At 40.9% G+C, this 232,892-nt stretch overlaps 1 protein-coding gene and 1 pseudogene across 6 annotated transcripts; one reads left to right on the forward strand and one right to left on the reverse strand.

Moving 5' to 3' along the window:
* Positions 1 to 19,549: 19,549 nt before the first annotated feature.
* LOC309653258 (cytochrome b5 pseudogene) lies at positions 19,550 to 24,329 on the forward strand (annotated as a pseudogene). Its single transcript has one exon. The product of its transcript is annotated as a cytochrome b5 pseudogene (transcript).
* A 91,756-nt stretch (positions 24,330 to 116,085) lies between these two features.
* Positions 116,086 to 232,079, reverse strand: CHRDL1 (chordin like 1). Of its 5 annotated transcripts, none has more exons than XM_082447638.1 (12): positions 231,411 to 232,079; positions 227,734 to 227,882; positions 205,044 to 205,156; positions 202,336 to 202,429; positions 166,491 to 166,636; positions 164,959 to 165,052; positions 140,908 to 140,975; positions 134,099 to 134,267; positions 130,455 to 130,649; positions 123,692 to 123,859; positions 120,874 to 120,963; positions 116,086 to 118,470 (listed from the first exon to the last, which is right to left on the reverse strand). In XM_082447638.1, exons 1-12 carry the CDS (start codon positions 231,560 to 231,562, stop codon positions 118,340 to 118,342), a joined length of 1,569 nt encoding a protein of 522 aa, XP_082303764.1. In that variant the 5' UTR covers positions 231,563 to 232,079; the 3' UTR covers positions 116,086 to 118,339. The 5 variants fall into 5 exon arrangements, with proteins under 5 accessions (XP_082303764.1, XP_082303762.1, XP_082303765.1 ...); XM_082447636.1 differs by having other exon boundaries at positions 130,440 to 130,649; positions 231,411 to 232,047; XM_082447639.1 differs by having other exon boundaries at positions 166,491 to 166,633; positions 231,411 to 232,042.
* Positions 232,080 to 232,892: the final 813 nt, after the last annotated feature.

Here is a 232,892-nt window from a genome sequence, read left to right on the forward strand (position 1 = left end):
TCTTTATTTCTCTAAAGAGTAAATCAGAATCACTGTGCACATGTGTGTGTGTGTGTAGGTTCCATGAAAACTAGATTCAACTCAATATAAAAAAATAATTTATGAATGTTCAGTACCATTCAAAGGGAGAAAAATTTGTCTAAGGAGATAGTAAGCTTCCCCATCACTGGAAATGAGACAAGAGGTTTAAAATCTGGTGGCAGACGTATTATAGAGGAATTTCAAGTATTAAATAGTAAATTGGACAAGACTATGTGATCTCTAATGTCTCTTCCAACTCGAGATATTTTTGATTTTATGGAAGAGTGATTGATAGATTTTGAAGAATTTAGAGAGGTCTTGCATTGCTAAGAGTTCAAAACTGGTATGAAGGGAAATAGTTTGTAAGAGCTCGAAGAATACTTCTCACCCCATTCATACCATCTCCCTCCTAATTGGCTGAATTCATTCTTCCTCAAGGCAGTAACTTATAGGAACACAAACAAGGCATGAGGGTTTTCAAGGCCCCTTTTCTCTACTACAGATCGACATTGTTAAAGAGGGTCTCTTCTCTAATCAGCTGCCTAATTGTATCTTAGAAGAAAGCCTGAAAGATATATATACATATATAGATATATATGTATATATTTTTTTGCCAAGTTCCTCTGAAGGCTCAAATGCTACCCAAAAGGGTGTCCCCAAAGTGAATTAAAATAAGCATTCTACTCAAGCCAGGAAAAAACATCTTCACATTAAATCAAGCAGGCATTGGAAACAACTATACTACAGTGAGAAGTGTAGTTACATGTTTACATTGCTTGAAACTATGCTCTACAAAACCATGTCAAACATAGCAGCTATGAAAAAATAAACATGAAGAAAACAGAGAGGAATTTTAGCATACTGAATGTCTTTTTTTTTAGCAGCTCCTCATGATTCTCTTTAGCCTGCAGTCTATTTTCATTAAGCCAATCATGATCTTTAAGCCCTGAAGCACATGAGCCAGTACTGGTTTTCATGGTTTGGATATTTATCAGCCTGCATGACATGTTCAAGGTATTCCCGGGTAGGAAGGCAGCTGACTTTTCAAGTACTTTTTTTTACCCCAATCCACTTGGCTGTTGATAGAATGAAGTGAAAACTCTTTGTGCGTGTGTGTGTGTGTGTGTGTGTGTGTGTGTGTGTGTGTGTGTGTGTAGCTGTTAATGTGATATATGTGTCTGTGACTGGTATATATGTATAATGGGTTTGGTGATACATGGGCCTTGTTTGGTACAACAAATAGCTTAGGGTTAAAACAGCTATAAGAGAGCACTTTTGGATTGGTAGAGTAAGAACTTCCACAAATCTGCTCCTCCTTAAAAGTAACAAGAAGACGAGAAAAATATTCAAAATCAACTTTTTCAGAACTCTGGAAATTAACCAAAATCTTTCAGCAATCCGAGAACTGTTTATTCAAGAAAAATGGCTGAATCTCAGTAAGAACCATGAGCTTTATGGTATTTAAACTTGCTCTGTTCCCATCCCCCTCTTCCCAGTGGTAGCCTTAAAAAATCAATAGTTTCACAACTATGGTAGTTGTGAGAACCAGCAACCTGGCAGCCACTGGAGGAGGCAAGTAGGTTTAAAAGTTCCCCATAAAGCCCTAGTTTTAGAGACTTGGAATTGTCATTATTTGAGCTGCCTGACAGCTTCCTGTAAATCCCCCCATACAGGGCTTATCTTTATTTGACCTGACTCAGGGCTCGCTCAATGTGAACAGTCTTTAAACAGTCTTTAAAAAAAAAATCAGTGGTGATAGAGAGTCCTGGAGTCTTCATTTACGAGTTGACATTTGTGCAGACACCCAAGTGAAATGATGGAGTGAACCATGTAGGTAATTGAGGGTGGAGGAAGATAATATTATGCTGGGGTAACAGCAAGTACAAAGTCCCGGAAGTAGGAGCATGCTTGGTTTCTTTCAGGAGCAGAAGATATCTTGATTCCAATCTTTCTCCCTCTGTCTTTACTTATTCAGGGGTTCATTTGCTCTCATGACTTCATGACTTCAACTGCCATCACTACAGCACTCCTCACCAGGCCCCTGCTACGCTATCCCCATGTTCCTAAAACACCAATTCCATTAGGTCATTCCTTTGCATAAGAACTTCTAGTTGATTCTTATTTACCTGCAATAAAAATCCAAATTCCTTCCAACTACCTCCACCAATCTGATTTTGTGTTATATTCATCTCTTGTGCTATTTCATAAACTTTGATTCCTGTCACTCCTGTACTGATCTATTTCAGTTCAGCTAGTCACTCTCTCGGATGTGATTTTTTCCCCCTGATTTTTAAAAATTGTGGTGAAATATACATAACATAAAATTGTACCATTCTAACAATTTAAAGTAGTTACTGATAGTGAAGAACTTACTTTTGCCATTTTGTTGTTGTCTGTCTTATGCCTTTTTTTTTTTTTTTTGGTCCTCATTTCTTTCATTACTGCCTTCTTTTGTGTTTTATTATTTCTTTGTAATGGTACATTTTGATTCCCTTCTCATTTTCTTTTGTTTATATTCAACAGATATATTCTTTTTTTTTCAGTGTAACAGCCTCATATGACATATAGTTTATCTGCTCATTTATTTTTCCATTCAATAAACATATATTAAAATACTTCATCATACTGGGTGATAATCTAAGCATTACTTTTTTTTTTTTTTTTTTTTTTTTTTTAAGAAATTCACGTTCTTTTATTTATTTATTTATGACTGTGTTGAGTCTTCGTTTCTGTGCGAGGGCTTTCTCTAGTTGCGGCAAGTGGGGACCACTCTTCATCGCGGTGCGCGGGCCTCTCACCATTGCGGCCTCTCTTGTTGCGGAGCACAGGCTCCAGACGCGCAGGCTCAGTAATTGTGGCTCACGGGCCCAGTTGCTCCGTGGCATGTGGGATCTTCCCAGACCAGGGCTCGAACCCGTGTCCCCTGCATTGGCAGGCAGATTCTCAACCACTGCACCACCAGGGAAGCCCTAAGCATTACTTTTTAATTAATTTTTATTGGGGTATAATTGCTTTACAATGTTGTGTTAGTATCTACTGTACAGCAAAATGAATCAGCTATACATATACATATATCCCCTCTCTTTTGGATTTCCTTCCCATTTAGGTCACCACAGTGCATTAAGTAGAGTTCCCTGTGCTATACAGTATGTTCTCATTAATTATCTATTTTATACATAGTATCAATAGTGTATATATGTCAATCCCAATCTCCCAATTCCTCCCACCTCCCTTGGTGTCCATACTTCTGTTCTCTACGTCTGTGTCTCTATTTCTGTTTTGCAAATAAGATCATCTATGCCATTTTTCTAGATTCCACATGTATGCGTTGACATACAATATTTGTTTTTCTCTTTCTGACTTACTTCACTCTGTTTGACTTTCTCTAGGTCCATCCACAGCTCTACAAATGACCCAATTTTGTTCCTTTTTATGGCTGAGTAACATTCCATTGCATATATATACCACATCTTCTTTATCCATTCCTCTGTTGATGGACATTTAGGTTGCTTCCATGTCCTGGCTATTGTAAATAGTGCTGCAATGAACATTGGGGTGCATGTGCCTTTTTGAATTATGATTTTCTCTGGGTATATGCCCAGTAGTGGGATTGCTGGGTCATATGGTAGTTCTATTTTTAATTTTTTAAGAAACCTCCATACTGTTCTCCATAGTGGTTGTATCAATTTACATTCCCACCAACAGTGCATGAGGGTCCCCTTTCAATAGATATATTCTTTGTGGTTACCATAGGGATTACACATAATGCCCTAAAGTTACAGTAATCTATTTTAAATTGTTACCAACTTAACTTCAATCACATACAAAAACTGTACTCCATTACAGCTCTGCCCCTCTCTATATTATTGGTGTCAAAAATTACATCTTTATATATACCAATTAACATAGATTTATTATTTTAAATACATTTATCCTTTAAATCTTACAGAAAATAAAAAGTGGAGTTACAAACCAAAATTACAAAAATACTGGTTTTTATATTTGTCCATGTGTTTACCTTTATCAAAGATCTTTATATTTTCATATGATTTCAAATTATCATTTGGTGTTCTTTCATTTCAATTTGAAGGACTCCATTTAGCATTTCTTGCAGGACACGTCTAGTGGCAATGAATTCCCTCAGCTTTTCTTTATCTGGGAATGTCTTAATTTCTTCTTCATTTTTGAAGAAGAGTTTTGCTGGGCATAGAATGCTCAGGTGACAGTTTTCTCCTTTCAGCACTTTAAATATGTCATGCTGCTGCCTTCTGCCTTCACGGTTTCTGCTCAAAAATCTACTGATAATCTTTTTGAGGATCTCTTGTATGTAATGAGTCACTTTGTCTCTTGCTGCTTTCAAGATTTGATTATAATGTATTCTGGGTCTCTTTGGGTTTAGTCTACTTGGAGTTCATTGACTTTCTTGTATTTGTATATTTATGTCTTTGCTCAAATTTAGGAAGGTCTTGGCCATTATTTTTTTCAAATAATCTCATGCCCCTTTCTTTCTGTCTTCTCCTCCTTGGACTCCAAAAATGAATATAGTGGTCCCCTTGATCATGTCCTGTAAGGCTTTTAGGCTCTAATCATTTTCCCTCATTCTTTTTTCTTTTTGTCTTTCAGACTTGATAACTTTAAATATTCAGTCTTCAAGTCCACTGGTTTTTTCTTCTTCCTGTTTGAGACTGGTGTTGAATTCCTCTAGTGAATTTTTCAACTCAGTTATTGTGTTTTTCAGTTCCAGATTTCTGTTTGGTTCCTTTTAACAATTTCTATCTCTTTGTTGTCATTCTAATTTTGTTAATATATTGTTTTGCTGACTTCCTTTGTTTCTTAGTATTTTCCTTTAACTCTTTGGGCATATTTAAGACAGTTGTTTTAAAGTCTTTATTTGGTGCATCCAATGCCTGTCCTTCTTTGGGGATGGTTTCTGTCATTTTATTTTCTTCCTTTGATTGGGGCATGTTTTCTTGTTTCTTTACATGACTTGTGGTTTTTCTGTTGAAAATTGAGCATTTGAAAAAAAAACAGTCACTCCTCCCAGTCTTTGTGAATTGATTTTGCACTAAGGAAGACCTTCACTAATTAGTAGGGCATGTTGTAAATCTTCGAAATAACCCAGAGTTAACACTTAAGGTCTTTGGTCTTTTGTGAGCATGCATATTGGCTGGCCCTGAGTGTGTGTTTTTAAAATTCACCATATACATGGCTGCTTTGAAATTTTTCAAAGAGTCTCACCCCAAACTCTTCTCAGGGTCTTAGATGTTCTACTGTATTCTTCTATCCATATTCTCTTGCCTCAGGCATTGGGAGATCTGTAGGCCTCCTGCAGCTTTCATGAGCCCTGGCCACTGTGGGTTTCCACGGCTTTTCCTAGCCTGAGACCTGAGTCAGGTGAAACAGAGCTATCCCACAAGCATCCTTTAGATAAGCCAGAATGTTGCAAATAAGGTCTACTCTGTTTCTTCTATTTTGAGGGAGGGAATTTGGAACTGGGCTATGACTTCCTTCAGACTGTGCCATCTGCACTGGGGATGGACTGGGGTGAGGGTAAATAAAAAATGCCCTAAAATTTCCTACTGTTTTGAATGTGGTAGAGGATACAGAAGCAAGGACACTGTGGGTGGTGTGATAGCACATAAAGAAGGACAAAGGTGAACACAAGAAGTCATATTCAGGAGTGACATCCGTAAGATGACAGACTAGGTAGCTATGGTTCCACATTTCCCCGCAGAAGCATTTGAAAAACAACTAGAGGGTGGCTAAAGTAATGTTACAGAAACCCTGAAAATAGTCAAAGGTCTACAGCAACCAAGTAAACACATTGGCAGTCTTTCCATTTAGCTGGAGGATGGAAAAGAGAAAATGGAAGATTGTGTGGGAGGTTTTTAATGGGTCAGTCCAAGAAGTCATACACATTTCATTGGCCAAAACTCAGTCATAGGGCCACACTTAAATGTAATGGAGGCTGGGAAATATAGTCTAGCTTTAAAGAGTCTGTGAGTTTGTTACAATAATTTAATCATATGAAAATATTTATTAGAATAAAATGATTAAACTTTGTTAACACAAATTGGTTTTATAAAAACAAAATCTGTCCCTAGGCCAGATGAAGACCCTATAGGCTTTAAGTAGAATGTCAAAAAGACAGTACTCACCCCCATACATAATTTAAACTAATAAAACATCCCTAAACTATAAAGTAAGTAGAACAAAGTTCAACAAAGTTTTGTTTTTTCCTCTGTGATGACTACTTTGAGTCATTTTTTAAAAATTCAATATTAATTTTTTTCCAAAAGCTTTTTATTCTAATTCTAATTTTGGGGGTCTCTGTGTTGGTGCATATGTTTTGACTACTCATTGGGTAATCCAGCTCTGCTTCGGCCTTTTAGAAAACCAAATTAATGTAAAATTATTCTTTAGTTTCACTTTGAGGAGTTTGGGGCAACTATGTTAAAACAGGGGGCCATACCCCACTCCCTCCCTACCCTCATGTCTTGTTTACAGATGCAAAGAAAAAGTTCAAAGAGATTTACTTCTGAGAGAAAGTAAGAGGGATTTCTTGTTCCAGCTTAAAACTCACTGTGTAGACCTCCTCTAGAGGGTAATTCAAAGGAAGACCTGTTTTAGCAGGAAGAGCCACAAAAATAAGTAAGTCGATGGAGCCTATTTTTGACTCATTCCATTAAGTGGTGATTGCTGTTCTGAAATCCAGACCTATGGCTCACACAAAATAAGAATGGGGTAGAAAGTCAAAATCAACCAAGAATTATAAGTAAAATTTAGCCATTAAAAAAAAAGCTGTAAATAGATGAGAATGAGATCAGAATCAATATTTCAAGTTCTGTTATAAAACTGATGACATTTCTTAGTTTTTGTTTCCCTCTGTCTTTGTTTTGGTACTCTCTGATTTATTTCATTATGGTTAAAAAGTTCTTAACTATTTTATGTTTTATCATTGTTAAATCATATTCATCATTCTCTTATGTAAACAAGACTGTTGATGTAGCGTTTCCCTGCAGTTCTTTAATATTTGGTTATAAGAATTAAAACTAAGCATCACTATGTTATCTGAACAGTCATTCCAGCTCAGTTTCAGAGAGTGAGCAGGTAATGTCTCCAACGTAGGACACAGCAGCCTCCCCAAAGTGATCACGTTGTCTTAAGGTTATACAAGCCTAGACTACAGTGTTCACATAAGGAATAGAAAGTGAATATAAGGAGTGCATATCAGAGGTATCAACAGCATCAACATGTGAAGCTAAATGAGGTCATAGGGATGAATTTTTTAAAATGAGACATGGGGGAGGGGAGGAGGCAGTTTTTTTAAGTTAAATGATCAACAGTAGGACCTAAGATTAGAGGACTTGAATACTGGTTGACTATAGCACAAGAAGGTGAAGGTAAGAGTAAAAAATGACTTATTCCAAGATTTCAAGCTTGGGCTACTGGGGAGACAGTAGAAGAAGAGCATAGATTGGAGGAAATGATAATAGGTTAAAATTGGAATAAGCTTGATTTTGAGGTGACTGAGGACCACTGACATGGGTGATATAGAGTTGGTGGTTGGAGAAATAAGACTATTGTTCCAGGGAGATTCTTGCTAAAGCCAGAGTTGGGGGTCATGTGAGTGGGTGAACATGGAGAGAAGAAAAGCCTAGGGCTGAGGAGGGCCATGATAAGGTGATAGAAAGTTGGGAGAAGAGCTTCTTGAAGAAGACTATGTAGATTTTAAGACTGGGCAGATTGAGGAAAAGAATATGGGTAGAGAAACACCATGGTGTAGACAAAAGCCTAACAAGGAAAGAAAGCTACAAAAGCACAGAGAGTATAGTCTTTCTCTCCAAAGTATCATTGCCCTCCAGCTATTCTTTTGTGGGTGCCTGGGTCTGAAGCATGGCAAGGGAAATTGAGATTCTGCTGGAAGACACATTACCACAAGTATCTCAGAAGAAGAGAAGATCCAAATGGTACAAGAAAAATGAAATGATTATGCCCCATGAAGGAAATGCTAAAGGACAAGGCTTTTTGTTGGCTTTTTTCTAATTGTTTGCTAGTAGAATGCAGCAATTAGGATGTAATATGACATATTTATATATATATATGTCTTTGGTGAAGAGGAGCCAAGTTGGCCAGAACAGGGATCTAATTCCTAGATCTCTTTATTTTCCTCCCTGACTCACTTTATTTTTTTAATCCTCTTTAAAAATGTGTCAGCAGCTTTGCAGTTGTCTAAAAGATTTATGGAAACTCAGGACTCAAATAGCACTAATTTTGGATCATGTACTTGCTCAATGTGAAGTGAAGAGTATGTCAATGTTTCTGTTCTGTATTTCTATTTTAATGGGTTAATTACTTGGCTAAAAAACTAGACTTGAGGCTGTAATATAGCATATTAGGTGTTGACTCCAAAACAAATTTGTTTTCACTGAGATTCAAAACAAGTTTGTTTATATGTTTGAAATTAAGATTCATTTCCCCTAGATAAAACACATTTTTGGTGTATTTTCCACCCACAAATAATTGTCATCAAAATAGAAAAATACACACTCAAGTTAAGCAAGCAATGTATCTTTATTAATTCAAAATATTTCTGGCATTGAGTCACATACGAAAATAACTCTCACTTCCAGCTGTTGAAGGCCTTCCTTCTAAAGAGAATCTCTGTCCACATCACTAGATAGCCGTTGAAGTAACCATTTTTCAGTTGTAGTAGTGTTATTGTTTTCCCCTCAACTATTTGGTTGATTTGTTGCTCTACAATTGTTTGCCCCTGCCATATACAGTTGAACATAACAACCATTATAAAACCTGCTTGCAACATGGAACAACGTCTGAATTAATTTTCCTGGTGGAGGCCGAGAAACCAGGAACCAATATCTGTTTTAGGGTGTTGTGGCCACCAATTCATTTACACCTTGCTGACAAAGCCCAATAGCAACAACTACCCCAGCTACCCAACTTCTGTGAGCACCATGTGAAATACATCACATGCTTTGTCCTGTTGAATCCCCCCAACAGTCCTCTGAGATAACTACTATTATAGCCCCATTTTGCAGAAGATGCTGATTTAAATGATTTGCATCAAAGTCACACAGCAAGTAAGTGGCAGAGCTGAGACAGGAACACAAGTTGGTCAAACTGCAAGGTCCATGCTGCTCTATTACCTCTCAAAGTGAGCTGGGCTGTAGACAGCCCAAATAGCTTTGAAAAGGAGAAAATATGGTGGAAGCTGTGATGAAGACATCTTAAATATTTTCTCCAATCGTGATTGACGTTAAAAGAGTCAAACTGGTTTGAAAGCTTTTATTTAACCCCCTTTGCTACTCAATTAACAAGTATCTAGAGGTAAATGTCAGGTGAGTCATTTCAGGTCTTAATCAGAATCGTGTCAAGCATCATCTTTTCAGTGAAGTCTACCTTGCCCACTCTATTAATAACTGCAACGCTCTCCCACCCTGAATACTCCCTATTCCTTTTCCTTGCTTTATTCTTCTCCTTAGCACTCACTGCCATCTAACATATAACATCAACCTGCTTATTTTGTTCATTGTCTCCCCGACCAGGATGCTAGCCCGCCAAGGGCAAGGATTGCTCACTATGGTATCCCCAAAGCCTAAAAGTGTGTCTCCTACATAGTAGGCTCCTAGTAAATATTTGTTGAGTGAAAAAAAATTTTTTAATGCTCCTTGGCCTCTAGAAAGGCAGCTCTTTGAATAGCGTTGTGTACTGGTTACTGATGTTTTGATACTTCTAAATTTCTTTATAGATTTTCTGGGCTAAGTAGTGGAGCTGGAGTAGTTCAGGTAAGCCTTCTTAGAAAGGTGAGTTTGGAAGCGTGTTTTTTAAAGAGAATAGTGGAGAATAAAAGAAAGACCTCCAAATTGAAGAAATACTATTCTCCAGATGGGAATGATTAGGAAATCATTAAAGGGGAAAGTCCTTGTTCAACAGTTATCAGAAATTAGAATAGATGAAGAGCATAGTTAGCCGAGGGCCCTGAAAGCCAGATAAAGACATTTGGAGTTAATGCCTTAGGTAGAGATAACTGTAGGAACACAATCCACAGATGTCAAGTTTTCTGCTATCTATGGGCTGTGTGATCTTTTCCAAATTGCTATCTTTCTATGTGCTTCAGTTTTCTCATCTGTAAAATGGGAAGAAAAATAGTGCAGTTCCTGCCTCATAGGGTTGTTGTAAGAATTGAGATAACACAGACAAAGTGCTTGGCACAATGCCTGCTATACAATAAACACTCAGTGAATGTTACCTATTATCATCATCATCATCATCGTCATCATCATCATTTTATATTATGAGTCTTCTGATATGGTTTTTTATTATGAGTATTTTACATTTACAAGTCAAAACTATTGTGGCTTTTAGGGGGCCACCAAACCAAGAGCTATGGTTGAAAATATTGAGGGGGGGAACTGGTATGAAAGTTAGTCCATCCACAGGGCAGCAAGCATGAATCACTTTTTATTTTTTAGGTGGAGTTGCCCATCTAAATGCTGACACCAGCAAATACAGGATGTGGTGGATTCTGGAGAGCTTCCTAGATTCTGGACAGTCTGGGACAATGACCAGATTTGGGTAGGGGAGGACAGGCTATCTGACATTTTAAAGTTATGGCACCGAGGGTCAGCTCTGCACATACATTGCTACTACCTTTCTATATAGACAAATGCCTGAGTGTAATTCCCCATACTTAACTGTTTTAGCAAGTGATCAGTCAAGCAAGACAGAGGGGAGGAAAATGGTTGAGCTGGTATATGAAGTCAAGGCCATCATTGTCATTTTGAGTCTTGGACACAAGATATGAAGTTTCTTCGTGACCACATATGGCAGACAAGGAAGGAGAGGGAGTTGGAACCCAAGACAAAGTCTGTTCACTAGGGTAGTGCAGGTACCCAAGGCAGTTGGTATTTGAAAATCAGCTAGGTCACCATGGAGTACAGTGCACATGTAGTAGGAGTGGAGGCCCCAGCCCCTGGACTGGGATTTGATCCTGGGGAGAAAGCTGAACAAAAACAAGAGTGGCTGGGAAGATCACTCTATGGAAGAGGAGAGTATATGGGAAATCTGTGATCATCCAATTTAGTGCCAGTTAGACCTTGAAGGTATGATTTGGACATGTGGAATTGTTTGTGGGGAGAAAGGAATTCAAGTCAAAGGGACTAAGGTAAGCAAAGGAATGGAGCTGAGAAAGCAAAGAGTGGCTGAAATGTAGGGGTAGTGGAGGTGGATAGTATGGGACAAGGCTGGAAAGGTAAGTTGTGGCTATGTCATGAATGGTCTTAAACCCCAAGCTAAAGAGTTTTATAATTAATTAAAAACAATGGGAAACTACTGAAAGTTTAGAATAGAGAAGAATGTGCTTAGAGATATGCCTTAGAAAGATTAATTTGTTGGTAATAAGGAGGGTGAGTTTCAAGGATGTTAACCTGGAGACAGGGAAACTAGTTAAGAGACAATTGCTACTATCCAGACACATGGGAATTTGGGACTAAACAGGGGTGTGGCAGTGGGGGTAGAGATGAAAGGACAAAGTGAGAGGATTTAAATGATCAAATGGCATCTGATTGGCACTAGAATACAAGCTCCAAGACAGCAGGAGCTTTTTGTCTGTCTTGTTTACTGCTGAATCCTAGGCACCTAGAATAGTCTCTGGCACATAATAGGTGCTCAATAAATAGTTTGTGAATGATGTCTAAACTTTGTGCAACTTCTACTATGGTCTGAATGCTTGTGTCCCCTCAAATTTCATATGTTGAAATCCTAATGCCCAATGTGATATTATTAGGAATTGGGACCTTTAGGAGGTGCTTAGGTCATGAGGGTGGAGCCCTCATGAATGAGATTAGGGCCCTTATAAAAATACCCCACAAGAGCTCCATATCCCCTTTCACCATGTGAAAGTACAATGAGAAGTCTGTGACCTAGAAGAGGGTCCTCACCCAACCATGCTGGCACCCAGGTCTTGGACTTTCAGCCTCTAGAACTATGAGAAACAAATTTCTGTTTTTTATAAGCTACTCAGTCTCTGATATTTTGTTATAGCTGCCTGAATGGACTAAGACAGCTTCTATACACTGACCTGTGGTATGTATTTGCACACCTGTCTCCTGACACCAGCTAATCTTTCACACTAGATCCCAGCCCTGCCCCCACCTCAGTGCTCCAAATTCCTGCTCCTTCAATTATACCCATGTCCCACCATTACATATCTTGTGTTTAGTTTTTTTCCACTCTTCTCTTTCACACATTTTGGTTATATAGTCTAGATAACAAGAATGTTTCTTTAGGACCCAGAAAAGACATTGCGAAAGGGCCACCAAAGAAAGATAGTTGTGGTGTCACCATGGATCAAGTTGAGGAGAGGACAAGAGCAGATTTGAAGGGTCTATGCTGTGAGAAGGAAATGGGCAAGATTTTCCTTATGTGATAACTTGGGCAACAGCTTACAATTTAGTATTAAACACTAATTTAGTAAAAATTCTCTCTAATAGGTGGAATCAATTTTAAAATGAAAATTTAAAAAGAAGCCTACCTTTGCTTCTTTGGATACAATTTAAAATAAGTTAAATTATTTACATGACTTTTAAAAAATACCACCACGTTCTGGTTTCATGATAGTAGAATATAAAAACACTTTTAGACCTTAGTTTTGAAAAAGACCTGATTTTCCAGACAGCCAAATGCAACCAAAAACAGAGACCTGAGTAAGTTCAATTATGCTGTATTTTTGAGGCCACTGAAACTCAGAGCAATGAAAGTGAATTAGCAGAAACCAAGAGAGCCAAGTAAAATACGTAACAGTTGGATATCAAGAAAAGCTTTACGATCATGCTTGTATTTCAAGCTCGTAGTCAGGAGGAACTACATGCAAAGTTGCAAGTATCTTTGGGACTTTTCAGAAGTAGCTAATGTTTATCTTAAGATCATACTCATATAGCATCTTTATATAAGACTTCTTAGCTTGAGAAGGCTTAAGAAATGCTGGGCTTTAATTTTCCCAAGTGCCTTTTTCATAGAAAGTTTGATACAAAACAAAAACCTGCAGTCTGGCTACTGGGGACAATTTATTGCACAGCTGGAGAGAAATACAGCTCATCTAATTCACACAAGACCCCTTTCAGGTATATGTCTTATGCCAATTTGGTTGAGTAATTTTCGAACTGTTCAAGTGCCACTTTTGCTCCTATTCCCCAAAGTCAAATACTCTTTTTTGGGTTTTAGAAGCTGAGGGTCTGACAGAGTTATGAGAAAGGTCATTAGACTTGGGCCTACTCAACACTAAGGGATGATTTGCAGTTAGCCTGCTGAGTTTTTGAGTGTCTAATGCAAAGCCAAGCAAAGCCAATAACTTTGGCCTCTTAAAATCCCCTTGGATGCATCAGTCTATCTGGGTTGATTGCCTACGCTGATCAAATAGACTAGAGGACTGCCAGTTCCTTTTTTATGATCCCTCAATTGGAGGGGCCATTTCACAAAGTGAAATCTAGTTAGTGGGTTCCAATTAGTGGAGTCTCAAGGGAACATAACAGCCGGCTATTTTGTTGTGATCTTCAGGAATAACAGGGTGATGGAGAAGCTTGGGCCTGTGTCTTACAATGGCAGAAAGGTTTTCTCAAACATCTTGGTGAAGCACAATAACCAATCCTGCCAGGATCTGGTGATTATGCCACATTTTAGATGAGCCAGAGTGGATGGTTTTACTGAAAGATAGTGGGGATGATCTCAGGATTGTCATGGATCAAGTGAATGCTAATTTATTGTTATCACTTATTTCTTGGAAGGCAATAACCATAAAGGTTGTGACTAGCAAATTATTGCCAGGTGTCTGGATTTGCTTGGGACTGAGGGGTTTCCCAGGATATGGGACTTTCAGTGCTAAAACCGGGACAGTCCTGGGCAAACTGGGGCACTCTAAAACTCATCACTCTAATCTTGAGCACTCACTAAGTGAATTAAAGTTTAATCTTGAGCATTCACTAAGTGAGGCAATATATAGCGTAGTATTTACAAACATACACTAAGCATTAGACGTGCCTGAGTTCAGATCTGGTTCTACCACTCATTACCTGTATGACTTACTGTCAATTAATCTCTCTGATGTTTAAATTCCTCATGTGTAGAAAATATATATATAGTATTATAACTTACCCCAAAGGGTAGTTGTGATGATTAAATGAACTAAAAATACTATGTCGATCTCAATGCTTGGCACATAATAAGTGGCACATATTTGTTAGAAATTATTTAAATTTGCTATGATTAGGCTTGGAGGAGGGATGTTGCAGTTATGGAGGGCTGAGGTAGGGTCCAGACAAGGTCGTGGTGTGTAGGGACCTGTCAAAGGCACCAAACAGCATCCTTACCCCTTCAAGCACCACTGGATCTGCTGGATCATATGGCCCAAGTGGCAGGGCAGTGTGCACAGCATCCTGGACCTGTTGCACAGCCTTCTCCTGTCCTGGGCCCCACTCAAAACTAGTAGCTTTTTGGGTCACCCAGTAATGGGCTGGTGTAACATATACAAATGGGGAATATGGTGCCTCCAGAATCCAAAAAGTCCCACAACATATTGTGACTCTTTCTTTGGTTGTAGGAGGATCTAGGGTCCAGATCAACTTATCCTTCACCTTTGAAGGGATATTTGATATACCTCGCACCACTGGACCCCTAGAAATTTCACTGAAGTAGAAGGTCGTGAATTTTTGTCAATTTCCCACCCTCTGATACGCAAGTGTCTTACCAATAAGGCTAGTTGCTACTTTTTGCTTACAAGGTACAATCAGCATAATGTCATCAATGTAACGGACCAATGTGGTATCTCGTGAAAATTGATCAAGATCCCTATGTACTAAATTATAAAATAGAACTGAAGAGTTGATATACCCATGAGGTAGGACAATGAAGGTGTACTGCTGGCCTTGCCAGCAGAAAACAAACTGCTTCTGGTGGTTCTTATTGACAGAGGTGGAGAAAAAGGTATTTGTCAGTCAATAGCTGCATACCAGGCACCAGGAGATGTGTTGATTTTCTCGAGCAAAGAAACCATATCTGGTACAGCAGATGCAATTGGAGTCACCACCTGGTTAAGCCTACAATAATCCACTGTCATTCTCAAAGATCCATCTGTCATCTGCATAAGCCAAATAGGAGAGTTGAATGGGGATGTGGTGGGAATCATCACCCCTGCATCTTTCAAGTCCTTGATGGTGGCACTAATCTCTGCAATTCCTCCAGGAATGTGATATTGATTTTGATTTACTATTTTTCTAAAACTGTCTATAGGCAGTTCTAGTGGCTTCTACTTGGCCTTTCCCACCATAATAGCCCTCACTCCACCGGTCAGGGAACCAATGTGGAGATTCTGCCAGCTGATCAGTATGTCTATTCCAATTATGCATTCTGAAGCTAGGGAAATAACCACAGGATGGGTTCAGACACCCATTGGACTCACTGTGAGATGGACTGGAGCTAAAACTCTATTGACCACCTGACTTCCACTAGCCTGTACTCTGGCTGGTGAACCACAGTGATGTTTTGGGTCTCCTGGAATTAGTGTCAGTTCAGAACCAGTATCCAGTAATCCCTGAAAAGTCTGATTATTTCCTTTCCTCAATGTATAATTACCCTGGTAAAAGGCCGAAGGTACCTTTTGGGAAGGCTGGGAGAAAAATTAACAGTATATATTTTCAGTAGTGCACTGGGGTTCTTCCTCAAGGGGTTCTGGGTTTTGTAACCCTAACCTTAACCCTATGTCCTAGCTCAAGGCAGTCAAGCAGGAGAGTTACCTCTTACTCAGGGGAGGGTAATCTTTTTGTTTTATTCAGACCTTGAACTGATTGGATGAGGCTTACCCACATTAGGGATAGCGATATGATTTACTCAGTCTCCTGATTCAAATATTAATCTCTTTCAGAAATACCCTCATAGACACACCCAGAATAATGTTTGACTAAATGTCTGGGCACCTATGGCTCAGTCAAGTTCGCACATAAAATTAACCATACAGCACTTTTAAACAAAAATTTAAAAAATCTGATTCTCAAATGACACAGCTAAGAAAAAGGTATGAACCACTTTGGGAGAAAACGTTCTTAACAGTCTTTTGTCATTTACAGACAGTTCTGGGTGTACTCTGATGCTTTTGCAAAAATGTTCCTATAAAAAGGTTTCATCTACAAGGAATTCATGGAAAAGACTCTGACAAGTACAGGTTTCTGGTAACTGACTATACTGCTGAACTGAATGAATAAGCATTTTCAGAACTCTAATGGAAAACTGATGAATTCATAAAAGTGCTAACAGAAGATCAAGATGAAAAAAAAATTAATTACATGGGACTGAGTGAACTGATGAGGATGATTATAATTTTTGTGACTTTCTGTTTGAATAAAAAAAAATCCCACAAGGACTCAGGAGCAAAAAAATATACAAATCAATTTTCACTGCAAAGTAAAGGACCTGTTACAGTGGAGGATTACTGGACTGAATGTCAATACTATGACATAGTATGAGTGTGTTTCGTGTTTGGTAATTGCAATCACTGTTGCTTTTGTTGTGGTCATCCATTTACAATGCTTGGTGTCAGTTTATTTATCTCTTGTAAAAATAAAATACAGTGTGGGTGAAAATAAAATAAAATGAAATGCAAAAAAATCTTTATTCAGTATTATAAAGAACTCATAATTAAATACTAAGAAGCCATAAACAACTCAATTTTTATTTTTTAAAATTTTATTTATGTATTTATTTATTTTATACAGTAGGTCCTTATTAGTCATCAATTTTATACACATCAGTGTATACGTGTCAATCCCAATTGCCCGATTCATCACACCACCACCCCCACCCCCCCACCGCTTTCCCCCTTTGGTGTCCATACGTTTGTTCTCTACATCTGTGTCTCAATTTCTGCCCTGCAAACCGGTTCATCTGTACCATTTTTCTAGGTTCCACATATATGTGTTAATATATGATATTTGTTTTTCTCTTTCTGACTTACTTCACTCTGTATGACAGTCTCTAGATCCATCCACGTCTCTACAAATGACCCAGTTTTGTTCCTTTTTATGGCTGAGTAATATTCCATTGCATACATGTACCACATCTTCTTTATCCATTCGTCTGTCAATGGGCATTTAGGTTGCTTCCGTGACCTGGCTATTGTAAATAGTGCTGCAATGAACATTCGGGTGCATGTGTCTTTTTGAATCATGGTTTTCTCTGGGTATATGCCCAGTAGTGGGATTGCTGGATCATATGCTAATTCTATTTTTAGTTTTTTAAGGAACTCCATACTGTTCTCCATAGTGGCTGTATCAATTTACATTCCCACCAACAGTGCAAGAGGGTTCCCTTTTCTCCACACCCTCTCCAGCATGTGTTGTTTGTAGATTTTCTGATGATGCCCATTCTAACTGCTGTGAGGTGATACCTCATTGTAGTTTTGATTTGCATTTCTCTAATGATTAGTGATGTTGAGCAGCTTTCCATGTGCTTCTTGGCCATCTGTACGTCTTCTTTGGAGAAATGTCTATTTAGGTCTTCTGCCCATTTTTGGATTGGGTTGTTTGTTTTTTCAATATTGAGCTGCATGAGCTGTTTATATATTTTGGAGATTAATCCTTTGTCCGTTGATTCGTTTGCAAATATTTTCTCCCATTCTGAGGGTTGTCTTTTCATCTTGTTTATGCTTTCCTTTGCTGTGCAAAAGCTTTGAAGTTTCATTAGGTCCCATTTGTTTATTTTTGTTTTTATTTCCATTACTCTAAGAGGTGGATCAAAAAAGATCTTGCTGTGATTCATGTCAAAGGGCGTTCTTCCTATGTTTTCCTCTAAGAGTTTTTTTTTTTTAATATCTCTGAACTTTTTTTTTTAATTCAATGCTGTTTTTTATTTATTTATTTATTTATTTATTTATGGCTGTGTTGGGTCTTCGTTTCTGTGCGAGGGCTTTCTCCAGTTGCGGCAAGTGGGGGCCACTCCTCATCGTGGTGCGCGGGCCCCTCACCATCGTGGCCTCTCTTGCTGCGGAGCACAGGCTCCAGACGCGCAGGCTCAGTAATTGTGGCTCACGGGCCTAGTTGCTCCAAGGCATGTGGGATCCTCCCAGACCAGGGCTTGAACCCGTGTCCCCTGCACTGGCAGGCAGATTCTCAACCACTGCACCACCAGGGAAGCCCCCTCTAAGAGTTTTACAGTGCCTGGTCTTACATTTAGGTCTCTAATCCATTTTGAGTTTATTTTTGTGTATGGTGTTAGGGAATGTTCTAATTTCATTCTTTTACATGTAGCTGTCTAGTTTTCCCAGCACCACTTATTGAAGAGATTGTCTTTTCTCCATTGTATATCCTTGCCTCCTTTGTCATACATTAGTTGACCATAGGTGCATGGGTTTATCTCTGGGCTTTCTGTCTTCTTCCATTGATCTATGTTTCTGTTTTTGTGCCAGTACCATATTGTCTTGATGACTGTAGCTTTGTAGTATCGTCTGAAGTCAGGGAGTCTGATTCCTCCAGCTCTGTTTTTTTCCCTCAAGACTGCTTTGGCTATTCGGGGTCTTTTGTGTCTCCATACAAACTTTAAGATTTTTTGTTCTAGTTCCGTAAAAAATGCCATTGGTAATTTGATAGGGATTGCATTGAATCTGTAGATTGCTTTAGGTAGTATAGTCATTTTTAAAATATTGATTCTTCCAATCCAAGAACATGGTATATCTCTCCATCTGTTGGTATCATCTTTAATTTCTTTCATCAGTGTCTTATAGTTTTCTGCATACAGGTCTTTTGTCTCCCTAGGTAGGTTTATTCCTAGGTATTTTATTCTTTTTGTTGCAATGGTAAATGGGAGTGTTTCCTTAATTTCTCTTTCAGATTTTTCATCATTAGTGTATAGGAATGCAAGAGATTTCTGTGGATTAATTTTGTATCCTGCAACTTTACCAAATTCATTGATTAGCTCTAGTAGTTTTCTGGTGGCAGTTTTAGGATTCTCTATGTATAGTATCATGTCATCTGCAAACAGTGACAGTTTTACTTCTTCTTTTCCAATTTGTATTCCTTTTATATCTTTTTCTTCTCTGATTGCCGTGGCTAGGACTTCCAAAACTATGTTGAATAATAGTTGTGAGAGTGGACATCCTTGTCTTGCTCCTGATCTTAGAGGAAATGCTTTCAGTTTTTCACCATTGAGAATGATGTTTGCTGTAGGTTTGTCATATATGGCCTTTATTATGTTGAGGTAGGTTCCCTCTATGCCCACTTTCTGGAGAGTTTTTTTTATCATAAATGGGTGTTGAATTTTGTCAAAAGCTTTTTCTGCATCTATTGAGATGATCATATGGTTTTTATTCTTCAATTTGTTAACATGCTTTATCACATTGATTGATTTACGTATATTGAAGAATCCTTGCATCCGTGGGATAAATCCCACTTGATCATGTTGTATGATCCTTTTAATGTGTTGTTGCATTCTGTTTGTTAGTATTTTGTTGAGGATTTTTGCATCTGTATTCATCAGTGGTATTGGTCTGTAATTTTCTTTTTGTGTAGTATCTTTGTCTGGTTTTGGTATCAGGGTGATGGTGGCCTCATAGAATGAGTTTGGGAGTGTTCCTTCCTCTGCAATTTTTTGGAAGAGTTTGAGAAGGATGGGTGTTAGCTCTTCTCTAAATGTTTGATAGAATTCACCTGTGAAGCCATCTGGTCCTGGACTTTTGTTTGTTGGAAGATTTTAAATCACAGTTTCAATTTCATTCCTTGTGATTGTTCTGTTCATATTTTCTGTTTCTTCCCTGTTCAGTCTTGGGAGGTTATACCTTTCTAAGAATTTGTCCATTTCTTCCAGGTTGTCCATTTATTGGCCTAGAGTTGCTTGTAGTAGTCTCTTAGGATGCTTTGTATTTCTGAGGTGCCTATTGTAACTTCTCCTTTTTCATTTCTAATTTTATACTAAGAAGCCATAAACAACTCCGTTTTTTAAAAATGGGCAAATGGGCCTGCCTTCCTGCCCAGGCGCAGAGCCGGGCCGCGGGGAATGTCCCAGGGCAAGTTCGCGGAGACGCCCGCTGTACTCTGCCCGGCTCCGCTGCTCCCTTTAGGGCCTGAGGCTCGCTGTGTTCCAAAATGGCCGAGGAGGCCGACAAAGCCGTGAAGTACTACACCGTGGAAGAGATCCAGAAGCACAACCACAGCAAGAGCACCTGGCTGATCCTGCATTACAAGGCGTACAATTTGACCAAATTTTTGGAGGAGCACCCTGGTGGGGAAGAAGTCTTAAGGGAACAAGCTGGAGGTGATGCTACTTAAAACTTTGAGGATGTCGGACACTCTACGCATGCTCGAGAACTGTCCAAAACGTTCATCGCTGGGGAGCTGCATCCGGATGACAGGTCAAAGATAACCAAGCCTTCGGAAACTCTTATTACTACTATTGATTCTAATTCCAGCTGGTGGACCAACTGAGTGATCCCAGCCGTCTCAGCACTGGTTGTAGCCCTGATGTATCACTTCTACACATCGGAACACTAAACACGTTCTCAGAAGCCAATGGAAGAAAAGACTGCTTTGGTCCTGGGAGAAAGAAGCCACCGTTAACTGCTTCAGCTGACAGAACCCTTCACCTGAAAATGATTTGAATACACCTGTTTTCCTTTCCTCCTACATTAGACACAAAACAAACCAAAAAGAACTGTTCTTTCTACTCCTGAATTTTTAGAGTGTGCCTTTTTATTCATCAGCTTTGTTTTGATGTTCCATCACTATGTCATTTGCTTACTGTGGGCACAATCTTTTAAAATATACCACCATGTTTGGCTATTTGATATGTAATTGTCTGTAATGTTTGGAATCTGATTATTTGGCGGTCATTTAATGTGTTAATCTTTCAGACCCAAGTTGTCTGTCTGATGTGAGCAGGGACGTCCTTGGATCTCTTCTTGTGCTGCTTCATCTAATTGAATAATTAGGTATTGCATGTTTCCAGTGTAGTTTTTTTTTCAAGGAAATTAAGGAAGGTCCAGAAATAATAGTTTAAAGATTTCTAATAATTGTTCTACTTGAACAATCATATAGATGATAAAAAGAGAAAGTGGCCTGCAAGACCTAGAAAAGATACTCCATCTTTTCTTTGATTAAAAACACCAGCAACATCAACAAAAGTCTGTGAACCATGAGAGAACATTACCACTGTCCCTTCTCTCAGCGTAAACATGTCATTCCGAAGAGATTCTCAGTTATACAGCTTCTCAGGTTTTACAGACTCCTCCTTCAGAGGTGAAAACTGTTTACGTGCTCCTATAAAGAAATGTTGATTCCCTAATCTGTAAAAACACACATTTGAAAGAGATTGTGGGACATTTGGAATCTGATTTTTGAAGAAATTTAGCTCTGGTGATGGGCCATGAAGAACTCTGGTGTGGACTGATTCAGTCATCCCGTCTTTGTTTATTATTCTCTGTGCAGTGCTTTTTCTTTAAATGTCGAAACTTGAGAGATGAGTTTATAGACTCGAAGTACTTTGTAGTTAACGATGATTGTCCATTGGCCTGCTAGCCAACTGATGAGCCATGGAGTTCTTCAGAAATAACTAAACACATTGGAAAGGAATTTGTTTAAATTACAGAGCATAGATTTTTATAATCAGTGACATGTATCACCCTCTGCCTTTTTTGTCACTGGAAGTTAGAGCGAATGTAGGCGGGCAGTGGGGCAGCTGTCTCTATCACATGGGAAAATACCTTGCAGAGGAATCCTTTGTTTAGATTTTAATAAACATAAGCCTGGAACAACAACAAAAATAATGGGCAAATGACTTGAACAGACACTTCATCAAAGAATATATATGAATGGCTAATTGGCCAATAAGTACATGAAAAGGTATCTAAAATAATTAGTTACTAGGGAAATGCTAATTAAAATAACAGTGAGATACCAAATCCCAGCCACTAGAATGGATAAAATTAAAATTAAAAAAAAATTTTGTCAGTCGACAAAAACACATGTAGATGAGGTTGTAGAGCAACCGGAACTCTCTTACATTACAGGTGCATATTAAAGCAGCACATCCACTTTTAAAAATAGTTTGGCAGTTTCTTATGAAGTTAAGCATACACCTAGTTATTATTCAGCAATTCCATTTGGAGGTATTTACACAACAGAAATGAAAACATATGTCCACACAAAGACTTGCATACAAGTGCTCATAGCAGCTTTATTTGTAATAGCTAAAAGTTGGAAGCAATCTAAATGTCCATAAACTAGTGAATAGATAAACTGTGGCATAGCCATAAATGGAATACTACTTGGTAACAAAAAGGAATAAATTTCTGATACTGTCAGTAACTTGTGAATTTCAAAAGCAGTAAGCTGAACAAAAGAAACCAGACACAAAAGAATACATATTGTATGCTTCCATATATATCATATTTTAGATCAGCCAAAAGTAATCTATGATATATAAATAACGTTAGTAACTGCTTTATTTTTTTAAATATTCTCCAATTATCTTTTTTAAAATTAATTAATTTTGTGGCTGTGTTGAGTCTTCGTTGCTGTGCGCAGGCTTTCTCTAGTTGTGGCGAGTGGGGGCTGCTCTTCGTTGCAGTGCGCGGGCTTCTCATTGCGGTGGCCTCTCTTGTTGTGGAGCATGGGCTTGAGGCATGTGGGCTCAGTAGTTGTGGCACGTGAGCTCAGTAGCTGTGGCTTGTAGGCTCAGTAGTTGTGGCTCACGGGCTTAGTTGTTCCGTGGCATGTGGGATCTTCCCGGACCAGGGATTGAACCCGTGTTCCCTGCATTGGCAGACGGATTCTTAACCACTGTGCCACCAGGGAAGTCCCTAGTGGTTGCTTTAGACTTGAGGGAAGTGGACTGCGAAGGAGCATGAGGGAACTTTCTGGTGTGATGGAAATGTTCTATATCTTGATTGGAGTGACTGTTAACATGAATATATACATCTGTCATCAAACCACACACTTAAATGGGTGCATTTTATTGCATGTACTTTATACCTCAATAAAGTTAATTTATAAAATATATTATTGAACACCAAACCTCAGTAGATACATAGAGCAATAGACTAGATACCACTGAAGGGAGAATTACTGAATTGAATGAGAGATTTCATTCAATGAGATCTCTCAATGAGGATATTACTGAGGATGCAGGATAGAGAGCTAAAGACAGAGAAAATATGAAAGAGATATGAAGGATAGAATGAGAAGTTACAACATTTATCAAATAGGAGTTCCAGGAAGAGAAAATAGGGATAATGAAGAGGCATAATTTTATTTTATTATTTTTTAATTGAAGTGTAGTTGACTTACAATGTTGTGTTAGTTTCAGGTGTACAGCAAAGTGATTCATATATATATATATATATATATATATATATATATATATATATATACTTTTCCAGATTTTTTCCATTATAGGTTATTACAAGATATTGAATATAGTTCCCTGTGCTATACAGTAGGTCCTTGTTATTTATCTATTTTATATACAGTAGTATCTGTTAATCCCAAACAAGGAGGCATGATTTTAGTGGTTGAGAATTTTCCAGAATTGAACATAGACATGAGTGAAAATGTCCACTGAAACCCAAGCAGGAAAAATAAAAGTGAATCCATTCTCAGCCAAATAGGAAACTTGAAAACATCGGAGTTGGCTCTGGCAACCTTTCAGGATCTTAGGGCCTTGCTGTTCTTGTCTAGGTTGCCTTTCTCACTACCTGAATCTTCTTTTTACACTTCCTTCCTCAGACAAATTGATGAGCTTGAAGGGGAAACCTGAAAAGCATGGTCTCTGAGCTCCCAGGTCTTCTTTTTCTCTTAATCTCGTCATTCAGAGATCTGGTGGACGTCAGTGTTCCCGACTCTCTCATGGGGTTAGTATTTTCATTTTACTTCTACCTGTGAAAGGGAGATCTTGGCTTTGTTAAGAGAATTTCAGCACAGAAATAGGGGAGACTAGTTAGTTTGGGCAAAAGGGCCTTCCTGAAAGAACATTCCATAAATGGCCACCTGTTCTACGTAAGTACAAGATTGGCTGCTGGACTGGTGTGACTCCCTTCTTCCCTACCACACAGTAGCTTAAGGCTGTACTAGAGGAAGTGTGGCCAGTCACAAAGCCATGTCCAGTGCATCCTCTAAGATGTTTTATTTTGATTCTATCTGATCAGCACTATATGGCTGTAGCAATGGTAGCCTCTCCATGATCTAGGACTTGTAGTCAGCTCCAGGCTCTCCTTCTAGCATAAATCCACAGCCTGAAAGGCCAGGAAAAGGAGGTGCAATTTAAAGGAGCTGGTCTTGCTTCTGGTGAGCAGCTCTTGGCTGGGTAGAGGAGGAGGTTGAAAATTTGGCAGGCTAATTTTTTAAGGTTTTAAAATAACTGTGGATTTCAATTATCCAGGCTCTTTATGTAGACTTCTCCATGACTTCATTGGCAGGCCAGGCAGTAGCTGCTGCTTTATTTATTTTAAAACCTATTACAGCTTTTTCTTGATCTAAAGGAGAAAGAAAATTTTCACATATTCACATCATTAGAAGTGTAACTTTTTTCCCCCAGCAAAACATGAGATTGGCATGTCAGGAATGCAGATGTTTGTCTATATCTGTGGATTCCAGCCTTTCTCACAGTCCCCTTGCTAATTGTTTTGCCAGGCGGCTTTTGGCTTTTACAAAGCAAACGTGACCTGTGTGTCACTGCCCTTTTTAACAAAATTCAATCTCAAGGAATAAAATAAAGAAGGTACCCTTAAAGGATGTGTGGAAGGAAAAAAGAAAAAGCCTCAATCAATAGAAATTGAATAAGAGGTTGGAACCTTGGGGCAAAATTACATGTAACTAATTGGAATTCTTTTCTTTTCATGAGATAATAAAATTAGGCACCTTAATAACTATTCCTTGGGATTAAATGAATGGCCTGAGGATACTGAGGCGGGATGAGGGGGCTAGTCTGTAGTGACTAGGGGACGCAAGTCTATTGCTCCAGCTACAGACAAAATGCGTGACTGTATTTTCCGAATAACCAAATAGTTTACTGGTAGTTTAACAAAACTGATGGACCAGTTTTAATCAGAGTGGTACAATTATTTGAGTCTGTGTGGAGAGACTGCAAATATCTAGATGAAAAACAGGAATAACTTCAATCAATCATTCATATGTTTTATGCTTCCACAGTATCAAGCACAAGGAACGGGCAAACAGTTGAATAATTTATTCAATTTTAGCTTTTTTACCTGGATGCTTCTGCAAATACTTTAAGTCGTTTAAGGGTAGTTACCATGCCTGATACTCCCTTTTCCTCCCACATAGCATCTACCACAGAACAGCCTGAAATAACCGCTTGATTAAATGGTTGATGATAGGATATCTGTGAGTCTGTATGAAGAACTTAAGTTTATATCAGTCTGTGGAGCTGTCTGTGGCAAAGATGTCTAAATGATTCCCAAAGCTTCCTGCTCCCATTCCATGCTGTAGAGTTGCTGTTGGATAGTGGCTATCCAGCCAAGAACTGCATCTCCAGCCTCTGTCACATCTAGAGGGACCATGTGACTGGGCACTGTATTTCCCAGCCCCATCTCTCAGCTAGATGAGGACATCTCACATTTAATTGAATTTTGGAGGAATTGCTTTGTGTCATTTTTAAGCCAAAGTAGTTAAGAAGCAGTGACTTTAGTCCATCTCCCTATCTACCAGCTGAATGGAGGGAACTCTGAGGGCCCTGGGGAGGGCAGAAGGATGAGATGGAAGGATATGTGTCTTCAATGTCCACGTGAGCCCTCCACAATTAGGAACACTCACATTGGACTGGGAACTACTTTTACTGTGTTATGTCATTGAGAATTTAGAGTTTATGTATTAGAATAGCTAGCAATTTCTTAATTAATACACTGTGAATTTTAGCATCTAAGCTCTAGAATGATCTCTTGGAGGTAACTTCTACTGAGACTGCACGGTATCAGCAGAAAGAGGTAACAGGACATTCTTGTAGGTGGCCATTGCCACAGCGCTGTCACAAGGGAACTGTGCGGGGTGTCTTCTATTTGCCCTTTCTAAATCCCCTCTTCGCCCTTTTCTTCCTTGCTCTCTGCCCTCTGAAATCTGAACTGTATGATTACATCAAGCATTTCTCTTGCCCTCTGGCATCTGGCTGAGTTTGGCTAATAGGAAACTCCCACAGGAGGTCAGAGGGAAGGAGGAGAGGGAGATCAGAGCATTGATTCCCTTGGCTCTCTCACTGTGAGGTTTCCTAGGGATGGCTGTGTCCCTCAACCAAGGTCACTGCTCCTCTCAAGGCAGCCTTCTCCACACCACCTTCCCCTCTGCCTTCCAGCAACCATCCTTTACCTTGTGCCTTCAGGTTTAGGGCTGGTAATAGCTTTGCTGCTACTAGCTCTGAGTTACTGCACTATCCATGATGTGGCCCCTATATCCCATCCACTTTTATATAAATAGCCCCTTTTATGTGTCAATTATATCTCAGTGAAGCTGGGGGAAAAATAGCTCCTTATTCAACATTTCTCGAATTCTCCTGTTTTTGAGTGTGTCATCTGTTTCTTGTTGAGACCCCCAATGGTACAGGGAAGCAGAATTAGATGTTCACAAGACAATCTCTGTTAGTCAATATGAGTGGGGCCCATTGAATCCACCAGTCTCTTCCAATTCTGGGTATGTTCTCTTTTAGGAGGGCTTCTCATTTTCCCTTACAACGGTAGCCATAGTGGCTAAAGACAGTGAAGTTTTACCCTATCAGTGGGATCTGAGTTTGTAGCCTAAAGTATCTGGCTACAAGTTTGATATTTCTTCAAAGTGTTATGCATTTGAATTTTATTTTCTACTAAATCTCTGTGTTTAAAACAAGTGGAGCATAGTAGTTATGAATACTTGGCATCAGTTTAAAGAAGTAGAGCATAGTAGTTACAAGTACTTGGCATCAGTGAGACCAGGCTTTAAGTTAACCTTCAAGTTGGGCTGTCTCCACTGATTATTAACTATTACCTTGGACAAGTTACTTAGTCTCTATAAGCCTCAGTTTCCTCATCACTAAAGTGAGGATAATAATATCATCCACCTCATGTGGTTATTTTGAGGACTAAATGCCTGACTCATATTAAGTGCTCAGTAAATTTTTGCTCCATATAACCATATGTGTTTGAATAAAATTGATGCTCCAAGAAGATGAGCCTTGCTTATCCTCTAACTTCATGTACCCTCTGTATATAATGACACATATCCTAGTTTGAGAAGCACTCATACACTTACATAAAGTCTAAAGTTATGTTTAGGAAAAGCAAAGGGGATACAAGGGCCAATTTGCTGATATTTCATTTCTCAGAAGAAAGAAAAGAAGGAAGGAAGGAGGGAGGAAGGGAGAGAGAGACAGAGACAGAGAGAGAAGTATCATCTTGAAGAGGTTGTATAGCATAGCAATTAAGAACATAAACTGGGGCCAAAATCCTGACTCTGTTACTTATCAGCAGTGTGACCTTGGGCAAGTTGCTTAACCTCTATGAGCCCCAGTTTTTTCACCTGTAAAATGAAGGATAATAATGATATCTGTCTCATAGGATTATTATGAAGATTAAATGCATTAACAAACGTAAAATGCTTACAACAGTGCCTGGGACACAGTAAGAACTATAGAAGTGTTTTATTATTTCTTAGGAAAATTCAGAACTTAGTTATACTTCCTTATACAGAATGTTTATTTTGAATGGCATATGGAAGGAGGCACTATATGTCTTTCAAGTGCTTAGTGCCATTAAAGATTTGAATCCAGCCTTGTCTTGCTTTGAATTGTTTCTTGTGTTTTGAATATACTCCCCAGTTAACCCCACCCGACTTCCTTCCTCTCTACCTGCCAAAATTATATTCATCATAGCCCACCTCAAGCTTTCCCAGGCAGTTAGCTGTTCTTTCTCCTCTGGGCTCTCACAGCACTCTGCTTATCACATTGTATATGTGGATACTTCACCCATTAACCCAAGATTTCTTCTCTACATCTTTGTAACTCTCAGTGTCTGGCACGTGGTAGGCGGTCAGTAAACATTGTTTGAATTGAAACATGTATTCAGCCTCAGTCTATGCAATGGTCTCATTAATCTTCATCACAACCAAGCAAAATAGGCATTACTATCCCCAGTTTATAGCTGAGAACTCCAGACCATAGCAGAAGGAATTTTTGTTGTCAAGACCATAAAATCAAACACTTTTCTCATGCTAAACATCAGAAGATAAATCTTCTTCCCAAATGAAGATAGCAGGAACAAGGCAGAGACGTGTGAGCCAATTTCAGAGCCATAGTTTAAGGTTAGAAAATAGGACACCCAATGAAGTTGCCAGGAGAAATCAGTCCAGGGTCCCGCCCAGTCAGGGGTCAGAGTTATTAAGCCGCAATCGAAAACTTAGGCTGAGACTCCAAAGTCAGTAAAAGGGTCACAGCCAAGTGGAGACTGCCATAGAATCAGTCACCAGAACAGCCCTGAGGATGGTTATCAAATAGATAATGATGAGCAAATTATTCCTGACCAGACGATAGACACAGGTCAATAAAGGGTTGAACCTCCTCCTCGGGGAAACCAGGACACCAGACATGATATGAGGAGTCAAGACATGTATCAACCAAGAGATTGACATTTGCCTGTTTTTTCTACCTACGTGTTATGGACCATGCCCAATTCTGACTCTAAGCCGATCTGACAAAGTGAAATCACAAGTATTAACATAATTTCCACTAATAAACTAGACCACCTTTTGATTAAAAACACTGGTTTGTAATTGATATCAAAGTTGTTAATTATCAACACTAATGCTTGAAAACTGCCTAGCCACTCAAGTTTGTTAGTTTCTTGGCAGGGAGAAGAAGAGGAAGAAGAAGAAGAAAGAAAGGACTTGTGTTTTGGGTTAAGATGCAGGACCCTATGGTAAATTGTTGCTATTATCGTTGAATACTTTTTTATTTAGGTCATTTAAATGTGGAAACAGTACTATTAGTTGAATCTCAGCTAGCAGGTAGAACAGATCTAAATTGTTCCTGGTCAATTCAATCAGAACAGTTGACTATTTTTGTAGATATGGTCTTGGTATAAGGAGAGCCATATTTGAAATATGGTTCCTAACATATACAAGCATGTCTCTAATTGTGCAAACAAATTTGCAATAGATGGAGTCTCTTTAGACTTAGGCCAAATCTACAGACACATGATTGAGATGAGTGTATTTGAAAAGGCTCAGTGTTTCTAAATTGTCCCAGCTTATTCAGATGGCCCCATAAACCAACAGAGTAGAATTTCTAGTTCTCTGCCATTGAGGGGTCACGGTCCTGGGTTAATGAATTGGAGTCACCGATTTTCCATCATGTCTGATTCATGAGCTCTGTCTAGATTCTGTTTAAAGGCTTTCTTATTCACCAGGGAGACTGTCTTCTGCTCACACAGCAAAAGAGAGAAAACCTAATGAGAACTAAGTGGAAAATGAAGAGTTCATTCTTCTTCAGATTCATTTTGGCTCCAGAGTGAACACACATGCTCGAGGGTGTGTTTTTGTAAACCTCCCTTCCCCCTCCCCCTAAGTTACTTAGTTGGCTTACCCCATAGTTGTGACTAAGTTGGAACAGTCCTCCTGGGTGTGCCTTTCTCTTTCTGGAGAGAGTTCAGAAGAAGCAAGATCAGATCGTTTTGACCTGGAGCAGACTAAGTTTGGGGTTGGGATAACAAATCTTTTGTCTTCTAAGTGCCTTTCACCTTTGAGTATCTGCTAAGATGTCCGAAGACACAGTGAGAAATAGGAGTTTTTATTCCCATGGGGACTATTGTTGGATTCTACAAAATTTGGCTATGTGTCTAGGATCCAGTTGTTATTTGCAGGGCACAGTTGAGAAAAGTGTCCCAATAGACTATCTCGAAGCATATATACAAGTTGCTTCACCCGAATAAATCTATTTTGCATTATACGTGTAGTTCGGAGTTGGTTTGCACACTTATTAGTCCCGGAGAGCCCTGGAGGACAAAGTGTAACATTTGTACACTCAAAGCAGTTCAAGAAAAAGTCAACAGTCCAGTTCAGACCTCAAGAAGAGTTCTTTTAATGACTGCTAGTTACTCCTTTAACTGCTATAACTATGACCTGCATTTTCAAATCTCCCCATAGGCCTCACGGCCCTATGCCAGGGTCCTAGGCACTCTCAGATTTTTTCTTGCCTAAGCTGTTTGAATAAGAAAAAGTCAGGCTTCTTTATTCCCAAGCTCCCTTGAGTTTACTTTCCTCCTTCACTTTTCTTTCACCTACATTTTGTCCATTCCAGAATTGGCCGTGTGGACAAATAGAGGAAGTAGTTGTGTGCTGTGATTTCAGAGGCACCACCAGAGAGCACCACGCAAGGATTTCCACTGCTCAAACTCAGTGTCTCTTCTAAGAGCCAGACCTACTTTCTGACATCCTTTCTTCCCTTGTAGCAGCAGGACCCGAAGTCTCTGTTAATTTCCCTTTCTTCCATGGCTGCCCAGCTTGGACTTTTTCCCCCCTAAACCTGGTTGATGCTTCTGGCCCCTCACCCTCCGCCATTTGAGGGTCTAGAGCTGTGGTTGGCAAACTATAGTCCCCTGTCCAAATCTGGGCATTCTGTAAATAAATCTTTCTGTAAATAAAGTTTTATTGGAACACGGCCACGCCCACTGGTTTACGTATTGGCTATGACAGCTTTTGCACTATAATGGCAGAGGTGAGTAGCTGTGACAAGAGACTACAGCTGGCCTGCAAGGCTTGAGATATTTACTATCTGATAATTTATAGAAAAAGTTTGCTGCTTGACAGGTTTGAAGGCTAATCACTACAAGAGAACAAGCACAAATAGCAAACGTGGAGCCAAGTTGTAAAATTTACGATTTCTTATGTAATCGTTTCTGGTCAACTGTTTCTGACTCCTCAGATGGAAAACCCAAGTCCAGATGGACTTCAGGTGGTTGCTTTCAATTCTGTGGGTGGGTCTTACCCTCTGCTCCATGCCTTCTTTTTCTCTCGGATGTAGGGGTGGGCAAGGGGATTCAACTCTATAAAGGTCCATCTTCCCAGCATATAGTCTCAAGATGCAATCCAAGCAAAAAGTTCAGATGCCTCCTTTATATAAAATAGGCAATCTGTATCTCTGGGACACCTAGACCATGTGACACTTAGGTCCACTAGGTTTCTTCCTGCACTCTGCACTCCCTACCACCAACTCCATCCAGAAATATATTTACATGGGCACTCTACTTATTTCTTATCTTGGATTAAAATATAAATGTGTTCTGGAAAAGGATGACACAGTTAGCCAATAAAACCTTGGTTGGATTCTTTTTATTAGCTTCCTATCAGATGGCAGGACTCTGAGTATCAAATGCTCTCTGCTTCGGAGACTCTACATTCTCCTTTTCCCAGAGCTGAGGCTACTTGCTTTCCCCCTGTAGGCTTCGGCTCCATCTGTTCTCAAGGACCATTCCCAGCCTTGGTCAGGAAGGATTAACAGCCTCCTAGTCTGATACTCTGGGAAAGGGCATTAGGTTAACCTTGTTTTAGGCGAGACCCGACTTTGTGTTCCAGCTCTAACTGCCCTGCAGCCTTATTTCCTGATTACTCATTTTGTCTTGTTTAACTATCCAGTACCTCTAGTTCTACTCTGTCTATGTGCTCTTGGGACAGGAATCCTGTCATAAACCCCTAACCCAGTGGTTGGGGCCCAGCTATCTGCCAACATATATCCTGGATATTGGTTTTCTACCTGGATTTCCAAGTGTCACTCACCTCCGGATAACCAGTTTTTAATATTCTTTCCAGCTGTGGGGCACCCATGATCTCATTTTAGGTCTCCCAGTGCCTACAATGGGACCATTAAACAAATGATTACTGAGTCTCTGCAGAAGATTCCTTCTCCTGTTCTTAGAGACTCACATTGATTCAATTAAGGGGTTTCCAGCTCCCTAATGGTTACCCCTGGGCCCTCCCACAATGGATTAGAGCCTTGGAGGTCCAAGGACACCAGCCTTGGCTGCGGAAAGAAGTATCATATAGTCTATGAAAGTTCATGGAACATTTGACTCATCTGACCTTTTTGAGGCTGACTAATGTGATTTTCATGGCAATTTTTGTTCCCCCTATTTACATTCTTAGTATCATTTTTGCTTGCTTTTCTCACGTTCTTTCTAATGTGTCTCTTTTTAATATTTGTGCACCTTGTCTCTGATGACTGAGAAATCTGATGAAGACTGCAGTGTGAGGGTTTACCCTCTAGGATGGGTTACCCTGGTATGAGTTGTGAGGTTTTGACTTAGAGTTCCAAGGAGGTCAAACTACAGCCCTAATCTCTCCAGCATCTTAACCATGGCATCCAGGAGAGGCGGTCAGAATGGGAGACAGGATTCTGGATGGAGAAGGAGAACCTTACTTTGTCCTCTCCCGAAGCAGCACGTAGCACAACTCCTGACAGAGTATCTCCTCATGAAAACATTTGTTAAATGAATAACAGTATGAATTTTTAAAATGCTGACTTAACCCGTTCATTCCATTAACATTTTCTGTAGGTTGTCGGTAGTGTCTTTTTTTTGGCCTCAATACTCTTTGTCTGACCAAAGTAATTAACCTTCATCTCTCTGTTCCCCCAACACAGTGATAAAACACAGCCTATGCAATTGAAGAGCATTTGAATTTCTCCCTAAAAGAGAAGTGTTGCAAGCAACACCAAACCTGAAATCTTTGAAGTGGGGTGACAGCTTATATTTATGGCATTCAGTAAAATTTCTTGCTTGAAAAGAACATCCCTTTCCATGAGAGACTTGGATGACATGCGGGTGAACTGAGATAGTGATAAACACTGGCTTGGCTTTCAACACAGCTTGGGTTCATAAGGCACAGTACGCCTGGCCTTGTCAGATGGATGAACTCTACAGCAGCGGACAGCTCCCGATGCTTATCAGCTACACCTAGTGTGCTGTAACTGTGGTGCGGCCCAGAATTGGCAAAGAAAATGTCCTGCTGTTTGTTTGTTTGTCTGCTCAGACCTTGTCTCAGCCAGTTTTAAGATGTGGTGACTCTTATCTTCTTACAGTCTTTTTGGGATATTTGTCATCTTTTTATAGATGAGGAAACTCAGACTCAAAGAGGTGAAGGGCCCAATCCATCAATCACCCAGCTAGATTTGAGACTAAACTCAAACTTGGCTTTCCTGATTCCCTGGTTCAGGGTTCTTTTGATCTCCCCATGCTGCCATCCTGGCTGTGGTGACACTGCTCATTCTCACTGGGCTAGCTTGGCTCTATGGCTGTCTTACCACTGAGGTTATATCTGACATTTTAACCACTGATTGAAAAGTAGAACATAATAGTCCATAAACCCCAGTCACTTAACTAATTATTCAACCAAAATACTACACGTACATGTAAAAACAGAAGTCGTCACTCTCCCTCAAAGTAGCCACCTCTCCACAAATTCTCCATGTAGGGTGAATCAATTTAGCTAATTGTGTTGGAATATTATTTATCAGCCATGGAAACAATCTGATATGTTTGGTTTCTTTAAGTTTGCCTCAGAACAATTCTGAGGACTTTGCTTTCATTAAAAGACATACTCAAGACACTTTATTGACTTCCCACTGACACATAGATAATTAACAAACATTTATTGTTTGCTTCGTACAAGATGCTCTTATAGACACTGTGTGTGTATTGAAAGATAGTATTTCATGAGCAACATAACATATGTGGTTCCTGCCTTTGAGGATCTTAGAATCCATTTAGGGAGAAAGGGCTAATACTTATGAAACGGGCACAGAGCAATACAAGAGGTACACAGCCAAGTGCTAGTGTAGGTGTTACTGATTATGAAAAGGCAGAGATGTCCTTAGTCTGGGGGCAGTCAAGGAAGACTTTTCAGAAGATATTGGACTTGATCTAGGCTTCAAAAACCTATTAAGATTTTGATAGGTAAAGGAAACAGAGGAAAGTATTTCCAGGTAGAGAAACAGCATAGGAAATATAGTAACGAGAAACATAGAAGTTAGGACGACAATGAGATAATCAGTATAAATGGAGTAGAGAGTGTCTGTGGGAGGGTAAGCTCAGCCCAAACTCCTCTGCTTAGTATTCAAACCCAACATTAACTGCCCTTGTGTAATCGTGCTATAATCCAATGACTTTTCTTCTTCCCAAAGAGCAGGCTAGAGGACCATTATCCTGATAAAATCTAACGTCTTAGTGGTGTCACCTTCCTCCACACCCAGTTGGGACCAAAACCAATTGCATTTCAAAAATTGAGAGGTAACTCCACCAAAGCCTATTAAATCAGTGTGAGCATACAAAAAGCAGATGTAGAACATTGCTCCTTAAATGAATGTTTTGTCCTAGGATGAGCAATGTTGTTAGGGATCATAGGGAAGGTCATGGAAACGGTTTTGGAAATGTTGGATGCTAGAATTAATTGCCTTCAGTTTCAAGAGAGCCTATTTATCTCTCTCATTTACAGTCAAGATACGGTGAAAGGGGAAAGTTGCTCCTAAATAACGGCAGGAAAATACCTAATGTTTTAGAGAATGAGCTGGCTCTTGATGGAATTGATCTACCTCTTGGGCAAGCTGTGTGTGGTGTAAGATCTGAGACATTCTTTTCCCCAGTGCTCCCATTACAGCTTCAGATTCCTCGTTAAGCCAACAGTTTGGGAGTTTTCTTCAAACAACGCTCCTGTGCGTATTCACAAATAAGCCCCAACTCAGTTCCCTGGTCTTTCATCTGAAGATGACCCATCTCACACGTATTTGAATACATTTCCCATAATTACCCCAAACAGCTGCATTTTGATGATCTGCCTGGGGAATAACTGTAAATTGGTAAAATACCGTCAGCTCATCTCACCAGTGAATAATGTGCTCTCTGGTTCCACCAAATGAAAATGAGCATCTCAGATCCTTTTTGTCTGGAATGATTTCCAGGGAAAGAATGAGTGACTGAGACTGCTGACACTTTGGAGAAGAACTGTCTTTGACAGTTGCTCCAACTGGCTTGTTTTGGGATAGGCTTGTATACCATGTAAAGTGACTGATTCCACAATCATCCAACCATTGTTCCCTTGTCCTCCTGTTTACACACATCAGTGTTGTTGGTGTTTGGAAGCTCCTAGCAGGCAAGGAACATGCTCTTCAGAATTCTTCTCTTCAGCGTTCCCAAGACAAGAGCAAAGGATCTTTTCTCATTGTCAAAATGGCCATAGAGTTGCTACAAGACAGATTTGGGGCAATGTGGTTGGCTGTGTCAGGCTCCCAATTCCAGATAGAACTGGAGTGGGTTAGCTAAATAGGAGATGAGGTTAAAAGGAGTAGTAAATGTCCAGATATTTTTATTGGTTCATTTGCCAAATTCTATCCATAGCCAATTAGGAAAATGGTAACTTTTTTTTTATGTAACTAGAGGCAGATTTGGAGAGCAGTTGAGTTTCAAACGGAAGTAGTGCTTACATCCAATGGCAAAATGGTGTTTATGTATTTAGGGGTAGGAATTAAGGTTGCTTTTCCTCTAAAACAAGGATTCTCAACCTCTCCCAGAGGAGGAATTTCTGTGGATAGAATCCCCAATTTCTCCTGTGGTGTGTGCCCTGTGGGAGTGTCGGAGACGTCCTGCTCTGGATTCTCACCACATAGAGATTTAGGGAACAAGTCACACATGGGACAGGTCCTTGGAAAACCTATGTTTGAAACTCTGAGGAATGCATATGCTGCATCAATGCGATCTCACTTCTTCAGTGAGGAAGTTCCTTCCTGACTGGCTGATGCAGTCTGGAGAGAATCCTTCCCTGGTGCTCTCCTGATTACAAATTGGTTATTTATTCAGTTGATGCATTCACCACAGCCATTCTCTTTCATTTCTGTAATTTACTGTTGGACATTGTGGTATAGTAATGGTCTCAATTTGTTCATATCTCCCTGTTCCATGCCCTTGTATAATCTCCTTCCACACTCACTCTGGGGTTGGTTGTGTGACTTGTTTTGGCCATTGGAACAAGTAGCAGATGTAATGCAAGCAGAGACTTGAAAGTTGCTCACACATTGGGACTTGCTCTCCTTCACTGCTTACAGGAATCTGTAAAGGACAGCAGGTGAAGAAGCTTGTGCTAGCCTGCCAAATGAAGAGAAATATGGGGCCCAGTCACCCCTATTGCCCCTGTCAATAGGCTACCAAATGCCAGGCACGTGAGTGAAGCTATTTTAGATCACCTAGCTGTTAGCCAACTCACAACCTGACCACTATACCACAGCATGAAAGAACCCAGCAGAGATCACCCCAGCTGGCTTAGATGAGAAGAATCATCAAGGGCAGGCACTAGGGTGAGGCAAGTGAAGTGCCTAGAGTAGAAATTTTAAGGAGGCACTCACTCTTAGGATCATGCAAGTACAGAGTTAACAATTGCACAACCCTATGAGTGGATGCCTCCTTAAATGTTGTGTCCTAGGCATTTCCCTTGCCTCCCTCTAATCCCAGCCCTGTGAACCACTCAGGTGACCCACAAAATTATGAGCCAAATAAGTGATTGTTGTTTGAAGTCATCAAGTTTTGGGGTGATCTGTTACACAGCAATAGATAACTGGTATACGTTGGCTATTTCCAACATTCTCCCCCTCCACTCTCTCTCAGATGGCAGAAACCACCCTGAAGGAATTGAACTGCAAGTCCAACCAAGTTACTGAGATCCTAGAGAGAAGATCTCCTGAAGCAATAGATGAGCAGAAAGTTTTCCATATGAGCTATGGATTCCAAGTCATCACTTGTTCTCGGCATGACTTAGTCTAGAAGTTGATGGCACACCATTCTTCACAAAGTTGGTATTCACTGACTTATTGCTGGCAGGGTGTAGCTGGTTCCTTTTTCTTCTTCTTCTACACCTGGCTCAATCTAATGAGCCCATACTCACACCCTTGTTCTCCTCCACAGCACTCATTAACCTCCTGAGCAAAATTGACCCCTTTGTCTGCTTAGATCCATGGTAATGACAAGGTTTTTTGGCTTAGGTGAATATTTGGGTCTTGTGTGCCCACTCCATGGTCATCTTCTAATGTGAAACTAAGAGCAGCTAGATTAACATAACCCACTACCTTTTTATTATGAAAGAAAACCTCTTATTAAAATAACAGCATCAATTATTATCTCCAAATATTCTGTCTTTTTGAGAAAAGATAATATAAAGTAATTTTTAAAAAAACATAAATTCTGCTATACGCTTAGTTCTCTCTCACAATAAACTTCAAATAATCTACCCCAGATAGTACTTACCCTGATAGAGAATCTTTCTCACACACATCAGATGTCAGAAAGCTGACCCACAGTTACCTGTTTGCGTATTTCAAGCAGTTCAAGCAACTTTCATGCTCTGATAGCTTTGCTCTGCTTGCACTTCATCAAGTGCTTTGCTTTTATTTCTAATTGCGTTAGTGAAAGTACCTAATGAATAAGCACATCATTACGAATTTCAGGGACTTCAATGTTTCTCAGTTTTTTTAATGGGAAGATTGTGTTCTTTTCACATGGCTCTTTCCACCTTTTCCTTTTTAGGTGCTTTCTTATATCTTATACTTTTTAGATCCTAACAGAAATACTAAAGAAAAGTCAGGATCCATGACTTGACCTTTATACATGTTGAGATGGTCTCTTTCCAATCAAGCCTTCTCTGGACCTAAACCAGTTGTCTTCCCCAGGCAGGACAGGGGGCTCCTCATACATGCCCCCAAGCACTCCTGGCCCCTGGTGTATATTACATTGTCATACTACATTACTTACTTATGGTCGGTTACTTATATCCTATGCCAGAATGTAAGTTTGTCATGAGTAGAATGGTATCTCACTTTTCTCTGTATCCCCAGCACAATGGCTTACACATAGTAGGTGCTCAGTAAATTTGGTAGAATTATTCTATGAATGAATGACTGAATAGGACTAAAAGCTGAAGCTGGACAACCACGGTGGCCCTTTAAGGCATATAACAAAGAGGGTGAGAGCAAAAGCTTTTGAATCAGACTGGTTTCATTCTCTAGCTCCAAATTATACCAGCTGCATGGCCTTAGGCAAGTTACTTAACCCCCTGGTGACTCAATTTCTTTGTCACTTGACACAATGTCTGGCACATGGTGAATAGGCACTCAGAATGGTAGCCTCTCCAATTTTATGCTCTTCCCCCCAAACAAAAAGTTAAAGAATATTCTTTTAGCTTTTTAAGAATTATCTAGTAAGAGATTCATGCTATACAGTTAAAGAATAATTCTCTCTCTAAAAAAATGGTAGCCTCTCTCAATACTGGTGGTAGTAGAAGTAGTAACCACCAAACCCTTTGGGCTTTCAAAATGAGGTCGGCTTTCACTATGCAGGGCTCAGGACCCTGAGAGTGCATTGACAACAGGATAGCTCTGCAATAAGTCACACGAAACAAATGGAGCAATTCCCATAAAGGTTGAATTAAATGGTGCAAATATCCATGGTTAGGTAGTTATTGCACTTAGCAGAATTGGTGGGGCCGTAAAATGAGACTGCCCTTTTGTTGTGTTTTTTATATCAACAGACCAGAACATTTTACACTAACAGATGGGAATCACTTTGAAGTGATTGTGTTGTCCTTCCAAATAACAACCTTGGGGAAACATGCTTACACCAAAGCAGCCACTAGAGTCCAAATATTTTGGACTTTTTTGCGGGAAATGCCTTTAGAATTAGCCTATGAGACACATAAGAAACAAGGTTTTTATATTTCAGTTGTAGTCACACATCCTGTGCGATGAACATACACTCCGGGCATCAGCACTGGCCTCTGGCCCTGATTCCACAGCATAGTTTCCCAAGAGCCCAGCTTCCACTGTGACAGAACTTCTAATCAGTGGGGAGAAAGGATTCTTTCTCTTGGATTTTCACAGAATGGTTCTAGGAATGGGAAAGTGTCATCTGTTGTTTCCTACTAGACCTTGGAGTATTGGGATAAAGTATTTTAAAAGTCAAAAATGCCTTAAGTATTTTCACTTTAATTTTTGCTAACTAAAAAAGATGATGTTTCCTTCATTATATTAATAAAAATGCTAATATTTTCTACTTCAGAAATGTAATATATTCCATTGTAACAAAAAGTAAAGCATTGTATGAGGAAAAAAATAGTTGTTTCCCCTCTTCCTTCTCCAGTTCTATCTTCCTAATGAAATACATATTATCAGTTTGATGTATGTATTTCCATACTTTTCTATATGTACAGGCACATGTAAATGCATAGGTTTCCCCCCTTTTTTGGTTTGCAAAAATGAAAGCACACTATATACATTATTCTTTTTTTTAATTTAATTTAATTTAATTTTTTAAATTTATTTTTTTAATTGAAGTATAGTTGATTTACAATGTTGTGTTAGTGTCAGGTGTATAGCAGTGATTCAGTTATATATATGTATAATAAAATATTGAGTATAGTTCCCTGTGCTATACAGTAGGTCCTTGTTGTTTATCTATTTTATATATAGTAGTGTGTTATATACATTATTCTATAACCTATTTTTACTTACCAATATGTCATGGACATTCCTCCAAGTCAGTAGTATAGAACTAACTGATTTAAAAAATCTGAAGAATATTCTGTTAAATGGATGTACCTTAATTTAGTCTACCATCCCCTTATTGATGGATATTATGTTGCTTCCATTTTTTTGTGCTATTATATATATATATATATATATATATATATATATTTATATATATATATATATATATATAAAATGCTGCTTTACATTCCATATATACTTATGCTTTTAATTCTGCAGAATATATTCCCTGCAGTAAGAATGCTGGATCAAAGTGTACGTGTATTTAAGATTTTTATAACTACTGCCAGAACAGAAAAAAGTTGAAATAATTCACATTCTCACCAGCAATGTAAGGAGGTGCTCACCAATATTGAATACTAACAATCTTCTACGTTTTTATTTTTACAATCTGAAGGGTAAAAAGTATTTCCTTGTTATATTAATGTGCATTTCCCCGACTGCTAGTAAGTTTGAGTATTTTGTATTGTTGTAATGGCTTTGCATTTGCATTCTGAGATACTCTGCTGTGATTCTAAGTTAGCAAGTAGAGATTTTCTGCAATGATTCACCTGTTCATCATCTTTGCTGTTTTCTATTGCATGGGCTGTCTTTTTCATATCAGATTGTAAGAGCCTTTAAAAATATGAGGGATATCAACTCTTAATCTGTCCTACGTGTTGCAAATATTTTCTCCTGCTTTGTTTCTCTACTGAAAATTTTCCATTGTTTTTTGCTTGTGAATTCCTTTCAAAGGAGCTATTTAGACATCCCTTTATCGTCAAAAAATTTTCCCTGACATTTAACCTAAATTCTTTGTGTTGTAATTTACCTCTCTTTTCCTGGGTCATGGGCCTCATTATTGCTGTCTATATCCCCAGAGACAACTGAGCTGTATCTATTGGAGCTTTCCTACAGACTGAGTGACTAGATTGAATTGACTGACCAGTTTAGTCAAGCATCTCCTTTGACTTACATTTTTTCTTTCCATTAAATTGACTGGTTGTTTGACTGAATTGACCTCATTAGTCAGTGCCTCTTTTGGTATGGTACATCCGTGTGTGTACACATGTGTGTTCATGCACACCCAGTGACAGAACCACTATCCAGTGGTTTCAAATGCTGCTTTCAGTTGAACTGACCCAATGTGATCCATTTACCTGGCACTGTAATCAGCAGCAGGCCCGCAGTGGATCTATAGCACTCCAGTTGCCCCACTGGGTAGAGAGAAGACAAATTTGATTGATTCAACTGAGAATTCTGTTCTGATTCTTCCTCTGAGCATGTAGAGCAAAAGTGTGAAACAGGCCTGTTTGGTTGGTGATGTCTCATCTTTCTGGTTCCCTTCCTGGCACAGTGCTGATATTCTCTACACCTTTCTCTCTCCTCCTGTAGCCAAATATCTGTCTTATTTTCCAGTGTGTAAGTTCTTTGCTCAGTGGTTGAAAGTAACCCATTTTCTGGGTGATTCTGGGTATTGAAAGATGAAGCAGTGAGAACAAGGCAAGGTTATAGTTAAGAGGTTGGTGAATGGGGGAACTACCTTCCCAAAATTGATTCTGCAAGAGACTAGTTCTGTGGGATATAAAGAGGGCTTGTGGGCAGAAAATTTTTGTGGCCAAATATTGCATAGAATCAAATGGCTGGGTTTAAGAACCTTCCTGGTCATGTTCCTACTGAGTGAACTTGGGCAAGTCACCTGGGCCTTGGTTTTGTCATTGGTAAAATGAGAATAAGCACAGCACAGAGGTCATAAGAATATTTGGTGGATAGAATAAGCTACTGCATGTAAAATACTTAGCACAAGGCCTGGAACAGTACTCAATTAATGTGAACTCTTCTTATTCATAAATACTTTTTGGAAACTCTGAGTTATACAGATTACATCTCAGAGCCTCTAACATGTTTATGTGCCTAGTGTATCACCACAAGGGGAGCAGAAAAAGAAGAAAATACGTATTATATCATGGAATTCCTCTTTCTGCCAACATGATTCTCAATGAACTTATGCTCTGTGGAGAAAACTTTGGGAAATACCAATGTAGAGAAGGAAGACAGGGTTTGGAGACAGAACACTTGGGTTCCAGTTTGACTTGACAATTACCTCTATTGCTTTTGTGACTTTGGGCAAGTCACTTAATCTGTCTGGGCCACAGGTTTCCCACTTGTAAAATGAGAAGCATAAGACTATCTCTTCTACCTGTCTTACAAGGTACAGGGAGAGAGTTTTGTAAGCTGTACCCCACTATACTAACCCCAGGGACCAGGAACAGGAGTGACTGCTGTGAATCCAGGTGCAGAAAGAGGTGAAGAGAGGACTCTTTGTGTGACAAGTTCAAGGGCATGACCAGTGACACCTCTGGATGGCAGTGATTAGGATTAAAGCATGCACACAACAGAGCTCCCTGGAGCTTGCAGTATGAGGCAGGATTTCTAGGCCCCATCCAAGTCTCTGGGACATTTTCTTACTGCAGTTAATCTTCAAAGCAGGGGTACTTTCTCTAGATGGACAGGAGAGCTCTAAAGAAATCCAAACAAACACCCCATGATCTTTGGTCAGGCCCCTGGCTTACATTATTCACTGCTTTCCTCAATGTGAATTGATAAAACCTCTGTAAATCAAATATATGCCTAGTTCATACTAAGATTTCAGTGGCTGGAAACAGTCTTTAGTATTTTTTTCCAAGGCTCTTTTAAAGGTAACCTCAAAGAAAGGTAATACTTACCTGGAATAGCAGGCTGATGGGAAGATCATCTGAGGCAGGAGAGCCTCTTCAGCACTCCTCAAGCCAGATCGCAAAGGTGACTGTCTCCTTCCTCTACAAAGTGGACCAGACACAGGCTCAAATTAATTTTTCTTCTGTATTTTGTTTCCAGATACACACAACCCAGTGGAAAGACCATACAAGGAAAGCATGTGACTGACCCTTGTCTGTAACATTTTGGCCAGATGTTAAGCTTCCCTGCCTTGGAACCACCCACCATTTCCTTCATCAGTAACTTTCAGCATGCTTCTTCCAACTGGTCTAGATGTCTGACGAGTATAGTTGAAAGAACACTGAGCTGGGAGTTGAGACCTAGAGGTCCTGTCTGTGCTATGGACTCACTCTGTGACATGGGGGCAAACCATGACCCCTCCTTGAACCTGTTTTCTCATCTGTTGCACAAAGCATTCGAACTGGATGATCTCAAAGTTCCCTTCCAGTTCAGTCTATAGTTTTACTTGTTTTTCTACGCCCTCAGATCAGAGTCACCCTCATTCCATCTTTCTGTGTGGAGCGTATCCATTTAAGGCTAATTGCAGGATATTGGAGAGCTGTCCAAGAACATATGAAGCATTGTAATATTTGTTGGAAATTAATCAGATACAAAAAAACATGCGGGTGGTTTCTCTTTCCCTTGGACTCCTGGCCCCCGGGATCTTGCCTCCTGGCTCCTGGGATCTTGCCTCCTGGAAGGTGTTCACAGGCTCCAGCTGCAGAGCACAGCCTGTGGATTATTGCCCAGAAGAGCAATTTCTGTGAATGGGAGGGGACTTGGTGGTGATGACAAGGCCACTCATTGGGCTCCTTTTCCAGTGGATAGGGCTGAGAATGTTGAGGGATGGGGTGCAGGATAGGAGTCAGGGAATCCAGACTTACCAACAGCAAGAATTGAGGTCACAGCCTTCATGTTTCGGCCCCTGCCTTGTCTGGGAACTGGCTTGGGTTGACATCATGAAGGAGACTGTCTCATGCTAACCCACACAAACCTCCATATATTTCCAAATATACTGATGCTTGGGATCACATAGACACAGAGTAGCCTGGCAGTTTTTTCATTTCTTATCAGTGCTTGAATCCCCATGGACCTCCCCCAATCCCATTGCCTCTACTTTTCAGCCATACTCAAGTTAAGTTCTCTCATTGCGGAGGCCTTAGCATACGCTGCCCTCAACTTGACTCACTGTCACCTGTGGGGAATCCCTTTCAAGACTCATCTCAAATGTTACAGTCTATGAAGTCTTCTGCTATTGCCCTAGACCAAGTTGGTCATTCCCTCCTCTATGTTTCCATAGAATATTGGACACTCCTCTACAGTATTCCCACTAGGCTGCAAGCTCCGTGGACCTTGATTTAATTCAAACTCCAGTAAGAGATAAATCCCCAAATCTTAATCTCAATGGCATAACAAAGTAGAAATTATTTCTCACTCCTTTAAAGTCCAGGTAGTGATGGCAGGGTGGGTGTTAATGTTGTGTATTCTGTCCCATGAAGTCAGTCAGGATGCAGGCTGATGGAGGTGCTAGCATCTTTAACATGTGGCTTCTAATGTCCTCTTGAGAACCCATATCCAGCCCATTAATGGGAGAGGAGAGAGAAGATCATACACCTAAAGTGGTTTTTATGGGACAGGCCTGTTAAATGGCACACATCACTTCTGTTCACTTTCTATTGGCTGAAACTCTGTCACAAAACCACATCTAACTGTAAAGAAGGTTGGGAAATATAGTCTAGTTATGTACATGGGAAGAAGAAGGAAAGGATTTTGGTAAACACATAGCTGTCTCTAGAGGCCATAATGCTTTATTCACTGCTGAATCCCTAGGACTGAGCACAGTGACTGGGAGAGGGTTACTATACTGGATTGTGACCTCATGATCTAGTATCTTAGTACCCCAATCAAGCATGGACACATAATAGAAGTTTATTAAATATTGGCTGGTCGTTATTGGAATTGCAGTATCCAGGGGGTTCAAGGCGATCTTTCGGTATAACTCACCTCCTAAGGACAATTCATCCTCTAGGACAGAGCTCCTGATCAGGATGGCTCTTCTGCCATTGGTCTTTAACGCAGCTGTCTCTAATCACCAGATTTATCTGCTCCTCAAACTTCTTGGAACCAAGATGTCAATTCCTGTCTAGCTAGAGACAGTTTCTGAAGCCCCGAGCCCCTTTCTATGTGATGGCCTGTCTTATTCCCTCTCTTCCCCCCTACTTTTCCCACAAGCATGCACTCCATTTCTGCAATTTTAGTTTTTTCTTTGCTAGCTACAAGTGTGTTTAGCTACTTCCTGCCCCCATTATTTCCATAATTGGAGGGATAGAGGTGAACGGGATGGAGGAGATGCTGATATCCTAACCAACCCTAGTGTTATGAATACCTCATAATGCTTGTCTCTGCTCTAGCCTAGTCTAGTCCATCTCAGTCCAGACTAGCTATTGTGGTTTAGCCAATAGGCATATTTTGTTACTTGGAGATACATTTCTGGAGCCATAAAGAAGACATTGACTAATGGTGACTGGGAAATGTGTTTTTGTCTTGCAGAATGTCCTACCAGCTAAAGGTCTGCTCAGCCACATGTTGCTGTTCCTTAGGGACCTCTTCTCTGTGAGAAAAATAGAATCCACAGTATGTAGGATGGGCAGGATACACCAGTACTTCTGAACAGGTCTGTAGAATCACTTGGACATGACACAGAGAAGTATTTGGCCAAGGAGGGCACAAGATTTGGGATTATAGCCTGCCTAGGGGTGAGCCTGGAGCAATTTTGTGATATAGCCACAGTAGTCTTTCGCCTCAATTTTCACCCACCCCTTACAGGGACCCAGAGCCCTGCACCCCTAGGCTCTCTCCCCTGCTACCCTTGGCCACACCTACTCAGGTTATTTCCATCCCTAGGAAAAGTACTGTCAATATGCCTCCCCCTTTCCCCATACTTTCCTTGTCATGACCTTGTGATTGGGAAAGAAAGGGATCTAAAAGTCTGACTCAATGACTAATAGGGGAAGTGGTTATTAGTGCCTGGAAGGCAACTATTCCCTGAATGGCAGCTCTGGCCTGACCCAATTATTTTTCCAGAAAGGAGTCCCTTCACCTCCACAGAATTTGGATCACAGACAACTGGACATGGGACCCTGATTTATTTATTTTTCTTAATTGTGCTTTAGAGAAATATGTGAGAGTTTGTTCAACTGACAGAAGCCCTCAGATACAGAGGTGAAAATTGAGGAGATAGCTCAAGGAAGCCCAAGAAACCAAATAAAAGAAATACCTCAGTCTTTGGGCTCATTGGAGGAAAAAGCCAAGAAATGACCCCCTTCTCTGATACCTTGAGGATGAAATGGCCACATACTGCTATGGATTGGTTGCGGGGTGGTAGTCATAGGGTTTGAGGGGAAGGGAGCTAAGCACAAAACTTGAGTCTACTGAGCAAGATAGCACAAGGTATAGTCATTGGAGCCATTTTTTGAGAAATAAGAACTGGAGAAGCTGGAACATGCGCCTTTCCCTGAAATTTCTATCTGAAAGTAAAAAATAAAAAAACCCAACAAAACAAAACAAAACCAGCTTGTGGAGGAAGAGATACCATGAGATGCAGGAGGTAGGGGTCAAGGGTTTGGGAGGGGGCAGAGAGAGAGAGAGAGAGGATCTGAAAAAGTTGGCCCCAGATACTTTTTTCCTTTAAAAGAGGAGGGAAATGTTTATCTGGATTAACCAATAAAACAAAGGGAAATCTAATAAACACTGTAAATTCTGCTCTCAAAGTGTTTGCGTCAAACATCTTCCTTCTCTGTGGTATAGTAATAAGGAGACTAGAGAGAAAAAAAAATCCTGGGGTTGTTTATTTTAAAAAGTGAAAAAGAAACCCAACAACAGGGGAAAATGTTTAATTTAATCATTTGCGGAAAACAATTGCATGAAGTAGCTTTTCTTACTCTGCTGTGAAAACCCCTTCTGAGTCACCAGAGAGTCCATGATTCCAGTGTGTCACTAAAGGAGAATGTCAGATGGATTTTACACACACATGAATCCTTTTAAGGGTAGCTTGATGAGCAGTATCACTTCTGGGACAGGAGGCTCTGACAACCACACTTAGAATGTTGATCTTGGAACTTAGACTAATAAGGATTGATCATTACACCCTCTTCTACCTCCACCCACTCCATGGTTCTCAAGGCATTTCCAAGAGCTTTGGCTCTGATTCAACAATCAGTTTTGATGACTTCCAGGAAAGAGACTGTTGTTCAAGTACAAGGACAGGAGAGAGAGAATCCTAATCTTTGTTAAAAGCCTACTTGTTATAGTCAAGTTCCCCTATTTATTTATACAATGATAGAAGCTCATATGCTAAGGAGTTTCTGGTCAGCACCTGAAGGGCGGGTAGCAGACTGAAAAGACATGAGAAATGGTGTGAATCAGTCCCGGGTTCAATTCTCAGATTTGCCCCATACTGACTGTGTGACTTTAGGCAAGTTCACTTAACCTCTCTGAGTTTGTTGTTTCATTTGTACAATCAGGCTGATAATAATAATACACATTTAATGTGGACTTTGCAAGAATTAAATGAGAAACAGATGTAAGTGTTCAGTAGCTATTAGGTATAATAATTATAAAATAACTACATTCAAAAATCAATCTATGTAATCCATCATGTCATCAAAGTAAAGAAGAAAATCATATAATCATATCAATGCAGAAAAAGCATTTGACAAAATCCAACCCTAACTCATGGTAAAAGCTCTCAGCAAGTTAGGAATAAAAGAGAATTGCCTCAACCTGATAAGGAGCATCTACAAAACAAAAAAAAAACCCCCCAAAACTCCAGCTAACATCATAATAGTGAAAAACTGAATGTTTTCCCTCTAAGTTTGGGGACAAAGCAAAGATTTCTACACTCATCACTCTTATTCACCATCACAATAGACGTTCTAGCTACTGCAATAAAACAAGAAAAAGGAATCAAACGCATACATATTGGAAAGAAATAAAATTGTCTTAATTTACAGATGACAGAACTGTCTATGCAGAAAATCCCAAGTAATCTACAAAAAAACTCCTTAGAACTAATAAGTGAATTTGGCAAGATTGCAGGAAACAAACACCCACAAATCATTTGCTTTTCTATATACTAATGAACACACAGAAAATGAAATTAAAAACACAAACTATTTACAATCATTCCAAAGAAAATGAATTACTAAGGCATAAATTTAACAAAACATGTACAGGATCTGTATGCTGAAATTACAAGACACTGATGAAAGAAAAAAAGAAGACCTAAATAAATGGAGAGGCACTCTGTGTTCATGGGTCAGAAAATAACAAAGTGAAAATGGCAATTCTCCTCAAATTTGTGTATAGTTTAATACAATTCTTATCAAAATCCCACCAAGATTTTTTGTAGACATAGACAAACTTATTTTAAAATTTATATGGAAAGGCAAAGGCCCTAGAATAGTTAAAACAATTTTGAAAAAGAGAATAAAGTGGAAGGAATTACTCTACCCAATATTAAGGCCTCTATATGGCTATAGTAATCAAAACAGTATAGTATGATACATAGATAGGTGGAATATAGATCAATGGAACAGAATAGGCAACCCACACAATTATGCTCAATATACTGTTCACAAATATGCAAAAGCAATTCAATGGAAGAAGGATAGTCTTTTCAACAAATGGTGCCAGAGCAACTGGGCATCCAGCCCAGCACCCAGAGAACCATTTGCATGGGCACACTTTCACTAGGATCCTAATTGTGGAAATGAAGGGGTGATTTCATGTCAGCCTGACACAAACCTAGCCACCCTGTGAGATATAAGAGGAGGGCAAAGGGAAGACTTTTTCCCCTATGCATTTTAGAGGCTGCATGGCTAAGAATTGTAGGGCTACATGGAGCTCTTTATCTTACTGAGCTAATGTATTCATTGCAGGTACAGTCAACTCTCAGTTATCCTCCGGTAAAATTTCCAAATTACAGCAAATAATTAGACACATTAGTAGACAATGAAGCACTTCATGAGTACTGTCTACTAGTTTCTGCTTCTTTTTAGTCCCTCATGAGGCCTGCAATCCAGCCAAAATGATTATTTACCTCTTTCAAACCAGAGACGATATATATTAGAAATTCAATAGGTCGAGAGAAAGAAAGAGGACTTTTAAAGAGATCTTTGTCCCAGTCAACCCAACCTCCCTCTCCTCGAAGTCTCAGATGCTATCAAACTTCTTGATTGCTCAGAAGGAAAATGAACATATCTAGGTGCACAACAAATACATCTCCAAAATCGATCTCAAGTCCCTCCCCTTCCTACTCTTCCTCTCTATCTCTGTTGTCTCCACCCTAACCCAAGTCACCAATCTCTATCTTGCCTGGACCACTGCAGTAGACTCTGAACAGGTAAACTAATACTTTGCTCAGTGCCTTCCTTTTGTTGTTGTTGTTGTTGTTTGGCATTCCGATTGCAACTTTATTGTGATTGTCTAATATTTGCAGTTTTTCAAATTGAAAAGCCCAACAAAGTATGGGTAATAAGAGGTTAAGACTGAGGAAAGCTTTACAGAATATTCTGGACAGTTAAGATGCATTAGTTATATGTATAAACTAGTTGCCATTAAGATGTTTTGTTGTCTTAATAGCTAAAACTCCCTTTTCTATCTTCTGTATACAATTCACTGGCTTAGAAATATCTGTGGTCCTTGGATGGGGAAAGGTTAACCTATAATTCTTTCAAAAAGCTAGTGCTTCCTATTTCTTTTCTCTTTGTGACAGAGCATCTTTTAAGAATGTAAATGCAGAAAGGGGTCCAAGATGGTGGCATAGGAAGACCCTGAGCTCACCTCTTCCTATGGACACATTGAATCTACACCTACATATAGAGCAATTCCTCCTAAAGAAGACATGAGGGCTGATTGAACAACTACTGCACATAGAAGGACCATATAGAAATGAGAAGGAAAAGCAGAGACACCGTATCCATGTGAACCCCACTCCTGACTCAGTGACCTGCAGTAAGAAGGGACATTGCTGAGGGACCTGAGTGCAGACTTGCCTGTCCTGGGACACAGCAAAAAAATCCCCAGCAGTTTAAAGGGTACCTATATTATATGAGAAAGAAATCCATTTAATAATGCTAGAGCTTCTGCCACATGGACAGGGAACTGTTGGAGTCCTCACCAAGATTGGAGGCTCTCTGCCGCTCCCCCACCCCGGCCCCTGCTTGCTCCAGCTCCAGCCATCCCACCAAAATGGCCTAAGGTGCAGTTCTCCCCAGACTTCCCCTGGCCCAAATCCACTTCAGCTCCAGCCAGCTTGCAAAAGACACCAAGGCCAAGTAACCTACACAGGAAATACTTCCACAGAAGGCCACTCCTTCAAAACCAGGAGAGGTAGTTGTTACACTTAATTCATAGAAACAAAAAATGAAAGTCAAATAAAATGAGGAGACAGAGGAATATGTCCCAAATTAAAGAACGAAATAAAACCCCAGAAAAAGAACCCTAATGAAATGGATACTTATATCCATTTATATCCAAGTAATTTACCTGATAGTATACAAAGAAATGGTCATAAGGTTGCTCATTGAACTAGGGAGAAGAATAGAAAAACTCAGTGAGAACTTCAGCAAAGACTTAGAAAATATAAGACAGACCAATCAGAGCTGAAGAATATAATAATTGAAAAAAAATACACTAGAGGGAATCAACAGCAGATTAGATGATACAGAAGAATGGATAAGTGATCTGGAAGACAGAATAGTGGAAAATCAGCCAATTAGAATAGCAAAAAGAAGAAAGAAATTTTTTTAAAATTCAAGAGAGTTTAAGCGACCTCTGGGACAACATCAAGCATATTAACATTTGCATTATAGGGGTCCCAGAAGGAGAAAAGAGAGAGAAAGGGGCAGAAAACTTATTTGAAGAAATAATGGCTGAAAACTTCCCTAACCTGGGGAAGGAAACAGACATCCAGGTCCAGGAAGCAAACAGACTCTCAAGGAAGAGGAACCCAAAGAGATTCACACTAAGACATCTTATAATTAAAGTGGCAAAAGTTAAGGAGAATCTCAAAGGTAACAAGAGAAAAACAACTGATCACATACAAGGAAAACCCCATAAGGCTATCAGCTGATTTTTTTTTCAGCAGAAACTTTGCAGGCCAGAAGGGAGTGGCAAGATATCCACAAAGGGCTGAAGGGGAAAAAAAATTTATAACCTATAATACTCTACCCATTAAGGTTATCATTCAGTATTGAAGGAGAGATAAAGAGCTTCCCAGGTAAGAAAAAACTAAAGGAATTTATCACCACTAAACTGGCCTTGCAAGAAGTGTTAAAGGGTCTTTAAGTGGAAAAGAAAAGGCCACAACTAGAAATAAGAAAATATATGAAAGAAAAAAAGACAAATATATAGTAAAGTGGATCAGCCACTTAAAAGCTAGTATGAAGCTACTACTTAAGTAGTATGATCAACTATAACTACAATAAGTAGTTAAGGGATACACAGAATAAAAAGATGTAAAATATGTTGTCAAAAAATAAAATGTTGAGGCGGGGGAGTAAAAATGTAGCGAATTTAGAATACCTTCAAACTTAAGAGACTACCAGCTTAAATAGGTGGCTATATATAGAGGTCAATATATATGAACCTTATGGTAACCACAAACCAAAAACCTCCAATGGATATACAAAAAATAAAGAGAAAGGAATCCAAACATAACACTAAAGGAATCCATCAAACCACAAGGAAAAAAAACCAAGAGAAGAAGACAGGAACATAGAAGAGCTACAAAAACAACCAGAAAAAGTTAACAAAATGGCAGTAAGTACATACCTATCAATAACTAGTTTAAATGCAAATGGACTAAATGCTCCAATCAAAAGACATAGAGTGGGGAATGGATAAACAAGACCAATCTATATGCTGCCTACAAGAGACTCTCCACAGATCTAGAGACACACATAGACTGAAAGTGAAGGGATGGAAAGAGATATTCCATGCAAGTGCAAAAGAAAAGAAAGCGGAGGTAGCAATACACATAACAGGCAAAATGGACTTTAAAATGAAGACTGTAACAAAAAACAAAGAAGGTCATTACATAATGATAAAGGGGTCAATCCAATAAGAGGATATAACATTTGTAAACATTTATGCACCCAACATAAGACCACCTAAATATGTAAAGCAAATATTAACAGACATAAAAGGGAGAAACAAAGAGGAATACACAAATAGTAGGGGACTTTAATACTCCACTTACATCAATGGATAGATTATCTAGACAGAAAATCAATAAGGAAACACTGGCTTTGAATGACACAGGTGAATTCTACCAAACATTTAAAGAAGAGTTAATACCTGTCCTCCTCAAATTATTCCAAAAATTAGAAGAGGAAGGAACATGTCCAAATTTGTTTTATGAGACCAGTATTACTCTGATGTCAAAACCAGACACCACAAAAAAGAGACAATTACAGGCAAATATCCCTGATTAACATAGATACAAAAATCCACAACAAAATATTAACAAACCAAATTCAACAATACATTAGAAGGATCATACACCATGATGAAGTGGGATTAATTCCAGGGATGCAAGGACAGTTTAACATCTGTAAATCAATCAATGTTACACCATGTTAACAAACGGATAAAAATCATTTGAATATCTCAATAGATGCAGAAAAGTCATTTGACAAAATTCAACATCCATTTATGATAAAAACTCTGAACAAAGTGGGTATAGAGAGAACACACCTTAACATAATAAAGACCATATATGACAAACCCACAGCTAACATCATAATCAGGGGTGAAAAGCTGAAAGCTTTTCTTCTAAGATCAGGAAGAAGACAAGGATACCTAGCCTCACCACTTTTATTCAACATAGTATTAGAAGTCCTAGCCACAGCAACTAGACAAGAAAAAGAAATAAAAGGCATCCAAGTTGGAAAGGAAGAAGTAAAACTGTCCCTATTTGCATATGACATGATACTATATATAAAAACCCCAAAGACTCTACCAAAAAACTATTCGAACTGATGAATGAATTCCATACAGTTGCAGGATACAAAATTAATATATGTAAAATAGTTGCATTTCTGTACACTAATAATGAACTATCAGAAAGAGAAATGAAGAAAATCCCATTTACAATTGCATCAAAAAGAATAAAATAATTTTAACCAAAGAGATTGAAAGACCTGTACTCTAAAAACTATAAGATGTGTACTATCCATTATGGCTTTTAAATATCATTTTCCTAATGAGTTATCCACTATTTAGCACACAGAGCTAAGAGTCAGCCAGTGTAATCCATCCTGGCAGACTTTATAATTCAATAATCCCATAATCAAACAAGGGTACCAGTAGCCATTGGCAGAAGCCTGATTGATTAGCAGGTCAGATTCCACTGACAGGTGTCTTCTAGAAGAAATTTCTCCAAGTCCTTGGAGATGACTCTGGGGAATCAGATTGGTTCTCCTCCTCATCTAAAAGAACACCATCTAATCCCAGGTGCAGATTAAGAAAGAGTTGGCTGTGGGAAGAACTGTGTTGTAGGCCAAACCTGTTGTTGGGATTTCCCCTTTCAGCAGATTTCTTCTGTCTCATGGGGTGCAAACCACTCCCTCACCCCATGTACTTGGTGTCCTTCTGCTGTCCCACTTTATTTCTTTCTCCAGGTGGTACCCTAAGTGGTGGACTTTCCCTTGGCATTCATTATGACTTCCTGGACTAGTTTTGTGACCATGGGCAAGTCATGACCTTTTGCATTATCTTTATTTTTTTTAAACTTTATTTATTTATTCATTTTTGGCTGTGCTGGGTCTTCGTTGCTGTGCGTGGGCTTTCTCCTGTTGTGGCGAGCGGGAGCCACTCTTTGTTGCAGTGCATGGGCTTCTCATTGCAGTGGCTTCTCTTGTTGCGGAGCACAGGCTCTAGGTGCGCAGGCTTCAGTAGGTGTGGTGCGTGGGCTCAGTAGTTGCGGCTCACGGGCTTAGTTGCTGCACGGCATGTGGATCCTCCCAGACCAGGGCTCGAACCTGTGTCCCCTGCCTTGGCAGGTGGATTCTTAACCACTGTGCCACCAGGGAAGTCCTGCATTATCTTTAAACTGCAATTGGTACAGGCAGAAAGTGCTATATAGTATGTGAAAGAGCCTAGCATAGTGCCTGGCATATACTAGGTATTAAATAAAATATCTCAGGGTGTGTTCCCTGCTTCTGGTGATAGCAGCCTGCTGTAGGACAACTAATCTGAATGCTGTAGGACACCTAATCTGAATACTATATTAATTTGGTATAGTTTAGTGTGTTGTCCCACCCCAGGCATTTTCTCTTTGACAACCAATGACTTCTGGTAGTCTTTGTCTGTTGTTTTAACTCCATGGGATGAATCTTCAATGGTAGATTCTGAAACAGTAGCCAGATAATTGGCAGTGGATATTTTCATGGTCACTACCTAGATCTTTGTGTTTGGAGAGCACCTATTATGTAATCTATTCAAGGTTTAAAACATATTTTTTATGTCTTCTCTGGTAGACTATAAATATTTCAATCATATTTGTGTTCCTCCCTACAGTGTCTCTACCTACAGAAGGATAATACTTTTCCACCCTTCTAAAATCAGGCTCTGACATAAGACTTGCCTTGGCCAATGAAATATGAATAGAAGTGGTATGTGTCACTTCCAGGTGGAAGTTGGAAGAACCAGTGCTTGCTTTGTTGCTTTCCCTTTTCTATATGATGTGCTACTGGCAACATCCCACATGGCTCCTTCTCTATTAGCCAGTATCCCAGAGTAAGGACAACTAAGATCTACTTAAAAATAGAGCTCTCCCCACTGCCCTCCCACCAAACTATTTTGGCCATGTAGTATGAGCAAGAAATAAATGTTTACTATAAGTGACTAGAATTTTGAGATTGCTTCTTATTGCAGCATAACCTAGCTTACACTAGCTTGTATAGCCTCCAAGGATGTCGGAAGAGTGACTATAAACAAGTCATGTGCAGTTTTTACATGACAACTGTCCCTTGAACTTGGACTGAAGGGCCAACTTACTTCTTGCTTCAATTCTAGTATAAATATTGAAAAAGTCCAGGTGTGAGAGGTGGCCCTCTAAAAGACAAAGCCTATTCTGCGACTAAGCACTTTGCCCTTTCTCCCTGGATAATGAAGTAGAACCTCTGGGCAGCACCAGAGGTCCCAGCTCAATGGCTGTCACGACTATGGAAAGCATATTATAAATCTTCACTTTCTCTCATCATAAACCAGTGTGAGAATGGGCATCTGTGTTGCAAGTGGAATTTTCTGCTTTTAGTGACTTGACACTTTGGCCCTTTTGTTACAAACCCAGTTTTAATTTTCTTAACATAGTCCAGGCATAGCACATAAACCTCTGCACCCTGGGGAGGCCTATATAGTCAGTTCCATTAGGGGCTAAGGTTTTGAATTTTTTTACTTTGCTTGAATTGATTACAAGTGTTCCAACAAGTAGCCAGGTGATTTCCTTGTCTGAGAGGCTCAGGGGCAAGAGGGAAACCAAGGTGTTGGAGCACACAGAGTAATTGGTGAACTTGAGGAAGGTATATTAGTGACCAGATGGGTGGAAAACAAGGCACTGTCAATGCTTTTTCTAGCTTTCAGGTTTGATATTTTTAGAGTCCTTTGTGTCCAGAAATTTGCAAGTGAGAATCAGGTATTCAATAAATATTCAGTGGGCACTTGTCTTCTTATATTACTTGATCTCTCAATCTTCAGCATTTCAGTGACCTCTCCCCCTTGAAATATCCTCTTCTTTCGGCTTCTATGACACTTCTGGTTCTCATCATATCTCTCTAGTTCCTCCTTGATCTCTTTTGCTGGACCTCTACCTCTGCCTAGTTGTTAAATTTTGGCATTCACCATGGCTCTGTCCTAGCACCTATTCTTATTTGACACATTATTCCTGAGCAATTTCACCCATTTCTTTTACTTCAGCTACCATCTCTATATCACCAACAAATTCTCCTTCTAGAACATCATATCTATATATTCAAATGCTACTGAACATCTTCATTTGGATGTCCCATGGGTATCTGAAAATCAACATGTCCAAAGGACCATATGATCTCCTTCCCCTATGCTCCTCCTCCTATATGTTCTTTATATCAATGAAGGCACCATTATCGACCAAGCTGCACAAACAAGAAACACAAATGTTACTCAAGATCACTCTCTCTCTCATCATATCTAGCCAATACTATATACTGGTGACTTCCAAATCTTTCCATATCTATGTTCCCATTGGTTTATAACATCCAAAGGGAAGTTCCATAGGCATCTTAAAGTCAACATTTTCCAAATATAATTCACTACCTAGTCTACTTCATTTGCTTTACCTCTCACCATGCATAAATATCATCCTCACCATACATGCCATGTGATTTTATGCCTCCATGAATTTACTTATGCTGTTCCCTCTGCTTAAAATGCTCTCCTTTTCTGCATCTGGAAATTTCCTGTTTATCCTTCAAAGTCCAGTACTAATTTCACCTCCTCTGTGAAGTCTTTCATAGCATCCCTTAGAATAAATCTTATACTCATCTATATTCCCATAGCATAACTATATCTGTCCCAAAACACTTACCATGTTATAACACATTTATATTTCATGTTTTTCTCTCTATTAGACTTTAAGCTTCTTGGTGGCAGGGACAATGCTTTATTAATCTTTGTTCTCCCAGCACCTAATAGTGTGCTTGACACGAAGTAGGCCCTCAATTCATGTCTGTGAAATGAATGAATGAATTAAATAATATTTTACTTATCTTCATATTTTCAGAAGAATATGAAGAGGATTAGAGATTAATTAGTCTTGGATAGAGATGTTTAAGAGATAATTTCATACATTTCTTCAGGTAATTATTAATCCCTTACATTTATAGACCCTTTAAACTATCAAACAATATCAGACACATTAAACAGTCCTCCCAACAACCTTGGGAGGTGGGTGGGGTAGGGTTGGAGATATTATCCTCTTATGGAAAGCACAAAATAAAATACTAAAAAGCATCCTGTTAGGTTGTCATGGAGATGTGACTAGAACCGAGACTTCTACCTAGTCCAATGCTCTTGAAGTGTTAACGTGAGGATGATAAATATGTTCTTCAGTTCTACAACGGTCCAAACTAGAGTAAATAGGCTTCACTATTGTAAAGAGAAAGCATTTAATTGGATGAGAAAGTAGATACTGGATTAAGCTACTAGGAGAGGTTGTAGTTCTAGATCCTTGAACAATTTGAGAGCCCATTCAACTCCATCAGTCTCTGATAATAACAATAGCTACTATCATACTATGTGCCAGACACTGCGTAGGTACTAACTTATTTAATTCTCACAGCAACCCTATGAGGCATCTTCATTTACAAAATAAGAAAATTTAGGCTCAAGGAAGTTAAGCAAGTTGTCCAAGGTCACACTGCTAGTATTTAGCTGAGCTGGAATTCTAGGCCTATCTGATTCTAAAGCCTTTAACTCTTTTCTCTGTATATGTGTGTGTGTGTGTGTGTGTGTGTGTGTGTGTGTGTGTGTGTGTGTGTGTGTGTGTGTATTTATTTATTTATTTATTTATTTATTTATTGGCTGCGCCGGGTCTTAGTTGCGGCATGTGAACTCTTAGTTGCAGCATGTATGCAGGATCTAGTTCCCGGACCGGGGATTGAATATGGGCCCCCTGCATTGGGAGCGTGGAGTCTTACCCACTGGACCACCAGGGAAGTCCCTTCTCTGTATTTTTAAAAGTTAGTGGGTTTTTTTTAGTTTGTTTTTGGTTTTTGTGTCTTGTTGTTGTTGTTTTTGTTTTGTTTTCCAAATAGGTCTTATTTTTTTAGAGCAGTTTTAGGTTCACAGCAAAATTGAGTGTTAATTACAGAGTTCCCATATACCCCCTTTCCCCCCCACATACACACAGCCTCTCCCACTATCAACATCTTCCACCACAGTGGTACATTTGTTACAATCGATGACCGTACATTGACACTTCATTATCCAAAGTCCCATAGTTTACATTAAGGTTTGCTCTGTATTGTACATTCTATAGGTTTGGATAAATGTATAATGACATGAACCCACTATTATAATATTTTATGGAATAGTTTCACTGCCTTAAAAATACTCTGTGTTCCATTGATTCATCCCTCCCTTTCTTCAACCACTGGCAACCACTGATCCTTTTATTGTTTCTGTAGTTTTGCCTTTTTCAGAATGTCATATAGTTGGAATCATACAGTATGCAGCCTTTTCAGATTGGCTTCTTTCACTTAGTAATATGCATTTAAGATTCATCCATGTCTTTTCATGGCTTGATAGCTCATTTCTTCTTAGTGCTGAATAATATTCCATTGTCTGGGATGTACCACAGTTTATTTATCTACTTACCTACTGAAGGACATCTTGGTTGCTTCCAGGTTTAGGCAATTATGAATAAAGGTGCTATAAGAATCTGTGTGTAGATTTTTGTGTGGACATAAGCTTTCAACTCATTTGGATAAATACCAAGTAGAGTGAGTGCTGGATTGTATGGTAAGAGTATGTTTAGTTTTGTAAGAAACTGCCAAACTGTCTTTCAAAGTAGCTGTACCATTTTGCATTTCTACCAGCAATGAGTTCCTGTTGGTCCACACTGTTGCTACATTTAGTGTTGTCAGTGTTTTGTATTTTGGCCATTCTAATAGGTGTGTATCTCACTGCTGTTTTAATTTGCAATTTTGTATTGACATATGATGTTGAGCATCTTTTCATATGCTTATTTGTCATCGCTATATCTTCTTTGTTGAGATGTCTGTTTAGATCTTTTGTCCATTTTTAAATTGGGTTGTTGTTGTCTTATTGTTGAGTTTTAAGGGTTCTTTGTATACTGTGGATAACAGTTCTTTATCAGATAGATCTTTTGGAAATATTTTCTCCAAGTCTATGGCTTGTCTTCTCATTCTTTTAAACTTGTAAATTTTTAGAAGCAGGAAAAAAATGGAAATCTTCAGAGAAGTATATAGATAATAGAATATTTGTGTATGTACCATGAAGAATTTACAAATGCTATATTTTGTGTCATATTTCCCTATCTTTATATACATTAAGCAAATATTACTTTAAAAGTTGATGTTCCTCTTTTCCTCCTTTCAATGTAATGCTCTCCCTTTCTAAATGCAACCACTATCATAACTCTGGTGTATAGGCTTATAGTCTGATTTTATACATTTACTACAATGTACTTGTACACACAAATAATATGTAATCTCATTTTGTGGATTTAATTTTTTGTGTGTAGTTTAAATACCCAAAAATGGCAGAAGAGAACCCCTGGGCTCTATCCACTCCACTCCACTCCAAAAAAAAACAAAACAAAAACTCATGAGCTGGCAAAAACTGTTATAATCAATTTTGCAGAATCTGGTCAAAAACTTACAACAACCGGGGGAGAACTTAACAAAGAAAGAAGCTGCTGCACTGTAGCATTTAAAATTACCTGCCTATTATCCCTCTTTCCGGAGTGTAGCAGCAGCCATAAAAATGGCAGCCCACGCTCCTGGTTCAGGTTGCTAGTACCAGAGAGAGCAATACAGATCTTATTCTCAAAGAACTGTGTTTGTTTCTTGTGACATGATTGGAGGCATCTTCAAAGATCAGTGCAAGGACTTACCTTGGTTTTGCTGACTTGGAGCGTTCCCAGGACTGGGACAGCTTTTATTGGGTGACATTTGCTGAAAGAATTTACAGGAAAAAGTATTGCAACATCCTGGGGCAAGGGAGAACAGTCTGGACTAGCAATAGACTAAAAATACTGGGAAAGGTGATAGAAAGAGGTAAAATGGGTTTTTTAAATCTCTCATGTAAGGTGGAGAATCAAGAGGACCATGTGCAAGCCCAGGGCTGGATGCCTGCTCATAAAAGGACTGAGAAGACCCTAAGCTTTCACCTCTAGCTGACCTTCAGGCTCCATGCGAGCAGGAAGTGAAGGCTAAGGCAGAGCTGTAAACAGTCTGGTTAACCATTGAAGGAATGCCCCAAGACAGAACCAATTTGCAAAAACTAGGAAAGTAGTGTTTTTTCCTTTTTCTTTTTTTCCTTGGCTCCAGGCATTTAAGAAAATTCTGTCAAAACACTACCTGATTACTACGGTAAGAGAACATGGACTTCAGTGGTCACACATGACAAAGTATATAGATTTTACAAAAATAGTTTAGCAAAGACGTTAAACAAACAACAGCAAAGAATCAAGAACAACATACAGCAAGCAGCAACAACAAATTCCAAGTAGAGGGGGAGAGTCTCATTTCCAGAATCTGATATCTAGAGTTGCCACATTATAATATTAATATTTTCCAAGTTTTAACAAAATTTGTGAGGCATGCAACAAACAAGAAAGTATGCTCATTCACAGGAAGATAAGAAATTAATAGAAACTGTTCCAGTGGAGGCCCAGGCAATGGGCTTAACAGACAAAGACTTTAAGTCAAATGTCTTAAGTAAGCTCCAGGAGCTTAAGGAAATAATTGGAAAAGGAAACCAAGAGAACAATGTCTCACAAAATAGAGAATATCAATAAAGAGATAAAAATTATTTTAAATAACCAATAGAAATTTTAGAGCTGAAAACCACAATAAGAGACATGAAAAATTATTAGAGGGGTTCAACATCAGACTTGAAGAGGCAGAAGAAAGAATCAGCCAAGTTGAAGATAGGCCAATTGAGGTTATCCAGCATGAGAAAAAGAATGAAGAAAAATGAATAGAGCCTAAGAGATCTGTGGCACACCATAAAGTATATCAAAATATGTATAATAGAAGCCCTAGAAGGAGAGAAGAGAAATGGGCAGAAAGAATATTTGAAAAATAATGGCCAAAACCTTCCCAAATTTGATGTAACACATCAAGCTACATATGTAAGAAGTTCAATGAACTCCAAGCAGGATAAACCAAAGAGAGCCACACCAAGACACATTATACACAAATAGTCAAAGGACAAAGATGAAGAGAGAATCTTGACAGCAGGAAGAGAGAACAGACTCATCATACACAAGGGATTCCAAATACAATTAATTGCTGATTTCTATTCAGAAGCTATAAAGGGCAGAAGTTGGTGGGATATTTAAGGTGCTGAAAGAAAAAAGAAACCTGTCAACCAAGAATTCTACATCTGGCAAAAAACAATGCTTCAAAAATGGAGAAATTAAGACATTCCCAGATAAGCAAAAGCTGAGGGAGTTTCTTACTGATAGTCCTGCCCTGCAAGAAATTCTAAAGGGAGCACTTCAGATTGACATGAAAGGACACTAGACAGTAACTTGAAACCCTATGAAGAAATAAAGAGCAATAGCAAAGTAGCTACATAGGTACATATAAAAGCCATTATTATTATATTTTTGTTTCATAACTCCTCTTATTTTCCTACAGAATTTGCGATGCAAGTGTATTAAAAAACTGTTGCAAATCTATGTTAATGGGTACACAATATATAAAGATGTGGTTTGAAAAATAAGAACATAAAGGGTGGTTGAGATATAAAGGAGCAGAATTTTTGTATACTATTGAAACTAAGTTGGCATTGATTCAAACTTGATTGTTATAAAGCTAAAATATCAATTGAAATGCTGACAAATAACTTAAAACTTCCTTAAAAAGAAAAGCCTAGAACCAGATGGCTTCACTGGTGAATTCTATCAAACTTTTAAAGAAGAATTAACACCAGTTGTTCTCAAAACCTTCCAAAAAATAGAATAGGGAACACTAAATAACGCATTATATGAGGCCAGCATTAACTTGATATCAAATCCAGATAAAAAGATATCACAAGAAAAGAAAATTATAGACCAATATCCTTTATGAATATAGGTGCAAAAATATGCAACCAAATCTAGCATCCTATTAAGAGAACTATTCATTATGAATGAGTGGAATTTATCCCAGGAAGGTAAGATTGGTTCAACATATGAAAAAATCAGTGTAATATACCATATTAATAGAATGAAGGGGGGGAAACTGCAAATGATCATTTTAATTGATGCAGAAAAAGCATTTGACAAAATCCAAAACCCATTCATTGTAAAAACACTGAAAACTTGGAATAGAAGGAAACTTCCTCAACCTGGTGAAGGGCATTTATGAAAATTGCACAGGTAACATCACATACAATAGGGAAAGAATGAAAGCTTTTCCCTAAAGATCAGTATGTAGCTTTATCAGATTGGCCAATGTTCTTTACATATCTATTTATTAACTCAAGTTTATTGTTTTATTCATTTCATTCAGATCTTATGTGTCCCTAGTAAATTTGTTTACTTATCTATCTGTTCCTGAATGAGATGTGTTAAAATCTCTCACTGTGATTATGGATTATATTATTTCTCATTTTAACTCTGTCAACTTTCACTTTATACATTGGGAGCTATATTTTTAACTCATAGAATTTTTTAAAGTGAATGTTTATTAATCATTGTAATGTGTCTCTTTGTCTTTATTAATGCTTTCCACTTTAAATTCCATTTTGCCTCTTCTGTCATTTTCCATCCCCCCATTTTCCTTTAAATTATCTGATTCATAATATGTTAGGTAAGTTTCTTATAGACAGCATATAGCTGAATTTTTAATATTTAATCTGAGTGTCTCTGTCTTCAAATAGGTGTTTCTAATCCATTTACATTTATTGTGACTATTGATATATTATTTAATTTTTGATATATTATTATTTTTTTGTTTCTTTCCATGTCACATTGTCTAGGGGTATAGTTTTTTTTCAGGTTAACTTTTTTTTTTTTTTAATAAATTTATTTATTTATTTATTTGGCTGCGTTGGGTCTTCGTTGCTGTGCACGGGCTTTTCTCTAGTTGCGGCGAGTGTCATTGTGGTGTGTGGGCTTCTCATTGCGGTGGCTTCTCTTGTTGCAGAGCACGGGCTCTAGGCACGCGGGCTCAGTAGTTGTGGTTTGTGGGCTTAGTTGCTCCGCAGCATGTGGGATCTTCCTGAACCAGGGCTCGAACCTGTGTCCCCTGCATTGGCAGGCGGATTCTTAACCACTGTGCCACCAGGGAAGTCCAGGTTAACTTTTTTTTAATTTGAATTTTATTTTCTTTATTTTTATACAGCAGGTCGTTATTAGTTATCTCTTTTATACATATTAGTGTATATATGTCAATCCCAATCTCCCAATTCATCCCACCACCACCACCCCCACTCTGCTTTCCCCCCTTGGTGTCCAAACATTTGTTCTCTACATCTGTGTCTCTATTTCTGCCTTGCAAACTGGTTCATCTGTACCGTTTTTCTAGATTCCACATACATGCATTAATATATGATATTTGTTTTTCTCTTTCTGATTTACATCACTCTGTATGACAGTCTCTAGGTCTATCCACATCTCTACAAATGACCCAATTTCATTCCTTTTTATGGCTGAGTAATATTACATTGTATATATGCACCACATCTTCTTTATCCATTCCTCTGTTGATGGACATTTAAGTTGCTTCCATGACTTGGCTATTGTTAACACTACTGCCATGAACATTGGGGTGCATGTGTCTTTTTGAATTATGGTTTCCTCTGGGTATATGCCCAGTAGGGGGATTGTTGGGTCATATGATAGTTCTATTTTTAGTTTTTGAAGGAACCTCCATACTGTTCTCCATAGTAGCTGTATCAATTTACATTCCCAGCAACAGTGCAAGAGGGTTCCCTTTTCTCCACACCCTCACTAGCATTTGTTGTTTGTAGGTTTTCTGATGATGCCCATTCTAACTGGTCTGAGATGATACCTCATTGTAGTTTTGATTTGCCTTTCTCTAATGATTAGTGATGTTGAGCATCCTTTTATGTGTTTGTTGGCAGCCGTCCATCTTCTTTGGAGAAATGTCTGTTTAGGTCTTCTGCCCATTTTTGGATTGGGTTGTTTGTTTTTTTAATATTGAGCTGCATGAACTGTTTATATATTTTGGAGATTAACCCTTTGTCCATTGATTCGTTTGCAAATATTTTCTCCCATTCTGAGGGTTGTCTTTTCATCTTGTTTATAGTTTCCTTTGCTGTGGAAAGGCTTTTAAGTTTCATTAGGTCCCATTTGTTTATTTTTGTTTTTATTTCCATTACTCTAGCAGGTGGGTCAAAAAAGATATTGCTGTGATTTATGTCAAAGAGTGTTCTTCCTATGTTTTCCTCTAAGAGTTTTACACTGTCCAGTCTTACATTTAAGTCTTTAATCCATTTTGAGTTTATTTTTGTGTATGGTGTTAGGGAGTGTTCTAATTTCATTCTTTCACATGTTGCTGTCCAGTTTCCCCAGCACCACTCATTGAAGAGGCTGTCTTTTCTCCATTGTATATCCTTGCCTCCTTTGTCATAGATTAGTTGACCATAGGTGCATGGGTTTATCTCTGGGCTTTCTGTCCTGTTCCATTGATCTATGTTTCTGTTTTTGTGCCAGTACCATATTGTATTGATTACTGTAGCTTTGTAGTATAATCTGAAGTCAGGGAGACTGATTCCTCCGCTCCGTTTTTTTCTCTCAAGATTGCTTTGGCTATTCAGGGTCTTTTGTGTCTCTACACAACTTTTAAGATTTTTTTGTTCTAGTTCTGTAAAAAAATGTCATTGGTAACTTGATACGGATTGCATTGAATCTGTAGATTGCTTTGGGTAGTATAGTCATTTTCACAACATTGATTCTTCCAATCCAAGAATATGGTATATCTCTCCATCTGTTTGTGTCAGCTTTGATTTCTTTCATCAGTGTCATAGTTTTCTGAGTACAGGTCTTTTACCTCCTTAGGTAGGTTTATTACCAGGTATTTTATTCTTTTTGTTGCAATGGTGAATGGGATTGTTTCCATAATTTCTCTATCTGAACTTTTGTTGTTAGTGTATACGAATGCAAGAGATTTCTGTGCATTAATCTTGTATCCTGCAACTTTACCAAGTTCATTGATTAGCTCTAGTTTTCTGGTGGCATTTTTAGGGTTATCAATGTATAGTACCATGTCATCTGCAAACAGTGACAGTTTACTTCTTCTTTTCCAATTTGGATTCCTTTTATTTCTTTTTCTTCTCAGATTGCCATGGCTAGGACTTCCAAAACTATGTGGAATAATAGTGGTGAGAGTGGAATCCTTGTCTTGTTTCTGATCTTAGAGGAAATGCTTTCAGTTTTCCACCATTGAGAATGATGTTTGCTGTGGGTTTGTCATATATGGCCTTTATTATGTTGAGGTAGGTTCCCTCTATGCTCACTTTCTGGAGAGTTTTTATCATAAATGGGTGTTGAATTTTGTCAAAAGCTTTCCCTGCATCTATTGAGATGATAGTATGGTTTTTATTCTTCAATTTGTTAATATGGTGTATCACATTGATTGATTTGCATATATTGAAGAATCCTTGCATCCCTCCGATAAATCTCACTTGATCATGGTGTATGATCCTTTTAATGTGTTGCTGGATTCTGTTTGCTAGTATTTTGTTGAGGAGTTTTGCATCTATATTCATCAGTGATATTGGTCTGCAATTTTCTTTTTTTTTGTAGTATCTTTGTCTGGTTTTGGTATCAGGGTGATGGTGGCCTTGTAGAATGAGTTTGGGAGTGTTCCTTCCCCTGTAATTTTTGGGAAGAGTTTGAGAAGAATGTGTGTGAGCTCTTCTCTAAATGTTTGATAGAATTCACCTGTGAAGCCATCTGATCCTGGACTTTTGTTTGTTGGAAGATTTTTAATCACAGCTTCAATTTCATTACTTATGATTGGTCTTTTCATATTTTCTATTTCTTCCTGGTTCAGTCTTGGAAGGTTATACCTTTCTAAGAATTTGTCCATTTCTTCCAGGTTGTCCATTTTATTGGCATAGAGTTGCTTCTAGTAGTCTCTTATGATGTTTTGTATTTCTTTGGTGTCCATTGTAACTTCTCCTTTTTCATTTCTAATTTTATTGATTTGAGTCCTCTTCTTCTTTTTCTTGATGAGCCTGGCTAAAGGTTTATCAATTTTGTTTATCTTTTCAAAGAACCAGCTTTTAGTTTTATTGATCTTTGCTATTGTTTTCTTTGTTTCTATTTCATTTATTTCTGCTCTGATCTTGATGATTTCTTTCCTTCTACTGACTTTGGGTTTTGTTTGTTCTTCTTTCTCTAGTTCCTTTAGGTGTAAGGTTAGATTGTTTATTTGAGATGTTTTTTGTTTCTTGAGCTAGGATTGTATTGCTATAAACTTCCCTCTTAGAACTGCTTTTGCTGCATCCCATAGGTTTTGGATTGTCGTGTTTTCGTTGTAATTTGTCTCTAGGTATTTTTTGATTTCCTCTTTGATTTCTTAAGTGATCTCTTGGTTATTTAGTAACGTATTGTTTAGCCTCCACGTGTGTTTGTGTTTTTTACAGTTTCTTTCCCTGTATTTGATTTCTAATCTCGTAGCATTGTGGTCAGAAAAGATGCTTGATGTGACTTCAATTTTCTTAAATTTACCGAGGCTTGATTTGTGACCCAAGATGTGATCTATCCTGGAGAATGTTCCATGTGCACTTGAAAAGAAAGTGTAATCTGCTGTTTTTGGATGGAATGTCCTATAAATATCAATTAAATCTATCCGGTCTATTGTGTCATTTAAAGCTTGTGCTTCCTTATTAATTTTTTGTCAGGATGATCTGTCCATTAGTGTAAGTGAGGTCTTAAAGTCCCCCACTATTATCGTGTTACTGTCGATTTCCTCTTTTATAGTTGTAGCAGTTGCCTTATATATTGAGGTGCTCTTATGTTGGGTGCATATATATTTATAATTGTTATATCTTCTTCTTGGATTGATCCCCTGATCAGTATGTAGTGTCCTTCCTCGTCTCTTGTAACATTCTTTATTTTAAAGTCTATTTCATCTGATATGAGTCTTGCTACTCCAGCTTTCTTTTGATTTCCATTTGCATGGAATATCTTTTTCCATCCCCTCACTTTCAGTCTGTATGTATCCCTAAGTCTGAAGTGGTTCTCTTGTAGACAGCATATATATGGGTCTTGTTTTTGTATCCATTCAGTGGGCCTGTGTCTTTTGGTTGGAGCATTTAATCCATTCACATTTAAGGTAATTATCAATATGTATGTTCCTATTACCATTTTCTTAATTGTTTTGGGTTTGTTTTAGTAGGTCCTTTTCTTCTCTTTTGTTTCCCACTTAGAGAAGTTCCTTTAGCATTTGTTGTAGGGGTGGTTTTGTGGTGCTGAATTCTCTTAGCTTTTGCTTGTCTGTAAAGCTTTTGATTTCTCCATTGAAAGAGATCCTTGTCAGGTAGAGTAATCTTGGTTGTAGGTTCTTCCCTTTCATCACTTTAAATATATCGTGCCACTCCTTTCTGGCTTGCAGAGTTTCTGCTGAGAAATCAGCTGTTAACCTTATGGGAGTTCCCTTGTATGTTATTTGTCGTTTTTCCCTTGTTGCTCTTAATAATTTTTCCTTGTATTTAATTTTTGTCAGTTTGATTACTATGTGTCTCAGCATGTTTCTCCTTGGGTTTCTCCTGCCTGGGACTCTCTGTGCTTCCTGGACTTGGGTGGCTATTTCCTTTCCCATGTTAGGGAAATTTTCGACTATAATCTCTTCCAATATTTTCTTGGGTCCTTTCTCTCTCTCTTCTCCTTCTGGGACCCCTATAATGTGAATGTTGGTGCGTTTAATGTTGTCTCAGAGGTCTCTTAGGCTGTCTTCATTTCTTTTCATTCTTTTTTCTTTATTCTGTCCACGGCAGTGAATTCCACCATTCTGTCTTCCAGGTCACTTATCTGTTCTGCCTCAGTTATTCTGCTCTTGATTCCTTCTAGTGTAGTTTTCATTTCAGTTATTGTATTGTTCATCTCTGTTTGTTTGTTCTTTAATTCTTCTAGGTCTTTGTTAAACATTTCTTGCATCTTCTCAAACTTTGCCTCCATTCTTTTTCCGAGGTCCTGGATCATCTTCACTATCATTATTCTGAATTCTTTTTCTGGAAGGTTGCCTATCTACACTTCATTTAGTTGTTTTTCTGGGGTTTTATCTTGTTCCTTCATCTGGTACATAGACCTCTGCCTTTTCATTTTGTCTGTCTTTCTGTGAATGTGCTCTTCGTTCCACAGGCTGCAGGATTGTAGTTCTTCTTGCTTCCACTGTCTGCCTTCTCTCAGGGTGACTGTTTTTCCACCTATGACTTAGGGCAGAGACCACATAATTTCTGTCCTCAGGCCATCAATTAGATTATTTTCAAAGAAGACAGCTTTTCCGTTTCTCTGCTTTCCCCCTTCCCCAGGTATATCAGCTTTAACTCTCTGCCTTACATGGAACTTGCAGCCCTGACTCTTAGTCTCTTTTAAGCATTAAAATTCCAGATCCTAAGAACTATATCTGGTTCACTCATCCCTTTGAGCCTCAAGTCTTCAAATCCTACTCACCATTTTGGGTATTTTCTTTGTTTCTTGCACCTGGATATTTCTTTTCTTCCTTTCAAGATCAAGTCTACATTTACACTTTAAAGTCTGGCAATTCTACATATCTGGAATGTGTGAGTTTGTGGAGTGTGTGTGTGTGTGTGTGTTTGTGTGTGTTGGTGGGAACTTGGATTACTTCCTACATTAGCCTAGGCTTTGATCTTGACTGAAAACAAGCCTGTGCTTTTAACCACTAGGCTCTACTGCCTCCCAGTGTTGTTTTTCCTCTTAGGCTTCCATTATTACCCTTGATGCTTCTGTGCATTGTGTAAATAAGGAGACAGAATTTGTGACGTGCACTTTCTGTGTACAATATAAATAGACATATCTGTCACACTTGAAGTTATCAAATATGGAAAACATTTTAGCAAGTTAATTATCCTTTGTTTAATTTCTACATGAACTAATTATTTTCTTAATTAGCTACTGTTTGGCTTTGATTCAGGACCTTAATAAATGAAAATATTATTTGCCTATTTTAGTTGTATACCACATTTCACTGGACCAGGGAGCCAAATTCAGATAGTTCCTTCTTATGAAAGCAAGGTTTAAAGTTTAATGAAGAAACTAAAAATTGGTTCTTGGAACTGAAGTGTAAGCAGGATCCTATATAGATATGCTGACTGTTTTTTCCCATTCCAGACATTCTGCTTTGACTAATATATTTAGAAGATTGAAGATCAACACCTGTTCCTCCAGTAGTTCTCTCTTGTACAGTGACCTTTGCCTCACCCTGTATAAATACACAGGGTGATTAAGCTGTCAGATATCATAGGGGACTTTTTCAGGGGTGAGGACAATGAATCACTCCTGGAATTTCTCACTGTTTATCCCCCAGATGTCTGCCATTCACCTTGCCACTTATTTCTTTGCCCACTTTAAAAAATTAAGCCAGAGTCTCCAAAAGAGTCACCAATGTTGTGGCATTTGAGAATTCTCTATGAAGTTATAGGACTTGGACTAGATGATCTATTACTAAGAGCCCTCCCAATTCTGGCATTTTATGGGCTCAAATTTCATTGCCAACTACCACGATTGAGGACAGATCACATGACATTAAGTTTGTGCTTAAGAAAGTGTCAATGCTCATGTTTATTGCTACAACAGGACTTCACACAAAGCCATTTGTAGTATAGAACTCTCCAATGTCCCAGGGCTTTTTTAATCGGTGGGGAAAAAAGGAAGGAAACTAACATTTATTGAGTTATCACAATAGCATGTATCATCTGAGTTAAAACTTACTGCCTATGAAAGAGGTTCTATTTCACCCATTTTAAAAGTTGAGTTTGAGAGAATTTAATCAATTTGCTCAATGTTGCATATCTAGTAATTAGTGGAGGTGAGATTTGAATCCAAGTCCTTGTTTCAAAGTCTTTCCACAACTCATGCTTCCTGTCTATCTATCCATCAATTTATTCATTTATCATATATTTATTGAGCACCTACTATGTGCCAGATAGGCACTGTGAATACAGTGGAGAATAAGACAAGGTCTTTGCTCTCCATCAGGGTTCATTTACAGCATGAAATTATCCTGAATATGGTAGACCACAGGACAATGAGCATCCCCATGGCTGCAGAAAGATTCAAAACAGATGACTTGATTGCAAAGATCCTGGAGGGCCATGGTGAGATCTGGTTAACATTGGTCAGGAGAGGGACCAATTTTGATCTGATCATCCTCTTATTAGAACCCCAAAAAGACCCCATCACTTTTGACCAAAACAGATGTCAAGCGGTACGAGGGGAACTTAATCCTTCTTATGTATATAAGCCTCTGAAAAAAACAACTTTATTAAGGTATAATATATATACCATAAGATTCACCCATTTTAAGTATATGATCCAATGGTTTTTAGTACATTTATAGAATTGCACAACCATCACCACAATCTAATTTTAGAACACTTTCATCACCTCAAAAGAGAAACCACATAAACATTAGCAGTCATTCTCCATTCCTGCTGTCCCTCCCTCTCTGCTCCAGCCTCAGGAAACCACTAATCTACTTTCTGTCTCTATGGATTTTCCTATTTTGGACATTTCACATAAATGGAATCATGTAATATATGATGCTTTGTGACTGGCTTCTTTTACTTAGCATAACGTTTTCAAGGTTTATCCATGTTTTAGCTGTATCAGTACTTCATTCTGTTTTATGGCCAAATAAAATAGTATACTACATTTTCTCTATCCATTTATCAGTTCACTGACATTTGGTTGTTTCCACCTATTAAGAATGATGTTGCTGTGAACCTTTGTGTACAAGTTTTTGTTTAGGCATCCATTTTCAATTCTTTTGAATATATATTGAGTGGAATTGCTGAGTTCTATGGTAATTTTTAATGCTTAAAATATTAAGGAACTAACAAACGGTTTTTCAGCAGAGGCTGCACCATTTTACATTCCCATCAGCAATGTATGAAGGTTCCTGTTTCTCCACATCCTCACCAATGTTTTAAAAGCCTCTTTAAAGTACACCATGTAGCACTTTAATAATAATAAGATTATTAATATTAATAATAACGACAACTTTAATAGCCAACACTTACTTTGTGTCAGGTACTTTTCTAAGCACTTTACATAAACTAACTCATTGAATCTTCATAGAAACCCTATGATGTAGGTACTATTATTTCAGATGAGGAAATTGAGGCACAGAGAAGATAAATAAATTGCCCGAGTTCACACAACTAAAAAGTTTCAGGGCCAAGATTTGAATATAGGAAGTCTGACTCCAAAATTTGTGCATTTGACAAATAGGTAACATTGTTTTTCTAATGAATATAGCTTGCATTCTAAGTGTTTTACACCTATCTTCTCATCTCACCTCACAAAATGCTATTTTATCACCACCATCTTATACGTGAAGTGACTATGTCAAAGAGAGGTTAAGTAACTTACTCAAGGTCACATGGCTTGTATTTGTGAAACCAAGATGAAAACCCAGGTCAGGCATGCTGAGCCCTTCTGCTGTTTGGAACAAGGCTGGAGTTCAAGCAGCTTCAGTGGTAAAAGTGGAAGGGAAAACAATACCTATAAGTAGTTCCCATGCTTAGGGGTGAAAGCTACAAGAAACAGAATCACCTCAACCCTACTAAATTCTCATTGACCCCTGTTTGCAAATATTTTCAAGTAAAAAGTGAATGCAAAATTAGTTGAGAGTTTCAGGTGCGACTCCGTGACATGGGGACCTTTTTGGGTAAAGAAGTGGAACATTGTACAAATAAGAATGCATTTCCACTGAACTGTCAACCAGCAGTTGTCACTGGTGCCAAAGCAGAAGCACTGGCTATCCTTTAGAATGGTTTTCAATTACACTTTTCTTTAAAAAAAAAACTAACAGTTTTTTACATTTAGTATTTTATCTTTCCAGGTAAGAAATCAGTGGCAGGCTCCTTGGATAAGGTACTTGTTTTGATGAATGAAAGGTGGGGGATGTCTTGGTGAGGAAAAATTGGGAAAACATTGGGAAATACCTATAACTCCATCTGTGGGTTAGAACTTAAAAGCCTAAGGTTGATTGTTTGCTTTATCAAATTGACAAAGGCTGTGTGGTGGTGAGGATTATAGGCTACTGTCCTTCTGAGTTCTATTCTGGACTCTGCCACTTGCCTCACATGTAACTTTAATAGAGTTACTTAACTTCTCTCTACCTTGGTTTCCCCACCTGTAAAATGGGCATCATAGCACCTATCACATAGAATCATGGGGAGGATTAAATAGGTTAATACATATAAAATGCTTAGAACAGTTTCTGGCATACAGTAAGATCTATTAAGTGTTTACTGCTTGTATAATAGTAGTAATAATAATATTATTATTGTATGTTGTCAAGAAGAGGTAATATTATAAATCTTAAAATGTAAATACCCTGAAATCTCACTTTTAGAGAATTATCCTAAATAAATAATTACATATTCAATTACAAGTATGTTTACCGCAACCATGTTTTCATAGTGGAAAACCAGAAACCATCTATTAATAATGTAAACCTTCATGCCTTGACAAGGAATGATCTTTACAACATCAAGCTAAGTGAAAAAAATCAGGCCATAAAATAGTACTTTATAATTTTTTATTTTGAAAAATATGTGTATACACATGCTTGGAGAAAGGTCTGGAATATCGATATACTATACTAAACAGTAGCTATCCCTGGTTGTTGGTCATTTTTATGCCCTCCTGGCTATTTATATTCTACTCATCTTTTCTCAATGAGCAAGTATTTGTGTAATTTTAAACAGTCATCTTAAAATGTCGAAGCCTGCAACGTCTGATCTGCCTCACCCGGCAGCGGGTTTGGACAGTTAATAGATGCAGCCCGGGTTGCATATGAGGTACTTTACATTCTCCACAGCCATCCGGGGACAGAATCTCAATTAGGACATCAAGGTCTGGCTTCTGCGGCCCCTTGCTGTGTCAGTTCCACCTAGGAGCTGCTGTGGATTTGCATAAATTAAACGCCCGCTGGATAGCTGCCATCATCTTGAAAAATGGAATGCGGTCAGCATGGGGGAGGGAAGGAAAGGGAAAATTCGCCTTTGTTTCATGGCACCCTCTTCTTGTTAATGCTCATTCAAGACTGCTTTGACCGCAGCTCAGTTGTGGTTTGGTAATTTCCATGGCTTTTTTTTTATGATGGGGGGAACAATTTGAGCAGCATTTTCTTCCGTGAGAGGCACTCCTTAGGGAAGAGATCTTGTACAGCCGGATCACATGCCATGGCATGTGCGTGGGCTTAGAATCATAGAATTTTCAAAAGAGAGGTGCCCTACGGACTGTCAGTCTAGTGCTGCCCGCAACCATTGTAAGGCCATGCTGACCTTTCAAGAGACAAAAACTCGTGTTCTTTTTGTATTTTGTATCATGAAAGCAATCCTTCTTTTTTTATATTTTCTGTTTGTAATTTTTTTTTTTTTGGCCACGCCGCAAGGCATGTGGGATCTTTAGTTCCCTGACCGGGGATCGAACCCGCGCCCCCTGCAGTGGAATCGCGGAGTCTTAACCACTGGACTGCCAGGGAAGTCCCCTCTGTAATTTTTAAAAATTTTAAATAATTTTTAAACTTGAACTACATATTTGTAATGATAAAAGTGCTTTTTTAAGAGATTCTGATTTTGATATTCTACCCGGGGTTGGGTGAAGGAGGGTTTGTCCACAATGCCCTCACACATAGCAAGAATCATTGGTCTAAGCCAAGCCTCCCTCCCCATAGCCATCTCTCGCTTTCATTCAGTTCACTGAGTCACTACCATGTTCCAGGGAATGTGCCAGCTCATGTTATGTGCCTTCCCATGAAAAGAGAAGCTCCATAGATTTCATGAGTACGTCTGTGGTTCAGTGTGAATTAGATTCATTCATCCATCCTTCTATCCATTCGTTGAACAAATGTTTATTGAGCATCTATTACATCCTAGGCAATGGTCTAGGTTCTGCAGGTAATGATAGTGAGCTGGAACTTACATTCTCGTGGGGAGAGAGGCAATAACTAAATAATATAAAGTCAGGCAATAGTAAGTGCTATGAAGAAAAGAAAGTAGGATATGGGAGTACTCCTTTAGATGGGATGGTCAGGGAAGGCTTCTCTGAGGAGGTGACATTTGAGAAGATAGCTGAATGGAAGAGACTGGAGCAGGATCAGAGGCATTCCCAGGGTTGAAGTCTGTTTTAAACAGTTATTTAGCATCTACTTCCAGAATTTGTTGAGACTCGGGGCAGAAAGTTTCCCCTGACTACAGAATAAGAGATGACCAGGTTCAGGCAAGCAGTGGGAAGCATTCAACAGCCCATATCAGAGTCCTAGCATTAGTCAGGCCACGGTTCACAGCAGTTGGAACTCTCAGTTCCTTAGGCTCTCAGGCTCTCTGCTTCTGTGATGGGTAAGTAAGTCATGGGTCCCTGCTAACCTCCTCTACTCTCCCTCTATACCCTCACCCCACCCACCCTGGAGGGTAACTGAAAGGTCTGGAGGAGCTCCTAGTGCCACAGAACAAAGTCTTAGAACCATTGGAATTGACATGTACACACTGCTATATTTAAAACAGATAACCAACATGGACCTACTGTATATAGCACAGGGAACTCTGCTCAATGCTCTGTAATAACCTAAATGGGAAAAGAATTTGAAAAAGAATAGATACATGTATATGTATAACTGAATCACTTTGCTGTACACCTGAAACTAACCTAACATTGTTAATCCACTCTACTCCAATATAAAATTAAAATTTTTTAAAAAAATAAAAATTTCAGAACACCAAAAAATATATATATAATTTTTAAAAAAAACCCATAGGAGTAGATGCTCTGAAAGCCTGCCCCAGGAAGGAACAGGCCCGGTTGTCAGGGCACCCAGGCAGCATTTAACTGAGAGCCTGGGAGGAGCATTTTGTCGGATGACATTCTCCTAATGCAGGCGAGTGCCAGCTTGAGGGACTGGTCTCTCTGTTACTGTTCTGTCCCTTTCATCTGTGTCTTTCTTGGTCTGTTAAAGGATGCAGCCTTACACGTGGAGCCTTTCCGTAGGACGTTCTAGTAGTTTCTCCAGGCGGCTGTAACAAACTTCCACAAACTCAGTGGATCGACACAGGAGAAGTGTATTCCCTCGCAGTTCCGGAGGCCAGACGTCCAAGATCAAGGTGTCGCAGGGCTGCGCTCCCTCGGGAGGCCCCGGGGAGGACCGTCCATCGCCTCCTCCAGCGCTGCCGCCCCCGGGGTCTCCTCGGCCGTGACCATGCTCCTCGGCCCCGCCCTTCCTGCCACAAGCAATTGTGGGGAGAAAGGGAGAGAAAGCAGGTAAACCCAGACAGGCTTCAGGGAAGACAGTACCAGCAGTAGCTGTGTTTGTAACCTCCCGTCTTTCCTTTTGGTGCCCCCTCTCTGTTTCCAGCACCCCTGATTTAGCTTCCATCCAGATGCTGAGGTTGTTCTCAATTAACTGCCCACTAATCTCCCCAGAAAGGGTAACTTGGAACATCTCTAAGCACTGGATTATAAACTAATTATCCCAGAGCCCAGGGTTCTGAGGCAGTGCTTTGGGGGCCACTGTGGGAAATGAGTGAGGTTGGCTGAGCATGTGGGCTTTGGGGTCCCCAGCCCCTAAACAGATATTTGTATCTGCTATCCATACTGGCTGCTATTAAAAGGTCCAAATTCTTTTTTAAAAACCCATAAAAACAAAACTAACACTGTCACCTTAAGGTGTTACTTCTTCTGGGAGGCAAGTAGAGTCTAATAGCTAAGAGTTAGGGTCCAGGATAAGGCAACCTGCATTGGATCCCAGTTTCATCATGGCAGTGATCTTTGGCAAATTACTGAAAACTCTCTGAATTTGGGATTTCAGTCATTCTCAAATTACTGGAAATAGTTTCATCATAAGGTTGTCATGAGGATCAGACACAGTGATAGTGTATGGAGGGCTTTGTACAATGCCACATAATAAGGACATGGTAAAGGTTAGCAATTCTTAGCTACATTAAGGTACTCTAGAGCCTTGCTACTCAAAGTGTGGTCCATGGACCAGCAATACCAGCATCTCCTGGGATCATGTTAGAAATACAGAATCTCAGGCCCCACTGCAGACCTACAGCACCAGAATCTGCAGCTTAACAAGATCTGCTGGTGATTCATATGCATATTACAGTTTGAGAAGCACTGGTCCAGAAGACATTCAAGACCAAAAGAATTGATCTTTAATGGTGGTATTCTGGGAACTATCTGGGAGCCATTAGAGGTCCTTCCTGGTACCCTTCAAATCATACCATGTAGACTGCTACTTTCTCAAACAACAAAGTTGATTTTTCAAGTGAAGTGCCTGACTGCCTCTGGAAAACTCACTCATCTTTCAAGGCACAGCTCAAGCGTTCCCTTCTCAGCACAGCCTTTCCTGGCACACCTGTCCCACCACGCACACCCTCATGGAACCAAACACTCCTCCCTTTGTCCTCTTCTGGACTCTGAACTGACTTCTATATCATATTGCCAAAACACATACAGCAGTTATGGAATGTATATTCAGCAACTCAGATGTGCAAAAATGTTCTCTAGAATTGAACCGAACTACCCCCAGGAACTTCCCATCCTGCTGGGTAGCGGGAGAGGAAGTGCAGACACACAATTCATTGTGCCAATTGAAAGAAATCTGCCTCTTTGGATAAATGCTGAGTCTTGCATGTTTTAACTTCCTTTCCCCTCCCCTTACATGGGAGGAGTCTAGGAGCTGTGGGGTTGGGGACAATAGAGCCTTGGGTCTGTGCTCATTCTTCTGGTTGCTCACTATTTTCTGCTAGGGAGTGGCCGGTCCGGGATAATCCTTCCTCTCCTGTGCCGATGGATGCTGAAGTGCAGTGGGTCCCTTCTGGTCCTTTAGGGACTTCGTTGGTTGCACCTGTTGTTGAAAACCATAGTCCTAGCTATTTGTTCCTGGTTGCAAAGCCCCCCTGATTTTGTATCCTCTTCATTCCAAACACAGGCTTCTGGCGGCCCACTGGTCCTCTCTACCCCTTCAATTTTGGATTTTCTGCATGCCAGTGGCAGGTTGTGAAGAAACAGAAGTGTTACATCAGGCCCATGAACTTTGAGACCTCTCTCCTCTATCACCCAGATGCCAGATTGTTCCAGCACCAAGGTGAATGCAGGTCTTCTCCAAGGGGGCTTCATATCTTCCTAGTCTGTTCCAGTTAAGAAACAGCCCTCACGGCTTTGGTGGTGTCTACCAGGCTCCTCTGGTATCTGTCCACTTGCTCCTCTCCTTGGTGGGAACTTTCTTTATATCCTAGACTGAGTTCTCTTTACTCTTGGCCTACAGTAAAACCCCAAGCTTTGCTTTGAATATATAAAGGGAGCTTCTGGTGTTTGAAAATTCTTTTCTTCCTTGATAAAACCTCATTTTTAATGACTTTTTAATATTTATTTTTAATTTTATATTGGAGTATAGTTAATTTACAATATTATGTTAGTTTCAGGTGTACACCAAAGTGATTCAGTTATACATATACATATATCCATTCTTTTTCAGATTCTTTTCCCATATAGGTTATTACAGAATATTGAGTAGAGTTCCCTGTGCTATATAATAGGCCCTTGCTGATTATCTATTTTATATATAGTAGTGTATATATGTTAATCCCAAATTCCTAATTTATCCCTCCCACCCACATTTCCCCTTTGGTAAACCTAAGTTTGTTTTCAAAGTCTGTGAGTCTGTTTCTGTTTTGTAAATAAGTTCATTTATATCATTTTTTAGATTCCACATATAAGTAATATCATATATTTGTCTTTGACTTCATTTAGTATGATAATCTCTAGGTCCATCCATGTTGCTGCAAATGGCATTATTTCATTCTTTTTTATGGCTGAGTAATATTCCATTGTATATATGTACCACATCTTCTTTATCCACTCCTTTGTCGATGGACATTTAGGTTGTAAAACCTCATTCTTAAGACTATTGTCTAACAAGGGTTCTTAACCATTTTCTAACATGGTGGCCTTCTGTAGCAGTCTGATGGTGCCTATGGATCCCTTCTCAGAAAAATGTTTTAAATAGATTAAATAAAGTACATAGAATTACCAAGGAAGCCAATTATATTGAAATATAGTTATAAAATATTAGAAAACCATGATAGAATGATATTTGTGCTTCTTTATCAATGCATTTAACGATAAGATCTAATTGCAGGTCTAGTAACCACCACAATTTTGAAGTAATGATGAGGGTAAATAATATTTTGAGATAGCTACAGCATTATTAATTTGATATGAAAATGTGATTTTTATGGATGACAAAGTCATAGGTGTGGCTAAAATTACTGTGGTTTGTTGCCTACAGTCATAATGAAAGTAAATGCTGATTTTTGATGAGAGATATGTGAAAGTTAAAATGCACTTTGTCCTTTGTGTACTTTTCGTAACTTTGGATCGTATGTTTTAAAAAAAAAACACACGACTCATCTATAGACTAAAAAAAAAACACCCAAAATCTAATCTGACAGCCAAAGCTAAGCAATGACTTACAGTACTATTCTAGCTGGTATCCACTCTTCCCCGAAGAGTGGAAACCTATAGATTCGGTGAACCCCAGGGCATCAAGACTTACAGGGGATGAAAGATCCATTTGCGTAATAGTTTAAAAATGATTATAGCCATTATATTATTTATTGGCACTGATTTGTTTTCCTATCTGTCTCCTTCATTAGACAGGACACTAGCCTTTGAGAGCCGGGATTGTGTTTTAGTCATCTTTGTCTCTTAGGAGCTAGCCGGACACATGGCAGGAGATCAATAACTGTCTAACATATGAATGAGCAAATCAACTAGCTTTGCCAGAAAATCGGCAGGACCTAGCAGCCTGCTGAGCCATTCATTATTCACCATTCAGCTCCTCTTCGCACTCCAACCATTGCAAGCTCACCCTCAAAGTCTTGCTCACTCATCTCAACTCCAACGCACTCCAACCCTCAGCTTTTAGTCCCTCTTCCCTCCAACGCACATACACAAGCACACACACACATCACAGGAGGATGAGTCACTTAACCAACAGCAAATGCCACAAAACACTGCTATCACCTATTCATTCAATACATGAATATGATGCTCTTACTATGTGCCAGGCTCAGAACACAGAGCTAAGGGTACGGAGCCAGACATGGTCCACACTCCTCCATCTTGAAGTTTATAGTCAAGGGCAGTGACCTTTGAATTGTAACTTCTTGGGTTCACGGAGAGTCCTTAGAGGCTGATATAGGGAGACAAAACTGTCAGAGGTCTGGGTCCCCTTCCCTACTTCATCCAGAGTAGCTACACTTTTTGCCTATTTTACATATTGAGTTTAATTTTTAGGAAGAGTTTCATAGCTAAAAAATATTTGAAGACCACTGCCCTAGTGGAAGTCCCTGGCCATAGCAGTGATTTGAGGCTCAACTTTTCTAAAACCACCTTCTTGAAATGGTAAAGGAAGAGCTTGTGTGTTCAGGATTTAGCCCAAACAAAGAAAAGTTCCTCTCATCCTAAGAGTCTTCAGGGAAAGAGATTCTAGAAGACAAAGTCCCTGTCCCCTTGGATATCTGGTCATCAGAACCTTTCTGCCTTTGATAAGGGCAGGGGAAGGGGCTACAGGGAGAGCAGCCGTGTGGCCTCTGTTCCTAGCTGTGGGCCCCAGCCACAGGACCTACAGGAAGGAGATGTGGATTTTGCAGAGAATGGAATTTCCTGAGTGGTCATGCCACAGACGCCAAGCTGATGCCTTCTCCCTGGCACCCCTCTTCCCTTCTCTGCCTTTATAAGAGAGATGGCAGAGAGAATCAGGAATGCAAACTCACCAAGGCCAAAATGTGGTTAATTCCACTGATGGCTGGAAGTCAAGACCAAAAGTTTTAATACAGAATGGTGCCCGTTTTAGACTGCTTTGTTTAGATGGGGAGTGCAAATTAGAAAAAAATAAAAGGGGTCTGTGGAGACTGTGTTTGGAAGCGTATGAAGCACGTGGTGGGAAAACATCTCCCCCGAGAGCTGCCTTCTCCAAGATTGCACTACTTTGTTTGCTCTTAAGGGCAAATGTGGGAACAAAGAATTTAAATTTGATTGGCTAAGCAACTGCCTCCTTCCACGGCCATCTCACCCTAAGCCTTGGAAAAGGTCAGACTGTGATAGTGGCCCAGTCTGAGTGGTGAGGGATAAGATAGGTGAGGATATAATAGGAGTGAGGCACAATGGTTGGCACGTAGTAAGAAAAGAAGCAATGGCTTGCTCATTCATTCATTCATTCATTCATTTCCTGAGAATCAATTATGTGTCAGGTACTGCGTGAGGTGTTGGAAATACAAAGACACAGGCACAGTCTGCCATCTTGGAGCATGGAGAAGTTATCATAGCTCTGTAAATTTTAGTTTACTCATTTATGAAGTCAGGTTAATCTGAGTAGCTCCCTCATGGGGCTGTTAACAAGGACATAGTGGGTTAAAGCTCAAGTATGCTCAACTGAAATATTTTGTAGATTTTATATTAAGAACAGATTTTTCTCTACTTACCTGCTGAAGAGTTTATAAATATTCCAGAAAAAAGATGAATATGAGGAAATGAGGCAGGAGAGGTCCAGAAATTGTTACTGTGGCTATGGAATCTCTCCGTAAGGATTTGCCTCTAGGCTTCAACCTGTGAATTTGGTCAGATTGTGGCCAGGGATCTACTGCCCCAGTTTGTTAGGGGGCCTGAATTTCACAACTCCAGCTGCCTTCTGAACTGATGAAATTCCAGCAGAGTGAGTAGTTTGTTTCCTAATTGATTTTGATACTCAGGGGCATCATGTCTATGTAATAACTCAAGTCCTGGCTCTACCCAGAAGCTGCAATATTAGTGGTATTTTTCCCAAGAATAAGGACCCTCTGATCCTAAGGTTCCTGGGTCCTCCTTTAGTCAGAGTTTTCCCAATAAGTGTCTCTGTTTTAGTGCCCTTACCTGCCCTGTTGAACTCAGGCATGGCCATGCAACTTGGTTTGACCAATGAAATTTGAGTAAAAATGGCACCTGTCACATTCAGGCAGAGGCTTTAAGAGCCAGTGTGAGGGCTTCCCTGGTGGCGCAGTGGTTGAGAATCTGCCTGCGAATGCAGGGGACACGGGTTCGAGCCCTGGTCTGGGAAGATCCCACATGCCTCGGAGCAACTAGGCCCGTGAGCCACAACTACTGAGCCTGCGCGTCTGGAGCCCGTGCTCCGCAATGGGAGAGGCCGCGACAGTGAGAGGCCCGCGCACCGCGATGAAGAGTGGCCCCCACTTGCCACAACTAGAGAAAGTCCTCGCACAGAAACGAAGACCCAACACAGCCAAAAATAAATTAATTAATTAAAAAAAAAAAGAGCCAGTGTGAGGTTTGCCACATTCCCTTATCCCTCTTCCATGTCAACTGCAATGTTCCAGATAGAGGCTGATCTATTAGCCCAGGTCCTGGAGTGAAAACATGGACCAGAGGGTCAACCAAGCCATGATGGACACATAGCATGAGTGAGAAATAAACCTTTGTGGTTCACAAGTGAGATTTTGGAGTTATTTGTTACTGCAACATAACCTCACCTATTCTGACTGATATAAGAAGTGCTGAGTAAGTGTTAATTCTTATTATTAAGCAGAAGCTCACTCTTTCTCATTTTACATGAAATCACAATACATCATGATAGTGAAAAATTTAGTAATTCAACTGGTTGCTTTATCTCCACCAATAGTTTTCTGTTTATTAATGAAGCCCCCTTTTCAAATAAAGTTCTATACAGGACTTCAATATATAAAACAGATAAAGGCAGTAGTTTATTAATATAAATTTGATAACCCAAATACGTATTTACTTATTATAAAGAAAAAGTAACAGATATGACTTTTTTGATAAACACAAACATTTGAAATAGGAAATTATGATGCAGTTGTATCAATTCATTTGTACAAATGAATTTGTTTTGGCTGTATAGTAGTAAGAATATTCTGACCCATAATGATAAATATTTGCAGATGGTTGTTTGTATTCCCTCATTCAACAGCATGCTATGGACTTATATTCTTTGATTAAACTGGAAGGGAAATGAAGTCTATTTTGAGCTCTGCAAAAAAATGAATCACCGAGCAGCTCAAGTTGATGCACTGTTGGTCTTCAATGTGTCATGTGTCAAAATTTGTCATATATAACATTTTTGAATGTGTGTTGTTTTTAGTTACAAATTTTAAGCTGTTTACAATTATCTTTAAACGATATTCAGATTGATGTTAGAATTCCTAGACCATTTCTTCAGAATCCTTGGAAGGAAACAAAAATATTTACCTACATCAGTATTTTCCAAGCATCACTCATTTATATGCCACCTTCACTATTTTTGCTATTTCCATAAACCACCTGTCCTATTATTCACTTAATATCTTTCATCAAACTGACCCACTTTAAAACAAATGACCTCATCCTAAGCAATAATATTTCTGAAATAATGAGTCTAATATAATATTTGTATTTTTCAAACATATATAAGAATAAATACACAAATTTGAAAAAAAAGTGTCTGTTTACCAGCTTTCACTTTGCATTTGCTATTGGCAATAAATACCACACTTACAGGAATACTGACCACAATCTAAAGCAATCTATTTGACTGTGGGTTTTTTCATATGATTTTGTGATCATTTTTTAAAACAATACTGAATTACTCTGATCTACATCTTGATTTAGTACCACGTAGAAACAGCCTAATATGTTATATTTCATTCAAACTTTTCCTGAAAAAGAACCAGATTGTAGAACCAGTTTTCACCGGAGTGCAAAAAGAACCAGGGGAACAGATTTTGTGTGTGGAATGGGGCATGAGAATTGTTAGGGTAACTGCGGGATGCCTACTAGGCTTTAGGCTACACATCTAAAAGGAATTCACAAAGTATGTGGTAGCAGTAAAGGACTTCATCTAAGAAAGTAAGCATGTCTTAAGAATTTAAACTGTAGTTTTTTCCAGACCAGCCACAATGCAAGGATGTCATCTGTAGATAAAAGAGTTGCATTGGTTCCTTGGGTTTTTAAGGACAGCAGCATCAGATACTTTTGAAATAGAGGATGTAATGAATAGAGGCCAAAAAGTAGAAAGTATCTCCATTATAAATTGACTTCAATGATAATATCCACTGATGCTTCAAGACTTTTTTTGCCTGCTTCAAACCCTGACAATTGACAGGCTCTAGGAGTAGCTCTATAAAGGGGGCAGGTGTAAACACATTGAGAAACAGAAAATCTTTGGGAAATGTTCTGAGAGAAAATAAAAACAAACAAAACGGTCCACATTAATGTCCAAACTGGCAAGTTTCTCACTGACTTACAGCCTGAGTCCTCCTCAGAAGAAACTCATAAACATCAGATGCTCTTTTGTCCAGCTCTATAACAGGGCAACAGCAGGAAACACCTGGAGAACAACTTGGAAATACAGGGGTTGGCTAGCTTTTCGATTACCTTCTGCCTTTGCACTGCAAGACAGCCTGGGTTTGACTCTACCATCTGAAAGTCTCCTGCCACATGTAATACTTGATGGAATGACATTGCAACCTTTTAGTGTTTTGGTCACTGGGTCTTCCAGGAGGGGACTTTTTGTTCTTCTACGTGTGCCATTCTTATATAGAGTGGAGTTCTATGAACATTGGTGTAGGAGCTGAGCAAAATAGCCGTATTAAATCTCTCACATACGGCACCAGGAGACTGAACCAAAATGTTCATTGCAGCATTGTTTGAAATAGTGTAAAATTGGAATCAGCCTAAGAAATCACTGATCAGTGACTGGATAAATAAAGTGTGGTATATTCTTATAATGGAAGAATATATAGTAGTACAAATGAATGAACTTGAAGTACATGTGTCAACTATGGATCCAACTTGAAAAAAAATTCATAGTATCATGTCATTGATACAAAGGTTATCAACATGCAAAGCAATACTATATATTGTTTAGGAATATGTTCATATGTATACATTCATATGTAGTAAAAGTACAAAGAAAGAACATAATCATCTTCAAGATAAAGGTTACTTCTGGGAACAAAGGGAGGAAAATGAGATCAGGGAAGGGCTTTGACTATGTCTATAATATTTTATTTATTAAGCTAGGTGAGTTCATTACATTTTTCTCTACATCTTTTTAATGTCTCATATCTTCATAAATAAAAAGCATTTTTCAAATATGCTCATTGCAACAGTTCATCTGACAGAGATCCACCAACTTCTAAGGATCACTCATGTGAGCTGAACTGTTCTATGTACTTAGAACTGGAAAACTGTACCAACAAACTTGTGCTGATCCCAGAAAAGGACAGGCTATTTGGTGCTGCTTCTTCAAAAGTGGGCTTTGGATTGTAAACTTTCTGGGAGGGGGAAGCAGTTAACAACATATAACTGGATTAGAAAGCCACCTGGCAGGGCCCTGAGGGGGATAAGACCTGAGACATGTTGGTTGGCTTGGAGAGGACAGAGACAATTCTAGAGCAGTGGCCAATCACTTTTTTTTAAAAATGAGGGTCATTTCAGGAAAAAATTAAGATGCTTATGAGCCACCTTTGTTTCCCCTTATTTGAAATGAAAAGAGCTTTATTGAGTTCTGACTTGGATTATTCACTTTGTAGAGTAAAACAATGCCAATGAGACCATTGGTTCTGCCACTAGAACATTAATATCCAGCCATATTGAGGAATAGCTACCCAGAGATGCCTTTCTAATATTTCACCTTGAAATTAGGTTGTGTGTTACAAGGTTGGATAGCCGTGTGAGGCCTGTGGGTAACTCATCACAAGTCTAGAGTTCAGGGGATGACAAACTGCAGCTCATGAGCCAAATCAGGTCATGGTCCACTTTTGAAAAGAGTTTTATTGGAGCACAGCTATGCTCATTAATTTCTGTACTGTCTATGACTTTTTGCACTAGAATGGCAGAGTTGAGTAGCTGCAACAAGACCAACTGGTACACAAAACCTAAAATATTTATCTGGCTCTTTACAGAAAGTTTATCAACTAGACTAGACATGAGAAACTGACCAAGCAGGATGGAGCTGAGCGGAGCAGCGGAGGCCCTGGGTTGCAGGCAGCAGAAGGGAGAGGCAGAAGAAGGGTAGCTCAGGACCAGCTGGGTCTATTTCCCCAAACCACTGCCAACCAGCTCTATCTGCAACTGCACTGAGGTCGTTCTGATTTTCCTCTGTGACTCACCCAGTGCAGCCACCAGTGACTACCTTTTCTCCTAGTGCCTCCAGACCTGGGCAAACGAAAATCCAATAATTATCGAACTCTGATGTCCTCCCACCTCTCAAATCTGCTCCTCTACTTGTCTTCCCCATCTCAGTGCTGGCAACTTGACCCTGCCAATTTCTTAGGCCAAAAACATTACAGTCATTCTTGACCTCTAACTTTCTTTACATCATCCACATACAATCCATCAGCAAATGCAGTCAGCTCTACTTTTGCAAGGATATCAGAATTTTGACCACTTCTCATCTTTCTACCACTACTTCAGTGGCCCAATTCGCCATACTCCCCTGCCTGGATCACTACAGTCTCTCCCTAATGATCTTCCCACTTCCACCCTTGCTTCCTTAGAGTCTATCCTCCAAGTAGCAGCCAGAATTTTATTATTTTTTTTTATTGAGGTATAGCAGATTTATGATGTTGTGTTAATTTCTGCTGTACAGCAAAGTGATTCAGTTATACATACATATATGTTATTTTTCATATTATTTTTCATTATAGGTTATTACAGGATATTGAATATAGTTCCCTGTGCTATACAGTAGGACCTTGTTGATTATCTATTTTATACATAGTAGTTTGTATCTACTAATCTCAAACTCCTAATTTATCCCCCACACCTTTCCCTTTGGTAACCATAAGTTTGTTTTCTCTGCCTGTGAGTCTGTTTCTGTTTTTAAAATAAGTTCATTTGTAACATATTTTAGATTCCACATATAAGTGATATCATATGATATTTGTCTATCTCTGTCTGACTTATTTCACTTAGTATGATAATCTCTAGGTCCATCCATGTTGCTGCAAATGACATTATTTCCTTCTTTTTTATGGCTGAGTAATATTCCATTGTATGTATACACATCTTCTTTATTCATTCATCTGTTGATGGACATTTAGGTTGATTCCATGTCTTGAATACTGTAAATAGTGCTGCTATGAACATTGGGGTGCATGTGTCTTTTCAAATTAGAGCTTTCTCTGGATATATGCCCAGGAGTGGGATTGCAGGATCATATGGTAAGTCTATTTTCAGTTTTTTAAGGAACCTCCATACTGTTCTCCATAGTGGCTGCACCAATTTACATTCCCACCAACAGTGCTGGAGGGTTCCCTTTTCTCCAAATCCTCTCCAGCATTTATTGTTTGTGGACTTTTTTTTTTTTAAGATTTATTTTATTATTTATTTATTTATTTTATTTATTTGTGGCCGTGTTGGGTCTTGGTTGCGGCACGCGGGATCTTTGTTGAGGCATGTGGGATCTTTCGCTGCAGCGCGCGGGCTTCTCGATAGTTGTGGCGTGTGGGTTTTCTCTCTCTAGTTGTGGTGCACAGGCTCCAGAGTGCATGGGCTCTGTGGTTTGCGGCACGCAGGCTCCCTAGTTGAGGCGTGCGAGCTCAGTAGTTGTGGTGCGCGGACTTAGTTGCCCCACAGCACATGGGATCCTAGTTCCCTGACCAGGGATCGAACCTGTGTCCCCTGCATTGAAAGGCAGATTCTTTACCACTGGACCACCAGGGAAGTCCTGTGGACTTCTTAATGATAGCCATTCTGACTGGTGTGAGGTGATACCTCATTATAGTTTTCACAGAATTATTTTTTAAGACATAAATACAATTATGATATTTATTTACTGAAAACCTTCCAATGGCTTCCCATCTCACTCATAATAAAATTCAATCCTTAGTTTATAGGAAAGCCCACCATTTGGCCCCCTGTTACCTCTTCAACCACCCTCTCCTCCATTTCATCATTTCAACCACTCTAGCCTCCTTGCTATTCTTCAGCCACGCCAGGCCTTAGCTCATGATCTTCCCTCTGCCTGGAACAATCGTCCCACAGATATTCCCATGACTCTTTGCCTCACTTCCTTCAAGTCTCAGCTCAAATATTCCCATCTCTATGAGGCCTTCCTTGACCTAAAATTGTGAACCCCCTACTACCAACTCTGGTATTTCCCATCCTTCCAAACTCTGCTTTTCATTTCTTCATTCATCGTCATTTGGCACAGTATTTATTTAATAAGTTATCTTGTTTGTGGTCTGTCACCCCCTATTAGGGTTTAAACTCCATGAGGGTAGAGATGTTTGTTTTGTTCATGGTTACATTCAATCGGCCTAAGAAAGTTCCCGGCATACAGTAGGCAAATTTTTTTGTTGTTGAATGAGTTACTGGGAACTAGTTTCTAGTAGGGATCCATGGGCCTTGAAAATCTCTGAGAACCTTTGCTGACATTAATTACTATGTTTTTCCAAGATAGTTTCTTATCCTACACACCTGTAAAAGTGAGCATCCAAGAAGAAAGGCCCAGGACTTCAGATCTCTGAGCCTAAGGCGTGATGAACCTTTGGTATTAGATACCTCTGGTCAAATGTGACACTTTGCTTTGCTTCTGGAAAGATTAATTAGCTTTGGAGGGACCCTATCATCCTTATTCTCTACTCTCCTTCTCTCCAAGCAGGGAGGTTAGGACTTAGTTTTCTTACTTGGTACCCCTCTGCCTTATTCAGAGTACGCAGGGCAGTTGCCTTCTTTTTCTTTTTTTTAATAAATTTATTTATTTTATTTATTTATTTTTGTCTGTGTTAGGTCTTCGTTGCTGCACGCGGCCCTCTTCATTTGTGGCGAGTGGGGGCCACTCCTCGTTGCGGTGCACGGGCTTCTCATTGTGGTGGCCTCTCGTTGTGGAGCACAGGCTCTAGGCGCGTGGGCTCAGTAGTTGTGGCATGCAGGCTCAGTAGTTGTGGCTCGTGGGCTCAGTAGTTGTGGCACACGGGCTCAGCCGCTCAGCAGCATGTGAGATCTTCCCGGACCAGGGCTCAAACCCGTGTCCTCTGCACTGGCAGGCGGACTCCCAACCACTGAACCACCAGGGAAGTCCCAGTTGCTTTCTTTTTGATTCTATGTGAGCATGCCCCATCAAGTCAGCTGCCTGAGAACAGGAACAGCATATGGGCAGCTGTGGTGGCAAAGCAGTGACAGCAGCACCTCAGGCAGCTCATTAGGTCCAACAAACCCTTTCCCCTGCAACCCCATCTTTCAGCCCCAGGTCCTCCTCTCTCCAAAGGAGCAGGCTCTCTTTTGTTCAGCCCAAGCCACAGTTCCTGGGAGATAAAAGAATCTGGGGCAGCTTGAAGTCGAGGCCAGCATCAAGCAATGGAACAGGCTTAAAATAGCTCCATAAGGCCATAAACTCTTAATGATCCAATCTTTCAGCAGCCCTGGGATGCTGGAGCAAATCCAGCTCTAAAACCCCACTCGCTGGTTGCCAACCCCACCAACAGTGGTCTCTTTGTTCCTCTTATCAGCCTGCAAAATTACGCTGCGGCAATTGGGCCATTTCACTATTTCCTTCCTTTAAAGGGCTCCTCAGAGAATGAGTAGGTCAGATGGGCATGAAGTGTCCTCTCACCCTTTTCCACCTCAGACCTGGCCTTGCCTTTCAGGAATGATTGATTTCCCACGATAGAGGCTCTGCTCAGGAGATGCTCTAGAGGCACTGGTCTCTCTCTAGCTGAAGTTTTCTAGTCCCACGCTCATCACCACCACTTGCCTAGGAGATTGGTTGGAGAGACTAATATCTTTGAACCCTGAGACCCAGAGAAAACATCAAGATACCATGCTGACCATTCTCCTGCTTCCAGACCAAGGCAAGCCAGATGGGTAAGAATTTCTGTTATTTAGTAAAATTTTAAAAAAAACAAACCTGTTTTGGCAAAAGTGATTGTACAGCCTGCTCTACCCCTGTGTTGATAATCAAAATGGTGTTTCCCTCCAAGAACAAGAATTTCAAGCCCATTAGATACAGCTGGCAGCGATGCTGTCCACTCTTCTCTAAACAAGTCAAGTATGAGGTCAGTTCCAAGCATGTGAATGTCTTTTTTTCCAATGAAATTTAACATTTATCACCCCCCCCCAGTTTTACTGAGCTGTAATTGACATATAATATTGTATAAGTTTAGGTTGTACAGCATAAAGATTTGATATTTGTATATATTACAAAATGATTACCACAGTAAGTTTAGTTAACATTCATCACCTTACATAGTCATAATTTTTCTTGTGTGAGAACGTTTAAAATCTATTCACTCAGAAATTTTCAAATATATAATAGATTATTGTTAACTATAGTCACCATGCTGTATATTACATCCCCAGAATTTATTTGTCTTATAACTAGACGTTTGTACCTTTTGACCACCTTCACTCATTTCCCCTACCCTCCACCTGCTACCTCTGGCAACCATCAATCTGTTCTCTGCTTCTATGAGTTAAGTTTCTTTAAATTCTACATAGAAGTTAGATCTTATAGTACTCTGTCTGACTTACTTCACTTAGCATAATTCCCTCAGGGTTCATTCATGTTGTCATAAATGGCAAAATTTCCCCTTTTTATGGCTGAATAATATTACATTATATATAATACATATATATGTTAGAGAGAGAGAGAGGTAACATTTTCTTTATCCATTCATCTATCGATGGACACATAGGTTGTTTTCATGTCTTGCCTATTATAAATAATGCTGCAATGAATATGGGGATGCAGATATCAATTTGAGATAGTGATTTTATTTCCTTCTGATATATACCCAGAAATAGAATTGCTGGATCATATGGTAGTTCTATTTCTAAATTTTTGAGGAAACGCCATACTGTTTTTCCATAATGGCTGTACCAATTTACTTTCCCACCAACAGTGTACAAGGCTTCTTTTTCTCTACATCTTTGCCAACACTTGTTATCTCTTGTCTTTTTGATAATAGTCATTCTAACAAGTGTGAGATGGTATCTCATTGTGGTTTTGATTTGCATTTCCCTGATGATTAGTGATGTTGAGCACCTTTTCATGTACCTGTTGGCCATTTGAATATCTTCTTTGGAAAAATGTCTATTCAAGTTCTTTGCCCATTTTTAATTGGATTTTTTTGGGGGGTTTTTTTCCCTCTTTTTTTTTTTTTTTGCTACTGAGCTGTATGTGGTCATTATATATTTTGGACATTAACCCCTTAACAAATATGTGATTTGCAAATATTTTTTCCCATTCTATGGGTTGCCTTTTCATTTTGTTGATCATTTCTTTTACTGTGCAGAAGCTTTTTAGTTTGATGTAGTTCCACTTGTTTATTTTCGCTTTTGTTGCTTTTGTTTTAGTCAGTATATTCAAAAAATCATTGCCAAGACCAATGTCAAAGAGCTTTCTTCCACGTTTTCTTCTAGGAGTTTTATTGTTTCAGGTCTTACATTTAAGTCTTCAATACATTTCAAGTTAATTTTTGTGAGTAGTATAAGATAAGGGTCTACTTTCATTCTTTTGCATGTGAATATCCAATTTTCCTAACACCAGTTATTAAGAAGAGATTTATTAAGAAGAGATTGTCTTTTCTCCATTGAGTATTCTTGACTCTCTCATCAAGTATTAGTTGACAGTATATGCATGGATTTACTTCTGGGTTCTTGATTCTGTTCCATTGGTCTACGTGTAAATATCTTAATTAAAAGCCTGAGTTCTGAACACTGTTGGATGACAATCATATAACAAAGTGAACTTGAAAGCAGATCCTCCCTCAGTTGAACCTTGAGATGAACAGGTAAGGACTTACAGGGAACAATAAGGAGAAATTCTCTAGATGTGAGGTTGTAGATACTACCTCTTGTCCAGTAGGGAAGGTGCAATTTTGGCTGATAGTAGGATGTGGGTATCATCTGCCTTCTGGCTCCACTTGACTTTAGGTTGGTGTTATAAATGTTTATAGTACCATTAGGAAGTAATATGGTCAAGAGGAGATAGCTTGTCCAGGCTCTGGAAGTTTGGAATTGGTGTGTTGGGTTTTAGAAGGCAGCACATTGTTCCTAAGTTTTTCTCTGTCTTCTAAACTATTGCTTCTGGATAGTCCTCAAGACTTTGCAGATGACTTCATCACATAATGCTGACATCTCATCATGTCAATAAATATATGGTCATTTTATTCCCTTTGGTTTCAATTAAATAGGGTGATTGATTTAACAAGAATTATGAACCATAAATAAAGCTTTTCTATGAAGTCTCTTGGTATAGCCATATAGATCTACATCCAATATCAAAATTCCTGATTTTTTTAGGCCATTTTTAGGTAACTCAGAGGTCTTTTGGGTCACAGAGCAGATGGAAACCAAATCATAGTACATGCAAATGACTGCAAAAGGACACCAGCTGCACCCATAACTATATTGCAGAGCCCCCAACCTGAGCATTGTTCTTCAGATTTTTATCATTATCTTTGCCTCTTCTAAATTCTTTACTCAAGAGTTTGCTTTTTACAAAAAACACATAAAACACAAGCCTTGGTTTAACAATATAAAATCACCTGTGAAAAAGATTTTTTTAAAATGCTTTCTCCCAAAGCAATCTACAGATCCAATGCAATCCCCGAAACGTTTTTTGTAGAAATAGAAAAAAATCCTAAAATTCATATGGAATCTCAAGAGACCCCCAAATATCCAAAATAATCTTGAAAAAGAAGAACAAAGTTGGATGTCTCGTACTTCCTGATTTCAAAGTTAGTTACAAACCTACAGTAGTCAAATTAGTGTGATACTGGCAGAAAAAGAAACATACAAACCAATGCCATATAATAGACAACCCAGAATTAAACCCTAGTACTTATGGTCAAATGATATTTGACAAGGGTGCTGAAACCATTTAATGGGGAAAGAAAAATCTCTTTAACTATGGTGCTAGGAAAACTGGATAGTCACATGCAAAAGAATGAAGATGGAGTCTTACGTTACACAACATACAAAAATTAACTTAAAATCAATCAAAGACCTAACATAAGAGCTAACAATATAAAACTGTTGGAAGAAAACATAAGAGAAACGCTTCATGACATTGGATTTGGTAATGTTTTCTTGGATATAATAGCAAAAACAGACAACAAAAGAAAAAATGAATTTGACTTCATCAAAATTAAAAAATTTTTACTACAAAGAACAGAGTGAAAGGGCAACCCATGAAATAAGAGAAAATATTTGCAAATCATATATCTCATAAGGGGTTAATATTCAGAATATATAAAGAACTCCAACAACTTAACAACAAAAAACAAACAACCCAATTCAAAAATGGGCAAAGGATGTCAATAGATATTTCTCTAAAGAAATTATAATGATGGCCAATGAACACATGAAAAGATGCTCAACACCCCTAATTATTAGAGTAATGGAAACCAAATCATGAGTTTCCACTTCACACCCATTAGAAAGGCTCTTTAAAAAAAAACAAAAATAGAAAAAAAAACCAAAACAGGTGTTGGCAAGTATGTGGAGAGATTGGAACCATTGTGCCTTGCTGGTGGGGATGTAAAATGGTGCAGCCATTGTGGAAAACAGTATAGTGGCTCCTCAAAATAATTAAATATAGAATTACCATATGATGCAGCAATTCCACTTCTAAGCATATACCTAAAATAATTGAAAGCAAGGACTCGAACAGATATTTGTACATTAATATTCTTAGTAGCATTATTCACACTAGCCAAAAGGTAGAAGCCACCTAAATGTCCATCAATGGATGAATGGCTAAACAAAATGTAGTATATACATACAATGGAGTATTATTCATATAGCCTGAAAAAGGCATGAAAATCTGATAATGCTACAACATGGATGAACCCTGAAGACATTATGCTAAGTGAAATAAGCCAAACACAAAAGAACAAATAATGTATGATTCCACTTATATAAGATACCTAGAAGAGTCAAATTCATAGAGACAGAAAGTAGAATAGTGGGTGCCAGGGTCTAGGGAGAGGGGTAATGAGGCTTTGTTGTTTAACGGATACAGAGTTTCAGTTTAGGATAATGAAGTAATTCTGGAGATGGCTATTGGTGATGGTTGCTTAGCAATGTGAATGTACTTAATGCCACTGAACTGTACATTTTAAAATGTTTAAAATGGTAAATTTTATGTTATATATATTTTACCACAATAAAAAACAAATTTAAAAATGCTTTCTGTCTACAAAAATGTTTCCCAGCCTGCCACATTTACACTGGCCTCATCCCAATTTCCCACTGCCCAGGATTAAGCAGCCTTCCTCCAAATCCCCCACCCCTGGCCCAAATCAGCTAAATCGCCATGACACCAACCCACTGGAAATAATTTCTTTGTTGGGATAAGTTTCCCAGAGATTGGAATGTCCCTGGTGATGCCACCGTGAATCAGACAGAGTTCTGCAGTTGCTCTGCAGGCCAAATAAGTTCTGAATGTCCACGGACAAATCTCCCCTCCTCCCTACATCCATTTTTTTCCCCACAAAAATATTTATTATTACCATTTTTTTGGCATTTTAAAATTTACATCATACCTTCTCACGTAAACTCTTACTTTTGATAAAACCATCTTGACTTGCCCAAATTCTCATAGCTACTAAGTGGTAGAACCGGGACTTCCTGAACCCAGACCTCTCTCATGAGACTCCTCCCTCCTTGACTGTCTCACAGGCATGTGGCAACATGTTCGAAACTGAGCTCATCAGCTCCTCCTCCAACCTGCTTCTCCTCCTGTGCTTCCCATCTTAGTGAACGGTACCACCATTCTGTCCAAGGCAGAAACCTTGGAGTCATCATTGATATCTTCCTCTGCCTCACCCCCTCAGCCAATCTGCCACCAAGTCTGTGGACTCTATCTCCTAAATAATCTTTAAATACATATTCACTCTCTCCACCCCACTGCCATCTCCCTAGTCCAATTCACCATCTTCTCTCATCTGGACTCCTGCAATAGCATCCTAAATGAGCTCCTTGCCTTCAGTCTTGCCTCTTCACAATTCATTTTCCAAAGAGTATCCAGAGCAATCTTTCTCAAGTCAAGTCTGATCATGATTCATCTGGGCGTTTTGTTCATTTTTGTTATTGTTGGCAGTGGAGCTTTTTTAAAAAAGAAATATTTAAATAAACCCAGATAGATTGATAGATAGATAATAGATAGATAGATGATAGATAGATGATAGATAGATAGATAGATAGATAGATAGATAGATGATAGATAGACGATAGATAGATGATAGATAGATAGATAGATAGATAGATAGATAGATAGATAGATAGATAGATGATAGATAGACGATAGATAGATGATAGATAGATAGATAGATATAGATAGATAGGTAGATAGATAAAAGCAGAAGTATCTTGTTGAAGTGAAGTTCAGAGGCCTGAATCCCTGAATATTTTATGTCTCCTACCTTCCCTGAGGCACCAAGGATTCTGTAGAGCAGGAGTTAACAACCACTAAACCACTAATTCTACAGGATAAAGAAGTTCATCAGATGAGGCTGTTGTTTACCTGTCTAGTTTCATTCCTCATTTCCGCTACTCTTCTCTTCTGTATTAATTAGGATAGGCTAGGTTATGCCACATAACAAACAAACCCCAAATCTTAGTGGTATAAAATAACAAAAGTTCTCTCTCACTCATCCTACTTGTCTGATGCAGGTCATCAGGGACTCTGCTCCACCTCATCTTCATTCTGGGACAAACGCTGATGGAGCCTCCACCACCTGGAGCATTGCCTGTCACCATGGTAAAGGGAAGATAGCCTGGTGGCTCTTACTCTGGCAATTAAATGCTCAACCTGGAAACGACAGGCATCACTTCTGCTCACAATTCATTGGTCATCCCTGGACACAAGGGGAGCTAGGAAGTGCTATCTTACCATGTACTCATGACAATAGGGTAGGAGACAACTGTATTATTTGGCAAAAAGCACCAATGTCTACCACACCTTCATACCCTTACTCTAAGTCAGAGTGGGATATCTAAAAGTTTTTAGAATGTATACATGCTGTTCTTTTTGACCTCCTCCCCCCAATCCTTCTGGGAAGATTCTACTTGATCTTGTAGTTTCAGTTCAAGCAATATGCCTCTGGGGAGCCTTCTTTCTGTCTTATCTGCTTCTGTTTCTCCCTTCCCAGTCCAGGGCAAGTGCCCTTTGGTTGTACTCTCCAAAGCTCCTTGTTTCCTTCCAGCATAAATCTTATCACATTCTCTGAATGAGACTGTTTATATAATGTGTTTCTTTACCCACAAAATTGTATATTGCCTGATGTCAAGAACTGTATCCCCAGTGCCTAGAGTGCTTTCCGGCACATTGTAGCATCTCAATAAAGGTGGAATAATGAATCTTTAGAGCTTTATCTCCTTGGTCCTAAGCCTTTGCCCATTTGGCACACCAAGCTGCCTGGATCAGAGGAGGAGATGAAGCTGAAAACTGCTTTCCACTGTGAGTTGAGCAGATCCGGAACTGGCCTAGAAAGTAAGGGTATAGCATTTGAAACTTGAGCTTCATTTATGAGCTAATCCTGGGACACACACTTCCTTGGGTGTGTTAACTGGGGTTAATGAGGAAAAATTGGCTATTCAGACAATTTTATGTTCACTAAGTGAAGAGTGTCATGGAATTTAGACTTCTTCCACAACAGACTCTGTTAAGGAGTTTCTAGCAGCCAAAAGATACATGATTTGGGAGGTAGAGTCGAAGCTGATGTTCTGAACTCTTGTTGTTTTGGGTTTTAGAGTTTTCTTTGCAAATTAGACATTAGACACCCTGACTGTGCTTGCTCTTAGCTAGGGATATGGATGTGCAGCTCAGGTCATTTGTTGGAAAATCTATACTAGAACTCGATTGGCCTCTTTAGTAACAAAGAGCTCACCTCCAAGGGCAATACTTAAATAAAATAAAATCTTTGAAGACGTGCTCAAACTCATTAGTAATTAGAGAAATACAAGTTTAACTAAGCAGCTCTCAGACTGGCAAACATTAAAAAGCTGATAATGTGTTGATGAAGATATGGGGTTATAAGAGCCCTTACGTTCTGCATAATGCAGGTTGGTTCGGCTATTCTGGCAAAACACCTCTCACTCAATGAATATTTACTGAGCACCATCCATGTGTCAAGTGCTGTTCCAGGTGCTTAGAATATAAGCAGTGAACAAAACAGACAAAAATCTGTTAAAATCTTATGATAATCACTATTTATTATAAGATAATAAAATAATACATAAATTATTTAATTTATTAGATAGTTATAAGTGCTAAGCAGAGGAGTTAAAGCAGGAAAGAGGGATATGAAATGCTACATGGGGATTGAAAATTGAAGAAAAGGTGGCCAAGAGAGGCCTCACTGGATGGGGGGGGGGTCATATAGCTAACTTAGTCATATTAAATATACACATATAATATGACCCAACAATTCTGCTCCTGAGTATATATATCTAGGAAAAGCCCCACACAAGCCCATAGGGGGATATATATGAAGATGTCTGTGGAAGTGTTATTTGTGGTGGTGGAAGGTTAGCAGAATCGTAGTGGGAACCCTTGACTGAGAGAGTGACAGGTAGAATATGGTGGATGCATGCCATGAAATATTAGGCAACAGTTTAAGTAACAGGATAATATATGCATGGCAACATAGATTGATCTAGAGCGTGATGCTGAATGAAAAAAGTAAGGAACAGAATGAGGTATATAACATAGGATTGCTTATGTAGATTAAGAATCCATGCACACAGTACAATACACAGTTTGAAAGAATAGATTCAAACAAAAAAGCAACATGTTAAACATGTTAGAATGGCTATGGGGATGAGGAGAAAAAGGGGAATGGAAATGGGTTATGGGGTTTAAAAATAAGATAAAATGAACACAACTCAATACGTTGATTTGGTGTTTAGAGAACCCAGATTTCTACAGCCTGAGAGTCAGGTGTCTAATTCACTTGCCTCATCTGAGCTTTCATTTCCTCAGCTATATGGGAACAGTATTTCCAGTCTAAGCTACCTTCTGGGGTTGTCGCAAGACTAGTTTGCTGATGTAGGAAGGGACTTAGACAAGTTTAAAATGAACACACTTATCTCATACAAACAATCATTATTGTTGCACGGAATGAGCATTTGCTGTTTGCCTTCCTACCATGCATTTCTACTTTGTCCCTTCCCACAAATCCTGATTCCTATTTGGGGAATACATGTAGTTTTGAGGCAGCTGACTATTCCCAGGTGGAACACATGGCTTAGGATAAGCCAGTCACTCATTCCATCCCCTGGCCACAGTGATTGATTTAGGGTGGGCATTTGATCCAAGCTATTGAAATCCCATTGAATCTCAAGACTTTGGCTGGGAATACTGGGCGTCTTCCTTGTTTGGCATGAATGGGGTAGTATGGGGCTCTGGAAGTAGCAGCTTGGACATGAAACTTCTTAAAATACTGCAAAGCACAAAGAAAAATGGATGGGTCCTGAGGTTGGGTTGGTACATATCTCTACACCAGATGGAAATGTTCCCCCAGAAAGTGCCCTGAAATGGATTGTTCAAGGTTTTCAGCAGTTCCACACTGCAAATGATGTCAGCTGCTCCTACTTGGAATGAGGAAAAAAGATATCCGCTTTCATACATTTGTTTCCTGATCTGTAATTGACAAGAGAAAGAATCCTGGAAATAAAATTGTTGCAGGTGCCTGATGATTCCAATCCTTTTGCTACACGTGATGAAATAGAGACCTCGGTTTGTAAAGAATGCCCCTCCAGAGGATCGTGGGCTTCAGAACTGAATGCCGCAAGGGAGCACGAGGAGCCTCAGTCTAGAGTGTCCTCTGCTCAGCACAGCTTCTTAAGATTCCCAAGGCTGAGTCTATAGAGCAAATGCCTTTGAAATGATGCAGCAGCCAAAATGCTAACGCAGAGTATTACATTCATCATCCAAACTGCTGCTTCCCTTCAGTGGCCTTGCCTTCTAGACAGAGGACTTTGACACCCCCAAGCATTCTTCGTACAGTTGGTTTCCCAGGTTTGGGGTAGCCAGGCAGGAAAAGGGAAGAATAAGCCTCCAGAATGGCAGCTCTTGCTTGTCACATGGGTTATGCCCTCATTCAACAGTGTGCTTAGTTAGCAAGACAGGAAATACAGAGTCACTCATCATGCTCCTTCCAAAAACATAGATTTTTTTTTTTGGCCTAATTTACTCCTACTTATCCTCAGCTCAAATATCACTTCCTCAGAGATGATTTCTCTGGTCAAATCCCTGTAATAAAAACTCTCATAGCTCCATGTAAATCTCCTTTGTAGCATTGATCACACTTACATTTTACATTTACTTGTTTTTACAGTTGCTTTTTTATTTTTTATTTTTTTTTTAGATTAAAGGCAGTCTCTCTCACTAGACTCTAAGTTTCTTAAGGGCAGAGATGGTCTAAATCTTTGTTGTTTAACGAGCACATATACAACTTTTACTATGTGTCAGGCAATTTTCTCAATAGTTTACAAATATTAATTTATTTAATTCTCATAGTAAGTCCATCAGGCATTATTATTGTTATACATACGGAGGAAACTGAGACCCAGAGAGGCAGGGTAGCTTGCCCAAGCTCACAAAACTAAGAAATAACAGAGCCAGGATTCAAACGCAGGGAGGCTGGTTCCAGAGTCAATGCTCTTAACCAGCGGTCCCCAACCTTTTTGGCACCAGGGACCGGTTTCACGGAAGACAATTTTTCCACGGACAGGGTTGGGGGCGTGGTTCAGGCAGTAATGAGAGTGATGGGGAGCGGCAGATGAAGCTTTGCTCGCTCACCCACTGCTCACCTCCTGCTGTGCAGCCTGGTTCCTAACAGGCTGCAGACAGGTACCCGTCCTTGGCCCGGCGGTTGGAGACCCCTGCTCTTAACCATTATGCTCTAGCCATTTTGCGCATCACTGTATCTCCAGTACCTAGTGCAATGCCTGATTCATATATGCTCAATAAACATTTGTTGGATGAATCAATGGATCTTGTCCTTTGTAACCCTAAGTCAGGCAACCCCCAAAATTAGCCTAATAATCACACATTGATCTATAACTCATATACGTCAAACTTACATTTCAGTATAAGATGATACAGCCCCCTTTGTGATTTTTCGGCATTAGTTTGGGTTTTTTTTTTTTTTCTTCTTTAAATTTTATTAATTTGAATTTCTTTCTATTTAGCCAATTAACATGGAGTATCTGAAAATTAATTAACTAAAACAGAAAATATTATATAAAGAAGTTTCAACTACTGGTATGGTCAAGTAAGCTCCTGTTAGACTTGGCCCTCTTGCAAATTACAGACTAGGGTTTGGCAAACTATGGCCCATAGGTGAAATACAGTCTACCACTTGTCTTTGTAGATACAGTTTTATTGGAACACAGCCACATCCATTGGTTTATATATATTCTATTTCTGCTTTCATGCTGTAATGGCAGAACTGATTAGTTGTGATAGACTATATGGCCCACAAAGCTTAAAATATTTATTATCTGGCCCTTTATAGAAAAAGTTTGCCATCACCTGCTCTGGAAAAAATACAACAAATAATGACAGGAAGGCACTGAAGAGTAAGCAAAATGTTTTGACGCTTGGAAAGAGGGAAGGTAGGGAGCATATTTCCCATTTTTTTACTCCTTTTAACCTGAGGGTGGACTAAAGGTGGGATTGTGAGTAAGTTAACACTCTGATAGAAGGCCAGCAGCCTTTCTGGTATGAAGAATTGAAGGACAGAGTTCTGGGCAACCATAACCATTGGAAAGTGAGGGGGAAATTCCAGAAAGGACAGAGTCAGAGATGAGGAACATCAAATTATGCCTAAGTCTCTGACTTACCCCTGAAGCATGCATGTGTAGGACAGATGCAAAACAGCCCAGCTAAATAACCTGAGTTGGCAGTTTGAGTTAATTTACTGCCAACACAAAAGTATCCATACTCTTCAGGGAAATATATCAGAATCTCAGAGCCTCCATAATTTAGCATTCAGAATCTTGAGGTTATAATACAAAACTGCTTGACATACATATGAAGAAACAGGAAAATGTGATCCAATCTCAAAAAGAAAAAGACAACAGTGGAAACCAGCCAAGAGATAACCACAATATTGGAACTAGTGGACAAGGATTATAAAACAACTATTATAACTATGCTTAATGAAGTGAAGAAACATATGCTTGCAATCAATGAAATGTTACAAAATATCAGCAGAAAATTGATATTATCATTTTTTTAAAGAACAAAAAGGAAATTCTAGAATTGAGAAATACAATATATGAAATAAAAACTCACTGGAGGGGCTTAACAGCAGAATGGAGATGACAGGGGAAAGAACCTGTAAACTTGAAGACAGAATAATAAGAATTATTTAATCTGAAGAGAAGAGAGAAATAAGATTGAAGAAACTCTACAGAGTTTTAGAGAACTATAGAGCAATACCTGAAAGGTCTAACACAAATGTAATTGGAGTCCTAGGAAGAGAGAAGAGAATGGAGTGTCCTACATTCTTAGTATCCATTTCCACACATGATCCTCAGATATTTGTCTGTACTAATTAGAAGAAACTCAAGTAGTTCTTTTGGAGTGTAGTATATCTCCACATGGGTCACACATTGTACCTCTGTTTACAGACCCAGAACCCCTTGAGGAAGAACCCCAGTATAATACCAAAAATGTATACCACTAATTTTTCTCCCAACCTTGTGCAAAGGGACCTATGACTTTTTACCAGGGTAACTATACATTGAGGAAAGGAAACAATCAGACTTTTCAGAGACCACTAGATACTAGTTCTGAACTGACACTAATTCCAGGAGACCCAAAACATCACTGTGGTTCACCAGTCAGAGTAGAGGCTTATAGAAGTCTGGTGGTCAATGGAGTTTTAGCTCCAGTCCATCTCGCAGTGAGTCCAGTGGGTCCCTGAATCCATCCTGTGGTTAGTTTTCTCATTCCAGAATGCGTAATTGGAATAGTCATTTTAAGCAGCTGGCAGAATCTCTCCCATTGGTTCCTTGAGGGTTATTATGGTGGGAAAGGCCAAGTAGAAGCCACTAGAACTGCCTATAGATAGTTTTAGAAAAATAGTAAATCAAAATCAATATCACATTCCTGGAGGAATTGCAGAGATTAGTGCCACCATCAAGGACTTGAAAGATACAGAGGTGATGATTCCCACCACATCCCCATTCAACTCTCCTATTTGGCTTATGCAGATGACAGATGGATCTTTGAGAATGGCAGTGGATTATTGTAGGCTTAACCAGGTGGTGACTCCAATTACATCTGCTGTACCAGATATGGTTTCTTTGCTTGAGTAAATCAACACATCCCCTGGTGCCTGGTATGCAGCTATTGACTGACAAATGCCGTTTTCTCCATCCCTGTCAATAAGGCCCACCAGAAGTAGTTTGCTCTCAGCTGGCAAGGCCAGCAGTACACCCTCATTGTCCTACCTCAGGGGTATATCAACTCTTCAGCCTTATTTCATAATTTACTGCATAGGGATCTTGATCAATTTTCACGAGATATCATATTGGTCCGTTACATTGATATTATGCTGATTGTACCTAATGAGCAAGAAGTGGCAACTACTTTAGCCTTATTGGTAAGACATTTGCATGTCAGAGGGTGGGAAATAAATTGATTAAAATTCAGTGCCTTGGGCTTCCCTGGTGGTGCAGTGGTTGAGAATCTGCCTGCCAATGCTGGGGACACGGGTTCGAGCCCTGGTCTGGGAAGATCCCACATGCCGCGGAGCAACTGGGCCCGTGAGCTACAATTACTGAGCCTGCGCGTCTGGAGCCTGTGCTCCGCAACAAGAGAGGCCACGATAGTGAGAGGCCCGCGCACCGTGATGAAGAGTGGCCCCCACTTGCCGCAACTAGAGAAAGCCCTCGCACAGAAACGAAGACCCAACACAGCCATAAATAAATAAATAAATAAATAAAATTAAAAAAAAAATTCAGTGCCTTCTACCTCAGTGAAATTCCTAAGGGTCCAGTGATAAGGAGCATTTTGAGATATTCCTTCCAAGGTGAAGGATAAGTTGTGGCATCTGGCCCCTCCTACAATCAAGAAAGAGATATGATGCCTAGTCCTCTTCAGATTTTCGAAGAAACATATTTCTCATTTGTAGATTACTCTGTCCCACTTGCCGAGTGTCCCAAAAAGCTGGTAGCTTTGAATGAGGGGCCCAGAACAAGAGAAGGCTCTGCAACAGGTCCAGAGTGCTAGGCACACTGCTCTACCACTTGGACCATATGATCCAGCAAATCCAGTGGTGCTTGAAGGGGCAGTGGTAAGTAGGGATGCTGTTTGGAGCCTCTGACAGGTCCCTATATGTGAATGGCAGTGCAGGTCCTTAGGATTTTGAAGCAAAGCCTTTCCATCCTGCGGATAACTGCTCCTCTTTTGAGAAACAGCTCGTGGCCTGCTACTGACCCTTAGTAGAGACTGAATGATTAACCATGAGCCGCCAAGTCCCCATGTGACCTGAGATGCCAATAATGAGTTGGGTGTTGTCTGACCCACCAAGCCATAAAGCTGGGCATGCACAGCAGCACTTTACACAGAAGTGATACATGCATGATCAGGCCCAAGCAGGCCCTGAAGGCACAAGTAAATTACACAAAGAAGTAGCCCAAATGCCAATGGTCCTACTGCTGCTACTCTGCCTTTTCTTCCCAGCCTGCACCTATGATCTCATGGGGAAACGAAGACTTGGGCTTGGTTTACAGATGGTTCTGTATGATGTGCAAGCACCACCCAAAAGCGGACAGCTGTAGCACTACAGTCCCTCTCTGGGACATCCCTGAAGGACAGTGCTGAAGGGGAATCCACCCGGGGGGCAGAATGTCAAGCAGTGCATCTGGTTGTTCACTTTTTGCCTGGAAAGAGAAATGGCCGGACAAGCGATTATATACCAATTAATGGGCTGTGGTCAATGGTTTAGCTGGATAGTCAGGGACTTGGAAGGAACATGATCAGAAAATTAATAAGAAAGAAATTTGGGGAAGAGGTATATAGATAGATCACTCTGAATGGGCAAAAAACATGAAGATATTTGCGTCCCATGTGAATGCTCACCAGTGACTTCAACAGTGAAGGATTTTAATAATCAAGTAAATAGAATGACCTGTTCTGTGGACACGAGTCAGCCTCTTTCCCCAGCTACTTTTGCCATGGCCTTTTGGGCTCAAGAACAAAGTGGCCATAGTAGCAGGGATGGAGGTTATGCACAGGCTCCGCAACATGGACTTCCACACACCAAGGTCGATCTGGTTATGACCACAGCTGAGTGCCCCATCTGCTAGCAGTAGAGATCAACCCTGAGCCCCCAATATGGCACCATTCTCTGGGGTGATCAGCCAGCTACCTGGCAGCAAGTTGATTACATTGGACCACTTCCATCATGGAAAGGGGAGCATTTTGTTTTTACTGGAATAGACACTTACTCTGGATACAGATTTGCTTCCCCTGCATGCAATGCTTCCACCAAGACTACCATCCGCGGACTTATGAAATGCCTTATGCACCATGATGGTATGTCACACAGCATTGCTTCTGATCCAGGAACTCACTTCACAGCAAAAGAAGTACAGCAATGGGCCCAGGCTCATGAAATTCACTGGTCTTAGCATGCCCCTCCTCCCCCATCCTGAAGCAGCTGACTTGATAGAACAGTGGAATGGCCTTTTGTCGACGCAGATACAGTGCCAGCTAGGTGGCAATATCTTGCAGGGCTGTGACAAGGTTCTCCCGAAGGCTGTACATGCTCTGAATCAGCATCCAATATATGGTGCAATTTTTCTGATAGCTAGAATTCACAGGTTCAGGAATCAGGGGGTAGAAATGGGAGTGGCACCGTTTACTATTACCCCTAGTGATCCACTAGCAAAATTTTTGCTTCCTGTTCCCCAAATTTTATGCTCTGCTAGCCTAGAGGACTTAGTTCCAGAGGGAAATGCTTCCACCAGGAGACACAACAACGAATCCATTGAACAGAAAGTGAAGGCTGCTGCCCTGCCACTTTGGGTTCCTCGTGCCTCTGGGTCAACAGGCAAAGAAGAGGGTTATGGTGTTGGCTGAGGTGACTGATCCTGACTACCAGGGTGAAATTGGACTACTACTCCACAATGGAGGTAAGGAAGAGTATGTCTGGAGTATAGGAGATCCCTTAGGGTGTCTCTTAGTATAACCATGCCTTGTGATTAAGGTCAATGGAGAACTACAACTCAGTCCAGGCAGGACTACAGTACTAATGGTCTGAACACTTCAGGAATGAAGGTTTGGGTCACCTCATGATGTAAAGAACCATGACCAACTGAGGTGCTTGCTGAAGGCAAAGGTACAGAATGGGTCGTGGGAGGAGGTAGTTATAAGTACAAGCTAGGACCACGTGGCTAATTACAGAAACGAGGGCTGTAACTGTCATGGGTATTTCCTCCTTATATCAAGGAGAAGAGCTAACATCACTCAAGGACTTTACCTCCTCTTCTGGGGAAGGAATTAGTGTATCTTCAGTTGTGTGCAGGATGGTTGTTTCATGTTAGGCAGAATTACGACTTTGTTATTGTCTTTATTTGGAGATTAAGTGTGGTTAAAGGAGATGCATATGGATACCAAGTTGACAAAAGGTAGACTTGTGATGGTTAATTTTATGCATTAGCTTGACTGGCCATTGGTGCTCAGATTAAACATTATTTCTGGGTGTGTCTGTGAGGGTGTTTCCACATGTGGTTAGTGTTTGAATCAGTGGACTCAGTAAACTGCCCTCCCCAGTGTGAATGGGCATCATCTGATGCGGAGAAGGCCTGAATGAAACAAAAGGTGAAGGAAGGAGGAATTTGCCCCTTTTTTCTTGCCTCACTGTTTGAGCTGGGTCATTTCATCTCATCTTCTCTGGCCCTTGGACTGGGTTATACATAATCAGCTCCCCTGGTTCTCAGGCCTTCAAGCTCAGACTGAATTATACCACCAGCTTTCCTGGGTCTCCAGTTTGCAGATACAGATTCTGGGATTCCTCCGCCTCCATAATTTCATGAGCCAATTCCTCATAATAAATACATATTATTTTATATATAATATAAATTATATAATACATAATATGTGTATTAAATATATATTAAATATAATGCCTGCCTATCATCTATCTATCTATCTATCGTCTATCTATCATCTCTCTATCTATCTATATCTGTCTATCTATCTCTATATTCTATTGGTTTTATTTCTCTGGAGAAGCCTGACTAATATATCAACTATATGCTGTCTGTATGAAACCCACTTTAAGTATAAAGGCACACATAGGTTAAAGAGTTAAAGGATGGAAAATGATATACCATGAAAACACGAAACAAAAGAAAGCTGGAATAGCTATATTAATATCAGATAAAGTAGACTTCAGAACAAGGAACATTACCAGAGATACTGAAAGACATTCCATAATTATAAAGGAGTCAGTTCTCCATGAACATATAACATTTAAAAATATGTATGTATCTAACAACAGAGCTTCAAATATTTGAGCAAAAATTAATAGAAGTAATGAAAAATAGACAAACTAACAATTATTGTTGGAGCCTTCAACACTTCTCTCATAGAACAAGTATATAGAAAATCATTAAGGACACAGAAGACCAGAATAACATTATCAACAACTTGACCCAATTTCCATTTATAAAACACTTCACCCAACAACAGGAAAATAAAAATTCTTTTCGAGTGCATAAGGAACATACACCAAAAGAGAGCATATTCTGGGCCACAACACAAACCTTAGGAAATTTAAAAGAAAAGAAATAATGCAATGATGATTCTAACAGAACCAATATAAAATTCAATAGCAAAGATATCTAGAAAATCTCCAAATATTTGGAAATGAGAGAACATACTTCTACATAACCCACGGTCAAAGAGGAAGTTTCAAGGGAAATTTTTAAAAATATTCTGAACTGAATGGACAAAAATAAAAATACAACATGGCATAGCTGTGGGATGCAATTAAAGCAACGCTTAGAGGTAAATTTATAGCAATTAATGTTTATATTAGAAATAGATAAGATCTAAAATCAGTAATCTGAACTTCTTCCTTGTGAAACTAGAAAAAAAAAGTGCAAATTAAACCAAAGCAAGCAGAAGAAGGAAATAATAAAAACAAGAGCAGCAAGAGGGAAGAGATATGGGAACATATGTATCTGTATAACTGATTCACTTTGTTATAAAGCAGAAACTAACACACCAATGTAAAGCAATTATACTCCAATAAAGATGTTAAAAAAAAAAAAGAAAATAGACAGGAGGTGAAAAGTTGTTAACAAGTATAGGAAAAGTAATTAATGGAATTTACGAACACTATTTTTATTTGCACTTCTGTCCATATATAATAAATAACTTACACTCACCTTCAAAAAAAACAAGAGCAGAAATCAATGAAACTAAAAACAGAAAAGCAAGAGAAAAATCAGTGAAGCCAAATTCTGGTTCTTTTAAAAGATCAATAGAATTGACAAAACTCTGGACAGGTTGACCAATACAAAAAAAGACATAAATTACCAATACCAGTAATGAAAGAGGGGATATCACTACAGAACCCACAGGCATGAAAAAGAAAATAAAGGAACACCACAAAGAACTCTCTGCTCATAATTCTGCAATGTAGAGAGGATGGACCTTGAAGGGTTCTATATGTGTTAAAGAATTGAGTATACAGTTAAGAGTGCATGGACCAGAGTGGCCAGAGATAATTTATTCAAAAGGATTACACTACAGCGGTGGCAACGAAAAGCCATTAGCCCTTCCATTGATATCTCACTCAAGAACTGACATTTTGCTAACTAGCAGATTGCATGTCAAATCTTTTCTATCGGTGAAACTAATGTTCCAGTATGATGAATGTTAGAAATGGGCTCTTCTTTGTAAAGTGAAAGGTATTCAATATATGTGGATTAGCTATAATAAATTGAAGACACTCCCTATCCTTGCACGAACAGAGTATAAGAATCTACCAAGGCTTTTACCCTATTAAAACCTCCATAGGCTGACATGAATGACTTAATCTCAAATGCATCCTGTGCTCAGCCATTAGGTGAGGAGGATTTCTGACCGCATGGTGTCAACTAGAGGATATGTGCTGCGTCTTTCATAAGGATGTGCTCAGAGCACTTAAAAGGACAGAGACCTGGGGCTTCATCAAGTTTATGGAACAGGTTTCATGATGTGTTGTGCCTACTGTGCTAATAAATAAGGTCTGTATGAGGCAGAATTTTATCTAAGCCCTTGTTGTATTAAAATCTGGCATGGAGAGCGTAGAGGAATAGCTCGACTTCTCTGCCTCAAACTTCTTTGCCAGCTATCACTATTTACCAAATAATAGTCGTGCATTACCAAGCGACATAGGTCAGTTTGCATCAGCTAGGTAGTATTCTAACCATTTTGTGTTCATTAACTCTTTTATTTCTCAAAGCAATGTTAGGAGACGGGAGCAAATAATATGATAAAACAGTAAGATGAGACACAGAGAGATGAAATGACTTACCCAAGGTCATACAGCAAGGCCAGGGACCCAGGCTGCCTGATTTCAGTGCTGGTGTTTGAACCACTTCATTCCACTTCACTACCTGTTGTTTTTTTGTCATCATCTTGTAAGAATATACCAAGTCAGATAAATGATATCAATAGGAGTCAGCTTTCTGTGGAGCTGAGGACAGCTTAAATTCATAGGCTCTGGGTATTAGAGGTATAAGGGGCTCAGATATGGGGAGCTTAATATGGCAACTGTATTGACCTCAATACTCCTGATGACATTTGTGGTTATTTGTTTTCAAATAACACCTTTATTGAGACATAATTCACATACCATAAAATTCACCTTTTAAAGTGTACAATTAAGTAGTTTCTAGTATATTCTGAGTTGTGTGTCTCTTTTCTGTTAGCTGTGTTTGGGGAATTTGGTTCTTTTGTGTTTGTGACAGTAGTCAAACTTTGATTCACAGCCTATTGTTTGGCCATCTTCGGTCCCAAAAGTCAAACCCTGGGCGTTCCACCAGCTTCCTCAAGCATTGATCTTTGTGGAAGTCATCCAAATGAGCATTTAGGGTGACTCCCGGAAACAGGAGCATTTAAAATTTTTTTCTTTTGTCAGCTATTAACTAGCCCTACCCAGACCTCCTACGGAAGATACATCTGTGAGGTAGATGGGAGAAGCTCCACCCTACCTTACTGGCCCAAAAATACCTTTGGTATGAAACTTTTAAAGAGATTAAACTTCCTGTTTCAATCATTTCTGACAGTGGTTCTTAATCTGAGGCCACAATCCTTAAGTGAACCAGGGAGTTATCATGAGGGACCTGAAAATCTACCTGTGGATGAGGCATTGTCTTTATTTTGGACAATTATGTCTTACACGTATATTTACTACTTATTTATAAAACATACATGGCTGCTGTTGTGATTAATAAAGCACAGGACCTTCTAAACATGTAGCTGAATTCCTAGTAACTTTTCATTGTATAGTTTCTCAATCAGCAGATATGAAAGTACAACCACCATCATGGGGATAATCAGAGAGTTTTGAGCCACAAAAGAAGTCATGTACACTCAAAAGAGTTGAGGAATCACTGAGTTAAATAATGAACCTACTTCATAGGATACAAAGTTTTCACTTAGTAGGACATCAACTTATCAGCAGTCATTAGGACGGTAGTCTGAATTCATTGGATTGCTTCAGGGTAGGCAACTGAACAATTCCACCCTAAAATCAGAGTGGGGGTCAAAAAACACCCCAAGCAGGTCTAGTGGGCTAAAAAGGTCAGCCTTCAGGGTGCCATATGTGCTTGGGGAAATTGATTCTTTTTGTGTTTATGACAGTAGTCAAACTTTGATGGATCATTGTTTGGCTGGTATCACTCTAAAAAGCCAAACCCCAAACGTTCTCCAGCTTCTTCCAGTGTTGGAAGACACTCAAGGGGAAACAAAAGGATGCTGAGCACCAAGGGTGGGAGCTGAAAGGGAGGAGGGAGCTGCCAAATACGTGACCAAGACCGAATCTGCCCGCTTAGTTTGTTGGGAGTGCCAGGAGATAGTAGTGTCTACCCCCAAACCTTAGCAGACTACTTGAGACTTCTTTTGAACTTCTCCTTTCCCTTTTCTTTCCCAGAATCTCCTTCCCCTACACTTGCTTACAAACCTTTCCCATCCCATCCAATGCAGAGTCCCACTTTCTCTCCAAAGCTGTTTAATGAGCTCGAATTGTCTCGTGTTTTTCTGGAGGGGTTCCCTCTTCAACATTGCCAGAATGTCTCAATATTCTTGGAGCTTGTCCTCAGTTTCCAAAACTTCAGGGCATCCCATAGGCCACAGCTCTGACTTCAAATGCACACTGACCTTTTCCTTTCAACCAAACATCCTTCTCCTTCCCCGTTGCATCGCATTAGAGCCCCCTCAAGCCTGTTGTCTTACTCCAGGCATCCCCCTGCCTGCGGCTTGGGGTTAATATCTGGTCCTTTCCAATCCCACCCCATGTGACTGTGTCTTTGTTTCAGATCCAGGAGAGTAATCATACTCAGACTGGGTCTCCACTAGCCAAAGCAAGAGAGACATTTGAGGAAACAGTTGGCCAGTTCCTGCAGAAGGGGGTTTTGGGTTGCCTGACAACCAACTGATTGCCTCAATTCTCCTTTCTGCCTGACATGACCTCAGGGCCATAAATGGCTACTTTCCTTGGTGCTATCAAGGCAAGTGTGCAATGACTTTAGTTGCTTGAGAAGAGGCCGTATCCCAAGAGGTACTCCTGAGAACGTATTTTCTTAGAATTGCAGAATAAAAGGTTCCTGAGAACCGGGTTGAAAACTTTGTGTCTGCCTCTCTCCAACCTCTGTCTGACTGCCACCTAGTGGCATATGAGGGCGGGGGGTGAGGGGGTAGGAGTGGGAGTGGTCCACAGGGTGCAGTCAATAAGTGGGTGTTTTGTCTCTGGAGAATTTGAAAACAATAATAGAATCGACTAAAAATTAGACTTATTATCACCATGCTCCAGCAATTCTAAACAATGTCAGTGATAAAATATTTCTCACTTTGGTATGTCACTTCCCCCACTCCAGCACCTAAGCAGTCCCCTTCTCCCCCCCGGAGAGCCATACTTAATGCTGACTTTTCAGGTAATCCTTCAGATTCACATGTATTCCCTGCATCAAAATTTTCCTGTCTTGATGAAGGGAATAGATGTGAATCTGAAGGGTTACCTGAAAAGTCAGCATTACACGTAAAACTAACACAACATTGTAAATCAACTATACTTCAATAAAAATAAATAAATAAAAATTTAAAAAAAGTTTTCCCTCTCTTGTGTTCCATCCCTTTAGGGCTCTGCTATCTACTTTCCTTGGTGGAATTTCTTTATAGGAGAGGACTTCCAGTGGCTACCCCGCTCTCCCTACCAGGAGCGCCTACATTATAACAGGAGTCACCTGAAGAATCAGTGCTTTAGTTCAATGCTTATTCAAATTCTTTTAAAGCAGTGAAACCTTGTTTGCAAACAAAATACTGTGTGGAACTCCAACTCCTAAGTCTTCTTTAAGCCTGTCCTTTAATGTCATTTCCTCAGGGAAATTTTCTTTGCTCCTCCATGATAAGGACAAGCCCCCATGATCTACATTCTCGTAGCACCTTGGACTGATTCTTTCATCCCACCCATCACACCTGGAATTACGTGTTCTCAGGTAGACCTTAACCTCAGTGCGTGCAAATGCCAGGTTTCTCTTGTTCACTGTTGAAACCCCAGAACCAAGCATAGCACCTGGCCCTCTGCAGGTGTTCCATAAAGAGCTGATGAAAGAAGGAAGCCTTCCTATTACTATAGCCTATAAGTAAATGAACACTGGAAATGGCCAAGTCACATGTCACACTGTGGCTTTTATTGACATCATGGTCAACAACAACCTCCAGATCATTTTTCAGAACCAAAGAAGTGGTCAACCACGTTTTCCTACCTTGTAGTCATGTGATGACATTTTAAAACTACATGCAGCAGCCCCAGCTCTCAGTTTCTAGTGGGTAAATTTATTCCTCCCCCTCCTTGGCACTAAAATCAGGTTCTTGCTCTTACTAAGTCCTGGCTGAAGTCCTGTGGGGACATGCCCTCTCCTTTTCTATACCAGGACCTCCTTTTAGCAATCCCAGGTTGGCATTTCCTTTAAAACCAGGCTCCGATTCCACTTTCTGCCTGAAACAACCCAAGCCTAGACTGTTTTCCCCTTTCTCTGAACTACTAGAGTTCAAGAACAAATGGTTCATCTAACTTTAAAAACCCTGGAATTTACTGTGCACTTGTTACATGCCAGTCACCATCATGAGTCACTTTACATGATCTCATTCAAATGTCACCACAACCCTATGAGGTGAGGATTATTCTTCTCCCCATTGTACAGATAAGGAAACTGAGAGTAAGAGGTGTAGGAAGCAAGGAGAAAGGGAAAGAAATGTGAATCGTTTGCATGTATTAGCTCCCTGTCTCCTCCTGGTTTCCTGATGGGAGTGGACTCCCTGCAAGGTTTCACCCCAAAATTCTTATTTTATTTTTCATTTTGCTGAGCCTTTAAACAGAGGTGAACATCTTGATCACAGGACTGAAAATGGCTAAAGCCCTTCTGCAGTGTTTCCTCGGGCAGCTATTCCTCCAGCCCCCCCAAATATCAACCCTCCCAACACACACACCCCTCCCTTCTACTGTCTCCGTTGTCAGAAGGTTTTCGCACACCCCAGCCCTCTGCCTGTCATCTTGTAATTGGGGAATTCATTTCAGGGTAATAAAGAGTAGTAAAGTCTTTAAAAGTGAAAAGGTACCTGAGGGTTAAGCAACTCTCCTTCACTTCACTGAACCTGCTTCCTTCTGAAGGCCCAGACAGCTGCCCTGAAGGAACTCAGGTTCTGATTGTTGAGTGAGGTAGCTAATGGTGGAGTCCAAGGTTCTTTGAGGAGCGAGGCAAGCCTGGGTCTGGGACGGCGGGATGTGAAGAGGGGATGACAGCACGGGGGACCCGGAGAGCATGTGTGATGAAATGGAGAGACGAGGCTGGCAAGTACAAGCTTTGCCTTCTTTGAGATTTTTGCCTGGAGCCTGCTTTTCACCCCCCTGTCACCCGCTCCACCCAGAAAAGTGAAAGGAAACTCCCTGCTTGCTCATCTCTCCACCCCCCTGCCCGTGCCCCCAGGACCGAGCTTAAGCAGGTACTAATTAGTGCTCTGTATAATTTGGCTACGTTCAAAGTTCAAGAGGCTTGTGTGGACTGGCCTGGAGATCTGAGCATCAAATAGAATGTTTCTATAAGAAAATGCATGCTGGATTCCAAATTTTGGGCCAATATTTCATTCCTAGATTGGGGACTGCTTATACTTGGAGGCAACTCAGAACTCCTCTTGTCTACATTAACTTGAAGCCACGCCTTGGGTCTTTTGTACTGTCCATTTTGTGAAGGCTCTAGATACACCATGTGGGAGTCTAATTATTCACTCATACACATATAGACATGTAAGTTTTGTAATGTGTACTGTAGCTATTCTACATCTTGCACTACGATATAGATAGTATATATAGAAATATAGGGGCTTCCCTGGTGGCACAGTGGTTGAGAATCTGCCTGCTAATGCAGGGGACACGGGTTCGAGCCCTGGTCTGGGAAGATCCCACATGCCGCAGAGCAGCTGGGCCCGTGAGCCACAATTACTGAGCCTGCGCGTCTGGAGCCTGTGCTCCGCAACAAGAGAGGCCGCGATAGTGAGAGGCCCGCGCACCGCGATGAAGAGTGGCCTCCGCTTGCCACAACTAGAGAAAGCCCTCGTACAGAAGCGAAGACCCAACACAGCCATAAATAAATAAATTAAAAAAAAATGCTGACCATCTTCTGAGCCTTCAGCGAGTCAGTCTTTAAAAAAAAAAAAAAAAGAAATATAGACGCTATACTTATCCACAATATTGAAGTCTAAGCAAGAATCTTTCACAGCTGTGAGGCTGATACCGCAAATGCAGGGACATCTTGCTTTAAGCACTAAAAAAAAACTCTATGTGTAAATCCAATATTTATCAGTGATTTTAAAAGACACCTTATGCCATAATGGAAAAGAATATAAAAATATATATATATATACCTGAATCACTTTGCTGTACAGCAGAAGTTAACACATTGTAAATCCACTATACTTCAATAAAAAATATATATATAGATAAAATAAATAAAAGACACCTTATGGAAAATCATTTTTCAAGGCAAACAAACACTTTTTCATTTGTATTTGTTAACCCAGATTTTATTTGTTTTCCTTAGGTACAGAGAAAATGTCCTGAAGGCTGGCCTCACCCTTGGATATTTAAGTAATCCCTGGACTGCTTTCTTTCCCAGCTGGAGAAAGAATCTCATCACATTGACTATTCACTTGGCAAATATTTATTGAATGTCTGGAAGTGCTGGGCACTGAGTCCCTGCCCTCTCAGAGCTTTCCAGACTTATCAGGGAGACTGTGGCTGGGCAAATGCTTTAAATTTTAACACATGAAGGCATGTAAAAGGTGAATGCACTCAATGTCCTCATCCCTAAAATAGGTCAATAATGGGACCTATCACATTGGGCTGTGGTGAGGATTAACTGGGAAAACATACATGTCAATCGATGACTACAGTGGCTGGCACAGGGTAAGTGTTTTGGTTGTTATTTCCTAGGAGAAGAACGAACTGTGCCTGAAAGAGGTGGACAGTCTGAGATGAGCAACGTGAGTTTTAAAAAATGAGTATCTGTTCATGAAGGAGAGACATCAGAGGATGAATGTTCCAGGCAAATGGAGCTGTGTGCAAAGGCACAGAAGTACTAAGGACACAGTAGGTACCTGGAGAATGGATTTGGCATGTTGGAGGACGGAGTACATAGGGAGAAATGGAAAATGGTGGCAAACTCCAGGGAGGAGCAGGCAAGGCTCCAGAGAGGAGGTGACATGTGGACTGGGTCTTGAAGGATGAGTAGGAGTTTGCCAGGCAAAGAAGAGGGAAGAACATACTAGTGGTGGGAAAACATACACAAAGGCACAAACTTGTAAATGTGTATGAAATATTTGGGAGACTTCATGCTGTAGCTGGGGCTCTGCATTCAAGGACTTCTCTCTTCCGCTTGGAGATTTCAGAGGTATCTGAACTTGTTTGGCAGACTGGTGGGGTTGGGCCCCCTGAAGTCAATTTGCACGAGGGATTCATTGGGGAATATAAGCAGTACATGTGCACCAAAGGAAAGGGGGATGAGGGGAACAGACTCACATCTGTCTTACAGGCTTATACGTGCAGACCTCAGAGATATTGCAGGTTCAGTTCCAGACCACTGCAATAAAGCAAATATGACAATAAAGCATCTTACACAAATTATTTGCTTCCCTAGTGCATGTGAAAGTTATGTTTACACTATACTGTACTCTATTAAGTGTGCAACACCATTATGTCTAAAAAAACAATGTGCATACCTTAATTTAAAAAGACTTTATTGATAAAAAATGCTAACGACCCTCTGAGCCTTTGGTGAGTTGTAATCTTTTTACAATAGTAACATCAAAGATGGCTGATCACAGATCACCATCACAAATAGAATAATAATGAAAAGGCTTGAAATATCGCGAGAATTACCAAAATGTGCCACAGAGACAAGGCATGAGCAAACGCTGTTGGAAAAGTGGCACTGAGAGACATGCTTGAGGCAGGGTGGCCACAAAGCTTTAATTTATAAAATACGCAATAGCTGCAAAGCACAATAAAATGAGGGTGCCTGTGTTCAGCAGAACCTCTCCATATTGGCAACTGAGCCCTGAGAAGAGCTGAAAGTGGAACCTGAAGGGCTTGTTAAAGGCTTGTTTCCTTGAGAAACTCCAGGAGACTCTGAAGCACAAGAAGACTGTGCTTTGGTCCATATAATACGTACTCATCAACTACGTGTTAACTGTTCAACGTAAGGTGGCAAAGTTTAACATCGCAGGGGGAGGGGGAGGGCCCTCTCTCCGCTTGTGCACGGGATACGGTGCCACTGTGGAACACTGAGGACTCCAGAGCAGCACCGATGTGGTGGCACCTCTAGGCCAGCAGGAGGCGCACCCTCGGGCAATATCACAGTTGGCGGCTGTGGTGACCGTCAGGAGACGTGTTCTGATGGAAGCAGTGGATGGCCATTTTTTCCAGCAGTACCTCTCACAGAGGAAGACCAAAGCAAGAATGAACTAAAAGGGTGGGTAACGTGGTCGCAGGCAGGACTTGTCCTTGTGCCCTTATGAGATGACCTTGAGGGCTTTCTGGGAATTCCTTGGGGGCGTGGGTAAAGACTATAGGGAGGAAAAGACCCTGCGAGAGGAAGATAAGAGCAAAAAGTAAGAAACATGGGCTACGTTTAGGAGACCAAATTGATAGGACTTGCTGAAATTTGGATGTGGGCGATCAGGAAAAGGGAAGCGTGCCAGATGGAGCCAAGGTGTCTGGTTTACATGGGGTTCCCCCAACGGAGGCGGAGCAATATTGGGATTTACAGCCCATCATTCCAGAAGAAAGTATGTCAGGTGTAAAGAGAGACCAAGCCAACAGAGATGACGGGAACGAGGTGTAGCTAATTCACAGTAAGGGGATGGCAACCAAAGGCTAAAAAGCTGTCCAGACTGTGGGTCAGGAATTGAGTTTCGAGGGCTCCTCGTGGGGGCGTGGCTCCTCATGGGGGCGTGGCTCCTCATGGGGGCGTGGCTTCTCATGTAACCCACACAGCAGGCTCACCCTCCTTTCCCATCACCTTCCACCTCTTCCTCTCTATAGGACCCCTCCCTGCAGTATTCACACATGGCCAAATATCTCCCATATTTAAGACAAAAACTTTCCTTTGACCTCATATCCTTCTCCAGCTACTTCCTTCACCTTTTCTCTCCACTCTCCGTAATTGAGCATCTCTAAATTGTGACCTTGAGCTGCTGTCTCCAATTCCTCATCTCCCCAACTCACTTCTGGCCTCTGCTCCTCTCACTTCTCCAATATTTCACCACCAATGACTTCTGTGTTGCTAACACCAATACGTCCTTTTCTGTCCTTACATTGTTTGACACTGCAGCTCTCTTATATCTTGGCTTCTGTGATGGCAGAGATTTAGCTGGTGTTAGGGGTTTGAGGGACTTTAGTTTGGATCAACATATGCGACAACACTTTTACCATGCTCCCTATGCAAATTTGCCACTGAGCAGCAGCCCCAAAGTGAGGCCCTCTTGAAGCCCAAGTCAATGGCCTTCTGTCCCCAAGCTCTTAAAGTCTTAACCTAAATAGAAGCCATAAATCAATGGCTGTTTTCAGCGCCATGCCATTTTTGAACATCCACGGTCATGAATGAATGCTCACTGCGCACAAGACACTAGTCTGATCACTTCACATGAACTGACCAAATTAAATCTCACCGCAAGATTGCAGGCAAAGGGCGACAGTACTACTATTATCCCCATTTTATAGTTGGGGAGACTGACACAGCTGCTAAGTGCAGAGCTGGGATTAAAAACCAAGGTCGGCTGACTGCAAAGTTCTCACTCCTAACCACAAGGCAGGAGTGTGAGAGGGGCATCAAGCTGAGTGTGCAAAAGCCGGGCCTGCCCCTCACCTGTTACCCAGTCCAAGGTCAGTGCTATCCAGACTCAGTCACTCACACAACACTCCTGCACAGGATTTTTCCAAATTAAGTTTTTTATTAATTTAAAAATCCAGAAATACAGTGACTACATAAATAAGTACCATATTTAGGTACATGTCTTGTGAGAAGAGTGAAAGGGTAATACTGGTATGTTACTCTTACTTGTTTACATGAGTTAACTAGAAAATGGCTACAACTGCTAAATGGTGCTTATGGGCTTTGTTGTTCCAAGTGTTTATGGTATAAATAAATACACAAGAAGAACCACATCCATTCCTCTCTACTAACTGCAGGCGGCTTGGCCTCTTCTCTCTCGGTCCTACTCTGTACGCAACACTGAACATTGGAGGGATTCTAAGTTGGCCTCGCACAGCGCCCCAGCTCCGGCTTCACACGGAACTTGGCAAAGGTGTGTCCCAGTGCCTGGGGGAAGAAGTCTATCTAGGGAAGCTCCCTGGGTGTTCCCTTAAGGTTGAGCTTTCAGAGAACACCTGGGTGGGAAGGCTTTGCGGTGAGTCATCCGCAAGGGGAAATCACCGCTTTGCTTCAGGATCCGGTGACTCGTTTCCACACTATGGGGATACTGCCACCTCTGGGAGGGAGGCAGCAACTACCTAACCACGCCCCCAACCCCTCCCCCACCAATAATGCTCTGTGGCCTTTCAGCCCTGGATGTCCTCCTTCCTTCCCTCGCCCCCGCCCCAGTAGAATGTGTCTAAGAGGCTCATCCCCTGAAGGCCTGACCACCAGGCCCCTGTGTCTCTTTTATGAGAATAGACTCCTTTATGCCAGCTCGCCATAAAGACTGGACCTTTTACATTTTTCCCTATTGGTGTCAACTAAGGAAAAAATGTTCCTCTTACCTATGGTCACAAAGTAGGAAATACGGGATTTCTCGGTCCTTAATATTTAAGTACTCACTAGAGTTCATCCATGCCCCCGCAGAGAAGATAAATCTAGAAGGCAGGCTTGAGATCCCTGCTGTGGAGAATTTATAGTTTTCCCACAAAGATGATTTCTAAAGCCAGGCCTCAGAAAGGATCATCTGGGCTCTGGTATTAGGCTGCAAAGAGACATTTTCAGAGCAGCCTTCTCTGGGATCCATGATTCAGATCCATGTTTGGTGCATGAGAGGAGAATAGTAGGAAGGTTTAGATCATTATCGGAATCCCCATTTCCCCAGATGAGCAATAATTCTCCTAACTGAAGCTCATGAGGACAGAACCCCTCTGCCAAGTAAAAACCAACTCCCATAACTGGAGAAGAAGGGAAACCGCCCTCTTAAGAAGCTTCTAGAATTTTATCATCTAACCGAAATTTTTGGACTAGAGAACTGTGACCTCAAGAGAACAAGCGAGGACTGAGCTGTTAATTGGTGAGTTTTGTTGACTTGAAAACATACGGCTGGCCTTGCTGACTTCTATCAACTCCTCTCTTCAGTAACTATTTTGTCTTATATGGATTCAGTTTCTGAAAATTTTACCCAATTCTAACTTCTTTATGGAGGCCCCATAGGTTCAAGGGAGAAAAGAGAAGTGTGTCATTATGGAAATGTTCTTTCCCACCTCAAAGTGAAGGCAGCCAGGAAATGGTGTTCCTGTTCTTTCCCAGCGTTGGTGCCATCGACAGTCATACCACAGACCCAAGGGTACAGCCTTCTGTTCACAATTCCTTATTCATCCTCCCGGGTACCAACCGCCTCCAAGCTACTTGAGAGCCAGGCAAGGGAAAGAAGGGGAGAGTCTACACTGGCCTTGCCTCAGAATGAAAGCTGTAGTTCACTGTGTGTGCATGCGTGTGTGTGCGTGTGTGTGTGTGTGTACATGTGCGTGTGAAGATGGGGAGTTAATTTTTTAAAACACAAGACATTCTAAAATTTGAAGAGCAGAATTTCATACAAATACTTTCTCTGTACTAAAAAACTCCTACTAAGCAATTCCCTTCTCTTTCTTTCACTGGAATAACTTTCTAGATAGAAACCCGGGGGTTTTGTTTACTCTTTAACCCGTAAAGAAATGTGATTCTCCCAGAAACTAGAGCAGGGTTGTGGCGTTCTAGCCCTCTTCCTACCACAGAGAATTCAAGACGCTTCTAGTCTCTTTGGAGGAGACATTTAAGGGCTGACACACCACTCCAATAAAGGAGCAAGTTATGCTGTGCATGGCGTGAATAATTGACTGCATTTGAGTTTGGGGTTTTAGGGCACTGTTGACTTAAGCAAAGTAAGCCTGCAGTCCAGCCGCAGCTTGAGTTTTCTTGCTTTACTCTATCCAGTACTGTCTGTCTCATCTAACAGTGGCCCTTTTCAGACCTTTCCAGGTACAAAACCTTGACCAAATCTTCAAGCTCCGTTCGGCACACACGACTTGAACACATCTGGCTGATCTGGGCTTCTCCTTCAGTGAAGATCTTCCACTGGCCTAAAAGGCAAACAAAGTGGCCCAGAGACGTGAGAGGAGGGCAGAGCCGATGAGGTGTAGAACCGATATACCCCACCCTTCCCCACGCACTCACGGACCTGCCAGGGGAGCTGGAAGATGAGCATCACGTGATTTCAGCAAAACAGCCCCTGAAACACTTTTCTTGGGACAGATACGGAAAATGGGCCACAGAGTCTTCACTTCAACACACAGCATTTGTAAGAATCCCAAGAATAATACAGAACCGCCTCCTCAGGAGTAAAACCTAAGTATTGGGGTGGCCAAAAAGTTTGTTCGGGTCTTCGTAAGATGTTACGGAAAAACCCGAACAAACTTTTTCGCCAGCCCAATATTGTTCTTGGGATTTTTACAGTTTACTTAGTATTTTCGAATTGCTCCGCTATCAGGTCGTTAGCTATTAGCCGCTTCCTTACAGCCTCTCTTTCTCTGCTCCTTTCTCCCTTGGATTCTTCACTTTTCCCTATTCTCTCGGATTCGATGGGAAAGGAGAGATGGGTCGGGCAAGGAAGCAGCTTCTACCAAAGCCCTACGGTGTGCCAGGATCTGACAGGCACACTATATACAGGAGTCAGGCTTGCTCTTCTCTGTCCCCAGGTGACCCTGCGGGATCATCTCATTACCTACGTCCTTCAGAGGCACACATCATCTACCTCCATTATGCACCCTAAATCCTAACTGTGACGGGAAGACTTTGTTTAAATCATCTTTCAAGTGCCCCAGTGCCTAGCACAGTGCCTGGCCCACAGTACGAACAAAAATATGTTCTTTGAAATTAATTGGTAATTTCAAAAGTCACATTATTGATCCTACAGACTCTGCCTCTGTATTCCTTACAAGAACTCCCAGCTCCTCCATTTGACTTCTCCTACTGTCCAGTTAGTTGTCTACCTGTCTCCTGCAGAATGAACAATTGACCTCATCGACCCTATGTCCAGCTGCCTATTGGATAATGCTGCTCATACGGACTTCAAGCATCTTAATCTAAACGTGTTCCAAGTAAAACTCATTTCTGTCACCAATGCCTGCTCATTCTCCAGAGTTTCCCACTGGTGAATGGTATTACTATTCACCCAGTCCATAAAGTTGTTAATATTGGAGTCATTCTAAACTCATTTCTCTCTTTGATCCGGATCTTGATGGTTTAACCTCGGCCCCTCACAGGGACCCCTCCTCCCCTGTCTAACCGACTTAATACAGTCTAACAGCTTCCTACAGACTATCACCAGCTCTCTCACTAAAAGCCCACCTGCCACTCCATTCAGCAAGTACCACTTTCTAAAAAACAGATCTGAATGCATCGTTCGCTTACTTAAGACCCCCCACTGCGGGTCTCTGGTCTGGAGACCAAGTTCAACTTCTCAGCATGGCATACTGGGCTCTTTAGAATATGGCTTCTCAAAGTAGGTGCTTAATAAATGCACCTGACAGCCGAGAGACATCTTTCCAAAGCCCCATTTTGACACCACTACACTGTGTGTAAGTTTGCAGCAAGCATCCACGCTCCTTGCCTCCTAACTGCACTTCGCACCAGCTCCTTCCAGGCCCTCTAACTACTTCCTACCTCCAACTCTTCTCATCTTCCTGTGCACCCTATGTGGCCTTTGTAATTCTTCCTCACCCACACCCACCCACCCACCTCCACATTTCTTGTTTGCTCCTGTCGAGTCTTCTCTTAGGCTGCACCTTCTTCCTAGACTGATTTCCTGACCTGTTGCCCAGTCACACCCTTCTCTTTCAAAACCCACCTCCTCCCTGAAGCCTTCCCCGACTAAGCCCACCTGGCTCTCATCTCATTGTTCTTTGCAGATTCCCCTGAGCACTTAGGTATTTAACCCTTCAGAAGTATACTAATTCATAATGAAGGCATTTTCATGTTCTGTCTTGCCCATTAGAATTCCCTGTGGATAGAAATTCTGTGCCTTTTATTCCTTCAGAAGTGCTTACCCCCCGCCCCTCCCCACGCAGTGCCTAGCAGGATCTAGTCCTAGGCTCCATCTAGCGTAGAAAGTGGGAGAGCCGCAAGTATGCTTGAGTGTCTGAGTGCTTTTAAAGAAACATGACCAGCCGGGGCAGTTCCAAACAGTCAAACAGAGCTTTGATACAACACAAGAATCGATATGCAGTCATCTTCTCTCTTTCTCTCTCATCCCCATCACTGAGGACATAGCCTTCCAGATGTGAAGTCTCCGCAGATAGACCAGGCCTCCCACCCTCTTGAGACTCTGGGTTTAGTCACCCACAGGAGAGAGAGAACATCCTCTAATGCTGACATGGACCATTGCTCCTGTTCAGTGAGAGCACAGTGGGTACTTTATTTGGGGCTATGTGACATTGAAAACTGGATGTGTTTTCCAGGGAGCAGTAAAGAGAGTCACGACTTACTCAGGGTTGTCCTGGTCACCAGCTTGAAGTGATGGAGCTCCTCAAACATCCTCTTGGAGATCTTCTCAATATGGAAGTGCTGGAGGATGCCTGGGGCCAAGCACAAAGTGGGGCAGGTGGTCAGGCACTCTCTATCTGGAACCACCAACCCCTTTTTCTGCTTGGGCTGAGCATATCATCTCACTACTGGGGCTTAGGAGTCTCGAGCTGGGCTGTGTAATGTGCTTAACCAGGAACTTGGACGGCTCGAGGGTTATAATTGACTCCATTTGTTTCCTTGGCTCACTGACCTCCCCCCGGTTCTCCAGAGGACAGAGATAAGGGAGACAGAGCTGCTGACTGTGGGACCCGCTCCTGGGGAAAGCCACAGAGAATCCAGCATGGGTTCTGGTTGGAGTTTCTGCAGCCAAAGGCAGTATTAGACATTCTGCCCTTGCCCCTGGTCTGGGTAGACTATGTCCCTGCCAAGCCACCGGGCTACCCTCCTGGCTCGGCAGCGAGAACCAGCAGCGGGTCTTGCAGACAGGTTGTTTGTGTAAATGGAGAAGCCATCCTTACTCCTGAACTCACCAGAAAGCAGCTCCTTTCACTTTCCCTTATAAAAATGGGCAGAGTAAAAATAAGGGGGCTCCCACAGTCTCAACCTTGCCTGAACAGCTTTTATCAGAATAACACGTGAACAACTGAAAACTGCCTTGCAGTTAAGGAGCAATGTCACCAGCCCACTTAAATAATCCTCAAGAGGTCGACAGGGGGCAACGGACATAGAGCCTGGGTTTTCCTCTGTCCACTATGCACAGATCTTGATTACCCAGTGCTGTGAACAGGAGCTTATTTAGAGGCAACACTAGCAAGTTAAAAAACATGCATGCATTTCTGTGAGGCGAGAGATGTGGGGCGATGGATGCATAGTGAGGTCACCGCTAGGGAAGCCAACAGAACAGTGTTTAGTCCTGGTGACCAGTTACAGAGGAGCTAGGGAGTTAGAGATGGCAAATCAACATTCCTGGATCTAGAGCAAAAATAAACAGGGATGAGCCTTATATGTGTGTTCTAGCATATTTTTAAAGCGGTAGAGAGGACCTAGAGTCTGCCATACAGAGTGAAGTAAGTCAGAAAGAGAAAAACAAATACCGTATGCTAACACATATATATAGAATCTAAGAAAAAAAAAAAAGGTCATGAAGAACCTAGGGGTAAGATGGGAATAAAGACACAGACCTACTAGAGAATGGACTTGAGGATACAGGGAGGGGGAAGGGTAAGCTGGGACAAAGTGAGAGAGTGGCATGGACATAGATACACTAACAAACGTAAAATTGATAGCTAGTGGGAAGCAGCCGCATAGCACAGGGAGATAAGCTCGGTGCTTTGTGACCACCTAGAGGGGTGGGATAGGGAGGGTGGGAGGGAGGGAGATGCAAGAGGGAAGAGATATGGGAACATATGTATATGTATAACTGATTCACTTTGTTAAAAAGCAGAAACTAACACACCATTGTAAAGCAATTATACTCCAATAAAGATGTTAAAAAAAAGAAAGAAAGAAAGAAGGGAGAGAAAAAAGGCCCACAAAGTACTAGAGCAGTTGTTTCTCAAAGGATGGGTCCAAGTGCCACCTGTATCAGCATCACCTGGCTATTTGTTAGAAACACAAATGTTTAGACCCTACCGGAGGCTGACTGAATTCACACTTCTTGGATGGGGCCAGGTAACTGTTGTTTTTTTTTTTTAAATAAATAAAATTTATTTATCTATCTTGGTTGCGTTGGGTCTTCATTGCTGTGCGCGAGCTTTCTCTAGTTGCGGTGAGCGGGGGCTACTCTTTGTTGCGGTGTGTGGGCTTCTCATTGTGGTGACTTCTCATTGTGGAGCATGGGCTTTAGGCGCACGGGCTTCAGTAGTTGTGGCACAGTGGGCTCTAGAGTGCAGGTTCAGTAGTTGTGGCGCACGGGCTTAGTTGCTCCATGGCATGTGGGATCTTCCCGGACCAGGGATTGAACCCATGTCCCCTGCATTGGCAGGCGGATTCTTAACCACTGTGCCACCAGGGAAGTCCCGGTAACTGTGTTTTAAACCAGCTCCTTGTGTGATGCTGAAACTTACTCAAGTTCGAGCACTCTCGAGCCTTATGCGGGAGCCAATTGAAAAAGGATGTGCATTATTTCCCAATTGAAATCTCACCTCTACAACTCGGATTCCTAGAAAACTTGACCAGACTAGATCAGCCCTAGTCTCGTAGCTATGGGATGGTTTGAATAGCTGCAGGGATATTGTTTTAAATTTGTCTTACTGCAGAGTCCCCAGCATGATTTGAGAGACTCAGCTGTGCACTGAATGAATGCATTTTCATGTTTGTTGCGCTTCCTCTGGGAAACAATGGTAGACTACAGTTTGGGAGTTTACAACCCTGGCTGTACATCAGAATCACCTGCAGAGCTTTCAGAACAAACCCTTAAGCCCAAGCCCCACTTGGCCAATTAGTAAGACTCTCTGCAGGTAGGCTCAGGGATTTGGTATTTAAAAACCTTCCCAGATGATTCTGATGTGCAGCCAGGGTTAAGAAGCACTCCTCCAGCCTTGGTTGTGTGAGAAAGACAACAAAACCCAACAGTCAATACTTACTTTTTAGCCCAGGTCCTGGTTAAAGCTAAAGGCCACAATAGCAACGGTGGGAGTCATATGTTAGTTTCTAAGCAATCGGGAAATCTTCTGACCCAGAGGAACAGGTTGAAGCAAAATGAAGGTGAGTCTTCCATTCCTTCCCTGTGTCCCCCTTACAAAAAAATTGACAAGAAATTAATGTCGTCTGGCTCACCCTTTCGAATGGTCCAAACGTGGACCTCTACCTGAGGCGGTCTCTCTGTCTCCAGTGCTATTTTTCTGGTGGTCTCCCCATCCTCCATGAACACAGACTCATACACGGGCATGGTTTCTTCTCCACAGAAGTAGCCTTTGCTGTCAAAGCTTTGGCCAGGAAGTTCTTCTGGAATCAGGAAGCAAGTAGAGATTTGTCATGGTTTTCCAAGACTAGGAGCAAACCTCTGCATTTATGCATCTCTTTGTTCATAGCACCACACAAGCATCAAAAGTGGACAATCTACAAGAACATTCCTACAGAGATAGAAAGCCCACCCATATTTCACTGGCTCAGCTGAGGCTGCCCCTGTAACAGCCACCAAATCACAAAGAAGCACATGACTTTTAAGTCCACGTGATGACAGAACACTGGCCCCAAAGCAACACTGGATCCACCACCACCGCGTGAGAAGTGGATCGTCACAAAGAGGAAGAATGTGACGAGGTACAAATCTGCCGGGCGCTTAAGGGAACATCGGGATTTTCGATGCTGGGTCAGGATCATGGTTGGGCTAGCTCAATGTTGCCAACAGAGACCCAAGGAATGGGCTGACAGAAGGCCTCGGTTAGCTTCCCTGACGTCAATTAGGTATACTTAGAAAACATTTATGACACTCATTTATGTGCATATACTTGCCCAAAGGATCTATCCAAATTGGCTTGACATTTCTGAACGCTCTTTGATTTGTTTGTAAGCGGAATGCTAATACCGGATCAACATCAGTGCCAAAACCTAGATGTCAGATTAGTCATATGTATGCTATGCCAAATGAACGGTTGGAAGACACGAAAAAATTGGTCAAATCCCTCAACTATGGATCATTTAAAGTATAAACTAACTTGTTGGATTTCAGCTTCCAGGCATAAAGGTACCAGCCCCCTCTTACTCCCCATCCTGCTCCACCCTCCTCTTTCCTCAGCCCCCTACTGAAAGAAGTTTCCCTTGGTTGGTTATCCGTGACTTAACTTGCTTTGCTGGCCTCGTAATCAGCACCCTCTTCAGCTGTGTACTTAAAGTGTAACGCTCAAATAGGGAACAACAAAGACAAGCTGAGGACACCCTGAAAAATTCTGGATATGTGCAGAAGCCATCTGTCAGAACATCTGATGTAAGCGTTGGGTGTTGAGTGCTTTGGGCCCGTGACTCTAATTAGGGGGACTCACTGTTAGCCAATCCGAGGCACTTGGACTAGAGGTTGTAATCATATGGCTGTCGCATGTCTCTTGCTGACCTGATTAGCTCTCCCATCCCCACCACCATTTTGGCACCGTAAGGACAAAATCCTAGTCTTCTCTGGATGATTCCAGGTTGGATTACTCAATTCGCAGATTATCCTAGAGTCAAGCTTTCTTTCTCCTTTTGTCTTTCTTTTTAGTTATTTAATTACTCGGTGGGCTGGTCTTTTTTGGTGACGCATTAGGTGCTGAAGGGACGTGCACTAGCACATTTCAGTAGGTGGAGGGGGGAGGAGGTCATGGAGTATACAGGAACCTCTATGTATTTAATTACCACCTTTAGAATGAGAGCCGGGTTCATGTGTTAAATCTTGCTCACCAGCTTAATACTAGCTATAGCTATCACAGCCATATGAAATCCACGATGGCACTGGAAGTACCTATCATACACTAAAAGTTCTCCCAGGGTCCTGAAGAGTCATCCTGCCCCACCACCCCTCCCCTCCAAGAGCTTAATTTACTCACCAGAAGGGATCTAAGAACAACAAAATCCATTCGTGACTCAACCCTGGCTGGCACATGAAAATATTAAGAGTAAATAAACAGAGCGTGTCTTTCGAACTACCTACTCGGCAACCTCTTCATGCCACATCCTCCACTTCAAGGTGCTTCCTTATCACTGCATGTGAACCTACTTTCATTTCCTTCTGGGGAAGTATGCCATGCCTGAAGTAATTTCTGGGCATTCCCACTTCCCATGAGAATGCTCCTGTCCTGAGCCCTCCAGAACTAAGAAATTGAGAAACCACTCCGTATGGAAGTGGGGATGACTGATGCAGGAGATGTATTATCCCAGCCCAGGAAACAAACTTGAAGTCTTACCAGGGGCTTTTTACGCTGTAACCCAAAAGGAGTGTGTCATTATGGGAATTCCAGGTATATTGGGGTGGTATGGTGGGGTTGAGAGGTGAGTTGGGGAACCTTCAGGGAGTAGAAGTCCTACACAACCGTGCAGATGGCCACTGACACGTGAAGCAAGGCCAGCCTCCACCAGAGCAAAGACAAGAGAGAGAGAGAGAGGTGAAACTCACATCCTTTATTTTGGCCTTAGTTTGTTACTGGAGGGGCCTGCAATCATTTGTTCTAATGAAACTTTTGGCTGGATCATCAGTGAATTTTATTTGTCTCTTTTCCCTTCTCAACGTGAATAACTGAATTTACCGTTCTTTTTTTCTGTCGATCTTCTTCTCCTCTCTCTCCTTTATTCCTTTTCCTCTGTGTCCTGTGTCATTTTCTAAGAGGCTGAGGATGTCATGATCTTCCCTTTCTCACCCCTTCACATCACTCAGAGCTCTACTCAAACATCGTTCTTCAGAGAAGCCAACCCTGACCAGCCTTTTGAAAGCACTTCACCCTGCCTGTGCCATTCACTATCACCTGATCCTGTCTGTTTTTTTCTTCCCAGTACTCATCACCACTGAAAATTACCTTATCGGTTTGTGTTCATTGCCTTTCTTCTCCCACTAGAATGTAAGGAGCATTACTGGCAAGTAGCCTGAGTCTGTCTGCTTTATCTCCCTATTCTCAACGCCTAGAACAGTCTCTTGCACACAGAAGGCACATAATATGTGTTTCCAGATTGCATGCTGCATGAACAAGTGCATGCCCCTTGAGGATCTGAAGTTGCTGAGTACCTGGGCCTCCGTGTAGTGACTCTTGTAGGGCAACGTGACTATTGGGAGACTTTCAATTTGCAGACATCCATGTGTGGCTTGCTGAGGGCAGGTGACAGAATGGGACAGACACTCTCTCCTTCCACGTTGCCCAGTAAGTCCTCTATCTCTACACGTCTGAGCAGCACGGGAAAGCGGGAAAAGCCACTCTTCCAGAGAAACAGATTGTCAATGAGGCTCTTCAATATATTGCCAATTGGGATTCTGAGGGCAGTTTTTTAAATAATAGCCTCTATTACTTTTTCTAATTACAAAAGTCATACACGTTTACTGTTGAAAATTTAGAAAATACAGATAAACAAAAAGAAGAAAATAAGAACTACCCATCATTCAGTCACCCAAAGATGGCCGCTGTTACATTTTGCCATATGCCCTTCCGGTCTTTTTTTTTTGGCTAAGCATATTATCAACGCTTTCTCTATTAAAGAAGTGACTTGCCCAGAGTCACAGAAATAGATAATAAAACCAAGGTTTGGAACCCAAGTCACTTCCAGCCCATTGTTTTTTCCAGGCCAGCAGAAAATGTTGACTGATTAAAAAAAAAAAAAGGCAAATCAGTTACTTAAGTGTTGGTTTTGACACACGAGCTTGAGAAAAATACAGTCCGTAGTATTGGGGTGACAGAGTGCTGGATTGATGATCAAGCATTCTAGCCCTGGCTCTGCCACTGGTTTTCTGTGTGACCCAGATCATAATATACATATTGTTTTCTAGCTTGCAGATTTTATACTTAACAGATATATTGCAAATATGTTTCTGTGCCATTAAATCTTGTTCTATAGTGATTTTTAATGGCTATATAATACGCCACAGTACAGATATACCATAATTCACTTAACCATTTCCATATTGGTGGACTTTCAGTTTGTTTCCAATAATTCGCTATTGTAAACAGCACTGCAGCAAAAATCCTTGTTTGCGTATCTCTGTACGTCTCTGATCACTTTCTTTGGGTTTCTAGGAGTAGAACTGCTTAGCCAAAGAGTATGAACATAAAGGTTTTAATAAATGCCACCACCTGAAAGGCAACGCCTGTCCTGTGTCCTGTGCTCACACCTTTTTGATTCCTTCACTCTTATTTGAATCACGTACAGCAATACAATCCTAACCACACAAAGAAATGGGATGTGGTCTGAAGGTGTGAGATTCAAATTGGAATATTATATAGTGGGAGGGTTTATCTTACCCTGGGTAGTTTAGGTAACTATTAGTTTGTGTCTGAAATTATCTTGTTGTATTACTTTTATGATGATAGGCATTAGACCCTTGACAGGAGAGAAAATTGTGCTGGTAGAACTACTTCCAAGTGACACTAAAAGGCTTGGGGATCCAGTGAGGTGGCAGACTTGGAAGTTACAATAGGTCATCGTGGCTGGGTGGCTGCCATGTCCATATCCTCAGAATGTGCTCTCTCCGTGCCCCTAGTGAGTACATTTCCTCAACAATTTTAATGCCCCACTTCTCCACTCCATATCAGATAGCTCCTATCCCTCCTACCCACACCCTGCCCCTACTCTGGAAGACGAAGGTTGTTACATTAAGAAAGATTTTGTTTGTGCCATAAATCAGTGCTTCTCAAACTTTAATGTGCATTGCAATCACCTGGGGGACCTTGTTAAAATGCAGATTCTGATGCAGCAGGTCTGGGGTGGGACCTGACAGTCTGGTTTTCTCACTAGCTCCCAGGTGCCGCTGGTCCATAAACCACACTTTGATTAGCAAAACCATAAACTACCCTGGGCCTACAGCAGTGGTTCCCAAACTTGTCTGCAAATTAATATTGTGTGGGGATCTTCTAAAATTCCAAACCCCAGGCCACAATTCAAATCAATTAAATCATAATCTCTGGGGATGACACAGGTATTTTTTTTTTTTTTAGTTTTAAGAGTTTTTGAGCAAAAATTGGTTCAAATTGGGCAGCATCTAGTCTAACAGATAGAAAGGAGCTCCAAGGAGCTGTACAAAATGAAAGACTTTTACAGGCAGAAGGGAACAGGAGCAAGGAAGTTATATTTGGAAAACAAGCGGATTGGTTATTGCCAGGGCACTTTCCTTTAAGGGATGGCATGGGTCTATCAGGCAGGCGACCTCACTAGTGCTGATCAGGTGACTCCTGATTAACTGGCGTAGGATTTCATTTCTGGGAGAGTGAAAATTAATTGTCTCGATTTGGTGACCTGGGGCTTAGCAAAATTGACTCCATGTTGGGCCTGTTGTCTTGTTTTTATCAGAAGAGACCACCTGGTCCTAGGTTCCGTCCTCTGTCCATCCTGGCATCCTTCCACACTGCCCTCTGGTCCTTGGTGGTCCAGCCACACTGACGGCCTACTCATCCCCGGGCCTGTCTAGTCCTCAGTTGTTGGTCCAAGAGACACAGGTATTTTTAGAAGCTCTCTGGGGGATTCCAACGTGCAGAGAAGTTTGAGAACCACTGGCCTACATGAAGATGCTCAAAATACATATATACTGAATACACTGACAGAGTTCATGTCTGTCTGCTACTCATCAGGAATTGCCTAAATTGAATAAATGATTTAGCTCTCTGCCTACACTTAAAAACATTTGTTTTTTTAAAAAAAATATTTATTTATTTGGCTGTGCCGGGTCTTAGTTGTGGCATGCGGGATCTAGTTCCCTGACCAGGGATCGAACCCGGGGCCCCTGCCTTGGGAGCGTGGAGTCTTAACCACTGGACCACCAGGGCAGTCCCTAAAAACATTTGGTTTTTCATCTGTGTTTACAACAGTGCTTTGCAGGTAGATATAAGAAATGATAAACTCATGTGCCTGGAAGTGATTAATTCATTCAGTCCTAGAATGTTAGAGCTGGAAAGACCCTAAGAAATCTACTCTAACCCTCTCGTTTTGCAGAGAAGGAAACTGAGGCTCAGAGAGGTGAAGTGACTTGTTCTAGGTCACACAGGAAACCAGTAGCAGAGCCAGGGGTAAAATGCTTAATTATCAATCCAGTACTCTGTCACCCCAATACTACGGACTGTATTTTTCTCTAGCTCGTGTGTCAAAACCAACATTTAAGTAACTGATTTGCCTTTTTTTTTTTTTTTATCAGTCAACATTTTCTGCTGGCCTGGAAAAAACAATGGGCTGGAAGTGACCTGGGTTCCAAACCTTGGTTTTATTATCTATTTCTGTGACTCTGGGCAAGTCACCTCACTTTATACACCTCCGTTTTCTTGTCTTTAATAGAGAAATGATAATATCATTATAGGATTTTAGAATTGGAAGGAAGCATAGATATCAATTATTCCAAACTTTTCATTTTATAGATGAGGATGATGCAGCCTAGAGAAGATCTGGCACATTTCCAAGGTCACCCAGCAAGTTAGTTATTAGGACCAGAACCCACTCTCCGTCCACTATGCCTCACCTGTCCCTAGTCCTATCTGAAAGAGAAAATGAAGGTGATTGTGCTTTGATGAGTTAAATGGTGATATAAACAAAGGGTGCTATTGTCCTTCCTAATAATCACGATAACCTAATTTCTCTACTATTTAGAAAAGCAAGGCTTAAGTTCGGCCCTTAGGGCTACATGGGACCAAAGGTGTGGTAGACACAAGTAAATCCCCAGCTTGTTTCTGAGAAGTCACTTTCTTCCAAGCAACCATCTTATCAGCCCTTCAAGAGAGGAGCGAACGTAGCTTGTTGTCAGTTATTAGTAGAACTATTACCATTACAATTATATGGCAGCTTGTGGTTATGTTTCTGATACTCAAAGAACATTGAGAATGACTATGTGGGGATCTCAGTCAACCAAAGGCAGGGCTTCCAACCAACGCACCTTTTGCCTTTTTACCTGGACACACCTTGCAGCACTTTCCATCTATTTTTTGAGGATACTTGCAGGGGTATCGACTGGGGCAGTGGATTTTCTTGCACTCTTGCTTGGTGACATTACAGGTGCACAGCACACACTCCACAATGCCAAATGCCCGGAGGTTTGGGTGCCAGGACTCGCCGTGGGAATAGGTCTTTCCATTGGAAACACACACTGGAAGAGAACACAGGAAATTAAAGGTGGGGAGCTGAAATGGGCCCTGGTGCCCAGAGCCCAAGCCCTGAACCCCTTAAGACATCAAGCATCCTTTGTTCTTGTTGTGCCCGTGGAGATGTGTTTACAGAGCAGCCTCTGTAACCAAAAAACAGCTTGTGCCTTGCTCTCCTGTCAGCAACTATTCAGGATCTTCAACAGAGGCCTCTGGATGCCCACAAGGGCCTGACACATAGTAGGCCATCAAATAGTATGTTTTAAATGGAGGAATGAATGGATGCATGAAATCAGACTTCTAGCTGTCCAGGGTGTCTGATAAGGAACCTCTGCTAGAATGTAGTGTTCAGACCTGTAGCTCCATAGAGGATTGGGATGGCCCAAGTGGATGTGCTTCTAGGCATGAAAATCTCCCAGGAAGGTTTGCTGTCCAGGGAGACTAGATGCAAAAAATACTGGTCTTCTCAAAGGGCCAAGTTTTTCCAGATCCTGAAGCAAATCCATTCAGAATGTCAAATGCTATGAGAATCTGATCTACTAACACAGATGGGTACGGAGCTCAGTGGTTCTGGCTTACTCTCTGGAGTGGGAAGGAAGGTGCTGAGACAAGATTGAGAAGGAAAGGACCCACCCCTCCCGGGTAACTGGTGAAAGGTAGCCTTTTACGCCTCTAATCTTCTGGCAATGTCCTGTATCCTCATAGTAGCTGTAGAGATTTGGCTACAGCGAATCACTGACTGCTCTAGAGATACCCTTTGGTGGTCTCACATTTGCTGAGTGGAAGAGAAGTCACCGGCTCCATGTTTTCTGGGGGTGGGGGGCGGTTTGCAAGAGCAAGCATCTGGGCTGCAGGCTGAGGGGCCTATGAAGGGAAGGAGTCACAGGAACATCCTTCAGTGCAAACCAACCAAAACATATCTGGCTTTGACTGTAAGGTACGGAGCTAAGCTCCAGTATAAGACCTGCACAGAGCCGCAAATAGGGAGGTCTGAGAATGAGTCCTCTCTTTTTTGAAAGTGCTGAGACATTCTGGAGATTTCCAGCCATGACGGGGACTGGGTGTGTTTCTCATTATTCCCATCACCTCATCATACCCAGGGAGACCTGTCGGCATCCCAATCAACAACATCTCTAGGGTGGGTTGTATCACTTAAGGCGGGGCGAGGGTGGGAAAAGTAGCCCCACGTGGGGCGTTTCTTAGGAACTGACTGATTTGGCTGCAAGACAATGGCCTCAGAAGGATGAATCATTGGGCTATTTCTCTCATCAAATCCACTGGGTCATATTAGGAAATATGGACGATGTCGGCTGCCTTTTCCCGTCCTCTGCAAGAGCTGCTAGAGGACTAGGCACTCTAACAGGTCAATCCATGTAAAGATTTCCAAGAACCTAAGCCAGAGAAGCTCCTAATCGTACAGTGAGATAGAATACGGGCTTGAAATCTAAACTGTTGATGGAATCACAGGACAAGATGGACCAGATGTGTTGTTCTCTCTCCCGCCAACCCCTCTTCTCTCTCCTCCCCAGACAGTGACACACCCTTCAAGACAACAAGATCATGTGGGTGCAGACTCTGCTTCAAGAAAATTTAGGCTGGACTCAAGTTAAGAATGGTGGGGTCCTACTGCTTCTCCTCTTGAACTCTAGCAAGGGACAAAGTAGATGTATCTCAGAGGAACACATTGTTAGCAGGAGGGCTAAGGAGCGGGGCAGGCAGGACCCCCAGGGTTATATAGCCAGGTCTCCTCTCCCCTAAACATTTGGACTAAGGGAATAATCCAGACTGGGTAAGAGCTTACACTCTGAAGTGCAATAGGGTGAGATCAACTCTCTAGGGGGAAACACAGCCTTCTCCCCACCAACAAATTCTCAAGATGATTTTGATCATCCAGCTGGGGCGTTGGGAGTTGAAGATAGGGACAAGTGACTCTCCAATGAACTATAATAGAGAAAGGTCAGGAGAGAACGGCTGCATCCAAATCAATGGGGTCAATGAATAAATGTAAACCAGCTGGGGCTTTTGTAGGACATGGAGAAATCAAGGGATGAGCCTCTGCCCTGAAAATGAAGAGGCCTGTGGAAATTCTGGGATTTAGGATTTTCAAAGACCATTTCCCCACACGTTTTTTAAGGCTTTAAAATACTTTCAGAGCAAATGGAATCTATTGAAGGCAATTTAGGATTGAAAATCAAACTGCATCTTTACCTAACTCCTCCTCCTCATTTCATAAATTCGTATCAGAATGCCTTGGAATTTAAAAATAATAAATTTCAAATGAAACCCAGATCAATAGTAAATATTTCCAATTCTTCTAATACCTCACCATTTTTTATTAAGAGTTTTATTTTGAATGTTCTTTTTTTAAAGCCTGTTAGTTTCAAAAGCAATTTAATTTTTTTATCTGTAATCTGAAATTTACATCTAACTAGTAACAGATGTGATCAACTAGCTTTGGCCTGACCAGCTTTGTTGAGATTTATAGTAGGAGTTCTTTGTAACGGATTGTTTTTCACCCATGTTATTCAATCATTTGGTTTAATAATTTATTACTTTTAACCCATTCAGAGAACTGCCTTTGATTTGTTTTTCCTTTAAAGGAAACAAAACATGTTTGTGGTTTCATAAAAAGGAACCAGCTGAGCTTTTGCTCTGAAGAGCTGGTTGACAGGATGCCTAAAAGAGTAAGAAGCAGTCAATTGTTTGATCGAATTTCTCTCCCCCCCCAACCCCCGCTACTGGCCGGGAGGCGGCGGGGGTGGGGTGCACGGCAGTGGCTGGAGAACTCTGCAGGAAGGAACGGGCCATGGACGCGTGTGCTTGGCCGAGTGGGCTGCACGGTGGTACTAACCTGAGCAGTCCTGCTGCTGCTCAGCCAGGAGGTTTCTGGATTTCTCACTGGATGACTCACTTCTAAGCATAATCTCCTCCTATGAAGTAGAATATCTGAGTGGGGAGCCTGGAATAAGTGCCTTTAACAAGAGTGCCAGGAGAAGCTGGGGCAATGAGGGGTGAGAATTGCTATCTCTACGGTTCAGATGAGAGCTTTAGAGGCGTTTAGAGCCGACTACCTCTGAATATTGGGTGTCCTGCTGGAAAACAAACCGCCTTTCATTTTGTTAAAGCCCCAGCAAACTTTCCCAAATGACCTTCAACCCCCAGAGGCAACGGAGAAAATGCTGGAGGGCGCATCAGGTTCACTGCTTTCTCACCTTTGGTCCTTAATAAGGACAGATACTCCTGAAATATAAACTATGGTCTTTGGACTGTATTTAGGAAAGTCCTAACAGTCCTATGGAGTCACTTGTCCACACTCGCTTGGTAGACCGGATGGTGAGTGATCCACATGGGAATGTCCGATATGCATGGGAGAAAGGGTCCTTTCCCAGCTCTCCAAAGACCAGGGCTGCTGAAGCCCCGACACGGTGCAGTACCAAAGAAGCACGTCCCTTACCCTGTCCATGCTTGTGTTTGTTATTGATGACGATCTGCACGATGGTTCCCGACGCTTGCTGCGAATCCATGAATGCTCCCCGGTGACTTCTGGCCCCGGGAAAGCGGGGCAGACCTCCAGCCTGTCGGCTTGGCGGGGGATCATAGTGCGAGCGGTGGTAAGAATGTCTCTGTGAAATGACAAAGGACAAGTTCAGCTCCCCGAATCTACCAATGAGACGACTGAGATGGACTTAGCTGCCTTAGAAGCTGTTTGATCGTTTTTAGTGAGGAGCTCTGATCTTAAATGCATGTCCACCGAAACCAACAGAGAAATTGGGATGTGGCGGAAGAACAGTGCTGGCAGCATGCTGAGATTTCCCTCTCTTCTGGCAGGAGACTGGCCTAGATTCACAGATAAGCTCCTGAGGGAGAAAAATAGCCCAAAAGGGTGAAGTACCTTTCCTGCTCCCAAGAATCTCACCTTCAGGTTTAATAATTTACATAGTCACCTGCAAGGCAAGGCAGAGTGTGATAGAGGCCACAGAAGAAGGATAAAATGCTGTGCAAATTAGGACGAGACAGAGAGCTTCTAGTTGGGGAGGGTTTGTGACCTGGGCCATGAAGCATGAGTAGACTTTTTACAGGCAGACTTGGTGAGGAATATTCCAGGCAGAGATTTCCAAGTTGAGAAGGTGTAGCAGAGAACAGAGAGTCCATAAAAGGGAACAGCCGAAGGATAACATTCCAAAAGTGGGTTAGAGCCAGATCACGGAGGACTTGCAATGACAGGCTAAGGGGCGAGGACTTTATTTGGTAGGCAATAGAGGTGAGGGTGTAGAAGCCTTTCAGGGATTTATTTTTTTTTAAGTATGTAAAAAAATCAGAACTGTGTTTCAAAAGCATTGAGCCCTGACAATGTGTACGGTGAACCAGAAAGGGGGAAGAGGTGGGAGGCGAGTCTGGTCTGGATAACAGGTACTGAGACTCCAAGCGCAGGCAACGGCATGAGGGCACAGAGCAGGGCACAGATACCCCAGACGTTTTATAGACAGAAGAATGGACTCCGCAGGATGGCACTAGAATGTACGCTCCACAGAGGTGAGAACTTTTGTTGTGTTCACTGCTATATCTCCAGCGCCTAGAACAGTGTCCAGCATCTAGAAGGTGCTCATCAAAGCCTTGTTGAATGGACGAAGGAAAGCTGCAGTCCCTCGTGAAAGTTTAGAGTCTTGTAGTACAGACAACCCCATCATTGCTCTTTCAGCAAGGGTTCAAGACACACGATGAGCCCACTATTCTGCTACCCACCCCTCGCCCAGGAGATGAAGTAGAATGGGGTTAGAGGAGGATGGAACGGATGAAGAATAGAACCTTAAGGCTTAAAGCCCAATAACACTGTGTTTTAGGGGTAACTGTCAGGGGTAAGGGAAGGGGGTGGGTCCCACGAAAGAAGCTTTTGCAGGCAATTACACAGGAATATCCTCATATTCACTGATAGAAATAGCAAGGAACATTGAGAAGGTAGTTATGGGATCTCCTGACCCCACCATCCTCTAAAACATTTATTTTAGTTATGTCCCATAGACACACATGTTGCAAACTTAGCTTTGGGAATTATTATTACTCTCCTGGTTAGGGGGTGGGGAGGCATGGGTGAGAGAAGGCGAGAGCGAACAGGAGCTGGAGTAAGAGAAAGAGAACATTATCCTATATCTAAGAAGAGCCCATGCTGGTGCATTGCTATAAAAACTCACACAAATAAGAGTTTGCGTCAATTTATTACCATGCGCACAGACAGGATTCTCAGCGCAAATATTTTTCATTCCCACAATGGCTCATATGTCTCTTTCTGCCACAATCACTCACATTCCACAAAGGCCATTACAGATTGTTCTGTCCTTTCTGGAGTTTGGCAAAGTTTTGCCAAAGGAACACAGAGAGGACAGTTTGGCTGGTGGGTGTCCTACTGATGCTGAAAGGAGGGGGTTCGACGGGGCTAGAATTTGAAAGGGAAGGTCGCTGACCCAGTATAAGCTGCAAGTACAAGGAGTTCTCTGATTCATGAGGGTGAACACAAATTGAAAAGCTGTTCTTCGGTACCGGGGACTCTGATCCTGGACATATGATAAGGGGAGAAAAATGATTCAAGACACACAAAAAAGGAACTCAGGGCTTTTGATCAGAGGCCAACCCAGCCCTCCCCAAACCTTATCTAAGTCTTTTATTTTACAGACAGAGAAACTGAGGCCAAGAAGAAGAGGGGTTTTATTTGGGGTGAGAGTGATAGTTGAGCTTTTGGAGACGGCAGGAGAGTGGGAGAGCGGGAAAGGAGAGAGGAAGAGGAAGAGGAGGAGGACGTGGGAGAGATCACATCTGCTTAAGCTCAGGGATCCCCAAACATTTGCTTAAAAGCTGCTCCAAAGAAAAATTCTCTCCCATATAGAAGTCTGCTACAGTGTTCACAATCACACACGCCACTGGTCTCCATCTCGGCTGCACACAGAATCACCTGGGGAGCCGTAAAAACACTAATCCCACCCCCAGGGATTCCGATGGAATTGGTCTGGGGTAAGGCCTGGGCATCAGGATTTTTATATACTCCTCAGGGGACCCTAATTTGAAGCCAAGGTTGAGAATAACTGACATAAAGGATCTTCTGTTTCGGCCCCCGGGGTTGGGGTGGTGATGTGTGATTTTGATTTAGGAGTAATGGCTCTTTCAGAGTCGCTCCCTTGAACAAATGAAAAAGGCTTACCAGGGGCCGTTCTGACCTTGGAACTTATAGCGAAGGAGAAAAAGGCATTAACGCCTTGGAGTTGTAAGTGAAATTGGAGCTTATCTTTAAAACCAGCTGTGAACAGGCTGTTTGAGAGAGCAGGTCAAAACCAGTTAGGTAGAAGCAATCATATGTCTAGGCTTTGTTTTCTTCTGCTCAATATTTTGGTATTATTTGATTTACTGACTTGAAGGACTGACAAATATCTCAGGCTTCTGAGATGGCTGTTACACAGTTCTATCCTGATGTTGGAAAATCTCCACCATTGAAGAAGTTACCCAGGAGTTTCTTCTTTACTTGTTCTAAGGTCTAAGAGGTAAGGGTTTTAGCAGCAGAAACAGGAAAACATGAAAGTTTAGAAATGGCCTCAGAAGTGCCTTCCTCGTTCTGATCCTGTGATACAGTTTTGCAAGATGTTACCATTGGGGGAAACTGGGTAAAGGGTACAGGCCATCTCTCTGTGTTCTCTCTTACAATTGCAAGTGAATCTACATTTAATCACAAAATTAAAAGTTTAATTAAAAAAATGTCTTCAGAATTCATTCTAATCCACACAGCCATGAGCACATTACACCTTAGTCAGGAGTAACCTAGGACTATCCCTGTCTGGGAGACACTTAGGCCAGTTTCCTATCCAGAGCACTGTTCTGAAAATATGAATGAGACATGGGTTTTTATGTGTTTCATATTGTTTCTATGCCAAATTCTTTCACGTTTCTAATGGTAAATCTCTGAGTAATCTATTGGGGGCAAAACCGGAGTTTGGCTGTTGTCCAAAACAAAATTATGCTTGCTTTCATGTTTTGGCTTCCCACCCCGTGCCTATTTCTCTCTCCTCACATTCCTCCCCCCAACACACACACAAACACACTTCCCCCGATGGTACAGGGACCAGTTCATATGAAGCTATGATCTGGAAATCAAACAGAAACCATTTCAGGTTTTTACAAAGGAGTCATCATTAAACCACTGGTTCTCCTTTTTGTGCACTTCGTAAAACTTGGTTAAACTGATGGTTTTGAGCCCACTTGGCAAAATAAACCAATCAGCTGTGTTTCTGTTGACCCGAGGTTGTGATGGTTCCCTAGGAATAGGAACAGTCTACTAAAAGGGACACTCTACTGAATCAGAAATGTTTTTTTTTTCTCCCATGTGGAAAGTTGGGCCTGCAAATGCTATTCAGAAGGGATTCTCCTACCTTCTAATAAGTTTGAAGAATTTCTCTCTGATTTGGGACAAAGTCCTATGCATTAACATTAAGGAAAAGCCCCCCCGCCCCCTGCCTTTGCAACACACACACATACATTTCACTCTACCTTCCACGCCCATTCATTCAACACATATTTATTGGGTGCCAACTATGTGCCAGGTACATACTTTTCTGTTACTACAGATGCTATTTATTATTTAAATCATATCCCGCAATATCTATCCCTTGTAGAACAAAGGAAAATATTTATTTATAATAAAGTGGAACCATCTGGACATTTTGGCCTACCAGGCGCAAATGTTCATTTCTAAAGATAAGTCTTGAACTCCTTTGAAAATCTATAACTCTTTCAAGGCCCTGCCTTCTATATCTGACCTCTTTTGCTACGGGAAGTATCGGATTAAGTCCAGCCCTATGACCAGCAGTTTAGGAAGAACAATGAGGCTGAAAGACAATGATGGAGGTGGGGGCAGCATGAGACAAAGTCAAGAAGAAAGACTAATTAATGGCATTACCAGCAAGACCACTGAGGGGGCCATAGTGCTTAGTGTTGGGGGCTAAGGCACCCAGCTTAAGGTGACTTGAGACCTAACTTTGGCTTAGAATGGCATCTGGTTGACAGCTACTAATTTAGCCACTCTCGACTTCCTACCATGATTAAAAACAAAAAATTGGGGCTGAGGAAAAGAGGAAATTCACAACACAGAACAGGGAGACTGACATCATCTCCCGTCAGGATCTGGAAGGAATCTCACTTAGTATAAAGCAGATACACTGCTGGATGGAGAAAGTCTTTCCTCGGGGTCTATGTTAACCCACAAACTGGGAAGCCCACGCTCTCTTGCAGGAGTGCTGCTTTTTTGAGCTATCCAGAGTATTATTCTCCACTCCATTCACAAATCCTTCTCCATTCATTTGGAAACAAGAATGTCTAGAAAAGAATATGACTAGACAATAAAACAAATACAAATCCTTTCATCTCCTTGCTGAGGGTGTTGGCAAGCTGGGGGCATGCAGGTCAGAAGTGGCACATGTGATGGCCTTAGCCACGCTGTGATGTTGGTACTGATCATTTTATTAGGTCCTGGATCAACACCTTCTTCCATACCCTCATGATTCTTGGGCCTGACCTATAATTCCATAGACTCTTGCCCTAATATCCAATGTTTGTTGAGAACTAATTTCCGAGAGTTTTAAAAATCATCTAAATTTGATTTATTACAAAACTAATTCATGCTCATTGAAAAATATCAAATAATACAGAAGCTACAAAATAAAAAATCAAACGCTACCTTTCCTCCTGCCCACTTGCACCCCTCTGAGAGTATCACAATTAATATATTGGTATGTGACCTTCTAGATCTTTTCATATGCATTTACTCACATGCACACACAATTTTTACATAAGGAAATGATAGTATAAATTGTATCCTGCACCTTGTTTTGTTTACATACTATATCTTGGCGATCCCTCCACTTTACTACATTTTGACGTACCACATTCTTTTTCTTTTTTTTTTTTTAAAGAAATTCACGTTCTTTTATTTATTTATGACTGTGTTGAGTCTTCGTTTCTGTGCGAGGGCTTTCTCTAGTTGCGAAAAGTGGGGACCACTCTTCATCGCGGTGCGCGGGCCTCTCACCATCGCGGCCCCTCTTATTGCGGAGCACAGGCTCCAGACGCGCAGGCTCAGTAATCGTGGCTCACGGGCCCAGTTGCTCCGTGGCATGTGGGATCTTCCCAGACCAGGGCTCGAACCTGTGTCCCCTGCATTGGCAGGCAGATTCTCAACCACTGCGCCACCAGGGAAGCCCCCACATTCTTTTTAACAAATGTATGGTGTCCTATAGATTGGGTGTGTTTAACCAAACCCCTATAGATAGCATTTAGGTTGTCTCCATTTGTCTTGCTTTTATGAAAATAATTCTACGTTGAATGCTCTGTATACTTCTTTTGCATGAGGGTATGATAAATACCCATTTATTTGCAACGAATGCCTTGGTACATTTTGTACTTTTTGTACACTTTTTTTATTGGATGAAAGATTCTTTAAATTCTATAGTGTTTTACCTTTTTCAAAAGTTTCACACTCATGATTTCATATAATCCCATATGGACTCATATAAAGTCCTTTAATATGATAGATCCTTTGAACCGGAACATCTTCTTTTCTGATTTTTAGAGGCTTGAAGTGTTGCTCTACTTAGACATATATTTCTTGGAGGGATTCTCTTTTGTTAATTACTTCAAAATAAAAAGGAATAAGAGACGCTACTACTATACATAGAGAGATGCCCACTCGTAAGGCTTATTCTGAGATTAGCACCAAGAATAGAAATGAGAAGATGTTGCAGGTTGAGAAAGGGAATCTGGCTGCTACCTTTCCTTTCTTCCAGCTGTATGACTGAGAGCCTAAGGCTTAGGGGAGGTTTCTATGGACATGTCCAAGGTACCTGTGCCCAAAGGATGGGCTGACCTACCTAACGATCCCACAGAAGGTCCTCACTGTTGAGGCTGGGGGTGGTGACTTGCCTTCCTTACAGAAGACAAAGATTTGGCAAGTCATCCCGAAAGGGTACCAACTTCTAATCTAGATGAAGGGTGCCTAAGGGCTAGGCTATGATTTCTTCATATTCATGTCCTGGCCCCAGTTACCAATTATACAATGCACTTAAATGGTTCCAGGTTGCTGATGATGGCATTCACACTTCTGAGGAAAGGGAAGAAAAATGGCGTTAGAGATGGGCCCTTTTATGGCGTTGCTGGGACAGTACCCATGGAGGGAGGGAAGTCTGGCCTGATGCTGTGAAAGATTGAATTATTTGAGCTATTCACACTTACTGCTTCTCTGTTGGCAGGTTGCCTGAAGATATCACCATCAGAATGTTCCCACGACAATTCTCCATCCCCTGTTTATTAAAAAGAAATAAAGAATTATACATACATAGAAGGGGAAAATATCAACCTGTGACCCAGTAACATTTTGGGTTCTATGATCCCAAGTTTCTTTACACATTTTAGCTGTTCTGGCTGTCCTTCAAACAGCAATGTTGAAAGATTTCTCCCTGGGTGTGCCTCATTTTTCAAGACAACTCTGAAAAAAGTTGCCACTTTCTAAAACAGACCATCCAGCAATATTACACAGAATTTGGAAAATAAAAGGGAAAATAATCACTTTCCACTGTAATATAGCCATCATTGTCACATTTGCTTATTTTATTCTGAAGATAGTTAAGTCTTTTACAGGTCATATTCAACTTGTGTTTAAACTACCCTTCAAAAGTGAGAGTTTTGAGGATTTGGTCTGTCATGGTTTGTTAAATTCACCATTATGCCTCTGAGAAGTTATGACTTGATCTGAAAGTTAAGGTAAAACTTGCTGTGGTTAGAGTGTTTACGTAACCCATATCTTCTATTTTTGCCTGAGACACCTTTCTCTGGGTCTCCACAACCCACTTTTTGAACAGTGAATCCCAATCATTGCTGTCTTCCAGACTAACTGCTTTTAGGGGGAAGATTTTACTTTCAGCCTTGAGAAAAGCAAACTCACAACAGATATGGCTATTCCTCAGCTGATTAAAGATAAAAAATAAGAAGATAATCTCCAAAAATACTGCCTTGTATTATCTATGACCAAACAAGCAGATGGGAAGAGCTCGGTCTTAGAGATATTTGCACCACTCTAAATGAGTACTATTTATGTGTGTGTGTACCTGGTTGAGGATAACCCAATATCTATTCAACCATATATTTCATGGGATAACACGGAATACAAAAATGTATAAACATTAAGAATTCTCTATTCTAATTCATCTCCCAAGCTTTCAAAACCTAACTCTAACTAGTAACGCGTTACTGGTTCAAGTACTTACTGGTTTAGGGCTGGAAAAAGACCTCAAGATTAATTTGATACCAATATTATCATCGGGTAGCGACATAAAACATAGCATGGCTTTAACCTCCATGATTCAAAGATCATCTTATGGAAAAAATTATGAATTTTGAAGATTTAACTATGATTGCTACATTCATCTTCCTAAAACACCACTTTGATTATATAATCGTATCATTTCCTGATCAAAAAAACCCTCAGTGGGTCCCCATCTAAGACTCTCTATTATCAGCCCCCACCTCATCTTTACTGAGCACCTACCTCCGACCCAACTATCTTAGCTACTCTACAATGGGAACCCTTTGACCTCTTTACTCTTCATTGAAACTGTGGCCCCCATTCTTGCTTCCATGTTTTTGCTCATGTTATTTTTCTTCTGAAATTACTTTCCCAGCTCCCACACTCCGTAGCTCCTGTATGACTATAAAAACCATGAAGGTTTTCCTCCTCTACAAAGTCTTCCTCAAGTTCTCTCACATACTTCTGATTGCCTAAAGGACTTAGCATTCTGTAGCCTTAGAGATGTACAGGACTCCAGGCATAATTTTGTCCAACTGTTCCATGTAACAGGTGGAGAAACCAAGGCTCAGAGAGAGCAAGGAGCCATTTACTCACATAGCGAGTTGATGAGAGCTTACAGCCCAAATCTCAGATTTCCTGGCTCCCAAATAAGTATGTCTATTCTATAAGAGCAGGGTTTATTATTTGTGTTATTAACGGCTGTATCACCATGATCTATAACGGTGCCTGACACATAATAGTCACTCAATAAATACTCATCAAATGATAGAATTGGGAGGCCTTCTCTTATCACCTATCTAAAATTTCAAATCCCCTCTGATACTTCTTATCCCCCCTCTTTGCTTTTTGATCTTAGGACTCAACAGTATCTTACAGTTTATATATTTTATTTGTTGTCTGCTTTCTCCCACTAGAATTCTCCTATGAGAACGAGGATTTTTGTCTATATCATGTTCACTGATGTAACCTGCAGCACCTAGAACAGTGCTGGGCGCATACTTAGTACTTATTCAAAACTTCTTGAATGAATGAATACTAAACCAGTTTACAATATTTTCTTCTGTTAAATGTTTCTTGAGCCTGCCTTGTCTCCCTAAAGAGACTGTAAATCCCTTGAAACCAGAGACCATGTCTTAGACCTCCCTCTGTGTCACCTGCATCACTGGTTCTCAAAGTGTGGTCTCCGGACCAGCAACATCAGCATTAATTGGGAACTTGTTAGAAATGCAAAATTCTGGACCCCACCCCATATCTAGTAAGTCAGAAACTCTGGGGTGGGGGGTCAGTGATCTGGGTACACATCAGGTGCTCAGTATATGTACTGAGGTGAACTTCAGTAAAAAATACAGAATTAAGTACTTAGCCAGTAGCATATTTGCCTCTTCCTGGTTATTCCATGTCTGAGTAAAGATGGTAGACAAAGATTACACTCAGACTATCTGGAAACCCTGACTAACTTTGTAAGAGTGAAGATGCTTTCACCTTTGTTTATGTCAAAAAATAATGCCCAAGTCATAATGGCCATCATTAAAAAGTCCACAAATACTAAATGTTGGAGAGGGTGTGGAGAAAAGGGAACCCTCTTACACTGTTGATGGGGAATGTAAATTGGTGTAGCCACTATGGAGAACAGTATGGAGGTTCCTTAAGAAACTAAAAATAGAATTACCGTACGGCTCAGTAATCCTACTCCTGAGCATATACCCAGACAAAACTATAATTCGAAAAGACACATGCACCCCAATGTTCACAGCAGGACTATTTACAATAGCCAAGACATGGAAACAGCCTAAATGTCCATCAACAGACGAATGGATAAAGAAGATGTGGTACATATATACAATGGAATATTACTCAGCCATAAAAAAGAAGGAAATTTGCAGCAACATGGATGGACCTAGAGATTATCATACTAAGTGAAGTAAGTCAGAAAGAGAAGTCTAGACAAATACCATATGATATCACTTATATGTGGAACCTAAAATACAACACGAAACAGAAACAGACGTAGAGGACAGACTTGTGGTTGCCAAGAGGGAGATGAGGTGGGGGAGGGAAAGATTGGGAGTTTGGGATTAGCAGATGCAAAACAGTATACACAGGATGGATAAACAACAAGGTCCTACTGTATAGCACAGGGAACCATATTCAATATCCTGTGATAAACCATAATGGAAAGGAGTATGAAAAATAATATATATATCTATAACTGAATTGCTTTGCTACACAGCAGAAATTAACACAACATTGTAAATCAACTATAGTTCAATAAAATTTTTTTAAAAGAAAATAATAATGCCCAAAAGTCAGTTAACATACATTGAACACTTCTTGGGTGGAAAACCTGATACTAAGGCAGAAGGAGAAGAGAAATCACGGCTGGACCCTTGCCCTCAAGACATTTACAACTTGTTTGGGGGTGACAGGAAATCAATATAGAAAAGAGCCTAAAAAACACACACACAGAGTAGCAACTGGAAACACAAATGGAATATACGTGCTTAGGAGATATTGAATGTGTGGAGTGAGCAGTCAGATGTAATCGTGGAAAGCATCCCCAAAGAATTGTTAAGTCATGTTTTTAGAAGTAGATACTGCAGGGTATAAACAGTCATATGGGCAGAAGTTATCGCCAACTGGAGGGAACGGCATTTGCAAAGGACCAGAGCTTTGGAAATAGCAAGTCACATAGTGGACGCAGCAAGCAAGGTGTGGCTTGAGTGGAAACTTCAGAAGTGAAACAAGAGAAAGGGGGCTGGTGGAGAGATAGAAAGGAAAGGAAGGAGGGTGGGAGGGAGCAAGGGAGGGGGACGGGTTGCTGAGATAACAGGGTGGTAAATAATTCCTGTATGGACTTCGAAAAGAGGCTGAAGACTTCATATTTGATCCCGTTACCAATTTTTAGGTAGAGGTGCCTATGGTATAAATGATATTTGTGGAAGCTTATCCAGGCAAGGGAGTGCTGACTGGTTGGGGAGCAATTGGAATCTGGGAGGCCAACCAGGAAGCTATTGTAGTAACATGTGACGGGCCATGAGAATCTAGGTGGAGAAGAAGGGGTGAATCACACTACTGCAGATAACAAGAAAATGATAAGACCCTGATGGAAGATTTGGTAAAGGAGGAGGAAGGCAAAGGAGAAAGTATAAAATGACTCTAGGGTTGCAATCTGGAGAGCTGGGGAATGGCACTGCCCTCGACAGTGATTGAGTGGGTATGGACTTGGATTTACTTGTGCCGTTTTAGCTGGCAGTGGTGGGTCTAAGCTATGTCCTGAGCCAAATGAAAATATGGGACCAGAGAGAAGATTTGAAACCAGAAAAGATTTGCCAGCAAAATGGCAAAACAAAATGTAAATGCTATAGTGTGTGATTTCAAGCCTAATCGAAGTAGCCGAAAGAGAACAAATAACAAAAGAAAAATGAGAGAATAGCTCTCCTCATCAAATGCCCTTTTTAAATGTAGATTTAATGATTGGTATTGACATGAAATGTTTATTCAGCATGACCTTCTAAGAAGTTCAATTTATTGCATTTAGACCCTAGAGTCTTAAAAGGGCTTTTAAAGAGTATCTTTAAATACTTAATAGTCCAGACAGAATCTTAAAGCAATATAGAAGCATACAGTCCCTGTTAAATAAGCAGAGAGGCAAGATAGCAAAGCAACGAGGCAAGTCAGTTACCACACAGACTATTAAATACCCTGTAATACAAGTTCAGATGAATGTGTCATAACCACCTAAGCATTTGCAGACAGTTATGTGTACCTAAATTTGAACTATTTCACTTCATCAAAAACTACTGGAGCCATTACTTCGTGTGTGTGTGTGTGTGTGTGTGTGTGTGTGTGTGTATTCTCAAGTAGGAACTACTAGTATTTTCATTGCCTTTGAGCTTTCAAAGTCTTCAAAATGGCATTCTCTAAGCTTGCACGTTCTATAAGTAGCTGCTAAAGGTTTCAACATTTTAGTTATTTTATACATGAACCATAGTTAAACTTGAATTATCTTCTTAGATGTTCACATTAGTGGTTCTTTAGACTGGGGCAGGGTCTATCTGGAGAGCTGAAAATAGGTCTGTCCATTTACAATCTTATACCTTATACCTTAGATATTATAACTTAGATATACATACATAAAATACATAAAAGAAAAAAGTAGGCACCAAAGCCCTAAAAAAAAACCTGTTTCTGTGCTTTTTTTTCCCGATTCACTGGACAAATTATCTTGAGTGAGAGGAAGCCTCTTTTTTCAGCCAAGTCATTAAAAAAAAAAAAAAAGAAAAACAATGATTCTAATGGAGACAGATGGATTCTAGTTAATTCCGAGAAGCAACAAGATGTAATTTTAACCAATTTTTAAAACCAAAATGAAAAACAACTCTAGTGTACTGTATGTCAAACAATATTCATTTAACCTTAAAAGCCACATGTGTTGTTTATTCAAACCTCAATTATACTCTGAGTGGTACCCTATGGAGATGGAATGGCTTGGCTTTCTGGTAATGGGAGAAATGGAGAACAAGTATTTGAAAAATGGTCAAGAGCTCGGCTAAAATTCAGACTGTTTATAACTCCCATTGCTCCCATTAATCTCCGGTTGGCCGGAGCAGGTCACAGAAGTAAACCCTGTTCTCTCAAAAGGACTAAGTGTACAATGAGATTATGAGATACCATGAAGATAAACCTCAGACAGCAAAACTACGCCAGCATGTGGCCACTTCTGAACCACAGACAACATCATAAATAGGGTGCCCATAGGTCCCGATTTATCTGGGACAGCCCAGTTTTATGCCTGTTTCTCTGGCAGGCATAATTATTAAGATTGCCTCTCTCACTTTCAAAAGTGTCTCGGTTTGGAGGATAAATTATATGGTTACTCTAATCATAAGGCAGAGAGAAATTTTAAATGAATCCCCGAGACAGGGGGAAGTGATCTCCGTGACAAGGGAAACTGATCTCTGTATTTTCAGAGGAACAAGTTGAAATCAGCAGAATCAAGGCAAATGGTTAAGGGTTTTTGAGGAAAAGTGGGAGAGGGCAGAGAGGAAGAAACTGATGGTGAAATCTCCACCTACGACGTGCCAGGTTCCCTGGTGGGCCACTTTACAGCCAGTACTCAATACCCAAGCTGGAGATGAAAGAGGGAATGGAAGCAGATGACTCTGGGGAGGCTTCCATCAAACATCTACTTCTACAAATTCTGTGGAGAGGGAGCAAGCATGCTGAAGTTTGAGGGAAGCTTTAAAGAACACTGGTATAAGGATTCGCCATTGGTAGACATGTGAGCTCCCAATAATGATATATAGTATTGAAGAAGCCCTCCAGTGTCTCACGAAGTGGACAGTCATTTTTTTTAGAAAATACCTCGTTGTCGAATAAAGCACTTTATTGCCTGGGCTGTCAATACAAGCTCTTAGCATTTTAAACAAAATACCTGCTTGAGAAATACTAAGACACAGACAAGGGAGGTGGGGGGACTCCTGGCCACAGTGGCAAGCCAAATCCAAAGAAGAGTACTAAAGTATCTAGAAAAATCAGAAATGTGTGTTTTTTTAAAAGTGCACTGTGAGAGTGCATATGTTTGCAGGAAGGCATCATGGGAGAGGGAATAAAGAAACTTAGACAGTGCCCACGACCCACATTCTGCTCTTTCAGTGGAGATGTGGTTAAACAGATCCAAGTTCATGGTTAGAAATGGGCTCTTTGCGTGCCGGAGTGGTCCCAATGCATCTGCTGGAAGTGTTAGCATGTCTGGCCCCTGGGAGCACAGTCATCACAAAGTCTGCTCCTCCCAGTAGCCTCAGAGTTAAGAGTGCCGGAGGTTGCTTCACATCCCCAAGCCGAGACGCATCATAGTAATAACGGCGAAGAAAACAGCCTGGAGCCAGACTGCGTGGGTCCAAATCCTGGCTCTGCCCCTTCTCACCTGTGTGACTTTGGGCAAGTGAATGAACCTCTCTGTGCCTCAGTTGATAAAATGGAGACAGTAATACCTATCCCATAGGGTTGTGAAGATAAAATGAATTAGTATATGCAAAGAGCTTAGAACAGCGCCTGGTACACCGTCATGTCAGTGTTTGTTAGCTATTATTCCCCCTCCCTCTTCTTCCCATCCTTTCCCCCCACTTCTTCCTTCTTCTCAAGAGTAGCTTACATAGGGGAAAACCCAACTTAAGGGACCCTCACAAGGGTACTATGCATTTAACAAAAGAAAGCGTCTGTGTTAAACAAACAAGTGAAGCCTAGCAGAAAGAGAAAATTTATGCCCACACCTAGAAAAGGAACAATATCATTTCTAAAGTCAGGGTCCTGGAGATAGCAAAAAAATTAAAATGGCTACAGAGATTCCTTCAGCTCATTCCTTCTAAACTAATGATTAGATTTCTCATCATTATGCTAGTCCTCTCCTCCTTTTCATCTTTATTTAGAAAAGGAGTTTGCGTTTTAATTAAACCTCTTTTCCTCTCTTGGCTTAAAGTAATGCTTGAGAGGACAGATATCTGCTTCTTTGGGAGGCAGTGCAATTTACATACTCATAAAGTGGAGTGGTAAAAATCCAAGTACCCAAATAAAGTACAGTCCTGTGCTACCACATTCATAAATGGAAAATAGCAAGCAGGATGGAAAAGGGAAACTCAGTGATCCACCAGTGTTTACTGTCTTGTCAACCTGGAAATGAAAAGCAGTCAGTTTAAGGTCCTTCTTCTTTCCACTTTGGCTTCCTGGCCCCATCCAAAGAGGACTGGACTACTTGGTGGGAGCAGGAGACGTGGGTCTGGTTTTAATAGCCAAAGCTAAGGGAAAAGTGGATGTAGCTATTCCAGCAATTTGCTTAAACCAACTGGATAGTTATATCAATTTTCCACTTTGCCTGCGCCATGGAGACCTGGACTTTGTAAGTTCTTACAGTTATAATGTAGATAATATTCAAATATGATTCCTCTGCCTGACATCACTCTTCTTTCTCATGTTTCTTTTTCCTCTGTTTATACTGTCAGTCAAGAAATCAGATTAATTTCCACAAATGTTGAAGTCTAATTTCATGAAAACTATTCTAATAAGAGTAATGGGCATACCCAGCGGTGTGTTTCTGGGCAGTCATGGCATCCCTTGAAGTAGTTAGAAGGACAAGGCTGAAAGAAGAGTGGCTTTAACCACCCGTGAAGAAATAATTGCTCTGAAATGCTTCACTGGGAATTTCTTATTTTTATTGTAGAGCCAGACTCATATACACATGAAAAACCCTCCAACCCAGCAACAGGATGGGGCATTATTGACCTTGACAGGATATCCCAGATGGCCAGTTAGGAATCATCACTCTTAATTTGTTAAACTCAGTATGAAAGTCAATGCTGTCCCATCCACCGTCTGAGGGGTTTTCTGTCCAAGAAGAAACATTCTAGACATAAAAGACATGCCAAGGAGGAACATGATGACCTCAGAGGGGTGGGAGTCCTGTGATAGTCAGCAAGCATGTGGAGGTGAATTCTGAGTGCAAAGGACGGAAAGAGAACAAAAACCACCTGAAAGTTTCCATAGAAGGAGAAAGCTTCCAGTTGGGGTTTAGAAGAAGAGGAGAGGTAGACAAGGATAGAAAATCCCTAAGATGGTCCCTAAGATGAACACGAATGATTCACTTTTGAAAAGGAATTACTAGTGGTAGTCAGACTCTTCTATAGCTATGAAAAGACTGGAGTGTTTCAATACATTTTGAAGTTTAGGTGACACATACAAAGTAGTGTTTCTCATTAGCAATGTTTCCTTCCTATCATTATGACCAGGAGATGGTAGTGTTTCTGTAGAAAATGTGGGCAAAACCAAAAAGAGCTCTAGACTGATATGTGAGGATCTATATTTGGAGTGTTATTTTCTCTAGTTTCTTGTGATTTTGAAAACTTTGAAAAATTTGGTAGATTTTTGTGATGTTAAAAAAATATCTCACATACCACTTCCCTCGAGATCTCTGGGTTCCAGCCAAGATGGCGTCTGAGGTGTAATTTTGCTGCTTTTTGGAAAGAGAAATCAAGAGTCTTACGTAAAATGGCAGTTGTCTTGAACACTGACAAATTGCTTTTAAACAGTTGCTTCCAGTTTCAGTCACCTTGAAGGAGTTAGCAAAAATATCTCAATTTCATAAAAAGAGATTCAATTTTCATGCTGGGCTCACTGGAGATGTTTTGGATAAATGGGCTTGGGATGAGTAAATGGTGAGGTCAGTTATTTCTCCTGCCTCCCTAGCCAGGACTGCACTTGGAGTGCTTGTCAAAAGCTTTTCATAACTGTGGCTCTCTTTCCTTTTAACAAATCCATCACAAGCTATATACTTAATACTATGCTAGGGGAAACAGAGGAAGAAGATGGTCCTTTCCTTATAGAGCTTCCCAGTTGAGGAGCCAAGATCCATAAAACAGTGAACAATACAAGAAATATTTTTAAATGCTGTATTCTACAATCAGACCAAGCCCTGAAAGTGGTCAAACAAGGAGACCAGTGAGGACTAGAGTGATCAGGTAAGGCTATTTAGAAGAGGTGCAATGTCAGCTGGGGTCTTGAAAGAAGGGTAGGATCCTAATTGGTAAATGAGAGGTGGGAAACTATTCCAAGCTTGTGGGGAGTAAGAGTCAAGAGAGGCACAGAACAGGAGGTAGGATCAAGATGGCAGCATAAGAAGATCCTGAACTCACCTCCCATGGGCATACCAAAATTACAGCTACTTACAGAGCAACCATCTCTGAGAGTGACCTGAAGACTAGTAGAAAAGGTTTTCCACAACTAAAGATATAAAGAAGGAACCACAACGAGACAGGTAAGGGGGTGGAGATGCTGTCTAGTTGGGACCCACGCTCCTGGCAAGGTGACCCATAAGTGGGAGGGATATAAACACAAATGTCCTACCCAAGGAGTGAGGGCTCCACATTGGACTCCCCAGCCCAGGGTTCCCACACCAGGAAGACAAGCACTCAAAACATCTGGTTTTGAAAACCAGTGGGGCTTACATTTAGGAGAGCTGGAGGGCTGAAGGAAACTCAGACTCCGCTCTTAAAGGGTGTGTGCAAAAATTCATTCACTCCAAGTACCAGCACAGAGGCAGCAATTTGAAAGGCACCTGGGTCAGACCAACTTGCTGATCTTGGAGAGCCTCCCAGAGAGGCAGGAGGCAACTGGGACTCCCCTGGAGACACAGATGCTGGTGGCAGCCCTTACTGTAAGCTCATTCTACTGTGCTGATACTGGCACTGGCAGATACCATTTTGGAATCCTCCCTTTAGCCTCTTAGCGCTGGGGACCACCCAACCCACCAGTGCACCCATAGCAGTCGTGAGCCGCCAGGTTGCACAACCAGCCATGCCTGAGGCCTGCCCTACCCACCAGTGTACCTGCAGCATTAAACACCACCAGATTGCACAGCCAGCCAGGCCAGGGGCCAACCATGCCTACCAGCACACCAGTAGCAGTTAGCCTTGCCACAACTGCATGTAGCCCATACAGGGGACACCCCTGGATCATCTGGCTCTGGTGACCAGAGAGAACCATGCTGTTAGGTCCCATAAGACATCTTTTACATAAGGCCATTTCTCCAAGATCAGGAGACATGAAGTCCCTACCTAACACATAGAAATAAACACAGATAATTAGGCAAAATGAGGAGACAAAGGAATATGTTTCAAACAAAAGAACAAGACAAAAACTCAGAAAAAGATTTAAATAAAATAGAGATAAACAATCTACCTGATAAAGAGTTCAAGGTAATAATCATAAAGATGTGCACTGAACTTGGGAAAAGAATGGAAGAAAACAGTGAGAACTTCAACAAAGAATTATAAAATATAAAAAAAAAATCAGAGCTCAAAAATACAACAACTGAAATGAAAAATACGCTAGAGAAAATCAAGGGTAAATTAGATGATACAGAAGGATCAGAGACCTGGAAGAAAGAGCAGTGTAATCAACCTAGCAGAACAGAAAAAGAAAAAACAATTTTTAAAAATGAGGATAGTTTAAGGGGCATTTGTTACAGGTTTAAGTGTACTAAAATTCACATTAGAGGGGTCCCAGAAGGAGAAGAGAGTGAGAAAGGGGCAGAAAACTTATTTGAAGACATAATGGCTGAAAACTTCCCTAACCTGGGGAAGGAAACAGATATCCCAGTCCAGGAATCACAGAGAATCCCAAAAAAGATGAATCCAAAGAGATCTACACCAAGACATATCATAATTAAAACGGAAAAAGTTAAAGAGAAAATTTTAAAGGTAGCAAAAGAAAAACAACTAGTCACATACAAGGGAAAGTTATCAGCTGAAGTTTTAGCAAAATTTGCAACCCAGAAGTGGGTGGCAAGATATATTTAAAGTGTTGAAAGGAAAAACTTCACCACCAAGAATACCCTTCCTGGCAAGGTTATCATTCAGAATTGAGAGATAAAGCATTTCCCAGACAAGCAAAAACTAAGAGTTCATCATCACTAAACTGGACTTACAAGAAATGTTAAAGAGTCTTCTTTAAGTGGAAAAGAAAAGGCCACAACTAGAAATAAGAAAATACATAAAAGAAAAAAAATCTCACTGGTAAAAGCAAATATATAGTAAAGACAGTGGACCAGCCACTTAGAAAGCTAGTATGAAGGTTAAAAGACAAAAGTTATAAAATCAACTGTAACTAAAATAAGTAGTTAATGGATACACAAAGTAAAAATATGTAAAATATGACATCAAGAACATAAAACATGGGGGGGGGACAGTAAAAATGTATTGCTTTTAGAATGCATTGAAACTTAAGTGACTATCAGCTTAAAACAATCTGCTATATATCTAGATCAATATATAAACCTCATAGTAATGACAAACCAAAAACCTACAATAGATACACAAAAAATAAAGAAAAAGGAACCCAAACACCACACTAAAGAAAATCATCATAGCACAAGGGAAGAGATTAAAAGAAGAAAGGAACAGAGAGAACTACAAAAACAACCAAAAAAACAATTAACAAAATGGCAATTAAGTACGTACCTATCGATAATTCCTTTAAATGTAAATGGTTTAAATGCTCCAATCAAAATACATAGGGTGGCTGAATGGATGAGAAGATAGAACTCATCTATATGCTTCCTATAAGAGACTCACTTCAAACCTAAAAACACATAGGCTGAAAGTGAAAGAATAGAAAAAAGATATTCCATCCAAATGGAAACAAAAAGAAAGCTGGGGCAGCAATACTCATATAAGATAAAACAGCCTTTAAAACAAAGACTGTAAGAAAAGACAGAAAAGGCATTACGTATTGATAAAGGGGTCAATCCAACAAGAGGATATAACACCCACCAATATTTATGCTCCCAACATAGGAACATCTGAACATGTAAAACAAATATTAACAGACAAAAAAGGGAGAAATTGACAGTAATACAATAATAGTAGAGGACTTTAACACCCAACTTACATCAATGGATAGATCATCCAGACAGAAAATCAATAATGAAACACTAGTCTTAAATAACACTTTAGTCCAGATGCACCTAATAGATATATACAGAACATTTTATCCCACACCAGCAGAATACACGTTATTTTCAAATGCACATGGAACATTCTCCAAGAGTGACCACATGCTAGGTCACAAAACAAGTCTCAATAAATTTAAGAAGACTGAAATCATACCAAGCGTCTTTTCTGACTAAGCGGTATGAAACTAGAAATCAATTAAACAAAGAAAAGTGGAAAAAAACACGAACATGTCAAGGCTAGACAACATGCTACTAAACAAAGAAAATCAAAGAGGAAATTTTAAAATACCTTGAGACAAATGAAATTGACAACACAACTTTCCAAAATCTATGGGACACTTCAAAAGAAGTTCTAAAGGGAACTTTATAGTGATACAGGCCTACCTCAAGAAACAAGAAAAATGTCAAATAAACAATCTAACCTTACACCTAAAGGAACGAGAAAAAGAGGAACAAAGCCCAAAATTAGTAGAAGGAACGAATAAAGATCAGAGTGGAAATAAATGAAATAGAGACTTAAAAAATAATAGAAAAGATCAATGAAACTAAGAGCTGGTTCCTTGAAAAGATAAATAAAATTAATAAATCTTCAGCCAGACTCATCAAGGAAAAAAAAGAGAGGGCCCAAATAAATAAAATAAGAAAGAAAGAGGCGAAGTTACAATTGACACCACAGAAATACAAAAGATCGTAAGAGATTACTATGAACAATTATATGCCAACAAATTGGACAACCTAGGAAAAATGGATAAATTCCTAGAGACACAAATCTCCCAAGACTGAATCCGGAAGAAACGGAAAATCTGAACAGACTGATCACTAGCAGTGAAACTGAATCAGTAATCAAAAAACTCCCAACAAACAAAAGTCCGGGACCAGACAGTTTCACAGATGAATTTTACCAAACATGTAAAGAAGACTTAATACCTATCTTCCTCAAACTATTCCAAAAAACTGAAGAGGAAGGAACACTCCCAAATTCATTCTATGAGGCTAGCATTAACCTGACACCAAAACCAGACAAAGACACCACAAAAAAAGAAAATTACAGGTCAATATCCCTGAAGAGCATAGATACAAAACTCCTCAACAAAATACAAAATGCCCACTCTTGCCACTTTTATTCAACATAGTAATGGAAGTCCTAACCACAGCAATAAGACAAGGAAGGGAGACTAAAAACATCCAAATTGGAAGGGAAGAAGTAAAACCATCACTATTTCCAGATGACATGATACTATAAATAGAAAACCTTAAAGGCTCCACCCAGAAACTCTTAGAACTATGGCATTTTTCACAGAACTAGAAAAAATAATCCTAAAACTTGTATGGAGCCACAAAAGACCCAGTATAACCAAAGCAATCTTGAGAAAGAAGAACAAAGCTGGAGGCACCACACTCCCAGACTTGAGACTATACTACAAAGCTATAAGTAATCAAACTAGTATGGTACTGGCACAAAAACAGACACATAGATCAATGGAAAAAATAAAGAGTGCAGAAATAAACCCACACTTATATGGGCAATTAGTTTATGACAAAGGAGCCAAGAATATACAGTGGGGAAAGACAGTCTCTTCAATAAATGATGTTGGGAAAACTGGACAGCTACATGCATGAGAATGAAACTGGACCACTTCCTTACACCATATACAAAAGTAAACACAAAATATATTAAAGACTTAAATGTAAGACCTGATACCATAAAACTCTTAGAAGAAAACATAGGCAGTATGCTCTTTGACATCAGTCTTAGCAATATTTTTTGGATCAGTCTCATCAGGCAAGGGCAACAAAAGCAAAAATAAACAAATGGGACTACACCAAACTAAAAAGCTTTGCATAGAGAAGGGAACCATCAACAAAAAGAAAAGGCAGCCTACTGAATGGGAGAAGATATTTGCAAATGATCTATCTGATATGGGTTTAATATCCAAAATATATAAAGAACTCACATATCTCAATATCAAAAAAAATAATCTGATTAAGAAATGAGCAAGGGACCTGAACAGGCATTTTTCCAAGGAAGACATACAGAAGGCCAACAGACACAGGAAAAGATGCTCAACATCACTAATCATCAGGGAAATGCAAATCAAACCACAACGAGATATTACCTGACACCTGTCAGAATGACTATGATCAAGAAGACAAGAAACAGTATGTGTCGGTGAGGATGTGGAGAAAAGGAAACCCTTGTGCATTGTTGGTGGGAACGTAAATTGGTGCAGCCACTATGGAAAACATATGGAGGTTCCTCCAAAAATTAAAAATAGAACTACCATACAATCCTGCAATTCCACTTGTGGGTATTTATCAGAAGAAAACGAAAACACTAATTAGAAAAGATATATGCCCCCTTATGTTCATTGCAGCATTATTTACAATAGCCAAGATATGGAAACAACTCAAATGTCCATCAACAGGTGAAGAGATAATGAAAACATGATACACACACACACAATGGAATATTATTCAGCCATAAAAAAGAGTGAAATCTTGCCATTTGTGACAACACGGATGGACCTTGAGGGCATTATGCCAAGTGAAACAAGCCAGACAGAGAAAGACAAATGCCGTATGATCTCTTCTATGTGGAATCTAAAACACAAAACAAACAAACAAAACAAAACAAAACAGAAGCTGACCCATAGATACAGAGAACAAACTAGTGGTCACCAGAGTGGAGGGGGGATGGGGTATGGGTGAAATGGACGAAAGGGATGAAGGGGTACAAACTTCCAGTTATAAAATAAATAAGTCACGGAGATATAATACACAATATAGGGAATATAGTCAATAATATTGTAATAACTTTGTATGGTGATAGATGGTTACTAAACTTATTGTGGTGATCAATTCATAAGGTACATAAATGTTGAATCGCTATGTTGTACACTTGAAACATATAATATTGCATGTGAAAAAAAAAGAGAGGCACATAACAGGGCTGAAGGTGGGGAGGAACATGGCATATTATAAAAAAGAGAAGTGTCAGCCTAGTGGAGAAGGTGTGTGTGTTGGTGTCAGAGAAATGAGGATGGGTAGTGGGTTAAAGAAGGGTCCGGTTGTTTGACAGAGGGCCTTTAAAAACAAGCTGCAGAACTGAGATTGGATAACATGGTAAGAAATGGTAGACACTGGCCAACATGATCAAGTAGTTCCTTAGGAAGTGAAGTCTGAACTTGAGTATATGCAGCAGGTGCAGTGCAGGAAGGACAGTATAGATACTCCTACAACATAGGGTGGCTGGTTTCATGGTGGGACCAGAAGTCAAGGATCCTGGGAGGATAGGACTGCCACCAGTTATCCCCCCAACTTTTTTTTTTTTTTTTTTTTTAAAAACAGACTTTTTTTTTTAATTAATTAATTAATTTATGGCTGTGTTGGGTCTTCGTTTCTGTGCAAGGGGCTTCTCTAGTTGCGGCGAGCGGGGGCCACTCTTCATCGCGGTGCGCGGGCCTCTCACTGTCGCGGCCTCTCTTGTTGCGGAGCACAGGCTCCAGACGCGCAGGCTCAGTAGTTGTGGCTCACAGGCCTAGTTGCTCCGCGGCATGTGGGATCCTCCCAGACCAGGGCTCGAACCCGTGTCGCCTGCATTGGCAGGCAGATTCTCAACCGCTGCACCACCAGGGAAGCCCTATCCCCCCAACTTTTGAGTCAATCCTCCCACACCCTGCGATGCAGAGAGCAAAGAGGAATATGGTGTCAGTTGAGGCCGGAGAGATGGTCTTTAGAGTCTCCCTTCACCTCTCTGAGTAGATCGACCCCTGTCCATTACTGGCTTTTGTAACACCTTTCCTTTGCAGCATGTGGCACAGTTGCGATTTTATATTTACCTGTCTCGACATTTGATAAATGTCTGTCTTCCCCACTAAACTCCGCAAGGACCGGTTCCAGTCCTGGACTGTTTTGTTTACCACTGTGTCTCCAGTACCAGCACAGTGCCAGGTACTCAGTGGTTGCTCGACAAATGTTTGCTGAATGAAAGAAGGTAGACATTTACACTCAGGCCTCTCTGAGCCTAGAAAGAGAGAGTGTTCCCCTGTGGTTGGGAATGGGTAGGTTGAGGCCTTGATGGGGAAAGATGGGCAGTGTGGTTACTCTCTTGGGATTATCTGCCTATACCAGTGTGCCATGCATGTCCTCTCTTTCCCTTTACCCCCCTGCAGGAGGAGGGGCTCTTGTCACACTCCTCTGGAGGGCTCCCACCAAACAGCATAAGAACCTGGGACTCCAGAGCCAGGCCAACAATGTTAAAATTCTAGCTCTGCCACTTATTACCACGTATCCTTGGGCAAATCACTTAACTTCTCTGCCTCAGTTTCCTCACCTGTAAAATGAGGAAAATAATAGTCCCTACTTTGTTGTGAGGAGCAAATGAGCTGTTACACACGTAAGTGCTTAGACCCCTGCTTGGCACAGGGTAAGTGCCACATATGTACACTGCTTACCAAATGCAGGCTTGGCTCTCAATACAGCTGATAGCTTACCCGAAATATGTCTCCCTTGCCTAGAGTCCAAGAACACAGCCTTCCCCTTTGCTTTGGCAAGATAGGAAGAAGACAAGAAGCAGAAATGATCGACGGTGGAGGGAAGCTGGGTGTGGGTTTGGGTGTGAGGCCTGCCTGCCCAGAATGTGGCTGTGGTACAGTCTCTGAAGAGATTTTCTTCTTCTGATAAAGTTTCCCTTAAGGTTCCAGCGGCTGTTTGCACTATGCCTCCAGTCCAGATGAGGTTTGCTGAAATGCCAGCAATGACACACATCCTGCCAACACTCTCCTGACTGTCCTAGCCTCAAAGACACGTCTAAACAACTGAGGCTAGGGTTGAGATTCAATCCACGGCTAAGATTGCTGCCTGACCCAGGAAGAAAGGCACACATTAGTGTTTGGTGACAGTGCAGAGAGCCTGCTTCAATGGGGCCCTTTATATGAAGGTTTGCAAGTTCAGCACTCAAAAAGGCTATTTCTTCTGCAGTATTTTGCCTGCAATTAGGGCAGCCAGCATAGGGGAGAAGTGTGTCTGGGTTGCCTGCTGTATGAGTAATATGCTTATACAAGGTATACCTTTGTTAAAAACATCATTTCAACAGAAAAAAAAATAACTAGGTGCTTCAGAAATAAGGACTTCAAAGGAGATTCAATCACATTATATGCAACTGAAACATACAGAGAAATTAAAGACAGAGAAAAAAGCATCAATTGTATGAAAGTGTAGGATTTAGTCTTTAGAGGGAAAGATGAAAGAGAATGGTTTATTTAGGCTGGAGAAGAGAAGGCAAAGAGAGAACTTAATGAATTGTCAAGTATGTGAAGGGGCAATACACGATCAATAATAACTAGCTTTTACCCGTTGCTTATGAGGACATAACAAAAAGAAAAGAAATTTAAATTGTGACAAGAGAACCGTTGAGAAGACGGTTAGTCCCAGGATGTGTTGCCATGAGAAGGACTGGAAATATAGTTCTGTATATGGAGATTAAGTAAATAAAAAGGCAAGACTATCAGAGATAGAGAAGGTACAATTCTACTTAACCCCAGGGTAATAAATAGAGTCATTATTATATAAAATATAATAATGATCACTTGTTAAGCAATAACTCTGTATTGGACTTTCTCCTAGCTTCTATGTCATCTCAGTTAATTTTTACCACCTTTCCATAGGTTGTAGATATTATAATTATCATTTTCACACCTGAGAGAACCGAGGTCCTGAATGGTTAAGTGTCTTGCCCAAGGTCACATCACTAGCGGACAGTAGTTCTGCCAGGTCAAATCTATGTCCTTCTGGCTTCAGAGCCTATCTCCTTTGCAATTGCCGATTGGATGCAACAATATGTCTTTTTGCAGTTTCCTTTCTTTTATTAATTGCTCTTCAGTTTAGATTTCACATTATTTTTCCCCAAACAAAATCACCTTAGCCCAACAAATGGATTGTCGCGATTAGCTGGTTATATTAGTAACCACGTGTACACCTCTGCTAAGAATGAACTCTCCTGGGTGTGGAGAAAAGGGAACCCTCGTGTACTGTGGATGGGGATGTAAATTGGTGCAGCCACTATGGAGAACAGTATGGAGGTTCCTTACAAATCTAAAATTAGAGCTACCATATGATTTAGCAATCCCACTCCTTGGTATATATCTGGAAAAGACAAAAACTCTAATTCGAAAAGATATATGCACTCCAATAGCCAAGACATGAAAACAACCCAAGTGCCCATCAACAGAGGATTGGTTTAAGAATATGCAGCATATATATATACACACACACATATATACAATTCCATTACTTATATATAACGGAATATTACCCAGCCATAAAAAAGAATGAAATATTGCCATTTGCAGCAACATGGATGGACCTAGAGATTATCAAACTAAGTGAAGTAAGTCAGACAGAGAAAGACAAATATTATATGATATCACTTACCTGCAGAATCTAAAAAAATAATACAAATGAATCTATATACAAAATAGAAAGAGACTCACAGACATAGAAAACAAACTTATGGTTACCAGAGGGGAAAGAGGGTGGGGAGGAATAAATTAGGAGTATGAGATTAACAGATACAAACTACTAACATAAAATAGATAAGCAACAAGGATTTACTATATAGCACAGGAAACTATATTCAATATCTTTAATAATAACCTATAATGGAAAATAATCTGAAAATCATATATATATATAATATATAACTGAATCACTTTGTTGTACACCCAAAACTAACACAATATTGTAAATCAACTATACTTCAATTTTAAAAAATGGACTCTCTTCCTTTTGGAGCAGACTCAAATTAAGTTGGGGCAAAGATGAGAAAGGAGGCGAGGAACAAAATACCCAGCTTTACTGGCAGAAATGTCACAGCTGTACTGAGGGACAGTACACACACTGTGAGAAACAGCTATGGAAAGATCCAGGGCCTTATTGAAGCATAAATCAAATTAGGCTGCAACTAAATCCATAGTGACTTGTGAGGGCTGGTACAAACAGCATAGTAAAAAGGATGCATGTGCGGGTACTACGAATAAGGTAATTTCTTTGTAAAAGAAATATTAATTCGAGTGTGCTAAAGTGAGGTAGGGAAGAAAAAACAATGTGGAGGATCGGGAATGACAACAGGTAATTTCCTACTGACCATGAACCAATGTATAGCCAGTACCATCTACCACAGTCAATCAGTAATTCAGAGGAAGAAAAAACACAAATAATATCCTATTTGAGTAGCATCTAATTCAAACCATGACTAATTTTCTGGCAATATTTCCAACCTAGTGTGCATTCATTCAAATAACACCTACTCTGTGCCCGGTGCAGTGGGGGGGAAAAAAGATGAGCCCAAAATGGTTTCTGCCTTAAGGAGCTTACACATTAGTAGCGATGATAAGACATGGGCACACATAATAAAAGACAAAATGTGCCCGGGTGATAAACTCTACTGGAAAAGCACAGGTGAGGCCCTGAAGAGTCCGAGAGACGAGGGAGTTTACTCCTAAATGGTAGGATTTAAACAATAAAAGCTTCCTGGAGGAGGTGGCATTCGAACTGGCCTCTGAAGGAGAAGCAGGATTTCGGGGTGGAGAAACTGGAATGAAGGTGGGAAGGCAGAGAAGAGACAAAGGCCTTCCCGCTAGTATTTATTCAAATGTAACCTGAGGACCACCTGTGTTAGAATCTGAGGAGGCTGCATCTGAGCTAGGTCTTCAAGAACTGGCAGGATTTCCACAGGCAGAGATGGAGGAAAAGGATTTTCCAGAGGAAGGCAACATTCCCTCCTCTCAGGGTTACTGTACATGTTAGATATAACCTAGGAAGCCGTTTTGTCTCCTTTTCCTCCCAGCCTTATCATGAAATGGCTGCTGTTCATTCACCCCAAACTGGCTTGCCATATGGTTGGACTTAGATGCTCTGACCAATCAGAGATTGACATTGGTTACTCTTCCATTGGCTTACTCAGGTTTCAGACTTTTAATAGGCTCAATTTAAGTGTACTAAATTCAGATGTAAAACCATCATTTCAGGCCACTCCCAGTCATCTATGTGGTCTTAGGAATGGTTTCTCAAAGTGAAAGTCTATTGACCACCTGCATCAGAATGGACAATGGGCCCTGTTTAAATGCACCTCCCAGGGCCCCTTCCCAAGGGCACCAAAACAGAATCTCTGCAGCTGTGCTCCAGGGATCTGAATTTCAACAAGTTCTCCAGGTGATTCTGAAGCACACTAAAGTTTGAGAGATATTGAGGGGCGGAAGAGAGAGTAAAGGCACAAAGGTAAGAGAACACAAGAACAATGTGGGTAGAACCTGCGGTGCAAGAATGGAAGAATGTGGGCCTATAAAGGTAACTTGAGGCTAGAGCATGAAAAGCCTTCACTGTCAGAGTCGGGCGGGGGGGGGGGCGGTGGTTGACAAGTATGCTGCTGGCAACAGGGAACCATTCATTTTAGTGGCAGAGTGGAGTGGTTAAGAGCCTGGAGTCCAGAGCCAGACTTCCAGGCTTCAAATCTTAGCTCTTTGCCTCACCGGCTATATGACCTTGAACAAGGATCTTAACCTCTTTCTGCTTCAGTTTCATCATCTATAAAAAATGCGGATAAGAATCACACTCCCCACACAGGGTTGTCATGGGATTAAATGAGTTCATATCTGTAAAGTGCACAGAATTGTGACTGGCATAGAGTAAGCACAATATGTGTCAGCATAAAGACTTCTGAGTAGGGGTGTAGCACGCTTAAGGCTATCTCTTTGAAAGATTAAGCTGGCAGCAATGTATAGGAGCCAATTACCTATTTGCTGCCAGCAAATCCTATAATCTTTTCCCTCTAACTCAGTGGCTCTCAACCTTGGCTGCACATTGGAATCAACTCCCTCACCACCACCCCCATCCCCAGTCTGGACATAAATTTACCAAAATAATTCCAATATGCACCCATAGCCGAGAACCAATGCTCTAAATGTACAGTCGTCCCTCAGTATCTGCAAGGAGTTGGTTCCAGGACCTTCATGGATACCAAAGTTTAAGGATGTTCAGTCTCTTATATAAAGGTGCATAGTATTTTCATATAGCTTACATGCACCTCCCACATACTTAAATCATCTCTAGATTACTTATAATACCTAATAGAATGTTAATGCTATATGCATAGTTGGGAATACAATGTAAATAGTTGCCAGCACATGGCAAATTCAAGTTCTGCTTTTTGGAACTCTCTGGATTTATTTTTTTCTCCGATATGTTGGAACCATGGTTAGTTGAATCCGCGGACGCGGCACTTGCAGATATGGAGGGCCTACTGTATTTCAAATTGTCCAATTTTCGTTATTAGTTCTCACTATATGCGAGACAGTGTCCTAGGTCCTTTTCCTGCATTATCTCATTTAAACCTCACAACCATTTGGAGGTAGGTGCTAACATTATTGTCACTGTAAAGACTGTTAGAAAGGTGAGTACATCCTGGCTCATGATCACCCAGCTAGAAAGTAGCAGGGCTGGGATTAGAATCAAGGCAGCCTGGTTCCAGAGGCCCCCAGTCTGAACCACTACTCTACACTGTGTCCCCAGACCAGAATCCCACTCTCTCATACCAGAGAGACTGCTAAACCCATCCTCCTGGTCTCTCCACTTGTCTTATTTCCTCCCTCCAATCTAGTCTGGACACAAGAACAAGTGAGATCTTTTAACACGTCAACTAGATCATGTCATGCCCTGTGCACAACCTTCCAGTGGGTTCCCAATGCACTTAAAAATGGAAATCCAAACTCCTTCCCATGCCCTTGAAGGTCCTGCATGGTCTGACCCCTTCTTGTTCACCTCTCCAGTCTCATCGCATGCCAGTTATGACCACAATCACTATATTCCTACCACACTGGTCCCTAGGCTCCTTGAATGCTATAAGCTCTTCCCTGCCTGGGCCTTTGAACTTTCTTTTCTTTCTGCCTGGAATGCTCTCCTCCCAGGACCTTTGCATGGATGACTCCTTTTCATCTTTCAAGTCTGAGCTTAAATATCATCTCAGAGAGGCCTTTCCAACAATTCAACCTAAATGCCTTCACCTCTTATTTTCTATCTTGGTCCTTTGTTTATTTCCTTCACAGTACTCACACTGTTTATATTTAGGTATTTGTTTGCTTGTTTGTTTATTATTTGTCTTCTCAGGTAAAATGTGAGTTCCATAAGAGCAAAGAACATATCTTGGCTGCTATGTATGCCACATACGGTTGCACAGGTTGTGTCCTGCACAAGGGTGCCTCAGCTAAGGAGGTACATTCACAAGGATTTTCTGGCGAATGGCAGTCAAGTATCTTAAGTAAGGGGATCCTTTTTGTAATTCACATAAAGATGTCATATAGTCTAGCAGTGCTCTGTATGTCTACTATATTTACCATTATGTATCCAGCTTCTAGCACAGTGCCAAGCATATAGTAGACATTCAATAAGCACATTGGATGGAAGGAAAGAAGACAAAATTAGGAGGGAAAGCGGGAAAACGGGGGGGATATAGAGGACTGCTGATAGATTTGGTAATTTGAGAAGAGGCAATAAAAGAGAAATTAAAGGTGATTATGTTTGATCTTGGAAACCTAAACCTAAATTGGTACTGTCATCAAAGAAATGAAACCCAAAGAAGAAAAAACTGGCTTGAGAAGATGATGATTCCATTTTGGATATAATTTGAGAAGACGATGCCTTCCATTTTGCTTTTATTACGTTTGTCACTACTTTACTGTGGGATTTAAAAAATACACCTACATCTGCCCTGTCTAATCTTCAAAATGGTCACATCAGTGTTTTGGGAGGCCCATTCTTCCTTTTAAGGCTGTGTATGGAAATGCCCTATGTTTTACAATACAATAATGTAGGGGCCAAGCTAGAAGGGATTAAGGAAGGAGAGACAAAGATACTCACTTTCACATTAGATGACTCTCACCCCTCTCCCCCTGCTGCACTCCAGCCCAGCGCAGTTTCTTTCAGGGAGTGACCCTTAAAAGACCTACTAGAGAATGGACTTGAGGATATGGGGAGGGGGAAGGGTAAGCTGTGACAAAGTGAGAGAGTGGCATGGACATATATACACTACCAAACGTAAAATAGATAGCTAGTGGGAAGCAACCGCATAGCACAGGGAGATCAGCTCTGTGCTTTGCGACCACCTAGAGGGGTGGGATGGGAGGGTGGGAGGGAGGGAGATGCAAGAGGGAAGAGATATGGGAACATATGTATATGTATAGCTGATTCACTTTGTTGTAAAGCAGAAGCTAACACACCATTGTAAAGCAATTATACTGCAATAAAGATGTTAAAAAAAAAAGCAGTGCTTTTATTTTTTCCTTTTGCGATTGAAAGCACCCTTAGAATCTAAGGCTACCATAGAAAATTCCCTTTCCCTAGGACACTGGACAGGTATTTTCCTCTTCTAAATCTTGCTACTCAGGATGGCGGCACCTGGGGTCTTGGGAAACAGGATACCTACCTCTGCACACCCGGCAGCAGGAATCAGGAACAGAGACTGGGAATGCACAGGTTAACTTGGGGCAAGTCTTGAGACCACAGTACACATTGCCCTCCTGCCAAAGAGAAACAGAATTAAGGTCAGAAGGAGCTGGAGTACGTGTAAAGGCTTTAGCTCAGTACCTGGGATGAGTAGGGGCTCAAACGGCCTTCCCCCATGCTCTTCCATAGTCAGTTATATGCACTTCCTAACTTTTGTGATGCGTTATATTTTTTCTATTTACTATTTCTCCATGCCAGAGACTAAGTCACAGAAGAGATGGCGATTCTCATCAGGCATGCTGGTCTAAGATGAAACAAAGTAGTCAGTGTGAGGGCTGCCGTGAGCCTCCAAACCACCAAGTACAGTCTTGCCCCTCTCTTCTCTGTCCATTCTGGTCCCTATTGTGCTTCAGCTGGATGTTGGGGTTTTGGGGGAATGCAGATTTGCACAACAGCTGCCTTCTGTAACACTCACTAGAATCTCCCTTCCAAACAAGTAGACAAGCTCTTTGGGGTGATACAAAACTATAAAAGATCATCTGAACGGACAGCTCAGTCCAGCACAAGGCAAGGGAGAGGATCAGATGCACTTGCTGGTTATGTTTGTCCTTGCATAATGTTCATTCCCTAAAATTCTATGTTCCAAACATCATTCCTTGAACCTTGATCTTAGTTCTTAGAAGCATACTGTTCTGGAGCTAGAAGGGTTCCTGAAAGGTCATTAGGGAAGCATGGCTACAACCAACTTCTCCCAAACTACTGAGATGCTATATTTTTACTAAAAATCCCTAAGCAAAGAGATTCTTTAGCTTCCCTTGTCAATCCAGTGTTTCATACCCTTTATAGGCAGAAAAGTTGTTTCTACATCTAACTTCATCCCCTCATACTTCAGCTTAAACACCCATTTTATTCCATTTTTCTGGTTCTATTTATTACATTCTCTGGGCCGCACAATTAGATGATGATGTAACCAGTATACCTTATTCATGAAGTATACAATTCTTTTGACAGATAATGTCACAGGAATCATCACGATCAAGCATTTGTCGAGAGACATTTCTCATTGCAGGGCACCAGGAACTGACTGGTTAGTGGAATATTTCAGAGACGGGAACCAAGAGACACCCCATTTTCTTGTGAATTGGACTGAGTGGCCCTAGATGGTGCCAGTGGCTTTTCCACCCATGGCATTTCCAAGGCTTATCAAATAACTGAGTTCTTCAGATGAAGGCTCTGGTGGTGTAATTATTGTGAAAAGAAGTACAGATCAAGACTATCAGCTCATTTTTGTCCTTTTAAGCAGTCCTAAAGTTTTAAGACCCGGATATGACTGGGTCTGACCTCTTCAACAGAGTTGATCAGGGTTGATTAAGATCAGGAAGGCTCATGATTTAGATGCGATTCATCTTCCAATCAAGCACCCTACAGTGTAGGCTTAAACTAAAAGTACAAATATGGAAGCGCTCTTATTTGGGTAGGGGAGAGCAGGGACATTAAGATACAGGGTCTTACCGAACAGCTGCACTGTGTGCATTGGTTGGGTTGCCGGTTCTGAAAGAGCCCCTCAGCCATGAACAGCTCACCGTGTTGGTAAGTGGTCCCGTTGTACTCACACGACTTGCTGGTCACCTTATTGTTCACTGGGGGTAAGGAGTCTTCTGGGACAGGGTGGAGAAAAACCACACCGAGTATTGGCATCATTGCAAAGAATTTCACAAATCCCAACAGCAGATGGGGCTGTACCACACAGAGGGAGTTAAAAATAGTCCCTAATTCAGTGGCTGATGACTTAAGATAATATTAAAGCAGCCAGACAGGAATAACAAGTGACACGTGACTATCCATCCATTCCTTCAATTTGGGGGCATTTATTGAGCACCTACTACGTACCAGGCACTGTGACAGGCACTAGAGAGAGATCAGTGAAGAAGGACAAGGCCCCTGCCTTGATGGAGCTAACAGTGTTAGATGAATAAGGTATTAACTTGCCTGGAAGGAGGGAGTCTTTTCTGATGAGGAACCACCTATTATAACTACCCTGGTAACTGTACCCCCTCCCATGTTTTATAACACTTGGTATATGCTTGTACGCTTGCTCTAGCCTCTGGAGTCTTTGCTTCTTTTTAATCCCTCCACCAAGATTGCCCCCTCCTTGCCACTCTTTTCCACCTATTGAAGTCCTGTCTGATTCTGAAGGCTCAGCAAAAGTCCACTTTCCTCTGTGAAGCAGTCCCCAACAGCTCCAGCCCACGATCTGCACCTCTCAAAGCATCTGATGCCTGAAGCACACCATTTGGCACTTGAATATTATTGTAACTCATATTTGCGAATTATAGTCACCTAGCCAACAATTTACAAAGAGCTTTCACATACGTTATTACAATGGAGCCTCATAAGAACACTGTGAAGCAAGTAAGGCAGATTCTTATCTTCATTTTTCATTTGAGGGTGACAAGTCTCTGATGTTGAATGACTTATCTGAAGTCACAAAGGTAGGGAGTGATGAAAAAGGGAATTGATATCTGGTCCTCTGTCTCTAAATTCCATTTTTTCCTACCAACCCACATATACATTTGTATATATTGCTTTTTGAAGACTTGGGACTCTGCCTACACGTGTCTTTCTCCATGGAGTCTGGCACAGGGTTGCCATGTAGCAAAAAGATCAATCCACTTGGTGAGTTGACTCTAAGTGAATGGGTTTGAGAAGTCTTTTCACTGGGCTTCCTTAAAGTACATGCTGTGCACACACATACACGCACATATACACACACCAAATATCAATGAACAAGTGCCCAGGTTAAACTAACCATCAGTGTACAAATTAACAATAGATACAAGCAGAGCTTCGAAAGTACGTGCTGTGGGATACTGGAAGAACAGAAATTAGCGGAGTTGTGTGTTTCATTAGAGGGAGGCTGAAAAAGTTAGACCATCCTGGTAACTCTTCTATATTGTTGGTGGGAATGTAAATTGGTGCAGCCACTAGGGAAAACAGTATGGAGGTTCCTTAAAAAATTAAAAATAGAGTTATCATATGATCCTGCAATCCCACTCCTGGGCAGATATCCGGAGAAAACTCTAATTTGAAAAGATACATGCACCCCAATGTTCATAGCAGCACTATTTACAATAACCAAGACATGGAAACAACCCAAGTGCCCATCAACAGACAATTGGTTCAAGAAGATGTAGTATAGGGACTTCCTTGGTGGCGCAGTGGTTAAGAATCTGCCTGATGAGTTCGAGCCCTAGCCCGGGAAGATCCCACATGCCACAGAGCTACTAAGCCCATGCGCCACAACTACTGAGCCTGGACTCTAGAGCCCACGAGCCACAACTACTGAGCCCACGTGCCACAACTACTGAAGCCCATGCACCTAGTGCCCATGCTCCGCAACAAGAGAAGCCACTGCAATGAGAAGCCCGCTCACCACAACGAAGAGTAGCCCCTGCTCGCTGCAACTTAGAGAAAGCCGGTGTGCAGCAACGAAGACCCAACGCAGCCAAAAATTAATTAATTAATAATTAATTAATTTTAAAAAGATGTGGTATATATTTGCAATGGAATATTACTCAGCCATAAAAAATAATGAAATATTGCCATTTGCAGCAAGATGGATGGACCTAGAGATTATCATACTAACTGAAGTACGTCAGGCAGAGAAAGACAAATATTATGTGGTATTACTTATATGTGGAATCTAAAAAAAAATTACTGTACAAATGAATCGATATACAAAACAGAAACAGACTAACAGACATAGAAAACAAATTTATGGTTACCAAAGGGGAAAGGTGGGGGGGAGGGATAAATTAGGAATATGGGATTAACAGATACAAACTACTATACATAAAGTAGATAAGCAACAAGGATTTATGGTATAACACAAGGAACTATGTTCAATATCTTGTAATAACCTATAATGGAAAATAACCTGAAATATAAATATACACACACACACACACACACACACACACACACACATATATAACTGAATCAATTTGCTGTATACCTGAAAATAACACAATACTGTAAATCAACTATACTTCAAAAAAAATTTTTTTTAAAAAGAGACCATTCTTTCTTTCCCATCACTCAAAACTATAATGAAAATGAGTCCATTTTATGGTGGGTAAATTATACCTCAATACAACTGTTTGAAAAAAAACAATGAAATTGTTCTCAGGATCTCATTGGAGTGCATTAATGTACTCAACAAGAGATGGAGAGAAAGCAAAAAAGAAGAAGACAAAACAGAATCAAAGAAAAGGAAACCAATTATCGTTATGCTTAATGCTAATTTTACACAAGAAATTTATCTTAACTTCTTCCTATTTATTATTATTTCATTCTTCTAAGATCCTTAATGGGGTGAGGGGAGAATTATGAAAATGAGGCTACTGATACCTCAAAAGGTTTGGTCCATGTCACACAGCTATTAATAGAAGAGCCAACTAAGAAATATAGTTTTCCTGCCTTGAAGTTTCCTGTTCTTTTCACACAGTGGGTGTCAAAACTGGAGGGCAGAAAGGAAATGAAATCAGTCCCTGGAAGAGATATCTGCATTCTCATGTTTATTGTATCCTATGTTTATTGCAGCATTATTCACAGTAGCAAAGATATGGAGACAACTTAAGTGTCCATCCCATACCCCATATTCGTGGACGAATGGATTAAAAAATTGTGAGATATATATATATATATATATATATATATATAATTGTGAGATATATATATTATATATATATAATTCAGCCCTTAAAAGGAGATCCTGCCATTTGCAACAACATGGTTGAACCTGAAGGACATTATGCTAAGTGAAGCAAGCCAGTTACAAAAAGAAAAAAAAAACTGCATAATCTCACTTAAATGTGAAATCTAAAAAAATTTGAATATACAGAAGCAGAGATTAGAATGGTGGTTACCAGGGCAGGTAGGTGTGAGAAATGGGGAGATATTGGTCAAAGGGTACAAGGTTGCAGTTATGTAGGATGAGTAAGTCTAAAGATCTAAAGTATAGCATGATGGCTATAGTTAATAATACTGCATTGTATACTGGAAATTTGCTAAGACAGTAGATTTCAGGTGCTCTTATCACAAAAATAGATGGTAACCAGGCGAGGAGGAGATGATGTTAATTAGCTTAACTGTAGTACTCGTTTCAATCTGTGTATGTATATCAAATCAGCATGTTGTATACCTTAAATATATACAATTTTTACGAAAGAAAAGAAAGTTTTTAAAAACTGAGGGGGGCAGGATCACTGAGTCATAATCCCAGCTTGGGTACCCACTTCCCATAACCTTGAACAAGTCACTTTACCTCTTTGGGCCTTGACTTTTCTATCTAAGAATAGGATATGGAACTCAAATCCCCCCTTGCATCTTTGGAGGGCTAACACAGCAGGCAAGGAACTCCACAGGCAAGAAAAGCCACCTCGGACTCTACGCGCTCCCTTCCCAGATTTTCCAAGGTGGCTGGGCTTCTAACCAACAATCCTTGGAATACATTCTGTGTTCCTGGCCGAAAACTGGCAGAAAATCAGTCTGAAGCAAGGCTGGCTTCGGGACCCCTCAGGGAAATGCTACAACAGAAGTGACCAGGTGGCATGGCTTCTAGCCTCTGCCATTTCCCGTTTCCCATCAAATCCCACACAGCACTCCGAGGAGGAGTGGAGGAAGGACACTGCCGGATAAGCAGACCAGCACTCAGCCATCTGACTACAGTTGTGTTGCCGAAAGGAACTGTTCCTTCTCCCCCATGAGGGATGATCTTGTATGTAAGCAGAACTATAATTTCTGGGGTGCTCAGAAAACACTCCCTTATCCTAAATGTCTCCTACCACCTTTTCTCTCACAGATGCCTAAAATGCCATCATTAGAAGTTCATTCTTTTGGATTAGTGATTGCCTTTTGGCAATCAGATTTTATAATCCCAAAACTTCTCTGAGAGGATACACATTGCCAGTAACATCTCAGTGTGAATAACCTTGTGACAGGCTTTTTTTCCCCCTTCAGAGCAACTGGCAAGTTTTCCCAAAATGTGGTCCTTTCCCACTTCCTTTGATACACCATTCTCTCCCCTCCTAGTACTACCCCTCCTCCCACCCTCTGGAACCCAACATCCTCATGCTGGTGGCTCTCTTCTCCACTCTCCCTACCCTCAAATTTCTACTTCCTTAGTGGGCCAGTTCTTGGCTAGTCAGAAAGGCCACTTGTAAGTCAGCTCCCAGTGTTTATGAGATAAATGCAAACCTGTCCAGAGCTCCCAAGTATGGTTGCTAATCTCCTTGACTCCGAGCCTTCCCTTCTTTTGCCATTGCTATTGTTACTCAGGTTCCTATTTTATTCTTGATGGCTGAGCCTGATGCCAGTGTTTCCAGTCTGGTTCTCTCTCATTCTAGTGGTGTAGTCCCAGCACAGCCACAGTCCCTTCTGGAGGTGGTGGTGGAGAGGGTAATATGGACATGAAGGTAAAGGGCTTGGAAGAAGAGGTTATGTTCCCTTTAATTCCCTTGAGACAGACAGACAGAGAGAGAGAGAGAGAGAGAGAGAGAGAGAGAGAGAGAGAGAGAGAGAGAGAGAGAGAGAGAGAGACACACACACACACACACACACACACACACGAATACTATTCAGCCATTAAAAAAAAGAAGGAAATCTTGCCATTTGCGACAACATGGATGGACCTTGAGGGCATTATGCTAAGTGAAATAAGTCAGACAGAGAAAGACAAATACTATATGATCTCATTTATACACGGAATCTTAAAAAAAAAAAAAAAGCTTGTAGATACAGAGAACAGATTGGTGGTTGCCAGACGCAGGGGGGTGGGGGGGTGTTGGGAATGGAATGTACATCATGGTGAGTATACTTAGTAATATTGTACTACATATTTTAAAGTTGTTTAGAGAATAAATCTTAAAAGTCCTCATCACAAGAAAAAAAATTGTAACAATATATGGGGACAGATGTTAACTAGACTTATTGAGTTGATCATTTTGCAATATAAACAGATATTGAACCATTATGTTGTACACCTGAAATGAATATAATATGTCAATTATACCTCAATTAAAAAAAAACTACACCAAGATAACCATTTTTCTTACCAGATTTGCAAAAATCCAAGTTTGATTAATAAACTCTCTCAGCAAGGCTGTGGAGAATTGATACAAACACTATGGAGGCAATTTAGCAATATCATTCAATTTTAAAATGTATGTATTTTCTCAATGTACATGTATATAACAAAAATTAAAAGGAGGTCCAAGGAAGAGTGTGAGGGATACACTTGTCTTTTAAGTAAATGTTTCCAAAGCTTATCATTTCATCTAAAGTGAAAGTAAAATAGTTACTCTTTTGACATGGATTCTGTCATAAATATGGCTTTAATATTCTCTCTGCTCCTTATATGTAGATATGTTTTACTTCTCCAAACCATTTATAAACTATTTGAGGTTGTAGTTTATGGGCTCTGTTCTTTTGTTCATACCATAGTACCCAGCACAAAGCTAGGTGGAAAGAAGATATTTAACATGAGCCTTAAGAAGAACTAAGGTTTTGAAAACTAATCTACTTTTCATGCTTATACCTGAATTCTATGGGAGAAAATAAAGTTGTTGATGTGGCAAATAAAAAAAATATATATGTGTATTTTTGACCCAGCAATCCTACTTTTAAGAATTCGCGTTACAGATATACTTGCGTGTGTGTGAAAAATCTAAAAGTTATTCACTGCACCATTGTTCGTGATGGCAAAAGATTGGAAACAACTTCTGTGTCCATCAATAGACATCTGGTTAAATATGTGTTGGCTCATTAATACAATGAAAGAGTGTGTAGTTGTATAAAAGAATGCATAAGCTCTCTATGTACTAATACAGAAAAATAAATTAGTAAATGAAAAAAATCATGAAGTGCAAAATGATTCGGATAATATACTGCCTTTTATGTAAAGAGAATATAATTTTTTTAAGAGTATGTATTCATATTTGCTTATATTTTCATAAAGAAAATCTGGAAGGATACATAGGAAAATACTAAAAGTTATAAGGGGGGACTACGTTTTGAGGAGAAAGGTAAGAATTGAATGGATGTGGGACAGGGGTGAATTAGACATCTTACTGCATACTTTTACATATACCTTTATGAACATAAACGTATATAATCATATATACACATACACACATATGCATTCATATTCTTGAACGGTACAAATGTATTTCCCACTGAAAAATTAAATTTGAAGAGTTTATGTTTTAAAAAAACTCTAACTCAAGGGCCAGGGGCTAAACTTGATGACCATTCTGGGTCCCTTCCAACCATAGAAAATCAATCCTACAGAGCTGGTCACAGAAGCCAGCTCTATTCCTACTAGTGGGACAGACCCTAGCTAGGACTCTTGTGTTCCCAGTGAGACTACAATGAGATGACTTTCTCCTACAGACACTATTTAGCCCCTTTGGGGAGAGTGGGGGGCTATTACACTGCTCTCTGAAACAAATTGTTTTAAATAAAGTGTGTAAATTTGAGCTGACATCTGAGCCTTGGCCCAGCTAGGAAGAAAGCAGGCAAAGAAGGGTGCTAATGGGAAACTTCCTGTGCTCCTCCAAGGAGGGAAGAACAGCTGGGCACGGCATCCTGGTCAAGCTAGGTCAGAGCATACAGCAAGGATGTGACACATCTTGCAGAATTAACGCATCCCAAACAGTGGGTATCTATAGTTTCCCTCCAAGAACCTTGCTCACCCTCTGAGGTCATGTGGGTTCAGGTGAGTTCTTCTTTGGGATGCTCACTGAAATCAAAGGTATTGCTTCAAATGGGTCCATGAGCTAAAGCAATGACGCCTACCATTTAGATTTCTTCCTGTCAGCGCTCCAAACACTATCACTTCTTTTTGCCCTGGGTTGCTCAAAATGATGACTTATCTAGACCTGCTGTCCTTAGGCAGAGACTATGATTTTCATATCTTCCCCAAACTCTCCTCCTCCATAAAAACTTAACTCTTCTGTGTCCCATCACATTGAGGCCTTGCTAGGGGGGCTTAGCACTCATCTTATTGACTAATTCATATCACGGTGAGAATGGAAGACGATGTTTGAAAATAGGTTCTTTTTCTAGATAATTAAATTGTAACTTGGGCCTTTGATGCTTTATCTCTACTGAGGTTGTACAGCACAGGGCAAGGAGTGTGAAACATTCCAGAACTTAAGGCTCAGTGTAGGGGTGTTTACTGAAAATACAGCCTCTAAGAGCTGTCCTAGCGGGAGGAAAGGCCTTATTTCAGGGTGTCCAAATTGTGTTCAAATTCCACCTCCACTATTAATTAGATCCCACTGATTAGCTGAGCAAGTCATTTAACATTCTTGAGCCTCGGTTCACACATCGATAAAATGGGGCTGATATTAGTACCTACCTCAGACGTTGTTGTGAGGATCAAATGAGGTGAGACCCATATCGTGCTCAGCATAGTACCAGACGCATATTAGTGCTCAGTGAATACTGTTATTGTTACATTACTATTGGCTGTAATTGATAGGGTTTCTGGAAGGCAGAAAGCAGGTTGGGGCTGCCTAGTCTTTACAGTGCCTGTTACAGGCTGAATGTTTGTGTCCCCTTCACCAAATTCATATGTTGCAAACCTAATCCCCAGTGTGATGGTACTTTGAGGTGGGGGTCTTTGGGAGTTGGGGCCCTCATGAATGGGACTAATGCCCTTAAAAGAAGAGACAACAGGGAGATGATCTCTGCTCTCAGCCATATGAGGACACAGGATGAAGACGACTATCCACAAGCCAGGAAGTGGTCTCTCACCAGACACCAGATCTGCTGGCACCTTGATCTTGGACTTTCCAGCCCCTAGGACTGTGAGAAATAAATGTTTGTTGTTTAAGCCATTAGTCTACGATATTTTTGTTATAGCAGCCCAAACTGACTAAGACAACTGTCTTTCACTATCCTGTAGAACTTCTCAAATATTGCCAGATTCTGAGTGGTGACTAGAGAGTCACTTCTATCTCAGTGGGGAGCCCACCAGGAGTGATTTCTTTAGCCAAGCAGCTGAGTTCTGGCCAGAGCCATCTATCAAACCTATAGTCTCTGCTTTGGATTTCCTGAGGGTCCCAGAGAAGTGAATTTAGGAGTCAGAAGGGTCACGAGTGTATTTGTGACTGAGTGATCTTGAAGGGCAAAGAAGTCAACTTTCCCACTGCATTCTGGCCATCATTTCCAGCCTCCTCTCCTGCTGCATGCTTTCTAGAGCTGCTAAACGAAAGTCCCTGTTGATTGGTTTGAGTTCCACCTTTGTTTTGGTTCAGTATCTGAGCTGTTCTTTGGAAAGTAGCTCATATTTTTCAGTTTAGAATGCCTCTCCCTTTCCCCCCTTCATCCATTTTCCTTCTGTCCACCCTTCACGGCCCAGCTGCAGTCTCACCTCTTCAGGGAAAAGCCTTGTCTAACTACTTCTGCACTCAAAGGTCGCTTTGGGGGAAGGGAAAATGATTGGTAGAGCAGACTGCTCATGCCATGCTAGAGCTTCCAAAGGTGGCAAGCTCACTCTGTCCCTAAACTCTCCTCTGCTCTGCCAGAGTGCCTGACATGGCCCCAACTACAAGCATTAGTTAGAGTAGGGCCCTGCCTTTCCCAGAGGTTTAATAAGTTCATAGTAATGAATACTGAAGATTGGAGCAGTTCCCCAATAAAGAGCAAAATCTTGGGGGCGGGAAGGAGAACAAAAACCACAGTGAGACACCACTTTGCACCCACTAGGACAGTTATAATAAAAAAGAAAATAATAATAAGTGTTGGCAAGGACGTGGAGAAAATGGAACCTTTGTACACTGCTGGTAGGAATGTAAAAATGTCAAATGGTACAGCTGCTGTGCAAAAAAGCTTGGCAGTTCCTCCGAAGTTAAACCTAGAGTTACCATATGAACCAGTAATCCCACTTCTCGTATATACTCAAGAGAACTGAAAGCAGAGACTCAAACAGATCCTTGTACACGAACCTTCAGAGCAGCATTATTCACAGTAGTCAAAAGGCAGAAAGCACCCAGTGTCCATTAGTGGAAGAATTGATAAACAAAATGTGGTGTATCATACAATGCAATATAATTCAGTTAGAATGGATGAACCTTGAAAACATTATGCTTAGTGAAAGAAGCCAGACACAAAAGGTCACATACTGTATGATTCCATATTTATGAAATATCCACAATAGGCAAATCCCATAGAGACAGAAAGTAGCTCAGCGCATGCCAGGAGCTGAGAGGAGGGGAAAATGGGGAGTTGACTCCTAGCAGGTATGGGAATTCTTTTTGGGATGATGAAAATATTCTGGAATTAGATAGCGGTGGTAATGGCAATATCTTGTAAATGCACTAAAACCAATTTAACCGTACTATTTAAAAGGATAAATAGGATGCGAATTATATCTCAAATAAAGCTGTTGCCAAAAATCCTGAACAACTAAACATCCCACCATGCAGGCACAAAGGCTGAGTATCAGTGTGGGGCAGGCCTGGACAAAATGAAGGTGCTGGGTACCCTGGTGACAGGGAGGCAGGTGACGAATAGAAAGGTAAATGACAAAGGGAGAACCACAGAGGGGTGGAGGGGGTCGATCCCATTCATAATCTTGTCCATGGGGTACCCGCCCTGGGAGATGGGGTAGGTCTGCCAGACAGCTGAGCTAAAGGAGGGGGCGATGGGGGGAGGACTTTCCCGTTTGGAATCTTCCAGGAGACTCTTCAGCCCGACTAGTGGCCTCCCTACTACGACCCCCAGCCCAACCCCTGGTGGGGTCCCGGGCCAGGAAATTCCTGCCGCAGATTCAACAGATCACTCTGCAGCTCAACAGACAGACACAACACTCTGTCCCAACCTAGAAGGTGCCGAGTGAGAGGAAACAGTCATCTGCCGGTCCAGCTGGACAGAAGAGAGGGGAAGAGGGCACTGAAAGCTCACACCCCCGGTGTGCTCCCAGCTCGTCCCCTCCTCATCCAGAACCCCTCTGCAGGCTGATTTTCATCCCACTTCCTTTCACGTTTCAGCTGCTGTCAGTCAGTAGCTGACCCTGTCTGAAAATGCCACCTTGTCAGGCAGATGAGGAGAAGGATGGCTTGAGGAGAGGCTTTGTGCAAGAGGTGAGCATCTCTCCGTGAGGCAAGGGGTGACAGCAGGCCGCGCACTCGATCTGGGGGAGAAAGGGAGGACGTGTATTCTTGGCTGGGTTGGACCACTGACTTGCTGTGTGATGGGACCGCTGTCCCTTTGCATCTCTGGGCCTCGGTTCCTAAAGAACTTTCTGCATTCGTGAGTACGGTAAGTACATGTGTGTATGTTGGGGGTAATCGTTTCACTTGCTTCTACTTTACAGGGACATGGAAGGAACAAACCAGATTCTATTTTTTGAAAAGGTCTGGGGAGAAAAGAAGCTACATGCGACGTGGACAATTGATTCTGATTATCTCCAGCTTACCAAGTGCAGTCCGTCTGAAGGCAAAAAGAGATGTATAACTGAGTCTGCTCCAGCAGTCCGGCGTCCAGAGCCTAAACATCCCATGAGGGTTCTGCCAACTCAGAAGAGACCCCTCAGCCTTTCAGGTAGGAGTTCTAGCCTGGCTGTGTCAGTCACCTGCCTGTGGGCGAGCACCTGGAGCTGAAGTTCTGGGTACAAAGCAGGATCACGGCCCGGCCAGGGTGATGAAGCACATCTCAGAGACGCATCCCCTTGGCTAAAGAACACTCTACTTCAGACCAGCCAGTCCCCATCCCCACTGTGTCCCTTGCCAGCTCTGCCCTGACTCATGCTAGACCCAACCACGCCCACAGACTACCCTCTGCTTACTCACATCCTACCCAGCCCTCACGATCCGTCAAACACACTCTGATTTCTTGCAGCAACTCCAATGGTCTGCCTGTCTGTACCCTACAGCCTAGCACCTGCTAACAGGTAGACTGCTTGCCGAGTGATCACCAAGTACAGAGCAGGTGGGGCTTCTGTCTTGACCTGTCTATCTCCTCCTGGCTCTAGCACTGGAACAAAGGGACAAACACCCAAATAGTGACATGTACTCGAATACTGAGGGTCTATTATTAATTTCGTTAAGCGATAAGTGTGCACCTCCAGGAGTGAGGTCCTAGAGAGCTGGAGAGAAATAAATAGAATTCTCGAAAGTGATTCCGAAGTGCATTTTGAGTGTATGAGGGTACATGCATTCTTCTGGCAGGAGGGTCCGTGGGTCCCATTAGATTCTCAAAGCATTCCATGACCCAAAAGAGGTGCCCCCACTACTTTAATACAAAGCGAGGAGCCTGTGGGTTTCACCTCAGCAGCGCCGGATCTCTGCAGGCAACTCAGTCCAGTTTCTAGGGCTCTAGGGCTAGGCACGCTTATTTTCAGCTTTCTGTGGGCTGAGAGCTGTTACTGGTGAAAGCTTCCCATAATCCAATCTTCATAGGGAACCTCTATGTTCTTTCCTGTCAAAATGTCTTCTTCCACTTTACTGAACAGCTTTATCATCAGCTCCATTATTCAGCTCATGGACCATTCCAATCTCATTACATAAGCCTACTAGGGTTTCCCATGTATATCTCCAAGAGGAAAGTGGAAATGGCCTTCTCTCTTGAGAGATGGAAATGAGGCCTAGAGCTTCCAAGGGGACACCGTTATTTAGTGCCAAAGCCAGGATTCAAACTTAGGTTTCCTAATTTTACACAGAGCCACAAAACCTGAGGGCAAGAGAAGCCTGCTAAAATCTAGTCCAACAATTGAGGAAGAAGATAAAACACAAATCCCTTTGTTTTCAGGGGTTAATTCCCAAATCTCATATGTTCATCTGAACTTGGGTGTGTAACCCAACAAAAAGAACCCCTTCTGCAGTGGATCTGATAGGTTTCTCTTATTCTTTTGCTACTACATGATTTTTTAAAAATTTTTAATTATCCATCGGTGTCATAAATGGACATGCAGTTGAGATGAAAATGTTAAATCAATTCTTCTGCATGACACCTAATTGTTAATGACAGGTTTTGTGGTAGCATGTGTGTCACTCACTTGCCTTCCTCTTCTCCCTAAATAAAGAATGAATTCTACTATTACTTGGTTAGTTCTAATCCTTTGGGAACCAGGCTTTTTTTTTTTTTTTGAAGGTCAATGACCCTTTGAAATGGACAAATTAGTCACTACCCTCAAGCAGCATTTACAGAAACAATGTGAGGCATCTGGCTGAGACAGTGGGGAGTGCGGTCAAGCATTCCTTTGTATTGCCTACACCAGCATTTCCCAAGTCCGCTCTGCAGAGCACTACTTGTCCACAAGACGCTCTGTAAAAACAAAATTCTGTGCTTCAGATAAAGCTGGGAAAAGATCCATAGTCTCTGTTCACAATATTCCTTTCGGCATGTTAAAGGATCTCAGAAATCCCACAGTAAAGAAACCCGTTTAACTACAACCCAGCATTTTCTCCAACTGACTTTCCTGAGCCACCAGACCTTTTTTTTCTCATCTGTTTAACAGCTATGAACATCCCAGGAACACCCTTTGGGAAGCACTGTCCTATACCACATCTAATAACTAGATATTTTGAGAATCTGGATATTTGCCATCTCGTGGACACTATAAAGTACTGAATTCAGGACCCCTCTCCCAATTCCGGTCGCTCAACCTTCAGCTGAGACCTAGCTGAATGTTTCTCCTACCCGGCTGCATAGCATCTCCTGCATCTTTTGTTTTCTTTCTTTCTTTCTTTCACGTGTGAGCGCTGCAAACCAAGAGAAAACGCCCCGTGTGAAATACTGTAGAGTGCTATTAACTTGAAACATACAGTCTGGCCCTAGGAGTTTGGATTGTTCCTGTATACAACGAGAAGCCAGAAGCCAGTGAAGTGATCTGAGCAGTGCAGTTATTCGATGAGATTTACATTTCTGGAAGACTGTTCTGGGATGACAGGAGGAGAGGCCGTGAGCTTGGAGGCAGGACCTGTCAGGAGGCTAGTGAAAGAGCCTATTGCCATCACATTACAGACTAAAGGAAGAAAAGAGGCATTCAGTACTTGAGGATTAATTGAGAAAACTTATCCCCAAACACGCTTTTTGTTGTGTTTGGAAAAGTGTTAGCAGCAGGCTTCAGAAAGTGGTCCCTGGAGGCCATTGGCAGAGGCTGCAGGGAAGGCGGTGGCAGATGAAGCCTCGGGGCTGCTGGAACATCTGCCGTGTCACCGAACTACTAGAGGAAAACAGAAAAGAGCATGTTTCTCCGCCTAGGAAATCCTTTAAGAGCCAAAGCCAAAGTCCCTGCTGGGCAAAGAGGAACTTAGGTAAGCGTACACAATACAGAGAACAGAAAGGACATGTTAGGGAATCTAGATTCAAAAGGACTCCACTGCTGATTGCCATAAGGTGGTGACTGTCCCTCAGGAAACGGAGGCACGAATAGTAAAGAAATGTCAAGGATTCATGCAAATTTCCAGTTTGAAATTGGGATTCTTCTTTTGGCAGCCAGGTGCTCATACGATGGCCCCTCTCCTCACTGTGAAGTTATTAGAGGGGAAGGTGATCGTAGGGGTCAGGGATTAAAAAGTAAATAAGGTTTGTTACCATCTTTGGATCTACCAAGGCTAGAGAAGCAGTATGAGCCTGAATCATTGCTTTGGATCAATAATTCTCACAAAGGGACCTCAATTCTCAAGCGGACCATGGTCTCTGGTGGGAGTAATTTCAAGCTCCACCCACCGGCCCACCCTAGATTGGGAATCACTGAACAGAGTGAGAAATGTCATGGATGGGAGTGAGGCATATGTGGACAATTTAGAGGCAGAAAAGAATTGACGGCCACAGTTCCAATAGCTGCAGTAATAGCACCAATAACACTAGCAACTGATCATTAATGACTCGTGCTTAACACTGTATGTTCACGTTCGTTAGCTCTTTTCTCCCTACGGCCACCCTATGAGGTAGGGATTGTTATTATCTCCCTTTACAGACGAGGAAACTGTTAGGAAGTGGTCAAACCAGAAGTGGAGCCAAGGTCTTGGGCCCAAGACGTGGAGCTACATGGCACTGCTCTCAAAATCTAGGTTGCATTGTCTGAAACTACAGCTGGGATAAAATGGCCCCCCACACAAAATCTTTTTGGTCACCCTAATTGCTTTTCTTAAGTTCTTCTCACTGTTGCCTCTGAAAAGGAAACCACTCTCTCTCGATCACACATTCAGGCACACAGAAGGTCTAAAAAAATAGAAGGTGGCTGATCAAAAGGAAGTACGTGATCACCTCACCTCATGTTCGCCTCAAACGGTTGGGGATGGTGAGAGAAAGGGTGGGTGGGTGGGTGGCACTGTAAACTTGGGTTGCGTCTTCTTGAGAATGGTAGAGAAAGGGGATGTTTAAAAACTGCAGGTGACCTTATTAGTTACTGGGCCAATGAAATCATCTTGGAACAGAACAATTCCCTCTACAGAACCTGAAAATGGCATCGGATGGCCAGCTCCTCTTCTCACAGACCACCAACCCTCTACTTAGATGTGGTATGGGTACCAGCAGCATTACTGTCACCTGAGAGCTAGTTAGAAATGCAGAATCTCAGACCCACCCCCCCACCCTCCCCCCACCCCCCCCACCCCCGCCCAGACCTCCTTACTCAGCATCTGCAAATTCCCAGGGATTCATGTGTACATTAAAGTTTGAGAGGCACCGCTTTAGGACTTCTGGTCCTAGAGCTCATTTTCTTCAGAACCTTCAATAACGCCCTAGAAATGAGTTGCCTTCTCAAAGGTTAATGAGTATTGAGAAGGCTTTTCACTCCCACTTCTGAATGTTTGCGGATGGTGCTTGTGCCACGCTGCCTCAATCTATGGCCCATGGGGGTACAAATGCAAGCGATCTTAGAACTGTGTTCCCTGCCAACCATAACCTTTGTCTCCAAAACCCATGTCGACAAGAAATGGCAAAATACATATAATTAAAGACCAGGATCCTAAGGAAGTGAAGGTATCTATGCAAAATCACAAATACTTTGGGACTACAGCAGTGGTTCTCAACTGAGGGTGATTTTCCCCCAGGGGACGTTTGGCAATGTCGGGAGACATTTTTCACTGTCATGAGTTGGGGAGGTGCTACTGCATGGAGCAGAGCCCCCCTCCCCACAGCAACCGCCGCATTGTGTTTAGCCACTAAGATGTGGGGATTGTTAGGGCAATTAGCTCATCCTAATTCTTTTGTCTTTACTCCCTCCTCTAAAATTAGGAGCCATAAGTTTCATGTTAGCCCATAATGTTGCATTAATATCACCTACTATCACTTCCTACAATTCACTTTCCACCTCCCTCTTCCATCTTGACAACTGCTCTCCATAGCACGAAGGGCAGGAACTGCCCAGAGTCAATATGCCGAGAACTTCCTCTCAGATTCAAATTCCCATTAAAAGCAAACCGAAGTAAAATCAAACCCAGAGGCCTGAGAGGCCCAACTGTTCTCAGACCTGCTGCCCAAGGGCAATCAATCCTTGGATCCAAAGGCCTGAAGAACCTGTCCTGACTTCATGCTCATGGCTGGTCTCCACAGCCTTTTAAGGAATGATTACTGTCCCAATGCTTTAGTTCCTAAGCTATCTCCCCATGTGTCAGTGCCAATGACCAGCAGGATGGAGGGAAGCCAGGCAGGGTTGGGCAAAAGAGACCTTAGGCCAGATCACCTAAGGGCTAGGCAAGGAAGGACATGAAGAAGAAACCTGGGAAGAAGTTCCTGGAGTGTGTGGTAGACATTAGGGCTAGTCATCAATATTCCAGCTCTCCTCCTGCCAGGCACACGGCAGCACTGTACTTCCCTGTGCCCTAGAAGTCAAAGCGTGGCCACGTGGCTTGCTCCAGCCAATGATCCATGAGCAGAAGTAATCTGTGTCACTTTTGAGCAGAAGTCCTTAAGATCCAGGGCACAACTTGCTCTGTTCCCTTCCCATGCCACTGGAACTAATCTCCAGATGGCAAGGCTCTGTCAGCCAGGGTCTTCGGATGAGAATGACATGTGCTAAGCTGAGACAGACATACAGTGTGAGTAGGAATAAACCTTTGTTGGTTCAAGCCACTGAGATCTGTAGGTTGTGACTGCATCATAATTCAGCCTATTCTGATTGTTACAGGGTATCCAACATTTGATCAAGAATGGACTTTCATATTCAAACTGGGAAAGATGAAAAATACTCTGATTTTTATATCTCTTCCCCCAAAGAATTGAGGACAAAACAGGAGTCACTTCCCCAAAGTGATACTCATAGGTCCTCAAGCAGCTGAAACCAGGTCTCCCCTACTAACTGGACTTAGAGTAGGTCTCTCCCCTACTAACTGGACTTAGCCCATTGCGTCTAGAACAGGGATCATGGGCCAAATCTGACCTGCAATTTGTCTTGTAAATAAAGTTTTAGTGGACCATACCCATTCATTTATATGTTGTTTGCGGCTGCTTTCGCACTACAGTGGAAGAGTTGCTGTAACAGAGACTGTATGGTCTGCAAAGCCTAAAATATTTATTATCTGGCCCTTTGCAGAAAAAAAAAAATTCCCGACCCCTGGTCTAGAAGAAGTCAAATGAAAACGGATCCATGGAGTGTCTGGAAAAGAAATCCAACATGCATTGCCACTCGGAGTAAAGAGTACATACTCTTGGTAGCTATGCAGCCACGAGCATACACAGATCAAGAGTTGGTACTGGCAGGATTGTAATGAGTGCTTCAGGCCTTTTTGGAGATAGAGAAGCAAAGGGAGCCCTGATACAAATGACTTCCAATAAGCACATCTTTATAGTTCTGTTGTTTAGTACCCCCTCTCCCCTAGCACTGGGGTGGGGACAGGATCAGAACAAAGGATATACACAGTATATGTCAGGATTAGTGAACCTGACAGTCCTCAGGATGACTCAGTGGAAAGTTGCTTAAGTGCTGGCTCAAAATGATTCACTGCCTAGAGATTCCATGGCAAGTGAGATGCTTAGGCTAAACTGGGCGGTACGGTTTGTCCACCTCCCTGAACTCAGCACAGGGCAAGCAGGCCGGCCCTAAGTGAAGGAGCAGGCTCTTGGAGGGGTTGATGAGGGTCTCAGCCCACTGGACGCAGCGTCTGCTGTGGCCACTGGCTGCCCTCTGGGGGTGGGGGTGTATATGGTGTGGCTGGAATGCTAGGAATTCTGGGCTGGCTTAGCAGGCACTCCAACTGGCTTGGTGTTCTACATGCTCCAAAGACTTTCTCCAGTGTCCTTGGCATCCAATGACTATACTTGGGCTTAAGATTTTTAGGGCTGGGCGGGTCCCTGGAAGCCTTCTGTCTCAGCACTGGATCACTCCTTCTTTAGGTGGTACCAGCAAACGAGCTGGCCATTCCACTGCAGATGGGACGCAGGCCATTTGCTCCCTTCCTTGGCCTGGCTCTGGGCAGGGCTGCCTGGAGGAGCCAGCTGCTTAGCTGAAACTCAGCTTTAGGTGGCTGTGAACAGGTTTTGTTTCAGTTCAGCAATTGCTGAGTTACTGTTGGTGGCTCTGGGTTGGGGGTAAAGGCCTGGGCTGGGAAATAGGGAGAGAAGAAGGAAGATGAACAGATACTTTGCTTGGACCTATGAGTTAAATTGTCTTCCTTTTCAGCAGTTGATTCTGAAGTTAGTTTGGAGGGGTGTTTTCTCGCCATTTCTAAGGTGACCAGTAAGATATGGGGCCCAAGTCCTACTTGTGGTACCTTTAGTTCTTAGGTGATTGTGTTTGGCCAGAGGAAAAGTGGAGAAGGGACGGAGTCATGCCCGATGTTCCTGGTTACCATGAAGTCTAGAGAATTCAGAATGCAGATGGGGCCTGGAGCGCAAGAGCTACATCATTTTCATCAGCCTGCTAGGCAGCTTTGCAAGGTTCTCTGGTCTGTACCCGAACACCTGCATAAGCCATGGCCACATCCGCAGAGCAGAGGCCCCGTCTCCCTCGGCTGAGACAACGTGAGCTCTGGCTAACTCAAACACACTGACTGAGACAACAGATTTTCTTGGAAAATATAACATAAAAGATAATACATAACAGGCAAGGCTTAGAGAATTCATTCATTCCCCAAACATTTGTCCAGAGCCTACACGGTGCCTTGGCACATGAGGAGATAAAGATACTTGGGTTCCAGATTATTTTCAGTTATCAGGGGATTCATCTCAGTTACAGGCAGTGAAGAGAGTGGAAAGGAAGAGGTTATTTGTTCTTTTGAAACTTCTCTGCAAGGGAGATGGCGCAGAAGCACAGTCCGGGAAGCAGGGAGACCTGGGTTCCAGTCTCCCCTAATTATAATGAGCACCGTGGCTTCGGGTAAGTTATAGAGTCTTTCTCAGTCTCCCCATTTGTCCAATGTGAGGGGAGGGGGCTGGACAAAAAAACCCTTCAAGATATAATTTTCTGTGGTCATAGGATATGATTCCTGCCCTCAAGAGGTTTAGCTGCAAGACACTGAACAGACAAATGGAAGGTACAAACTTCAATTTAATGCAGCAGAAAAGTATGCAATAAATGGTCTAGAGTCATGCCATCTACTACAGAAGCCACTGGTCACATGTGTCTACTTACATTTAAACTCCCTGACATTAAATACAATTTAAAATGCAGTTCCTCAGTCATACCAGTCACATTTCAAGTGTCCAACAACCAAATGTGCCAGTGGCTGCCATATTGGACAGCGCAGATGTAGAATATTTCCATCATTGCAAAAAGTTTTACCGAACAGCACTGGTATAGACCACATGCCCCAAGGATGTCCGGAGAACACAGAACTTCCCCTCCACGACCCCTAGGCCTGGGCTCACTGCGCCTGTTTAGCTATGAGAAACGCTGACCATCGCAGACAGTGGGACTCTGCTACGCCACACTTCCTCCACCAACTGCTCCTTTGATCTTTCCCCAGGGCCTTTGGGAAAGCCAAAGCCTCCCAGTCCTCTCATGAAAAATTCCCTATTAAACAGACCTATGAATAATCTAGATAATCCAGCAATTCATGCATCTTTTAGAGCTCCCTGGGCTATTTGCCCAAGAGGTATGGTATGCAGAGTCTGACAGAGCCAGTGTGATTGATCAGTGAAAGTCAGTATTGTATTTATTAGTTGGGAGAAGCAAGCAAGGCCAGCACTGAGGAGAAAGTCCTTACATGCTCCCTCCACAGCACTACTAATAACATGAAAAAAATTATCCAATTTAATCCCAAAGACTGATTTCAAATCAAAACAAAGCAAATAAAGCAAAGCAAAACAAAAGGAACAGTGAGAGAGGCACAAGGGCTCCCCAGGGCTCCTCTAGCTCGCGCAGTGGGTGAGGGTGTGAGTGAGTGAGTGCAGTGTTGTGTGTACATGAGGGTCACGGCGGTGTGAGTGGGGATGGCGGGGAGGGCAGGCAGGCTTGGAGGCTTTGGGGGTGAGGGCTAGGCGAATGTGCTCTGACTCAGAGGCGGGCTCTCCCTCCGCTTGCTTCTCGCTTGCTTCTCTCAGCGGGGAGAGGAGAATTTCCCCTGTGTCAAACAACCTCGTGCCCAATTCCTCCGAAGGGGGGCAGGGAGGACAGTGTCATAACACAGAGAGTGTTAATGGCTGCTATTTTAACAATCTAAACTCACTGCCCCAGGGCGCCAGGAGAAACTAAACAGTCTTAACTGCAAAGGGTGCGATTTTAAAAAATCAAATAAATAGCTGAAGGCACACTCACACTGAACTTGTGCCCAACTCGGTGTCAATCAACAAGTTTCCACTGAATGCTGGACAAGCCACCCCCTCTTCCAAAAAGAACACAGAAAACATTGGAAGTTCAGTTTGGGGGCAGCTGGATGATCTTATGTATCCTGTCCTTCCCAGTTTTTTTCCCCCCTTTTGCTCATTCCTTCTTCAGCTAAGACTTTTGTTCCCTCATCCAGCCCCTCCCAAGTTAATTTCTTTCTAATGCATCTCCCTGGCTCTGGCCCTCAGTGCTGTGCTGCTTCTATTTCATGTTCCCACACATGAGGACAGACCTGCTGACCTGGGCCTCCAGGCAGGGCTGCCCCATCTGCACAACAACAACTTCCCACCCGCCATGTGCCCCAAGTGGAGACCAAGAAAACAAACCCAAATGGACACCAAATTATGGCTCCATTTGCCAAAATTTACATTTTGATAAGCCACATGCTGAAAAATTCTATTGTTCTAGGCTTAGGATGTGGTCTAGGCACCTATTTGAAACTAGTCAAACATGCCCACTAAGTCTTAGCATGAAAGCCTCATCTCCATCTTGGCCAGTGTGTTCCTACTTTCCCAGACTGAACCGTGGCCCTGTATTCTAAGATAATGATGAGAGCTTGCATTTATGGAGGGCTTACTACGGGCTGAGCCCTGTGCTAAGCGCCTTACATGTACTAATTCATCTAATCCTCACAACAGTCCCTTGAGGCGGGAACTACTATTATTCCCCTACCTACCCGCTCGCGCACACACACACAATCTCACCCACTCAGACGCGCACGTCACACACGCGCACACTGGCACTGAGCACGTGTCCACTGAAGGAAGCCTCTCTGCCGTGTCCTCAGCGCCCGGTTCTTCAAAGTCCCCTCCCCAAAGTCTCTCCACTGACATCTAGAATTCTATCGGTTGTGATTTCTTTTAGTTAAGCATTCACCTTATCTGTTGATAAAGAGTGAAGCCCCCCCCCGGAAGGGGTAACCCAGCCTCCTTCCCACCAGGTGACAGTGACAATGGGAGAGCTGAGTGGCTGGGAGAGAGGGGAGGATGTGGAGGACTGAGAGAGAGGAAAGGGTGTGCAAAAAGATGTCTGGGAGTGCTAAACACAAATGTCTCCTCCTCCCAATGTCTGCAGTGGGCTGGGTGTACAGAGTAATGTCAAACTCTAGGACGTATGAGGTCCTTTGAGACTAGGCCTCCATCAACCTGACCTTTCCAGCCTCTTCCTTCCTGCACAGTCCATACTCACTCCAGTCATGCCCCCCTCCACATGCCTCTGTGCATGCCCTCCCCTTCCCCCTTCTCCAACTGGCAAAGTCCCATTCATCTCTCAGAACCCAGCTTGGATGTCAAATGTGGACTCTTAGGGGCCTGGCTTCCGGCTCTTGTACAGGGTCTCTCTCTCCTGTCTCTGCCTGGTGGGCCTTCATCCCCACCTCTACTGGGGTACTCATCACATTATGTTGTAATGATCTCGTTACGCCTGTCTCCTCCACTAGACTGTGAGCTCCTTGAGGCAGGGACTCTGAAATCTCAGCACCGTACATGGGACCTGGCCCCAAGCTTGTACTCAGTGAAATGAATGAATGAAGGAGTAAATGAATGAATGAGTAGACGTGCACCATCAACTCTGGTTGGCAGCAGACTCCCTTTCCTGGGCTCCTCTGGGTGAGGCTGCTATCCAGTGTTTCTCAGCAGGGTCACCACTGGAATTTCGGTGTTCCTACTCCTCCACTGCACTGTGTTCCTACTCACTGTGAAACATTCAGCATCCCTGGTTCCCGCCCACTAAATGCCAAGGACATTCCCCAATCACTGTGGTGACCAAAACAGTCCCTCAACATTTCCAAAGCCACGAGGGTGGTAGGGTGATCCTCCCTGGTTGGGAAGCAGCACTACAGCCATGGTTTCTACCCCTGATCCCGGTGGTCTGAGAGGCCCCCTGCAGTACGGTCGTGCTGTGCTCCTGCACAAGGTGCTGGAGGACGGGCTCCAGCCAGAAGGTGAATTAGTAAGAAAGTCGGGAGTGAAGCAGCCCTGGCCTGCTAACAGGAATTATGGCAGCCTAATCAGCACACAACAGTACAAAGAATCCCGCTCAATGTTTTTATGACTGGGGGCAGCGGGAGGGGTCAGACCTAGTCAAAAAAAACACCAGCATTACTGGGCATCACCCCCACTCAGGGCACCTCTGAAAATCTAATTAGAAAGAAATAGAAAAGAAAGGCAGAGGTGATGCCATTTATTTTACCCTTCTGCCTGACACTCATTAAACCTGTCACCTGTTTCCTTTAGACACCCCACAGCTTTCTTTTTTTTTGCTTTTTTTTTTTAGTTTTATTTTATAACCATTTTTTAAAAATTGAAGTATAGTTAATTTACAATGTTGTGCTAGTTTCAGGTGTACAGCAAAGTGATTCAGTTTATATATATATATTCTTTTTCAGATTCTTTTCCCTGAGGCTGGAGACATATGCTCAGTGCCTGGGCACGTGGCTGCTGTCATTGGGCTCTACGGGAACAAGTACCGAGTTTCAGGCTTTGCCCGCATTCTCTCTTAGCGATGCAATCTGGGGACTCGGGATTTAAGTTCTTTCTCTCCCCTGCTGTACACTGCCTTGCATATATATATATATATATATATATATATATACCTCTTCATACTTTTCAAAGCAATTTCACACATCCACTTGGTTTTCACTGTCAATGCAAACCTTCAGAGAAGGTAGGAATTATCACCCTCATTTTGCAAGTTGAGAAAACAGGCACAAAGACGCTAGCCGGCTCTGTGAAAGTCCCACACTGAAATAGGGGGAGAGCAGGGTTAGACCCCATCTCTTCACTGGCTGTGTGCCTTCCTGCCTCCCCCACCTTGATAGCACAGTACAGCCTCACCTGGGCGGGAGGAATGTCGTACCCACACAACCGGAGCTCTCTCTCCATCCCAAATGTGGTCCTGATTCTGGAAGCCAAATGGGCCCTCTAGTCAGTGATACAGACCTGAAGCCAGATGGCTTCATCCAGATGCCAACACACTGGTGCACTCTGCAGCTTGGAAGTCAAAGCCCCAAATGCCCCCAAATGCCTTCTTCCTAGTTCCAAGGGCATACCTGAAGGACAGAGAGCACACCCTTCTCCAGACTTTGGTATTGCTCTGCTTTGTGCAAAAACAAGCAGACAAAACCCAGACCAAACCAAACCACACAACAAGAAGAGCAAAATAATATAGACAAGTAAACAAAAGTAGTAGTCCCCAAACAGCCATATGCACATACACAATCTTCTGCTCGACTGTAACATTTAAAGGTCTTCTGGTCACCTTTTGCCTCCAACCACAATCACCAAAACAAATGAAAATGTAGTGCCATTTAAAAATATGTTATGCTGGGAAATACAACTGACACACCTAAAACATCAATGTACAGTTGAATTGAGGATTATAAAGCCAACACCCTTGTAACTACCACACAGGTCAAGAAGGCTCCATCCCTCCCCACTGGAGGTAACCACAATCCTGACTTTTGGGACGATCACTGCCTTGCTTTTCATTATAGTTTTATGACATTTATGCACCTCCCTCAACAATATAGTTTAGTTTTGTCTGTTTTGAACCTCATGTTAATTGAATCTCATTACATGCATTTGTGCATGTCGATGCATCTTGCTCTTACTCAGCGTTAAGCTTGAGGTATAATCTACTGACTTTCAAAAGACTTCTGCTCCCCTTATTTAAGCCTGGAAATCCTTCCTTGTACCTAACTTTTTATGCTGAAGCTCATTTTTGCCCACTCTCCCCGTTTGGAGACGGAAGGAGAAAGCTGATCTGCATCCTCTAAGACCCATTTATCTTTCTGAAGTTTGTTGAAGTCCCTTTAGTCTTTCTTTCACCAGGCTCAGTAATCACACTTTTCCTTCAACGTTGCCTCATAGGTTTGATACTCTAATCCTTTAATAATCTTTCTAATAAAACCATACTGTATAGCTCCAGACATGATTGCCCTCAGAAAGCAATCTCAGAGGAGGCCCTTTCGGAGATGTACTTCTCCAGGTAAAGGGAACCAGGGATACAGTTCTACCCCTAAGGATTTCTCCAAAAGATAACAAACCTGCCAGTAATCAGCTCCTAATACGTGATGCTCTCTGAAGTTCCCTGGGAAACATTAATAATGAATATGTCTGTCTTGCAAAACCCAGCATTTCACACAGTCATTACTGGCAGTTACTGCTTGTCAGACCTGTCATTGTCAAAGACAATGCGGTCTCTGCAGTCTTCCTAATCCTATGAAAAATATGCTCACAAAACCATTTGCTAGATTCTTCTAAGACCCCTTGGTTATCTCCTGACTTTGCTTTCTCATCTCTACCACCAGCCTCTTCTCAAATTTCTTTTCCATTCTTGTCCCCATTTAAAAAAGAGACATGCTACAACATGGATGAACCTGGAAGACATTCTGCTAAGTGAAATGAGCCAGGCACAAAAGGAAATATACTGTATGATTCCACTTATATGAGGTTCCTAGAGGAGTCAAATTCAGAGACAGAAAGTAGAATGGTGGTGGCCAGGAGCTGGGGGAGGAGGAGGGGGAGGGGAGTGGTTTATAAGAGTGGAGTTTCAGTTTGGGAAGATGAAAAAATTCCCGAGATGGATGGTGGTGATGGTCGTACAACAATGTATGTGTATTTAATCCCACAGAACTGTACAATTGAAAGTGATTAAAATGGGAAATTTTGTTATATATACTTTGTGACCATAAAATTTTTTTAAAATAAAAAAGAGATTTTTTAAAAAGAAGGAAGGAAGAGAGGGAGGGAAGAGGGAGGAAGGGAAATAGAGAAAGAAAGCGAGGAAAAAAGCAAGCCACATTCTCCTGCCCCTCTTGCTCCCTAACCCTAACCCCCATTTCTCTCCTATTAAAATACTAAAGGAATACCGCTTATAAAAGGTAGGGTGGTGAGCGTGGACTCTGGTTTGGCCTTAGATCCCTGAAGGCAGGATCTTGTGAATGTGAAGAATTCAAAGCTGCATGAATTTGCTAAAGGAAAGAAAATCGAGCTTGCAGGGACACTCACCTTATCTCTCTGTTTTAAAAGTAACCTCTACTCCCAAGTTTGACGTCTTTCCTTTTCTCCCCAATTAAAAAAAAAATCCAACCAACCTTCTTCCTCCCCCTCCTGCAGACAACTTTGATTTATCCCTTTCTTTAAAGATACAGTACATACACTTCATAGACTCTCTCCAATTCAGGGAGTACAGCCCTAAAAAAAACAGAAAAAAAACCCTGTTTCAGCAGTCACATATCTATTGCTGGACCACTTCCCACTCTCTGGGTCTTAACGTGTATGTGGCGAAGACAAAAGACAACACATCAAGATCTCTCTAAAATAGACTACTTTATGGCCAAAAACATGGAGTCCTGTGAGGAGGTAGATTTTGGAACAGATTTTAATAACTGTCACCCTCAATCTGCCAGTTTCTAAAATCACTTTTAGGGAATAGCTGACGGTGTAAAAAATCTAGATACAAAAATCAGAGGAAAATCAGTCTAATAAAGGCTGCTATTTATCTTAGCGGCTGCAAATAATCTGGTAAATCTTTTGGGCTATAGTTATTTTGCACCCAAAACCCTGAAGTGAAACCCTTTGGCTCTAGACAACAGATAGCAAGGATATTTGGTTACTTCTGAAACATATTGGTTTTAAGTTAAGAACCCCAAAGTGAAAAACTTGAGAGTTAGCAACTCATCCTAGAAACCACTGTGTCTTCCGCCACGAATAAAGAACTTATCCTTGATATTACAGAGAGGCTTGGCCTCTGCAGGGCTATGGGGAAGGTAAAGCCTGATCCCCTAGGCTCCTCCTTCACCCCTACCCCCACCCCGGACCCCGGACCCTGCCCCTGCATAACTCTTCCAGGTACCCAGGTTAGTGGCCTCAGGATCTTCCCCCACTCACCCCCCCCATTCACTACCATCAGATTCTGCTTTCTAGATCTCGTGTGCTAGTTAAATTAAAAATGATTAATAAGAGTTATCACCTCCAAAGACAGATGAATTTATCAAGAATCAAAGTCTGAATTCAAGAGATGAAGCTGTAAGATTTTAATAGCATTTCAGGTTATCAGGCAACTTGGCAGGGAAGTAGGGTGGGGTGGGAGAGGAGGAGCCTGACACAATGCTGGCTGGACAGGTCACGGGACACCAAGGTAATCATCTCCTGCTCTGCTTACTCAGAAAGCAGGCCCTGGTTTCTGGATCAGCCCTGCAACCAGGAAGAAAGCTCACTAAAGGACATTTTACTAATCCTTTCCTTAAAATACCCTAGATGTGACTCTTATTTCAAACTAAGTTGAAAACAGACTAAGCTGAAAACACTGATTTTATTTCAAACTATGTTGATTGCTTTTCCCTTTGAGAGTTTCATTTGTTTATCAACAGAAATTCCTGGGCTGATTCCGAGAAATGCCATTCATTTCTCGCCAACAACAAGTCACGGACAATGGGTGGGGTAGAGGGGTGAGCTCCCCACGGAGGGTCCTTCTTTCTGGACCTGACAGCCAGGGGCTCTGAATGTGGAAGATGGCAGAAGAGAAAGGCTCTGGGTGGGAGCTCTGGGAAAGCAGGGAGACCAGCCAGAGGGAACAGTGAGTACATGTTACTGCGGGGTTGGTCCTGGAGGAGCGTCACATAGGCAAAGTATGTTTCTGGGGTTGCCTGTGCTCCCCATTATCAGAGAAACAATGTTGTCAAGTTGCCCTCAGCTCTCTGCAGATGCACAGGGCCTTGCCCAGGATCTTGCCCAGGACTGCTCTCACCTCAAGATCTCCCCTGGGCCCTGTTACCATAGTGCCGTCCCCCATCCAAGTGCAACAGAATTACTTGAGGTGCTTGTTTAAAATGCAGAATACCCACTACAGCCCAACTGAATCAGAATTTTTAGTGTAGGGCCCGGCAGTCTGCATTTTATTAAATCCCTTTACGTACACTAAAGTTTAAGTAACATTAATTTAGGGTCTTGTTCTAAAACGGCTTGCTACTCTAATGAACTTCTCCAAACTAAGATACCGTATTTACCAAAGCTTATTGCTATAATATAAACAACTTTTAGAAATTGAATGGCATAATCCAAGACTTCCTAAAACATATAATAAAGAACACTAATCCTGCTAATAAGTACTCTACAAAAAACAGGTCCCATGGCTGAATAAGTTTGGAAAATACTTCATCCCATACACTCACTTACAGATTCATAGTGCATATTAACATACTAAAGGCTTTGAGAAGTCCTGCATTAAAAGAAACCTGTCTAACTTTCTCTAATCCAGAAACCCTCAAGTTTATTTGACCATATAAATGTTTTCTCTAGTTAACCCTATTAATTGTCCCATAAAATTGTGTTCCTTGCAGCAAACTTTGGGAAACAATGTCTTAACCCAGAAGAATGATTGTAATGGTGGAGGTTTCTTAAATATAGAAAGCACGTGGGAGATTTATTTGGCACAAATGGGGCTTTTCAGTATCCCTCAATGATGTGCCACCTTCTTCACCTTTACGTGGGGCCAGCTTTGATTAACGTCCATTGAAAGAAATAGAAGAGTTCTGCCCTACCATGACAGAAAGCCATAGTTTTCCTAAATGTCTTGTTCTTGTATGGCATAAAGGCTTCTGGAATGCTAACAGGAAATCACATTCTTTTTAAAAAAGGAACTAAATCCCCAGGGTTTACCAGAGACAAAAATCACCTCACCTGGCAGAAGGCAAGTGGGATGCCACTTTCCTGGAGAAGTTTTAACCCTTTATACTCTGCAGTGTTCAAAGACCAAGTGTATGAGGAAAACAATGGAAATAAACCATGGAAGACAGTGAAAGAGGTCTAAGAGGTAAGACGGCAGTCAGTATAGACATGGAGGATCTACTCATCAACAGTGAACATCTCTGTGGCCACCTCTCAATAATCAGTATAAGAATGCTAACAGTGATAGTAATAATAATAAAGTAAAACCTCTGCTATCCAGAGACCAACATTCCAGAATCCTCAGGCTTTTGGATAGCTCTAGACCCAGAAAGAGTTTTTATTAATATATCAACCTTTTGGGAATTCCCTGGCAGTCCAGTGGTTAGGACTCTGCACTCTCACTGCCAAGGGCCTGGGTTCAATCCCTGGTCGGGGAACTAAGATCACTCAAGCCACGTGGCACAGCCAAAAAACAAATACCAATCTTTTGCAGGCAAAGAAATGACCCTTGATCAATCATCTTGTATACTATGGCTTTTGTAGTTCCCTTACAAAAAAGGGAAAAGAATATGCTAATTAGCTGTTACTATGTAAAAGGAATTGATCTTTTTCAATCAAACCCAGGAGGCAAGTGAATACAGAATTCAGAAAAGAGCAAAAGCAACGAGCAGAGCACAGTGGAGATTAGACATGAATGATGGCAACAGCAGCAATCAGAAGCAACCATGAGGATGGCAGCAGATACTCAAAGAGATGAATCAAAAGAAGATGCGATAGCTTTAAAATTTGGGAGAGATTTCTCAATAAGTCAAACATAGAATTACCATATGGCTCAGAAATTCCACTCCTAGGTATATACCCAAAATAATCGAAAACATATGCCACACAAAAACTTGTACATGAATGTTCATAGCACTATTCACAATAGCCAGAAGGTGGAAACAACTCAAATGCCCATCAACTGATGGATAAACGAAATGTGGTATATCCATACAATGAAATATTATTCAATCATAAAAAGGAATAAATTACTAATACGTGCTACAACATAGATAAATCTTAAAAACATTATGCTAAGTGAAAGAAGCCAGATGCAAAAGACCACATATTTTATGGTTTCATTTATATGAAATGTCCAGAATGGTAAAATCCACAGAAACAGAAAGCAAATTAGTGGTTGCCAGAGGGCTGGAGCAGAACGGGTAATGGGGAATGACTGTTTCACGGGCACAGGGTTTTGTTCTGGGGTGGTAAAAAAATTTCAGGAACTAGGCTAGTGGTGATGATTGCAGCAACATTGTGAATGTTCTTAATGCCACTGAATTGTACACTTTAAAATCATAAATTTTATGTTATGTGTACTTTACCACAGCTAAAAATAGATAAATCTCCCCCTTGAACTTTTGCCCTTAAAAAAACAAACAACTGGAGGGAGCAAAAAAGGCCTGTCTACCTGATTCCTAAAACACTGGAAGTCACAGACATGGAGACAGACATAGTCCTAAAAGTAGACTCCCTTTTTATATAAATGTACCGGAACACAATGTGCAGACAGGCCAGCGATTACAGACCAAAAAACAGATTCAGAGTGGCTGAGTGACTTGCAACCCTCACTCTAAACTGTCCAAGGCCACATGCCATATAGCTACCTCCTATCTTATGTAGTCTGTTTCTGCTATAGTATAGATTTGTGTAATCCAAACTTGTTCATATGCGAGTGGTAGATAAGAGAATGATGTTGATATAAAACAGAAATTGCATTGGTTCATACATAATTTTTCTTAGCAAATTCATATTTTGTACCATCAAGTGACAGCAACTGAATGCCAAGTACACTAACACAACTGAAATCAGCGAACCATGAAGGAGCACAGTAGTCTATCCTATTCCTGTTCACCTCACATTCTCCCTCTTGGCTCAGTCTGGCCGTATGCTCGGTCTTCTAAATGCTTATCACATGATTCTTTCTGATCTTGTGCATTTTTCTCTTGTCTCTGTAACTCAGCGGCCTCAACCTTTCCTTATACCCCCTTCCTTCAAGCTAAAGTCACCACTTTAAAGGATGAAGTCTCTACTGACTGTTAACATTCTTTATTAGAAATCTAAGATGACTTTTTAAACCACGCTAGTATTTTATTAGTACAGTTGTTTTATTAGTACTCTAGTTACAAACTTGCATAAGTTTAGAGTTGTTTGCTCCAATCCTGTTTTTTCCTTAAGCTTGTTATTTTTCAGTGTACAGTTTTGCAGAATGGGAGGATTTTCAGAAAAGCACATATTGCATTATAGCAGAAATGCCTGTATTCACTAGCTAGCTCACTACCCAACTCCTGCTGAGAGAGAAATGGCATAGGGCTTCCAGCATCTCCTTATGGGAGCACACAGACTATAGTGCATCTGTGGAAAGCTTATTTCCTTACCCTGCCTGGAATGTGAAAGACTGGGGTGAGGAGTGCCTCTCTTGGCAAAACCACACTGTCACTCTCTCTATTAAAACCATATCATAGAACTAAACCTCTTCATACCTAGCCGAAAAGGAAACACTGGATTAGGTCTCTGGTAACAGATCAAATCAGATATTTTGGCAAATTTATAACAGCTCTTTAATGACCTGGGAATGTTGGAATACCTCTAAGGGAACCCAAGTTTATTCATTCTGAATAGCAAATTCTTAATGGAATGGCCATTTCAGAAAACTGTTAGTGGGGCTTCCCTGGTGGCACAGTGGATAAGAATCTGCCTGCCAATGCAGGGGACACAGGTTCGATCCCTGGTCCGGGAAGATCCCACATGCCACGGAGCCAACTAAGCCCGTGCACCACAACTACTGAGCCTGTGCTCTAAAGCCCACGTGCCACAACTACTGAGCCCGCGAGCCACAACTACTGAAGCCCACAGACTAGAGCCCATGCTCCACAACAAGAGAAGCCACCGCACTGCAACGAAGAGTAGCCCCCCCCTCACCGCAGCTAGAGAAAGCCCGCATGCAGCAACGAAGACCCAACACAGCCAAAAATAAATAAAATAAGAATAAAAATAAATTTAAAAAATAGAAAGAAAACTGTTAAATAATATCGTGATTTAGGCTCCTGGTCACTATAAAAGTCGTCTTTTGGTGATAAAAATTATACATAAAGAACAGAAGGAAGCAAGTCATATTCTTTCTCTCCCCCTTCCCCCTTTACCATTCAACTCCCCCAAAAGAGAAGATATGGAATTCCATTCCTACAAATCTTTCATCAGGGACAACAGAGAGTCCTGCTTAGAGACTGGGATGAATTTAATGACCTTTCTAACTCCTGTGCAGTCTTGACTTTTTCATTATGAATGTTCTACCTTCCGTGTAGCACCAGCCTCTGGACCCAGTAGAGCCCTGTGGTATGTGACCAAGACTTGATCTCTGCCATGGAGGCCTGGGAAAGTGCTGGAGAAAAAGTTTTCACTTGCTCTTCATGGGAATCGGTATCAATTTCTCTCTGGTAATTCTGGAAAAGCAGTCTGCATACTCTGATTTCCACGGTTCAGCAGGAGCTACAGGAGACAACCTCAAATGCAGGTGAGAACCTTGGAAATTTCAGGGGGTTAAGAAGTTTAGAAAGCAAGAGCCCTGGGACACACAGAAACAGATAGGGGGTGAAGTCTCCTCTGTTCCCTCCAACGGAAGATGGGCTCTAGGCATGGCAGGTAGACCCTTCCCACAAAGTCCATCACTACCCGGTAAACACTCCCTGAAGTTGCTACTGCTGTAGGATAGTATGTAAAACCTTGCATATATGCCTTCCTTGTTTGTTTTCCCTTTTTGATATAGAACTTGTTCATCATCTTGGCTTTAAATATTCTATTTTTCAGTGAAGACGTTTTCATCACAGTGCCTTCCATTGTCTTAAGACAGAAAACTAGAGCCCCTTCCTTTGACCAAACATTCCTGTGGCCCTGAAGGCATGAGTTTCCTCATGTCTAATAATCATTGGGGTGGAAGGAATACAGAGGACTCATCACATCCATTGCCTTGTCTCAAAGCAAAACTGTGCCAACTCTCTCAGATGGGTGGGTAGCTTTTTATTTCCAGAAATATGCAGTAAAGAGACTAAAATTCTCCTTAGTCATTGATTCTAGGATTTAACAACCACTGTGTCCCAAAGTTCTTTCTTTTATCAAACTCCATTCTTCTGTGCTATGGTTTAAACCTGTTTATTCTTGTTTTATCTTCAACAGAAAAAAAAAAAAATAGCTGGTTTGCATTCCAGTTCCATATGGCATAGAGAGCACATGAGAAAAGGCCCTGCTATTTTCTGAACAAAGAAGAGTGAGAGACGAAATATAAAAGTAAACATAAATAAATAAATAAATAAATAAAATTTTAAAACTGCAAAATCATCCTCAGGAACAAAAGGAAACTCTCTATGAAATAAAACACAGGCAAAAGTACAGCAATAAATGGGGGCCAAAGTGATATGGTCCACTGGCAGCTGGGACCAGAAATAGACAGTTATATCCAGACAGCTGAGTAAGAACTATGGCCTATAAATGGCTTCCTATGTAAAGCTGGGGACTAGAGTCACACTCCTCACATGTAAACAGGGGCTGACATAGCTCTGCCCACCCAAGGTGGTTCCCTCACATGGACAGATTGCCCAAGATGGGCAGCTGCAGCTGAGGTCCCAATCCAAGATCATTATCAGGGACTAGCCCTGCATAAGAAAACAGAGGTAGAAATAGACCATCTAGATATGAGGAAGCCCAAGGTGGGACACCAGCTTATGACCTGGTTTAGTGCTAAGTGAACTACAAGGCCTGAAACAATGCTACCACAAGAAAGGAAGGACTTATGCAAGAGAAAAACCCCATGGATGATGAGTTTTTAAACAAAAATTTTAGAAAACAAGGGGAAATCTGGAACTAAGAAAAGCTATCAAGAAACCCAATGAAAGTGAGAATTCACAGCTGAAACAAAATGGACATTTGAACAATCAGAAATGGACTTTAAATAAATATTTAAATACCTTAAAGAAACAAATAAGAGGATAAGACCCCAAGAAACAATAACAGGGGTTTATAAAATGGCAATTTGTAGATTTTTATATATCAATAATTCAAAATACAGTTATTGGGGAAAATACAGTTATTAAAAATAAAACAACAAATAAAACCCAACAGATAGTCTATATAGTAGGCATGAAAAAGCTGGAGAAAGAATTCACGAATTGGAGGACAGAGCTGAAGTAATATATCATTATAGGGAGTATTCCAATATATCATTAGGGGGAAAAATAAAGGAGACATTAAGAGACTCAGAGTGTAAATTAAATGAGCTGCAATGACATATACCAAAGACAAGATTAAGAATGAACAAACAGAGAGAAGGAGAGGTAATTTTCACAAAAATAATGACCTAAAATTGAAGAGAAATTTGAGTCCTTTGGCTGAAAAAAAAATCATGTGCTGAGCAGGCTAAATAAAAATAAATCATACGTCAACACACCTCATTGTGTGCATCAAAGAAAACAGAATATCTTAAAAGCTAGAAGAAGAAGAAGACAGATTACCTATGAAAGAACTATAATCAAAGAGCAGACTTCTTATCCACAAACAAAGGAAGTCAAGAAACCATTTATTAATATCTTCAAAGTGCTGAGGGAAAATAAACGTGCACCTATAATTTTATACCCAGCCAAATTATCATTCAAAAATGAGGGCAAGGGACTTCCCTGGCGGTCCAGTGGTTAAGACTCTGCACTCCCAATTCAGGGGGCCCAGGTTCGATCCCTGATCGGAGAACTAGATCCCACATGCATGCCACAACTAAGAGTTCACATGCCACAACTAAGAAGTCTGCACGCCACGACTAAAAAAGAAGATCCTGCCTGCTGCAACTAAAGATCCCGTGTGCCACAACTAAGACCCAGCACAGCCTAAATAAATAAATAAATATTTTAAAAACATGAGGGCCAAATAAAGACATTTTTGTGTATAAGGATTAGGGAACTTCAGTATCACTACCCACAGAAAGAACTGTTAAAGGTTACAGTTAACAAGAAAAATGAACTCACAAGGAAGTGACCTGCAAGAACAAGAAGGAAAAGGAAAGGAACAGCTGGTTTCTATATTCCATAAAATGGGCTTTTAAAGTCTTAAAGATAATGGTGTTTATTTCTTTCCATTTTATCTTTTCTGGGACTTATGACCTCAATTCTTTTAATACTTTCTTTTTCTCTCAAAAGAACTTCTAGCTTATACTTTCCCTTTTTCTCAGTAATTGCTTCCTGTTATGCAGCTGGGGTAGATGACAGCCATCTTCCACTCTGTGCGCTTCCACCCTATGCTCTGTGTCTGGGCCCTGCCCCAACCTCCTTCCCAGGAAAGAACAATTTCTGCACAGCCATTTAGATCAATTCCTATGACATTAGACCACTTTTAGAGACTTTTGGGATAAGAAGCTTTTATAAGGCTATTTGACAGGCAACCTGCCAGATGAAAAAAAAGAAAGAATCCTCCCATACTACACCCTTGTAATCCAGTTTAAATAGAAGAAGCAAATAAACAGACACAAGAATGGTAAACTTCATTTAGGGATTTATTTTATTTCAAAGAACAACTTTTAGGTTGATGATATGCCAAGTCAGTCTCTCATATCCTGAAGCATATACTATGGTCACCAATACTCAGCATGATAAACCTGTGACATGGCATGATCTTTTGCCATCTGGGAAAGAATCCCAAAGAATCAGAGTGTATTTACCAATGTAAGAAAGTATAAGTTATAAAGGTGGTGACAAAAAGGGCTTCGGGGTTTCTTCTCTATTCAACAAAATCTCCATTCCTGTAACATTTCAGTTAACCGAGTTGTCACTGAACCTCATTCCTAGCCTCATTCCTACCATTTCTGCCCTGACACTTTTGGTTTCTCTCTTGTAAGTTCTGGAAGTTCCTCACTACTTTGAAAAAGCACCATTTATGCCAGAGGCTAGTGGTTCTTCATGTTTTTAGGGTCATGAACACCCCTTTAGGAATACCAATAAAGCTATGCATCTTCTCTAAAGGAATTTACACACATACATTGTTACACCAAAAACCGCAAACAATTTTAAAAGGTTTGCTAACCCCCCCCAAAGTCCACCCATGGACCCCAACTCTGTCCTCAAGGGAAACAGAATCAACTCACAGGACTACAAAGCTTCTACTACCTAGATGGCAAGATGATCACTTACCTAGGACTGCTGTCAGGCCCATGGGCATTCTCTGAATCATTCCGTGCTTGCATGCCTCTGGTGTGGGAGCCAGGCCCCAGACGTGAACAAAGTGTCACTGACACAGCCCCTGCCTCAAACACCCTAGCCACAAACCATGAAGGTAGATGTCCTAATAGCCTTGGGAAAAAGTCTCTGCCTGCCTTCCCCTTAGCCTTGCTCTGAACAATGTATACATAATAACTGTACAGTCTGGAGCGGGCAGGCAGCTTTATGCTGTCATAAACCCCACTGGTTCAGCTCCTTTGATTTTCTGAATAGCCCCTCATCATTTAGAAGCTATGCTCAAATGCAATTCCAGCACTAATTGTGTAGGACACGTGCCTCCATGTTACAACTCCCCTGGTGTCTGCTGCCCACGGCAGGAAGAGGCTGTTTATGGTAGAAAAATCTCTGGGCCACAATTCCCTTCCCCCAGTTGACATCCACCTTCAAATGATTAAAAGCCTAATGAAAAATCTGTTACTGGGTACCCAATAACTTATTAGAGCCTTGAATAGCCCACTTGGGCTATAAACAGTACTTAGAAGCCGGTGCACGCGCTGCCTGAAAGTGTCCTATTGTTATTCCTGTCTGGAAGTTTCCCCTTCTGGGGAATTAGGGAAAAGGGGTGGGTTGGTGGAAGAGGGAGAGCCAGAAGAGAAAGAGGCGAACTGGTTTACCTGGGCAGCGAGGGCAGCAAAGATGAGGAATATGCACGGGAGAGAGGCAATGAAGGCTTGGACATCTAACTCGACTGCAAAGCACATTCCCGTTCTGAAAGAGAGAGGCAACAACAATAACAAAATAAGTGTTTTTCAAGGTCACTGGGATCATGCCAGTTTGGGAAACAGTCATGCAGGGACTCACCCAGACAGTGAATAACACATTCCCGAGAAACTGAATGAAATCAGCATTTTCTTTCCTTTTCTCATCACTAGCACCTCCGCTGGGTTGGTTGATAGCTTACTGGCATGATTTCCTAAGGATCACTACTGCCCCAGTTTTCAAAGCCTCCCACAATTACTGGAAGGCTTCTTCTGACTTGGCTCTGTGACGTTTCTACCATTCCCCAGTTCTTCACGTCTTTTCCAAGAGCCTAGTGTGATTTCATAATCACCTGCCCAATGTCATGGAAGGAAGGGATTAATGAGCAATGGGTCCCTTGAGCTGCTACCCACCCCTGGGCAAGGAGATAGCCCTAGCACGTGGATCCTGGATTCCACATAACTCTGCCTTGGTCCCGAAGACCGAGTGCTTCCTCTTCTCATTTCCTTTTCAAGTCAAAATTTTACTGAGAACAAGCTAGAGTTTGGAATTGAACTGATTAGCTAGTATGACTGGGGGAGGGGGCGACTGGGTCCCTGCCTAATTTACAATGACAAGATCCCTAGCTCTGACAGCTTTCAGCCATTGCTAGAACAAAGGAAGACTTTGGAAATCAATTTTGCATTAACATTTGCCATCTATAATTCATTTGAAGTACGGGTTGCTTGTATCCATCAGGCTCTTGTAGGGGGAGAGGGTAATGAAGAGGATGTAGAGAGAAGATGTCTAGCACTTGAGCCATTGGCATTGGGATCACAGTAACATTTTCACTGCCTTGCAGATAGCAAAGCCTCAGCCCCCAAGGGTTAGCTGTCCATTTCCAATGCGTTGGGTCAAGAATCTGACACAATCATGCCATACCAGGCAGTTAATCAGTCTCCAGATGCTCTATTTAATAACTGCCCTAGCTATTTAAAGAGGCAGGCTTCTTTTAACCAAATTTGAATCACCTTACCACAAATCTTTTTCTTTTCTCATGTATTTTCTAGAATAAATTTTTGGAGCATTGCGTTTGGAAACACCACGGAGCCTCCTTACATGTCACACTCCTCAGAGCCAGGTGGTGTCATCTTGAAGCAAGACCACCAAAGCATATCAGAAATCACTGCACCTGGCTGAGGTCTCAACTGATTCCTCCTTAATGCCTTATACTGATTTCTGTTCTAGAGTTAATAGATTAATAAAAATAATAACCATAATGATAGTGATGTTATGCAGTTAGCATTTCTCGAATATTGACTGTGACCAAGCACTGTTTTAGGTGACTGAGATGGATTAGTGAATTTAATCCTTACCATAACCCTATGAAATAGGTAATACCATTACACCATTTTAAAGGAGAAGAAGTTGAAGGAATCTCAGAGAGGTTAGATAACTTGCTGAACATAACACAGCTCAGAAGTGGCAGAGCCAGGCTTGGAAACTTGGTCTGTCTTGATTCTAGAGCCCTGTGGCCTGTTAAGACCACCTAATGTTGCCTGAAGGTTAGGTTTCCACATGCTCAAAATTCTGAAAGCCCAAGTTTCTATTCAAATGGCAAAAGAATCAGGCTTGCAAGTGAATGCTCCTGTTCTGCCTGGGCACTAGCGAGGAGTTGCAGTTCATCCATGAGATCTCAAGCGAGAGGCTAGCCTTGAAAATTCTTTCTATATGTTCAGAATTCTCAATCCTCAAGGCCTAGTACAAGGCCTCCTTTCCCAATTGGCTTAATGCCTTGGTTCTCTACCAGGGGCCATTTTGCTCCCCAAGTAATTTTGGCTATGTCTGGAGACATTTTTGGTTGTCACAACTGGGGTTGGTGCTACTGGCTTCTAGTGGATAGAGGCCAGGGGTGCTGCTAAATATCCTACAATGCACAGGACAGCTCCCGACAGCAAGAAATGATCTGTCCCCAAGAGTCCACAGGGCTAAGGCTGAGAAACCCTGGCCTAGTATATGATGGTAGAGGCTTGTTTGGAAAGATGCACCATAGCTGTGGTCCTGGGTCAGGGCCATGGAAAGATGGGACTACCTGCTTTGTCTATTGCAAAGATGGCATTTAAGCTGTCCAAATGCCTCTTTGAGTGACTGGACTGGAGCCAAGGCCAAGCCAAGAGAACTCTAATCCTCACAAGGTACAGGCCAAGGTTTCACAACCTCAATCCTAATTACAGTCATTGGCTGAAATAACATAAAATACACTCTCCATATGAACCAGTTTATAATCTGTCCTAATCTCTTCTCTAAAGGCCAGTCTTGAAAGTGGTATTCAAAAATGATACTGTCTCACAATCCAGGCATTACACTGAGCTTTTTCCTCCACTCCACTTTTTCCATGTCCTATATCATTTGGCTAAGAGACCATTAAGTATCCATCTATAGCAAATACTCATCGAGATCCCATGAAAATCAAGCCAAAAGGCAACAGAAGAAAAAGACAGGAGATGTGTATTTTTCCTTACAATCTGCTTCCTAACTTCTTTTACGTTTTTATCACTCATGCTCCCTGGCCATCTAGGCACCTGAAAGCATCTCTGCATGCTGAGGAGCAAATTAGGAAATCAAATGCCATCGGAGATTGTACCTCAGAGCAGATGCAGTTCACGCAGTAAACCAACCCATAAGGTTCCAGGTAAGGATGCCATCTCTCACCCACTCTGTACTTCTTGTCTTGAAACACACAATATGTCTCTGAATCTGTGAGGGAGGAGATAGAATATGCCGGTTAGAAAACATGGACCAATCACAAAATCCAAAGGCAATCACAGGTTCCATCCATTTTAGTGTACATCAAGAGAAGAGGCATAGGGAATATTTATAGAACCCCAATGATGGCTCAGTATTTTACATGCTTTCCTTATTTGATTCTACAATGACCCAGTAAGGTAGGCACTATTAGTCTCATTTTATAGGTGAAGGAAATCAGGAGTCATATAACTAGTTAGTAACTGACATGAGACTCAAACTCAGGTTTGCCTGACAGTGAAGCCAAAATCTTGACTACTGCTATTCTAATGGTAAGATAAGGGAGCATGCCGTGTGTCTTTTTGGAAAAGGTTGTGCTCCCTTGCTTTGGAAATGGAAGCTAAGGTCTGAAATGCTGATCTATCAGAACATTCTCAGAGCTGCCTGGTGGTGGTGTAGAGTGATGAACTAAACACATTGTGTTAAGTCCCTATAAAAGGCTTTGCTCGCACATGCTAACATCATTCCATCATTAAACAAATACTTGGGCACTTGATCCTTGTTAGGCACTATGCTAAGTGCTGGGGATAAAATGCTGAGCAGAAACACACACAGTCCTTGTTCTCATTCAACGTACAGACTCCTTGCTTAAACAATTCTCAATTAACTAAAAGTAATGTCTCCTTCCCCTTTGCTGGAATATAATTTTTGATAGCCACAGCTTATCTTGTACCATAGTTACTTGAGCACATACTGTGTTACCTGTCTTATTTTACATCTCTCATTTCTCCATTAAGGTAAAAGGTCCTCGAATGTAGAAAACATTTATTCTTCACTCTCCATCTATCACATGGCCCAGCACACTGTGGCCAATAAATGTAAGCAACTGACAAATGACTAGTAAATGAATTTCCAAATGATGTGGTTTGTCTTCCAATCCCATCCTCTTCTATCTCCTGCTTCCCATCCTCCTTCCCATCATACAAGGTCAAAATAAACTGAGACACCTCTTGTTGCAAACACATTAATTTCCCCACACACTCCCCAGTAGATACTGCCTTGATGACCAAAATTGAAAGAATAAAGAAAAGACAGATAAGCAAGAAACAGGAAGAAGATATTTCCAACAAATAAATTATTAATATAAATACAATGTTAGCATCTGGAATATTTTCCAATCATTCAAATCAATAAGTAAAGGACCAACCAATCCAATAGAAAAATTATCTAAGCACATGAAGAGCACTTTAGAGAAGAAATGAGAGCAGGCAATAAACAGGAAAACATGTTCAACCTCATTAGTAATCAGAGATTCAAATTAAAACTACACTGAGATAAATGCCTCAAATGTCACTTATTGCTTCAAAGACCCTCTGTGATTCTTTCCAGCTTCCCACAAGATAAATTCAAAATTACTTTTCAAATCTTTATTTCCAACTTCTTCAGGACGATGAACTGGGAGTCAGAAAATCTGGGCCTGAATCCTAACTAGCTCTAGTTGTGTGGCATTGAGCAAGTCATTTAACTCTGTCAATCTCAATTTTCAGCATCTATGAAATATGCATTATATGTTTCTCAAGCAAATGTTGGAGAATTAGATAAAGCTCTTTGTAAATTATAAAGTGCTATAAAACGTAGAGTGTTATTTTATCATAATTGATTATTTTCTAATTAGAAAGGTAATGCCTGCTCAGTGTAGAAAATTGGAAAACACAGGAAAAGAAAAAATAAAAATGTAAAAGTATATAGAAAAAAAAGAAACATTCCATACACACAATTCCAGCATGAGAAGAAACCACTTTTAATATGTTGGTAATTCATAAATAACCTGTGGATTGAAGGAAAAAATCAAAAGAGAAATTAGAAAGTACCTGTACTAAAAGAAAATAAAAACACAGCATATCAAAATTAGTGGGATTCAACTAAAGAAGTACTTAGAGGGAAATTTATATCACTAAGTACCTATATTAGAAAAGGGGAACAATCTCAAATCAATGCCTTAAGAAACTAGAAAAACGCAGGACAAAATAAACCAAAAGAAAATAGAAGGAATGAATAATAAAAAACAAAGTCAATGAAATTGAAAACAAAATCAATAGAAAAAAATGAATGAAACCAAAACCTGGTTCTCTAAGACAATCAATAAAATTGATAAACTTATAGCAAGACTAACAAAGATAAAAAGAGAGAAGATGCAAATTACTAATATAGGGACAAAAGAGAGGTCTTTATTATAGATGCTACAGATATTAAAAGGATAAAAGGGAGATATTATGAATAATTTTACATCAGTTAACATCTTAGATGAAATGGATGAATTATTTGAAAGACACAATTACCAAAGCTTACTCAAGGAAAGACAGATAATCTGAATAGTCCTACATCTTCTAAAGAAAGGCAAAGGAAGCAGCATAGCCAAAACAATTTTGAAAAAGAAAGATGTTGGAAGACACACACTATGTGATTTCAAGGCAATATAAAACTATAGTTTTCAAGATAGTGTGGTGTTGGAAAAAGGTTAGACAAATATGCCAATGGAATAGGATGGAGAGTCAAAAAACAGACAAGAACCCACACTTATGGGTCTATTGATTTTCAACAGAGGCTTACCAAAACACTGAGTAGAAAGTACGCAAAGTTACCATATATCCCCTCTTCACCTCACCCCCACTTTTTCCTGGCATTAACGTCTTGCATTAGTGTGGTACATTTGTTACAATTAATGAACTGATACTGATATATTAATATTAAAGTACATAGTTTACATGAGAACTCACTCTTTGCATAGTTCTATGTGTTATGACAAATGTATAATGACAGATATCCACCATTATAGTATCATACAGAATAGTTTCACTGCCCTAAATATCCCCTACTCTGCCTATTCATCTCTCCCCCACTCCACTCCCACAACTCCTGAAAACCACTGACTTTTTACTGTCTCTATAGTTTTGTCTTTTCCAAGATGTCATATAGTTGGAATCATATGGTATGCAGTCTTTTTAGACTGGCTTCTTTCACGTAGCAATATGCATTTAAGATTCCTCTAAGTCTTTTCATGGCTTGACAGCTCATTTATCACTGAATAATATTCCATTGCATGGATGTACAGCTTGTTTCTCAATTCACCTGTTGAAGGACATCTCGGTTACTTCCAATTTTTGGAAATTGTGAATAAAGCTGCTAAAAACACTTGTGTGCAGGTTTCTGTGTGGCATAAGTTTTCAACTCATTTGCATAATACCTGGGAGTGTGGTTGCTGGATTTTAGAGTAAGGCTACATCTAGCTTTTTAAGAAACTGCCAAACTGTCTTCCAAAGTGACTGTACCATCTTGCATTCCCACGAGCAATGAATGAGAGTTCCTGCTGTCTCCACATTCTAATAGGTGTGCAGTGGTATCTCATTTGTTGTTTTAATTTGCAATTCCCTAATGACATTTGAAATTGAGCATCTTTTCATATACTTGTTTGCCATGTATGTATCTTCTTTGGTGAGGTATCTGTTTAGCTCTTTTGCCCATTTATTAATTGCATTGTTCATTTTCTTATTGCTGAGTTTTAAGAGTTACTTGTATATTTTCAGTACAAATCCTCTATCAGATCTGCATTTTGCAAATATTTTCCCTCAGTCTGTGGCTTGTCTTTTCACTCTCTTAACAGTGTCTTTGGCACAGCAGAATTTTTCACTTGTAATAAAGTCCAGTTTATCAATTTTTTCTTTCATGGAGCACACTTTTGTTGTATCTGAAATCTCATTAACAAACCCAAGGTCACCTAGATTTTCTCCTATGTTACTTTCTGGAAGTTTTATAGTTTTGCATTTTAGGTCTTTGATCCACTTTGTAAGTTATTTTTTATGGTCATTTTTTGCATGCAGATGTCTAGTTGTTCCAGTACCATTTGTTGAAAAGAGTATCCTTTTTCCAATGAATTGTCCTTGCTCCTTTTGTTGAAGATCAGTTGACTATATTTGTGTGGGTCTATTTCTGGGCTATGCTCCACTGATCCATTTGTCTATTCTTTCAACAACATCACATTGTCTTAATTACTATAGCTTCATAGCAAGTCTTGAAGTTGGGTAGTTGCAGTTCTCTAACTTTGTTGATGTTCTTCAATATTGTGTTGGCAATTTTGGGTCTTTTGCCTTTCCATATAAACTTCAGAGCTCCTTTGTTGATTTCCATAAAGTAAATTGCTGGGATTTTGAATGGTATTGTATTGAATCTATAGATCAAGTCATGAAGTACTGGTATCTTAACAATACTGAGTCTTTCTATCCATGAACATGGAATCTCTTTCCAGTTATTTGATTTCTTTCCTGAGAGTTTTGTAGTTTTCCTCATATAGATCTTATACACATTATGCTAAATTTATACCTAAGTATTTCATTTTTTGGTGCTAATGTAAATGGTATTGTTTTTAATTACAAATTCCAATTGTTCATTGATAGTATATAGGAAAACAACTGACTTTCATATATTAACCTCATATCCTTAAACCTTCCTATAATTGCTTGTTAATTTTAGGAGGGTGTTTTGGTTGATTCTTTGGGATTTTTAAAATAATCATGTCATCTGCTAGCAAAGGTAGTTTTATTTCTTCCTTCCAAATATGTATACACTTTATTTCCATTTCCCACCTTACTGCATTAGTTAGGACTTCCAGTACAACACTGAATAGGAATGGTGAGAGAGGACACCATTGCCTTGTTCTTGATCTTAGGGGCAAAACATACAGCTTCTCTCCATTAAGTGTGGTATTAGCTGTAGATTTTTTTATAGATGGTCTTTATGAAGTTGAAGAAGTCCCCCTCTATTTCTCGTTTGCTGTATAGTGTTGGCTTTTGTTAAATGGCTTTTTTGCATCTATTGATATCATCCTGTAGTTTTTCCTTTTTAGCCTATTGATGTGATAGATTACATTAATTGATTTTTGAATGATGAAACAGCCTTGCATACCTGGAATAAATCCCACTTGACTGGATTTGTCCTACATTGTTTGATTCAATTTGCTAAAATTTTGTTGAGGATTTGGGCATGGGAGATATTACTCTGCAGTTTTCCTTTCTTATCATGTCTTTGTCTGGTTTTGGTCTTAGAGTAATACTGGTCTCATAGAATGAGTTAGAGAATGTTCTCTCTGCTTCTATCTTCTGAAACCGATTGTAGAGTAGTACTGGTATTATTTCTTCCTTAAATGTTTGGTAAAATTCACCAGTACATCATCTGGGCGTGGTGCTTTCTGTTTTGGAAGATTGTTAATTTCTTTAACAGATATAAGCCTATTCAGATTGTCTATTTCTTCTTGTGTGAGTTTTGGTTGGTTGTATCTTCCCAGGTATTGGTAAGTTTCTTCCTAAGTTATCACAATGATGGCATGGAGTTGTTCATAATATTTTTTATTATGCTTTTGGTAGTAGTGATGGCCTTTCTTTCATTTCTGATATTAGTAATTTGTGCCTTCTCTCTCTTTTTCTTAGCTAACCTGACTAGAGGTTTATCTATTTTATTGATCTTTTCAAAGAACTAGTTTTTGGCTTCATTGATTTTTCTCTATTGTTTTCCTGGTTCACTTTCATTGATTTCTGCTTTAATTTTTTAAAATTTCTTTTCTTCTGCTTACTTTGGGTTTGATTTGCTCTTCTTTTTCTAGTTTTCTAAGGTGGAAGCTTAGATTATTGACATTAGGTCTTCTTTTTCCCTAATATATTAATTCTATGCTATAAATTTCCCTCTAAGCACTGCTTTCACTATATCCCATGAATTTTTATGAATTATATTTTTATTTTCATATAATACAAAATATTTTGAAACTTCACTTGAGACTTCTTTGACCTATGTGCTATTTGGAAGTATATTGTTTAATCTCTAAATATTTTGAGATTTTACAGGTATCTTCCTGTTACTGATTTTTAGTTTAATTGCAGTGTGTTCTGAGAGCATACTTTGTATAATTTATATTCTTATAAATTTGTTAAGGTGTGTTTTATGACCCATGAATGTGGTCTATTTTGGTGAATGTTTCATGTGAGCTTGAGAAGAATGTGTATTCTACTGTTGTTGGATGAAATACTCTGTAGATGACAATTAGATCCAGTTGATTGATGGCGTGGTTCAGTTTAACTATACCATTACTGATTTTCTGCCTGCTGGATCCTGTTAATTACTAATAGAGGGGTGTAAAAGTCTCTAATTATAATAGTGGATTTGTCTGTATCTTCTTGCAGTTCTGTCAGTTTTTGTGTCACATATTTTAATGCTCTGTTAGGTATACACATAATTTTCCTTGCTCTGAAGTCTACTTTGTCTGAAAGTAATATAGTTACTCCCACTTTCTTTTGATTACTATGTGTTAGCATGCTATATCTTTTTCCATCCCTTGACTTTTAATCTATATATATCTTTACATTTAAAGTGTGTTTCTTGTAGACAACATATAGTTGGGTCTTGTTTTTTTATAATCCACTTTGATAGTCTGTCTTTTAATTGGTGTATGTAGACCATTCACATTTAAAGTGATTATTGATACAGTTGGATTAAAACTGACCATATTTGTAATTATTTTCTATTCATTTCCCTTGATTTTTTTTTCTTTGTGTGTGTGTGTATTCCACTCTTTTCCTGCTTTCTCTGGCTTTATTTGAGTATTTTCTATTATTCTATTTTCTCTCTTCTCTTAGCATATCAATAATACTTATTTTTTAAATTTAGTAGTAGTCCTAGAGTTTACAGTACACATTTACACTAATCTAAATACACTTTCAAATAACACTATACTGCTTCACAGCTACTGCAGGTACTTTATAGTAGAGTATTCCCAATTCCTCTCTCCCATTCTTTATAAAATCGTTGTCATTCATTTCACATTTCCATCAACTATAATCACTCAGTACACTGTTGCTATTATTATTTTGAACAAACTTTATTCTGTTAGATGAATTAAGAATAAGAAAAATAAAAGATTTTTTCTTACCTTCATTTATTCCTTCTCTAACACTCTTCCTTTCTTTATACAGATCTGAGTTTCTAACGTATATTATTTTCCTTTTTCCTGAAGAATTTCTTTTAACATTTCTTGCAAGGCAAGTTGACTGGTGAAAATTTCCTTCAATTTCTGTTTGTCTGAGAAAATCTGTATTTCTCATACACTTTTTTTTAAACATCTTTATTGAAGTATAATTGCTTTACAATGGTGTGTTAGTTTCTGCTTTATAACAAAGTGAATCAGTTATACATATACATATGTTCCCATATCTCTTCCCTCTTGCATCTCCCTCCCTCCCACCCTCCCTATCCCACCCCTCTAGGTGGTCACAAAGCACCGAGCTGATATCCCTGTGCTATGCGGCTGCTTCCCACTAGCTATCTATTTTACATTTGGTAGTGTATATATGTCCACGACACTCTCTCATCCTGTCACATCTCACCCCTCCCCCTCCCCATATCCTCAAGTCCATTCTCTAGTAGGTCTGTGTCTTTATTCCCGTCTTGCCACTAGAAGATATACAGATTGCCAACAGACACATGAAAGAATGCTCAACATCATTAATCATTAGAGAAATGCAAATCAAAACTACAATGAGGTATCATCTCACACCGGTCAGAATGGCCATCATCAAAAAATCTAGAAACAATAAATGCTGGAGAGGGTGTGGAGAAAAGGGAACACTCTTGCACTGTTGGTGGGAATGTAAATTGATACAGCCACTATGGAGAACAGTATGGAGGTTCCTTAAAAAACTAAAAATAGAACTACCATACGACCCAGCAATCCCACTACCGGGCATATACCCTGAGAAAACCATAATTCAAAAAGAGTCATGTACCAAAATGTTCATTGCAGCTCTATTTACAATAGCCAGGACATGGAAGCAACCTAAGTCTCATACACTTTTGAAGGACAGTTTTGCTGGATACAGAATTCTAGGTTGGTGGATTTTTTCTTTCAACAATTTATTTTTTTTTAAATAAATTTATTTATTTATTTACTTATTTACTTATTTATTTATTTATTTATTTATTTATGGCTGTGTTGGGTCTATAGTTTTCTACAGTTTTAGAAGTTTTAGCCACAGCAATCAGGGAAGAAAAAGAAATAAAAGGAATCCAAATTGGAAAAGAAGAAGTAAAGCTGTCACTGTTTGCAAATGACACGATAATACATATAGAGAATCCTAAAGATGCTACCAGAAAACTACTAGAGGTAATCAATGAATTTGGTAAAGTAGCAGGATACAAAATTAATGCACAGAAATCTCTTGCATTCCTATACACGAATGATGAAAAATCTGAAAGAGAAATTAAGGAAACACTCCCATTTACCACTGCAACAAAAAGAATGAAATACCTAGGAATAAACCTACCTAAGGAGACAAAAGACCTGTATGCAGAAAATTATAAGACACTGATGAAAGAAATTAAAGATGATACAAACAGATGGAGAGATATACCATGTTCTTGGATTGGAAGAATCAACATTGTGAAAATGACTATACTACCCAAAGCAACCTACAGATTCAACACAATCCCTCTCAAACTACCAATGGCATTTTTCTCAGAACTAGAACCAAAAATTTCACAATTTGTATGGAAACGTAAAAGACCCCGAATAGCCAAAGCAATCTTGAGAAAGAAAAACGGAGCTGGAGGAATCAGGTTCCCGGACTTCAGACTATACTACAAAGCTACAGTCATCAAGACAGTATGGTACTGGCACAAAAAGAGCAATATAGACCAATGGAACAGGATAGAAAGCCCAGAGATAAACCCACGCACATATGGTCCCCTTATTTTTGATAAAGGAGGCAAGAATATACAATGGAGAAAAGACAGCCTCTTCAATAAGTGGTGCTGGGAAAACTGGACAACTACATGTAAAAGAATGAAATTAGAACACTACCTAACACCATACACAAAAATAAACTCAAAATGGATTAAAGATCTAAATGTAAGGCCAGACACTATAAAACTCTTAGAGGGAAACAAAGGCAGAACACTCTATGACATAAATTCTCTGGCATCTTTCAAGATGTTCTCCTTGTCTTGGATTTTCTGTAGTTTAAATATGATATGCCTAGGTGTAGGTTTTCTCATATTTATCTTGGTTTGTGTTCTCTGAGCTCCCTGGATCTGTGCTTTGCTGTTTGTCATTGCTTTTGGAAAATTCTCAGCCATTATTACTTCAAATATTTCCTTTGCTCCTTTCTCCTCTCCTTCTGGTATTCCTGTTACATACACGTTACACCTTTTGTAATTTTCCCACAGTTCTTGACTATTCTGTTGAATTTTTTAAATTTTTTTTTTCAGCTTGGGAAGTTTCTCTTGGCATATCTTTAGCTCACTGATTCTTTCTTCAGTCATGGCCAGTGTACTGATGAGCTCATCAAAAGAATTCTTCATTTCTGTTACAGTGTTTTTGATTTCTCACATTTCCTTTTGATTGTTTCTTAGAGTTTTCATCTCTCTCTTTACATTGCCCATGTACTCTTACATTTTGCCTACTTCTTTCATTAGAGTTCTTAGTACCTTAATCTTATTTATTTTAAATTCCAAGTCTGATAATTTCAAAATATCTGCCATATCTGAGCCTGGTTCTGATGCTTGATTTTTCTCTTCAGATTGATTTTTTTGTCTTTTAGCATGCCTCGTAATTTTTTGTTGCAAGTTGGACACGATGTACTGGGGAAAAGTAACTGAGGTAAGTAGAGCATTAGTGTGAGATTCTCTGTTAATCTAGTTAGGAGTTAGGCTAATTTTACTGTTTTTTTGTAGCCATGGTGTCAGAGGCTAAAATTTGCCTAGTGTCTTTGTTTATCCCCCCCACTGTTTTTGGGTTTCCCTAGTTCTCCTTCTTAAATAGTGTCTAAGGCTTGCAGTCCTTTCAATCTCCTGTTATTATACAGGACTCCAATTGATGTGGTAGTAAATTGTGGGGGAAGGAGAAGTGTTCTATAATTGTATAATTAGCTCTCAGTCTTTTAGTGATCCATGTCCCTGAGCTGTGACCTTCAAAAGTGCTAATTAACTTTGCTCCTCCCCTTCAATGTAGGTGAGACAGGACAGTTAGTGGAGTTGGGTATATAGTCCTTCTTCCAGGTTGGTTAGGCTCTGATAAAGCCCAAATCAGGGACTTCACTGGTGGCGCAGTGATTAAGAATCCGCCTGCCAATGCAGGGGACATGGGTTCGAGCCCTGGGCTGGGAAGATCCCACATGCCACGGAGCAACTAAGCCTGTGCACCACAACTACTGAGCCTGTGCTCTAGAGCCCGCGAGACACAACTACTGAGCCCACATGCCACAACTACTGAGCCCACGTGCCACAACTACTGAAGCCCGTGTGCCTAGAGCGTGTGCCCTGCAACAAGAGAAGCCACTGCAAGGAGAAGCCCATGCACCAGAACAAGGAGTAGCCCCCGCTTGCCGCAGCTAGAGAAAGCCCCCATGCAGCAACAAAGACCCAACGCAGTCAAAAAAAATAAAAATAAATAAATAAATAAATTTATTAAAAAAAAATCAGTTAGGCTCTGGTAAAATCACTTCCCTTGAGGCCAGGCCTTAGTTATGGAGAACAAAGAGCTCTGGGCTTATTTCAAAATGGTTACCTTTTCCCTCCTCTACCTGAAACAGTTAGGAATTTTTCACCAAACCTGAGAACCTGGTGGGGATCCTGGAGGTAAAACTCATGAAGAAAGAGTTTTTCTCTCCCAAGCTAGAACATGCTCCTTTGCCAGCAATTAGTCAATTACCTGCTAAGTGCTCCTACCAGGATCCAGCAGTGGTAACTGTATTAGCCTGTCTTTCCAGTTTTCAGAGTAAAAAACACAAGGCAGTTTGCCCTGTGACCTCAATTTTCTGATTCATTTAAGAGGAGTTGTTGATTTTCACTTCCTTAAGCTTTTTGCTTACGGGAGTGACAACTTCGAAACTCTTTACATGTCAGACCAAAAACTGGAAGTTCTTTCTAGTCTCTAGTCTCTTTTCTGTGCATAAAGGTGTATAAAGTTTTTTATTATAAAATTAACAGCATATACAATATATTGGGTTGGCCAAAAAGTTCGTTCCATTTTCCCATTACAGTTTTTCCATTATGGGAAAACCTGAACGAACTATTTGGCCAACCCAATACATTTTGTAAACTACATTCTAAAATTAACACATTGTGGACCTTTTTGTGCCATTAAATATTTCCCCCATACCACATGCCTAGTAACATGATTCTCCACTAACACAGTTGAACCATAATTTCTTAACCCATCCCCTATTGGGGGGTATCAAATTGTTTCCTTCTCTTTCTTTTTAAAAAAATTCCATGAAAAATATCCTCGTATATAAGGACTTCCCTGGCAGTCCAGTGGTTAAGGCTCTGCACTTCCACTGCAGGGGGCCCGGGTTCGATCCCTGGTCAGGGAACTAAGATCCCACATGCCATGCGGTGTGGCCAAAATATAAATAAATTAAAAATATATATATTCTTGGATATAAACCAGTGTATGCAATACTGGTTATTTTCTTAATATAAATCCTTGGAAGTAGATTTATTGGGTCAAAGGTTTTCAATGCTTTTAAACTCCTGATCTACATTGTCAAGCTGCCTTCCAGAGAAGCTACACTAATTTATTTTCCAATTGCAGTGTGTGAAAATGTCGAACACAGGATATTTTAATTGCTTAAAACTTTGCAAATTTGGTGAGGGAAGTGGAAACAACATTTCTTTTTTTCTTTATCAGGAAGGTTGAATACATATTCATTTCTAGTAACTTTTTATTTCCCCTTTTATGATATTACCATTATTATTATTAATATTGTTATATTAAGCTATACTCCTGGACTAAATGCAAGTGCTCAAAGCCATTTATTAATTAAAAGAACTCAGAAAAATCAAAATTACTTTGTAGATATAACTTGTATATTTTTCAGCCAAGTCTTAGGAATACAATTTTCTTGGTACACACACAAATTAGACTTCTGCTCCATGGTGTTCTAGAATGGAGTAGGAAAGATTTTTAACAATCCCTGCATCTTTAACTGAGGAGAGACAATCACGAATTTCCCAAAACAAACATCTAAATGAGGCACCTTTTGCAAACTTCCACATGTTGGTGAGAGGAGAATGACTGTTTCTCTATAATAAATTTATAATCTAAATGACAAACACCTAAGTTATTTGTATTTCATATATACAACTTATCTAGACATTTCAAAAAGAATCTGAGTATATGCTTAGAAGAAAATCCATGAAGGAGCCTACTTAAGTGGCATTATTAGGCTAGCATAAATTGTCTTACTTGTATAGTTCTTCAGCCACTTACCTTGGATGGAGGTAAGCTAGAAATTACTTTGTCGATTTAAATCCGCATCGCAAATTAAGATGGAAGCTTGTGTATTATGTATTTGATTCTGGATTATTCTGTCAGAAATAATTAGCTCACTCAGAAGTTGACATCAGATCTACCTACTAAAAATATGAAATTGGATGAGCTTTCATTATCAGCGATGTGATCTACATGGCTGTGTGATTTATTCCTTTCTTGACGAAAAAGAAATGGGATAATAAAAGATAAGGACCCCTGAAAGATTAAGCAAGCACTAAAATAAGACATGCTATCAAAAAGTGGGTTTCAAGTGCATTTACATATTTTTAATACTCACATCCAAATTGTTAAAGATTCTAACTTGCAGGAAAGTCTGTTTCCAAAGGAACAGTATACAGCGATGCCACAAGGAGGGTATTCTTTACATATACCTTTTAAGCAAGTTGCTATCATTCCTCTGAAATATCTTTAAGACAGGTTATTTCATGGACACTATTAAATGGATCCTTTCAGTATACCCGAGCTCACCACTATTCATGAAAACCACAGATAATTCAAATAACTTGCTTTAGCCAATAGATTCTGTTTGCCCCAAATTCAGCCTCTAAAGAGTATTGCTAGACAATGTGGGAAACTGAGTGATCTAAATTTTCCTGCTCAAATTTGGCTCAAAGGCTAAGGAAGTAGATGATAAATGTAAAAAGGAGCCAAGAAACCAGGTCCTGAAAAACATAGAGCCAGATGAGAATGATGATAATAGTAATAACAAAAACAACAACAAAATTTGTTGAACACTTCCTATGAGCCAGGCTCTGTTCTAAGGGTTTCACATCCATAAATTCACTAAATTCTCACCACAACCCTACAAGGTAGATCGCATTATTAGCCCCATTTTACAGATGCGGAATCTGAGGCACAGGGAGGTTTGGTAACTTGCCTAAGTTGACATGACTAGTCAATGTATGGAGCTGGAATTCAAACCTCAATAGTCTGGCCTCAGAGCCAAGGATTGGAACCACTATAGCATTTTGCCTGTCTTGCTACATGGTTGTAAGGTGCATGTCACCCACTTTTAGAACTTGAAAAATAATGGGCTTCCACACATTCTTGCCTAACTTTTTCTCAAAATACCCTTCCACCCTACCTTTGAGACACAGCTTTGCTCACCTTTTAAAGAATCAGGTGTTGTCTGTAGTGAAGTCAAGTTATGCTCAAATAGATTATATGAGATGGTACAGCTGGCAGACTTCATTTTGCATTTTTTTGGTATCCATCTCAATGATAAATCATAAAGTATGAAATAGTGCCCATGCTTTCAAAGGCTATGAAATCTAGTTGGGAAGACAAGAGTACCCCAGCTAAAGGTTCTTTTTCATTCTCTTTATACCTATCAGCACTTTCCTCATAATACTCACATGGCATTTATCTCATATTACGATACTAGTGTCTTACAAGCTATGCATCTTGAGGATGAAAATATCTTACTCAAACACTAACTTTGGAGAGAAACCCGACCATAAATGCAAATATAATGGTCTTCATCAAGTACCTTGGTCCTATTACCTCAGAAACATGGGATTTTGCCAATTATGCCCCAGACAGAAATCCACTTATTCCTGGAAGGAGCAAATTCAGGAACTGAAGGCAGAGACAAGGAGCTAAACAGTAACGTCACTGGTGCTATTAAACAATGCTTCTGTAATTACTGACACTGATTTTTTTCAATTACATAGCAATTACATTCATTACATATAATCTTTAAGACATTTTTTTACCATGGCTGTCCAAGATTGAGCGGTTAGCACAATTATAGCTGATCTCTCCATGAGTACACCGAACAATGATCAATTTTCAGAAACTACGATAAAGTCCATTTCAGCACATGCTTATAAGTCTGAACTTTTAAAAACTTTCTGCCATCACCCAGGAGTGAATTTCATGAGTTACACAGCATCACTGACCACACCTAAAGTTCCAGTATATCATCTTGTACAAGAAGCACAAGTGAGCTGATTTTATTGAAACAATGATGCCTCGCCAACTTCTAGGAGATATAGGCAAGAAAAGTAAGCTTATCACTTGCCAGTACCTGAGAGATACCAGCTGGAGGATTCATGACTTACCACTAACTCATGGTATCTGTTGAGTAGAACTTGATCCCAAAGGAATTCCAACTAACATTTGAGATGGACCTTCAACCTGCATCATCATAGTTATTTTTCAAATGGTTCAGCTGGCCCTAATTAAAAGTGGCAATCCCTGCTACTTTAGGGGCCCCTGTTAACAGAAACAATGATGACAAAAAGTAAACAACAGAGATGTGCCACTATGCCATCAATGTTTTGCCTAACCATTACTGTCTAGCACCCAGGACTAGGTCAAAAGGTCAATAACTTCATCACCAGTCTAAAGGCAAGAAAATATTCCCACGAGCTGTTTTCGATAAGAGCTATTACCGTAGACACATCATCATGTAAGTATTACAATAATATTTATTTTATTATAACACATACAGTCAGTAGAAAGGGAGAGATGAATCTTTGCTGTTCATTATATGAGAGGACAAATCAAGTAAACAAATTCCTTAAGAATTTATTTTTTTTAAAAAAAGACTACTATAATAGTGAAGGAAAAATTAAAAGCCCAAGTACTTTCCTTCTGTCATTCATCAAACTTGAAGCAGAATGGAGGAAGGGCAGGATGTAGTAGTTACTACAGAATAAAAGGGTCCTATTTCTCTGGAAATTGGGTTTCTAGAATTGAAGTCTCAGTCAGATTTCCTCAGGGCTTTAAGACTTCACGTCCAGGCTGTGGAAGCCAATGAAAAAGGAAAGCCAGGAAAAAGCCAAGTTCTTCACTTTGAGTATACAGCTTATTCCTCTTTATCTGGGGGTTAATTATCTTATTCCTATTTGTTGGATCATTCGTCCAAAATCAATTCAACTTAACATATATTGAGTGGCCTATGCACAGCATGGCCTTCCCACTACCAGCCTTTTCTACTAGCTTTTCTATTAGCAGGTGGGCAGACTCAATGAGAAGAAAAGGGTCCATATTTCAAAGAGGTTTGACAGTTGAACAAGGCGACATTATTGGCTAAGTTGAGAAATGGAGATTTTCCATGAAATTTCAATTCATTGTGCCCTTCTATCTCCCATTAACATGGATAACTGGGACTTGATGGTATTCTCATTAGTCTTTACTATGAGGCTATGGGAGATCCTTTTACAGAAAGGCTGTTCAGCTGGTGAAACCTGATATGAATAATTTTTCTGGCTAAAATCATCTCTTACTTGTCATCTGGCATAGGACTTTGGGCAAAAATCAAAGCTCTTCTTCGAAAAAAAACAAATTGTTTTTTCTATCAGCACCTCAGCTGCACAAGTCTCTGCTAAAAGGGGTTTACTTTCTGCTTGGTCAAGAATTCAAGTTGTGCTCTTGAACTTTTCACAACAGAATCGACTTTGCATGTTCTGCAACTGGCATCTAAAATATTCAGCTTTCGCTTTAGACAACATGAGTTATATCTCCACTACAGGTGCATTTTAGAGAATCAGTCGTTAATTGGCATAATAAACCAAATTCACTACAAGACAGTGCTTCATTTTTATAAAATAATATGTATGTACAGCTGAGCATAGAAAAAAAGACTAGAAGTCTATATGCCAATTAACCATGATTAACGTAAATGTTGAGATTACCAATGACTTTTGTTTTCCTAATACTTTTATGTACTTCTGAATGTTAAAAAATGAGCATATGGGCCTTCCCTGGTGGTGCAGTGGTTAAAAATCCGCCTGCCAATGCAGGGAACACGGGTTCGAGCCCTGGTCCGGGAAGATCGTACATGCCGCAGAGCAGCTAAGCCCTGTGCGCCACAACTACTGAGCCTGAGCTCTAGAGCCCGCGAGGCAAAACTACTGAAGGCCACGCACCACAACTACTGAAGCCTGCACGCCTAGAGCCTATGCTCCACCAGCAAGAGAAGCCACCACAATGAGAAGCCCGCACCCCGCAAGGAAGAGCAGCCCCTGCTCGCCACAACCAGAGAAAGCCCACGTGCAGCAACAAAGACCCAACAGCCAAAAATAAATAAATAAAGAGTTGTCTCAGGTATATTTTTTTTTTAAAAATGAGCATCTGTTTTTAAATAGAAAAAATCACGTTAATATAAACTTTGCTTAGGGCATCTGATAATTGACAATCCAGTCTAGTAGACATATTAAACAACCATTTGTATAACATTTACATGTTCTAGCCTTCAATTAACTTATACCATCCAAAGTTAAAATATCTGGACCACTTTTCCTTAGCACTTACAGAAAGACTTTTACTGAGTTAAAATTTAATACTTGCCCTCTTCCTTTACAGAGGGTTAATAAAGAAATGCCGAACACACTTCTTCTCTCTTCTATGAAATTAAGGTTACAGTTGGTGTCTTTGTACCACCCAGAATGTGCTTCATGCAAACATCCCATCATTAATACTGTTTGAGTAAGTGGGAGGTGGGAAATAAATCTCTATAGATGAAACTGTAATTTTCTCTTGCCCACCAATGGAAAGTTTCTCTTTTTATCTCTTCAGGAATCATAAGCCAATTTAGAATGTGAATAACGTACCAAAGCAGGTGTTCAGAACATCTACCCTTTCTACTTTCCTCAGATTGCCTCCATTTTTTTTTCATCTTTTAAAAAGTCATCTTGCAACTATTCTTTCATATATAACCTGTATCTAATCTTTTTAGAAGTAGGCAGGCTATAAATCTTAAATGAATAAAATACTCTTTGCAACAATCTTGTGTCAATGATAAAAGTCCGGGTGTGCTCCAAGTATCTAAAACCAGAGCCTTGGTTTCCCTTGTCCCACCTCCCCAACCCCTATTCTGGCATCCTTTAGTGTGCTGTCCAGAAAGCAAGAATTCCTCTCAGTTAGAGAGTAGAGAATCTTTAGTTCAGAGAGAGCATGAATGACTCAACCAATACCACACAGCAAGCAACAGAACTGACCAGAAACCAGGTTCCCCTGACTTAAAGCACAGTCCACTCGCCATTAGACTATGAGGACATTCCAATCCTACTGAGAAGTCAGGGAAATCTAAGACGTGTGGACATAAAGGCACATATTTTTAACCTTCGTCACAAATTTCCTTTGGCTTAGCTTATTTAGGTTCCAGAATAACTTTAGCCCTAGTCTCTGTCTTTGAACTCCCCAATAGTATACTGCCTCTCTTAGGAATTCTGGTTACAGAGTTCTTTATTCATTTACTCGGTTCATCTCATGTGTTAAGTGGCTGCCATGTGCAAAGGACTGGGCTTCTGTTCAAGAGAATGCACTGGCTTCCTCAGAGAACTGCTAGACACAAACTGGTGTAGTGAACAGAACACTGAACTTGGAGACCTGGGTTTTCATTCTGGCGCTGCCTTGGACTTGCTGTCTGGCCTTGTACTAAGTCACTTGACCTCATTGGGTTTCAAGTTTCTCATCTGAAAATTAAGGGGATCATATCATTTGGCTTGCAAGAGAGTTACTTGAATCGCTACCACTTTTTAAAGACTGTGTGCCAGCCACTGTCGCAAAGCACTCTGTGTGAGCAGTCTCACCAGTTCTTCAAATGACCATGCTGACGGTCAATGTGCTATTATTTCCCCAACTGTACTGATAAGACCACTAAAGCTGGAAAGATTAAGCAACGTTCCCAAGGGAAGTAAGAAAGTCACGGAGCTGGGGTTTGGATCTACATGGACTCCAGAGCTTCCATACCCAACCCCACTGGTCCCCCCCCCAGTATAAAAAATAATTATGAACATACTTTGAAAAGCATTAAGCTATCTAATTTTAAGGTATTCTTCATCTATTCTACTTCCATCTATTTAAACCCCTAAGATGTCAACGGGTCTACTCTTCTGCTAGCTTCTTTCTCTTGTCAAAAAAATCACCTCGAACGTCCAAGTGAGAATCTAGAGGTGCAAAACTCAAGCCTTTCTCGTTGGCTTTCACAATAAAGAGGCTGGGTAGGCTCCATAAGGCCATGGTCTCTCCCCAGGACGACTGCCAGCCTTGGCACAGGCTGGTCCATTTGAAATACGTAATTGAATATTCTTAACAACTCAATTCTTCGACCTCACTTTGATCAATAGTTCATTACCTAAGTCAGAATTGCCAAAAGAGGCAAACCCTTCAGCCTGTTTGTCCTATATTTGCATGAATATTAAGCACTGAATGTTATGCTTCTTTGAACTTCAAAAGAGCTTCCTGGCCTCTTTTGACTACAACTTTAACAACAGAGCATAATGGAGTTACACAAAGACCTTATCCCGGCTAAAGACCTCAAACCTTGCGGCTTCTGGACAGTAACAAACTTTTATATAAGCCATAAATGGCTCATTCATCCACTGGGATGCACCGTCAGTATTTCCTGGGTTCCTGAACCTGTTTTCCCTCCTGTGAGAGCAAGGGAATTCTGGCTAATTAGCTACTAGCAAGTGGTAGCACCCACTTCTACTTTTCCTTGTGCAAACAGCTTTCTGCAATTAAAGCATTTTCTCCAGACCTCCTCAGATTCTACACCAATTGAGTGAGCATCTTTGACCATAACAGCATCCCCCCTCATTCCACCCTGATGCCTAAAACAGGAGAGCAAACAGGCTACAAGAGCATCTGCCTTGACCTAGAAACTTACACTCGAACCAGCCCGTGAAAAATCAAAAACCTTGGCTTCCTTGCGTAAAATGGTATCAGGGAACAAAGAGAGACGGGAAGCTTTATTAACCTTACACGTACATGTTTCCTGAAGTTTTTCTAGTTTTTTTTTTTAATTAAAAAAAAAAACCTCTTTTTACGCCTTCCACTCCCATACCTATACCCTTCTCTAGAACTCGACGGTAGAAATATGGGAAACAAGATGTCCTTTTACTTTAAAGGGCTTTTACCTGTTGTAAAAGAAGTATTTGCCAATTGTGGAAACTTTGTAATAAAGAGAAGTACAAAAATGAACAAAAGTAACAGTCGTGCACCTACCACCCAGAGATAAAAAATTAGTTCCCTATTGCACACCATGCATGAATATAAATTTCAGATAGAACAGAGACTTATGGGTAAAACCCCAAACTATGGAAGCAGTAGAAGAAAATACAAGAATATGGAGTGGGAGGGAATTCCCTCATGGTCCAGTGGTTAGGACTCCTGGCTTCCACTGCAGGGGGCACGGGTTCAATCCCTGGTCAGGGAACTAAGATCCCGCGTGCCGCACAGGGCAGCCATAAAGGAAATGAACGACAGATCTGACTACAAGAAAATTTAAAACTTCTGTATGGGAAAGTACAACTTATACAAAGTTTAAATCAAATGGCAGACTGGGAAAATAATATGTGAAATACAAAAGTTAATAAAAACATTTGATGTTATGTTAATAAATAAGCTTTTGCAAATCAATAAGACATGCACCCAAATGAAAGCCAATTCAGTGAAGAAATACAATTGAATTAAAAATAATTGAAAAGATACTCCAGTAATAGGAAAATATCACAACAAAACTGAAATATTATTTCCCCTATTAAACTGGCCCTAAAATACAAAGATTAATAATACTTTCAGTGAAGGAATTACAAATGGACATGCATACAAAGATGGTGGAAGCATAAATTGATACAACTTTTTTTTGAAGGAAATTTGACAGTTCTTACCAAGATTAAAACTGAACATACACTTTGACCTAACAGTTACTCACAAATACTTGCCTAAGTGCCTTAAGGCATCCATTAATGCCTTACTTATAATATTAGCAAAAACTGGAAACAACCTAAATATCTACAAATAGGGACTGGTTAAACAAACCATGGCACACTCATATAATTGGGAACTATGTAGACATTAGAAAGAATATGGTACTGTTACACTGCAATGTTCTGACATGGAAGGATGTCCTGGACACACTGCTGAATAAAAGCAGGTTACAGAAAAAAATACATATAATATCCAATTTTTGTAAAAGAAAAAACGCTACAGACATTTATATATGTTTTTATAACACACAGAGAAAAGAGTTTGGAAGAACACACAGCAAACTATTAGTAACGGTCATCCCTGGGGAGTGGGATGGGTGTTGAGAGATACAGGTTCTTTATGAAGTTCAGATACTTTCATATGATTTTGTACAACGAGTATTATTAATTTTATAATTTAAGAAATTTTAAAATAAGTTAATACAAGTATTTTCCCGGGCTATCAAATTTTCAATAAGCAGTGTTTGAATGGTAGCATAATAGTACATTACATGGATCATTTATGTAACCATTCCCCACTGCTTCTAACTTCTCTTAGAGCTGTAATATAAATCTCTGCGCATGTAGAGTGTGTGTGTGTGTGTGTGTGTGTGTGTGTGTGTATCAAGGCAACATACCTAGGGCATATGCTTTGAGAGTTTCCTTTTAGTGGAGGTAACTTTGCACATGTCTTCGAGATGGTTAGCTTGGGTGTGGCCACAAAGAATGATGCTGAGTGGCTCATTCAGGGAATGACCATGACCTTAGCCTCATTATCTGACTATAAGCCTGAAACACTAGACCAGAACTGGTCCCCTAGGCCATCTGTTACATAATCATTTTGACACCAACTGAGCATCAAAGGGGCTTGGGACAGACTCATAAGCAGTAGGAAATGTCAGACAGCGATAGTTTTGGCGGTCTGTCAATCGTTTTTCAATCATATTTTTCTTTGGTTTGTCAGTTAAGCTCTAAGTTGCATGGACAATATTCCTCAGTTCTTCACGAATATGGAAGGCTTCCCAGAAGAGATGGTCTTCTAACAGTTGCAAGCTTCCCCATGCTGCCAATAAGTCCAGAAGGGAAGTTTCTTCCTAAGAGAGGAAGGATTTTTAAGCCCAGCTGCTTGTGAGCTTAGCTGAGAATAGATGGACAACTTTTCTATCATATCCACTTAAATCAAGGAGGACTTCCGGAAGAGGAGGGTTCTGAGGTCGACTACATATTCAAGTAGAAGGAGAAGGAGGTCGGTTGAGGACTGCAAGAGAAGAGGCTTCCAAGCTTCCTTACTGATCCCGTGTCCTGCTAAACTTCCTTCTGTGCCTCGATCATACTAGATATCACCACGGATTACTCATGTTTAAAAGCCTAATCAAAAGCACTATTTCTCCCAGGAAGGAGACTCACTTTACTATGAAAATCGTAGTGGGGCAGAAACACAGGTAACAATGGAACAGGTTTGGCACTGTTCTCCCTGTCAGCAAGCCTCATGCCTGATATATTTAACTTATGCTGATAAAGGAGATAAATGTTTAAGTGATGGGCTTCAGATGCTGTTTCAGCTCCTACCAAGCATATTTGCACAGTTCCTTCTCATGAATAAGTTCAGTGGAGCAGAGAATGCCCCTCTTGGACCAGTTCCACTTTGTGCTTCTTTTGATGCAGCCAAAAAGGGGAACTAGAGCGATGGCTTTTCCTTCAAATTTAGGGCCAGGGTCCACCTCAGAGGTGACTGCAAGTGGCCCAAAGAAGGTGAGGCTCACAGTGGGCAAAGGCAAGCAGAAAGCTCCTAACAAGAGCAGAGGTGTCAACGGTTACTCATAAATCTCCCAAATGTGGCTGCGAGGTGGGTTAATTACCCCCCTTTCCTGCCACTCTGCTTTCTCCAATGTGTCAGCCCATCACACGGATCGCTGACTTTCTAGAAATATTCCCTGGCTTTGCGGGGACGTTCCTTTCAATAAATGGCATCCAATTTGCTCACGGTCCCTGGAATCTCAATTTCCTCAAAGGATTTTTCATCTCAACCCAGTTCATGTGAAGGTTTTTTCCTTCTTCGTTTTTCAGAAGGGAAGAGGCAGAGCCTGCTTTACTTTTTTCTTTTTTTTTTTCTTTTTTCTTTTCGGTGTTATTCTTTTTCATAAACTGAAAACCTTTGCTGAAGAGTCTGAAATTTGGGAAAAAATCCAGCTCATCTGTCAGATATTTCAAGAATTACGTAAAATGGAATGAGATTTGTACAGTTTAGAACAGGAAAAGGAAAATAGGCTAATGTGTCATGTGTTCTATGAGATGAAAACTATATGATAATCAGAAAAACAGCCCCAAATTTAGTTAGCCCGATTCAAAGCTCTCATTCTTTTACCAACTCAGGCATAAACCAGTAACATTCACTTTCTTCTCTTAGAATAATGGCATGGCCACATTTGGGCTAAATCACAATCACTTCAGATTATAATCACATTTTCAAAGAAATTACAAGAAAGTATCTTGTTTTTTAAACTCAAGACACTTACGTTTTACTTGCTCTGTTTTGCTTCCTTCTAGGAAAAGAAAGAACAGCAACAAGGAGAAGATGTATCTCATGCCTCCCATCTTCCACTTTTTTCTCATTCTGGCCACTGCAAAAGGCAACTTGAAACTTTCAGGGCCCTGTGTACTCAAGCTGTTGGGAAGAAAGCAGAAAAAAAGACTTAGAACAGATCCTCTGGAACTGATGGAGATCTCTGATGCTTAGGCTCCTAACTTGCTGGGGAAAAAGTGCTGGAGAATTTACATAAGTGCAAGCATTGTTTTTCTGCTAAGAAAAGAGAACTTGCCTCTCCTGTCTTGCAAAGACTGTGGGGAGAAATTCAAGTGGATGAACATACGTTCCTATCCAGCGCTGAGGCTAAATCCTTGCAGGCAAGTCATAGGAAAGTAAAAATAAATTTTGAAATCCTCATTTCTAAGGGAATTAAAGTTGATTTCTCAAGAGATTTTCTTTGGGAGAAAAGGGAAACTGGGGTTTGCAAAATGGCCATTTTGGCAAACAAAAATAATAGGCAGTGACCCAAACAATTTCTGAAATGAAAGTTAACTGATCTTAGCTTCAAGACTACCGTGATTATTAATCCTTCAGGGATGAGGCACGAGTGATCAATGTTTCTTCTGTGTCTCCTATGAGATCTATAAGGATCTTCGGTTTGGGTACTTATGTTAGAAAAGATAGATGTAATTAGCAAATGGATGCAATTTAAACACCTGAATGGTTTAGGCATATTCCTCTCACATGAAGTCCCTTGTGAAATGGAAATTTAAAATGGACCATTTTTAAGGGATAGTGGGCAAACTTAAACAGGTAATGTGTTCACATTGCATCACCATGCAAAAGACCATCAAAAAAGCACCTACAATTCTTAAAAATAGGAGACATGCATTTCCAGTCTAAGGGGTGGAAATCTTAAACCTTTTGAGCCTCAGAACACAGAAGGTTTGCTATAGCTCATATCCAAACACAGGGCATTTCCATAGACTTTAGAGTTGGCAAAACTCTTCCAATGGGTGATTTGAAAATATTTAAATAATTCGAGAAACACCACATTTCAATCTGGGGTTAACATTGGATGGGAACTGAGCTCAACGATCTTTTCAGAGGGTCCAACCTAAATATTGAGTATAGCGAGCTGGATGGAATGCAAGATGATCATTCCGGAGAGCTGAATTGTCTTTGGGCCATGATGTGGATGCCACAGCTCTTACTTTAAACGCTATGAAGTTGGCCAGGTAATTTAAAATCCATTGTTTCAAATTACGAGTACGCAACCAAAGAAAAACTGTCCATAGAGAATAAGTTATGCTATCAGCCAGGATTTGCAGAACTGGTCTGCCTCTCTACGTCCTCCCTGCTCCTTAAACAAGGATAAATTCTCCTGGGACATGCTCCTAGCCTTCCAAAGACCTGGGTTCTCGTGTCTTGGTCCCCTCTGTGAGCTTTTGGCCCAGCTTCAATCACTGGAATGTCTACCTCTGTCCTCTGAGAGTTACCAGGTTCCACTGAAGCAAATCATTTCCACGAACGCTTTAACACAGTTCCTCATCCCAGTGAGGCTCTTCCTGAGCCTACTTTAATAAGCTTATCCCCCAAGCCTCCAAATGAGAAAGATTTTTTTTTTTTAACCGCTGAAATCCAATTTATCACAATCGCAATGGGTCTCAGGGGGGATTTCTGAAACCACGGTTTTCGGGTCTCCCCATGCAAGAACCAACCGGGTTGTTTTTCTTGTACAATAGTTGGGTGATTCGGTGAACAGTAGCATTGCCTCATAATTCAAGCTGGCAAGAAAACGGCTCTTAGAATTTTTTTTGCTTTTCTTGGGTCTCAACTAATGGTATGAGCAAAGAGAAAAGTTGGTGACTAGAGAGCAATTAATCTCTTTTGGCGTTCCTGTCATCTGTGTGGCCTCCCCGGCTGGGATGTAGAACATCAGAAAAGGAATCTCTTTATAAATAATCACTTCTGATTTACAAGATCCTGAAGTCCTGCCTTTGTATTCTGTGCAGAGCTATAAACCTGGAAGAGTTCCCTCCCCAGGTCTCCGTTCAATTCCTCTTTATCGCTTTAACTTTTTCTTTTGGGGGAGGGGGGCAGTTCAAGACATTTGTTGGGGCTGCAGCAATAAACACCAGCAAGCATTGCTCAGCAAGCATGCCGACTCTTACACTTGCAAAGAGCCAAACTGTCCTTAATTTTTCAAATTACACTTTGACCCAGTTAACTGGAGTTATTTCGGTATTAACTCTCTGTCTGCTTCACACAGGCCGTTGTGCCGTTGAACTTGCACTGGCTCTTTTACAGGTTACTTAGAAATGTAGCCATTGACATATTTTGGGGGCATCCAGGCCCCAACAAGAAAACAACAAAGAAAACAAAACTCTGGGACTAACACTGCAGAGTGGGAGAGGGTGAGTGGGCTTTACAAGAGAAAAAGAAACAGGTCAGAACCTAAAGGAATGTATCCATTAAGGTGCCTCCGTGAAACAAGCATTCACAAAGTTCATTTGCATCAAGCAAAGGGACCAAGGGCTCCTTGCCAGGCTGGGGCTGCAAGGCAATCTGGGCCATCAAGTGTCAGGGGTCTGTCGGTTCACAGGAGAGGTCTCCTGGGTAGAACAGAACCAGAGACGTTCCCAAAGGAAGGCTAAGGGATGAGCACATCGGCCAGCTCTTCAGGACCCACAGTGTTTCTTTAATCCTGCCAAGAGGCTTCAATGCCCTTGCAATCTCACATTCACTATCATCTGTGGGACAGCCTCCAGTGTAACAATTCTCTTTCCAACAAACAACATGAAGACACTGGATTCTCAGGCCCGTGTCCATCAGCTAAAATCCTCTCCCCGGTCTACCACCCAACAAGAAAAGCTCGGTTCACTGGTGGTAGGTTGTCACTGAAAAATGGCAGCTTCAGGCCAGGGTGTCTCTCTGGTCTGAGTCGAGATGCCTTCATCGCTGCTATGACTGAAGAACAATGCCCCGCCATTTGGCTTGTAAAACACCTTTGCTATCTATCATTTCATTTTATTCCCCACAACAACTCCACCTTCAAAATGGGCACCCTGGAGCCCAGAGAACTCAATTGCCCATTCTCATAAAGTTAGTGGCAGGGCCGGCAGGGACCAGAAGGCAGGCTTTCTAGGCCCTAAGTTCTGGCAACACTGCGTCGCTCCCCGAGCCTAGCGTCTCCAGCCCAGACCCCAGTGGTCCGGGCCGGAAAATGAGGCAGATGTCCAGAGGGAGCATAGAGGAGCTCCTCGCCCAGTCCGCCCTGCTTGGTTAACTTGAGCACGTATGAACTACCTACGGGGCCAGGGCACCTCAGCAAGCCAGCAAAAGGCTCGGGACACATGCGATCACTAAGGGGACCGTAGAAACCCGTTAGTTAGCTACCCAAGTGGCCTCCCCGCAGCTCCAGAGCCTGGAACTACGCAGGCCGAGCGAGAGTGGCGAGTGGTGAGTTCGAATCCGGGGCCCTCCGACCTGCCTTGGTCTGGCGCCCTGGGTTCCACCTCCAGCCGGGCCGCGGGCAGCTGCGGCGGAGAGCGGGTTAGGGTGGCAGGTCGGGGAAGTTCTGGGCGCCCTGGGGGAAGACGGCCCACCTGTGCAAAGGCTGGAAAGGAAGGGAGGGGAAACGGGCGCCGGACACCGCTCACTGACCTGGCCACCGGCCTCCTCCGTCTTCCACGCGTGCAAGCGCTCCGAGCTCCCCGGGGCGCTCCTCCGAGGACGGGGACTCGCAGGTTGTGGCGAGAGCTGGAGTGCGCGCGAGGGGGGAGGGGGGACTCAAAAGTGGGTGGGAGGAAAAACATCACCGCCCTCACACCACGAGGGAACAGCGGCTCGCTCGGCTCCCGGGGGCAGAGCCAAGGCGCGGGCGCGGCGGCCCGGGGCCACCTGCCCGCCCGCCGCCCGCTCCCCACTTGGCCCGAGAGGCCGGCCGCTCGGCGCGGGCGGGAATTCCGCGAGCAAGCAGCCGCTGCAAGCCCGCACCCCTTCTCCGCCCCGGCACCGCCGCTCTCTCCCCGCTCCCCCGACCCGAAAGTTAAGAAATCGGGAGAAAGTGTGAGGCTCAGCCGGCGACTTTCCCATCACGCAGCGCCCACACGGCACCCCCCTCCTCCGGCTAAGCGAGCGTTGGGGTCTTAAAGGGACCGCACATCTCCTCCGGCCCCTCCACCCACCTCTGCGCTGGATGCACCTAGGAGCTCCCCCCCGCTCGCGCGCGGCCTGAAGACCCCGGCTACCCTCTGACTTCCCCGCTGGAAGCCCGCAACCCCCTCTCCTCCCGCACGACGGCCTCTCTGCGTGCACCTGGCCTGGTCCTGAGCCGGTGCACGGGACGCAGGATGAGTTGGCCTCGAAAATTATGCCCTAGCAGGCTGCTTATCATTTCCGGGCGTCTCCCAGATCCACGTCGCGGCTAATGAAGTGACCAAGCGTTGGTGCCCTTAAAGGCAGGATGGAGATGGGTGTGTGTGTGGAGGAACAGGGGACGACTTAGAAACCTGCTTTCGCCCACAGAGGGCTCCTAAGCCCCACGGAAAGGGCCTCCACTAACTGTTAGGTGTCTTGAAGAGAACTTAGAGTGGCCCACCACAGCCATCACCGTTCTAACAGTCCTTAGGATTTTGAGTTGGGTCAAGAACCCATCCTTGAAATCACAATAGCGCTGCTGATGCCTTGGTGAGCCTGGGACAGACTAGTCCAAATTTGTGTTTATTCGATGAAGTATAGTTACAAAGAATTACCAGAATCCTCTAAGGGCCTGAAAGCGTTGCCTTGAGAGACAGTACCCATTTATATTTAAGCCCCTAAATTTAGAGGAGAGCTGCAGGGCTTTTTTCGACGTGGAACTGCATAATATGGATACTCCTAACATCTACATGCCACGTTATGGCTTACAGAGCACTTTCATATACATCTTCATTACTTTTTTTTTAATTAATTTTTTATTGGAGTATAGTTGATTTACAATGTTGTGTTACTTTCAGATGTACAGCAAAGTGAATCAGTTACATGTATACATATATCCACTCTTTTTTAGATTCTTTTCCCATATAGGCCATTACAGAGTATTGAGTAGAGTTCCCTGTGCTATACAGTAGGACTTTATTAGTTATCTATTTTATATATAGTAGT

This window comes from Balaenoptera physalus (genome assembly GCF_965194825.1).
Source record: "Balaenoptera physalus genome assembly, chromosome: X".
NCBI lineage: Eukaryota > Metazoa > Chordata > Mammalia > Artiodactyla > Balaenopteridae > Balaenoptera > Balaenoptera physalus.

Excerpts from the sequence above, each read along its gene's own strand:
- CHRDL1 (XM_082447636.1), bottom strand. The coding sequence starts at position 231,562 with ATGTTTTTCCTCCCACCCACTTTTGAGTCCCCCCTCCCCCCTCGCGCG. Across the intron at positions 165,053-166,490 it reads GCACACAGTGCAGCTGTTCG|GAGGGCAATGTGTACTGTGG; the intron begins GTAAGACCCTGT and ends TCTCTTTGGCAG. Across the intron at positions 123,860-130,439 it reads TCCAGGTAAAAAGGCAAAAG|AAGAACTTCCTGGCCAAAGC; the intron begins GTGCGTTGGTTG and ends TCCTGATTCCAG.